General features: G+C 36.7%; 2 protein-coding genes, 1 long non-coding RNA gene and 2 pseudogenes across 15 annotated transcripts; 4 read left to right on the top strand and 1 right to left on the bottom strand.

The window, feature by feature from the left end:
* Positions 1-359: 359 nt before the first annotated feature.
* On the top strand, positions 360-64,236 carry XIAP (X-linked inhibitor of apoptosis). Of its 6 annotated transcripts, XR_012493492.1 has the most exons (10): positions 360-524; positions 758-883; positions 18,595-18,686; positions 34,476-35,384; positions 36,465-36,564; positions 37,593-37,671; positions 38,360-38,399; positions 50,405-50,483; positions 52,897-53,097; positions 59,318-64,236. XR_012493492.1 is itself a non-coding variant. In XM_074324103.1 (9 exons), exons 4-9 carry the CDS (start codon positions 34,508-34,510, stop codon positions 59,509-59,511), a joined length of 1,491 nt encoding a protein of 496 aa, XP_074180204.1. In that variant the 5' UTR covers positions 360-524; positions 758-883; positions 1,321-1,340; positions 34,476-34,507; the 3' UTR covers positions 59,512-64,236. The 6 variants fall into 6 exon arrangements, 5 of the variants coding, with proteins under 5 accessions (XP_074180204.1, XP_074180206.1, XP_019573734.2 ...); XM_074324103.1 differs by lacking the exons at positions 18,595-18,686; positions 50,405-50,483 and adding an exon at positions 1,321-1,340; XM_074324105.1 differs by lacking the exons at positions 50,405-50,483; positions 52,897-53,097.
* LOC109438347 (partitioning defective 6 homolog beta) lies at positions 29,106-32,072 on the bottom strand (annotated as a pseudogene).
* A 10,418-nt stretch (positions 64,237-74,654) lies between the features above and the next one.
* LOC109438346 (large ribosomal subunit protein uL4) lies at positions 74,655-76,923 on the top strand (annotated as a pseudogene).
* Positions 76,924-94,315: 17,392 nt separating this feature from the next.
* STAG2 (STAG2 cohesin complex component) lies at positions 94,316-218,976 on the top strand. Of its 8 annotated transcripts, XM_074324154.1 has the most exons (35): positions 95,243-95,260; positions 95,553-95,683; positions 140,779-140,922; positions 144,366-144,444; positions 147,849-148,013; positions 151,844-151,940; positions 157,665-157,741; positions 159,646-159,850; positions 164,256-164,407; positions 167,481-167,554; positions 168,662-168,785; positions 169,571-169,669; positions 169,761-169,840; positions 175,100-175,207; positions 176,104-176,215; positions 176,819-176,936; positions 177,353-177,456; positions 178,602-178,694; positions 179,076-179,165; positions 179,733-179,936; positions 183,926-183,996; positions 184,316-184,403; positions 184,496-184,576; positions 186,421-186,513; positions 189,475-189,649; positions 193,716-193,855; positions 195,527-195,628; positions 197,785-197,933; positions 199,583-199,711; positions 203,514-203,737; positions 206,418-206,607; positions 206,699-206,809; positions 209,802-209,928; positions 210,882-210,959; positions 217,063-218,976. In XM_074324154.1, exons 3-35 carry the CDS (start codon positions 140,879-140,881, stop codon positions 217,084-217,086), a joined length of 3,807 nt encoding a protein of 1,268 aa, XP_074180255.1. In that variant the 5' UTR covers positions 95,243-95,260; positions 95,553-95,683; positions 140,779-140,878; the 3' UTR covers positions 217,087-218,976. The 8 variants fall into 8 exon arrangements, with proteins under 8 accessions (XP_019573730.1, XP_074180256.1, XP_019573732.1 ...); XM_019718171.2 differs by lacking the exons at positions 95,243-95,260; positions 95,553-95,683 and adding an exon at positions 94,316-94,691; XM_074324155.1 differs by lacking the exons at positions 95,243-95,260; positions 95,553-95,683 and adding an exon at positions 94,694-94,767.
* Positions 218,977-225,914: 6,938 nt separating this feature from the next.
* Positions 225,915-275,245, top strand: LOC141569668 (uncharacterized). Its single transcript, XR_012493404.1, has 2 exons — positions 225,915-225,985; positions 273,593-275,245. It is a non-coding gene; the product is annotated as an uncharacterized LOC141569668 (long non-coding RNA).
* Positions 275,246-288,358: the final 13,113 nt, after the last annotated feature.

Raw genomic sequence — 288,358 nt, forward strand, 5'->3', positions numbered from 1 at the left:
TTTCCTTTCATCCTTTCCCTCCTTAGTCACAGATCATATTGTAATCTCAGTTCCCTCGTTTATTATCTGCGTGCTATTGGGATAGTTACCCTCTCTGCATCTCAATTGCCTCTGTAAAATGGGTTTAATAAGAGAATGACTACCTTACAACAAAGTGCACGTTATGTGGCTACCACAGTGCCTGGTCTATAGTAAGAGCTCAAACTGTTCATTGTCTTCTGTATCTTTTTATACTTTAATCTCTATTCCGCTACTCAACCGCAGAACCTAGCAGGTAAAAACCGTGGGGGGGAAAAACACTTGGAGGCTAAAAAAGGAAACGCTTGAGCTGGGGGCGGGGACTGCGTGGTGCCCACGGCGCATGCGCGCCCGCTCCATCAGGTTCTGGTTTCCAGCTCCGGGGTGGGGGTGGGGGGACAGAGGGCTTCGTTTGCCCTGACCGCCCCCTTCCCGTCCTGGGAAGTGGCTGGACCTTAGCTGAGTACCCAGCGGCCTCAGTGCTGACTTTGGGACGTTGGGCCCGAGTAAGTTCGAAAATGGCGGAAGGGGAAGAAGGAGGGGCTTTGCAGGGCTGGAGGCTGGCCTCCGGGCGGGGGTGGCGAGAAGGAGACTGCGGGGGCTCCCAGTGGTGCGGCTTGTGCCGTGAGACGGTCGGACAGCAGCCCGTGCCTCTTTGAGGCCCTGGGGATACCTCCAGGGGATGGGCGGGCTGGTGGGCGCGAGTGAGGGAGAAGAAGGGACTTCCGTTTCCTTTTAGGCCCGGCGGGGCCTCAGAGCGGAGTTGGCATTTCCAGATTGGGGCTTGCACCGCCCCTCCTCCAGAACCCTCCCCTCGGGATCGCGCAGGGCGCCGCAGGCGATCCAGGCGGGCTCTCCCGGCGCGGTAGGTACTGCCCGCTTGGGCTTCCTCCTTCCTTCCCCTCCCTATTTCTTTTCTCCCCTCCCCTTCCCTCCTTTCCTCTTACTTCCCCTCCCTTCCCCTCCGCTCCTTCCCCTTGGGCCCCGCGTTGTGGGGGAAGGCCGCCCACGCCCGGCGCGGGTGCCCGCCAACGCTCCAGGCCCAGGTTCCTGGGACTGACGATAGAAGGCGTGGGCGGGTGGGCGCCAACTAGAACCCCGTAACCCCTAAGGTAAATCGAGTCAAAGAACTTTTTCTAAAATGATCAAAGGGACCCTCCTCCCTTGTGATGCATGTGGCATGTATGGATTTGGGTGGAGTGCGTGTGGTGAGGGCGTGTGAAGCTGAAAGAATAGTAGGAGCCAAAGAGCTTCCGGAAGAGGAAATTAGCTAGTAATTCTTTCCAACCTTTGCTGGTCTAGTCATCTCCCCAGGATCTTCTGTAAGTACAACAAAATTCAATCTAACTTTCAGTTTCATTATTTTAACTCCGTAGTACACTTAATTATTTTCGTTTCGGGAGGAGGGAGAGTGGTTATTGCCGAAACTAAGCCATGGCCCTCCTCCAAAAAAGGAATGTCAATCAAAGCTTTGTAAAAACCTACCCGATTTTAATAATCTGCTACTTTGCTTTCAGATGTAATTATGTCACTAGTTCTGTCAGAACTGTACCTTGATAGTTAATGAGGCATAGCAATTTACTCTGGTAAGACTGGAGGTTACTATAATGTTTCTTTTTTTTTTTTTTTTAACTTTTGTTACAACCAGTTCAAGAGAACACTGTTACAGACGGCCATCTTAGAATTATAACATTTTTGATTTGGAAGGGATCTTAGTTCAACCTTGTTATTTTACAAAAGCAGAAACTGAGGCACAGGAAAATTTCATGGCTTGCCTAAAGCTACCCGACTACTTAAATTAGAACCCAGGTTGTCTGGCTCCTTGCTCACCACTCTTTCTGCGCAATCACTCCACATAGCCTCCCAGCAACAAACTTCAATGTATTCAGTACAACGTACATTTCTGAAGCCTATACCACTTTGTGACATACGACTCTGCTACTACTTTCAATGAATTTAACATACTTATGAAGCTGCTGCTTGAGACAGTTTCCCCCATCATTCAAGAAGTGGCAACAGTTTAGGTTTAAAAGATTTATACACACAGGCGCATATGTATACTTGAATACATTCAGGTAACTTTTTGAAGGATACGTAAAAGGATTTTTTTTTACATAAGAAAAATGTTAACAGTGGTTACTTATGCAGGGTGAAGAGGGGTTGGGAGGCTTTTTACTTTGCACTTCACATGTGTCCTGATGTACTATTTGAATTTCTTCCATAAGCCAGTATTGATTTTACAATTAAAAACAAGTTTTAAAGTTCACACACATATCAGTATAGATAAGTATAGATATCAGTATAGATAAGTATGTATCAATATGTATATATATTTATGTACATATATGTATTTGTGTATCACTGGTTTGGTTTTTTTGTTTGTATTATGAAATCCAGTGTGGTTCATGTCAGACCAACTGGGAAAGGAGGCTTGATTGATTATTGCATGCTCGTGTTTCTTTGGTTTTCTCCTGTTGTACCTAATGTAAGATGGTAAAAAGTTATGTATGTTACTAGTCTTTAAATATTTTTAGAAAATGTGCTACGCTTTTGATTATCATATAACGGAGCAAACTATTAACATTCCGGATATCAAATTTGATACAATGAAAAAATTGAATGTAGAATCTTTCTGGATAAGAACCATTTTTTAAAAAAATTAAAACTGGAAAGGTCCCTGGTGATTAGTAGTTCAGCTTTTTTCTTTCTTTGAATGGGTTAATTAAGAGTCAAAGAAGAAATGTTGCCCAGGGTTATATATCTGATTATTAGCAGAGATTGGACTAGGATCTAGGTCCTCGTCCAGTGCCCCTTATAAATGATACCTGTAATTTTATTGCTTTCTAGTGCATTTGATGACGCCAACTAGGCAGACAAAGTAATGGTGCCTAAGATTAGGACCATTTCAATAGATAAGAATTATTGTAATTAATGTACCATTAATTTGTATAGTGCTTGAAATATTTTAGTAATGTAAATGTTCCCTTTACATTTGTTATAATCATTAATTTTTTTAGTGAATCCTTTGTTTATATTACAAATACTTAGAGACCCCAAATATGAAACTATATATTTCACTATTTTTGTTTGGTTTCATATATGAGTTTGGTAGTGCTAACAGAAAATAAAAAAGCTATGTTTTATTTAAAATATAGATATAGATATAGATATAGATAGATAGATAGATAGATAGATAGAGCACCTACTGTATTCCAGGTATTGTACTATGTGGTAGGGTTCCAAAGATGAATATGGCAACATAGATGCCCTTGTTCTTTTGAGGCTGGAAGATTATCAGGAGCTGTCAATTCTCAAACTTAATTTCTGGTCTAATGTGGTAATAGTATCTAAAATGTAATCTGTAGCACTGTTTAACATCATTGTGTGAACAGATTTGAGGAGACAAAAACAGTGGTAAAATAAGTTGATATTGAATTGAACAGATGTTAGTTTTGTATCATACAGGTTGTGTGGTACAGTGGGAAAAGCTCTGGTTCTGGGTTCTTGTCTTGGCTTCGTTTCCAATTAGCTGTAGAATTGTGAGCAAGTCACTAAGCCTCAGTGCCTCCATATTTTTTTCATAACTTTTTGATATATTTATTCCATTTGATTCAAAGCAAAGTATTTGGAATGTCATATATTATAAAAGAGAGTAAGTATAACCCACATTCTTTTATATTTACTTACTTTTTTCATTTAGGATCATTTTGTATATAGATTGTTTTAATCCTTTTTCTCTCATTCAACATTCTGTATTGAACGTTTCCTATGTTGTGAAGTATTTCAAAATATAGTTTTTATTAGGCATATTATTCTATGCCCCATTTCCTTCATCTGTAGAACAGGTTTGAGCTAGTTGATTCAAATTTCAAAACCCATTATAATAGTTTTTTTTTAAACTGATTATCTCAGATTTTATCAAGGAAAAAAGTCCCATATAACAATCCCAAATATGTTTGGAATAAATATTTTAAATAAAGGGACAAGAAATTAAGAACAAAGTGGAGATGTAGTCCTTAATTTATGGTTTATAAGGACAATTAAATTTGCGAACTCATCCTAGGAAAAGTGCTGCATACCTCATTGCTGAATACCACTCCAGTCAACTTCCAAGTACTCCCCTTGGGAAGCTATGCACTGACACCAGTGCCTAGTCTACCCATCAAAGCAATTTTGGAACTCTTTTTCTAGAGTGGCCATCAGAGCTGTCATCGTATTACCCTTGATGTCCTATATGTCATCAAAATGTCTTCCTTTCAATATTTCCTTTACTTTGAGTAAAGAGAGAAGTCATTGGGGGCCATATCAGGTGAGTAGGATGGAAGTTCCAATGCAGTTATTTGTTTATTGGCTAAAAACTCCCTCACAGACAGTGCCGCATGAGCTGGTACGTTGTCGTGATGCAAGAGCCATGAATTATGGGCGAAAAGTTCAGGTTGTCTAACTTTTTCACGCAGCCTTTTCAGAACTTCCAAATAGTAAACTGGGTTAACTATTTGTTCTGTTGGTACAAATTCGTAATGAATAATCCCTCTGATATCAAAAAAGGTTAGCAACGTTATTGCAAGAAGTTCACGAACTTAATTATCAGACCTCGTACTTTCATTTATTTTTAAAATTCTCTTGCAAAATTCTTGAATTTTAATTTGTTGGAGGTGCAAGTGATACATGTATCATTACTGTGTTACCAGCTAATCTAGTTAGTTTAATTTTGTAGGGCGGGTATATAATAGGTTAAGAGAGTGAAACTGGCCTTCTGAGTTTGAGATTCTGGGATTATCATAGCACAGAGGAGAATTTGTGGAAGCTCAGAAAAGTTCAATAACTTGCCCAAGGTCCAAATAGCTATCAAGTTGCAGAGATAGGATTTGAATCCAGATTTCTCTGATTCCAGTATTCATGCTTTCCTTCCATTGCATGTTGTATTTCAAAAGATAAAGATCTCTTAAACATATTTCTTGATGGTATTGCTTTGATCAAAATTAACCAACTTGGTATCTTTGAATAAATTGATGAGCTAAGGTGAGAAATGTTGAGGTAGCTCTTAGGAAAATAATTTTCATCCTGAGGTAACCCAGCTAACACACCTTGAGCACCTTCTACTTTGAGCTGAGCTTTAACATCAGTGTATTGACAGTGGCTGGCATGTAGTAAGTAGGTACCTGGTTTAAAAAAAAAATGTTGATTGAATGCGCCTGCTTATTACAAAGAAATGCATTAGATGAAAAAGAAAAAAAAAACCCACAAACTTTCAAGGTCTTCCAGATAATCGGAAAAAAAGGCCTTTCTATATTCTGAGAAATTAAGGAAAGCAGTTGTTTATTAGTTATTGTGTCTACCATAAGAATTTGAGGCCAAACTTAAGAGTTATGTTTTATCTTCTCTGTGTATATTTAATAGTAGGTTGTCCGTTGTATGATAAAAGCAAATTTATGTCCATTTTGTAAGACTGGGCGTGTACTTTTATTATTTTTAATTATGGTACAGTTGTCGCTCTGCTATTTGATACATTTTGGAATTTGATTTTGGTACTATTGCTACCCAATCTTTGTTAAGGATACCAGTGATTCACTTATCATGTACTGCTTTTATAATGTATTTTCAAGGATCTGGGTCATGGTGAAAAGTGAGGTTTACCTGTGTGGGGGAGGAAAAATAATTTTCCTTCTACTCTTCTAAGTTCTTCTGGCTAGTCTAATAATCAAATTGACATGTGACAGATTAACAGGAGAAAATAACCAAATTTATTATGTATGTACATACAGGAGCCCTGAATATTGGACCCTGGGACAGATCAGGCAGTTGAGGCTCATATGCCATTTTGGACTAAGGAGAGGGAGGTAGGGGTCTGGGACTTCAAAGGGAAAGTAGACAATTCACAGGTAGATGAGAGAGCAAACATACGGTTAAAAAATAATTCTTGCTGGGCCACCCAGAAACAATAGGGAGTCTAACAAACAGACCTTGCGGTTTCCTTTCTGCAGCACTTGGATCATATTATGCTAAGGTGATAGCTCCCTTCCTTTAAGTATGTTTTTCTGTCTGAATTCCTTTAGGAAGGTAAGGAGAAGGGTCAAAGGTTGTTTCTGAGTCTCTTGTTTCTTAAAAATAACCAGCTTAAAATAATATTTAAAAAAGGAATATTTTGGAGTGGCAAACTCTGCTTTCCCTCACCTGCAGAGACTGGGAATAGAACTCAGATGGTCAGACAGAGGTTAAACTGAGTGAGCTCAGGGTGATTTCCTAAACTCGTCAAAACTGCTGCCACTGTGCATTCCCTGGTATATTTATAAATATTTATATATGGTTTGAACTTTTATCCTTACTCCTATAATAATTTTGTTAACCTCAAAACACAGGTCTTTCTGCATACATTTATTGCTATGTGATTTACCTTTCTGTGGCTCAAGCTAATTTTTCAACCCTTGAAAGGGCAAAGAGCCTAACATTTTCTGCTACCTCGCTAGACTACCCCTTCTGCCAGTAAAACTTATAGTAATTTTCTTAGACATATATTGGTCACAATTACTGTGTTTGATTTTTGACTGTCATTTACTGGCCATATGCTCTTTGATGAATAACAACCAGCCAGAAAACCACAATTTGCCCATATTTAAAATGGGGATTATGATAATATATAGGTTAAATTAGATACCACATGAAAACATTCTAAATTGTAAAGTACATTACATGTTTTAGTTATCAGAGGTATCATAGTAAAAAACAAGAGGGTGGGCTGTGGAATCACATGCTCATGCTTAAATTTTGACCTTGTGTTAAAACAAATAGGATTAGAAATTTTCAGTTTCAGTTCAGCATGTTTAGAGAAAGTATTTACATGTGGCTAAAGTGATGGGATAGAGGGAAAAATTCATTTGTAGATAGTGTTTAGAACCCATGGACACTCATTAAATATGTTGTGCTGTTTTAATTTGGCTTGTAGTCACTTACTGTAGCAAAGTGTCATTTTTTAAAATTAAAAGCCAGACGGAAGACAGACTTACTAAATGTGTATAGGCAGCACAGTGGCTTTCAGATAGAAATAAATATTTTTACTGAGGAAAAACAAAAGACTTTGGCTTTTATCAAGAACTTGTTTCAGCACTTGCTTGAGATTGCAACATGATCATGGAAGAAAATACTTAATTCTGAGAAATATCTAGGGTAGGTATTGCCCATTCACCAAGTCATCCATTAAAAAAACCTCAGCATGGCACTTGTGGAACCATCTGATTTTTAAGTACTGCATCCTAATCATTCTGTCAGGATAAGTTATCTGGACAAGTATCAAGTAGAATGAGTTCCAGCTCTATGGCCTTAGTCAAATCATTTAACCTCCTTATGCTTTAGTTTCCTTATCTTTAAAATGAAAGAGTGGTTTCTTTACCCTGTTCCGCACAAACATAGTTATGGTGAACAAGTTTTGCTCGTGGGTGTCTATAAAATATAATGATTTTACTTTTCAGTGTCCTTGATTTGAGCTGCCCTTTTGTAAAAATTATTGTAGGGAAATTTTTGACCAGAGATCAGGAGAGGCTCTTTTCTTCTTACCAGGCCCCAAATTAATTATTTTTACAAGGCGGTTAGTGAACAGTTCAGACCTTTAGCAATAGACATCACTTAGAAACATTTTTCACCAAAGTCCTTTTATTTTCAACTCAGGTTAACAGTAAGTCTCAAACAGGTGTTACCTGTGTTTCTAAGCCCTCTCTGCTAATGTGATATACTGCCACCCAACCAGTGGACAGTACCTGTTAACTGCTTTTATCTCTGGGAGCTGACCTGTATCCTTTTTTTTTTTAACCTCATGATTGACAGTGTTGACATCAATTTACAATTTCTTCTTTCTCATCAGGATTGCTCAGAGGCAGTTATCTAACAGTAATATTACAAAGTAGCAAACTGGCAAAAATTCTCAGAATGGCAAAAAGATAAGGACCAAGAACATAGCCTTCCCTTTCCAGTTGTAAATTATAAAATTATCTTCTGTGAATGAAAAGCCAAAACTTTGCAGTACCAAGCCCTGCTATTTGTAGTTTACTGGGACAGTGTGTTCACAGATGAAGGAAGCATTGTCACATGGAAAATAGCCAAATAACACCCTAGTCTTCTGGGCAAGATTGTATAAGGGACCTGATGAATCAGGACCCCAACTGCTTTTTTCTTTTGATTCAAATCTAGCATATTTACTGGGTAAAGTTTAGAAAATTAAGAAAAGCAACAAGAAGAAAATAAAAATCAACAACTCCACTGCCCAGAGATAACCACAGTAGAATTTTGATGCATAATTTAGCCTTAATCTTTATATATCTGTATTGTTATTGAGATTATACTGCAAAATGTTCTTTTGCAACCAGCTTTTTTCACTTAATACATCATGAACATGTGTCCGTATCCTTTAGTATTCTTCTGCAACCTGAGTTTTTAATGGTTGCCTAGTATCCACTTTACCAAAGTGTTGTCCTCTTTTGTTGGACATTGAATTTTGTTGTTTTTATACAAAGCATATCCTTATTGAACATTCATATAATGTAAACACTTTTTTAACACTTCCCTGATCATTTCCTTAGAGTTAATGCTTAGAACTAGAATGTCTTGCTCAAAAGGTAATCAATCATATATTTAAGACTTTTGGAACATATTGCCAGATTATCCTCTAGATAAGATATACAAATTTTTAGTTTCACCAGCAAGGGTGCCTATTGTCCCATAACTTTCCCACAACTGAATTTTTATTGTTGATAGTGATGGCGATCTCTGCCAAACCGGACAAAAATAGTACCTTATTTTTTCTTTTCTTTTCTTTTCTTTTACTTTATTAAATTTATTGGGGTGACAATTGTTAGTAAAATTACATCGGTTTCAGGTGTACAATTCTGTATTACATTATCTATAAATCCCATTGTGTGTTCATCACCCAGAGTCAGTTCTCCTTCCATCACCATATATTCGATCCCCCTTACCTCATCTCCCACCCCCACCCCCTTACCCTCTGGCAACCACTAAACTATTGTCTGTGTCTATGAGTTTCTGTTTCTCATTTGTTTGTCTTGTTCTTTTGTTGTTTTTGGTTTATATACCACATATCAGTGAAATCACATGGTTCTCTGCTTTTTCTGTCTGACTTGTTTCGCTCAGCATTACTCTCTCAAGATCCATCCATGTTGTCACAAATGTTCCTATATCATCTTTTCTTACTGCGAATAGTATTCCATTGTGTATATATACCACAACTTCTTTATCCATTCATCTATCGAAGGACATTTTGGTTGTTTCCATGTCTTGGCCACGTAAACAAAGCTGCAATGAACATTGGAGCACACGTGTCTTTATCTCTAAATGTTTTCAGATTTTTGGGTAGATACCCAGGAGAGGGATTGCTGGGTCATATGGCAATTCTATTCGTAATTCTTTGAGGAACCTCCACACTGCCTTCCATAACGGCTGCACCAGTCTGCATTCCCACCAACAGTGTATGAGGGTTCCTTTTTCTCCACAGCCTCTCCAACATTTGTTACTATTTGTCTTGTTGATGATAGCCATTCTGACTGGGGTGAGGTGATATCTCATTGTGGTTTTGATTTGCATTTCTCTGATGATTAGTGATGTTGAGCATTTTTCATATGTCTATTTGCCATTTGTATGTCCTCTTTGGAGAAATGTCTCTTCAAGTCCTCTGCCCATTTTTCAATTGGGTTGTTTGTTTTTTGTTGTTGAGTTGCATGAGTTCCTTGTATATTCTGGATACTACTAGCCCCTTATCGGAGGCACTGTTTGCAAAAATCTTCTCTCATTCAGTTGGTGGCCTCTTTATTTTGTCAATGGTTTCTTTTGCTGTGCAGAAGCTTTTAAGTTTCATATAGTCCCATTCGTTTATTTTAGCTTTTACTTCCATTGCCTTTGGAGTCAAGTTCATAAAATGCTCTTTGAACCCAAGGTCCATAAGTTTAGTACCTATGTTTTCTTCTATGCAGTTTATTGTGTCAGGTCTTATGCTTAAGTCTTTGATCCATTTTGAATTAACTTTGGTACATGGTGACAAGTAGCATTCCAGTTTCATTCTTTTGAACGTGGCTATCCAATTCTCCCAGCACCATTTATTGAAGAGGCTGTCTTTGCTCCATTGTATGTTTTTAGCTTCTTTGTCAAAAATTATCTGTCCATATTTATGTGGTTTTATTTCTGGGTTCTCAATTCTATTCCATTGGTCTATGTGTCTGTTTTTCTGCCAATACCATGCTGTTTTGATTATTGTAGCCCTGTAGTACAAGCCAAAGTCAGGAAGTGTGATACCTCCATTATTGTTCTTTTTTCTTAAGATTGCTTTGGCTATTCGGGGTCTTTTGTGGTTCCAAACAAATCTGATGATTTTTTGTTCTATTTCTTTAAAATATGCCATTGGGATTTTGATGGGGATTGCATTGAATCTGTATATTGCTTTGGGTAATATGGCCATTTTAACTATGTTGATTCTTCCAATCCATGAGCACGGAATGTCTTTCCATTTCTTTGTGTCTTCTTCAATTTCTTTCAAAAATGTCTTATAGTTTTCAGCATATAGGTCTTTCACATCCTTGGTTAAGTTTATTCCTAGGTATTTTATTCTTTTTGCTGCAATTGCAAAAGGAATTGTTTTTGTATTTCTTTTTCTGAGATTTCATTGTTAGTATATAGGAAGGCAATGGACTTTTGTGCGTTGATTTTGTAGCCGCAACTTTACTGTATTCGTTGATTGTTTCTAATAGCTTTTTGGTGGAGTCTTTAGGGTTTTCTATATATAGCATCATGTCATCTGCAAAGAGTGATAATTTAACTTCTTCATTCCCAATTTGGATGCCTTTTATTTCTTTCTCTTGCCTGATTGCTCTGGCAAGGACTTCCAACACTATGTTGAAAAGCAGAGGTGATAGGGGACATCCCTGTCGTGTTCCTGAACGTAGAGCAAAGGGCTTCAGTTTTCTCCATTAATTATGAGATTAGCAGAGGGCTTGTCATATATGGCCTTTATTATGTTAAGGTATTTTCCTTCTATACCCATTTTATTAAGTGTTTTAATCATAAATGGATGTTGTATCTTGTCAAATGCTTTTTCTGCATCAATTGATATAATCATATGATTTTTGTCCTTTATTTTGTTTATGTGATGTATCACATTGATGGATTTGCGATGTTGAACCATCCTTGTGCCCGAGGATGAACCCCACTTGGTCGTGATGAATAATCTTTTTAATGCATTGTTGTATTCGATTTGCTAGAATTTTATTTAGGATTTTTGCATCGGTATTCATTAGAGATATTGGTCTGTAGTTTTTTTTTTGTGCTGTCCTTACCAGGTTTTGGTATCAGGGTAATGTTGGCCTCATAAAATGAGTTAGGGAGTACTGTCTCTTCTTCAATTTTTGGAAGAGTTTGTGCAGAATTGGTATTAGATCCTCTTTGAAGGTTTGGTAGAATTCACTAGTGAAGCCATCTGGTCCCGGACTTTTGCTTTTGGGAAGGTTTTGGATGACTGATTCAATTTACATTGGTGATCGGTCTGTTTAGATTTTCCAGTTCTTCATGGTTCAGCCTTGAAGGCTATATGTTTCTAAGAACTTGTCCATTTCTTCTAGGTTGTTGAATTTGGTGGCATATAGTCCTTCATAGTATTCTTGGATGATCCTTTGTATTTCTGTGGTGTCCGTGATAACTTCCCTTTTACGTTTCTGATTTTGTTAATCAGTGTCTTCTCTTTTATCTTAGTAAGTCTAGCCAAGGGTTTGTCAATTTTGTTAATCTTTTCAAAGAACCAGCTCTTTGTCACATTAATTTTTCTATTGTCTTTTTGTTCTCTATTTCATTTAGTTCTGCTCTAATTTTTGTTATTTCCTTTCTTCTGCTGACCTTGGGTTTTACTTGTTCTTCTTTTTCTAGTTCTTTAAGGTGTAACATGAGGTTATTTATTTGGGAGTTTTCTTGTTTCTTGAGATAGGCCTGTAATGAGATAAATTTCCTCTTAAAACTGCTTTCGCTGCATCCCAAAAATTTTGGTAGGATGTATTTTCATTGTCATTTGTTTCTATGTATCTTTTGATCTCTCCTCTAATTTCTTCTTTGACCCAGTCCTTCTTTAAAAGTATGTTGTTTAATCTCCATGTATTTGTGTTTTTCCCGCTTTCTTTTTACAGTTGATATCCAATTTCAAAGCCTTGTGATCAGAGAATATGCATGGTATGATTTCAATCTTCTTAAATTTGTTGAGACTGATTTTATGTCCCAATATATGGTCTATCCTTGAGAATGTTCCATGTACACTAGAAAAGAATGTATAGTCTGATGTTTTAGGATGAAGTGCTCTATAAATGTCAATTATGTCCATTTCATCTAATGTGTCATTTAGGGCTACTATTTCGTTATTTATTTTCTGTTTGGATGATCTATCCATAGCTGTCAATGATGTATTTAAGTCCCCTAGTATAATTGTGTTTTGGTCAATTTCTCCCTTTAGTTCTGTTAGTAGTTGCTTGGTGTATTTCGGTGCTCCCTGATTGGGGGCATAAATATTGATGACTGTTATGTCTTCTTGTTGTACAAGCCCCTCACCATTATGAAATGTCCATCTTTGTCTCTTGTTATCTTTTTCACCTTGAAGACTGTTTCATCTGATATCATTATGGCTACACCTGATTTTCTCTGGGTACCATTTGCTTGGAGTGTCAATTTCCACCCTTTCACTTTGAGTCTATGCTTGTCCTTGTAGCTGAGATGTGTCTCTTGGAGACAGCATATGGTTGGGTTTAGTTTTTTGATCCAATCTGCTACTCTGTGCCTTTTTATTGGTGAGTTCAGTCCATTTACATTTAGGGTGATTATTGATATGTGAGGATTTCCTGTCATTCTATCTTTAGTTTTCTGGTAGGGCTGTGTCTCCATTGTTTCTTTGCCTTTTTGTTGTTGTCTATTATTTCTGTGTGGTGGTATTCTATGATGTTTCCCTGTTTCTTCTTTTATTACAGTATATATTTCAATTCTGGATTTATTTTGAGTGGTTACCCTTAAGTTTATGTAAAAGAAAGTTTGATATTTAGAGTATTCCATTTTCTTCAGCACGCTTACTTTCTCCATTCCCATATTCCCGTTCAGGCCTTTACTCTCCCCCTTTTTGAGTTGTGGTTGCCACAAATTGTCCCTGTTGATGGTGGTCGAATAGCCTCCTTTAGTATTTCTTGTAGTGCAGGTCGTGTATTAGAAAATTCCCTCAGCTTCTGTATGTCTGGAAAGGTCTTTATTCCTCCTTCATATCTAAAGGATATCTTTGCTGGATATATTATTCTTGGCTCATGATTTCTCTCTTTCAATAGTTTGAATATTTGGTTCCACTCCCTCCTGGCTTGTAGAGTTTCTGCTGAAAAATCTGATGATAATCTAATGGGCTTTCCTTTGTAAGTTACCGTCTTCTTTTCCCTGGCTGCCTTGAGGATTCTTTCTTTGTCGTTGATTTTAGACAGCTTCAATACAATGTGCCTTGGAGAAGGCCTGTTGGGATTGAGGTAACTAGGTGTTCTATTTGCTTCTTGGATTCGAGGGTCCAGTTCTGTCCACAAATTTGGGAAGTTCTCATCGACAATTTGTTTGAATATATTCTCTGTTCCCTTCTCTCTTTCCTCTCCTTCTGGTATGCCCATTATTCTTATATTGCTCTTTCTGATGGAGTCAGAAAGTTCTTGTAGAGTTCTTTCATTTCTTTTAAGTCTCAAGTCTCTTTTTTCTTCTATCTGTGTCATTTCCAGGTTTCTATCTTCGATGTCACTGATTCTTTCCTCCATCTGGACAACTCTACTACCTAAGCTGGTTATTTCATTCTTAATTTCTTCTATTGAGTTCTTAATCTCCAGAAATTCTATTTGGTTCTTTTTTAAGATTTCAGTCTCTTTCGTAAAGTGCTCATGCTGTTCTTTGATTGAGTTTCTGAGTTCATTTAACTGCCTATCTGTGTTTTCTTGTATCTCGTTGACTTTTTTCAGAACTGCAATCTTGAATTCTCTGTCTTTTAAGTCACATATTTCTGTATCTTCAAGTGCTTTCTCTGGAGATTTTTCACTTTCTTTCTGAGCTATCTTGTTGCCTTGGTTATTCATGGTGATTACTGGTTTACTATTTCTCTTCCTAGACATCTACAGGAGTGACTTCTGCAACAGGTTGATAGAAAGCGGTCTTTCTTTTGTTTGCCAGTACTTGTTGGTAGAATGTTTTATTATTTCTCCAACTGCAACTTATTTTTCTTCTCCCACACGGTAGTGCTATGTTTTCTCTGCACTATTCCAACTTCTCACACAATGGGGGGATTCCCTGGGAGACGGGCTTCTCCTCTGTTAATAGTTCGTCTAGGTCACAGGGCGCAGTGTCCCGGTGGGTATGCGGAGAGCTTTTGATGTTCCAAAGCTCTTCCAGCTCCTTATTCAGAGCCCGTATATTTCAGCAGTTCTGTTTACTCCTGCAGGGATCCGCCCAGATAGGTGGGGTCAGGGTCGGGGTGAGTTGTGAGAGGTGGCCCGGAGCAATGGCGGCGACCACCACCACAGCCGGTCCTGCTTCCACAGTTCTCTCCCCTTTGCTGGAATTAGTTGGGCTGTGAATTTGTGTTTGTGGCCCACAGTTCTCAAAACAGCAAAGTTTCTGTTGTTTTGATCTGACACTGCTACTGTTTCGCTTCTAGCACCGGGCAGGTGGGGGCGGGGCGAGCTCTGGGAGGGGTGGGAGGGGGCGGCTAGTCTCAGTGCCTAAGGCTCCGTTCTCTGCTTGGCAGTGCGGGCTTAAACCACCGTTTTCAGCCTTTTTCCCTCAGTCTTTTCTCCGAGGTCTCTGCCGTGAGCGTTGGGTTCAGCTGTGTTATGTGCTGTCCCCTCAGCCCTGTGGAGCCCTGGAGGAGCCCTAGCAGTCAGAGTTCTTCCCTCTCCCGCAGCTGCGGTAGTTCCGAGAAGCCGCGAGCTCGGCGCACTGAGCTAGGTCTGCGTCCTGCGCCCGCGCAGCTCTGTCTCTGTGCACTTCTCCCTTTCCTCCTCCCTCCACTCGCACGAATCTCCCACCTGCAGGTGATTTCAGTCGGTAGTGGGCCTCTTCGTCTTGCCTGTCTGCTGTGCAGGGAGTCCTTTGTGGAGTTTTTGTTGTTCGATTCTTTGTAAATTCCAGGGGAGCTTTATAGAGGCTTACCTCACGCCGACATTTTTCTGGAATCAAAAATAGTACCTTTTAAAATGTTTATTTCTTTACCAACGGCAGTTTACATTTTTGTATATGTTTGTTGGACATTAATATTTTCCATTTGTAAATTTGCCTATTTTTTATTGAGGTGTTTATTTTTTTCTTACACATTTATAAGTGCTTTCAAGCTTTTTCTTGATAGATTAAAAGGAGGTGATGGTAGGACATACTCCCATTTGAGGCCGTTTAATATTGGTGTTAAAAGCAAGGAAGTGCCCACTGTTCCCCAGTAAAGTCCTGTTCCCCTTCCCCAATAAAATCTTTAAAAAAAAAAAAAAAGCAAATAAGGATATAAACAGGTTTAGATAGGACAGTCATTCCAACATTCTTTGTAATAGTGAAAAATTATATAAATTTTATGCAATAGTACGCAAAAGTATAATAGAAGAAAATTGTTAGCTTTCTAAATACCCAGCAGTAAAGGTACATACCTGTATATGGACTATGTTAACATTTGTGTTTTTAAAAATGCTCATACATGCCTTTATATTGATAGACCATCTCTGGAGGAATACACAGAAAACTGGTAAGAGTGATTGCTTCTAGGAAGGGAACCAAAGATTTAAGGTACAGGGTTGGAATGGATGCAACTTCTGTACCTCTTGAACTGTTTAATCATGTCGGTACTGTCTTGTAAAAAATATGCATCTAAAATTAATGTTCAGCTATATGGATTTGGTGAGGTTATGACACATTCATACAGTTAGGTACTAGTCATCCATTTAAAATAATGTTCTAATCCAGATAAAAATTGATGTGGGCAGATGCTTATTATATATTATTAAATGGAAAAAAGCAAATTACAAAATACCATGTACAATAAATCCCCTTTAGAAGTATTTGTAATGTGCACATGCGCACAGAAAATGTTCCTAAAGGATAAATATAATAAAGTGTTCAGAGCCTTTGAGTAGTAGGATTCTTTTTTTTAACCTCTTCTAAAAAAGAAAACAGTTGTTTGTATTAAAGATTGGGTTAGCATCCATCTTGAGATTTTTTTTCTACCTGCTGTGATTTTAGCACAAATTTTGATCTGAGCTCTGAATAAGCATAAACAGTTTTAATCTATATCATGGACCTACAGTTTGGACTGTAAATGGTTTGTTTGAATCATAGACTACTGATTAATGGGCACTGTAAATTGTCTTTAAGTTCTGAACAGTTTTCCATGAAATGGAAGAGGGAATATTAGTGATCTTGAGCCTTTTTTGCTCTTGAGTGAATTCTTTTTTTTTTTAATTAAAGTTTATTGCGGTGACAGTGGTTAGTAAAGTTACATAGGTTTCAAGTGTGCAATTCAGTAATACATCACCTATATATCACATTGTGTTTTCACCACCCAGAGTCAGTTCTGCTTCCATCACCATATATTTGATCCTGATTACCCTCATCTACCACCCCCCTCCGTCATTATACTCTGGTAACCACTAAACTATTGTCTGTGTCTATGAGTTTCTGTTTCTCATTTGTTTGTCTTGTTCTTTTGTTGTGTTTTGTTTATATACCACATATCAGTGAAATCACATGGTTCTCTGCTTTTTCTGTCTGACTTATTTCGCTCAGCGTTACTCTCTCAAGATCCATCCATGTTGTCACAAATGGCACTGTTTTATCTTTTCTTATGGCAGAATAGTATTCCATTGTGTGGGTATACCATATCTTCTTTATCTAATCATCTATAACAACTTTGGTTGTTTCCATGTCTTGGCCACTGTAAATAAAGCTGCAGTGAACATGGGAGCACATATATCTTTGTGGATAAATGTTTTCAGATTTTTTGGGTAGATACCCAGGAGAGGGATTGCTGGGTCATATGGTAATTCTATTCTGAATTTTTTGAGAAGCCTCCATACTGTTTTTCATAGTGGCTGCTCCAATTTACATTCCCACTACCGGGGTATGAGGGTTCTTTGTTCTCCACAGCCTCTCCAACACTTACTATTTGTCTGTTGATGACAGCCATTCTAACTGGTGTGAGGTAAAGCAATATACAGATTTAACACAGTCCCTATCAAAATCCCAATGGCATTTTTTAAAGAACTAGAACAAAAAAATCATCAGATTTGTATGGAACCACAAAAGACCCCAAATAGCCAAAGCAATCTTAAGAAAAAAGAATAATGCTAGAGGTATCACACTCCCTGACTTCAGCTTGAAAAATAGCCAGAGGGTAAGGGGGGTGGGAGGTGGGGGTTGGGAGATGAGGGTAAGGGGGATCGAATATATGGTGATGGAAGGAGAACTGACTCTGGGTGATGAACACAGAATGGGATTTATAGATGATGTAATACAGAATTGTACACCTGAAATCTATGTAATTTTACTAACAATTGTCACCTCAATAAATTTAATTTTAAAAAAAAAAGAAATAAAAAGAAAAATAATAAAACCAGTATGACATTGGCAGAAAACCAGACACACAGACTAATGGAATAGAATTGAAAACCTAGAAATAAACCCACATAAATATGGACAGACAATTTTCCACAAAGGAGCCAAAAGCATACAATGGAGAAAACACAGCCTATTCAAAAAATAGTGCTGGGAGAATTGGAAAGCCACGTACAAAAGAATGACACTGGACTGCTATCTGTCACCAAGTACCAAAATTAACTCAAAATGGATCAAAGACCTAAACATAAGACCTGAAACAATAAGCTGTATAGAAGAAAACATAGGTACTAAACTTATGGGCCTTGGGTTCAAAGAGCATTTTATGAATTTGACTCCAAAGGCAATGGAAGTAAAAGGTAAAATAAATGAATGGGACTATACCAACTTAAAAGCTTCTGCACAGCAAAAGAAACCATCGACAAAATAAAGAGGCAACCAACTGAATGGGAGAAGATTTTTGCAAATAGTGCCTCCGATAAAGGGCTAATATCCAAAATATACAAGGAACCCATGCAACTCAACAACAAAAAAAAAAACAATTGAAAAATGGGCAGAGGACCTGAAGAGACATTTCTCCAAAGAGGACATACAAATGGCAAATAGACATGAAAAAATGCTCAACATCACTAATCATTAGAGAAATGCAAATCAAAACCACAATGTGATATCACCTCACACCAGTCAGAATGGCTATCATCAACAAGACAAATAGTAACAAGTGTTGGAGAGGCTGTGGAGAGAAAAGAACCCTCATACACTGTTGGTGGGAATGCAGACTGGTGCAGCTGCTGTGGAAGTCAGTGTGGAGGTTCCTCAAAAAATTACGAATAGAATTACCGTATGACCCAGCAATCCCTCTCCTGGGTATCTACCAAAAAAATCTGGAAACATTTATACATAAAGACACGTGTGCTCCAATGTTCATTGCAGCTTTATTTACAGTGGCCAAGACGTGGAAACAACCAAAATATCCTTCGGTAGATGAATGGATAAAGAAGTTGTGGTATATATACACAATGGAATACTATTTGGAGGTAAGAAAAGATGAAGTAGGACAATATGTGACAACATGGATGAATCTTGAGAATATAATGCTAAGCGAAATAAGTCAAACAGAAAAAGAGAACTATATGATTTCACTGATATGTGGTATATAAACCAAAACCAACAAAAGAACAAGACAAACAAATGAGAAACACAAACCCATAGACACAGACAATAGTTTAGTAGTTACCAGAGGGTAACCAGAGTAGTTACCAGATGAAGGTAAAGGGGATCAAATAATATAGTGACGGAAGGAGAACTGACTCTGGGTGGTGAACACACAATGGGATTTATAGATGATGTAATACAGAATTGTACACCTGAAATCTATGTAACTTTACTAACAGTTGTCACCCCCAATCAACTTTAATTTTAAAAAAATAAAATATCAGATTATAAAAAAAATGAGTGGGACTGTATCAAACTAAAAAGCTTCTATACAACAAAAGAAACCATTGACAAAATAAAGAGGCAGCTAACTGAATGGGAGAAGAAGATATTTGCAAACAACGCCTCCAATAAGGTGCTAATATCCAAAATATATAAAGAGCTCATACAACTCAACAACAAAAGAAACCAAACAATCCAATTTAAAAATGGGCAGACAACCTGAATAGACATTTCTGTAAAGAGGACATACAGATGGCCAGTAGACATATGAAAAGACGTTCAACATCACTAATCATTGAGTGAGTTCTTGAGCCCCAAACCTGTGTATCCTTCATGTAAAACATTCTTTGGGGGAACACAGCTCCATAATTTGAAGAGTAGATAAAGGAATGCCTTACTGTGTGTTTATTCTGAGTGAACTGTACCTGTGGAGTTAATTATTATGAATAATTTCTCTAAGATTGGATATCTGTGCTCAAATTTAAGTATTACTATGCCTTTCTGAATTAAATATGGAACGTGTCATTCATATTCCCTTGTTGATTCTCAGTATGCTCTTTCAGGTGTTTACAGAAGTAGGTTTCATGATCAAGCATTCATTGTATACAGCAGTATTAGTAAGCTTATTGATACTGACTGAGCTCATTAATGCCATTTAGTTATTTGAATGGCTCTAGTGCTTAGGTTTAGGGAAAGAACTTTTGATTTGATTGAATGTAATTAACCTCAAAAATGTTTTATTGACCATTTAACTTAAGGTTAAGAGAAAATGTGCTTCATGGTTTGAAGAACTTCAGTGGTATAAATGAGCAATTTGAGTAAAAGTTGAAATTTTATGTAGATGTATAATAGTATAAAAGTTGAATTTGAAAAATGGTATTCCATTTTTGTTCAGGGCATGTGATTTTAAAAATCCAGCTTTTTTATACTATGATACATCTACGTAGATGTATTTCCTAGATACTGTAACTCTGTAAATCAAACTGCTATTTCTAAACAGGGAACTAACTGGCTAATACTTTAAGATAATTAAAAGAGAGATTGACCTAGATGGAGTCAGAGAGAATGCTGCTTATTTGGCATGACCTCTATGCTGGATCCTCTATAGGGAAAAAAGTTACTGATGAGAAAAACTTGTAATATTTAAGCAAAGAGAGAATCTTAAATTTTAAATTATGATGGTGTTTTTTGGTTAGCACATATAAAATTTTGATATTACTCTGAAAAATTTTATGAATCCAATAATATTTTTGAAATGTGATTTTAGTATAGTTTTTTTTTGTCACTGAAGAATTATACTTTTTGCATGGTATGTGTATATTTCCTATTTTGGTCACATTTCCTAGACACAATGGCATATTAATTTTTAGTACTCACAGTGATCTCAAGAGTCCAGGGGAGGTGGTGAGTGGGATGTGGAATAACACCAGTAGCCAATAGAGATGGTTCAACAGTCATTCTTTTGCCCAACATTTATTAAAAATTACTGTGTGCCATGCATTACTATAGGCATTGGGAATTACAAGTACGATAAATCACAGCCCTTGTCATACAGGACCTTCATTCTAATAACATTACATATACACACACATACAAACCTACATTCCTGCAGAAATTATTAAATCTTCCAGTACACTTGGGTCATCAGCAAATTATGTAGAGGATACAAGGGGGCACAACGTGTGGTCATTCTACTGGGGTTTTGAGTGGAAGAATCTGCAAAATTACCATAAATAAGATTCTCAAAACAACCATTTTCTGAATTTTAAATGGCTGCCTTTAATTACATAAAGTGTTTTAGTCGGCATGATAGTACTACAGTGGGAGCTATTAGGGTTATATTGCTTGCATAATTCTTTTCATATTTTTAACATCATTGCATTAGTTTCTTAGGGCTGCCATAACAAAGTACCATAAATGGAATGGCTTAAAAGAGCAAATTTATTTTCTCACAGTTCTGGAGGCTAGAAGTCCAAAACGAAGATGTTGGCAGCGCCATGCTCTCTCTGAAGGCTCTGGGGGTAACCTGTTCCATTCCTGTCTCTTAGCTTCTGGTGTTGCCATTGATTCTTGGTGTCCCTTGGCTTGTAGATACATCATCAGTTTAGTCCCTACCACCTCCGTCTTCACATGGCCATCTGCCCTGTGTATCTCTGTGTCTGTGTTTCATCCCTTCTTATATGTATGTCAGTCATATTGAATGACCTCATCTTAACTTGATCACATCTACAAAGACCCTCTTTCCAAATAAGGTACATTACTAACTGGTGGTTAGGACTTAATATCTTTCCCATACATATTCAACCCATAACAATCATTTAATTCCCTTTGTATTGCACCACATCAATATAGTTACTTAAATGCTTTTTTATGATGAGAGGTTAACAGAGGCCTTGGTTGCAGGAATGATGTTAAGTATTTGTAGTTCATTAAGTGAGCCTGTGGTGATTGGAAGAATTTCTTCCACAGACCAGGAGGGTGAAGCACAGGCACATTGGAGAGATCTATGAACTCTATAGAAAAAAAAGACTATAAAGATTTTGCGGGCCGGCCCGGTGGCTCAGGAGGTTGGAGCTCCGTGCTCCTAACTCCGAAGGCTGCCGGTTCAATTCCTACATGGGCCAGTGGGCTCTCAACCATAAGGTTGCCAGTTCAACCCCTGGAGATCTGCAAGGGATAGTGGGCTGTGCCCCCTGCAACTAGTAATGGTAACTGGACCAGGAGCTGAGCTGTGCACAACTAAGATTGAAAGGACAACAACTTGACTTGGAAAAAAATCCTGGAAATACACACTATTCCCCAGTAAAGTCCTGTTCCCCTTCCCCAATAAAATCTTTGGGGAAAAAAAGAAAAAGGTTTTGCTACTTATGTGTTAAGAACAGTGATTTGCTATTCTGACTTAAACATTTTCAAGGGGTATTTATAATAGTTTTCAATCATCAGAGATATTTTCCTAGTTAGCCATCTTAATTAAATTTGTATAAATCTTCAGAGTCAAAATTACTTTTTTCAGTGTCTGGTACACATATGAAACTGCATTCTTATTATTTCCTGAAATGCTGCGATGACTGAAACTCATGGTATTACAGAATAGATTGTTTATTAAAATTGCTTAAGGCAGTAATTAACTACCAAACAGACTTTTTAAACATTTTTTATTAGTTTCAGGTGCACAAAACAATGTAGACGTTTATCATTTATATCCCTCAAACAGTGACAAACCCTCCATCCACTACCCCTCTGACATCGCACAGAGCCATTACATTTCCACTGTCTCTATTCCTAATGCTGTACTCCGCTTCTTGTAACTATATATATATATATATATATATATATATATATATATATACACACACACACACACACCATATATATATATATATATATATATATATATATATATATATATATAATTGTAGTTGACATTCATTATTCTTCAGCTTCAGCTTCAGGTGTACAGTGCAGTGATCAGGCATCTACATCATCCCTGAGGTGGTCTCCCTAATGAGACAAGTGTCCATCAGATACCCTACAAAATCTTTACAACATTATTGATTATATTCCCCAAACTGACTCATATCCCCGTGGCAATGTTGTGGTTACCGACTGTGCTTTCTAATCCCCTGACCTTCCCCCTTATCCCCACCCCTCCTCCCATCTAGCAACCCTCAGATTTTCCTCTATGTCCCTGAGACTGTTTCTGATTAGTTCGTTCATTTATTCTTTTCTTTAGATTCCACATATAAGTAAGATCATATGGTATTTGTCTTTCTTTGCCTGACTTATTTCACTTAACATAATGTTCTCTAGGTCCATCCATATTGTTGCAAATGGTAAGATTTCATGCTTCTTTGTGGCTGCGTAATACTCCATTGTATAAATGTACCACAGTTTCCTTTTTTTTTTTTTTTTTTTTTTTTTTTTTTTTTTAAGATTTTATTGGGGAAGGGAAACAGGACTTTATTGGGGAACAGTGTGTACTTCCAGGACTTTTTTTTCCAAGTCAAGTTGTTGTCCTTTCAGTCTTAGTTGTGGCAGGCGCAGCTCAGCTCCAGGTCCAGTTGCCATTGCTAGTTGCAGGGGGTGCAGCCCACCATCCCTTGCGTGAGTCGAACCGGCAACCTTGTGGTTGTGAGGACGTGCTCCAACCAAATGAGCCATCCGGGAGCTCAGTAGCAGCTCAGCTCAAGGTGACATGTTCAATCTTTAGTTGCAGGGGGCGGAGCCCACCATCCCTTGCGGGACTCGAGGAATTGAACTGGCAACCTTGTGGTTGAGAGCCCACTGGCCCACGTGGGAATTGAACCGGCAGCCTTTGGAGTTAGGAGCATGGAGCTTCAACCGCCTGAGCCACCGGGCCGGCCCTACCACAGTTTCTTAATCCAGTTGTCTACCGATGGGCATTTCTGTTGTTTCCACGTCTTGGCTGTTGTGTATTGTGCTGCAATAAACATAGGGGTGCATAAATTAGTTTGAATTAGAGTTTTGGATTTCTCCGGATAGATATCTAGGAGTGGAATTGCTGGGTCATAAGGTAGTTCCATTTTCATATTTTTGAGATACCTCCATACTGTTTTCCATAGTGGCTGCACCAATCTGCAATCCCACCAACAGTGCACAAGCGTTCCGTTTTCTCCACATCCTCGCCAGCACTTGTTGTTTGTTGATTTATTGATGATAGCCATTTTGACTAGGGTGAGGTGATATCTCATTGTGGTTTTTATTTGCATTTCTCTAATGATTAGTGAGGTTGAGCATTTTTTCATGTCTGTTTGCCATCTGTATGTCCTTTTTAGAAAAATCTTCATGTCCTCTGCCCATTTTTTAATTGGGTTGTTTGTTTTTTTGGAGTTGAGTGAGTTTTTTATAAATTTGAGATATTAACCTCTTAACAGATATATCATTGGCAAATATCTTCTCCCATTCAGTAGGATCCATTTTTGTTTTATTGATGGTTTCCTTTGCTGAGAAAATACTTTTTAGTTTGATATAATCCTACATGTTTATTTTTTCTGTTACTTCCCTTGCCCAAGGGGATATACCAGTAAAAATCTTACTCCAGGTAATGTCTGTAAAGTTTCTTAGATTTCTTTTTAAATTGGGTGTTAGTCCTCATTTCAAGTAAAGCAGATTTTTATTAGAAGGATTAATAATAAAACACATTTCTTTTTTTTTTTTTCTAGAAACATTTGTTTGTGAATTTACTTTTATTAGGCCAGAATATCACCTCTTGCCGTTTTCTACATTGTTGTTTTCCTGAATAACTTTCCTTTTAATTTTTAAGTTTTATGAAATTTGTTGAGGTGACATTGGTTAGTAAAATTATATAGGTTTCAAGTGTACATTTCTGTAATATGTCATGTATGTATTGCATTGTGTGTTCACCCAGAGTCAGTTCTCCTTCCATCACCATATATATTTGACCCCCTTTATCCTCTTGTACCAGTCCCCCTATCCCCTTATTCTCCGGTAACCAGGGGTGTCCAAACTTTTTCAACGTTTTTTACCAAGGGCCATATGCGGTAAAATACACAAGCAGCCGGCGCACTCACTCGAGGTGAAGTACGTATTGCCTCATGTGGTTTATTTAAATAAATTAAATATATTTTTGGAATTTGCTGCGGGCCAATTAAAAATGGATCGTGGGCTGCAGTTGGCCCGCAGGCCGCAGTTTGGACACCCCTGCACTAAACTGTTGTATGTGTCTATGAGTTTTTGTTCCTTTATTTGTCTTGTTCCTTTGTTGCTTTCAGTTTTATATTCCACATGAGTGAAATAAGATGCTTCTCAACTTTTTCTGTCTGATTTATTTCGCTTAGCATAATAATCTCACATTCCATCCATGTCGCAAATGGCAGTATTTCATCTTTTCTTATGGCAGAGTTGTATTCTGTTGTGTATACATACCACATCTTCTTTATCCAGTCATCTACCGAAGGACACTTTTGTTTCCATGTCTTGGCCACTGTGAATAATGCTGCAGTGAATATTGGGGTACATATATCTTTACAGATAAATGTTTTCATATTTTGGGAGGTAAATACCCGAGAGAGGGATTGCTGAGTCATATGGTAATTCTATTCGTAATTTTTTGAGGAACCTCCACACTGCCTTTCATAAGGGTTCCACCGATCTTCATTCCCACCAACAGTGTATGAGGGTTCCTTTTTCTCCACAGCCTCTCCAACACTTGTTACTATTTGTCTTGTTGATGATAGCCATTCTGACTGGGGTGAGGTGATATCTCATTGTGGTTTTTGTTTGCATTTCTCTGATGATTAGTGATGCTAAACATCTTTTCATTTGTCTGTTAGCCATCTGTATGTCTTCTTTGAAGAAATGTCTATTCAGGTCTTCTGCCCATTTTTAAATTGGACTTTTTTTTGTTGAATTGTATGAGTTCCTTATATGTTTTGGATAGTAGCACCTTATCGGAGGCATTTACAAATATCCTCTCCCATTTAGTTGGTTAGCTCTTTATTTTGTCGATGGTTTCTTTTGCTGTATAGAAGCTTTTTAGTTTGACATAGTCCCATTCATTTATTTCAGCTTTTACTTCCCTTGCCTTTGAGATCAAATTCATAAAATCCTCTTTGAACCCAAGGTCCATAAGTTTAGTACCTGTGTTTTCTTGCATGCAGCTTATTGTTTCAGGTCTCATGTTTAGGTCTTTGATCCATTTTTAGTTAATTTTGGTACTTGGTGACACATAGCAGTCTAGTATTCTTTTATACGTGGCTTTCCAATTCTCCCAGCACCATTTTTTGAAAAGGCTGTGTTTTCTCCATTGTATGTTTTTGTCTACTTTGTGGAAAATTATCTGTCCATATTTATGTGGGTTTATTTTTAGGTTTTCAATTCTATTCCGTTAGTCTGTGTGTCTGGTTTTCTGCCAGTGTCATGCTGTTTTGATTATTGTTGCCCTGTAGTTCAAGCTGAAATCGGAGTGTGGTACCTCTAGCATTATTATTTTTTCTTAGGATTGCTTTGGCTATTTGGGGTGTTTTGTGGTTCTGTACAAATCTGATGATTTTTTTGTTCTATTTCTTTTAAAAAATGCCATCAGGATTTTGATGGGGATTGCATTAAATCTGTACATTGCTTTGGGTAATATGGTCATTTTAACTATGTTGATTCTTCCAATCCATGAGCATGGAATGTCTTTCCATTTCTTTGTGTCTTCTTCAATTTCTTTCAAAAATGTCTTACAGTTTTCAGCATATAGGTCTTTCACATCCTTGGTTAAGTTTATTCCTAGGTATTTTATTCTTTTTGCTGCAATTGCAAAAGGAATTGTTTTTTGTATTTCTTTGTCTGAGATTTCATTGTTAGTATATAGGAAGGCAATGGACTTTTGTACATTGATTTTGTAGCCAGCAACTTTACTGTATTTGTTGATTGTTTCTAATAGCTTTTTGTAAGGTCTTTAGGGTTTTCTATATGTAGCATCATGTCATCTGCAAAGAGTGACAATTTAACTTCATTCCCAATTTGGATGCCTTTTATTTCTTTCTCTTGCCTCATTGCTCTGTCTAGGACTTCCAATACTATGTTGAAAACCTGTCGTGTTCCTGAATGTAGAGGAAAAGGCTTCAGTTTTTCACCATTAATTTTAATATTAGCTGAGTGTTTGTCATATATGGCCTTTATTATGTTAAGGTATTTTATTTCTATACTTATTTTTTAAGTGTTTTAATCATAAATGGATATTGTATCTTGTGAAGTGCTTTTTCTACATCTATTGATATAATCATTGATTTTTATCCTTTGTTTGTGTGGTGTATCACATTAATCAATTTGTGTATATTGAATCATCCTTGTGCCCTTGGGATGAACCCCACTTGGTTGTGATGGATAATCTTTTTAATGCATTGTTGTATTTGATTTGCTAGAATTTTCTTTAGGATTTTTGCATCAGTATGCATCAGAGGTATTGATCTGTAATTTTCTTTTTTTGTGTTATCCTTAACCATGTTTTGATACCAGGGTAATGTTGGCCTCATAAAATGAGTTAGGGAGTATTGTCTCTTCAGTTTTTTGGAAGAATTTGAGTATGGCAGAGACTAGATCCTTTTTGAATGCTTGGCAGAATTCACTAATGAAGCCATCTGGTCATACTCTAGTTTCTCTACAGATTGTATAAATGTTTCACCCATTACTAGTCTTAATTTTTTGAGGAACCTCCATACTGTTTTTCATAGTGGCTGTACCAATTTACATTTCTACCAGCAGTGTATGAGGGGTCCTTTTTAGCCACAGCCTCCTCAATACTTGTTATTACTTGTCTTGTTGATAATAAGCATTCTAACATTTCTGAGTAGTGTTTTTATATTACATCTCACCAAAAAAGAAATTTCTCTGCATGAGATTTTTTTTCTATTGCTTTAACGTTTGAGTTTTCTTTTCAATTAATCAAGACTTTATTTGTTCATATATATTTTACCACTTAGAGAAACTATCCTTCAAAATTGAGTCATTTGATTTTTCATTGTTTTAATAGCATACAACTATTATAAGGACATTCATACTAGCCCTACCATAAAATTAATAAATGGCTTTGGGGGGAATTATCCATAAACCATAAGGAATTTCTATACTTCATAATATTCCTAATTTCTGTATGCATGCATACGTTAGTGATCACGCACATTTTACAATGATAAATACCAAAGAAATCAGGCAAAGGATGAAAGTTGACAGCCTTACTCTTACCTGTTCTAAGTGGATGTGTGGGAAATAAATAGCCTAATGAAAATAATACTGATAAGCTACCTCTCAGTGGTCAATATATCTTTTTTTCCTGAAGTGTTGGTAGTGTTCTTAGAATAATTCCACTAAAAAAAATCCAAAATCTTTGTATAAAATAGTGCACTTTTGTCTTGTGTGTAAAAATCTTTTATTCTAAGTACAATTTGTATCCAAAACAGTTCACACTACCGGAATACATTAGAAGAGTTCAAAAGCACCATATATATATATATATATATATATATATATATATATATATATATATATATATATATACACACACACGCATATGTATGTATGTAGACACTCACACCCAAGACAAAAGGGATACTTTCCGATGAGATTGGGAATGAGGTGAAAATTAAAGGAGAGGGTCTCCCATATTACCAGGGTTAATTGAATTAACTGCATTTAAAAACATAAATGACACCTATTTGGAATTAGTTTGTAAATATGTAAGCTATAGGATGGACAAACAACAATATGAAAAACTTCCACAAAATTTCGTAACTTAGAAACATAGTTCAGTGCTTCATAATATGGAAAGAAACTTCTAAAAATAGCCAATTGATTTGATTTAGTAGAAGTTAACAAATGCATTTCAGAAAATAATTTTTAACATATAGCAACAGAAGAACAACATTAAAAACTAAAATACTGGGAACACAAAAACTGAGGTCCTCATAGTACCAAAAGAGATAGAATCAGACTTCACATTAGAATTTAAAGAATGTAATTAAAGGAAAACTTAACTGGGATTTTTGTGAAAGGTTAACTCTAACCACTTCAAACAGAAATGATATAATACTGTCATGTAGTTCTGAAAATGTATTGTAACATCTAGTTATCCATATCAAAAGCACATAATTTCGTTAGCAAATACCCCTTTGTTTTAGACTTGAAATGACCTCTGATCCATCAATGTTTATACTAAGAATTACCAAGCTACTATTTTAATAACATTGAAACAGCTTTATCAATATGTAATTCACATACCATAAAATTAAAGTGTACAGTTAAGTGGTTTTTAGTATATTCAGGGTTGTGCAACCATCACTACAATCTAATTTAGAATATTTTCATTACTCCAAAAAGAATCTCAGTAACCATTTCTCCTCTTCCCCTAGTAGTAGGCAACCACTAATTTCTGTTTCTATTTATGTTTAATAACATTTTAACTTGTACCCTTATTGTTCTCAAGCCTATTCCAGGTCATTGGATCAGAGTTAAAAGCTCTTAAACTAGCCAAATTTGCAAGTCCTGTGACATACTCAGAAAACATTTGAACCATAGTTCCATGATGTTATGATTGTTCCATATTCTAATAGTTTTTGATCTGGAACGTGTATCAAATTCTATGTTTGTGCCACTTACTAGGGGTGCTAACTCAATTAGAAGGAATAAAACTGTTCTGTCCAGACTCAAGACTGAGTTTGTGTCAATCATTCCAGGCTTTTGGTAGTAGAAACAGCTTTATGAATCTTCTGTGGAACACCATTATCTTTAATAATAATGTCATCTTTATCACTGTCTTCATCCTTGGGCTCAACGTTTGGTTCAGTCTGCTGTGGCTCTTATCAGTGAATTAGGCTCTTGTCAGTGGCTTGGCTGGAGCTGCCAGAACCCCTACCATTCCTAACATTCTCCTGGTTTACTTGTCTCTTATGATGAGGTTGCAGCTGTTTGCAATCATCATGTCTATTACTTGATCAAAACTCTTCCCTGAAACTTCTATACCATTGACTTCTAAAACTTCATTAACAGCCAATAGACTTGTGCTGTGAGCCAGACCTTCTGGAACAAGCCAGGATGTAGAGAGATCCCTGGGACCTTCTCTGAGCCATGTGGTATCTCCATTAGACTGAAACCATCCTAGCTATAGAACCCTAGGGAGTGTTCAGTGTTGAGACTGTAAAGATGAACTAACCCTACAGTGTGTTTCTGGAAAAATATCCCAATCTGTAATTGAAGACAGGTATAAAGTCTTGAGGCATATGAATGACTGGATGTGATTTTTTTCTGTGGTTGACAAAACGCAGTGCATTGGTTAAAACATTTCACTTCATCATTAGCATGTTTCTACCAAAGGCACTGTTGTCTGTTTCTTCATTCTTTTGTATAAAAATTCTAAGTAGTGGGTTGGCTATTGTGATAATTATCATCGTTTTTTATAGCCAGTAAGTGTTCCTGAATGTCTGCATAGCTTAATAAAATGTCAAAATTGGGTATCTTATGAACATTTTGTAGTACTGTATAAAACTCCTCAAAATGTCTAAGTTTTGCTCTTTCTAGCAAAAACTGATGAAATTAAGTGTCAAACCTGCTCTTTACCTCCAGGATGCCCCAGCAGCCACTGTCCTGCTGAGTGGGGACGGCTCCTTGGGAGGCCAGGTGGATGCATGCTCACCAAATGCACCTGTGGAGGTGACTGGGGTCTCAATACAGAGCTCCACTGACTTCCGCAGTGCATCTGGTGGTGGCAGGTGGAGACACAACTCCCTCTCTCTGCTTTGGTGGCTGCAGAGCTCTGGTGGAGGAGGATGAGTGGGCAACTAGCCCATCCACCTCCTTGCTCTCGGCTGCCTCCCACACTAGTGGGCTCCTGGCCCAGGCCAGCAACGCTATCCTGAGAGACATTAAGAAAATAATTATTAAAGACATTTTGGAGAAAAAGATAACCTGTAATCCTGCCACCTTAGCATATTTTACCCATTTATTAAAAATTGCCTTCCAGGTCTTAAGTATGACTATATGTTTTCATGTAGTGGCAGTCTAATGTACATCTAATTTTATATCCTTTTCCCCATTAAAATAGCCTTTATTCTATATATTTGACAACTTTAATAATAAAAACCTAGGGGAACTGGAAACTTTCGTATTGTGTACAGATACCAATAGGTAGGAGGGCCTTCTGTGTGTGTTTTTCTCTTCCCTCCAACTGCCCACATTCCCACATTACTAGATTAGCAGTCCCCCTCCTCTCCGTGGCACATGCCCATGGCTATCTTTACCCAGTTGACTAGGATGCAGACATATATATTTTAAACATCTCACATCTTGAAATCTTCCATAGTCCTCATATAAACATGTACCACTGCTTGCTGCTGATTCTTTTTTGACCAGTGTTTATTTCCATAGTGTCATTTTCTCCCAAGCATTCTTCCCCTCAAAATTCCTGACTGCCCAGCCCCTTTATGTTAAATATATCAGCTGTCTTCTATGTGTATGTAATAAAATACACAATACCTATCCTGGCTCTCAGAACACTCCAAGATCTGCCCCAGCCTAATTTTTCTAAGTGAACATTCATTCATGCATCCTTTACTGAACACTTCCCTGTTACTCAACCTTCATCCATGTGTTCCTGTCCCTGAGCCTTTGCTTATACTCTTCCCTTGGCCTTGATCTCTTCTTCCCCATGCTTACTATAAGGTCAAATTCTGCTCACGTGCACTTCTATGAAGATCTCCCCACCCTCCAAACTAGTAGTAACCATTCCCTGTTTTGAATTCCTGTGGAGTTTTAACAAATATCTTTTCAGCTGTCATTCCCGTCTTCTGTGGTACTTACTAATATTTGTACCTTTGTCTTCATTCCCCCAATGCACTGTTAACTAAACAGATTTAAGAAAACTGATATATTTCAACTTCCTAATCTTTTTTTATTAAATTTATTGGGGTGACAATGGTTAGTAAAATTACATAGGTTTCAAGTGTATAATTCTGTAGTACATCGTCTGTATATTGCATTGTCTGCTCACCACCCAGAGTCAGTTCTTCCATCACCATATATCTGACCCCTTTTACCCTCTTCTACTATCCTCCCTCAACCCTTACCTTCTGGTAACCACTAAACTGTTGTCTGTGTCCATGACTTTTTGTTTCTTTATTTGTTTTTCTTGTTCCTGTCAAAGCTTTCTTTGGCTATCTTTTTCTCTGTGCCTTCTTACCTTTCTGCTTACACAGTAGAAAGCCTGAATATGCTTTCACAAAAAAGCCTTAAATTATCTCAGCATACTTTATTGCACTCAGACCTTTTTACATCCAAAGCCTTTTTACCACCCTTCTGCAATATCCATACTCTATTCTGTATTCACAGTTCCTGTGCTCCATATATACTTATTTTGTAAATATCATCTTCCCCACCTTCATTTCACTTAATTGATTTTTTTTTAAACCCTCTGTCATCCCTTTTGGTACCTTCCTCCAGTCCCGAGGTTTCTGTCTTTTGTCAGTCATCTTCCTTTCACTCTTAACCTCTCTGGTAATTCCACTTTCTCACCCTTCTCCAAAAGCTCACAGTGTGATCATGTATATTTAGTGTTCAATTGCATGCTTCTGAATAAATATGTGCTTTTCAAAACAGTGAAATCTGTAAACTATTAATCTAGAAATAACCTCTGGGAAGATGAGGTCTCTACTTGAAAGCTTCAAATAGAGATTCTCCTGCTAATGAACGATGGAGTTTTATCTAATGTTATCTGAAATGTGGTGGCTACTTGAACCACACAGAATGTCCACTATTGTGAAATTACCATTGATTTTACACTTCTGTCTATTTTGATTGGCCTGAGAAATAAAACTTACCACCTCAGAAGGTAATTTTCATATGGATTATATTGAGCATTAATTCTTAAGGGTAATTATAGACTAGAAATGTTTAATCCTTTCTCATTGTCCATACTGAAGTACTTTCCAGTGATGGGAGGAACTCATAATCTACAAGGCAACCCAATCAATCCATTTTGTACTGCTATTTATTATTGTAACCATTCATCCTTGTATTGGGTTAAAATCTACTGGCTGTAATTATATTCTTTGACTCTAATTCTCTTGGATTCCTTTCCTACATGACAGCCCTTTAGGTATCTAAAGATAGTCATTCTATCCTCTGTACTCTTCTCCCCACATTTTTTCTTTCCCCTTTGAGGTAAATACTCTTAGCTTTTCCAAGTATTCCTCGTAGGACACCATTTTAATCATCCCGATTGCTCGCTATGAACATTACACTTTGTTAATATCCCTTCTAAAATGTGTTGAGAGCTTAAAATAATATTCAGAGTGTAGCTGAATTGGATCTGGGTATTGCACATCTGGACATTAATGCAGCTTGAAGTCACTTTAAGATTTTTAGCAACCATGTAGTGTTGGCTCATAATGAGTTTGTAACTGACTGAAATCCCAAGATTTTAATCTGGAGGATTGCCATCACATGACGTCGTTCCAAACCAAGTTTCCATCTTCCTTTAATTGTGCAACAGATTTTTTAAAGTCAGAATGTAAGACTTCACACACATTCCTATTAAATTTTACCTCGTTAGCCTATCAGCCAGCCTTGGTTTCTTTGAATCTTGATTTTTGTCATCCAGTTTATGCTGATTTAACACAGGGCCTTGAAGGTAGTGTCAGAATGTTTTCAGACATCTTGGAAACAGTAATCAAATGTCATGGAGACAATCTTCCAAAAATTGTTGATATAATCAGATTTTTAGGAACATACTAATACCATTGTAAATTGACAAGGCCAGGAAAGATCTGATGTCCATTGCCAGCCTGCAAGACAGAAGCCTTGTGTTGACTATTAAGAGTGATGATGTTCCAAGACATATTGTGCCAAAATAATGCCAAAAGAGCTGGTAATTCTTCCCCAGAAACCAATTAATGCACATATGAAATAGAGAAAGAATCATCGTGACCATTCTTTTATTTTGCATTTGACAAGCATATACAGAACACAGTGTTGGGAACAGTGTGAGATTCTGTAGAACCAAGTTTGCCTGGGGCAACCCTCATTTACACCTGTTGTTCCAGTCATGATTTTTCACTTTGAAAAGTGTCCAGGTTTGGAGGATAAATAACTGGCCACCCTTCTTATAACCCAACTAGTTCCTCTTAGAATTTTATCTGGGTGAAATATTGCACCGCTATACTTTGGCAGATCTAATGAGGCTGTGATAGTTCTTCTCTTCCATTTGAACAGATTGTTCCTTGACTTTGGGAAGTTGACAGCAAAGTATGTGTAGATTTAAGGTCTACACATACTTACAATTTCTCCTGGGCCACCCTCTAGAGGGCAGTATGATATACATCAGTTCTAACAAAATGGACTGTGCACAAAAATTAGAAACTTTGATGTTCTTCATGAACCAATATTGTGAATAACTTATCTTTACTAAGCAAAAAAGTAAAGAACTATTAAAAATTAATTGATTAATATCCTGAACATTTGGGTTTCTTTATTGTAGAAACTGAACTTTGATGCCTTGAATATGTAATGATCCATTATAACAATTATGCATAGATTTTAAGAATGCATATTTTATACTCCTTTCATGTTTTTCCTAATTAATGATTTTGCATGGTTAATTTTAATTCGCATCACATAGTTTCTATATGTAAAATAAGCACTTAAAAGTGAATAAGTTAAATACTACTTTCCTCTAAAAGAGAAAAAAACGCTAGTTTTTACTTTATGACTTGAATCATGGTAATATAGAACTCTAGAATTTAGAATTAGAATGTTTCTTAGAGATTGTGTTATTACTTTTATGTTATCAGTGGGTAATTTGTTAGCTCCTAGTATCAAAACTAATTGCCTATGTTTCATATTTTGGATTTCCTAATATAATGTTCTCTTTTTAGAAAAGGTGGACAAATCCTATTTTCAAGAGAAGATGACTTTTAACAGTTTTGAAGGATCTAAAACTTGTGTACCTGCAGACATCGATAAGGACGAAGAATTTGTAGAAGAGTGTAATAGATTAAAAACTTTTGCTAATTTTCCAAGTAGTAGTCCTGTTTCAGCATCAACACTTGCACGAGCTGGTTTTCTGTATACTGGTGAAGGAGACACCGTGCAGTGCTTTAGTTGTCACGCAGCAGTAGATAGATGGCAATATGGAGACTCAGCAGTTGGAAGACACAGGAAAGTATCCCCAAATTGCAGATTTATCAATGGCTTTTATTTTGAAAACAATGCTGTGCAACCTACAAATCCTGGTGTCCAAAATGGTCAGTACAGAACTGGAAATGATCCGGGAAACAGAAATCATTTTGTCTTAGACAGGCCATCTGAGACTCATGCAGACTATCTTTTGAGAACTGGACAGGTTGTAGATATGTCAGACACAATATACCCAAGGAACCCTGCCATGTGTAGTGAAGAAGCTAGATTAAAGTCATTTCAGAACTGGCCAGAATATGCCCACTTAACCCCAAGAGAGTTAGTTAGTGCTGGGCTCTACTACACAGGTATTGATGATCAAGTGCAGTGCTTTTGTTGTGGTGGAAAACTGAAAAATTGGGAACCTTGTGATCGTGCATGGTCAGAACACAGGCGACACTTTCCTAATTGCTTCTTTGTTTTGGGCCGGAATATTAATATTCGAAGTGAATCTGATGTCATGAGCTCTGGTAGGAATTCCCCAAATTCAACTAATCCTCCAAGAAATCCAGCCATGGCAGATTATGAAGCACGGATCATTACTTTTGGGACGTGGACATACTCAGTTAACAAGGAGCAGCTAGCAAGAGCTGGATTTTATGCTTTAGGTAAACTTTATTATAAAACCAGGCTAATAAATAACTTTTCAATTATCCCAGGGCTCCTAAAAAATGAATAGATTCCTTTAGCCTCCTGAACTGGTAAATATTTAAGTGTAGGCTGGCATGATTTTTTATATCACTATCATTTGATGAACCCTTAGGTTCAATCTATAATGTAACCACTGAATTTATGTGAAAAAAGACTACCATATTATGAATCATGTTTATCTTCATGTCATTGTTTTTTGGAGAAGGATGACATATAAAAGATGATTGATATCCCTGATAGAAGAATGGGTCTGGTAGTAATACTAACTGTAATTTATTGAGCACCTACTATATGTTCTCAATACATATATTACATGCATTTTCTCTACGCCTCTTAAGAGTTAATGTTAGAGAGTTTAGTTTGGCTACTAGTAAAATTGATATTAAAATTGATATCCTCCTTTTTTTGTACAGAGTATATATTTGAAAGCTGCCCTGTGTGATACCTTACTGCTTCAAATGAGCACTTTTCAAATGGACTGCTGTAGACATGTCAGGAAGAGCCATTACTGTGATGGCTTCAAGGGATATTCAGAAAAATTATGTATCTGATCCATTTACTTTAGGATTGAAAGGTGCCGAAATACAAAATATCAGTTATTTCTATATTTTATTTACATAGTATCATATAGCAAATCTTGAAGATTTGTTTAGTGTCCTGTAGCTGTAACCTTAGAGAAACTTAACTTTTTTAATTGCATTATGCTGAACTTTGTTTCACAATTTGAAAAAGTATAGTATTGGTGGCTCTAAGTTACATATGTTAAAAAGAACATAACAATTGTAATTTTCCACATAAAAATTGGGCGATTTTATTTCTGTCTTCTGTAAAACACCTCATATTGAATCAGTGAATTTAGTGTGTATTTTCTCCTCAAATGATCATATCTATTACTTAGATGTAAATTTGAATGTCTTTTAAGCTATGAGATTTTTATGTAATTTAGAAATGCTTGATTTCATGGTATTAAAAAGGGTATTTGTGTGTAAGCTTCTAATTGCACACATACATGTATTTTTACTTGTGTGTCTTCTTAGGTGAAGGTGATAAAGTAAAGTGCTTTCACTGTGGAGGAGGACTAACTGATTGGAAGCCCAGTGAAGACCCTTGGGAACAACATGCTAAGTGGTATCCAGGGTAAGGTATTTAAATGTTCATTCAGTCACAGGGAAATTAGACAGTATGCAGTGGGAAGACTTGAATAACTTTTCACCTCAACTATTTTTTCCTTCACCATGGCTTGAAATTTACACGAGGTTTATAAAAATGGATCACCTGTTTTACAGGTAAAACAAAAAAACATCTAAGCCTTCTCTGGTGATGAAAACGTTCATTGCTTATATGTTATATCTATGACATGATGATTCCATTTCTAAATGCCAAATTAGAAATGTATACTTTTGTTGTTGGAAGTTGGCTCCTTCACAATGTGCACAAAAGAGCCCACATTGCCAAGGAGATTCCTTAAGAACCCATCACACCCCCAGCAAATATTATTGTATCTCACTGATTCTAAGACACACAATTGTTCACATTTTCAGATCTCTGAAATCAGGACACATCTGGTGGTAGGTCATAATTTAATTGGCAGCGATGGTACATAAAATAATCATGCTTACAAGCAGTGGCATCTTAGAATGATGATGATGTATTCTAAATGTCTTTTTGCCATTTTGCCTCTTTAAAACAAAGTACACAGATATAGAAGTGAAGCGAATTTTTGGCTTACAAAATAGTACAAGTTAAAACTTTAGAGCAATCATTTGAAAATAAATCTTAACCTTAAAAAGCCTTAAAAAGAAAGGTTGAAAGCCTAAGGAATTCCTTTTAAATGTATAATTGGTTAATACTCTAAATAAAACTTGTTAAGATTAACTGTTTAAAACTTTTAAAAAATGATAAAGTGCTAATTTAATAACTTGCTTAAAAGTTGAAAGTTCTCAAGTTGATATTTTTTGCTCTTCTAACATTAGCATAAATAGCATAACAAAGGGAGCGTATTTTTTAACCTTAAAATGATAGTTGGTTAGGGAATTGAGTAACATTTTATTTTGTGGCTCCTTAGAAATACTGAAAAGCAAGTTAATGAAATTAAGATGATGGAGATTATATCTACTTATACTTTACTAATTTTTCAGCTACTAAAGTTTAACCTTCTTGTTTAGGTGTAAGTATCTGTTAGAAGAGAAGGGACAGGAGTATATAAACAATATTCATTTAACCCATTCACTTGAGGAGTCTATGGTAAGTTAAATACTGTAGAGTATATACTTTCAGATACTAATATAATTTGTTTTACAATGATTTCTTCGTGTAAAATTCATAGTATAGTATATTGAATTAATATGTATGCTGAGCTTTAAAGGGGATATCTTGAAGAGTGCATGTTATTCTTAACCTGAAGAAAATTTGTGAAAAGGGGATTAGGATGAATTGATTTAAATATTATTGTAGGCAAAAATAAGCTTGAAGATTAAACTAATTTAATCCCTCAGCCTTCTGAAATTTGACTTGCATAATGTGTTTTGTACTCACAAATAGTTTTAAACTTTTCACAGACAGTATTTGAAATCTCAAAAATGTTTCTAAATGATAATGTCACCTGGGGTGGCCAAGGCATCAATACCATGTGGAAAGAGCCCTGGATGAGAACAGGAGATGAGAGTTGCCATTATGGTTCTGCCATGAACTGTATTGCCTCAATCAATCCCCACCCCCACAGAGCAGTATCTTGCCTGCGAAGTGAATGGATTGGGTTAGATGATATTTTAACTTCCTTCTAGCTTCATCAGACTATGCCTCTTGTGAATATTCATATGTTGAATTGGAATAAAGCCAACTTATAAATTCATGATTAATGTAACTTTTCAAATTTAGATAATTGCACTCTACCAAAAAGAATTCTAACTTATAATTCATATTTCTATTTTAGGGAAGAACTGCTGAAAAAACACCACTAACTAAAATAATTGGTAAATATGCTTATTATAATAAATATATTTTTAATTTCATGGCCAATTTATTATACTTGTTATTTAGAGGGTAGCAAGGTAAACATACATACCCGTTCAGGTTAACCAAGGTATATTTATTTGAGATGAGATTTCTATAAATTTAAGAATTAATGAAGTGCCAATAAATTTTAGTCGGATATTTATATATTCAAAAGATTCATACGGATGTTCGAATATATACAACTAACTGTGGGAAAGTTTTTCATAGTTAGGGAGGAGCAACTATAAGATGTCCTTCATCTCTTCTGTTAAAAGCACTGAACAATTAGGTGTATTTTTGTTGCTGGGGTTCCTTTAGTTAGCCCAGATCATGAATCTAGTGCTCTACTAATGTGCCATCACCATGATCAGCTCTAACCTGCCTGCTTCTTTATTCCATGCCACCTTTCTGCCTTCCCTAGCTTTGTCACAGAGGGGTTCGGTTAGGTTTATTTACCTCCTATTGTGTCACAGAGAGGTAGATGTTTTTATCACAGATTTACTCATCCATATGAGTAGACATCGACACTTTTCAGGTGAAGAAACAGTCAGAGAGGTTAAGTGATCTGCCCACAGTTACATTACAAATCATTAATGGAACTAGGACTGTAAACAAGGTCTTCTGAATCCTACATCACACTGCAGATCTCATTCTCAACTTAGGCCTCATCTTTAAAAAATAGTAAAAAGCTTAATTTGGAATATGTCTACTGATTCCCTATGCTCATAGCTTCATCTATTTAGTGTCTTAAGGATTGCAAGGCAAGAGAATACTGTAGTATATATTTTTATAAATATGCTTGAGAAGGAGAGCTACTTTGTATTGGTTGATATGGGTTTTGTAATGGGCATAAATTATACAGTTTAAGAAATCATTTATTCCAACCTATTTTTTTGAAATTATCCAGAAACAAAGATTTTATAACATTTCTTGATAGTAATCATCCTTACAATGCATACTATTCTTTTTATGACTAATGAGACCCTTGATCTGGTTTAGGATTACTGTTTTTAAATTGTGATATAATTCATTTAACAAAATTTTCATCCTTATGAAGTGTGTACTTTAGTGGTTTTTAGTATATTCACAAGGTTATGCAGCTATCACTACTATTTCATTGCAGAACATTATCATAACCCCAAACGAAGCCCATACCAATTAGCAGTCACTCCCCATTGCTGCCTCAGACAGCCACTAATTTACTCTGTCTTTATGGACATTGCACATTAAATGGAATCAAAATATGGGGTCTCAAAGTTCATCCATGTTGTAGTATTCATATATGAATATTTCTTTTTTAAGGTGGAAAACCATTCCTTTGTATGGATAATACCACACCTTATTTATCCATTTATCATTTGGTAGAGACATTTAGGTTGTTTCCACTTTTTAGCTATTATGAATGATGCTGATGGCTGCTATGAATATTTATGTATGAATTTTTGTGTGGACACATGTTTTTAATTCTCTTCGGCATATATTTAGGGATAGACTTGCTGTGTCACATGGTAACTATGTTTAACCTTTGACAAACTACCAGACAGTTTTCCAAAGTGGCTGCACCATTTTACATTCCCACCAGCAGTATATGAGGGTTCCAGTTTGTTTCTCCACATCCTTGTTAACACTTGCTATTGTCTGTCTTTTTATTACAGCCATCCTAGTGGGTGTGAAGTGGTATCTCATTTTGGGTTTGACTTGTATTTCCCTGATGGCTAATGATATTGGGCACCTTTTCATGTGCTCATTGGCCATTTGTATGTCTTCCTTGGAAAAATGTCCATCCTCTTTGCTCATTTTAAAAAGATTTTTTTAAAAATTTTATTTTATTAAATTTATTGGGGTGACATTTGTTAGTAAAATTACATAGATTTCAGGTGTACAATTCTATAGCTAGCATACAATATTATATTAGGTTCAGCTGTACACCATAGTTAGCCAACATTTATATACCAAAAGAAGTGATCACTATAATAAGTCCAGAAGCATCTGATACCATATTATGCTATCACACTATTATTGACTATATTTCCTAAGCTGTATATTACATCCCCATGACAGACTGTTTCATACCTAGATATTTTAACCTCTTACTCTCTTTCACCTTTCCCCCTCTTTTAATTTTTCAATTACAGTTCACATTCGGTATTATATTAATTTCAAGTGTACAGCATGTGGTTAAACATTTAAATAATTTAAGAAGTGATCCCCCTGACTAGTAACCACTTGGCACTGTATATAGTTATTACCTTATTATTGATTATATTCCTTGTGCTTTACTATACATCCCTATAACTATTTTGTAATTACCAATTTGTATTTCTTAATCCCTTCACCTTTTTCACCCTGGCCCCCAGCCCCACTCCTATCTATCACCCTGATAAATTTAGTACCGATCTGGCACCATACATACAGAGTTCTTACAATATTATGGACTGTATTTCTTATTGCTATACCCTACATCCCCTTGACTACTGTATAAAAACCAATTTGTACTTCTTAATCTCTTCCCTTTTTTCGACTATCGCCAAACCCCCTTTCATCTGGTAACTATCAAAATGGTCTCTATATCTGTTAGTTTGTTTCTATTTGTTTGTTTGTTTATGTTGTTCTTTAGATTCCACTTATAAGTGAAATCATATGACATATGTCTTTCTCTGTCTGACTTACACAATACCCTCTAAGTCCATCCATGTTGTTACAGATGGCAAGATTGCATTCTTTTTTATGGCTTACTAATATTCCATTCTGTATATGTACCACCTCTTCATCCATTCATTTATTCAGGGATACCCAGGTTGCCAATATCTTGGCTATTGTAAATAATGCTGCAATAAATACATGGATGCACACGTCCCCTCAAAGTGGCATTTTGAGTTTCTTCAGATAAATATCCAGAAGTCCTTCTTTGTCTCCTTTGTTTTAAAGTCTGTTTTGTGTGGTATAACTGTTGCTACGCCAGTTGTTTCTTTCTTTTCGTTTTCATGAAATATCTTTTTCCATCACTTTACTTTTAGCCTCTGTGTGTCTTTCAATCTGATGTGAGTCTCTTGTACACAACACATGTATGGGTCTTTTTTTCTTATCTGTTCATTTACCCTTATCTGTCTTTCGATTGGAGCATTTAATCCAATTACATTGAAAGTAGTTGTTGATAGATATATTGCCATTTTATTATTCATAGTTTAGATTTTTTTTTTCTTGTCCTTCGTACAGAAGTCCTTCTAACATTTCTTGTAATAGTGGTTTGGTGGTAATGAACTCCTTTAGCTTTTTCTTGTCTGGGAAGCTCTTTATCTGTCTTTAGATTCTAAGTGATAGGTTTGCTGGGTAGGGTAATCTTGGTTGTAGGTCCTTGCTTTTCATCACTTTCAGTATTTTGTGCCAATCCCTTCTGGCCTGCAAATTTTCTGTTGAAAAATTAGCGGATAGTCTTATGGAAGCTCCCTTGTAGATAATTAACTGCTATTCTCTTGCTGCTTTGAAGATTCTTTCTTTGTCTTTAACCTTTAGCATTTTAATTCCAATGTGTCTTGGTGTGGACCTCTTTGGGTTCATCTTGTTTGGGACTCTGCGCTTCCTGGGCCTGTATGTCTATTTCAATCGCCAGGTTAGGGAAGTTTTGCAACATTATTTCTTCAAACAGGTTTTTAATTCCTTGCTCTGTCTTTTTTCCTTCTGGTACCCCTAAGATGTGAATGTTGACACACTTAATATTGACCCAGAGACCCCTTAAACTGTCCTTTTTTTTTTCTTTTCTGATTGGGTGTTTTCTGCTACCCTGTCTTCTAAATTGCTGATTCAGTCCTCTGCTTCATCTGATCTGTTGATTCCCTCTAATGTAGTCTTCATTTAAGTTATTGTAGTCTTTATTTCTGACTGGTGATGTTTATATTTTCTATCTCTTTATTGATGTTTTCCCTGAGATCATTGAGCATCTTTATAACCAGTGTTTTGAACTCTGCAACTGGTAGATTGCTTGTCTCCGTTTTGTTTAGTTCTTTTTTCTGGAGCTTTGGTCTGTTCTTTTATTTGGGACATGTTTCTTTGTCTCCCCATTTTGGCTGCCTTCCTGTGTTTCTTCCACGTATTAGGTGGGGCTTCTGTGTCTCCTGGTCTTAGTAGAGTGGCCTTATGTAGTAGGTATCCTGTGAGACCCAGTGGCACAGTCTCCCTGGACACCAAAGCCTGGTGCTCCATGTGTGTTCTTTGTGTGGGTTGTGTGCAGCCTTGGATGCTGTTGGCACATCAGTGGATGGGATTGACCCTCGGGCTGATTGGTTGTGAGGACTGGCTGTGACTACAGTGAAGGAGGTGTTGTGCAGAGGCTCACCCTACAGAGTAGGATTCACTTTAGCAGGGATCTGGTGCCTGCCTAGTCTTCCCTTTGGGAGTGTTGTCCTTGGAGGCAGCCAGATGATGCTCTGGCTTGGTCCAAAGCTGGCCACTGGGCATGACAGCCTCGGGACCTCCTGGGAGGGACCCATGCAGGCCAAGTTCAGCCGCAGCCTGTGCCCTGCCTGGCTTATAAGCCACAAAGCAATTCTCAGATGGCCGCTTCCCGCACTGGGCTTGGAGGTGTCTCAAGAGTCCAAGCTGCAAACCAAGGCTGGCTGTCACTAGTGCTGGAATTAGTGCTGCTCAGCCAGAGCTACGGAACATGTTGAAGCCAGTTGCTGCTGTTTTGGCTTTTGCAAATCTTTGAGAGATTTTTGGAAATCCTGCAGCATGAGCCAGGACAGGTTGTTTTTATGAAAAAGCCACTGGAAGAAGTTTGGGTGTGTCTGAAAGTTGGGTGGGGCAGGGTCTCAGAATCAGCAGTGCAGGGCAAATGAATAGTGTTAGCCAGGTTGATGGAAACTCAGATATAGTGGCAGTCTGTATGCTGGGAGAGGGGAGGGCTCGAAAAAGAAGCAGTGGCTTCCACCAGCTCCTCCATGCAGGAGAATGCTGCCCCTCCAGCCCTTGCCCTGAAGACAAACAATTCAATTTCTCCCCCATATGTCCCTGGCACCTTTCAAGTTGCTGCCCCAGTGCTGAAGTGAGGCGAGGGAGTCCATGTGCGGGCCCTCTTAAAGGAACGCCTGGGAGTGCAGCTGCCCTCCTGTCACTCAGCCAAAATCTCTTCTGGTTTTCACAACCAGAAGTTATGAAGACTTCTCTCCTTGGCTCTAAAGCCATAGGCTAGGGAGTCTAGTGTGGGACTGGGACCCCTCACTCCTTTGGGGGTGGAGGGACCTCCACAGCTGAGATGTCCCTCCTGATTTTTTTTAAAGATTGTATGGGGGAAGGGGAACAGGGCTTTATTGGGGAACAGTATGTACTTCCAGGATTTTTTCCAAGTCAAGTCGTCCTTTCAATCGTAGCTGTGGAGGGTGCAGCTCAGCTCCAGGTCCAGTTGCTGTTGTTAGTTGCAGGGAGCTCAGCGCACCATCCCCTGCGGGAGTCGAACCGGAAACCTTGTGGTTGAGAGGACGGGCTCCAACCAACTGAGCCATCTGGGAGCTCAGCAGCAGCTTAGCTCAAGGTGCCGTGTTCAATCTTAGTTGCAGGGGGCGGAGACCATCCCTTGCCGGAGTCAAGGAGTCGAACTGGGAACCCTGTGGTTGAGAGGACGGGCTCCAACCAACTGAGCCATCTGGGAGCTCAGCAGCAGCTTAGCTCAAGGTGCCGTGTTCAATCTTAGTTGCAGGGGGCGGAGACCATCCCTTGCCGGAGTCAAGGAGTCGAACTGGGAACCCTGTGGTTGAGAGCCCACTGGCCCATATGGGAATCGAACCGGCAGCCCTCAGCATTAGGAGCACGGAGCTCCAATCCCCTGAGCCACCAGTCCGGCCCTCCCTCCTGATTTTTAATGGTCAGACACGGGTGTGGGACCTGCTCATTCTGCATCTCTGCCCCCCTACTGGTTTTGAGGTGTCGTCTTCTCTGTGTCCTTAGTTATAGGGCTTCTGTTCAGCTAGACTTCTGGTGATTCTCAGTGATGGTTGTTCAGTAGTTTAGTTGTAATTTTAATGTGGTTGTGAAAGGAGGTAAGCACAGTGTTTATGTACTGCACCATGTTGACCAGAAATCTCCTTTGCTTATTTTTTAGTTAGGCTGTCTTTTTATTATTGATTTATAAGAGTTCTTTATATATTCTAGTTCTTTTCATATACCTGTTCCTTCTCAGATACATGATTTACAAATATTTTTTCCCATTTTGTGGGTTGTCTTTTCACTTTCTTGTTGGTGTCCTTTGAAGCATATAAATTGCTGTTTTTGATGAAGTTCGATTTATCTATGTTTTTGGTCCCTTATGCATTTGGTTTTATATCTAAGAAACTATTGCCTAATCCAAGGTCGCCTATGTTTTCTTCTAAGAGTTTTATAGTTTTACAAGGTGTGATCAAACAATACAGTGAAGTTTAAATTTAAAAAAAATATATTACAGTAAAAGACACATTGCCATTAATCCCCCTCAAAATACGCCTCCTCCCTTCGAACATGCTTATCCCATCATTCTTGCCACTTTCGGAAGCAGTTCTGGAAGTCCTCTATCATGAGTGTCTTTCATTGTGCTATTGTGGCTGCCTTGATGTCCTGAATCGATTCAAAATGTTTACCTTTCATGGTCATTTTGACTTTGGGAAAGAGCCAGAAGTTGCACAGTGCCAGATCCTGTGAATAAGGTGGATGAGCACACACTGTATTATTTTTATTTGACAGAAATTGCAGTACCAGAAGTAATGTGTGACATACAGCATTGTTCATGATGGAGGATTAAACCATTTGCCCATTTCATGTGAATGCATTGTTCATGATCCATGATTTACGGTACACTTTAAAACACACCTTCTCTCCACCATAGCTCACACCTGACTGACTGCCCCGAACAAGTTGAAACTTGTCACACACTGTTAAAGAGGTTCTCCGCAACGCTTCCCATATTGAAGATCCCTGCCTTTTCCTTGGATGGCACTTGACAGCAGCATTCACTGTATTTTTTATCACAGCTCATAGCTCTTAAAGTCAGGTCTTTGATCCATTTTGAGTTAGTTTTTGTAGTGTGAGATAGTGGTCTATTTAATTTTATGTGGCTATCCAGTTGTCCTTGCTTTTGGTTTTCAGCAAGTTGAGCTTTCAGATACCTGCAGGATATCCGATTAAGTGGATATTAAAACCTGGATCTCATATAAATGAGGGTAAAATTGTGGGAGTACGGAAAGTGTCCCGAGAGATCGGATGAAAAAAAAAGTCAATGAGGGAATCTAAAGAAACCACCAATGTCTAATCAGGTAGCCAAAAGGAGCCAGCAAAACAAATTGGAAAAAAGTCGGAGATAGTAGAACTAGGAAAGAGTGATGTCCAGCTGACCTCTGGACATATCCACCTTGAAATCTGAAAAGCACCTCACTTTCAGCATCTCTAAAAACCACTCAGATTGAATCCAGTCCTGGTCTATTCTGCCCATGTTGGTTAATAGTACCACAGTTCACAAAATTTGTCTGGTAATTTGGGCCAGTTTAAGCTTTTTGCTTTTCTTCATCCTTCTACATTTGATTAGTCACCAAGTCTAATGAATTACACCTCTTTAGTATTGTCTAAAACCCACTGGTTCTGCTCTTGTTCCTGCCTTTATTACTCATCCAGACTTGTCGTAGTCTCCATTCTGGTCTTTTATCTGCATTATATCCTCTTAACAGAATTTTTATCAAACGCAAATATTAAGTTACTTTCCTGCTTAGAAAATATCTTTTGTTATTTACCATATAGTGTTTTTTACAATCAAATCCCTACATGTCTCCATTTACAACCTCCTCTTTTTAAAAACGTTGAGGTATAATATACATACAGTGAAGTGCACTAACCTTAAGTACTCAACTTTATGAATTTTAACACACACACATTCACACACACACACACACAAAAACACACAAACACAAACAACCATACCCCAGGATCAAGGTATAGAACATTTCCACCACCCCAGAAAACTCCTTCAGGCCCTTTCCCAATCAATATCCACCCTCAAGTTATGTTCTGACTTGTATTACCATAGATTAGATTTGAACATCTTATAAATGTACTCTATATGTACGGTATGTACTCTTGTCTCTGGTTCATGATTATGATGATGTTTTACTCATCATATCTATGGGATTCATCCATATTGCCTGTGACAGTAGTTCGTTCTTCTCTATTGCTATGTAGTGTTTGAATGTACCACACAATGTACTTAGCCATTCACCTGATGATGCACATTTGAGTTGTTTTAAGTTTGCGGCTGTTATGAATAATGCTGCTATGAATATTCTTGTTTATGTCTTTGGTGGACATATGCACTCATTTTTAATACCCAAGAGTGGAATTGGTAAATCAGAGGGTTTAAGTCTGCTCTTCAGCAGCTCCTTACACAACCTGTATTCCTACTTTGAGTATCATTAAAATGAGTTTCTATTTGCTTTATTACCTCATCTAGTCCACCCCCTCAGCTATAGAAACTAAGTCGGAGAGAGAGCAAATTAATACATTCAATGTCACAGACTGGGACTTGCCCATATTTCCCATGATTTTTTAAAATAATTGCCAGTGACTCAGTAAACACATAGATTGTTTTCTTCCAATTACAGTTGACATACAGTATTATTTTATATTAGTTTCAGGTGGATAGCATGGAAGTCAGACATGTATATAATTTATGAAATGATTCCCCCCAATAAGTCTAGAACCTACCAGGCATCAGACATAGTTATTACAACATTAATGACTATATCTCCTATGCTGTAATTTATATCTGCGTGACTCTTTTGTAACTACCAATTGGTATTTTTTTTAGTTAATGTTCATTGGGGTGACAATTGTTAGTAAAGTTACATAGATTTCAGGTGTACAATTCTGTAATACATCATCTATATATGTCACATTGTGTGGTTCGCACCCAGAGTCAGTTCTCTTTTCATCACCATATATTTAATCATTTTTACCCTCATCTACTATCTCCTTACCCTCTGGTAAGCACTAAACTATTGTCTGTGTCTATGAGTTTTTGTTTCTTCATTCATTTGTCTTGTTCTTCTGTTGTTTTCAGTTTTATATCCCACATATCACTGAAATCATATGGTTCTTGACTTTTCTGTCTGACTTATTTCGCTCAGCATAATAATCTCAAGATCCACCCCTGTTGTCGCAAATGGTACTATTTCATCTTTTCTTACTGGCAGAATAGTATTCCATTGTGTGTATATATCACAACTTCTTTATCCAGTCATCTATCGAAGGACCCTTTGGTTATTTCTATGTCTTGGCCACTGTAAATAAAGCTGCAGTAAACATTGGAGCACATACATCTTTACGGATAAATGTTTTCAGATATTCTGGGTAACTACCCAGGAGAGGGATTGCTGGGTCATATGGTAATTCTATTCGTAATTTTTTGAGGAACCTCCACACTACCTTCTATAGCAGCTGCACCAATCTGCATTCCCACCAACAGTGTATGAGTGTTCCTTTTTCTCCTCAGCCTCTCCATCACTTGCTATTTGTCTTGTTGATGGTAGCCATTCTAACTGGTGTGAGGTGATAGCTCATTGTGGTTTTTATTTGCATTTCTCTGATGATTAGTGACGTTGAGCATTTTTTCATATGTCTATTGACCATTTGTATGTCTTCTTTGAAGAAATGTCTATTCAGGTTCTCTGCCAATTTTTTAATTGGATTGTTCGTTTTTTTTGTTGTTGAGTTGTATGAGCTCCTTATGCATTTTGGATATTAGTCCCTTACAGAAGGTGTTGTTTGCAAAAATCTTCTCCCATTTGGTTGATTTTTATTTTGTCAATGGTTTCTTTTGCTGTGCAGAAGCTTTTTAGTTTGATAAAGTCCCGTTGATTTGTTTTAGCTTTTACTTCCCTTGCCTTTGAAGTCAAATTCATAAAGTGCTCTTTGAACCCAAGGTCCATAAGTTTAGTACCTATGTTTTCTTCTATGTAGTTTATTATGTTTAGGTCTTTGATCCATTTTGAGTTAATTTTGGTATTTGGTGACAGATAGCAGCCTAGTTTCATTCTTTTGCACGTGGCTTTCCTAATTCTCCCAGTACCATTTACTGAAGAGGCTTTCTTTTCTCCATTGTATGTTTTTTGCTTCTTTGTCAAAAATTATCTGTCCGTACTTATGTGGGTTTATTTCTGGGTTCTCAATTCTATTCAATTAGTATTTCTTAATATCTTCAGTTTTTTCACCCAGCCTCCTAACCCTCCTCCCATCTGGCAACCATCTGTTTGTTCTCTGTATTTATGAATCTGTTTCTGTTTTTTGGTCATTTATTCTGTTCTTTATACTCCACATGTAAGTGAAATCATATGGTATTTGTCTTTCTCTGACTTATTTCACTTAGAATAATACCCTCTAGATCCATCCATGTTATTGCAAATAGGAGTATTTCATCTTTTCTTATGGCCGAGTAGTATTCCGTTGTCTATATGTGCCAAATCTTCTTTATCCAGTCATCTATTGATGGGCACTTAGGTTGCTTCCATATTTTGGCTATTGTAAATGATGCCGCAGTGAACATAGACATGCATATATCTTTTCGAACTAGTGTCCAGAAGTGGTATTGCTGGGTATTAAGGTAATTCTGTTTTCAATTTTTTAAGGACCTTTCATTCTGTTTTCCAAAGTGGCTACACCAATTTGCAATGTCAACAACAGTGCGTGAGGGTTCCCTTTTTTCCACATCCTCACCAGTACTTCTTGTTTGTTGATTTATTAATGATAAACAGGTGTGGGGTGATATTTTGTAAAATTTTAAAAATTGGTTTATACTTACATTTGCCAAAAAACAAAAATTCTGGTAGCATTGGAGTTAGCCCTGGGGAATGGGGATGGGAGTGCTGTTTGTAGGCTGAGCCTTAAAGGGTTACTTTTCCTGTTTACTTTATAGATGTCTGCATTTTTGAAATTCTTTAGATGAACATGTTTTGCTATTGCAGTCTTTTAAAGAAATCATAAAATAATAAAACAAATGATGTAAGAAGGTAGTGTAGTTTCGTGTGTGTTTTTTTTTGCATGTCCAGTTTTCCCAGTACCATTTACTGAATAGGCTATGTAGTCTATTTTGTCTGGTATAATTATTGTTACCCCAAGTTCATTTTCACTTCTGTTTGCATAGAATATCTTTTTCCATGCTTTTATTTTCAGTCTGTGTGTGTCTTTCGTTCTAAAGTGAGCAGCATATGTAAGGGTGTTGTTTTCTTTATCCATTCAGCCTCCCTATGTCTTTTTTTAAAAATTAAAGTTTGTTGGGGTGACAATTGTTAGTAAAGTTACATGGATTTCAGGTATACAGTTCTGTATTACATCGATAAATCACATTGTGTATTCACACCCAGAGTCAGTTTTCCTTCCATCACCATCTTTTTGATCCCCTTTGCCATCATCTACTATCCCCCTCCCCCCTTACCCTCTGGTAACCACGAAACTATTGTCTGTGTCTATGAGTTTTTGTTTATCATTTGTCTTGTTCTTTTGTTGTTTTTGGTTTATATACCACATATCAGTGAATTCATGATTCTCTACTTTTTCTGTCTGACTTATTTCACTTCGCATTATAATCTCAAGATCCATCCATGTTGTCTCAAATGGTCCTATTTCATCTGGAAACAACCAAAATGTCCTTCGATAGATGAATGGATAAAGAAGTTGTGGCATATATACACAATGGAATACTATCCCTACATCTTTTTATTCAAGCATTCAGTTCATTTCCATTTTAAGTAATTGTTGATAGATACGTAGTTATTGCCATTTTATTATTCAGATTTTTTATCTTTTTTTTTTCTTCTTAAAGAAGTCCCTTTAACATTTCTTGTAATCCTGGTTTGGTCGCAATGAACCTCCTTTGGCTTTTTCTTGTCTGGGAAGCTCTTTATCTGTCCTTTGATTCTAAATGATAGCTTTGCTGGGTAGAGTAATCTTGGTTGTAAGTTCTTTCTATCACTTTCAGTATTTCATGCCCATCCCTCCTTGCCTGCAAATTTTCTGTTGAGAAATCAACTGACAGTCTTATGGGAGCTCCCTTGTAGGTAACTAACTGCTTTTCTCTTGCTGCTTTTAGGATTCTGTCATTGTCTTTAAACTTTGGCATTTTAATTGTGATGTGTTTTGGTGTTGGCGTCTTTGGGTTCACCTTATTTTGGACTGTGTGCTTCCTATACTTGTTACTTGCATGTCTGTTTCCTTCACTAGGTTGGGGAAGTTTTCAGTCATCATTTCTTCAAATACATTCTCAATCCGTTGCACTCTCTTCTCCTGGTACCCCTATGATGTGAATATTGTTAAGCTTGATGTTGTCCCAGAGGTCCCTTAAACTATCCTCATTTTCCTTCTTCTTTTTTGTTTTTGTTTTTGTTATTCCTACTGGATGTTTTCTGCTACCTTGTCTTCCAATTCGCTGGTTTAATCCTCTACTTCAGCTAGTCTGCTGTTGATTCCTTCCAGTATAGTCTTCATTACTGACTGGTTCTTTTTTATGTTTTCTATCTCCACTTTTATGTTTCCTATCTCTTTGTTGAAGTTCTTACTGAGATCATTGAGCATTCTTATAACCAGTGTTTTGCACTCTACATTTGGTAGAGAGCTTGTCTCCATTTTTTTTTAGATCTTTTTCTGGAGCTTTGTTGTGATCTTCCATTTTGGACATGTTTCTTTGTTTCCCCATTTTGCCTGCTTCCCTGTGTTTGTTTCTGTGTATTAGGTAGAGCTGTGTTGTCTCCTGGTCCTGGTACAGTGGCCTTATGTAGTAGTTGTCTCGTGGGGCACAGTAGCAGAGTCTCGCTGGTCACCTGAGCCAGTTGCTCTCGGTGTTTCCCTATTATGCGTTTTGAGTACCTTTCTGTCGTAGTTGAGCCTTAGTTGCTGTTTACATGTCAATGGGGGGCTTATTGGTTGTGAGGATTGGCTATGAATACAGTGGAGGGGCTATTATGCAGGGTCTGACCCTATGGAGCATGATTTACTTTAATGGGACTCTGGTACCTCTTGAGTCTGCTGTTTGGATGTGTTGATTGTGGAGGTGATTGGGTGGTTCTCTGTTGTTGTGCGAAGCTGGCCACTAGTTGTTTTGATTCTGGTGCCTCTTGAGGGGTTTTCTGGTATAGGCCAAGGTGAGTTACCTGTGCCCTGCCTGTTTGGTATGACCTACAAAGTGATCTGCAAATTGTTGCCACTTATGCTGGGCTTGGAGATGCCTGGGAGAGGCTAAGCTGCGAAACGAGGGTGGCTGCTGCTACTGCCAGGCTTGGAGCTGCTTAGTGAGAGGTACGGGGCACATCGAGGCCAGATGTTGTTTATTTGGGGTTTGCAAACCTTTGAGAGATTTAAGCCATACAGGCCACGACAAGCCGTTTGCATGGAAAAGCCACTGGAAGTGGTTTGGGTGGGCCCGCATGTTGGGTGGGGTGGAGTCTCAGGAAATCACCAGGGCAGGGTGAACATTGGTAGCCAGGTTGATGGAGACTCAGATATGGCACCTGTCTTCCTCTGGACACTGGGTAGGAGAGGGCTCAAGAAAGGAAAAGTGGTTTTTGCCAGCACTTCTGTCTGGGATAAAGCTGCTCCTCCAGCCCTTGCCCTGAAGCCAGATAATTCAGTTCTTCTCCATATGTCCCTGGCACCTTTGGATCTGCTGTTCCAGTTCTGCAGTTCAGAGCAAGTGAGTCTGTCAGTGAGTAAGTCAGTACACGGGGCCCTTAAGAGAAACAGACAATCTGCACTGGTTTTCACAGCCAGAAGTTATGGAAACTTCTCTTCCTGGCACTGGAACTCTGGGCTGGGGAGCCTGGTATGAGACTGGGACCCCTCGCTCCTCAGGGGGACCTCCACAGCTGAGATATCCCTCCTAATTTTTAAATGCCACATGTTGGGGTGAGACCAGCCCGTTCTGTGTCTCTGCCCTCTCCTACCGGTCTCCAGTTGGCTTCTTCTATATATCCTTTGTTATAGGACTTGTGTTCTGCAAGACTTCAGATGATTCTCAATGATTATTGTTCTGTAGTTTAGTTGTAGGTTTGAGGTGATCATGGGAGGCGGTAAGCACATTGTTTACCAACTCAGCCATCTTGACTGAAGTCTCTGAGAGCATAAGACATCCATTTTTTAAAATACCTTAGGTTACTTGCTATCGAGTACATCTAATTTTAAAAATGTTCAAATTTTTTGAAGTATTTAACTCTTCATGTCTTGCACTGTTTTGTCAGTGTTAGAATACCTAATCTCATTTCACAGTGCTATAAAGTACTGCATTTTCAATTCTTATAACATTCTGAAAGTGATCATTCAGTGCTTAAATATTTCAAAATATTTTCAAAGCTGCTTTGATTGCTCGCTTTGTTTGGTTTTTGCTTGCTGCTTAATTTTTTTTTAACTATGTGTTGGGTTGCGTTAATGAAAATAATTTGTTTAAACTTTGTTCTTTTTCCTCACCAATTTTCATTTCAGATGATAACATCTTGGAAAATCCTATGGTACATGAAGCTGTACAAATGGGGTTCAGATTCAGGGACATTAAGAAAATAATGGTGGAAAGAATTCAGAAATCTGGGAGCAACTATAAATCAGTCGAGGTTCTGGTTGCAGATCTAGTGAATGCTCAGAAAGACAATACACAAGATGAATCAAGTCAGACTTCATTGCAGAAAGGTATGCCTGGCTGGTTTTAAAAAACGAGACACCTAACAGCAGTTCATTATGGATAGTATCCTGTGAGTCTGTGGTCCATTCATTTCCCTTCTTTCATATCCCCCTTAGGATAAACATGTCTGTAACTTTTTATTATGAAAAATGTCAAACATACTCAAAAGTGGAGAGAGCAGTATAGTGAACCCTGACATATCCATGAATTAGTTTCAGTGATTATCTACACTTTTACAGCCTTGTTTAATTCCCCCCCCTTTTTTTGCTATAGTATTTTAAAGTAAATCCCATACATTCTGTATTTTACTTACCTATAAATACTTCAATAAATATCTAACAGATAAGGCCTTTTTAAAATCTAGCCTTAACACTGTCTGCTCTTACTGATATAATAGTATACCATAAACAGGGTGGCTTAAACAAAAGACATTTAATTCTCACAGTTTTGGAGGCTGGGAAATCCAAGATCTAGGTTCAGGCAGATTTGGTTCCTGGTGAGGACTTCTTCCAGGCTTGCAGATGACTGCCTTCTCTCTGTGTCCTCACATGACCGACAAAGAGAGCACTCTGGTTTATTCTCCTTTTCTTTATTGTAAGGACACTGATCCCACCATGGGGTCCCACCCTCGTGACCTCATCTAAACCAAATTATCTCCCATAAGCCCCATCTCCAAGTACCATCACGTGGGATGTTAGGGCTTCAACATAAGAATTTGGGGAAGGCATAGGCATTTAGTCCATCACATACTATTATCACACTTAATGAAATGAAAGGTAATTCCATGATATTGCCTGAAATTCAGTTGGTGTTAATTTTCCCCATTGTCTTAAAATATTTCTACAGTTGATTTGTTCTAATCAGGATCCAAGTAAGATCCCCTGATCCTTTCATTTTAAAAGTGAATTTATACTCTATTTTAGATAAATAACATTTCCCTCCTTTCATATCCCCCTTAGGATAAACATGTTTGTAACTTTTTATTATGAAAAATGTCAAACATACTCAAAAGTGGAGAGAACTGTATAGTGAACCCTGACATATCCATGAATTCGTTTCAGTGATTATCTACACTTTTAGTTGTTGTTAGTTATCTACACTTTTAGTGTTGTTATTTGTTAGTGATTAACAGCAACTAACTTTTATCATAGTGTGTAGAATAAGTTTTTATAGTTGAAACTGTTTGGATATAGAATGTTCTGCATCTTTTCATATAAGAGTCATGACTAGAACTTGAATGAATGGCACCTTAATACTGTGAATCATACAGAAAGTGTATTAAATGATGTAGATGAGAAGAAGTACATCAACTCCTTTTAGGAAAAAAAAAAGATTAAAAAAATACAGGCTCTTCCTTTAAGTAGGCCGGCTACTCTAGTGCTTGTCAGCAACATTGAAGGTTAAGGAAAAGATGTCAAACTGAATACATTTTTGAGTATTTTAGTATAATCATGGTTCTCTAAGCTCTTGCCAACCTCTCCTAAAAGATGAGAATTCTTGTAGTGCTAACTGAACCTGAAAGTTTACTTATTTTTTTACATTAAAGACCCTTGTGATCTTTAAATTACTTCAGATGCTTTTGAAACATTATCCAGATAATTACATAAGTCATAAAACAGTATAGCATTAATGATTTTTAAAATTACATCAGTTAACAAAAGATTCAGCAGAAAACTTACTACTCGTATCCTAAAGATGCATTTAGTTTAAAACCTATAATAGCTCCGCTTATCTTGGTAATGGTAAAATAAACCATTTACTTGGTCTTCTTTCGACTGTAATTGAAATACACACAGGTAATTGTGTCATTTTTCCCTGCATGTTAACCACAACTCAAGCTTAATTAAGTTTGACAATAAGGTATTAATTTTTATACCTCAAGGTGTTGTCTGCAACAGAAGGATGTAGTGGGTTGCAGTTGGAATAGAACAGGAATAGAAGGGACAGAGTGAATTGTGGGTGCCTGCTCTCTATCCAGCAGGAGTTGATGGGGGTTCTTATTATCATTGAGACTATAAGCTAGAACAGTGTGGGAAGGAGGGTCTAAGCAAATGGCAGCTCTCAGGGGCAGGGGTTGGAATTCATCAGTTGACCTCTCCTTAGTCTCACTAAATTGAGAGGCAGGTAATTGGTACAGGCTATCTTCTCATGCTAGGGCTGCCACCTGTTTCTCTTCCCAAAGGCTGATGAGGAAAGACTAGGGCTAAGAATCTTTTCATTCTATATAAAATAGCGGGTAGGCCTTATTGAAGTAGAGCAGGTGGAATTTTTTAGAAAAGGTACAATGTTATTATTGCTTACTGAGAAATCCTAGATTCAATACCAGCTTATGTCCCAATGGCAGTATGACATAGAATGCCCCAGTAAAGTCTTCTAAAAATAGTACCATTCAGTATTCCTTTTTTCTTTCTTTTTAAAAATTACATAATATGATATAAAGCCCTGTCCTTTGTATGTTTGCTTACAAACATACCTTATGTGTATATTACTATACATAACATACAAATTGAATAACCTATACACATTTCTCATCAGTCTGTCTTTCCGAATGGATCTGCTCTGATAGTAAAATGAATAACATCAATTTATTCTAGAAGTGGTGTAAAATAAGGTAGTAAAAATATTAGCAGATAACATCAAAAATTTTCTAGCTGCTGTCTTTATTGCTCGTGTGCTAGAAACTTGACCTAGAAGAGGGGAAAGGTGCCATAGGGAATACGTAGACTCTAATAGTTACTCTTAGGGCTGGAGTAAAGTATTACGAGAGATAAACTATTAGTCTGGAAAATAAATCTCCCTAGAGCATCACTATATCAAGTAAGGGTGTATGCAATGCTGAAATAAGGTAGAAAATGTAGAGTTGATATCTGTTTGGTAGGCGTGACATTTCATTCCATTGTGGTCTGTAAAATGGAACCTCAAGCAATCAGAACCAAGAGGAACCTTAAAGATCATGTAACTTTCATTACTTCAGTGAGAAAACTGAAGTACAGATGCACTGTTGCCCAAGATCACTCAGATAGTTGGGAGTAAAATTCAGGTTTCCTGACATCTAGTCCAATGTTCCTTTTTTTATTTAAAAAAAAAACCACACCAATATATGGTAAAATGTGCATAATTTAAAATTAACCATTTTTAAGTGTACAGTTCAGTAGTGTTAAGTACATTCACATTTTTGCACAACTAATCTCCAGAACTCTCTTCATCTACAAAACTGAACCACTGTACAACAACTCCCCATTCCTTTTCCTGCCAACTCCTGGCACCTGCATGCTGCTTTTTATCTCTATATTTGACTACTCTGGGTATCTGATCCAGTGTTCTTTTTCACTCATTGCAGCATCACATCCAAAAATAATGTATAAATTACTTCATTATTTTCCTTTTTTTTAATTATAAAACTACTTTTAATAATTTGGGGTGAGCCCCACAGGAATAAAAAACACTAGGAAGGGGTAATCCCCTCATCCCTCAGGAGTGGTCCAGTGGAAGAGACTACCTGATGGGAAGGAAGCACATAAGGGACCTGCTGCAGACTCATGGCAAAGGGAATACCTTTGGTGCTGGGACCTGTGAGCACTACAGGAGGAAACACAAGCATAGTGGGACTGGCCCCAGGTACAGAGGTGAAGGGCAAGAGAATTGGACATGAAGCCACAAAGCTACTTGGGTTCCTCCTCATTTGCCTTTTTCTGCTTCTGTTGCATGATCTCCGAGTCCTGCTTCTGGGTGGCAGCAGAAAGCCCATCATCCTGGTGCTTTCTCTTAACTGAGTCTACTCTAATAGGCGAACTCATGCTGGTTACCACTGGTTATGACAACAACATGAATATACACTTCATTCTGACTTTTTTGGACATATGCTTTTATGTAACATAAAATAGTGTTATAAAATGCTATCCCTTTACTTAGGTTGTCTCCTCTGCCCCGAATGCTTTTTCGATGTCTGTATACCTGGTCTCATTCCCCAGTATACCCCCAGTTCCCTAAATCCATCTAATGAACTCATCCTTCAAGGCTCAGCAGAGTTCAGTGCTCCCTCTTCTTTATGCTCCATACTGTTAGAGCACTTGCAGTATTATTTTGGAACTGTTTTCTTCTCTGTTCTGCCCATAAGACAAGCTTCTTGAGGGCAGGTGCTTTATCTTGTTTCTGATAAGTCCCATAGTTGAGCCTATAGTTTTGATTATGCCCAGGAGGTTGGTTGCCTTTTAAGAAAAAAGATTAAATAATTGTTTCCTCTACCCCTAGCCAGGGAAACCTTTCTGAAACACAAATCTGAGCATATCTCTCTCCAGGTTAAAACCCTTCACCAGCTCCCAGGGCCCTGAGGATCAAGTCTAAACTCCTTTATATGGGTTGCCAAATATTTCATGATCAGGTTCCTGCTAACCTCTATAGCTTCATCTCATGTTGTTTCCCCTTCGCATTTTGTTCCCAAGCCTTGCCTGTGGACTCACAGGTTCTGTCTCTCCCCTTGGAGCCTGCTTATGCCATTTCCTTTGCCTAGAACACTCTTCTTCCACTGCCTCTCCCCCAAGGCCTTCTTCCTCTCCTAGTTTACTCCTACTCATTCTGTACGACCCAGTTTAGGTATACTCTCCTGTAGAAGGGCTTCTGTTTATGTGTTCATACATGCACCCACATGCACACACCAACACCTTTCCTGTGTTCTTCATAACAACACATTGTAACTACCATCACCATCATACTCTACTGTAATTGCCTGTCTGTGTTCCTTACTTGTCTGAATGTTTTGGGGCCTGGGGTCCATATTTGTTAGTTGTTGTATCTCTAGTGCCTAGAACCTAGTTAAGTGTTCAGTATTTGTTGAATGAACTTAAACCACTATTTTCCAAACTTGTTTTCAGAATAGTGTTCCCCAGAATGTTAAAAGATGCCATGAAAAAGGAGCTCCATAGTTAAATATGGAAATGCATTGTGAATTTCTAAAAGGGGACATGCAGTATATTAAACTGCCCTTAACTTGATAACAGTGGTTCCCAGATGCCAGTGTGCCCAACCCCCAAAATTTTAGATTCAGTGAATGAGGCCTAGGAATCTATTGTTAAAAATGCCCCCAGTGGGGCAGCTGGTTGACTCATTTGGTTAGAGTGCAGTGCTCATTACACCAAGGTCTCCGGTTCAATTCCCACATGGGCCACTGAGCTGTGCTCTCCACAACTACATGGAAAACAACAACTTGTTTTGGAGCTGATGCGTCCTGGAAAAACATTGTACCCCAATAAAAAACAATTTAAAAAAAATGCTCCCACGTGATTCTCATGTGAGACCAGATTTGGAAACCACTGGTATACAATAATTACAAAGATCGTTAAAATATGTAATGCATTTGGAATAGTGCCTAGCACATGGTAATATGCACTATATTTCTGTTAACTGCTGCTATTGATGTTGTCTTTATAGTTATATAAGACTACAAAACACATTTTTGTGTCATATTTGTTAACACTTCATAAAACCTAGTTTGAGAAAGGCTCAATTAAGCAAATACTTCAGTGCATGCAGATGATACCCAAATCTCTCTCTATCCCTGACTTCTGACCTCAAGACTTGACTCTCCGATTGCCTACTGGTCATTTTTATATGGATGCCCTGCAGATACCTCAAAACTACCTTGAAAATCCCGAACCTGTGTTTCCTATTGGCATCACCATCTCCTTGTCAGCCACACTAGAAATCTTGAAATCAGCTATATTTCCTCTTTCTTCCTCATCCCTCACATCCAGTCAGTCACCAAATCCTACTTGTCCCACTTCAGAAATCTCTCAAATCCCACCCTCCATTACCAAAATAAGCCAGGCTACTTATTTTACTTGACCCTTGCTTCTCTGCCTGGCAAATTGCTAGCCATGTTTAAATGTCACTCCTCCACCTCACCCCCGCCCCACCCAACAGTTGCCAACACATTGAAGCCTTCCCCAACTAGTCTGAACAGAAGAACTTGTTCTCTCATTGTGTCCCAGAGCATTTTGTATGTAACTTTATTACAGCACTTATCACTTTGTACTTTGTGCTTACCTTCATTGCCTCAGTCCACATCCTTCTCTCCTAGCATTCGAGCTACTTAAGAGCAGATGCCATGTGTGAGTCATCCTATCTCCCAACGTTTGATAGTACCTGGAACATGGTAGGGGTCAGACTGTTTTCGGTGAATTTAAACAACTGAGAAGCTACAATTAACTCATTTCTTTTCTTTTTGTGCAGAGATTAGTACTGAAGAGCAGCTAAGGCTCCTGCAAGAGGAGAAGCTTTGCAAAATCTGCATGGATAGAAATATTGCTATCGTGTTTATTCCTTGTGGACATCTGGTCACTTGTAAACAATGTGCTGAAGCAGTTGATAAATGTCCCATGTGCTACACAGTCATTACTTTCAAGCAAAAAATTTTCATGTCTTAATCTAACTCTACAGTAGGCGTGTTATGTTCTTATAAACCTGATTGAATGTGTGATGTGAACCAACTTTAAGGAATCAGCATTGAATTCCATTAGCGTCTGCTACCAAATAGAAAAAAAAAAAGTAAACTGCAGTGTTATAGTTGGCAATCTAAAATTTGAATTTCTGGATTTCTCAGGATATTAGCTGTATTATCTATCCTTTTTTTTTTTTAACTGTTATTTAATTGAAACCCTAGACTAAGAAGTGTCATACTGTAATTGATCACATTGTGTATTTGTAGTACACTGACTTAGCTTTTAACTGTAAGTGAATTAATCAACTGAATTTTTCATTCTTTTCAGATAGGCTTAACAAAAGGGGCATTCTGTATAAACGTGGAGATTAATCTCCTCAATCACATAACTTGTGTTGAAAAGGAATGAACAGTTCCACACTGGTGGCAAGATAGAGATTATTTTTAGATATTTGTATTTTCAGATTCTGTCCATTTGCTTTTAAAATTATACACACATACTTGGGTGGATAATTTTTTTAAATGACTTTCCTGTTGTTAAAAGGGTATTTAATGATAGATCTCATCTAGCCTACATGTACTGACATGGAAAGATGTCAAAGATATATTAAGTATAAAATACAAGTGGTAAAACACTATGTATCGAATGAGCCAAATGAAGGTGTGTGTTTTGTACATGTATAGAACAAAAGATTTGGAAAGATACGCACCAAACTGTTAAATGTGGTTTCTCTTGAGGGGGGTGGGGGGTGGACCCCAGGGCGGCTTTCACATTCTTCTTTTTTCATTTTGTTCTGTTGAATTTTTTGTAAGTATGTGTTACTTTTGTAATCATAATTTTTAGAAAGTATTTTACTAATTTAAAGGCTTAGGCATGTTCAGATGCCTGCAAAACTACTTATTGCTCAGCTTTAGTTTTTCTAATCCAAGAAGGCAGGGCAGTTAACCTTTTTTGGTGCCAATGTAAAATGTAAATGTCTTTATGCTTGTCCTGCTTTGTAGATGAAAAGTATTTCTGAGTGGTAGTTTTCTGACAGGTAGACCATGTCTTCTTCTCTTGTTTCAAAATAAATATTCCTGATTTTGTAAAATGAAATATAAAATATGACACAGATTTTCCAATTAATTAGTAAGGATTCATCCTTAATCCTTGCTAGTTTAAGCCTGCCTAAGTCACTTTACTAAAAGATCTTTGTTAACCCAGTATTTTAAACATCTGTCAGCTTATGTAGGTAAAAGTAGAAGCATATTTGTACACTGCTCGTAGTTATAGTGAAAGCTTTCCATGTTGAGATTCTCATATCATCATGTATTGTAAAGTTTCATGTGAGTTTTTACCTGTAGGATGATTAAGATGTATATAGGACAAAATGTCAAGTCTTTCCTCTAACTTCTTTTGTTTTCTTGACTAGTAGTAGTAGTAGATACCTCTGAAATAAATGTCCTCTCAAGATCCTTAGAGACATCTTGGAAATTATAAAATACTGACAAGGAAAGATTAGTTGTTTAAATAGTAAAGAAAAAAATAAAACTTGAATAAGAATTAATGCAGATAAAACAATGGAAGTTTAAAAATGCTTCATAAAACACCCAAGCTTTACATTACAAGATTCTCACAATGACCTGTTGTAGAGGTGAGTGAGGCATTTTACTGCAGAGAAAAGTTTGAGAGTGAAACTTAAAAATTCTAATTATCGTTGTATTTTCTAAGAGAACGTATTGTCATGTTCTCCTAACCTCTGTTGATTAATATTCAAATGATACTCATTTAAAGCATTGCAAATTTATTTCTTTTTTTTTAATTATTGTTTTCACTTTCTTTTTTTTTTTTATTAAATTTATTGAGGTGACAATTGTTAGTAAAATTACATAGATTTCAGGTGTACAATTCTGTATTACATCATCTATAAATCCCATTGTGTGTTCATCACCCAGAGTCAGTTCTCCTTCCATCACCATATATTCAATCCAAATTTAAATGAGAATTTTAAAAATTAAATAATGAGTGCCCTGTTTTGTTTTACTATTAGTTATACATTCATTAAGTTAAATTTTACATGTATAGTCTAAGCTTTAAATTTAAATTACAAGGGGAGAAAAGTGTTAAAGTGTTTAAAGTGTGTCTTCCAGGACCTGTCAGCTCCAAGTCAAGTAGTTATTTTTAGTCTCGTTGTTGCCCAAAGACTGAATTGTTCTAACGTAAGTCTTTCCCTGTTCTGGGAGCCTCAGTTCATTAAAACTCTTCTTTTAAAACTTGTTTGTTAAGAATTTACCAAGACCAGTTAGCGGCGGGTTAGCTCAGTTGGTTAGAGCCCGGTGCTCTTAACAAGGTTGCCGGTTCAATCCCCACATGGGCCACTTGGAGCTGATGGTTCTTGGGAAAACACACTTAAAAAAATAAAGTATTAACTGAGACCTTTTTTCTCCTCATGAGTTGTTAGATTTAATGCATGAAGCTGATGTGACTAACAAGTTTATTTTAAGAATAGTTTAAAAATGCTGTTGCCTTCAAGTTCTTAAATCACTCAGCACTCCAACTTCTAATCAAATTTTTAAAGACTTACCAATGTTTGTTTGTATTCACACTATAAAAAGTACTGGATCCTTCCCATCTAATCGTGCAAAAATGATCACTTGCACAGTCAAAAATATAACCAGATCTAAATCTCTGCCTCCCCCTTCCCAGAATAGTTCTCACTATCTACATGTAGACATTCCTTTCTGTATAAAGTTCACTCTGAGATTTCAAAGTCACCACCTATTTTACTATGTTTTAGTCATGTGAAGTCAATTTGTTTTGTAATAGTTATATTTATTTGTAATAATTTTGCGTGCTGATCAAAAGCCTTGTCTTAATTTTTGAGAAATGGGTTTAGTGTTTATAAATTCCAGTTTATTAATTAATGGCTTTGTATTGCCTTTCTTGCTAGATATGTTTTTGCTTTTTTTCCCCTTTAGTTAGAGACTAAGATGGGGTAGGATGGGTGTAGTGAGTTTATATAATGTGATCTGGCCCTGTGTATTATGACCTTTTGTTGTTTCATTGTTATAATATTTAAATTTTGGTAGTTTTTTTCTTGTTTTCATTTTAGTGGATAAAATTGGTATTTTGAACTCTCAGAATGGGAGACTACCACCACCACATTAGTTGTGTGTATTGTACCCTTTAGGTCCAAATCACTGTTTTATTTCTGGATTTACCCAGGTGGTGAATATGGGGAGAGGGGTTGGAGGGGTGGGAGAAATTGGATTGCTTGTTTATCGTTTCCATTAGAGAAATAAGAAAACAGGAGGGAATATTTGACAGATGTAGTTTTTTTTAGTGAAATCTGCTTTACAAAAAAGAAGTAGCCTTTTTTTCATCTGTGAAATGAAAATAGTACCTATCTTATAGTTATGAGAGTTCAAGGAGAACCAGGTATGTGAAATACCTGCTATAAATGTTAATTCCCTTCCTAACACTTTATTATCCTCTAGGTTTGCCTTGACTCTGGAAATTTGGGCTAAAACTTAGACAATAACTCTTTCAGTGACTCTTACTCATCTTTATTGGTGTTTCTCATAGTTAAGATGTAAATTACAATAATAGGTCAAATCCTTACAAATATTTAAATTTCTGTTTTAAAAACTTGAAAAAGTATTCTCAAATTTAGTTGAGCTTTCCTAATAGAAGCAAATGGCTTATTCCCACCATCATAATTAGTTTCAGTTTGATTTGTATACTTGGCACAATGTGAATTTCATTTGCAGCATGACAGAATTATAGGGTGTCAAAGCTAGAAGTGACCTTAGAGAGTTTCTAATTCATCCCCCTCATTTTACAGATGAGGCAGCTGAGGCTCAAGGTAAAGTGATTTGTTTAAAGCTATATAGCTAATTAGTAGAAGCCAGACTGGGATATAATTTGAAGGTGAAAAACTTCAAGCTGCTTCTCCTGGGAGTTGTCAAATGTTTATTTTTTCAACTAGTCTGTTCTTCTATACCATAACTTTCACTACATATTAAGTGACACTTTATAACTAACACAATAGGACAATCTTAAATACATATATCTTCAAATTATACAATACTACATTAATGTTTGGGTGATAAGATTCTATTTTAAAGTCTAAAGTTTGCAGATATGTGTTTAGATTTTTTGGCATTTACTGCATTCTTATTATGTATCACTAATGTAATGTTTAAAATTACTATATATTTGGTCATTTTGTCTATACTTACCCTGTTTCCCTGAAAATAAGACCTAGCCGGACAACCAGTTCTAATGTGTCTTATAATAAAATAAGACAGGGTCTTATATTAATTTTTGCTCCAAAAGATGCATTAGAGCTGATTGTCCGGCTAGGTCTTATTTTCAGGGAAACACGGTAGTTATAAATTTGCATTTTTGATTTGATATAACAAAGGCTTTAATGTAATTTTTGCTAGAAGATTTTGCATTTTTTTTATTATTGTTATATTTTATCTAACCTGACAGAATGACTGATTGTTATGTCATTGTATTAGTGTTGTGAATAATCATGAGAAATGTTTTGAGATAGAGTATATTTGTGAATATTATTTTATGACTTTTTCCATTTAGTAGAAAACTTCCCATCAATATGAAAAACTGAAAAAAATTACTTTCCACTGCATAATCTGGAAGTCATAGATTGAAGCTTATTTTTCTGTGAATAAAACCTATTCAATAAAGTCCTATTCTTTAAAATGATACCTAATTATTTTGTATATGTTGTACTTCCTCAAGGAAAAAAAATAACCCTCTTAAAAATACTAAAATGGGGCCGGCCTGGTGGCTCAGGCAGTTGGAGCTCCGTGTTCCTAATTCCGAAGGCTGCCGGTTCAATTCCCACATGGGCCAGTGGGCTCTCAACCACAAGGTTGCGCGTTGGACTCCTCAACTCCTGCAAGGGATGGTGGACTCCACCCCCTGCAACTAAGATTGAATATGGCACCTTGAGCTGAGCTGCCACTGAGCTCCCTGATGGCTCAGTTGGTTGCAGTGCAGGCTCTCAGCCACAAGGTTGTCGGTTCAACTCCTGGAAGGGGTGGTGGGCTGTGCCCCCTGTAACTAACAACGGCAACTGGACCTGGAGCTGAGCTGCGCTCTAGCCCACAACAAAGATTGAGAAAAAGGACAAACAACTTGGAAAAAAATACTAAAATGTAATTTAAAAATATCTTGTGCCATTGTGCCAGGCATTAAGGTACATATTAAGTCATCAAAAAAAATCAATTTTCACATTAATTTATAGAATTCTGTAAGTGCATGAAAAGTCGATTTTTAAAATGTGTAAAAATGTGAACCATAGTAACACTACCCTCCCCACAAAGATTGGCCTGGTTGTCCCAAGAGATTGTATAGGCATCATAATAAAGCTTGAACAAGCAAAGGACCTAAGCCACTGCCCCTTTGAGTCAGGCAGCAGAGAAGGATTTTTGTGAGCAGCAGCCGAGAGAGTTTCAGAAGCTGCAAACAATCTGATGGGATAAAGAGGGTGAAAATAAGGGATCCTTAAAGGCAGAGAGAGTGTAGAAGTAGTATTTCAAGTGGCTCTTTTCCCACCGTTTCCTGCCCACAATGGAGATTCCTAAATTAAGAGTTTTATTTCAGGCCTGGTCTATTATAGTGACTATCAAGTCCTTGACTATGTTATCACTGTTCTGAGATACACCATAAGACACTTGTTTTAAATGCAGTGCACTTTTCTTCTTACATGTCAACTACACTTTCAGTGAATATTGATAAAGATGTGAATTTTCAAAGCTTTCTCTTACAGAAATTTTCAAACTTACACAAAAGTAGAAAGTATAATAAACCCCATAGTACTCATCATTCTGCTTCAACAAAAATCAATACGTTGTCAATCTTGTTTCATCTAGGACTCCCCCTCCCTTTTTTTTGCTGGCATATTCTAGAGGAAATCCTAGACATGTCATTTCTCCTTATGTACCTATACCAGATTAGAACATTTTTTACATAAATGTGTGAATTTTTAACTCACCACTGTTATTGCTGAATTTTAATGCACATCTAAAGAGTTAAAATCAACTTTATTCCCTCTTTTCCCCTATTTGAAGATTAAGGTAAATAAACCCCCTCAAAATTAATATTATAGAAAGAAAATACTTTTTAACTGTTCTCACTATTCCATTTGTAGTTTGCTTATAGACTAGAATAAATGTACTTATTAAACATTAGTAGGCTAACTACATGGTATATGGATACCTACCGTGTTTCCCCGAAAATAAGACCGAGTCTTATATTAATTTTTGCTCCAAAAGACACATTAGGGCTTATGTTCAGGGGATGTCATCTTGAAAAATCATGCTAGGGCTTACGTCTTATTTTCGGGGAAACACGGTAATGGTTCTCAAAGTGTGGTTTAGGGACCACTAGCATCTGCATCACTTGGGAATTTGTTAGACATGCAAATCGTTGGGCCCCATCTCAGACCTACTGAATCAGAAACAGGCGTGTGTGACCCAGCAATCTGTTTTACAAGCCCTCTCAGTGGTTTTGATGCAGGCTAAAGTTTGAAAACCACTGGAATATATGGTGTGGAATCTGAATCTAGAAAACTAAATGGCTAAATCCTGTAAATAAAATTGATGTAGCTCTGCAAATAACTGTCATCACCTTTCTTTTCCTTGTAACTCATTGCTGATCCAGTCCTGTATTTTCTCCTACCAAATGCAAAGGCATAAAATGCAACATCCTGAAGGTGTCTTCTACTTTTCAACAAAACTTTCTTGCATACAGTACTCTTAATTTTGTAATGAAAATCAATCTTCAGCCCTTTCACTGCTAAATACAGAATAGCCCCACATTTGCTCATTGTCATTAAACTATACTCCAGTCAAGCAATGAAAGTTAAGTATTTGAAGACTCACTCGTAAGTGCTATGAGACAGCAATCAGTTGAAATTGTACTGAACAGACATGCACTACAAGAAAGAGGCAAAGCTTCAGTGAAATGTGAGCAGTTAATCTACAATGATAGAATTTAAGAGTTAGGAAGGGTCAACCTAATTCATAATAACTAGCAGTTCTGAATACTTGTTTAGGTCTGAAATTTTTTAAGTAACTGTGGCACAAAAGAACCAAAGAGAAATCATGTAGTCTTAGATCTCTAAAAGGTTTAGAGTTCCTTAAATTCACATTCATAGGTCAGTCAGTATTCGTCTCTAACTGTAACCAAAATAAAACTCTTAAGGTAGGTAAGGCTAGATTAAAGTCATTCAGTTGACTTAGCTTTTTTCCCCCCTGCAAACCACTAATTTGCTTATAACAAATACTTTCATAACTAACCATCTGGCTTTGTATAGAGTTGGTCTGCTTAGAGCTTTCTTTCCAATCTTGTTCTGTTTAATTTGAGATTTCCAAGACCCTATAGACACCGTAATAAATAACAGCATTAAGAAATCTTTTGCATAGTTCTGTACTTGTTAACTAGGCTTATGAATAAGTATTGGAAAAATACTGGTTCAAAACAAGTAAGGAATAAGAACCCAAGAGAAACCAAACTTTGATTGTTACTCCCCCCTTTTAATTTCCCAGAAGAATTTAAATTTGAAAAAAAAAGACAAGGGTATATCTAATTGAGGTAATAGTGTTTAAACCATGATTGTACTACAACATCTAATTCTTGTTTTAATAAGCTTTAATGTTCCAAAAATATATTTTACATACAAAATTATAGATGCTCATTTGTTACATAAACTATTTAATTTATTTTTTAAGTGTGTCTTTGCAGGACCCGTCATCTCCAAGTCAAGTAGTTGTTTCAATCTAGTTGTGGAGGGCGCAGCTCACAGTGGCCCATTTGGGGATCAAATCGACCTTGTTAAGAGCACGTGCTCTAACCAACTGAGACAGCCAGCTGCCCTTGTTACATAAACTTTTATTTTGAGAGTTATTTTTAAGCCTCTGTGTTGTGTTTCTTTAACTTTGTTCTGTTACTTAAGGTAGTAGGGATTTCTCTTTAATTCCTTTAGCTTATATAAGGGGCTTTGCATTTTTGGCTAAAGCATCAAAAAATGTATTTTCTCTTTAAACACTGGAATTTTGTTTGGCAGTGATTAGGTTTTGCTTCTGCCAGATTACTGACAATTGTATTGAGAAAAAAAAAATTGAGCATGTTCATGAACTCTTACTGATGTTTTAGAGGAGCATACATTAAAAGCAAAAGACCCCAAATCCACCCTCATAAAATTAATCTGAAGTGGAGAAAAAGTTGCTGAAATCATTTTATTTTTCTTTAAATAAACATTGTGTATGGATTTCCTAGTAGAAATTTAACAAAAGCCTGTGTTAATCATTAACAGAATGACCTAAGTCATCTGGAAAAACCTGTTTTTCTTTCAACTGGACTTTTTTTTTGTTTGTTATTTGATTACTAAAGAGACTGCACTTACACCTTTCTTGTTTTTCTACTGTAAACTTTTCAGATACATTAAATTCTTATGTGATCTATAAGAAGTACAAACACGTATACTAAGTGTGAGTTATAAACCAATATTTGGTCAGTTATATGAAATAAAATGTAACAAAAATATTAATACCTGAGGATAATAATCCCTGCTCCACCTACCTCAGAGGATTGTTGCTAGGATCATATGAGTAATTGTACATGAAAGAGCTTCAAACAGTATAAAGCCCAAACATATAAGCCCAAGGAATCATTAATGAGGGTTTACTGGACTAATTATGGGTTAGTTTCACACAAAATGAAAGACTCATGGACCAGTATGTATCTCATTAAGCAGGGATGTATAGTGATGAAATTCATTTATACAGTTTCTTGGCCATTTCCGTGGCTCTCAAAAACCTTTACATATATTATCTCTTTGTCTCCCACTCTCTGCATGGTTACTCCTATGTTTAAATAAGAAGTATATGGGTAATGGTGCAGAGATAATTGGAGAAATTGTTGGTGTGTACAAATGTGAAAATTGTGTTCATAAACTCTGCCATTCATGTGGCCCTCAGGTTTACTAGGGCTGTCAGGTCAGCTGTTTTCTTTCTTTGTTTTTAGTTTTGCTGTCTTGTTTTGTTGTTCTTTTCTTTTTTCTTCTTCAACTCTGTTTTCTAGCATGTGAAAATAAGAATAAAACATAAATTTAGGGATGATAAAATAATTGGTCTGGTACTCTTGCACTATGCCATTGTGTTTCTCATTCATTATATTTCTAGCATCTCTGTAATTTACTGCTGAGGAACCCCAGACATAGAGGTTATGTGACTCACCTAAATCATATGGTGAATTACCAGTCAAGCTATTCTTATAGGCAGTGAAAATGTTTTTAGCTAATTTTTGGCATGAATTAGCTAAATTGGCTGCCTCACTGTCTGAACTGAGTGTATATGTCCAAATCAAAGCTCTTTTTTGGGTGGCAAGAACTGGCTGGCCATGTGATACCAAGCCACAATAACAAATTGAAGTAATAAATAGGTTTATGTGGTCCTTAGCATGTCTACTCAACTAGAATTGAAAAAGTAATTCTAAAACAACATAATTTTAATTGTGTTTCTGATCTCAAGAATTTGAAAATAAAGAGAACTTTTCACTACATTGCCAAAGCAAACCTTAGAAGTCAGGAAGCTTGTGTCCCTGTGTCCCCAATGAGTAGCATGCTGTCTAGTCCATTAATAAGTACCAAGTTAATTTTTTCAGTACGTAGCTGTATGAGTGAAGGAATTAAGAAATAAATGAACAGAATGGGAAAACCTCATCTCAAAGTTGTGCATTGACAAATATACAATTTGGAATCAATACTGATTTTCTACAAATATTCTTTTTTATGAACAAACATTAAACACTATGTTCCAGGCTCTGCTAGATGCTAAGGAGTCCATTCTGTCACAGAGTGCTGATGGGCAACAGAAAGTGTATCTAATTCAAACTGTTTGGGAGGAGGGTCTGGGGGAGTTTTCTGAATGAGGGGGTCCTTGAAGTAGTCAAGGAGATGGAGGAAAGGGCTCTGCCTAGGAGAGAAGCATGTACAGAGCTCAGAATCAAGAAAGTCTGACACATCTGAAGAACTTAAAATGGAGGTTTTCAATGAGAGGTCTGAAGGCATTTACTGAGAATCCTCAAGGGCTCTTTATGTGCACTAGGTCTCCTTGGGTACACATTTAGGATAAATTTCATCTCTCCCTCTACAGATTAGAGAAATTCAAGCTGGTATTGAAACCGAGGGTCCTTATGACTTTTAGTTTTAAATCCTAGCTCTAGAAATCATATCCCCCTCTCTCTCTCCCTACCCCTCAGAGACCTAGCCTTTCCCCCAGATAATCAGCAACCCCCAAGGCAGCAGAAGACAATAGCCCCGACCTGACTAATGGTCATATGGTCCAAATATGGGGCAGGCTAAAGAAAACATCTTGACCTAAGTTATGTTTTAGCTCTTGAGCCCTAAGGTGGAATGACCCCCAGGCTACTTTCCCATGAGACTGGACAGAGATACTCCGGGAAAGACCTCAGAACTGTCCTCAAGACCTGAAGAGATGATTCATCACCCTTACCTCACCTCTGACCAATCAGCTCCCAGCATGACTCCAAACCCCAACCAAAGGCATCTTGTGATTTTGCCCTACATAATCTGTAACCTACACACCATCTGGGCAGTTCAAGCTTTTTAGAGCATTAGCTTCCCGTTCTCCTGGACGGTGCCATTCATCAATAAAATAGCCAATATTTGTCCACTGCAACTCTCAGTGTTTAGTGTTTGGCTCTGCTAGCGTGGGGTGAAGGAGTTCTTTCTTTTCTATTTAACAGTATGATAGGTTTTGAATTTCTGAGCGGGAAACTAGTAAGTTATCTTCTAAAGCTGGTTTTGTGAGGTATAAAGGAAAGGAAATTCATTCACCAGGCAACCATCACCAGTTCTAAGCCTTTGCTGGGGCTGGATGGAATATACGTGTCTCACATAGGTTCCTTTTTATTTGAAATATATATTCAAATGAAGCCACCTATTTAATGAGTTTAATTAAACCCTGTTTTACTTCATTGTTGGCCTCCACCAACATCTCTTAATCCCTTAATCAACATCTCAATCTTCATTTCCATTAAATCATACCTACAGTGTGTGTTAAGTGCTTGCAGTGTACTCAGAAATTCTGGGAGGTAGTGATAGGAAAAAATAAGACCCAGGGCTGGATCCTCCTGGAGTTTACATGCTTGTTCAAAGAGATTTATGTTCATCATTCACATGATATTCCCCCATTCCAAACATAATACAGGGGTCATTGGTAACCACTGTGTTGTTTAAAAAAAAAAATCAAAGGAACAAAAAAGTGTAAATACAGTGTGATACAGTGCTAGATTTTGTGTTATAGACTGTCATTATTACTGGAGCACAGAAGGACAAATAAGGGTGTGGCCCAATAATTGGATTATGTTTCTGAAAGTGGTGGGATCAAAGCTAAAGGATCTGAGATTGTTGAAGCCCCTTTCACATACTGAAACTTTATGGTTGTGTATGATATATTTGTTGTTGTTTTCCTTTGTTTTCTATGCAAGGTTAATGATAGAGCCATTTAATGAAGGACTTACATGTTGTCCAGCATGTGTCTTGAATATTTTAATATATTTCCGTACACATTCTATTAAATAATAACTCTTTGAACAGCATTCCATCTTAAAAGGAATTCAGCCTCCCTTGCTTTGAAACAAGAAATAGAAGCCAAAATTCACTCAAAGCCCTGCTTAAGCATTCCCTCTTTATTGGGAATGGTCAGTTAATTCAAATGACAAATCGGGAATGGGAGCAAGTCAGCAGATGATTCATGGTGTGATTAGAGGGACTTGGTAACATTTCTGTATGTTTCTTTATCTGCCTGTAGGAACTAATGGTTTCACAGAGGTGTTATGAAAAATAATTAAAGTTGGTAATGTGCTTTGAAATCCACGGATGAACTGTGTTTTGAAAGTGCATAATTACACACTTCAGTAAGTCTGTCAGACTGGCTTCCTCTACTCACTCTTTAATAGGTATTCAAAATGACACAGATCAGGTAGGTTTTCCTTGTTCTCAAGTTACTACTACATTATTTAGCCACTGATACCAGTTGCCTTTAAAATAGAATGCAGCCCACAGTAGTGGTAAGGACCACTAATCCTTTGGCTTTTGGATTCTTGAAGTCTTTCCTTTTGGGGAGTTTAGTTTTCCATATCACTCCCTACCTTCATTTATCAATTTTTCTACTTCAGTTGGCTCACTCATCTCCTCGATTATGACAGTCCCCAAAGATTGTTCAAAATAAGCTCAACAGCTTCACTGAAATCTAACAAGATGCTCTTCTTTACTTAATACTTGGTAATGTCTTCTTTGCTCTTATTATTCCTGTTCTTTCTCTCCGCTCCTCTCCCCCATTTTAATTGGCCTTTTGGAAACTCACAGCAGGTGAAATTCTTTAGATGACTCCACAGCAGGAGAAGAAAGGAGGTGCTGAAATCAATGTTGAGTTGTTGAGTAGGGGGAGGAAAGGTGCTGGGATGGGGCAAGCTGAAAACAAGTGGTGACATTCGAGCAAGATTTTGCAACAATGACAACATCACAACATCGGAGTCTGTCTGGGTAGTAAGAGGAAACCTAGAACAACAAAGCCAATTGAGAACACCTGAGAAAAGAACCATTGACCTCTCACCGGGTAGCCTTCCCACAAACTCCTTTTGTCATTTTGCCATTTGAGAGAAAGAAGCATGAGAATGTAGTGTTCTTCCCCACCACAGGAAAAACAATGTCACGCTTATATATCCTAATGACCTTGGAAACATAGTGACATCTTTCTGTTCAAAGGAAGGCACGCTTTCTTTTTAAATTAAAATTGATTGGGGTGACGATGGTTAGTAAAATTACATAGATTTCAAGTGTACAATAGACACAGACAATAGTTTAGAGGAAAGGACACTTTTTATGAACGTTTGGTTCCAAGATGGAAGATGAAATGGTATATGAAACTATGAATATAAACAAAATTTTTTTATTAAGCTCCATTTGAATTTTATAATTTATCAATATGTGTGATAATTTCAACACATGAATCTCAGGCACAAGTTTTCTTTCATTCCCTCCAACCCCGTGTTCTGTCTGCACTACCTGGAGGGTAGAGTTCCTTTCATTGAAACCATTGAAGCCATTCCCATTTCTGAGGGGTTTCAGTTACCATCACTATATTAGAAATTTACCAGATTAAAATATCCAGAGAATGGGTCAGTTTTACTCCTTTACTTTGCTGGTAGGAAATATTTTCCTTCAAATAGAATACAAAACACACAGTGCTTTTACGCTTCTTGAAATACTGTAGCACTGCATGTTTCTCACTCTAAGCACAGAAAACTTTTGAAAAGTATCTATTATATAACATTTTTGAAATGACAATTTTTTCTTTAAAAAAATTAGTTTCAGGTGTGCAAAGCAACATACTAGTTAGACATTTAACCCCCTCATAAAGTGATAACCCACCCCCAAGCAACTACCCCTCTGATATCTTATACAGCTGCTACAATATCATCAACTATCTTCCCTATGTTGTACTACATTCCTTATGCTATACCCTGCATCCCCATGATTACTGTCTAACAACCAATTTGTACTTCTTCATCCCTTCCCCTTTCAACCATCCTTAACCTCCCTCCCATCTTAAAGAAGTCCCTCTAAGATTCCTTGTAAGACTGATTTGGCGGTGATGAATTCCTTCAGCTTTTTCTTGCCTGGGAAACTTCTTATCTGTTAATTAATAAATGATAGCTTTGCTGGGTAGAGTAATCTACCCAGCAAACATAACACCCAGTGTTATGCTACATTATATTATATTATGTTTATTATATTATATTATATTATATTATATTATATTATATTATATTATATTATATTATATTATAGACCCAGTCTTATAGTAAAATAAGACCGGGTCTTATATTAATTTTTGCTCCGAAAGACTCATTAGAGCTGATGGTCTGGCTAGGTCTTATTTTCGGGGAAACACTGTAGTTGAAAGCCTTCAAGTCAGCTTAATTTTAGGCGATTCTCAATAATGGTTGTTTTGCAGATTAGTTGTAATTTGGATGTGGTTGTGAGAGAAGCGAAGCACAGTGTTCACCTACTGCGACATCTTGGTTGTCTCCTGAAATAACAAAATTTAAGAAACGGAGGACAGATTTGTAGTTGCCAAGGATTGGGGAGGGGAGGGCAGGGATCATTGGGTGTGGTTATAAAGGACAACTCAGGCATCATTGTGGTGTTGGAACTGTTTTGTATCTCGACTGGCAGTAGATACATGAATCTACATGGGTGACAACATTGAATATAAATTAATACACAGATACCCATGCACGCACGCACACACACACACACACAAATTAGTACAATTAAAACGGAAGAAATATGAATAAGACCAGTGGATTATATCCATGTCAATATTCTGGTTGTCTATTGTTTTGCAAGATGTTACCACTGGGGGATCCTGGGCAAAGTATACAAGGGATCTTTCTGCATTATTCCTTACAACTATATGCAAATCTACAATTATCTCAATAATTTCAATTTAAAAAAGAGTTAACCAGAACTTTTCTAGGCCCCACTCAAATAGCATAGACAAGGAGACAAAGAAAAGAAAGCCGGATCCTGAAAGGTAAGCTGTCCTCTGAGGACTGAGTGACCCAGAACCAAAGTTCAATAAATCAGAAAAGGAGAATAAAAGGTTTTTGATTACAACGTAGCATTCCATGTAAAGGATTTAGGTTACAATGTAGTAAAAAAATATGCTGAATTGTACAATATTTGTTTATTTCTTTTAAAAGTTGGTCTAAGATATGAACTTTAAAAACAAATAACTGTACTTCTTGATGCCTATTTAATTATTTTATTATCAAATTGTATTTTTATTAATAAGGGTGGGGAAATCATGCTGACTTTTGGCAGAAATTTGCCATTAAGCCAGGTGCCATCACTGCAAAGTGACTGGCTCAGATTTGTTTTGAGAAATGAATAAATCTTATAAAGGTTAAGTCTTCACACTAAAAATATCAAGTAATAGCAAATGTTGTAGATATAGACTTTTTTTTGGAAATGAAGAAATATTAAGTCTAAGTTTTGAATATATATTTGAACCAAAAAGGTAGCAATGGATAGGAACAAAGTGAGATAAGAGAGACTCTAGTTGTAGTCATTGATAATCTCTGTTAAGTATTTATTATCCTGAGGTAATAAAAGAGGAAAAACCAGTTCAGCCCATCTGTTTAAGTATTATTACCTTCTCTAATTAAATTATTCTGTGTGGAACGATAATGAGGTAATTCAGATAGAATCAAACTAACAACATATTGATATAAAAACTGAAAAGAATTCCAGGTCAAAGTCAAATCTCTGCCTCATCTCTTATTGGTATAATATGAAAGACTAGGTGTGACTAAACAGTGATGAATAATGCATATGCTGAAAGTCCAACTACTGTACAGATATTCCTGGCAAATAACAGCATTCTTGAAACAGCATGCTAAAGGCTCAACAGGATGATATTTTCCATCCCCACAAAGACTTGAAGGATATCATCCAAGCAAGAAGGAAAATAATTTCCTGGAGGCTGAATTAGGGATTTCAGCGCCAATGTAAAATAGGAGAGAACTCATAACTTAGTAGGTGCAGGATCAACATCACCATGTCAGGGAAAACATGGGAGAGAGGGAAAGGCTGCTCTCCTAGAGGTGTTCAAAAACACGTGGGCAGCTTTTTTCTTTCTTTCTCCTGTGGGAGCCACCGGGTTGAGAGGAGCATGGATGTCTCCTCTCCCTGCCATGGCGTGTGCTCATCTACTGATATTGGTGTAGTCCAAAAAGGGGCATTATCTGGCAAAGTGTCACTTTGCCTGCTGTGTTCAACCAGATATTCGACCAAATATTGTGAACTTTGTTCACTCCAACTTGTGTAAAAACAACAGACAGCCCTATGCTGTCTGTGAATTAGCAGGTCATCAAAGTGGTGCTGAGCCTGGGTCCTGGTAAAGCTGTGGCTCGGATGCCTAGAGTTCAGGTTGTGGGACTTATTGCTCTGGCCAGGGTGCTTTTGGCAATATGTGTCGTGGGGGCTGCATGTTTGCACCAACCCAAACCCAGTGCTGTTGGCACTACAGAATGAACACAATACAGAAACGGTATGCCATCTGCTCTGCCCTGGCTGCCTCAGGCTTTACTGGCCTTGGTCATGTCTAAAGGTCAAGCTTAAGGCCTGGAATGATATCAAAAAGGTCTATGCCTCTCAGTGAATGAGAGCTAGCTAGGGCAAAGTGAGCAACTGTCATTGTATCCAGCACAGGGGACCTATAATGAGGACAATGGCATCATCAAAGACTTCAGAAACATCCCTGGAATTATTCTGCTTAATGTAAGCAAACTGAACACTTTGAAACATGCTCTTGGTGGGCACGTGGGCCGTTTCTACTTTTGGACTGAAAGTGTTTTCTGCAAGTTGGATGATTGTATGGCACTTGGCATAAAGCCGCCTCCCTCAAGAGTAACTACAACTTTTCCATGCACAAGATGCTCAGTACAGATCTTAGCAGAATCCTGAAAAGCCCAGAGACCCAAAGAGCCCTCCAAGCACTACATAAGAAGATTCATCACCGAGTCCTGGAAAAGAATCCACTGAAAAACCTGAGAATCATGTTGAAGCTAAACCCACGTGGAAAGATTATTCACTAGAACATCATTCTTCACCAGGTCAAGAACCACCAGCTCTGGGGGAATAAAGCAGTAGCATCACTAGAAGCCAAATAAGATCAGAAGGGGATTCCAGGCAAGAAGCCAGCAGTAGAGAAGAGAGGAAAGAAGGCTGTTGGCATTACGAAGCAGAAGGACCCTTTGGGAAAAAGGGCTGAAGCTACCAAGAAACCAGCAGCTGAGAAGCCTGCAGAAAAGAAACCCACCACAGAAGAAAAGAAGCCTGTGGCATAAACTTAAAGTTGTTTATTCCATGAAAGTCAAATCACTTTGGACAGCTAATTTTGAATAAAAACCTGATCAAAGAGGCCGTGAGGAACATATTAATAAAAAAAAAAAGGCACATGGGAGGGCTGGTTAGCTCAGCTGGTTAGAGTGCGGTGCTCTTAACATCAAGGCTGCCCGTTAGATCCCCACATGAGCCACTGTGAGCTGTGACCTCCACAACTAGATTGAAACAACTACTTGACTTGGAGCTGACACTTAAATAAATAAAAGTGGAAAAAAAAGGCACATGGGCAAATGGAACTGTCAATTAGATATACTATAAAAGAATTAAAGGACTATATGGCAATTTCTTTTCTCCCCCTCCCCTCCCCCTCCCCTCCCCCCTTCTGGTAATTTCTTTTCTCCCCTACCCCTCCCCTCTCCCCTCCCCCTCCTCCCTCCATATGTAAGTTTGGCCATATGTAAGTTTGCTTTTTTTGAACACAATTTACATTGACATTCAAGTTTTCCTGGTGGTCTCTAGGTTGCATTAAACCAATCACAGTTTCATGGCCACTTGAAAACCTGGAGTCTATTATTTCAGAAACAAATAAAGGATCTTGATGGCAAATCTCTCTCTAAATACAGTATTGTCTGAAATAATAATAATAATAATTATTATTATTATTATTATTATTATTATATGGAGACCTCTTCTTCCTTTCTGGGTGGAAGAATGGTGCATTGTCATTTCCTATTGCCTGTCAGTTTTACCAGCTAGACTATATACTTCTAGAAGGTAAGAACTGTGGCTTACTTTTTCTGAATCCATGTGCCTGGCATATGTTAAGAACTCAATAAATATTTGCTTCTTTAATAAATTAACAGCAGAACAAACTTAGCAAAAATAAAAGACACTTTTTTCAATTGGGTTGTTTGTTTTTTTGTTGTTGAGTTGCATGAGTTCCTTGTATATTCTGGATACTAGCCCCTTATCGGAGGCACTGTTTGCAAAAATCTTCTCCCATTCAGTTGGTGGCCTCTTTATTTTGTCAATGGTTTCTTTTGCTGTGCAGAAGCTTTTAAGTTTCATATAGTCCCATTCGTTTATTTTAGCTTTTACTTCCATTGCCTTTGGAGTCAAGTTCATAAAATACTCTCTGAAAACATTTAGAGATAAAGACACGTGTGCTCCAATGTTCATTGCAGCTTTGTTTACGGTGGCCAAGACATGGAAACAACTAAAATGTCCTTCGATAGATGAATGGATAAAGAAGTTGTGGTATATATACACAATGGAATACTATTCGGCAGTAAGAAAAGATGATATAGGAACATTTGTGACAACATGGATGGATCTTGAGAGAGTAATGCTGAGCGAAACAAGTCAGACAGAAAAAGCAGAGAACCATGTGATTTCACTGATATGTGGTATATAAACCAAAAACAACAAAAGAACAAGACAAACAAATGAGAAAGAGAAACTCATAGACACAGATAATAGTTTAGTGGTTGCCAGAGGGTAAGGGGGGCGGGGGGTGGGGGATGGGAGATGAGGGTAAGGGGGATCGAATATATGGTGATGGAAGGAGAACTGACTCTGGGTGGTGAACACACAATGGGATTTATCGAAGATGTAATACAGAATTGTACACCTGAAATCTATGTAATTTTACTAACAATTGTCACCCCAATAAATTTAATAAAAAAAAAAAAAGTAAAAGACACTGGGCAGGCAGCTAAATTCTGAAAGTGCTTCTTAGTAACTGCTACATGATAGCATTGAAGGAAACTAGATAAAGATCTAATAATTTCTTTGAGGAGGTTTGGTAGAAAACAGCTCATAAAGGAAAGGAACACTACAAGAGAAGCACAATTCCTGTATGACGTTCTAAGATGTGGGATAGTCAAAGCTCAGCATTAAATTACAACTGATAACAACACTTTCCCCTTCCAGCTTAGATCCTATATTCCTTTCATCAGCTACTCCCTGCCGTGCACCTTCTGTTTTTCCTTTAACCACACTACCAAGCTTTAACCACAGCTACCAAGAAACAAGTATAGACAAGTGCCACTTGTCCTTCCTGAGTTAGGATGTGCACTTTCACTGCTCTGCACCTTTGCTCATAATATTCACTCTGCCTGAAAAGCACTTTCCTCCATTATCTTCCTGGAGAATTCCTCTTCACCTTTCCATTGTTAGCTTATCTCACTTACCTCTAGCTACATAACAAACTTCCCCAAAACCGAGTGGCTTAAAACTACTTGACTTATTATTTCTTAAGATTCTTTGGGTTGCCTGGGCACTTCTGCTGGTCTTGACTGGCCTCACTCATGTGGCTGCAGTCAGCTAGTGGGTCATCTGGGGACTGGGCTCAGCTGGGACAGTCACACCTGGTCTTTTCTCTCCATGTGGTCTCATTCTCCAGGGCCTCTCTCTCCACATAGCCTCTTTCTAGCAGGATAGTCTGGACTTTTTTCCATGGCAACTGGGTTCCAAAAGCAAGAGCAGAAACTTCTAGTTCTCCCGAGGCCCACCTAGGCTTAGAAACCCCACATCGTCACTTCTGTTGCATTGTGTTGGTCAAAGCAAGTTACACGGTCAGCCCAGTTTCAAGGAGAAGACAACTAGATAGGAGCTGCACAATCACATTGCAGCTAACCTTTTTTAATATCAGAGGGATTATTCATTATGAATTTGTACCAACTGGATAAATAGTTAACCAAGTTTACTATTTGGAAGTACTGAAAAGGATGCGTGGAAAAGTTAGATGACCTGAACTTTACACCAACAATTCATGGCTCTTGCATTACAACAATGCACCAGCTCACACAACATTGTCTGTGAGGGAGTTTTTAGCCAGTAAACAAATAACTGTATTGGAACACCCTCCCCACTCACTTGATCTGGCCCCCAATGACCTCTTTCTTTACTCAAAGTAAAGGAAATATTGAAAGGAAGACATTTTGGTGACATTCAGGATATCAAAAGTGATATGACGACAACTCTGATGGTCTTTCCAGAAAAAAAAAGAGTTCCAAAATTGCTTTGAAGGGTGGACTAGGCACTGAAATCAGTGCATAGCTTCCCAAAGGGAGTACTTTGAAGGTGACCGTAGTGATATTCATCAATGAGGTATGTAGCACTTTTTATAGGATGAGTTCGCGACCTTAATTGTTAGATCTCATATATGTATGATGTATTACAGAATTGTATACTTGAAACCTATGTAATTTTACTAACCATTGTCACCCTAATAAATTTCAAAAACAGTAAAAGAAAACCACAAGCCACAAAAGGATATGTATGGTAGGATATAATTTATGTCAAATACTGCAATACAATACTACTATGTATTTTTATATACCTAAATGGTAATATATTTAAAAGGTTTGTCTGGAAAAATTCACATCAAACTCAAAAATGGTTATCTATGGGAAGAAGGGAGGAGAGCATGTTGGAGAGGTGGCCAAGGGGACTGTAATGGTTAATTTTAGGTGTCAACTTGACTAGGCTACTGCCTTCCCCGATATTTGGTTAAACATTATTCTGAGCATGTGAGGATGTTTTTGGATGAGATTAACATCTGAATCAGTAGACTGAGTCAAGCAGATTGCCTTCCCTAGTGTGGGTGGGAAGGCACATCCAATCAGTTGAAGGCCAGAATAGAACAGAGAGGCTGGCCTCCCTTCTGCCTGATTGCTGCTTGAGCTGTTCAAACTGAAACATCAACTCTTCTTAGGTCTCCAACCTGTTAGCTCTTGCACTGGAACTAGTCCACTGGCTCTCCGGTGTCTCCCTCCAGCTTGCCAACTGCAGATCTTGGGACTTCTCAACCTCCATAATTGTGTTAAATGAATTCCTTATAATCAATCGGTTTCTCTCTCTTTCCTCTCTGTGTGTGTGTGTGTGTGTGTGTGTGTGTGTGTGTAATATATTAAACATATAATATATATATAGTATATCATATGTATACACATATGTATAACATATACACACATAAAAATACAATATTGTAAAAATATAGTATTTATATATATACAGAAAGATAGATGTAGATATAGGTATAGATATAGATTATAGATATAGATATTCTATAGGTTCTGTTTCTCTGGAGAGTCTAATACAGGGGTTTTAACTTTAACTTTTTAATGTTCTGATTTTTAAAAAGGAGAATGGATTCATGTATTACATTTATTATTAACTTCATCATCAAAGACCCAAAGCATGTCAAGCCTGTAGTATTATTCCCAGTTAACAGATAATGTAACTGAAAGGTTAAACGATTGTGGCAGTCCTTCCTGTTAGCTCCCGCATACACAGTTGGCAGGGAAGTTGTAAAGACTAAAGTAGCATTATACAATCAAAGTATTTGGAGCTCCTTGTTAGGACACAAAAATTAAGGTATCATTTCTTGATTTTTCCTTCTCTCTTTACTCAGATCTTCCACACCAAAGGGGTGAGCTCATACACATAAAGAAAGAGGAGGCAACAAATGTCTCATAAACATGGTAATTAATTCCATGTTACTTTCAAGATCTGAGATTGTGCCAAAAGTTTTCTGACCCCCAGAGTGAATACTGCTTTGGACATTATTGTGAATCAATGCTTCAGAAACATAATTTATGGGCACAGCAGAAAGAAAGAAACATTTGCAGTTGGGAAATTCCTTTCACTCCCAGGTTAAAGGGTGGGGATAATTCTGAACAGGAAAAATGTGCTTTGAAATATATAAGTAAGAGGAAGGCAGAAAAAAATTTTAAACGGGAAAAGCTATGTGAATATTTATAAAATCCTGAGCTCTCTTGACTGTATTTCTAGGGAAAGGTATATTGATATGAAATCTACTTGAGGGCTTTTGTGTTTTACTTAAATGGAGAAAATAGGAATAAAAGTGTTTCTTTCTATTGTCAACAGACACAGAAACCCCCTTTGCACAAAATTAAGAAAAAGCTACTGCATCTTAGATCTTGGGGGGATCTTGTGTAACTACTTGAATGTCTGTAAAAAGGGAGATAGAACAGTCTCTCTTTTCCTCTGCCTTGCTCCAAATCAATGGTTTGACCTTTAAATTAAAAGTATTGTATTAGTTGTTACACAAATAAAATGCCCTATTACTCAAAGACAATTATGCATCTTTTCAAACCTGATTGTTTATCATGATATTTCTGAAAGCCGTTTTCAGAATTCTTTCTTTTCCTTGATTAAGTACAACTTTCTTTAAACAATGTAATTTAAATGTATAAAACAACAGTATTGCATTTAAGGAACTCCTAAATGGGTATGTTGACTTCTGGTTTGAATTTGACAGTCATTCAAGAGTCCATATATGTGTATATATGAATGTATGCTAATAATGTTTTGTGAAGATTTTACTAATTTTATCTAATTTTTTTAGAGTATGTCATTGAGCTTTTAATAAATATCCAAGTGCATTTCAACTGAAATGAAAAAGGGTTTCTGAATTTCACAGAATCTTTATTTTGCATTATTTGTATAAATATTTAAAATTACAATCAGAATTGTTCATTACATTTGAGATCCAAGACAAATACTCTGGCTTTATAGTTATAAAAAGTTTCATTTCTTCTTTGTAAAACTTCTGTTTTTAAAATTGTGAATTGTTTTACATATACAGAAAAATGTAGAGAATAATAAACTCCCATGTACCCACCACCAATCATTGTCAAATCATGTATCCCATATATACCAAAGATCTTTTTTTTTTTAAGTAAGATTTTTTTGTACAGCTAACAGTTGAAGTTTCCTGCCTCCATTCATTTCCCGTCTCCCTTTCTTAGAAGTAGTCACAATCATGAATTTGATGGTTTTCATTTCCATGCATGTTTTCATATTTTTGCCACATATGTGTCTATGCACAAACTGTACAGAATGCTGCTTGCATATTTTAAGCTTTATTAAATGGTAGCATAAATCAGTAGTAGAGGTAGTACAGCACAGTGAATAAGCCCACAAACATTGGAGCCAGAGGTGGTCTGGACTATCTGCTGTACATGTTACTAGCTTTATGACCTTGGACAAATTACTTAATCTCTCTGTGCCTCACTTTTCTCATCTATAAAATGGAAATTTATAATGCCTACCTCATAAGGTTGTTTTAAGGACTGAGTTGATACATGTGAAGCACTTAGAACACAACACACTAAGCATAATGTTGGCTATTATTCTGTACCTTGCTTTTTTTACATAACATTTTTGAGATTTATCCATGTTGATACATGTAGCGTTAGTTCATTTTCACTACTGCATAGTATTCTACTATGAATGTACTACAATATATTTACTCTTCTGTGATGGACATTTATGTTGTTTCCATTATAAAAAGTCGTGCAGGAGCATTTGAGATCTTGCTTCCTGGAATTGTCAGTTTGGCTCAAATAAAATCTTATAAAAATCCGCCCCCCCCAAAAAAAAAAAGAGAAGTGTTGCAAAGAACAGCCTTATATATGTCTTCTTGTGCATATACTGGAGGTGCCAAAAAAATGTATACAAGTGGACACTTTGGTCAGTGTTGCTCAAGCAGTTCGCCATAATCAGAAGTGTCTGGATGCTGATGGTAACCACTTTGAGCACCTCTTGTAATTGCAGAAGTCAAACATGACTTGTATTCATCTTTTGTTATTGGTATATATTAAGTATTACAATTTAAATAGCTTTTTCTTTTCTTAAAGTGTTTATACATTTTTTGGCACCCTCTGTATATGAGATAATTTCCCTCGAGTTCTTCATCTTTAACTATTTCCAGAAAGACACATTTTTATAAAATATAGCTTTCTTTTTCACAAGCAAAGGAACTGTGTCACATCCATTCCGATGTCTTCACAATCAACAGTGTTCATGACATTCTAAATGTTTGCAGTTATCCTCCTGAGCATCAAAATCACAATTTGGTTGCGGTAATGATGTCATGACAGCAAATACTGGTCTTATTAATTAATTTTAATTGCCTTTTAATTTTCACATACTGCTATGTGCAAATCGAAGGATAGAAACTGACTTCCAATCAACCAGCACATCATTTTATACTATGTATAAAAAATCTGATTGATCATTATACTTCAAATGTTTTTGAGGTCTATGTCACAACAGTTGTAACTAATGAATGGCTTTTCAAACCCGAACTGTTTTTTTTTGTTTTTTTTTTTTTCTTGGGAAAGACTGAATTGGTCAAGTGGGCGTTTTATTGGTCTTAACTTGCTGAATGGTAGGCTGTAAACCTTAAGAATATTTTAACAACTCATAAAGGAATAAAGACTACAGCAAAAAAGTCTCTGATGATTGGGATCTTAGACTACTAACTTCATTAAGTTTCATCTGGTAGTACATTCGAAAATTTATTCACTTTTTATCATTTTTTCATTCTGAAGATTGTAGGAAAGTGTTATTTTTTTTTTCTTGGGAAAGACTGAATTGGTCAAGTGGGCGTTTTATTGGTCTTAACTTGCTGAATGGTAGGCTGTAAACCTTAAGAATATTTTAACAACTCATAAAGGAATAAAGACTACAGCAAAAAAGTCTCTGATGATTGGGATCTTAGACTACTAACTTCATTAAGTTTCATCTGGTAGTACATTCGAAAATTTATTCACTTTTTATCATTTTTTCATTCTGAAGATTGTAGGAAAGTGTTATTTTTTTATAAAAAGGGGATAAACAACTTCTGACTGCTTTTTTTTTTTTTTTTTTACATTTTCTTATGCTATTAGTTGGTACACATCTTCATTAGGGATATCTAAATGGTTATAATGTTTTGCCCTTTATGTGACTTTAAATTGATTCTCAAAGTATTTGATAAACCATATTTAAATCTGAAAGAATAAAACCTAGTAAAGACTCCAAGGCTGATCTCATTTAATAATTTGGCACCTAGACATTTGGATGTCCCACCCTCTGTGAAACAAATCATGTATTTTCACTGTTGGTAGCCAGTTTTTCGTTTACAACTGTAAGAAAATACATGTCAGGTTTTATAGCTTCATAAATAAATCAAAAGTCATCTTTGAAAAAAAAGACTATGTGAAAGGCATTCCAAACTAATGGATATACGGTATAAAGTGTTTATTGAGCACCCAGTTTTATTTATTGAGCATCTACTGTGCTAGACAGATATTCTTACTCTCGAAATGAGTAACGATACTAAGTTTGGCCAGGAAGCAGAAGACTATGATCCAGTATCTAAACGTGGTCTGGAAACCGTTCTCTAGCAGTGTAGAGAAATAATAGCCCAGGGCTTGGGGACGAGAGGACTAGGGTGCTGCTTCTAACTCTGGCACTGGACATTATGTTATGGGGGGACATTCATCTCTTGACTCTTCAGTTTCTCCTCTGAAAAATGAGGGGGTTGGTCTTTATGCTCTTCTATGTATCTCCCACACAATTCTATGAACTGTAAGGAAGGGACCAATGTTGAATGTGGTATTCAAGAGAGACCTTCTGGAGAATGTGAGGTTTCACAAAGTCCTATGAAGGATTCAGATACTTGGGAGGCAAATGGTGTTTGGACATAACTAAACTGGTTTCTACTGCTAGATATGTGATTGCTTTTAGTTTACACTATACAATAAATAACTACAAAATTAGGATAATGTATATTTACCTACTGTTTTGGGAAGGTAAGTTTGAAAGATATTTTCAGGTGATTAGAGAATGGCATATTAAAGTTTACTATTATTATAATTATTATTATTATTGTTATACAGCTCTAGGTGTTTTTTTTTTTAATGCATCAACTCAGGTTAAGAGCAAAATAGAATAACCCAGCAATTATAATACAAACATTTTCATGAATCTGGACATTATCTTTTATTTTGATCCATGGCAAATATGTTTTAACAGCTGGCTCTCCAGATCTCCCTGATCTATAGCATTTGCTAATTTTCATGGTGTAAATGCTCTCACCATGGCTGATTTCAAGCTCCCAATGTGAGATCACTAACTGGAGTTGGGAAGACATGTGCACAATCAGCTCTTGTGAGCAGGTGCTAGCAGGCTCTAGCACACCACCATAATATATACCGTGTATACTATAAGGAATGTATTTACCTTTCTTTCTGAACCAGTTGAGTAAAAGTTGCTAACATAATGCCCCTTTTACCCTTAAATACTTCAGTGTGTATCTCTTAAGAATGAAGACATCCTCCTAATAAACACAATATGATCAAAATCAGTAAATTAACATTTACACAGTGTTATTACTAAGACCTTATTCAAATTTTGCCATTTGTCCCAATAATGCCCTTTATACAATGCTAGTGTCCCTCTTAGTTGTTAATATGACTTTGGCTTTATAAGCTTGCATACATGCCAATAAAAGAAAGTGTTATTGGAGGTTCTGGGCAATGCCAATTTTATTGAGAATTTTTATTGAGTTTATTTGAGCCAAACTGACCGTATATGCTGGAGAGCAAGATCTCAAATGCTCCAGCTGGGCAATGCTAATTTTAACCAAATCACTTTTAGTAATATAGGGAAATAACTTAAAAAATGTTTATTTGGGTGGTGATGTATGTGTCTGTTATTCTGCTAACAGTAATGTTTCTGCTTCCCCAAACTACTGCTATTTCTATAAAAACTAATACCCAGCAACAAAGCCACAAAAGCAACAAACAAAATGAATAATGTAATCACTAAATGTTTATGGGTTTAAAATGATAAATGTCTCCTGAACATATTAAGAAATCCTGCATCACAACAGGACCTTTAAAATAATCCATAAGTCTGAGCTGATAGGTCTGCCTGAGCCTTGATCAGTCTTTTTTGTTGTTGTTTACTGAATGTTGGCACTCAAAAATAATGCAAATGTCATGTATCTACACAAACAAATCCTATGACATGTTTAACTACTTAATACAAATAACTAGGACCAGTGCCAACATTAAGAGATGAAAAAATTAGCTGCTGATAAGAATGAATTACTTTGGCTAGTATTTCTCAAATGATTTAACCAGAAGGCAGAAGGTAGTTTTATTTCCTTGAAATTTCCTGATAGTCATACCGAGTTTTGACTTTGCTTCCATGGAGATCTGGTCATTCAGTGAAAAAAACAGGAAAGAAAAAAAAAGACAGGAAAGTCAAATGGATTATGAAATACAGACAAAACAAAGATGTTCACTGTAATTATCACCTTATTTCAGGCTGCAAAGCACATATACCCTAAGCCCTGACTACATTTTCACTGCCAGTGCTTACATCACCTCTCAGACTGTCTATTCGTTTCCACTCCATCATCCGGAGACATCTTTCTAAAATGTCAAATGAAGTATGTCTCTTCCATGGCTCCCCAATACCTGCAGGATACCAAGCTCTTTCCTTAGCATGGCATTCCAAGGGTCCTCTAATGGGGCTCCTGCCCATGTCTCCAGCATAAACATCAGGTCTCCTCTTTGCCCTCTACTTCCTAGGTGCTAACCAAAGGAACTCCTTATAGTTATAGTTCCAGTTCCAGGAGAGGCTTTTGACTTTTTGTTTTTAAATTGGGATATATTGGGGAACAGTGTCTTTCTCCAGGGCCCATCAGCTCCAAGTCATTGTCCTTCAATCTAGTTGTGGAGGATGCAGCTCAGCGTCAAATCCAGTCGCTGTTTTCAATCTTAGTTGCAGGGGGTGCAGTTCACCATCCCATGCGGGAATTGAACCGGCAACCTTGTTGTTAAGAGCTCGCACTCTAACCAACTGAGCCATCCGGCCGCTCCTCCAGAAGCTCAGCAGCAGCTCATTGTCTTCAATCTAGTTATGGAGGGTGCAGCTCACTGGCCCATGTGGGAATTGAACCGGCAACCCTGCTGTTCAGGTCTCGCTCTCTAACCAACTGATCCATCTGGCCGTCCTTGACTTTCTTTTTGACTTGGGCTTTATTCACACTCCTCCCTGGACAAAGCTCTTTATCTTTTGTTTGCCTAATGAATACTGTTATTTCAACTTTTTTTTTCTTTTTTTAAAGTTTATTTTAAGTGTGTTTTTCCAGGACCCATCAGCTCCAAGTCAAGTAGCTGTTTCAATCTAGTTGTGGAGGGCACAGCTCACATGTAGGGATTGAACCGGCAACCTTGTTAAGAACACTGCCCTCTAACCAACTGAGCTAACCGGCTGCCCCCTGTTATTTCAACTCTTACCTTCCTTATAAACTGTTTTCTGACCCCTGCCCACATTCACCTTTGTACACACATTCTATTTGGTCAATCTTCTATAATAGCACCTATAACACTTGATTGGATTTATTTGATCCTACCTTCTCTTAATAGGTTGTGAGCTCTTTGAGGTCAAGGACCATGAAAAGTCATCTTTCTATTACCAGCCCCATGCCTATTCTGTCACATAGGAGGCACTCAGTAAATACTGCAGAATAAAGAACAACTGTAACTTTATCTGGACAGCCACTCTTCAATACATACGAGTCCACTAGCCACATGTGGCTATTTACATTTGAATCTTAATTAGTTAAAATTAAAAATTCAGGGGGGTGGGAGATGAGGGTAAGAGGGATCAAATACATGGTGATGGAAGGAGAACTGACTCTGGGTGGTGAACACACAATGGGATTTATAGATGATGTAATACAGAATTGTACACCTGAAATCTATGTAATTTTACTAACAATTGTCACCCCAATAAATTCAAAAAAATTAAAAATTCAGTTCCTCAGTCATACTAGCCACATTTCAAGTGCTCAATAGCTACCATATTGGCAGATTATAAAAACTTCCGTCATGGCAAATAGGTCTAATACATAGTGCTGAGCTAGGTAATTTTTTATTCTTATTTCAATTTAATAAACATTGATTTCTACTATATGCTAACATTTGTGCTAGGCATGGTGGTTATAGCAAATATGAATACTATTATGATTATTATTTGTAAGGCATGCAAAATCTGGTAGGGAGAAACCTTGCAAAATTAGAGATTATTTCCATATTGGGATACTGGGGAAGAGTTTATATTGTTTCATTTAAATGGGGCCCTTAAGGATGGAGAGAATTTGAATGGGGCAAATCTTGGGAAAGGAGAAAAATAGTGTGAACAACTGTACAGAGCTGGGAAAGTACTAGGAAAATGGGAAGTAATTTAGTTTGCTTAGAATGTATGGCATATGAGCAGGGAGTAGTTTAGTTTATTCATTCATTCCTTCAATCATTCAGTGAATGTTTTTGGAGCACCTACCATGTTTCCCCGAAAATAAGACCTAACCGGAAAATAAGCCCTAGCATGATTTTTTTCAGGATGACATCCCCTGAACATAAGCCCTAATTCGTCTTTTGGAGCAAAAATTAATATAAGACCTGGTCTTATTTTGGGGGAAACATGGTATCCTCTTTTAGGCTCTATACTAAGCGCCGGGGATAAAACAGTGACCTATGTAAACATTGCCCCAGCAAAATTCAGTTATGAGATTTGAATAAGACTGTGGTAGGCACTGAAAGCTACCCTACAAAGTCTGTACTTTGTTCCTCAGGCCCTGACACTCAAAGTGTGGACTTTGGAACAGCAACGTGGGCTGGGCATGACCTGGTAGTTTATTAGAAATGCAGAATCGCAGGTCCCGTCCTAGCCTCAGACTTATTGAATCAGAATTTGCATTTTAGCAAGATCCTGGATTATTATTCTTAAGTACAGTGATGTTTGAGGGACTTACAGTGGACCAACTGAGCCAATAAGATAGTATGTGAATTAGAGTAAGTAAGGGAGTAAGAAGGTAGCAAGTAAGCAAGCATAAAAGAAAATAAGGAAGGTAGTATTCTAGTCAGTATTGGATGTAAAAGAAACTGGACATAGGCCTGTTACTGTAGTTCAGATGAGAAGGGGGGGTTGTATGTGAGAGACATTGAATCTTTTGTATATAGATATAGCTTCAGTTCTATTAACTCATACTGGAAATATTGCACATTATTCAAAGTAAAAAATTAAGCAAATTCAGTAATATGGTATTTGAGACGTCTAGAAAGCTGTCAGCTATTTGCTTTAAACAAGGCTTACTGGTATGTATATTTCCTGTTGACAACACAGGTCCATGGTCTACTCCTGAGTATTGAAGTATCAGGCCCTTATTTGCGTAAGTTCATGCAGGGGTAATAGAAGGATCCCAGAAATTAAGTCATTATATTCAAGTTCACAAAAAGCTGATTTGTAAACTAGAAGTTAAATTTATTAATTTATAATGGAGTAATTACCTTTCCACTAACCAGAGATGTTTTTTTTTATTACCAGCATTAAACTTTTTATTACAACTTTTTATTTTGAAATAGTTTAGGACTCACAAGAAGTTGCAAAAATAATACAGAGAATTCCCAAGTACCCTTCACGCAGCTTTCCCCAATGATAAAAGCTTACATGACCATACTTGTCAAACCCAGGAAATTGACAGTGATACAAATACTATTAATTCAAGTACAGACCTTATTTGGATTTCACTAGTTGTTTTCATGCACTTGTGTGTGTTCTATAAAATTGGATGACATGTGTAGATTTAAGTAAACATCACCACAATCAGGAAACAAAACTGTTCCTTCACCAAAAAGAAACTCCCTCCTATTTCTTCTTAATAGTATACCCTTTTCTCCAACCCTAACCCTTAGTAACCACTGATCTATTCTCCATCACTAAAATTTTATCATTTTGAGAATATCACACAGTGGAATCATAGTGTGTAATTCTCTGAGATTGGCTTTTTTCACTAAGCCTAATGCCCTTGAGGTCCATCCAAGTTGTCACATGTATCAATAATTCCTTTTTATTGCTGAGTAGTATTCCATTATATGAATGTATTACAGTTTGTTTAACCATTTACCAGTTGATGGACATTTGGGATGTTTCCTGTTTTGAGCTATCACAAGTAACTCTGCTATGAGCATTTGTGTATAGGTTTTTGTGTAAACCTAAGTTTTCATTTCTCTAGGATAAATGCTCAGGAGTAAGATTCCTGGGTCATATGGTAAATGTACGTTTAACTTCATAAAAAAGTGCCAAATTGTTTTCCAGAATAACCAGTATAAGATCTTAAAAATTACACAATTAAAAAAAAATTATATGCTCACTATAAAAAATTAACATAAGGCAGCAATGTATAAAGCGAAAGCAAAATTGTAAGCCCTGCAACCCTGCACCACCTCTTTCCTGAGTGGTAATTGTTATGTTTCCTGTATATTTTCAAGAACGCTTTATGTATGTGGAAGCACATATATGTGTATGTAAATACATATATATTCACAAACGGGATCACACTATACAAGCTATTTGCAACTTGACTTTTTAAAACATCTTAGGCATATTTGCATTACCAGTAAATAAATATATACTTAACTGCTTTAATGGTAAAGAACTCCATTGTATGGATGTACCATAATTTCTTTACCCAGTCCCCTAATGAAGCCTTTTCTATTGTCAATTTCTCTTTCTGACAAAGCTATAATGAAAATCTTTTTACATATGTCTTTGTGTAATTTGCACGAGCTTATCTGTAGATAGATTTCTAGAAATTGAAATGCTAGGCTAATTTTACATGTTGAGATACTTTTTAAAAAAGTTTACACTCCCACCAACGGAATATGAGACTCTTAGTTCTTCACCAACACGGAGTATTATCAAAATTTTAAGCCTCTGCCAACCTGGTAGAAGTGGAATTTAATTTGTGTATCTTAGTGGGGAACGAAGATGAGCACTAGTTTATATAGTGGGGGTGCCAAAAAATGTATACAAGTGGACACTTTAGTCAATGTTGCTAGAGCAGTAGTTCGCTATAATTGGAAGCGTCTGGATGCTGATGGGAACCATTTTGAGCACCTCTTATAATTGCAGAAGTCAAACGTGACTTGTATTCATCTTTTGTTATAGCTATATGTTATTACAATTTTAATAGTTTTCCTTTCTTAAATGTGTATACATTGTTTTGGCACCCTCTGTATTTATTAGCCACCTGCATTTCTTGTTCAGTAAGTTAGTTGACTTTATATCGGTATTTTTGTCTTATTCATTTATGAGAGTTCTTCGTATATTAACAAAACTAGCCTTTTTCATTCATGTAGCAAATAATTCCTCACAGCTTATAGTTTATCTTTTGACTTTGCTTATGATTTTAAATTTCTGCGGACTCAAATGTATCCATCTTTAGGCTTCTGGATTTTAGGTCATGTTTAGAATGGTGTTAGAAAATACAAAATATATATGTATGCTGTCTAGAGTAGGAGATTATCCAGAAAACCTAATTTATAATCAGAAGCTTGTTCCATTTGCATGGAGTCAGAGCAAAGAGAACTGTGGGATGCTTTATTCCAACTATGGTAAGGCTGGAGGATTATCTCTGCTACACTGTTGGGTATGCATTTCTAATGACCAGAATATTTTTGCATTAGTGTTTTGCCCCTTACACAGTATCAAATGTTCTAACTATTCAACTTTCTTTCAGTATTTATCAGGCACCAAAAACTTCTGCCATTACAATACTATTTCATGAAGGACATGCTAAAAATAATTAAGATTAAAGCTTATTTTACATCAGTTACATATTTCATTTGATGGCATTTTCTCCCTTTGTCTTCAAATTCTTAGGGTGCACTCTTTGGTGTTTCAGTACCCTATGAAATTAATTCCACTTCTTAGGATAGTACTGGGCACACAGCATTGTGATCTGCACATACTGCAGGCTCAGTAAATATTTTTTGAATGAGTTCCAGAAAAAAAGGAGGGGTAACTGTGAAACATTCGTAAACATCAGTATAAATGTGCTATAAATTTTTTCTGATGTTATACCAGTTAGTTATTATTCTTCTTCAGTGGTATTTTTCACAAAACGAAAGTAAGTTTACTAACCAGAGACACTTTTCAATTTTGCACAAAGTATAAAATTGTTCCAAGTCTCAGATGCTACATAATCAGCCAAGAATGTAAATTTACAAAATAGATGAAAAACTGCACTATATATTATAAATGTGAGATTTAGAGCAGAAAATCAGTAGTTTTCAGCTAATAAACAAGAAATCATTTAGTATCAATTAAATTGGCACAATTGAACTAAATTAATGTAAAATGATTTGGTATAGAGCCCAATTTTTCTATTACTTTAAGTGGAATTTTGTATTAACTTACATAACTGTAAATTTTCCACTACTCCCTATTTAATGTTCTAGCTGCATCATTCTGTAACTTGAATCTATTCAAAACTCTGTAACATTCTACCAAAGATGGTCTATAAAAGAAATGGAAATTTACTTTGAATAGTATTACACTCCCCAAAGCTCTAGAGATAAGTAAAAATGTCTCCAATTTTATGTTATTGATATTTAGATGTTTGTGTTTAACTTTTATCGTTGAGTTGATTAAATATACCATAACTCCTTTTTAAAGTTGCAGGAAAAACCAGTAAGCACAGAGGATGGGAGAGAAACTAAGACACAGGCGTGGAAGGTATATAATTTAAGGACTGGAAATAATGATTACATTGAATTAGGAATGCTTTAAACATGATTATCAGGTGAAAGCTCCACGATTTACACGGGGCTTGCGTTATTTCTCATTTGGAAAATTTGTCTTATTAAATACATTGTTCCTTTTCTTCTAATTGACAATTTAATATTAAAGGGATATTTTAACCAAAAATTAAAAAAAAAAACACCAGAAACGAAGAGCTCTTAACTAAATAACGATTGTTATGAATCTGGGAACTTCTATAACAGCAATGGAGACACTGTAATAGGTCACTTCTTCCTGTCCTAGGAAAAGCGGCGCTTCGGAGGGGACAGGCCCTCCCGGAGTTTATCTCCCCCGCGTAGCTACAGCCTGGCAGTCAAAGGGCCAGGAAGCTGGATTCGAAACAAACATATACCAACGGTGATAAAGACTTATGTTAAACGGGGTCCAAGGAGCGGAAGGGGCCCTTTCGCACTTCAAACACCTTGGGGGAGGGGATAAGGAAGGAACCAAAATTCTTTATATCGCTAGGCCACCCCCGCCTACGTTTTCAGGAAGACGGTGGATTAGCGTGGGAGGCGGGGGAGACCCTCTAGGTCCCCCTGGATTTCTTTCATCCAAATTCCGTTTTCCGCCCCCCTGCCCCAAGAGTCGAGAATAAATTGGCCCGGCTCCCGGCCTAGCCTAGTAGCCCAGTTCCCTGCGTTTGCCAGACCCGAGAGAAAGACACCACGTTTTCTAGGAGACTGGAATAGTGGGTTGTAAAGAATAGAAACATTGTTTTTTTCCCAGTGCTAGGTCTTCCTGGTAGAGAATCAGCTCGCGTCACTCCACAGCCGAAGCAAAAAGCACACAAAACAACCCAAAAACTCGAAAAGCAAAAACCCTAAATCACTTAGGATCAGGTGCCAGAGTTAGGCGAGTTGAGTCCTTTCGGTGGTTAGGAGTAAGGATCGCGGTAAAGCGAGGTTCAGGAACTAGGGCCAAGGCCCCTTGCTGGGGCGTGTCAGAGGAGGGGACATCGCAGTGTGATGCCCGACTGGGCTGCCACCTCGGGCTGCGTGGGGGCGAAGAGGCCCGAGGGACGAGTCCCGAGGGAGCCCGGTTTCCGTTTTCCCACTGCCCGGGGCTCCGCCAGAGTCCTACCACCCTCCCATCGACACCCCAAAAAGAAAGAGGAAACGCGGCCCTATGGGATCCGCGGAGGAAGCGCTGAAAAACGAACAAGTCAGGCGCGGGCACAGCACCTTGTTTACCCCACTCGGCGGCGCGCCCCTGCGGGGGCCTCGTTTGCAGGCGGCGTCCGGGACGCTGCACCCGGGAGGCAGCCGGCCGCGATTGGCTGGTGAATGGGAGGAGGACGCGGGGTGGGAAGGGTGGGAGCCCGGCGCTGCAGTGACAGCGCGCAGCCGCTAGATGCCGCTCCCTCCCAAGGGGAGCCGGGCGCGGGTTCGTGGCCGACAGATGGCGCCTGCGCGTTCCATTCGCCTCCAAGTCGCCGAAGAGCGAACACCCCAAACAATCCCGAAGCGCCACCAAAAAAAAAAAAAAAAAAAAAAAAAAAAAAAAAAAAAAGAAAAGGGAAAAAAAAAAAAAGAAAAAAAAACCCGCCGGATCCGACCGCCACTTTCAAAACCCCCCACCGCTCTAGAACCGCGGGAGCTTCCGTCCCTGAGTAGAATTCGAGGGTGTAAAGAAGAGGAAGGGGAAAATATCTTGTACCAGCCCAGGGGTGAAGAAGCCCCCGGCCTGATAAAGAAGGAAGGAGGAGTGGGGGAGGCGAACAGTCTCGTTGCTGCCTCTGTGTACGCTGAGGGGGGAGGTAAGTTATAAAATGGCGGAGGCGAAGCTTCTAGAAGTTTGGAGAGGCACCCGGAGGGCGCGGGGCCCACTGTGAGGTTTGTAGGGTTGAAATAGGGCGCGAGAGAGGAGTTGGGAGGAAGAACGATTGGGCGCTCCGTTGCCATTTATTTCCCCTCTTCTTTTGCCCCCAGCGGGGCCAGCCGTGGAGTGGGTGGCCAAGTCAAGGCCGAGGGACTCCTTCTCGTCCCCGAATAACCCCCAGCCCTTCTTTCTCCCTTATCTTCTCTGAAGTCGCTACCTCTACATTACCAAAGAACTTCCAGCCCCCTTCCTCCCTACCTCCTTACTCCTATAGAGGTTTTGTACCGCAGGACTCTTCTTTTCGACTACCCTCGCTGAAGATTTTTCTTCTTTCCCTCGCCCCACTCTCCCTCGGGGCCTCTACGGAGACCTCCCCCCCCACCATGGGTGGCCCAAAATGGAGAACGCGGAGCAGCGCAAGATGGAGGCTCCGCTTCTCTGTGTAGTATTAGATTTAGGTGCCTTTTCTCCGGCAGGCTCTTAAGGCTGGGAGAGCCAAAACTGGAGGTGGAGTGGGGTGCGAGCCGTAGTCGGGGGAGGCTAGCTGGGGAGGCTGTGGTTGGGTGGGTGAGAGCGCGGTATCGTGGTGAGGGGAAGGAAGAGAGCAAAATGGTGGTGCTGGAAACCTGGGGGGGAGGGGAGGAGAGAGGCTCAGTTGTGTATATTTGGGCCTCGGACCGAGGGAGGCGAGGGAAAATCTACTCTGATCACACCCCTCCCTCGTGCCCCCTCCCTTCTCCCTTCCCCTCCTTCCTTTCTTCCCTCCCTCCTCTCCCTCCCTCTCTTCCTCCCTTCCTAGAGAGGGAACAACATTCATGTGACGGGCCCCTCGGCTTCTCCCCCGCCCCATCATCTCCTGCGCGTGGTGGGGGAACTGCTGGGGAAAGCGATTGGCATCGATCTCTCCATCCCTTCCGAGGCCCGACTTCGGTCAGTTTTCTTCGGGCACCAATTTTATAAATAGGTTGGGGGTCTGGTGGTGTTGGCCCCGCGTGCAGCCCTTGCCCCCAAGAGGGCCCTGCCTGGCTGGCTTGGGAGGAGGGGGGAAGGGCGGGAGTGGAAGGCTGTTTGTTGGGGGGTTTTGGCGCCACTTTTGTTTTAGTTTTAGTGCTGCTTTTCGTTCCCACCCCCACCCGCGCTGTCTTTCTCAAGACACGAACTGAGCTCATCCTTGCCCCAGGTAGGCAGCTTCGGCTTTTCCCCTCCACACTTTTATTCTGGCTGGGGTTGACTTTCTTTTTTCTTCTCTCCGTACCCGATGATCTGTGGACGGCGATTTTAGGGCCGAAAAGGGTCGGTTGGGCCGTGGGGAGAGAAGGTGTGCGAAACAGCATCAAGTAGTTCCGCAAAACTTTGAGCCCCGTTCCCATTTTCTTGTGGCCTACATTCGTAAACGTATTGTTGATTTCTGTCGTTATTATTTTTTTTGGTCGCGAGAATGTCGTTTTGCCTTTAGTTTTTTATAAGCCGCTGTACTTTCGACATTTAGTTTCTGCTTCCCCTTGGTGTATGTCATTTTATTTTTAATCCTGAACTGTAATGGGTTTTATCGTGTGATTTTTAGTGCTGCAGTGTTCAGCTTTAATTTTTAATATCGCATTAGTAGTTTCATCCGGTTTGTGACTTTCTCCTCCTTGGCCTAGAAATGTTTTATATGTTGTTGCCTACCACCCCCTCCCTCCCTCCGTTCTTTTGGATGTAGTTTTTAAATTGAGGATCATGGTGTTTGACTAAATGGTTATTTACAGTTTATATGATATATCTATTAGAAACTTTTGATCTGTAGGATTGGTTTAACTAAAGGAAAAGCTTGTGTTGGTTTGAAATGATTCCTTAAAATGCGCGGGCCGCCCCCCGCCCCCCCCGTGAAGCCCCATCTTCCCCTCACAGTGGAGTGTAAATTCCATACCCCTTTTCTCCCACGGACCGCCGTATTTCACAGCAGCCACACCCTGTATTTGTCTGTGTGGATTGGACTCATTATCAGCTTAATTTAGTGACTCTTAAACCACCATGATGGAACTTGCTTAAGCACTAAGCTTCTTTTCCTGTTTAGTCCTAGTGGTTAGTGTCGAAAGAGGAATAACCAAGGTTTCTTGATGAAACCTTGATGCAGTCCAACCTCTGCCTTTTTTCTGTTGTCTTTTCCTACTCCGGGCTGTTGGCGGTGTCAGCACCGCTGCTGGGGGCGGGGGTGGAGGGGAGGAAGAGTCGGGTTACCGAAGTGCGTCATTCCTGGCTCTAGCAGGGCCTGCTCGGAGCTGCTGGTGTTTGTTACTGTCCTCGCAGCACTTTCCTGCCAACCTTCTCTCTCTGCGTATTGGTTAGGAGCAAAAGTAGGAGGCGGTCTTTTAATTCTATCTGTAGCCTAGCGCGTTGTATTTAAGGGTATATGTGAACTTATTTAAAAAAAAAAAAAAAAAAAAAAAAACAGCCCTGGAAAGTGGATACATTTCTGTTTAATGACATACAATTCAGGTAGTTTAGACTTGCTTTCATGTATTTTCCAGTGAACGGTGGGGTTAATTTTGAACATTTTAAACCACTTACGTTAAAATGCCTGGTTTTCTTTCTACATTGATATCAATCTGTAATTAAGGATCAGAAGGACCAGTTAAGGCATAAGTGTTCAGCGATTTTTCAAGTGGTTGAATTGTAATTTTGTGACACATTATGTTAAATAGTCTTTTTTTTCCCCTTGTGAGCCAAGGTGCTTTGTGGCTGCAAGCTAATTGCACATGTTTAAGTTCATTTTCATCACATTCCCATTTATCCCTTTAGATATAATTTTAAATATATCCTTTGGATCTTACGGACTTTATTCAAATTCTTAAAGATGGCTATTTCTTTATTTTTAACTGAATTCTTAAATTTACCACCTAACAAGTTGTGTAGAGGGTGACTGTACAGCTACGCTGTTAGATTCTTGTCTTCTTGTTAGTCTTTGATACTTTTGTTATCTTTGGATTTTTCTCAGTGTATCTACTGAGCACAGACAGTGTCTTCCTCTTAATTCTTTTCTGAAGATAATTGGGGGAGGAAGGAAGTGGTGGAAGGTAGAGATCGAACAAAAGTGGCCTTGAGTTGATGATTGTAGCTTGATGGTGAATACAGGAGAGCTCATTGTACTATTATTTGCTCTACTTTTGTGTGTACTTAAATTTCTGTGATTAAATTTGAAGAAAAAATTTCAAATTGTCTTGCAATTTTGGTGTAATGACTTAAATTTATATTTACATATCAATTATTTGCTTGGAAAACTTGGCCTTGTGTACAAATAATTACACAATGCCTACTATGCCATCTTTTAAAAAATACTTAAATTTGAACCAGTATAGAATAAATGTTTATAAATTGGTTGAACTTTAAATGTTTGTAACAGTTGGAATGTGCTCTGCTTTTAGTTATTTTAAATCCTTTGAAAATAGGAAAATTACATTCGCAAATTGTGTAAATTCTGCTTGGTGTCCATTTCATTAAATGGAGTTAGTCTGTATGAAAGGATTTACTATTAATAGGAGGGGCTTTGGCAGTTGGAGTAAGTGACAGTGGAAGGGAATCGGTTGCCCTAGGGAGAATTCTTGGTAGGAGGATCGAGGTAGGAGTTGAACTCAGTTTCAATATTTGGTGTTTAAATGAATGGGTAGAGCAAAGGACTGGAAAAGAAATGTGCTTATTAGCCATTCTTTTCCACTGTGAAATAACTATACCATTCTAAGGTACTAGAGACTGGCAGTGGGGGGTGAGGTGTGTTCTTTTTAAAAAACTGATATGAAAATGAATGTTTGCATATAAAATGAGTTAACTCCCCTCCCCAAGATCTGGTGCTGTAAATAGTTAAAAGTTGATATATAAACTATTTTAATGTTTTCTAGTACAAAAATTCTGACCATTACCCATCAACTGTAAAATAAAAGTGCAATGCAATTAAAACCCTGTCTCCTTATTTAGTGTGTTTGTGAATTGCTCCTAAATTCTTTGAAGGTAAGTATCTTATTTTCTGCAATTTTGTGGTGTTAAATGTCAGTTTTTTTTCTGTGAGATGTATTTTTCAATATATTTTAAAGTTCTAAAGGGAATCCAAAATAACGGATATTTAATTTAATGTTTGGCGAAATGTCTTCCCTATTCATTATGAAAACAAAATTCCACACTTGTCTGGGAATAGACATTTCATAATTGTTAATATTAGTCTTTATATTTCATATTCATTTAAGCTTTAGAAGGATGTTAAGACATTACATATTTTGAATTCTTATTCGTATGCAAATAATCTTAAGTAGATGTTGTGGATTGTGGCTTCAGATTTATTTTATTGTGGTGAGGCAACAGCTAAACTACTAAACCAACAAATTAGTTGGGTAACTTTGAAGTCTATTTAGTTAGGGTTCTTTTTTTTTTTTAAAGCTCGGGCACTCAAGATTTTAATGAAATTAAATTTTACATTCCTTTTTCATTGTTTTCTTTTTAGATCTTCTTGACTTTAGTGGTTGCCCGAGGACTTGTGAGTTAAAATGGATAGGGTTGGGTTCGGGACAGGCTCAGACTCAAATTATCCTTAGGGAATTTAGGGTAGATCTGAAAAACTGTCTTGGACAGTTTAGTAATGCTTAATATTCTGCATGTTTAAACGGATGCCACCCACAGTCATGTGTGGGAAGGGAGTAAACAGTGAATAGCATATTCTTTTTGCTTTGGGTTCTTTATAATAGATGGAAGACTTGAGGTTTTGATGCTACAAGTTAATTTTTGAGCTTAAAATTTACATTAAATGGACACAGTAATCTCTCTGTTAACATTTCAGGGGGATAACGTTCATATCTCTTTAATGCTGTGACTTTTTTGTCTCAAGTTTTTGTTTGTTTGTTTGTTTGTTTAAACCTGGGCTTGTATTAGCACTTTGAAATCGCTGTTAGGTTATTCAAAGACTTGAACATGACAGTTTACTGTACAATGGAGCACTAGGATATACCTATTTTGGGAGTTGGGGAGTACAGCAAAGGAAGGGGATAATATCAGTTAGTTAGCTATGGGTATCAGTATATACGGAACTGTGATTAATCATTGGAGAGTAAAGAAAAAACTTTAAAGATACAGGTTATTTTAAAAGTTATTTACATTTTCCTTTTATAATTTTCTACTTTTGATATATGTTTATGACTTGTAATTTGTGGTTCAATACTGTCCCTGTATAATAATTCTCTATATCTCTGGCTATCATAAGCGGTAGTTATTGTATGTTCTGTTTGGCAAAGATACATGAGAAAACAAAATTGTCAGTTTGATTTTTTTCAGTCTTGTGAGTTGCCTGCTTTGCATTTAATTTAACCCAATTTTATATATCTTCAGTTTAAGTAGAGTCTTAATTTTTGTATATGTGCATTTTAAAAATCTCCATCTCTTTAGCAGCTGTGGTAATCTGCCTGAATTGTGATTTTAATGTATGCTTGCAGTTCTATATTTGATAGGAACCAGAAGAAAACAAGAAGTCTTTACATATACTTTAATAATCAAGAGATTATTGAAATTGTTTAAAACTCCCTTCCCCCAAAGGAAGGGAGGGTGAGTAATGTCAATGGCCTGTTCTTTTTTATTATTTTAATTGGAAAATACATGACTAGGCTTGATGAGACAAACTAGGGAGATTTCTATAAACTGGGTAATCTAATGTACAACTCAAAGGTAAAATTCCTTTATAAAAAAAGTTTAAATTCTGTTGAATGTTGCTAGAGGGGGAAGAAAGTAAGTCCTGTTTACACTTTTGCATGGATAACATTTGTTGTAATGGGATTTGACTTGTTGAATCCTGAGATAAGATTTTGAGTTCCTTTTAAATGCCAATAACTGCTATGTGTTTTAACATGTATTGTTTAATCTTCTCAGCTACCTTTGCAAGATCGGTGGTTATTATCACTTTACAGATGGGGAAATTGAGGCTCTTAGAATAAATGACTTGTCACATGATAATAATTGACGGTCTCAATTCACACCCAAATTAGTTTGACCTCAAAAGCTTTGCTTTTTTATTAAGCTCAGTAGTTTCCCTTAACTGGTTTAGGTATTGGGTTATTGATCACCAGAAAGCATGTATCATTTGAATGTTACAAAATGAAGATTTTTTTCATGTATAGTGCAAGATAAATGCAGATTTTTACACAGGGTTAGATGAATTGCTGCCTGATGAAAGGTCTAAACTGTGTTTTATACTAAATCTGAGCTTCGGTTTTGAGTGTGCTCAGTATACAAGTTTGTGGGATAATATGTTGAATTGTATTCTTGATTTTTTTTTTTTTTTGTCATGCCATGGTAGATAGAATGGTTTCACTGTTTTTTTTCCCCCTTTATGTCATTTATGCTCTATACTGAATGGAGGCTAAGTGTGACGGAGAATAGTTCCCCAGTCATTCATCTTGTTTATTGAGTGGTTAGATTTGAAATTAAAATTTAGGTGACTCTTTTTATAATTCACTGCTCTGATTGGTTCTGTAGGGGGATTTTATTGTTGTTATTTAATGGTACTTTAAAAATGTTCTCTTCTAAGTGTTAATATCTTCTCTGTTTCTGCTTTCAATTCTCGTTCGTCTTTTCACTTTATTAAATTTTGTTCTTATTTTTATCAGGTAGTAGATAATATTGGTGCCCTGGATTATTAGATTCGTTAGTGATCAGAATCTTGATCTCAGTTTTCTTTGCTTTTCCTCTTTTTCCTTCCTGCATTTCATAAACTATAACTAGGCTTTTTTCTTATCTGAAGGAATGCTAGATATTGGATATCTAGCCTAAGATAAATTAGTGGGGACAAAATAAAACTGAATATATTAGTGCTTTTCATAGCCATGAGTCAAATTTATGTATTTTATGTTAATCATTTCCTTGAGCTTCATTTTGTAGGTATTAATTTTTCCAGGTGATACAGTCTTCTACCCAGATTCTTTGTTCAATATTGAGTCTTTTCATCCATATTTCCCCCTTTTTACTCCAAGAATACCAAGACCCTGGTGTTCTACAATAGAATTATGCCCCAAGGCATACATTGTATGTAATAAATTAGTTTCTCTCCTGTGCATCTAGAAAGATACCAGTAATGTACCATTCTTGGGAGAATTCAGGAAGTTGTCACTCAAATCATTTTCTGAGTTCTATGGTGAACATGAGGAACCCTGGTTGAGAAAGGCTGCTAGAATATTCAGGAACTCAATTTGGCACTAACCAAATTTTTACTTTCCACAGTTACTTTCCTGTCAGTAACCTTAATATAGCCTCTACTAAAACTTACGTATGATAAAATGTGAATGCAACTGATAATAATTGCCATCTCTGTGGGATAAATTGGTTAGTGTTGATTTCAAGCAGTTAGTGCTACTTAGTTGTTTTAAAAAATTGAATGTGAGAAGTTAAATGTATAATTTTATTTGTAAAAAGGAATATTGTAGAAGCTCTGATTATGCAGTTCAAAACATTTTATAAAAAGTCTTTGACAGGGACTGTAACATTAACAATAGCTAACAACTGAACTCTTACTATGTGTCAGACACTGTTACAAATGTTTTATGTGCATTAACTTACTTAATGTTCATAACCTTATGAGGTAGGGTGACCATATGATTTATTGTTCAAAACAGGATACTTTTTAGAGTGAAAAGAAACACTAACCTGATGGCATGCTGGGATAATAGGATAAACTAGGGCTGTCTCAGAAACTAGGATGTATGATGAACCTAATTAATACCCACTTTTTCAGAAGAGGAAGCAAAGCATAGGGAGGCCAAGTGACTTGCCTGATTAGTAAGTGGTAGGAAGGGATTCAAAACCCCTATGGAGATTTCTTTGGGCATGAAAGTGATTTAAATTACTTTAAACTTCCATATTCTGAGAGTTTATTTTTACTCTTTTGGAGATGGTTTTTATTGGTATGGGGTCGATAGTAAAAGACAAGATGCAGTGTTTTTTAAAAAGTCAGAATTTCCAGTTGGCTTTTTTTCAAGTGACTGTTAAGACTTCAGTAATTATATGTCTTAATGTTGGAAACCACCTTCTCTGAGGTCCCCCTAAATAAAAAACTCCAGGATAATTACTTATACTATTTATATCTGTGTTTGTCTTCCTTACATATTCAGACTCTTTTACCATTTTCTTAGGAGGAAATGTAAATTGTATGATATTTCATGGGGGTTCTTAATGTGGAAAATTTCTTTTGAGAAGAAAGCTGAAAGAAATAATTTTGTGACTGGGGAGGAGAAATGGGTACTAGAAAAGAAAGGAAAAGGTCCTGTTTAGAGAATTATCTGAAGTTAAACTGATTTGGTTACGTAATTTGAAAGTTAAGTCTTACAGAGATTGATGTGTCATTTCATAAAATTAACAGTTCTCTTATTTTTGGTGAGTTTTGTCGTTGCTTTGTATTCCTGCCCTGTTTATGTTTGTGGTACCTTCCACCCCTCAAAAATAACTGCTGTAGGTAAATGCAAACATTTGGAGAAATGATATCAGCATAATTATAGATTTGCTATATTGTAAAGTAAGATTTTCCCCTTTTTCTTTCAGTGGGGGTGAATGGTAGAGATCTGATCTTAAGAGGACTTCATGTTTTGTTTCCATACTTGGGTATTTTAATATTTCATTGAGGAATTTGTATGTTTCTCTTCCCTAGCTAGTTCACTTTTAGAGGTTTTATTGGTGTCACTATTTTATAAACAGGTTGTTAAGTAGGTCTATTCAATTAATTTATTTTTATTTTTATTGGGGAACAGTGTGTTTCTCCAGGACCCATCATTTCCAAGTCGTTGTCCTTCAATCTAGCTGTGGAGGGCGCAGCTCAGCTCCAAGTCCAGTTGCCATTTTCAATCTTAGTTGCAGGGGGCGCAGCCCATCATCCCATGTGGGAATTGAACTGGCAACCTTGTTGAGAGCTCATGCTCTAACCGGCTGAACCATCCGGCCACCCCTCTGGAAGCTCAGGGGCAGCTCATTGTCTTCAATCTAGTTGTGGAGGGTGCAGCTCACAGGCCCATGTGGGTATCGAACCGGCAACCTTGTTGTTCAGAGCTCACGCTCTAACCAACTGAGCCATCCGACTGCCCTATTCAATTTTTTAAAAAGTGTTTTACTTCATTAAAGCCACCATGAAGTTGGAAGGGGCACGGGGAACTGCATCTCTGACCAGATGAAGGAATTTGAGTGACTGGTAGATAAAAGTTTATTTCTTGTGGACTCGATTTATAATATGGAATTAATACAGTTTGTGTTTCAGAAAGCTATTGCTTGTGTTTAACTTGGGGTCCATGGATAGGGTGGAAATGTGTTGAGAACCCTACGAAAGTACATATAGAATGTAAGTGTGCGTTGCGTCAGGTTCTCAAAAAAGTTCGTTCATTGTTATATCAGCTAGTGTTGCAAGTGCCGAAGGGATACAGTCGTAAACTAGATTATAGTCTTTGCCCTCTGGTAACACTGTCAGTTGGGCTTTATCACATGAAAGGGATAAAAACAACCCTTTTTAAAAACATACACTGGGATTACTATATTAAAGAATATTGGACTAAAACCAATAGCTGTCAGTACACTTTTGATAACTGTGTCCTTAATTTGAAATTAATGACAAGTATTTAAAAATAAGGACTCCTCTGTAAAGCTTTAGGAAAAAAAAAAACAATTGAAGACTGTTAATGTAGCCTTGGAGTGCTTCAGTCTTTGGTGGTGGTTAATAAACTAAGTTAAAAGAGCCCATGATCATCCCCTATAACCAGTTACTGTTATCCAAAGGTTGAAACCTAGGTGATACTGTGGTTCTGTGTAAAAGCAAAAGAGGCAATAAGCAATCACTCTGTTAGGGGACTCTGTCTTTATTTCAAATTATAAATGCTTGCTTTAAAATAGGAATTTAAATTTATACATGCTTATGTTTTCTTTTGGATTCTTTGCTGGAATGTTAGTTTGAAATATCTTTGTAGTATATGATACTCATCAAATTCATTATATATGATATGATTTAGGTTTGGTATATTTGAAGTATTTCCGTTTCAGGATTGAGATATATGATACCCTCTTTTCTTGGATTTCTAACCTTTTTCTCTTTTCAAAAGCAAGGAGAAATTTATTATACTCACCATTGTGTCTACTGTCTTGTACCTAATTTGCAAACTTTATGGAGACTAGAATGTTATTATACAGAACATGGTTAATATTCTCTTACTAAAAAAGGCCTTTTGTGGTTAAAGAAGTACTATTAAACATAGGAGTGTGAACCTACTTTGAGGATTTCCCTTCTACACTGAAGAAGTAGAGAAAATGTAGGAAATATTAGCAAAGCCATAATATTTTCCCTTCGGGATATGTCCCTCCCTGTTTCTACCATTCATTTAGGCCAAAAGACATTCCTCAGACTTTATCCCTGGCAGGAGAATTGAGGAAGTGGTGGTAGCCATGGCTGGCAGGGAAGCAGCAGCATGAAAAGGTATGTTTTTGAAAAGCAAATTTGTCAATGACAAATGGATTTTTCCAGTTCTGAGTATATGTACTTTTTTGAGTTTTGATTAAATATCAATGCATAATGTACTACTATTCATTGAGGACTATTCAGTAGTTGCATTCATATTTGGGTGTCCTAAATATATTTGAAAAATTTCAGAGGGATTATTGAGACAATACAGGATTATATTAGAAAAGATCCTTGAGTAGGAAATTGGTTCCTAAACCGTTGAAGTTAGACTGAAACATTCAACCAGGTTGCTGCAGAAAAATAGCAAACCTAACTGGAGAGGTAATTTGTGTGTGTGTGTGTGTGTGTGTGTGTAAATATGTGGTGTTTAAATGTACAATATCGGTGAATATCCAAATTTGTCTCAGAACTAGATTAACTTTTTCAGAATTGGAATAATTTTTTTAATTTGATTTTGAAACCTTGTCTCGTTTTGTAGTACACATTTTACAGGTTCTGGGATAATTAAAATCTTAGGTTTTCTAGAAATTTAACCTTGCATTATAATTACATTGTTAATATGTTAAAGAGTTGTATGTTGGAAGAGAAATAGTCAATTATTTCTTCTAATTGGCTTTGCATTAATGATAAAATTTAAGTCTGTAGCTACAGGGTACTATGTACTAGTTGTATGAGACTCCCTAATGTTAAATTTTTATTTTTTACAACAACCTTGTGGGGTAGTTGGTATTTTCATCTACTGAGATTCAGAATGGTTAAGTGACTTGCCCAAGGTAATAACTCAGTTAGTAAAGTGGTGGAGCTTCCTTTTGTTCCTTTTGAATCCAATTCTTCCTAATCCCAGCATACGTCTTCACATGGTGATATACTGCCTCCCAGTGGGATGATTTATAGATTTCATAGTGATAACTTTTTTGGAGGTAGAGAAATAAAGGAGACAATCCTAAATTGATGAGACTGAGGAGGGAGTTAAACATCTCAAGGTAGTCAACATTTTTGGAAGTTAGGTAGGAGAAAGGCTTATTTTCTACTAAGAGCTGATAGAGGATAAATCAATCTGTCTGAAGTTACATGTGATATGTTTCGTATTTTATTACGGCATCAAGTAACAACTAGAAGAGGGTTGGATGGGGGAAGATGATGAAATGTGTTATATTGTACTTGTTTTAATCCCCAGTAGGGTGACATCTGAATTAATATTAAGGAATTAAACTTGTTATAAGATAAATTATGAAACAAAATGTTAGCCAAAGCATCATTGGCATGTCTCAAGAGTAGTGTTCTTACTAAAGGGTAATACCGTGTTTCCCCAAAAATAAGACCTAGCCGGGCCCTCAGCTCTAATGCACCTTTTGGAGCAAAAATTGATACCAAGACCCTGTTTTATGTTAATATAAGACCCAGTATAATATATGAAATAATATAATACCGGGTTTTATTTTAATATAAGACCCGGTACAATATAATATATTATAATATAATACCAGGTGTTATATTTTTGCTCCAAAAGACGCATTACAGCTGATGGCCCGGCTAGGTCTTATTTTCAGGGAAACACGGTAATACTTATAGGAACAATCTGTTGAGGTAAATTGTAAATGCAGGCAACATTATGATGCCACTTTGTATTGTTTTGCTGTGTTTTTTTTTTCTTTTCATTTTCTGCTTTTCCACCTCTGGTATCTTTACAATTTCTAAAATACTCCATGGAAAGTAGAAATGTTTTGATAGTAATTTCTTTTTTTTGCTTTTATGCTGTTACTGCTAACACTAGATAACTATATGCTAGGCACTGAAGTAGAAGTGATTTCAAAAATTAACACAGTTAATCCTCTCAGTAACTCTGTGAAGTGTAGGTACTGTTATTTATAGGTGAGGAAACATGTGCAGAGAGAAAACATAAAATTGCCTAAGGACATATACAGTAAGTCTTCACTTAATGTTGTCATTAGGTTCTTGGAAACAGACTTGAAGTGAACCAACATAGTGAAATCAGTTTTACTGTAGGCTAATTGATATATTTCTGGTCAAAAAAACATGACCAAACTCTTAAATAGACTCAATACATTTCTAATATATTGAAATAAATATGAGCTACACATCCATTTAAGAAAGATGAATAAAAACAAGTAAGGGAATTCTTTTCCATCCTGCTTATTCCAGTTCAGGGTCGCAGGTGGCTGGAACCTGTCCCAGCAGCCCAGGGCACAAGGCAGGAACCCACCCAGGACAGGAGGCCATTCTGTTACGGGGCGCATTCTCTCTCTCTCTCTCTCTCTCTCTCTCTCTCTCTCTCTCTCTCTCTCTTTCTGTCTCTCTCTCTCTGACTGGGACAATGTAGACACGCCAGTTCACCTGACGTGAAATCTCTGGGATGTAGGAGGGAAGGAGTCCTTGGAAAAGACTCATGCAGACATGGGGAGAACATGCAAACTCCACACAGACAGTGGTCCTCGCCAGGAATTGATTTTTTTCATCAACATTATAACAAAATGATGTTGAATGAAATGACGTTATTCAAGGACCTGCTGTATGTAGGAAGTAGTGGAGTCTTGATGTGAACTCAGGCAATATGGCTCTAGAGTCCATGTTTGTACGCTGCAGCACCATACTGCTGATTAGCTGACATTAATGTGAATGGTTTCCTCATCCTGGCAATGTATTTAGGGTCTCTCTTTAATTGTGGAGTTATGTTTGTTCATCTTTATAGAAATTTTAGAGGTCAACAGAGGATTAGGCAAATTTCTGATCTTCAGGTTTCCCACGTGTAAAATAGGTATAATCTCATTCGCCTTGTTTGTTATTATGGGGATTAATTAACAATACGTTTTCTGAGTGTACCACACAATATTCTGAGGGTTTTGCTGACTTGATAGGCCCCCAGATAACTGCAATATTCTCATTTATTGAGTATATTTTATGTGTCAGATACCTGATGTAATATACTATCTTTCTTATACGGTGTAGGAGATATAATATGCATTTTATGGATGACAAAACTGAGCCCCACAGAAATTAAGTACCATATTTCCCCAAAAATAAGACCTAGCCAATCAGCTCTAATGCGTCTTTTGGAGCAAAAATTATATAAGACCCTGTCTTTTACTGTAAGATCGAGTCTTATATAATATATATTATATACATATCATATATGATAATGTATCATATGATATGATATAATACCAGGTCTTGTATTAATTTTTGCTCCAAAAGACGCGTTAGAGCTGATTTGTCCAGCTAGGTCTTACTTTTAGGTTCCCACCTCAGGGCCTTTGTACTTGCTGGTCCCTCTGCCTAGCTTGGTTCCTCATTTCTTCAGTACATTTTGCTCAAGCAATTAGCCTTTCACTGAAGCATTCTTTGGCCATGTCATGTAAAATAAAGTCCTTTGCCCCTAGCACTCCCTTTCCTCCTTGCTCTGCTTTATTTCTCAGCAAGGCTCTTTTCACCATCAAACATAGTTTTACATGGGTTGTCTCTTTCCCTACACTAGAATGTAAACTCAATGAAGGCAAGGATATTTGTCTGTTTTGTTCATTGCCTTAACCCCAGCACCTAGAACAGTGCTTGTGTCATAGTATAGGTTGTGTATTAGTATAGGATGTACATAGTATAGGATGTATTATGTGGTATCCTGAGACTCACTAGACTTGCAAGCTGATTGTGAATTAAATTGATTTAATTTTAATGGAGCAAGATGGGCATTCCCTGGAAAAAAGAAGTGCTATGGCATGTGCTTGGACCTGTTTTAGTGTGGGAGTGGGGACGCAGTTGAGTTTGAGTTGTAGTTTTTAGAAGCTTACGCTACTGAGTGTGCCCTCAGCTCAGCTTCTAGGTTCTAGCCTTTTACCTCTTTGTAGAGGTCTGCCATCCATCCTTTTCTTACTGCTTAAATTTCAACCCCTCATTTTACCTCAAGTTTCATTCATTGACCAATTCTAATGTATTTGTGATGTGCACAATTTCGAGTTAGATGTGAAGCAGGGAGTTAGTTGGCTTCAAACAGGATTCCTAGCTTTGCCATTTATAATTTAGTGGGAAATAACATACAACATAGGTACATACATACGTGTGTATGTTAAGAAAACTGCCGTGTATCGAAACTTTCAATAATTGTGTTTAGTTAATATTTTGATAACACATAAGTAATTATTTTCTGATGTCCTGGAATGCGTAACTTTTTTTTCTTTTACTCAGAAAATTTCTTGCAATGTATGTAGTTGGAACATAGTGATAGATAGATAATAATTGTACTACTATGCTCTTGCATTTAAATGGTAGCTGATTTGGGAGAGAAAGCCGAATTGTATTTTAGACACTTAAACCGTAAACTTAAACCGTAAACTGATATTATGCAACTGGAGTTCAGCAGGTATAAGAGCAGGAGACATATGTTAGGGATCCCTATGCATGGAGTACATTGTCTTTTAGAGGGGGAAACTTATAAAGAGAAGCAGAGGGTCAGGGTTGAAAACCTCATTGTTGATTGGGCAGGAGGAAAAAGTAGGACCATTGATAGAGCAGTTAGGAAGATAAAGGAGAAAATCTAGGAAAATGTAGCATAAAATGCATAAGTGTCTCATATTTGAAAAGAATCCAGATGGCATGTTCTCCATCTGGGAGATGCTTTTGAATTGTATACAATATAAAAGCTGTTGTTCCAATTATGTCAAGTTGAAATTATCTTTAAAGCTGATGTATAATCAATGATTATCCTTGTGTAGATTGTTTTCTTTGTGGCTTCTCTTGGGAGTTGGGTTCTTCCACACTGGGACCCAAGTTACCAAGAATAAGACTAAGCTGGGAAGTAGTCCAGGACAAGGGAGGGCCTTTCTGGCTTATTACATTCGAAAAAGTCAACTAAAATTTCGTTGGAGTTCTTTATGCATGAAACATTTATTTTAGTATGCGTAATCAAATAATTAATTTTGCTTAAAAATAAGAGTGGCATTAGATAATAGATATACTGAATTTATGTTCTCTTCAAAATAGCTTTGATAATTATTGGATTTGCTGAAGTCTATTTTGAAAAGGAAAACCTTTTTTTTCTTTACTTCCATGTGAAATAATGGTGTAAGCAGCTAATTAAACTTTTAAGTTTTGTACAAAAGCTGTCTTGGATAGAAATAATGTCAGACATGAGTATCTTATAAAATCTTACTTTTCTGCTTCTTAGGAAAATATTTCAAAGAGAAATTGTTATCAATGTGAAAAAACTCCTAATTCATTTCAAAAGTACTTTTTTATTTTGGTAAAATATACATGAATTTTACTGTTTTAACCTTTTTAAGTGTACAGTTCGGTGGCATTAAATACATTCACATTGTTATGCAAACATCACCACCATCCATATTCAGAACTTTTTCTTCTTCCCCATAATGAAACTGTACCCGTTAAACAACTCCCTATAACCACTCCGACTTCAGACAGTTCCTGTTAACCAGTATTCTCCTTGTATCTTTATGTATTTGTCAATACTACATACTTCATTTATGGGGAAGCATAAAATAATTGTCCTTGGTGACTGGCTTACTTCACTTGGCATAATGTTGTCAAGGCTTATCAATGATGTAGCATGTGTCAATTTCTTTCCCTTTTAAGGCTGAATAATATTCCATTGTATGCATATGCTACGTTTTCATTCATGAGGGACACTTGGGTTGCTTCCACATTTTCACTGTTGTAAAAATGCTGCTGGGTGTACAAATATCTGTTCAAGTCCCTACTTTCAATTCTTTTTTGTATATACCCAGAAGTAGAATTGGTCCACAAATATTTGAGTGTCTAGTATGTGGCAAGCATTGTGCTAAGAACTTGGGGATATAGCAATGAACAAGATAGGCCTGGTCCCTGCCTTCGTAGAATTTATAGTCTAGTAGGGGGAAAAAGATTAAATAAGCAGTTACAGTTAAATATGTGAAGTGTTCAAAAAGGGTAAGTACAGAGTGCCGTGTGCATGTTTTATATGGTTGTAAGAATGTATACGAGGTGTGACCAAAATATACAGTGAATGTTTAAATAAAAATTTATTACAGTAAAAGACACATTGCCCTTAATCCCCCTCAAAATACTCCCCCTCGCTTTCAACAGACTCATCCCATTGTTTTTGCCACTTTCTGAAGCAATTCTGGAAGTCCTTTTATGTCTGTTTTTTAAAATTAAATTTATTGAGGTGATACTATGTAATTTTAAGTAAAATTACAGTTTCAAGTATACAGTTCTGTAATATATCATCTATGTATCACATTGTGTGCTCACCACCCAGAGTCAGTTCTTCCATCACCATGTTTGACCCCCTTTACCCTCTTCTGCCATCTTCCCTCCCCCCTTAACCTTTGGTAACCACTAAACTGTTGTGTGTGTCTATGAGTTTTTGTCTATGAGTCTTTTGTTTATGAGTCTTATTCCTTTGTTGCTTTCAGTTTTATATCCTACATATAAGTGAAGTCATATGGTTTTCGACTTTTTCTGTCTGACTTATTTCATTTAGCATAATAATCTGACGATCCATCCATGTTGTTGCACATGGCAGAGTAGTATTCCATTGTGTATATATACCACATCTTTATCCATTCATCTATCGAAGGACATTTTGGTTGTTTCCATGCCTTGGCCACCGTAAACAAAGCTGCAATGAACATTGGAGCACACGTGTCTTTATGTATAAATGTTTTCAGATTTTTGGGGTAGATACCCAGGAGAGGGATTGCTGGGTCATATGGCAATTCTAGTCGTAATTTTTTGAGGAACCTCCACACTGTCTTCCATAGTGGCTGCACCAGTCTGCATTCCCACCAACAGTGTATGAGGGTTCCTTTTTCTCCACAGCCTCTCCAACACTTGTTACTATTTGTCTTGTTGATGATAGCCATTCTGACTGGGGTGAGGTGATATCTCATTGTGGTTTTGATTTGCATTTCTCTGATGATTAGTGATGGTGAGCATTTTTTCATATATCTGTTGGCCATTTGTATGTCTTGGGAGAAGTTTCTATTCATGTCCTCTGCCCATTTTTTAATTGGATTGTTTGTCTTTTTGTTAGTTAGTTGTATGAGTATCTTATATATTTTGGATGTTAGCCCCTTACTGGAGGCATGTTGAGTGTTTTAGTTATGCTATGGTGGCTGCGTCGATGTCCTGAATTGATTCAAAACATTTACCTTTCATGGTCATTTTGACTTTGGGGGAAGAGCAGAAGTCGCACGGTGCCAGATCCTGTGAATAAGGTAGATGAGGACACACCGTAATGTTTTTATTTGACAGAAACTGCTTTATACCAGAAGCGTTATATGACATGGAGTGTAGTCATGATGGGGGTTGATTTACAGCACACTTTTATTTTTTTTAATAAAGTGTATTGGGAAACAGTGTGTTTCTGCAGGGCCCATCAGCTCCAAGTTGTTGTCCTTCAATTTAGTTGTGGAGGGTGCAGCTCACTGGCCCATGTGGGAATCGAACTGGCAACCCTGTCGTTCAGAGCTTGTGCTCTAACCAACTGAGCCATCTGGCCGCCCCTATGGCATACCTTCAAACACACCTTTTCTCAACTGTAGCTCACACACAACTGACTGCACTGAACAAATTGAAACTTGTCACACTGTTACTAAGATTCGACGCGCTGCTTCCCGTATCAAAGATCCCTGCCTTTCTCTTGGGTGGCACTGGGCAGCAGCGTTCACTGTATTTTTTAATCACACCACATATATTGTTAAGTGAAAAGAATACAAAAGAAATGCTTTTCCATATTCCAATATAGTCTGTAGCACTCCACTTTCCTACCCACCACATGGAAATCTCTTCTGCTTTTTTTCACATTTAAATATTTAATGCATCTGGAATTTATTTTTGACTATCATGTGAGGTAGGGATATTGTGGCATTGTGATTTATAAGAAGTATATATTTGGTCTTCCTCCCATTTCTGGTATAGAACTCCCCAAACCCTTGGAATTTCCAAAGTGCTGAGAGTGAAAAGATGTCTTTTTTGTTAATGAAGTGACTTTAGGAATACATCTAAGGATGGGGGCTAGTTGATTGCCCATGGAGCCAACCCTGTGGATAGAGGGTTGGAACTTTCCCATACCCTGACCATCAGAGAGGGTAGAAAGACTGGAGATAGCGCTTAATCACCAATGGCCAATGATTTAATCAATCATGTCTATGTAAAGAAGCCTTCATCCATAAGAACCCAAAAGGACAGGGTTCGGAGAATGATATGCAGACAGTGGTGCTCTCTGAGAGGGCATGGGAGCTCCAAGCCCTTTCTCCATACTTTGCCATATGCATCTCTTCCATCTGGCTGTTCCTGAGTTATCCTTTTGTAATAAACTGGTGATCTAGTAAGCAAAATGTTTCTTTTGAGTAAATTGAAGTTGAGGAGGGGATTGTTGGAACCTTGCCACTTTGTCAGAAGCACAGGTAACAACAACCTGGACTTAACAGTCTGAAGTGGGGAGGGGTGTAGTCTTGTAGAGCTTAACTCTTAACCTGTGAAGTCTGGTGCTATGTCCCATTAGATAGTATCAGAATTAAGATGAATTGTAGGATACCCAGCTGGAATCGGGAGAATTACCTGGTGTGCTCTGTGGAAACCCCACAACACACCTTGGAATTGGTTCTCAGAACCAGTTTAGCCATACACACTGTCTTTTTTGGTGCCATATCATGAACTTAACTACCTAATTGTTTTTCTTGCTGTACATTTGTCTCTTTCCCCTCTGATTTAGATGGCATTGCATCTGTGTAGCTTTGTTGTTTTTTCCCCCCTATCTAATTACGTCCAACAGTGGGATCCAGCTGTCAATCAGTGTGAACTTTTAAAGCTCTTTCATAAACGAAGATGTATTATTTTCCAATAGGGTTGTACTCACCTTACAGTGCCACCATTACTGTGATATATGGTAACCACATTATCCCTGCTTTGGAGGTGTTATTTTAAGCAGTTTGCCAGTGGTATGTCAGGTTCCTTTATTTTGCTTTTCTTTGATTACCAGCTAGAATGAATATTTCCCCTTATTTTTGAGCAAAGTATTTTGAATGTGACAGAGAACACTAGTTTTCTGGTAGTGATGGTTTTTAGTATTCAATAAATGTATCTAATTATTTTAAATGGATCTGTGCATTATTTTGTAATGTCTGTTAACCTTATTCATGGTTGTAGTTCATTTCAATTTACAAACAGCAGTTGCTTAGGAAACCTGCAATAATCTGTGCATCCTCTTGTCTAGCCCAGAAGTGCTAAGTTGCATTCAGTGGGTAGTTTGTGCTCAAGTGTTTTATAAATTGTAAATAGACTATGAGAGAACCAGTGGGGAAAGCCCAGATTTTTTTCTCACTGCGGTGTAATTTGTTTTTAGCAATGGAGCCTACAGTGAAATTAAAATTAGTCATGAGCAGGGTAGAGGAAGTAAAATTGATTGTTAGACATCATTCTTTAAAAAAAATAATTACATGATTGCATTTATGGTTATGCCAGGTAGTATTCTGTAGACTCCTCATATCGAGAGTTTGTCAGTGCCAAGGCCAAGGCATTGTGAAACCTTGGGAAAAGATAACCGTCCTTAGCATATCTGAGAATGTTCTGGACTATCTAACTTTAGAGTGATTAAAGATACATTTGCAGCTTTGTAATGAAAAAAACACACAATTCAGGTCTGAGGAGAGAAGTTGGGGCAAATGGAAACATAGAATAGTTAATTTTTAAACACTTTTTATAGATCAAGACTTATTTTAGTTAGGAACATAAATGTGTTATTTATAGCTTTAGTTAAAACGATCATGCATGTTTATATTACATTTAAATGTAGTGAATGGAGCACTGCTCCTCTCTCAACACAATCACCTTATTTTACTTTCCTGGTAACTTTCACCACTGCTTGGTATTTTCTTTTTTCCCCCCACTAGAATTTAAGCAGGGGCTTTGCTGTTTAATGCTGTAACCTCTGTGTCTCTTAACAGTGCCTGGTATATAATAGGTATTGAAATATTGGTTGAATGAATAATTTATCTGTATACTTACTAAAATATTTAGAAATAAATTTAGTCTTAGTCATGAACGTAACTAAACGTCTGAACATTTAGAAACTGCTCAGAGGTGTTTTTGTTTTGTTTAAATCGGTTTGAGAAGCGGGAAAAAGTTTTTTGAAATCTGAGGGGCTTTTTGAAAGTATTACTATAAAATATAAGAAATTAGAGGTAAGGCTGAGAAAAGACACCAATCTCAAATTCATTAAATAAATCTTTTGCTATATGTAACTATGTCTGAGCTCATCTGAGCTATGACTGTTAGCGTATTTTCTTCTGATTAGTTTTATCTTCACAAGTTAGGATGAGATTTTATTCTTAAACATCTAATTTGGTGTGCAGTAAGTCCTCACTTAATGTCATTGTTAGGTTATGTGACTTCAAGCAAATTTATGAAAATGAAACCAGTTTTACCATAGGATAATTGATACAAACAAGAGTTAAGTTTCTGTGGCATCTTATCAACATTGTAACAAAATGATGTTGGATGAAATGACATTTATTCAAGGACCTGCTATATTTCCAAACTTAGACAGGTTTCTTTTGCAAGTTGTAGAAGTTAAATCTGAAGCAGGTGAGAAAAGATTAGTTAGTACAGTTGACCCTTGAGCAATGCGAGGTTAGGGGTGCTGTCCGCCCAGTTGAAAATCCGAGTATAACTTTTGGCTGCCCCTCAAAACTTAACTACTAATAGCCTGCTATTGACCAGAAGCCTTACCAATAACACAGTTAATTAACACATATTTTATTTGTTATATGTATTATACAGAGGGTGCCAAAAAATGTATACACATTTTAAGAAAGCAAAAAAACTATTAAAATTGTAACTCTCAATATATACTGATAACAAAAGATGAATACAAGTCATGTGTATACATTTTTTGGCATCCCTGGTATATTGTATTCTTACAAGAAAGTAAGCTAGAGGAAAAAATTATTAAGGAAATCTTAAGAGAGATATACATTTACAGTATTTATTGAAAAAATACATATACGTGGACCTGTGCAGTTCAAACCCTTGTTGTTCAAGGATCAAATATATTGCTTTTTTTGCCACCATCTTGTAGAAGAACTGGGGGCTGGAAGATATGTTTGTTTGCACTGTATTCTCTGTATTACATAATGTCAAATTCTGAGTGTTGGTTATTATGTGTGTTCATCAAACGTAATAGTAGTGATGATCCCATCATACTTTTAGTGCATTGTACAGTTTACGTAGCATTTCACTTTGTCCTCATAATAATTAGGGAGGAAAGTCTTGTAGTATTCATGCTATTTTACAAATGAAGAATTAGCCTTTTAGCCAAACAACATGGCCCAAGGTCACACAACTAGCATTCCTTTTTTTTTTTTTTTTTTTTAAGATTTTATTCGGGAAGGGGAACAGGACTTTATTGGAGAATAGTGTGTACTTCCAGGACTTTTTCCAAGTCAAGTTGTTGTCCTTTCAGTCTTAGTTGTGGAGGGTGCAGCTCAGCTCCAGGTTCAGTTCCTGTTGTTAGCTGCAGCTGGCGGAGCCCACCATCCGTTGCGGGAGTCGAGGAGTCGAACCGGCAACCTTGTGGTTGAGAGCCCACTGGCCCATGTGGGAACTGAACCGGCAGCCTTCGGCGTTAGCACGGAGCTACAACTGCCTGAGCCACCCGGCTGGCCCTAGAATTCCTAAAATAAACACTAGAGCATCCTGTGTTTCCTGATTCTGGTTCTATGTTCTTTAGAACCATAGAATTTTAAATCAGGAAGAAGCTTTAACTCTACATTTTATATATGTGTAGGAAATAATTGAACATTACAAAGCTATAACGTGTCAGGATTCCAACCCAGGTCTCCTCCTCAGATCCATTCTGTATTGTTTCTAATCTTCCTTGTCTTTGATCTTGGATATGTGTATGCTACTGGATAAATTGGCTGGCAGACAACAAAGGTATTTGGGTTTCTTAATAGTTTTCTGGTTCGTGTTTATACTTGTTATGGTGAATAGGTTCCCAAACATTTGAATGTATTTTGAGGCAGCTTGGGATAGTGGAAAGAAGGTTGTAAGCCTTAGAGTGAAGTCAATTTAAATTGTAATCCTATGACATCTTTACTCATTAACTGTGTGGTCTTGTAGAAATTAGTTGTTTTTTTTTCTCATCTGTAAAATGGCCAGTTTATCATATGGAAATAATTAAAGATAGTGTATTATGTTAAGATTCTGAAACATGAAATGTGCTCGATAATTTGATTATTTTACAAAATGTCAGTGAGATTAAATTCATGTCTTTATGGTACAGAAATGAACAACTAAGATGAAAACAAATTTGGGAAAGCATTTGTAGCAAATATGACCAAAGGTTTTATGTTACTTAGCATTCATACAAATTGATACGAACAACCATTATGATCTTCAGTGTTAGTGAACATAAAGTTTTTAACGCTGTTAGTACCACTTACTGAGTACTACTGAGTGCCAAGCACTAAGCTAAGTGTCATTTTATTATTTATTTATTTTTTTAATTAAAATTTTTTTTTTTTTTATTGGGGAATACTGGGGAACAGTGTGTTTCTCCAGGGCCCATCAGCTTCAAGTCGTCCTTCAATCTAGTTGTGGAGGGTGCAGCTCAGCTCCCAACTCCAGTCGCCGTTTTTTTCAATCTTAGTTGCAGGGGGCACAGCCCACCATCCCATGCGGGCATTGAACCAGCAACCTTGTTGTTAAGAGCTCATGCTCTAATCAACTGAGCCGTCTGGCTGCCCCAATAAGTGTCATTTTAAACCCTTAGGTAGTAAACATGCGAAAAATAGGAGCAAATCTCCCAGTTTTACAAATAGCAAAAAATTATAGACATGCACCTTGCCTCTAATCAAGAGCCCTAAAATAAATGTTCATCTACTCTCTAATAATGAGAAAATAATAAATCAACATAAAATTTATACATAGGAAACAGTGTTAGTCATAATGAAACATTGGGATCAATCTTAATGTGTAAGGAGAAATAAGTAGGTTATGATATACCACATCTGGTGGAATTTCATGAAACTATTAGTTTTTATTATGACATATAAATGGTAGAAATGCACATAGAAATGAAACATTTTGCACAATGAATACCCATTCTGTGGTTATAGCTTTCAAAAATTGACACCAGGCATCCATGTACGTACATATGGATAAAACCTGGGGAGAAAAATGGAAATAAGTGATTTAATCAGGACAACGGATGACGTATGATTGTTCTGAGTGTTTTAAAGGTAATTTTGCATGTAATCTTGTGGGAACCAAGGTCATATGCCTCCTATGTAGTATGCACTGAAGAACATTGCCTTTAAAATGCTCAGGGTTTGACCTTGATGACATGGTCCAGTATATTGTTTCTTATACTTTTTTTGGGGGGACTTTAATAGTCTCAACTGCTGGCTTTTTACTTTATTCTTTTAGCAAACTCTCAGCACACATTATCATTAAACCCATTGTAACTGTGGAATTTTAGGGTTACTCTTTTCTTTCTGTTCTTGAAATTTAATAGCCACAATAAGTAGAACTATATATTATATAACCATTTTTGTACTTTAATGGATTTATTTGAGAATCTTCAACTTGTTAGTGACATGAAAGAAGCATGTTTTAAGCCCCAGATATGTCTCATTGCAGTATTAAGGAAACCATCTATTGTAATCTTCTATGTCCGTTGCTTTTTGTGTAGCTTGTCTTGTCAATCAGCAAAGCAAATACTTTACAGCTCTCTGCCTTCCGAATCACATCATATATTTTATGGTTGATATATTTTATGGTATGTGTGTTCTTTTCTGTTTCATTACTTCAGTGGAAAAGACCAGTTGAGGTGTTAGTTTGATTCCTTCTCTTTTTCCATTCATCTGTGAGTACTACAAGACACAGTGCACCATTGATTCTTGCATTTCTAATTTATTTCTGTGTTATTCTGATTTTAAAAGAAGCTTGTTAGAAAGAATTTGCCTGGGTAAATGGTATGATAGTCTTGGTGGTTTGAAAACTTAACCAGAGTGCTTTTTCAGTTGTTCCCAGTTGTGTTTCAGTTAAAGTGTATTGTTAAATTCATTCATATATTCCCTCCGTCCCCCCCCTCTGTATTTCTCTCTCATTTGTTTTAAATTAATCTTCAGGGAGTATGTCTGCAAGAGAAATCATTGAGAGTTCCCTTTACTGTAATTATTTTGGAATGTTTGCCTTTCTTAGTTGTTGTGTATTTTACAGAAGCAGTATCTGGAAAACTTGTGGGTTCTCTAGCATGGTCCTCATGTCTTCAAAGGATTTTTAAAATGTTTGGTGTAAGCTGTTTCAAAAGAAGGAAGAACTTTATTATTACTTATATAAAAATAATGTTTCCTGCCCGTGATAAAAATGCAGTACAAAAGGATGTAAAGTAAAAACTTCTAATCGCTCCATTCCCAGTTTTCAGAGGTAGCCACTGCTGAGAGTTTTCTTTTTATCCTTCTAGAAAATTTCTAAGCATAAAGAAATTGGATCAAATTTATATTGTTTGATCTATAACTTGTTCTTTTCACTTGATGATACTATCATGTATTTTATAATATCAGCAGTTTTTTTAGCAGTATAAACTTTATATTTGTGACACTAATCATTCCCATGGCTTTTTAAACTGTAGAATTTTTCTGGGCATACATGTAATTTAGTCTTTTTTTCTTACAGAAAAAGTGGTATTGTAATTATTTTTCTACTAAATTAGCCTAGACATTTTTTTTATTGCGTGGGAAGTTCATGGGGATGTGATTTAGGGCATATTTTATGTCAAAAGAATAAAGTTTATTATAATGGTGTCTTTTCAGAGTAAATTGTGTATAAGATGCAGTTTTTATCCTCAGAGAGTCCATAGTCTTAATACAGAAGGTACCCAAGGAAATAAAAACATTAAGTAAAATACAAGATCATTGTTATAATGATGGAAGCTTGTGTAAACTATAGGAACAGAAAGAGATACTGATTATCTGGGAGAGTTCAGTGCTTTACAGAGGGGAGGTAGTGATTGAGGTTCAGTAGGGGTTTATGAGGGTATTCGAAACCAACCTGCCTTCCTTTCCTCGTATATTGCAGTAGTATCCAACTGCTCTTAGGTCCCTTAATGTACCATGCTGTTTGATGCCTACGTGTTTCTCTGCTTGAGCTGTTTCTAATGTCTAGGATACATATGGCACCCACTTGCCAGTATAACTGTACATGTCCTTCCTGATTTATATTGGGATCACCTGGAAAACATATCTGTGCTCCCCTTTCCCAGTTAAGAACCACTTCTTTTGTGCCCTGGGGCTTCCTATGCATATTTATGCCAGTGTACTTTTACAGTACTCAATTGTAATTGCTTGTGTGACACCTTCACTGTACTGTAAGCTCATTGGGGGGGATACAACTATTTTATTCATTTTCCTCAGCATTTTATTATGAAAAATTTCAATTTACATAATTATACAGTGATCACCCATATCATACCTAGATTCTACCTTTAACATTTGCTATATTTGCTTTGTCAAATATCCATCCATCTGGCCATCACTCCCTTTTATCCATCAGTCATCCATTTTTTTAATCCATTTTTTGATGCATTTTTTTTTACATTTTTTTAATTAAAATTCATTGGTGTGACAATGGTTAGTAAAGTTACGTAGGTTTCAGGTGTACAATTCTGTATTACATAATCTATATGTCACATTGTGTGCTCACGACCCAGTCAGTTCTCCTTCCATCACCATATATTTGATCCCTTTTTACCCTCTTCTACCACTCCCTCCTCCCTTACCCTCTGGTAACCACTAAACGCTGTCTGTGTCTATGCATTTCAAAGTAAGTTGCAGACATTAGCAACTTTAACTCCTAAAGACTTCAACATTAAGGTCAGTAATGGAATAAATGTTTTATTCATTTTTATCCTTTTTTTACATTTTGAAAATTGTATTTATTATTTTTATCATCAAGGCTATCACAGTGCTAGTACAGAGGTACTTAGTATTTGAATTGAAATCCTTAATTTTGTGCATTTGACTAAGTGTATTGCAATTGAAAGGAACAATTTATTAAGGACTTAAGTGTAAGGAATTTCATGGAACAGATTATTATGATTATTAGAATAATTTATTGTTTAAGGCTGAAATAAACGCTTGGTAAACAGAAAAGGGCAGTCAGGCAGTACATTTCGGGATAGGGTTGGGAGGGGATAGCTAGGTTGTGAGGATACCAGGGACTGGTCTTTAGAAGCTAGGGTTTTAATTGGGCCTTAAAGAATGATTCTAGGTTGAGTGAAGTGGGACGGTTACAGATTGGAGAAGCAGAGATGAGAATGAGCACCTTTCATGGAATAATGAACCAAATGTACTTGGAGCTGTAGGTTCAATTTCATTAATTGAAAAAGCATTGGTTTTTGGTCTCTGCATGATTTCATTGGGATTGTAAAGGGGCTTGATGATTTTAAAATATACCAAGTGCCTAAAAAGTTTATCTTGTGTTTTTTCTTAATCTCACAGTTTTAAAAATTTGCTCTTTTTTCTGATACTTTTTTCCAATTGAGTAATCTTTTGTCTTGGGTTAATCACACTTTCTAGAAACTGGCAGCTCCTGCTGTTTCTATAGAAGATAGACATTAGAAAGAGAAATATCCCAGTGGTGAGTTGTAGTCTATATGGAATAAATTTCCTGGAGATTTTCAGTCCTAGTTAGCTTAAACTTGGGCAATATCTTTTAGGAAAGAGATATTTCTTTTTCGTGAAAAGGAGTGGTGTGGTGACCACTGGCGACTTAGACTCTGGGAAGCTTATGGACAATCTGGGGAAATACATCATTGAGCTGTGGGTTTCCGGCATTTGAGAGAATAAGGTTCACATGGTTAAGTGGCCCAAAGTAGGCAGGGGGAAGTGTGTTTGCTTCTCTTCCCTAGCTACTCATGCCTTCTCTGTCTCTAAATCTGGGTCATAATGTGTATCAGAGGTTGCTGATTCCATGGCTTACAGCAGCTTTTCTTAAAAGGAGCGGGGAGGGGGGTATGGATCTACCAATACAGGTAGCTGACACTTGTATACAGATCTACTGAATTAGTCCCTAGGTGTGGGTTCTGTAACCCTGCATTTTAACAAGCATTCTATGTGATTCTTATGCACACTGGAATCTAAGAGAACCACTCTCTTATAGATAAAAATTTCCATTTATTAAGTGATCACTTGTATGTATTCTGGTGGAGCTACTGCTCTTTTTCAGGGAAGCACAATTAGCGGTAACAGATACCTATTTGCTTTATAATAAGATTGCTGGTAAAATACAGCTCTTAGGGATTTTCTGCTACTCAAGATTTTGCTAGAGATCATTTTGTGCACATAATTGTAAGGAAACTATTGTTTTTATTGCATGTATTGAACAATGTGTGTGATTCAGGAGTTTCTATGCGATAGTTTTAGACATTTACTTAAATATAGATGAAGGAAACTAACACCTCTTATGTTTGAGTTTGATTCAGAAGACTTTAAGGGCATAATTTCATTTGTGTTCTGAAGAGCTAATGTAGATTATCACAAGACACCCATTTGTAAAGCAAATATGCCTAAGATAGGTTCAAACTGAGATTTTTTGCCCCTACTAGCTTGAGTGACCTTGGGCAAGACTCTTAATCTTGACCCTTTTAAAAATATTCAGTGTTGATGAGTGTTTAGGGGAAGTTGATGACATGTTGAAGAAACTGTTTTATGACATTACTTGCAATGTCAGACTTCTGGTCTTACCGTGATGGTGTGTGATAGTTTTTCCTTCTTGGGTGTAATACAGAAATAAGATGAGTAGAAAAAAACACTCTGTGAATGCCTTTTTTAAAAAAAAGCATACTTGGAGACAGATGAAACATGCAGGTTACAAAAAAATGTGTAAGAGGGGTTAGGTAGTATATCAGAGATGCATGGAGAGTAGTTAACTAGCACAGGATGGCTGATCTCAGAAATCGGAAGTCTAAAACATAATAATATCCTTTGTATATGACAATGGGAGCAAGTAAAGAGGTGAGCAGGCTGAAAAAGCCCTCAAGGACAAAGTTTAGTCAGACTAGGAGAGATGGCAGGGCTGAATATAACAACTATTGCACAAATACGCCATATTAGCAGGAAATGATTGCTCTGTGGAAATAGTGGAAAGACTCTTTGGCTTATCTAACTTGAAAGACTATCCTAATACATAAAGAGTATTTTGAAGTCAGCAAGAAAGAGATCATCAGTCTGTTAGGAAAATGGGTAAATGAAATGAGCAGAAAGAGTTTATGGAAAGGAATGGCTCTCAAACATAAGGAAATAAGAGGAGAGCAAATTAAAACTACAGGTATCCCTTCTTAGCCAGACCCATTTGGTTCCTGATTTTCATTAGCAAGAGTTCAGATAACTGCAAATATTGCATTATCTGAATCATGGTTTATGAATTTTGAATAACAAGGGTTTCATTGAAAATGTATGTTTGTGAATGTACAAAAACAGATCCACACATAGGTTGCTGGTGGAAGTACAAATTGGTATAACCTTTGTCTGTGGAGGCCAGTTTTGGTATTTGTTAAAATTACAAATGCAGATGGCCTTTGGCCAGAATCTTCCATCATATGTCAGTTGGTGTGAGGGATGCGTATGTGTTGATTAAAATGGCCAGAGCAACATGGAATTAAATATTATTTAAGTAGCTAAAACAGATAGTTTTGGGGTTAGAATATAGATGTTGAAATTAGGAGAAAGCATTTAGGTGGTTGTGGGGGAACAGCACTAACGGACGATTTAAAATTTTTTTATTAAGATACATTTACATAAAGTCCAATTCACTCTTTTTAGTATACAGTTCTGTGACTTTTGGCAAATAGTTGTATAACCATCACAATCAAGATATGTTACAGTTTCAATACCTCCACCCCCAGAACCCTCCAATTCTCCTTGGTGTAGTCAGTCTTTCTCCCCAGCCTGAGCCCCTGGCAACCATTGAACTGTTTTAAATCTATAGTTTTGTTTTGTTTTTTTCCTTTTCGACTGTCATAAATGAAATCATACAATAAGTAGCCTATTGAGTCTGGCTGCTTTCATTTAGCATAATGTATTTGAGATTGAGCCTAGTCATGTGTATCAGATGTTAGGTCCTTTTTATTACTGAGTAGTAAGTAGTCCACTGTATGTATGTAATATAATTTGCATACCCATTCACCAGTTGAAGGACATTTGGGTTGTTTTCCACCTTCTGATGATTACAAATAAAGCCACCTAGAAGTTTTCTTTTTAATTTATATTGGGGAGCAGTATGTTTTTCCAGGACCCATTAGCTCCGAGTCAAGTCATTGTTTTCAATCTAGTTGTGGAGGGCGCAAGCTCACTGGCCCATGTGGGAATCAAACTGGCAACCTTGGTGTTATGAGCACTGCGCTCTAACCAACTGAGTCAACCGGCCGCCCTACCTAGAAGTTTTATAGTTTTAAGTTTTTACATTTTAGTCTAGCATTCTCTTTGACTTTATTTTTGCATATCGTGCCAAGGTATGGATTAAGGAACTTTTTTTTGTCATATGGATATCCAGTCATTTGAAAAGACTATGGTTTCTTCATTGAAATGCCTTGATACCTTTCTCAAAAACCAAGTGACCGTGCATGGGTTTATTTCCGATCTCTGTTCTATTGATCTATCTGGATCACCATTCACGCTGTTTTGATTACTGTAGCTTTTAGTAAGCCTCGATATAATGTATAGTGTGAACCCTCCAAATTTGTTCTTTTTCAAAATTGTTTTGGCTGTTTTAATTCCTTTCCCTTTTCACCTAAGAATCAGTTTGTCGATTAAAAAGGAAAGCCTTGCTAGAATTTTGATTAGATGTTTTAAAGTTTTGCTTTGGTATAATACTAGATTCACAGGAAGCAGCAAAATAAATGTAAAGGGGGTCATATGTACTCTCTTCACCGAATTTCCCTCATTGGTAACATCTTGCATACCTATAGTACAATATCAAGACCAGCAAATTGACATTGGTACAATCCACAAAGTTTATTCAGATTTTATAGTTATATCTACACTCATCTATGTGACCATGTCTGTGTATTTATAATTCTGTGCAATTTTATCATATGTGTAAATGGGTTTAACCACCACCACCATCAAGATACAGAAGCGTTCCATCATTACAAAGACTACTTGTTTATAGTCACACTCATCCCTCTCCCTCACCTTTCTCTTTTCTTTCCCTAATCTCTGGCAACCACTAGTCTGTTCTCCATAATTTTGTCATTTTAGATGCTGTTATATAAATGGAAATCATACAGTATATAACTTGTTGAGATTGGCTTTTTCCGACTCAAATGGTTCCCTTGAGATACATCCACGTTTTTGCATTCTGATAGTTAATTCCTTTGTATTGGAGTTGTATTCCATGCTATGGATATATCAGTTTGTTTAACGATTCACTCATTGAAGAATATCTGGGTTTGTATTAGTTTGCTAGGGTTGCCATAACAAATGTGCCACAAACTAAGTGGCTTAAACAACAAGAATTTATTATTTCACAGTTCTGGAAGCTAGAAATCCAAGACCAAGGTGTCAGCAGGGTTGGTTCCTTCTGCGGCGGGCTGTGAGAAAGACATCTGTTCATGCCTCTTTCCTAGCTTCTGGTGGTTTGTTGGCAATCTTTGGTGTTCTTGGTTTCTAGAAATGTCACCCTGGTCTCTGCCTTCATCTTCACATGATGTTCTCACTGTGTGCATGTCTGTCACCAAATTTCTCCTTTTCATAAGAATACAACTCATACTGGATTAGGGCCCATAATAATGACCTTATTTTAACTTGATGACTTCTGTAAAGACCTTAAGTCCAAATAAGGTCAAATTCCAAGGTACTTGGGGTAGGACTTCAAAATATGAATTTTGGAGTGAGACAATTCAACCTATAACAGAGTTGTTTCCAGTTTTTGGCTATTACAAATAAAGCTTCTATGGACATTCTTGTACACATTTTTGTGTGGACATAGATTTTCATTTCTCTGGGATAAATGCTCAGGAATAAGATTCCTAGTTCCTATGCTAAATGTGTGTAAGGTTTTTAAATTAAAAAACATGTATTTGTTGAGATTAATTTACATATATAAGTTTAAGGTGTACAGTGTATTGATTTGATACATTTATATATTGCAATATGATTACTACCATAACTTTAGTTAACATTTTATCCCATCACGTAATTATTATTTCTCTTTTGTGGTGAGTGTGTATGGTTTTTAGAAGAAAATGATAAACTCTTTACCAGAGTGGCTGTACCATTTACATTTTCATCAGCGATAATATATGGCAATCAGTTTCTTTGCATCTTTGCGATCATTTGTTTTGTTTTTTTAATGTTATTTTATTAAATTTATTGGGGTGACAATTGTTAGTAAAATTACATAGATTTCAGGTGTACAATTCTGTATTACATCATCTATAAATCCCATTGTGTGTTCATTTGGTTTTGTCACTATTTACTGTGGACATTCTGACAGGTGTGATATCTTATTGTGGTTTTTATTTGCATTTCCTTTAATTCAATTTTAACATGTGTTATTAAAGTTTTTTTGGTTATTATCTTTTTCCTCTTACACTTAAACTCTTGATTCTTCATATCATTAACATGATTACTTATTTGCTATCATATAGTAAAAAGAAAATAACTTCAGAAGAGTAGAATCTGTTAAAAGAAACAACAAAACTGTTAGATAAAGTTTAATTTTTATTTATAATGTTTTGTCCTTAGAATTCATCCTACTAATGATAAAGTGTTGTCTTTTAAACTTGCCATAAATGCTTTCTCTGTATGCTCATGCTATTTATTTGATATACATGATTAAGTGTATTTCTTCTAATTTTTTTCAACTTTAGGAATTTCAAAAATTTAGTTTCAGTTTTTGAAGAGGTGATTCATTTTTCTAAATCAAAAGTTAAAATTGTGTAAAAAGTTATACCTACAATTCTCCAGAGACTCCTGCCTCCTATATTGCTTATTTCATCCCCTCCCCCTATATAGACAACTTTAAAAAAAGGTTCCTTGTTAATACTTCCAGTATTTCTTTTTGTGCAGAAAAGCATGTGCATCGATATATACATTTTTATTTTACAATTATTTCTTGAAAGTAACATACTGATCAACACAGTTTATTGTAAACATCGATATTAAATGCCAGACCTAACAGAAGATGTTAAGAGTTGTGTTGATGTGCAGCATGGTGTGAGAATTGAATCTGTCACACTGACTTCTGAACCATTTCATGATCTGCAAGTTCAGTATCAATATGAATTAGTGAGGTAGATTCGCTAGTAACTATGTTAACGATTATACTCATATAACCACTTCAGCAGTGGAGAAACTCTGCTTGTTTCTTTGTAACTTTGGACAGAAAAAGAGGTGAAATATAAGTGAATACCCAGTAAGTTGTTATTGCTAGCCAAAGCTGTTAATGCAGGATGGGTGGGGGAGCGGGGGGCACATAATGAAGTATAATTTCAAGTAAAATGACATGAGTGGGATAATTGGCAAACATTAGCAGAATAATTTAGAAGAAGCAGTTGGAGAAGAAAACTTTTTCCCTCTCGTTTGGAATTTAGTAACGAGGAAAGCTGAGCATAATTGCTGACAGTAGAGAGATTGCTTTTCTTGATGAAAAGAGCATTTTGAGCATTTTTGCCAAAGTAATTATAGAATAAGATGGGAGATAGTTGAATATAAAGAATCTCCTCATACATGTTGTTCTCGGATTTTGCTACATTATTTGGCAGAAACCTTTTTGTGTAGTGGATCATTATAGCACCTTTTTTTCTATAGAAAGAATTTTCTAATTGAGAAGTTTCTTTCCTGACTAATGACTCAGATAAACCATTGATACAACAAATTGTGTCTTAAAAGCAAAGTGGTAATTACTATAAACTTCTCCAATTTAAGATAGTAGTTTCAAGTTTTCTGCAGTATACTTTCAAGAATACCCAGCACACATAAACACTAATTCTAGTATATAACTGTATTTGCCTTTAATAATATACTGGTCTTAATTAATGTTAAATGTTTGCTGAATCATTATTTTCCTTCCTTAGCATTTACATAATACTTTTGGGGATGTTTTGCAGGGTACTTTAATATATTTGTGGTGGTTTAGAAATAAGATAGTTTTTTGCTCTCAGTGCTCTAGGAAAATTTTAAAAATCCCTGTCATTTTAGAGTTCAGGTTGAGTGTTGTCCAGCGCCCTCTTTCACCATTGGATGTCGCACAGAAGTGGGTGAAATACACTGAAAGGCACTGAAAATGGGATAGGTTACAGGGCAGAATGTGGGGGCCCTTGTAATATCTAGTACCAGTAATCTACGTATATGTAACATTTTCGCATCTCTTACTGGATTGTCTTTATGTAGGCTAATTTAAAGCTTCCTTCCCCAAGTGTAATGGAATCACATGCTACACTTCAGGGATCCTAATTCCTAGTATCATCACATAATGCCATTGTAGCATTCCTACCCTTGACTGCGGCTTGCCTGAATTGCTGCTAGAAGGTTCTTACTGCTTTTTTCCTGCTTTAAGTTGTGTGCTGTTCTCCTGTGGGAACTACAAGGCTTGTACCATCAAATTTTGAACAAGGGAGTGAAATGTTGAACACTAAATGGGTCTCAATGGTAGGTTTCATACTGTGTGATGAGTAACCTGTGGTAACTTTAAAAATGTAGCTGGAATATGGTGATGGAAGGAGAACTGACTCTGGATGGTGAACACACAATGTGATATATAGATGATGTAGTATAGAATTGTCCACCTGAAACCTATGTAACTTTACTAACAATTGTCATCCCAATAAACTTTAATTTAAAAAAATGTAGCTGGAATTAACTCACATTGTTGAACTGCTTGCATTTTGTTTTGGTTTGTTTGGAAAGCTAGATGTCTCTGGATCTTTTGCCATAAAGTTACATAAGCTTTGGTTCATTTTCACCATATTATATAGGAGACAAAAAAAGTCCATTTTGTCAAAATAGAGTGTAGATACCAATTGTCGGTGTCTTAATTTATGAAATTATATTTCAAAAGGATATCAGTAGTTAATATGCTTCTTCAGTAGAAAGGTGTTCTCCAGGGATGGGTGATTGGTAATATCTTGTGAATTCATTTGATATGAGGGAAGCTTGCTTGATAAAAAGGGTCTTAATCATTTTTAAGTGGACAGTTCAGCAGTGTTAAGTAAATTGACTTTGTTGTGAAACGTCTGGAACTTTTTTGTCTAGCAAATCTGAAACTCCATACCCATTAAATAACTCCCCCTTTTCTCCTTCCTCCGTACCCTGGTAACCACCATTCTCCTTTCTGTTTCTGTGAATTTGACTAGTACTTTAGATCCCTCATGTAAGTAGAATCATCTAGTAGTTGTCTTTTTGGGACTGACTGGCTTATTTCATTTATCATAATGTCCTGAAGGTTCATCCATGTTGTAGCATATGACAGGGTTTCCTTCCTTGTTAAGGGTGAATAGTATTCCATTTTATGTATATATGGTATTTTGTTTATTCAGGTGTTGATGAACATGTAGTCTGTTTCCATCTCTTGGCTACTGTGAATAGTGCTGCTGTAAATGTGGATGTGCAACTATCTCTCTGAGACCCAGTTTTCAATTGTTTTGGATATATACCTGAAAGTGGGGATTGCTGGATCATAATGGCAGTTCTATTTAAAACATTTTTAAAGAAACCTCCATACTGTTATCCATAGCAGTTACACATTTTTACTATCTTACAATAGTGCACAAATGTTCAACTTTTCCATCTTCTTAACAGTCACTTGCTGTTACGCATCTTTTTGATTCTAGGCACCCTGAAGGTGTGAAATGATAAGTCGTTGTGGTTTTGATTCAAATCTTTGCCCGTTTTTTATTTGCATTATTTGATTTTTTGTTGTTGTTGTTGTTGCTGAGTTGTAGGAATTCTTTATATATTATGGATACTGACCTCGTATCAGATACATATTTCCTCCCGTTCTAGAGGTTGCCTTTACACTCTATTGTGTCCTTTGACGTCCCATTTGTTTATCTTTGTTTTTGTTACCTTGTGTTTTTGTGTCATATCTGAGATCATTGCCAAATCCAGTGTTATGATTTCCCCGTTTTCTTCTAGAAGTTTTATAGTTTTGGGTCTTACATTTAGACCTTTAATTCATTTTGAATTAATTTTTATATATGATGCGAGATAATCCCTGCTCCAATTTCATTATTTTGCATGTGGATATCCTGTTTTCTCAGCACCATTTGTTGAAGAGACTGTTCTTTCCCCACTGAGTGGTGTTGGCACCCTTGTCAAAAATCATGTGAATTTGTATTCAAGGGTTTATTTCTGGCCTCTCTATTCTATTTCATTGGTCTGTTCTTATGCCAGTACCACATTGTTTTGATTACTATAGCTTTGTGATATGTTTTGAAATCAGAATGTGTGATTCCTCCAACTTTGTTCTTTTTTTCTACATTGTTTTTGTTGTTTGGAATCCCTTGAATTTCGTGATGAATTTTTCTGTTTCTGTAAAAAAAGAAAAAGTGCTCTTGGGATTTTGATAGGGATTGTGTAGAATCTGCAGATTGCTTTGGGTAGTAGTGACATTCTTATAGTATTCTTCCATTCCATGAGTCAGGTGTCTTTCCATTTGTTTGTGTCTTCTTTAATTTCATTCAGCAAAACAATGTTTTGCAATTTTCAGTATGTAAGTCTTCTAACTTCTTGTTTAGGTTTATTTTTAAGTATTTTATTCTTTGCTGCTATTATAAATAGAATTGTTTTCTTAATTTCCTTTTTGGTATGTTCAATGTTAGCACAACTGATTTTTTTGTGTGTGATGACTTTGTATCCTGCGACTTTGCTGAATATTTTAAAAGGTGTGGGTTTGTTTTTCTTTTTTTTTTTTTTTTTGTTTGTTTTTGTTTTCGTGAAATATTGAGGGTTTGTTTAGCTTTTATATATACCTATAAGAGCATATCATTTGTGAACAGAGAAAATTTTACTTCTTCCTTTCCAATTTGGATGCCTTTTATTTCTTTTTCTTGCTTAATTGTTTTGGTTAGGACTTCCCATACTGTGTTGGAATAGAAGTGGCAAGAGCGGGCATCGTTGCCTCATTGCAGATCTTAGAGGCAAAACTTTCAGTCTTTTACCATTCAGTATATTAGCTCTGAGCTTTTCATAAGTGGCCTTTATTATGTTGAGATACTTCTCTTCTTAGTTTGTGGAGTGTCTTTATCATGAAAAGGTGTTGAATCTTATCAAATGCTTTTTCTGCATCAGGTGAGATCATCATGAGGTTTTTTTTGGTCCTTCGTTCTCTTTTTTTTTTTTTTTAAGATTTTATTGGGGAAGGGGAACAGGACTTTATTGGGGGAACAGTGTGTTCTTCAGGACTTTTTTCCAAGTCAAGTTGTTGTCCTTTCAATCTTAGTTGTGGAGGGTTCTGTTCAGCTTCAAGTTGTTGTCCTTTCAGTCTTAGTTGTGGAGGGCGCAGCTCAGCTCCAGGTCCAGTTGCCGTTGCTAGTTGCAGGGGGCACAGCCCACCATCCCTTGCGGGAGTCGAACCGGCAACCTTGTGGTTGAGAGGATGTGCTCCAACCAACTGAGCCATCCGGGAGCTCAGCGGCAGCTCAGCTCAAGGTGCCGAGTTCAATCTTAGTTGCAGGGGGCAGAGCCCACCATCCCTTCCGGGACTCGAGGAATTGAACTGGCAACCTTGTGGTTGAGAGCCCACTGGCCCATGTGGGACTCGAACCGGCAGCCTTCGGAGTTAGGAGCATGGAGCTCTAACCGCCTGAGCCACCGGGCCAGCCCCGGTCCTTCGTTCTCTTAATGTGGTGCATTACAATGATTGATTTTCATATGTTGAACTAGACTTGCATTCTGGGAATAAATTTCACTTGGTCATGGTGTGTAATACTTTCTTTTAATGTGCTGTGAATTCAGTTTGCTAGTATTTTGTTAAGGATTTTTGTATTCTGGTATTCTTTGGGGATATTGGTTTGTAGGTTTTTCATAGTATCTTTATCTGGCTTAAGTTTAATTTTTAAAAAGTAATTTACATGTTCTAATCTTCATTTAGGAAAGCTTAAGTTTAGGGAGAAATAAAATTTTGGACTTACAACATATGTGTGACTCTCCTGTCATTGTCAATGTGTAGAATTGCTAAACAAAGAACCAACGTCTTAGATCTGAAATAAGAAATGGGAAGTACATATGCTGTGTTCATAAACTTCATTGTGGAAGGATATTTGATTTCTGAACTTGAATATGAATATAATTCAAGCCTATGGATTGTGCACTACAGATGATAGTAGAAAGGTTAGTGGTTTTTATCAAGTGGATGCTAATTCTAGATGTTTAATGAGGTATTACCTAATTGGAAGTAGAAGGTACAAAAATTAAATATGTAGCATGTATGTTGTATTTTGTGGTGTACTAAAATGAAAAAAAATGTGCTTAAGTAGTAGTAATTACAGGTCTAAATTTTAGATGAAAATTTCCCGTTGTCTGTAAAGCGGTTTAATTTATACTTTGATTTTATTGTTTTATTAACTGAATTGTATGTCAGCTATAATTGTATCTCCATCTCCATGTGAATTATTAATAAAGACTCAGTGTTTTATTTAGATACTTTTTACTACCTTGAATAAATAAATGTGAATGTTTTTTGATGTAATCAACCTGAGGGTATGTGAAATAAAAAATTGGATTTCCCTCGAAATCAGGAATGATTATCCTGTCTTCATCTACTTTGCTGTGAAATCTGCCTTGATATCTGCTATTGCTTGAAATCTGCCAATAAGCCAGTAGTGCCCAGTGTGAAGTGTATGTGACGGTAATAATGCACTGTGCTTATGTCATGCTGTATACAGTTATAAAAGTGTTAACACATGAATTTAGCTAATTGTTGTAAATTTTATTTTTAGATCTAGATATTCTTATATACCAGCTAATTCAGTCTTACCTCTGAAATGTTGATAGCCACTATACCCAGTTGTGATTACCACTGTTTATTCATGTCTTAAGATACAGAAAGTTATGTCAGTGGGGCATATATAATTTTTCAATTAACACAGTGCAAAAAGCTAAATGCAGAGTATGGTATTCAGGTATAAGTGAGATGAGTGAGAGTTCACAGTACTTTTAAAAATTCCTCATGATTTAGCTGTTGACCTTGGCAGACTGAGATGATTTTGAGGTGATGTGGTATATGAGGTCTGACAGTTAAGTTCACGGACTCATCCTAGAAAAAGCACTACATACCTCAATGCTGAATATCAGTATGGTCACCTTTGAACTACTCCCCTTGGGAAGCTGTGCACCAACTCCGGCGCCTAGTCCACCCTTCAAAGCAGTTTTGGAACTCTTTTTCTGGAATGGCCATCAGAGCTGTCATCGTATTACCCTTGAAGTCCTGAATGTCATCAAAATGCCTTTCACTATTTCCTTTATCTTCGGGTAAAGAAAGAAGTCATTGGGGACAAGATCAGGTGAATAGGGAGGGTGTTCCAATACAGTTGTTTGTTTACTGGCTAAAAATTCCCTCACAGACAGTGCTGTGTGAGCTGGTGCATTGTTGTGATGCAAGAGCCATGAATTGCAGGTGAAAAGTTCAGGTCATTTTCGTCTAACTTTTTCACAGCATTCTCAGCACTTCCAAATAGTAAACTTGGTTAACTGTCCACTTGGTACAGATTCATAATGAATAATTCCTTTGATATCAAAAAAGGTTATCAACATTGTTTTGACTCTTGATTTGGACTGACGGAACTTTTTGGGTCCAGGAGAATTGGCTGACTTCCATCGTGCATTTTGATGCTTTGTTTCAGGGTTGTATTGGTACACCCATGTTTCATCACCAGTGATAACATGGCCCAAAACGTCGTCTTGCCTCTCCTAAAGGTCTTGGCAAACTTCGACTCTCCTTGGCTTTTGTTCATCAGTGAGCTCCTTTGGGACCATTTTTGCACACAGCTTTCCCATGCCAAGATTTTCATTTAAGATTTTCCTGTTTCTCTATCAATGTTCACTTGGTGGGCTATGCTTCTCACAGTCAGCTAATGATTTTGATGCTCAATTTGATGAAATTTTGTAATGTTTTCATCAGTTCTGCTCGTTACTGGCCACGCTGGCCTCTTCATTAGTGACGCATTCTCTCCCCTCAGAAAAATGTTTAATCCATTTGTACACTGCTGTTTTCTTCATGGCATTATCCTCATAAACTTGAACTAACATGTCCCTGATTTCGTTTCCACTCTTGCCAAGTTTAACAAGAAATTTAGTGTTTGTTCATTGCTCTAATTCAAGCTCAGACATTCTCACAATGTCGCACAAAAACATGCAACACAATAATGAACACCGCTCAGCAAGACACCACTACACATCAACATGAGCACAGCTGTGAGACACTGATATACCAAGGTTATGAACCCTTACCGAGCTGTTTGTACAGTGTTGCCAATGTAAGTGCACGGTGGCAAGTTCACGAACTTAATTGTCAGACTCATAAACTATTTTACCTGTTTGACTATTTATGTTGGGTTAGGGCCAGATAATGTCTAGTCAACGGCAGCTTGTTAGGACACACTGAGGAATTAGCAAACTTGGAATTAGATGGCTGATAAGTATCCAATATCTGTCCTTTAGGTATAATGGATACCCAGTATCTAGCAACAGCTAGTGCCAGTGTGGTAGATGAGAGGATATGGTAGATGTGGCATTCAGATTAGGATAACTGGAGAGACACAGTGAGATGGTTTGAGAGTGGGTTTAGGGGCAGGATTCCAGTTTCTAGGATGGGATTGAATAGATGCATTGCAGCAAGAATAAGGCAGGGAATTGATCCTTTGATGATTCAGTCACAGGGTACAACCAAGTACAGGGTGATAGAGTAGTGGGTCTGGTCTGCAGGAATTAGGCAGACGCTTTTTCTTAACTCCCTCCTCATCCGAAATAAAAACAAACAAACTAGTAGTACTTAATTTGTTGCAAAGTTCATAAGTGGCGTGCTAGATTTTTACAGAAATGAGAGCTCATGGTCAAGAACTGGGGCAAGCTGAGTATGAAGGTTGGGCTGTGTGATCCTAATTGTGCTTAGGAATTGAGTCACATTTGGCAGGTTTTAGGGAATGTGGGTCGACAAGGAAATTAGGAAGGTTGCTGAGCACTTTCAATAGAACAGGTGGATGATTCCAGTTCTGTCTGGCTTTAGTTTCTGGCAGTATGTAGTGATGCCATATCTGTGTAGACTGTGTCCCAGCTTGTTCCTTCCCGTCTTCCTGAAAGTAAAAGTTGTTTTTGAAGTGTTGTGGCGTTAGGTGTATTCAATTTGTATACTTAGTTATTTTAGACAATCCTTTTACTTTTGGACTCCTCCCTTCCTTTTATATATTATTTTTTGTTTGTAAGGGCAGATAATTTGACCTAACCTACAGTTAATTAGGAAATGTAGGTGGAGTCATTAATTATCTTATGTATGCAGATTTCTTCTAGTCATTCCCCAGATTACCTATTCCTGCATTGCAGCAGGTGCTACCATTTCTTTAGTGTGTGAAAGGGTTGTGAAGGAGGTTAGCTGTATGGTGATGGATGGTAACTAGACTTTTTGGGGTGATCATTTTGTAGTGTATGCATATAATGAATTATAATGTATGCACTTGAATCTAATATAATAAGGGGTGGCTGGTTAGCTCAGGTGGTTAGAGCACAATGTGTGTAACAACAGGGTTGCCAGTTTGATCCCCACATGGGCCACTGTGAGCTGCGCCCTCCACAACTAGATCGAAACAACTACTTGACTAGGAGCTGATGAGTCCTGGAAAAACACACTTAAAAAAAATAATAAAAGTTTTTTGTTTTAAAAAAGAAACATATAATTAAAAAAAGAAATTCTTTAGGACTCCATCTAGGATCTTGGAGAAAATATACTTGCAAATGATACATGTGAGTATGCTATTAAGAAACTTTCAGGTGAAAATTTTGTTACTGGACTGAGTGTACCTGATCATTGCTTGATTTGTCATTCTTTTCACCCTATCATTTACTCAGAGTAGACCATAGCAGAAATTGGGGAGATATACAGAGGGAGGAAAAATATCTTTTTGAGCAAGGAGAAATCTTTTTAAAAGGTTATTAATAAAGGGGCAGTAGATTTCCATCTTCTTTTGAAGGTAGGTATATACATCATGTATATGTTTGGTGAGCTTTTCATTTCTTGCCTTGTGTACTCAAAGCTGCCATGTATCATTTGACATAAGGAACGATAGTAACTTTCCTGTTTTGATGAGGAACTAGTCTACCTTTTATTCACAATCTCAACCTAAATGACAGACTTCTGTCTGCTATCTCCTAAGAAAGTAGATAGGCCAATAAAAGCAACATACCTTTGGGTCTTGTTTTAATATTTGAAAGAAAGTTTCTGTTCCCTGCTAATACTGAGTAGGTGACCATAATAAAAGTAATTTTATGATAGAACTCAGTTTTTTTTTAAATAGACGCTCAACTTTATGAGTTTAGGGACCCGAGATACGAATAAATCATTCTGTAGCAGCAGAGATACTTTTGTAATTTCTCAGTTCAAAAATCACCCACATTTTCACCACCCTGATATTGTAACTGTTTTCTTTTGCTTCTTTTTTTTGGTTAATACTGCATCCTAATATAGGTCTTTTAATGTATTAAACTACCCATGTTGCTACACAGTCATCATAAGTAGTTTCAGTGTATGAATGTTATGTTAAATTTTTGTACCATAAATGAATCCATGGCTGGACATTTAGGTAACCTGTTTTTAAGTGTCTGTTATAATGATGGTGGCATTTCACAAGGGTATATACATTTCCTAGATGTGATCCTTATAGATTGAAGGGTGTGACCCTTTTGGGAGTGAGTGTTAAGACAAGGGGGTGGCATGTGGTGCATGCTGAATTCACTGGCTTTTAGTAGTTGAATATTTCTTCATTTTTAGGGAAAAAAGTAATATACCAGCTACTTTTTAAGTGCTCCCCCCACTCCTCAATCATATGTGGATTCTTAGGGACCTTGTTTAGTGATGGCTGTATTTTGTAGTTTTATTTTCTATTTTGAGACCACTTGGTTTGAATGAAAAGATCTTTGAAACAGTTATTTTATGAAAAGTAAAAATTTAAGATTTTTAAATTATCAAAGAAAAACAGGTTATTTTTCACTTTTTCTGTGGACGTAATTTTAATGAATGTGGCAAGTCACTTGGAATTAAAGATGCAAGCATAATTGTATAATTTTTATGTTTGTGTTTATATCCTACAGAAATAGGTGTCCAACAGATTTTAAGCATTGGAAGGAAAAAGTTTTTTGTTACTGAATTAATTTAACTTGGAGTCTAAACTTTGAGTAACAGACTATAAATATATTCGTTATAGATAACTTGAATAGTTATGGTAATCAAGTTTCAGCTTTTAGATCTCTGTTTATATCAAAAGCAGTGCCTGTGAGTGTTTACTTGAATTTAACATAGAATTAATGTATAATGACCTGTTACTTTTTAATCCAATAGTTATAGATGAATGTATTTAACAAACCTTTAATGGCTGTACACTATATGCTTGAGCCTAAGGATATTATTCATCGTATATACAAATGTGTTCGCTTAGTTTTCAGTAAGTAGAAGCAGAAGCTAGTTATTGGATGTATTTTTCCCAGAAGGAAAATAGTGATTGAGAGTTAAAGCAAATTTCAATTCTATGCTTTTTGTCCACCAAAGCTGTTGGAATGTTAACTCTTTTATAGTAGTTGTAGAGAATTGGTACATGTGATGAAAATCTCTAAAGCTTTTTCTTGAAACTAGGTGAGAGCTCCACCTTGTGATCTTTGAGCATATTTTTTTAAAAAGTTAATAACCTCCAGTAGGCCAGAAATGGTGTGGTGAGTTTATTAAATTCATACTTTTATTGAGCATTACATATTCTTAACTAAAGTTTTGGATTTCCCAACTTAAATCAAATGGTATTAACATTTAAAGACCTTAAAAATTATTGGGGTGACAATGGTTAACAAACTACGTAGGTTTCAAGTGTACAATTCTATAATACATCATCTATATATTGCATTATGTGTTCCACACAAAGTCAGTTCTCCTTCCATCTGTGAATTTTTTAAATGTAAGTCTTTGGGGGAAGCAAATCATATTTATATACAACTGTAGCCATTTAAAATAAAAAGGGAAAATTCTCAGCTCTTCCTGCAAGTAAAGTTTACATTCTTAAAAAGCAACGAAAAAACAATGCTAACTTACCCACTGCTCCCACCCACTTAAATTACAAAGCAACTCTAAATATATGGAATTTTTGACCTATGAACTGTTTTGGTGGCAAATTGGTTATTTAGCGAAGCCTTAAAATAGTAAAAATTTGGATACATGGAATTTAGTATTCTTATGTTTAATAATATTAGGTGGCCGTAGAGGTAGTTGCCTTCTTGTAGAAAGAAATAAATTTTTACATTTATTGTTACAGGTGGTTCCATAAGAACAAGGATCATTGTTCTCTCCTTTTCACCACTGTATTCCCAGTGCCCTGCACTGCATTTGGCACATGGTAGATGTTTTTAATTGGTTGGATGGATTTTTAATATTTAGAAAACTTTTAAAAGAAGTATTTTGCTGGGATAGAGAGTTGGCCAATTTAATAATTATACTAAATCTGTCTGACGGTATTTCTTTTTAAAATATAGGTACCTTGTCTGGGAGACTCATGTTTATAAATTACATTTTTCTTTTGTGTTTGCTTTGTTTTCTGATTATCAAATACATATTAGTATAGCCCTATACTGAGCAAAATAATTTGACCTGGCAGTATTTCTTGTACACTAGAAATTAATTTTATGCTAAGTAGAAGCATGTAGTGTATCACACAATACTTATTTTATTTAGTGCTTTGTCTTTTTTGGAGCTGATACATTCTTTTTGTCCCTTGAGAGACTATATTTATGAACTGTCTTTAAAGTCTGCTTAAAAAGGAACACAGCAAGTTTGGTTTTATAAAATGTATACACAGAGAGTGAGTGAGGGGCAGATAAGACAAAGCAAGCACGTATCTCCACCTTGCCATCTAGATGACCTGACATGTTGGTTAGGACTTCATTCGCTCTATACCATTCTCCAGCACCCTTAAAAAAAAAGTGTTTTCTTTAAAAAAAAAAAAAAAAAAAAAAGTAATTTCCTTTTAAAAATAAGTTGGGATTTTTAGGAGGCTAGGGTGTGTCCTACATGTGATGGCAAGCCTCAGAATTCTGGTGCACTACTTAGGTTACACTAAGAATAAAACCAGATTAACAGTGATCTTAGAGGGGAATGATCCTGCGACCATGATTTTAGTGTAAGGAGAAGACCATACAAACAGTCATATCTAAGTCAAGATTTTACAATATGAGTATTCTTCAGAAAAAAAAGAAAAACAAAACTCAGAGTGGTGGTATAGACAGCTCTTGATTATTCAGGTCTTAATTTGTAGATTATTTATTCTTGTTTCTATTACCTCCTTATTTTGCTATTAATAGTAGGTTAATTAGAGTGAGCTAGGAAATGCTGTGTTTTGACTAGCCATTTATGTTTTTTACAGATTTAGAGTTAATGCAGAAAACTCAGTTATCAGTTTCTTGTTATAACATCTGCTCTGTTGGAAGAGATTGTTAGAAGTTCATCAGTTTGTGATATTTAAACATTTATTAATTGGACATGTTTAGTCTTACCTGCTTTTTCTTTAGGTGCACACTAGGTACTAGTTTTACTTAAAAATAAAAGCAAAACATAAGATAATTATAAAAAGAAAGTTACACACAAAATTAAGAACTTCAGACCCAGCCTATTTTCTCTTTTGTTATAGACTTGTCATTTGCTCTTAGGTCATTCTCTCATTTAGGAACTGCATCTTTGACCTTCAAAAGTGGAAGTAATACCCTTCCTATGACCAAATTTACATTTACTTTAGTCACAAATGGCATAAAACTGTTGTGCATATGATATTATTGGTATTTAAATTGATTGTAAATTCCTTGAAGGAGTAGGGAATGGATCAAAGCTAACAGTAAGCCAGGTTTTGGACTATATGTTTCTTCTATGGTAGAAGAACCTGTTTTTAAAGTGTTTTAAAGTTCTATCTTAGATTTTTTTATTAGCTCCTTTTAATTGTGCTGTACATAGTCAGCAAAGAGTTATATAGAATTTTTAGACATCATGTATTATGGTTTAAACTTGTAATAAGGATTTCAGGACCAATAAAAGAGTCACATCATATCATGTTCCTAGTTAAGGTAATGTTTTTTAAAAGCCAGGCTAGAGAATCAACAAATTTTAAAAATAATTGTCTATGATACAAGCTTCTTTCTTTGTGTCTGTGGTAACTATTGTGGGGCTACAATAGTTGTAACAGATCCATATCTAGAACAGTCAGATGCAAGGGAAAAAAAAATCTTTCTGTACTGAAACACATTAGCAGGCACAAGGGAGTTTAGTTTTTCAGTATAGCTACCTTTCCCAATATTTTTGGTGTGTTTATAATAAATATGGCATTCCCCCCTTAAAGGAATTGTCTGTCTTAGAAGAAAGAAGCAAACCATCGTTTTACCCACGTAAATATATGAATATATTTCTGACATTGGGGCGTTTCAGAAGATGATAAAGAAATGATAGCAGCTCCAGAAATACCAACTGATTTTAATCTACTACAGTAAGTATACTACAATGATTTGTAAATACTTGTTTTTTCCACAAAATAGGAAATGTATGAACTTCAGTTAAAATTACTTCTACTTGAGAAGATCTAATACATAGAATACAGGATAGTATGTATACTTTAAAACAGTTTATATTAATGCTCATTGGGATCTGTGACAGTAATTATTTCATGCTTTTTTTGTACTGTGTTGTAAATTTACTTTTTTAATTTAGATACTACATAATTTATTATTTTCGCTGTGCAGTTGAGTCCACACTTGGTTTTACAAATAGCAGCAGCTATTTGGAGGGAGTGTCATGAAATTCTTAAAAAGTTAAACCTTCGCATTAGTAAGGAAGATATACCATACAGTAGTATTTAGGATGGAATGTCAACTTTCTATTATAAAATCAAAAACAAATATAGGAGGGTAGGACACGCTCTATATTTTTGCAGATACATGCTTATTGATCCATAAAGTGACTTCATAGTATTTTCTTTACCCTCATTGTAAAAGCTACCTGTATTCCTTATTCAACTTTTATTGTAATTACTCTGGTGATGTTGGGAAGAATTTGAGCTACGACATGTAATAGTGGTTTTCATACTAAGTTCCAGTTTCACAAGGTGCCTCAGTGAAAAGTGAACCTTTAAATTGCTTGTGGATCCCTGTACTTGACACACACATACACAACACTATGTGTACTATATAGGTCTTTGTAAGATGTGAAAACAAGGGTCTGGTTGCTAAAAATTTTTGAAAACAGCACATAGATACTTTGTACATAATAGAAGCCAGTGTCTGCTTTTGATGGTATATAAAAAATAACTATTTTCAGTGGAGACAGGATCTACTGGGATGTCACCAATATTTCAAAGTATGATTTTAATGATTTTAATCCCAGTGTATATTGACTCTATTTTAAGATTCTTGAGGAAATTTTCTTGGTTTTGTTTGTTTGAGGGAGGATATAGGATAGTCTGAGAAAAAAATTAATTTTGGTTTGACTGTTGTAAAATTATCTTGGGAAATTTCTTAAATGTATTAAGTTTAGCGACTATTAAAAAGCTTTATATTATAAGCTAGAAACTAGACCATTGACCGTTAGACTATCTTAGGTAATTAGGGCATGAAATACAGTAATGGATGAGAGAGAGTTGATTTGTGGAGGTAGAATAGATAGCATTTGATTGGGTGTTTAAGCTGGGGGCAGGGTAAAGAGAAGGGAGTGGAAGATTCAGTCATGTGATAGATGACTCTTGACATTTCAAGCCACTCAAAGGTTAAGCCAGTATGCTCCATAAACTGTTTCACCTAGGATAGGTTTTTGTTGTTGTTTTGATCTTAAAAGCAGAGGAAAGCATTGGAGAAAGACTCCAACATATTTCTTCTCTGGTTTAGGATATTTTAGACTCCTATACTGATTACTCCAGCTTCCAAGGTCTTCCCAGTTATCAAACCTCTAGTGGCTCATTCATTTAGTTGGGATAGCCTGAAGATGAGGATTAAGGCTGTAATCAAGCCTTTGATTACTCTGGCTATTGGAATATTGCAAATAATTGTTTGCAGACTTAACTCAGTTACTGAGCTAATAGAGCTGGTGTCCCACAAATGCCTTGGGAAGAAGGAAGTATTACTTATACACCAAGATATTTAAAAACATTTTCAGTCCCCCCCCCCACTCTGCCACTCCGGTTCAAGCTGTTGTTTCTCAGTCTAGTTGTGTAGGACACAGCTCCCTGGCCCATGCTGGTATTATGAGCCTTCCACTCTCCCCAGCTGAGGCGGTCGGCCACTCACGGCAGCTCATGCTGGCCACCGGGCGGTACATGGTAGCCCACGGCTGCTTATGGCAGCCCAGCTTCAGGAGCTTCAGGGAGAGCTGTTGTTCAGTCTTTAGCTGTAGAGGGCGCAGCTCATTGTCCCATGTGGGAATCGAACCTGCGATCTTGGTGTTAAGAGCGTGGCGCTCCAGGTACCGAGCCGGACCTTCAGTGTTTTTGTTTTGTTTTGTTATTGCAAGGCCATATAGGCATGTGAGAAGAATATTGATAACAGCAGTCTTCTTAAGTAAAACGATAACAGGAATGAGTTTCAGCATTAATATTATGGTAGTCATTCAGTTTTTGGTGCATTAACGCTGGGAAATGGTATTTATTACAGGCCTTTTCCGCACAACATTATAGGACGTAGTTAGAATTGCCACTGTCTTCAATGCATTGTTTAAATTACATTGTAGGTAAGTGCTGCAAATAGTAACACCCGCCCCCCCCCCCCCCCCCAGCATCTTAACCATTACAGCCTCTGGACAACTGGTTGTTGTAGCAATAAACGTGGAAATAGAAGAAATCTAGTTAAAAAGAACTAGCTTTAGAAAGATAGCTTTTCAGTTTGATCATATATTTTTAAGCAAATCTGGTACTAGATTTACATGTTAAAGTGGTAAAACGTTTATCTTTTATGGGTGTGGCTCAATTATAAAATCCACTGTGATTTTATAAATACCTAGTATGCCTTGCCTTAAAGCATTTAAATGTGGGTATGTTACCTACTGTTTAGATAGATGGACTATGTTAACATGTAGGAAGCATCACACATATGTATTTAAATTAGTCTGTTTCCTTATGTGTGAGAAAATCCAGATTATACAAAGCACTCCTACTGCAAAATGAGGCACAATTCTTAGGACTGTAGATTTATATCATGGAGATTGGAAAGACTGTAGAGATTTCATTCTTTCCTGCATATATTATACATTTTTTATAGGTAACAAGATTGAAAGGTTGTCACTTATCCAAGATCACATAGTTTCTTAGTACTAGAACCAGTTCTCCTGACTATAGCTCACCACCTCTTTACTTTATAAAGGATTTGATCAATTAACATGCTTCCCTACTGTATTTCAAATGACTTGGTTTTTAAAAATGTATGTTTTATACATATCCTTTCAGAAATACATGTTTTCTATAGTTACACCTAGATTTAGAAATATTTTTTGAGTAAGGAGAAGACAGGATCTTTAGTATTGATAAAAAAAATCCCCTGATAAAATCCATCCAATAACTACCTAGTGTTCAAATACAGTTTTCCCTGAGCACCAGGGTCTATGAATCAGAAAATGAAACCAGCCATTACAACAGAACATCATAGTTCCTGGAGTTAAAATTTTGAGAGATATTGGCTTCATTTTTATGCTTTGGTTAATAATTAACAAAATAAAAAAAAAGTCAACATTTGTGTTTTAGGTTATTGTTTTTGTAGTTGGTTATGCAATTTTATGTTTGGTAATGTGCGATGGTATGGTTTAGAAAATCATCTTAATTACATTTAATGCTAACATGAAGTTTCATAATGAGTTAACTAAACCTTTCTTTTAGAAAATATAGCTAAAATTAGAAACACCATCTACATTTCTAAGGACAATTTTAAATAATTGCTTATCTTTCTGTTACAGGGAGTCAGAAACACATTTTTCTTCTGACACAGATTTTGAAGACATCGAAGGAAAAAACCAAAAGCAAGGCAAAGGAAAAGTATGTACAGAATATGTGGCTTTATTTTGATTCTTAAAGTTCTTCATATACATACATGCAGATACATACTTATAGAGTTGTTTTAATTATATCTCAGATGTTGTTGTCTTTTGAAATTGCCTTTTTTTTCTGATTGGTATGGTAAGCCTTCTGAACAAATGTGGTTTCCTTAGCTTCTAGATTAAATATCTTTTGATTATCTTCATTACAGTAAAGTTGAAGTTAATAATACACTGTTGTTTCTAGTAGTTTATTTTGTAAAGGACAGAATGCTAAGTAAAAGGTGGTATTCTGTTGGTTTTATTTTTATTTACACATGAGTAGTCAAATATAAAGCAAAGCAGTAAATAAAATTTCTTATTCTAAAGCACCCTAAAAATATAACCTACAACCAGTTTATATCTAGTGGGTTACGACGAACAATAGTTTTACTCTTTATAAGTAATGTCAAGGATAAACACGAATAAAGTGAAGTTTTAAGTCAATAGAATGCAAGTTTAGAGTATGAGTGGGTACCCTGAGAGCTTTGGATAACTTGGCGAATGGTTAAATCATTTTGCTGTTTTGGAAAGGACATTTGACTCTGTGCATGTATGTAAATACATTGGACAAAATATCACTTGTTTTTGTTCAGCATTGTCTTTCCCAAGATGAATTTTGGGTTTGTGTTTTCTCATGATACACTCACTTTAAAAGTCTAGATATAGAAATCTATGATGAACAAAGCAAAAATTTCCCGTAAACCTATCACCCACAGGTAATTTATTCTTTAAACAATTTGATGAACATACTTTTGTACATAAACATGAACATAGAATTTTACTGAAATGTACATCACACCATGGAAACTGTTTAATTTTTTATAAAACTCAGTATGTTGTCAGCAGTTTTCCTATCAGTGAATTTTTCTTGTCCGTAATTTTTAATGGTGTCAGAGCATCCCATTTTATGTATGCAACATAATTTATTTAACTAGTTCATAGAATACTTTTTTAGAGTGCACATAATTCATTTGTCTCATAATTTCATATGATTTCTTAGTCCCTTTAAAAGTAGTTTTGCTAAGAGAAAAAGTGTGAATGAATAAAAATGTTAACTCCTTGCTATCCCAAGACAACCACAGTTCTAGTGGGTAGTATATTGTTATTCATTAGAGAACCATTTTTCTTTCTTTTTTTCTGCAATCATCTTGCAAAAACTGAAACTCTACTTTTGACTTTGGTTTAATTTACATGTTGGGACAAGACTCACAGTGTCATCTCCATAGAGGACTCCCCAAAGTTTTTGTGCTATACTTTAGTTAACTTTATATAATCACTGCTGTGAGTGAGGTGTTAGGGATCAGATCAGGGATTTATTATAATAAGAGCAACCATTGTTTGACACTATACTATGTATGTACCATGTACTGAGTTAATACTTTTACATGTTATCTAATTTAATTTTTGAACAACCCTGTGGATTAGAAAACTTCCTTATTTTATAGATAGGAAACTGAGGTCCAGAGAACTCATTGATTAAAGAATTTGAGCCCACATCTGTTGAAAGATGGTCCTTTTAAAAAATCCACTGTAGCATACTACCTCATAATCTTTTTTTAGAGATTTTTTTCTTCTACAAGATTAAACCCAGGTTAGCATGTTTATTTCTTGTACTTCCCTGTATTAACACTCCTTGCACATTGTTTTTTTCTAGCACAGCATATCCACTGAACCATTTTAATTGAATTAGTTTTTCATACCGATGGGATATTGAGGGATATGATAGATAAATTGCAAATATATAGCTCCATGTTAATTAACACTAACATTTTATACTTTTCTCGTGTATTCTTTGTAGTTGATCATTTCTTTCACTCTTACCTCTGAAATTCCTTTTACTGGGGACAGAACCCTTTCATTCTACAATTAGGAATTTAGGTTCACAAAGACTGAATCTCATTAACAAAATAATGTAAATTAACAAGTAATATCTTTCCATTGTTAGGAACAGGTTTGAAGTAGTTGTTAAGAGTTGGGTGGTTTTGGACTCTTGAAGGAAGTGGAAGGACTCTTTGTGGAACAAAGTATAGAAAAATACAGGCTGTCAGAACTAAATTTGTAGACCTGGCTGTAGATCAGGGGTTTGCAAACTATGACCTGTTTTTCTATTGCCTATGAGCTAAGAATTGTTTTTACATTTTTAAAAGGTTGTAAAAATAAAGAATATGTGACAGACCAGTTATGTGGCCCACAAAGCCTAAATATTTACTATCTGGTACTCTACAGAAAGTTTGCCAACCCTTGTTCTAGATCATAGAAATGTGTAGGTCTAAAAGAGATCTTAGAAACCATCTATTCTATCTGTAAAGATTTTAGTACAACTCGGGCATTTTAGAAATGACTCCGAGTTAGGGAATGACTTGTATTTCTGTAACAAGGTATAAAAACTGAGAGGTATTTTATAATTCAGGCATGTTGGCAACCTTTTCACTTGTTTATGAAGCCCCCACCCCAATATTGGCAACTTGCTTATAAAGGGACTTAATTTCAATAGTGTTCACATTAATTGAATTTTCATGATAAATAAGTGTTGGAGGGAGGGCCCAGAACAAGAATGAGGTTGATACACCTATTCAGGCTGTTCAGAATTCCTTTGTCAGTGCACTGCAATGATTTATGAGGACTAACAATATGCATCAAATTAAAATGTTTACCTAGGTATGATTTATTTATTTGATAAAAGAGTTTTGTTATTCTGGTTGCCCACTCCAGTCTGCACCCTAAAGCAGGAACCCTATGAAGTAGGCACAGTTTTATTCTTTTTTTTATTTTTTTAAAAATTTTATTGGGTAACAGTGTGTTTTTTTCCAGGACCCATCAGTTCCAAGCCAAGTCGTTGTCCTTCAATCTAGTTGTGGAGGGCGCAGCTCTGCTCCAACTCCAGTTGACATTTTCAATCTAGTTGCTGGGGATGGGGGCAGCCCACCATCCCATGCGAGAATCGAACCGGCAACCTTGTGTTAAGAGCACACGCTCTAACCAACTGAGCTAACTGGCCGCCTCATACACAGTTTTATTCTTACTTTACAAATTAGAAGTCTCTCTGAAGCACGATGTGGTTAATTTGAGTAACTTGCTTAAGATCATCATTCAGCTAATAGAAGTAGAAGTTTGACCCCATGCAGTCGGTCAGTCTGCTGAGGCTGTGCTCCTAACTACAGTGTCATGTGAGGTGCATGGTAGTATAAATGAAAAGACTGATACCACAAAGAGGCTTTCACAACCATATCATTTTATATGATGTGCATGGCACTCCCCTTTAGGTTTAAGCATAATTATGCACCCCATCAGCTGCTTCTGTAGTTTTATTTTGAACTCTCAGAGATAATGATATAACTTAAACAACTTGTGTTTTTATTGCAGACTTGTAAAAAAGGCAAAAAGGGCCCAGGAGAAAAAGGCAAAGGTGGAAATGGAGGAGGAAAACCTCCTTCTGGTCCAAACCGAATGAATGGTCATCACCAGCAGAATGGAGTGGAAAACATGATGTTGTTTGAAGTTGTGAAAATGGGCAAGAGTGCTATGCAGGTAATGTTTATCATGTTCTTCCCACCTTATTTGTACATTTTAAACTTTAGTGAGTTATGTAAATATATCCCTGATTTTTCTAATTGTGTTTAAAAATTTTCTAACTGCTTATTAGGAAAAAAAGCAACAAACTAGTCAGAAAAGTAGGAATGTGTCTATTCACATGTAAGACCTTTAAGCTGTATCTTGAGTCATTTTCTGCTGCATTATTTTCTTTTAATGGCATACTATAAATTATTTGGTTAAAAATATGCTGATGTAAATAAACCATGACTAGGAGGTTTCAATTTCCCCTGAATTTATATAGCTGTCATTAAAATAAGTCCTTTGCCCAGTAGAATTCTTGGTTGAGTGATCTAATATAATCACTGTCCACCTTAGTGAATTGAATTACTTTGATCACTGTTGTTTATTACAAATTTTATTAGTTGTGCTGTTTTTTAGCAAAAGAGTAAAACAAAGAGTTATATCCATGTCATATCATCCTAATTTTGTTTCTTTTGCATTATTTTATTATTTAGCTTTATGATGGAAGTTAGACCCATGGTTTTTAAATATTGAATAAACACAATACTCAGAATAAATATGCTTAATAAAGTTATTTATAAAAGCGATAAGGAATAGTCTTTTTCCTTTATAGAATTAACTTTAATCAACAAAAGGTACACACGGATGGTTTAGGGAGAATTAGCCATTTAACCTTTTTGTTAATGAATAACTGAAATGGCAAATCTTATTTATAAATATGGAGTTATCTAAATATGTGTGGTTTTGTAAATAAATTTTTCCAGTTATTTATTGCTGCATAACAAACCACCCCAAACTTAGTGATATTAAAAAACCCAACATTTTATTATGCTTAATGGTCTGTGGGCCTAAAATACAGAACTAAACAGGGATGGCTCATCTGTGCTCCCATCCATGATGGCTGGGGCCTTAGCTGAGACTGCCTGGAGGTGACATAAACAGGGACTATAATCATCTGGAGGCTTCTTTACTCATGTTTGGTATCTAGTCTGGAATGACTTGAAGTCTGGGGCCAGCTGGAACTGTTACCTGGATAACCTGCAAATGGTCCTTCCATGTGCTTCTTACAGTATGGCTTCTGGGTTTGGAGAGGGTATCCTGAGCAGGAGTGTCTAGTTCTCTGGTGCTCCAAGAACCCAATGCAGAATTTGAATGGCCTTCTGTGACCTAATCTTGGAAAACATCATTTCTACTGCACTCTGTTCTGGAGAAGGGGACATAGACCCCCACATTTTTATTGAGGAACAATGTTAAAACAAATTTGGGCTGTGTTTTAAAACTTTCATAGTCACATAATGCATTCTCTTTATTTCCTTTATCATATTTGGGAATAATCTTAAACATATTTCTTACATAAATTGAGTTGAGTTGGTTAACATATATAAGCTGTTGTAAAATACAGAAAAGGACTGAAATCTAGAAATTGAGTCTAGTTTTAGAATATCTCTAGTCTCTCTGAGCCAGGTAATTCTTAGATAATATTTCCTTTTTCTTTATTATGTAATCATCATTTGTTTTTGTACATCAAATTGTACATATTTTATTCATTTATTTTATACCTAGTTTTCATATTTATTCATATATAACTCAAAATATTTTTCCCTCCTGACTTTTTGTTCTTTATTAGCTCTTACTTATTCTAATTTTAAAAATTTCATTTAAAAATTTTTATCTGTTTCATGGTTTCCTTTTCTGTCCCCAAAGGAATAAAGTACTGCTTTTATTTTTCAGTTCTTTCCTGTTTCTAAAAAATTACTATATTGAGATATATGTCACATACCATAAAATTCATTCTTCTAAAGTGTAAATTTAGTGTTTTTTTTAAGTATATTTAGAGTTGTTCTGCTATCAGGACTATCAAATTTTAGAGTATTTTTCAATACCCCAGAAAGAAACCTCTTGCCCATTAGCAGTCACTTTCTCCTCACCTGCCCCAGGTCTAGGTAACCACTAACCTACTTTCTATAAATTGCCCTATTCTGGACAGTTCATATAAATGGGATCATACAATATGTGGTCCTTTTTGAGTGGTTTCTTTGACTTAGCATAATGTTTTCAAGGTTCATCCATCTTGTGGCATGTATTATAACTTCTCCCTTTTTATTGCCAAATAATATTCCATTGTGTGGATGTATCATATTTTGTTTATCCATCCCTTGATGCATGTTTGGTTTGTTTCTGTACTTTTTGGTTGTTAAGAGTGAATCATGCTGTTAAGAGTGTTCTTGTACAAGTTTTTGTTTGGACGACCTATGTTTTCTTTCCCTTGGAAAATATACACCTAGGATTTGAGCTGTAGGATCAATATGTTAACTCTATTTAATTTTTTGAGGTGCTGTCATACTTTTCCCAAAGTGGCAGCAGCAGTTTACATTTTCACCAGCCGTGTTTTAGCATTCCATTTCTCCACATCTTTGCCAACATTTGTTATTGTCTTTCTTTTTGATGGCAGCCATCATAGTGGGTGTGAAGTAGTATCTTATTGTGGTTTTGATACCCATTTTCCTTGATGGGCAGTTATATTGAGCATCTTTTTATGTACTCAAATTTTTAATTAGGTTGTTTACCTTTTTAAAATGATTGCATTGTAAGAGTTCTTTATATATTTTGGACACAAATCCCTTATCATATATATGATTTGCAAATACGGTCTCCCATTCAGTGGGTTGCCTTTTCACTTCCTTGATGGGAGTCCCTTGAAGCACAAAAAATTTTAATTATGAGTAAGTCGAATTTATTTATTTATTTGTTTGTGCTTTTGGTCTAATACCCAAGAAGGCATTGCCTAACACACAGTTATGAAGATTTGCCTCTGTGTTTTAGGGTTTTAGCTCTTAAATTTAGATCTTTGATCCATTTTGAGTTAACTGTTGTGTATGGTGTGCAACAGAGTTCAACTTCATTCTTTTGCACACAGATAGCCAGTTGTCCCAGCACCACTGTTGACTAGTCTTTCTCCATCAATTTGTCTTGGCATCTTTGTCAAAAATCAAATGACCTTCAATGTAAGGATTTATTTCTGGACTCTCAAATTTTATTCCACTGGATTTACATGTCTGTCCTTAAGTTACAGTCTTGATTATTGTAGTAAGTTTTGAAATCATGAAGTGTGAATCCTCTAACTTCTTTCTTTCTCAAGATTGTTTTAACTATTCTGGATCCCTTGCATCACCATAAGCGTTTCATGATCAACTTTCCATTTTCTACTAAGAAGCCAGCTGATGAGGACTGCATTGAGTCTGAAGATCAATTTGGAGAGTATTCTCATCTAACAATATTTAGTCTCCAGACCTATGAACTCTCTGTCCTTTCTTTTGATGTTTATTTTGCCTTTAATTAGCCTTTCTTATTAATACAAGACTGTTAGGGTTCACTGTAGGAAAAAATTGTTATTTTGTTCTGCATTTCCTCATTGACCTAGGCATTCCCTTTTCCCCCACAATATATCTTTTAATGACTATTGGCATTCACTTAAAAAAAAAAATTCATTTGTTACAGTGTTAATATTTAAGTATTATTTAGTACAGTATTTTAGTCAAAGAGAAGTATGGATGCATCTTAATATTTTCTAGGATATCTTTAATGTCACTAAGAAATAAAAAGTAGTTGTGCTTTTATTTGGTGATAAATTTACTGAATTCAATTCTATTGTTAAAATTTAACTTTAATTTTAGTATATAAGTACGTATATATTAATTTGAAGTAATGTGATACCACTTAATGTTGAATTTTAATGACTTTAATCACACTTAATTCTTAGAACATTAGACAAAGCTAATGGTTTTTCCTCCCCTCTACTGTAGTCGGTGGTAGATGATTGGATAGAGTCATACAAGCATGACCGAGACATAGCACTTCTTGATCTCATCAACTTTTTTATTCAGTGTTCAGGCTGTAAAGGTAAGATACATTTATTTTGGAAGCAGAATGTTTTCAAATGGTCATTTTTTGTTTCACCTAAAGATATAGTAGCAGTTTATATGGAAAATAATGCCAAGATACTGAATTGTTTGCATTACAAGCATGCAAAATGTATAAGGAAAAATGAGCAAAGAGCAAAGTGAGAGAGAAACTGTTGAGACAGTTGTATTCATATGTAAAGTTAACTAAAAACTTGGCAATTTATAATTGTTATATTACTTTTATTAGATGTATTTCCCACTTTTAGCATCCGGTTTTAGGAACAAAGAAATGGATAAAGAAGGGAGGAGGAAGATAATGAAGAGATATAGGTTCAGATGGCAGGGAATTTTAAAGTATAGGGAATTAAAAAGTTCCATGAAAAGCAGTAAGTAAGTTAAATAAGGTATTGGTGAAATTTCCAGTATTTTTCCCCTTAAAAGATAGAGAACCTAGATTGGGGAGGGGTCTTATTTAACATGTTTTTACCTTATTTAAAAATATTTTGAAGTAGGAGTGGGAAAAATACAAAATATAGAAATGTCTCCCCTGAGACAAAAATATTTAGTGCAGACATTTGTCAGGGGGACAAAATTATGTAAGTTGAGGAGTCATACACCCAGATCTGGATCTGTAAATGAGTCATTGAGATCATAGGCGGGTTCTGATCTATCCCATGTCTCTTTAATACTTGGTCCATCCTTGAAATTCTAGAAAATATCCAGGCAAGTAAATGTTACAGTTTCCCAAAGGCATTCCATTTTTTAAACATGAAAATGGCACCAAAAACATGGGCATTAGAAGTCAGGAGGAGGGAAAGTTGATTAAAAAAGGATCTAAAAAGTTAAGATGCTAAAGAATGACTGACTTAAATCTGAAAAAAGAATCCCAGGAAGCAATTACTTAGGTCTACTCCTTTAATTTTATAACACTCCTTTAAAAATACTGTTATTGGAATTGGAAAACAAGTAATATTATAAGAACGGCTGAGTTTTATTAGAGGTTGATCACAACATTGAGCGCAGCATGCACATTAATGTTACATAGATGAGGCCTGATAAACATTAACTTCTTGAGTCAATGGTCTTCATAATGCCATTATGTGGTCAGTTTTGAGAAATTTTTAAAAAATTGTTTTAACTTTAGAGTACAAAGAGTTGCCTAGTTTACTTCTTAGCTGAAGGTAGCTACAAATCAATATTAGAAAATTCTGTCTCAGAGGAAATGTTCTAATGACAATATGATGAGCCAGATTATCTTTTTAAAATTACATATACTAATATTATTTTTGTTCTGTCTGTGTCCAAGTCCATCTTTCTCCAGTAGAAGGGTACAGGTACCTGTTGTGTTACGTAATCAAGGGCCATATCTTTTTTTTTTTTTTTTAAGATTTTTTATTGGGGAAGGGGAACAGGACTTTATTGGGGAACAGTGTGTACTTCCAGGACTTTTTTCCAAGTCAAGTTGTTGTCCTTTCAATCTTAGTTGTGGAGGGCGCAGCTCAGCTCCAGGTCCAGTTGCCGTTGCTAGTTGCAGGGTGCGCAGCCCACCATCCCTTGCAGGACTCGAGGAATTGAACTGGCAACCATGTGGTTGAGAGCCCACTGGCCCATGTGGGAATCAAACCAGCAGCCCTGGGAGTTAGGAGCCTGGAGCTCTAACTGCTTGAGCCACCGGGCCGAAGGGCCATATCTTTTTGCTTTATATTCTTTGAACATAGAGGGCTGAGGACAAAACAACTGAACAGGTGCCAGAAATAATTTGATGAGTTGAAATTCTATTTTTTATCTTCAGTCTTTCCTGTTATATCGTTGGTTGATCAGTTTTAGATTCCTAATTAGGCTTCTGAATTTTAGTTTTAAAACAGGCCACAGTCAGAGCGTTTCCCTTTATAAGATTCATTCTTTCCCTGGCTTCAGTGTGTTTATAAATCAGGAGCTTCCCAACTCAACATTTGGATATACCTTGTCACAAACCAGATTGTCAAGAATTTTAAAAATTGAAAGTGTTGAAAACTTGCCAGGTAGATTTTAAATACTGCATATATATATTTAGAATCAAGAAAGCTCCATAAAAGGGAATTTACCATATAATCAAAGTTAAGGTCTTTAAATACTTTCAAAACATTCAAAATTATTTCATAGAATTCTTTCATAAATGAGTTAGAAAATCTTTAAGTATGTACAATGTACTTTAACCTTTTCCTGTACTCAGGATTGTCATTATGAGCATCTGCTTTTTTACTTTTAGTTAGGCCTTCTGCAGCTATTGAGGTGTGGAGGGAATTTGGCCCCACACTGAATGGCTCCAGACTGCTTTGTGGTTGGGGATTCTGTGTTCATTGTTATTTTCTTCTTTCTTGGTCAGCTGGCACATTTCAGTTCACCAGTTTTTAGCAAGCAGTCTTGTTTCATGTCTCCCACACTTTTAAGGCAGTGGGCTCTGGCCTGAGGTCCTAATGCCTTCACACCTGCCTCAGGAGTTACCATATTTTGCTGTGTATAATGAATACCCACGTTTTTGACCCAAACTTTCAGGGGAAAAAATCTTTCGTTTTAATTTTTTAATTCAAAGTTTTATTTGTTTACATTTAGGTACTTGTGTTTCGTATTATAAAGGAATTTTAGCATTTATTTTTTAACATTATGGTACAAGAAATTTTATGTACCAGTAACAAATTTATGATATTTACACATCGTAGAAGGCCAAGAACTCTTCATTGTTGCAAATTTGTTATAAGTTCAACAAAACTGATTATCGTATTCCAGGGTATTTTGCATATGTGTATCTTCATTGATTTCTAGTTACACTTTTAACTCATAAGCATAAATAAAAGAATTAAAAACATTTATATATAATTAGTGCTACCCATGTATAATGCACATCCTTATTGTTCCCTCACATATTCGGGCAAAAAAGTGTGCATTATACATGGCAAAATATGGTTCATGCATGGAGTTTGTGACAACAACTTTCCTGCTTATTTTGTGGGTTTTGGCTGTTGTATGGTCTGTGAGATGAGAGGAAGAGCTTTAGAAATGGGACATTGTCAAAATGTATTCAATATATTAGCTTTGAGATTTATGTATATATATAAATATTTATTTCATAGAAATTGTTTCAGGTTTTGAGTTACTTGTCCTTTTCTATTAGGTTGGTGCAAAAGTAATTGTGGTTTAAATGGTTAAAAATTGCAAAAACCAAATTAACTTTTGCACCAACCTAATAGTACTGCCAAGTTTACAGCACCTTAGTATATAAAGTATGGGAAGGTTCTGAAGATATATCCACGACTCTAAAGTAAAAAACACTTCAAAAGATTATTGAGAATGCACTTCTTTAGCCAAGGGAGTGGTGGTTTGTAACAATTGGTTAATATTTTAAAGCAGTCATTTGGTTCTTTAATGTTGTGTTAAGTAAGGGCTCTTCCACAACACCACTAGAAATTGATTTTACCTGGGGGTGGTAAGCATGATATAGATGAATAATGTTAGACAAATTATTTAACTTATTTTTGCCATAGCCTTAGTTTCATCATCCATAAAACCAGGATTACATAGTTACCTGTCTGATAGGCTTGTTACCAGGGTTACATGTATGTGAAGTGGCCGGCACATAGGAGGCTCAATGGATGTTAGTTCCTTGTCTACCCCTGCTAGCTTTGTTTTATGTTACTGGAAAGTCTTAAATTATATGCATGCCCATAGAGAAGGTGCTCAAATATTAATTCTTCTTTTCAGGTTTGGGGTTGGAAAGAGCATGATGTTTTATTGTTGTTTTCAAATTTATACACACATGCACAACTACATGCATATATAAAACATAGCTTGGCCAATTGAAATAAATGTATTAATTATATCTAATTTTTATAATAAGTCTCATCTTGTGCTAAGACATTCTTTTTTTTAGATGTTACTATATTTATGCTGTTCCTAATGGTATAAATAATCCAGCAAGGAATAAATAATCCAGCAATAGAAACATGGCTTTGAAAATCCAGTTTTTACATTTGTTGTTCTTCCTTTTTTAAATCTGACACCCACCATTGGGAATTCATGTACATCTTCTCCTTATATTGTCTCCTTCTTAAAACTTTTCCCTGGAAATCCCTTTCTGATACTTCTTCTCTACTTGGCTAACTTTTACTGCTTCTTATAATGTGCCTTTCTCCTCTCTGGTCCCATCCCCCTTTAAAATTTTAAATGTTCTTACCAGATTCCTTCTCTGTGAAATACCTGACTTATGCTAAATGTTTTTGGTTTTTTTGGGGGGCAAGGGGGTTTGAGCCTTTCTTGGCATTTCCACTCTTTAGGGCATTTATTGCATCCTTTAATATTTTATTTTTTCTTTCCTTTTTTGAGTTATTCTTTATTTAAACTTCTAACTAGATTACGGGCTTCTGGGTGGGTGGGGACTACAACTTATGAGGTGTGATCAAACAATATGGTAAATGTTTACAGTAAAAGACACATTGCCATTAATCCCCCTCAAAATACTGCCCTTTGCTTCAAACACACTTATCCCATCATTCTTGCCACTTTCTGAAGCAGTTCTGGAAGTCCTCTTTTTGTGAGAAGTCTTCTTTCTTTAGTTGGGGTGTCATGGCTGCCTCAGTATCCTGAATCATTTTGACTTTGGGGAAGAGCCAGAATCACATGGTGCCAGATGCGGTGAATAAGGTGGATGAGGACATACTGTAATGTTTTTATCTGACAGAAATTGCCGTATACCAGAAGCAATGTGTAACACTGATGGAGGAGGATTTATGGCACACTTTAAATACACTTTCTCTCAACCGTAGCTCACACCCGACAGACTGCATTGAAAAAGTTGAAACTTGTCACAAACTATTACTAAGGTTCGATGCGCCACTTCTCAAATTGAAGATCCCTGCCTTTCCGTTGGATGGCACTCGGCAGCAGCATTCATCATATTTCTTGGTCACAACGAAAGGCTCTTTGTCACACATCACTTCTGGCATATGGCAATTTCTGTGCTGTGCGACTTCTGGCTCTTCCCCAAAGTCAGAATGATTCAGGACATCAAGGCAGCCATGACAGTGCAGCTAAAGACACTCATGAAAGGATTTCCACAACTGCTTCAGAAAGTGGCAAGAACAATGGGGTAAATGTGTTCGAAGCAAGGGGGAATATTTTGAGGGGGATTAATGGCAATCTGTCTTACTGTAATTTTGTTTTTAATTAAAAACATTCACCGTATGTTTTGATCACACCTTGTATGTTTATTTGAAGATCTTTTAAAGGATGATGGGATGTCGTTTCCTTACATATAATAGTGCTTAATATAGAAACCTGACTAAAGTAAACTCTATCTATTTACTCTTTCCCTTTTGATCTTTAGGTTTTTCCTCAAGGTTTTAAATGTTACCCTGGATGCTGCCTCATTCTTGATGATGTATGTTTTATATTAAAGAGACTAAGCCAGTATACATGTTATAGGCATGAGTAAAGTAAGTCTGGTAGAAATGGCCAACGCTGTTTGTTCTAGGAAGAAAGTTGTCAGAAGTGTGGGGCTATTTTCTTATGCACATTGAGATTGGGATTTGTGCTTTATTTATAGGGTTGAGTAGCACAGTAAAGATCATGTGATAAAGTACGCCTTATTGTGTGACTATAGACGTTTAAGTATTAGAGACTGACCTAGAAATTCTCTCTTTTTTTTTCATTTTACCATATATTAACTTCTTACACTTGTAAATTTCAGGAGTTGTCACAGCAGAAATGTTCAGACATATGCAGAACTCTGAAATAATTCGAAAAATGACTGAAGAGTTTGATGAGGTAACATTACCCTAAATATTTTGATAATTTTATGCGTGTTGATCTTGATTTACTCTTGAAAGTGTTCTTAAATTCTGAGTATCAGTGTTGTGGGTAAAAGCTTTAGCATTAGATTCAATCAGATGATGGCTTTATGACGTTGGGCAAGTTGTCTTAGAATCTGTTTCATCATCTGTAAAATGGGGCTAATAATACTTATTTGATAAGGTTTTTATAAAGATTGAATTCAGTAATGTTTGAAAAATTCCTTAGCATTTTGTAATGCCTGGCACATAGTAAGAACATAATAGATGGTAGCTATTATTATTGTCAAAAATTAAAATTTCAAGGAAGTTTAGAGGCTAAGAACATATCTTGAAGTATTGTAAATGGAAAATTTGCTCAATATTTGGGGAACCAGGTAGCTTAGGTAGAGGAATACACATACGTGTATACATGCATGCACACATATAAATAATTTTGTTGTTTAAAATTGTCTTGATGTTTCAAAATGAGTAGTAAGAACAATACAAATAAAAATAAATAGTAGCTTAGACTTGAGTTGATCTTTTGTCAAAGTGATATCTGTGAAGTATTGTTAACAATAAAGACATATTTAGATTTACTGTAATGTAAGCTACTTCAGGGCAGAAATTTTTTGTTTTGTTCATAGCTGCATTCCTATACCCAGTAGTTTTACTCTTCAAAACTTTCACCATAAATTTTCAATCAGAGAGCCTGGTCGCATAGGAGTTTTATTTGATCATTTTTTTCTTGCTTACTCTGATGAAGGGGCTTTCAACTATCATTCTAAAAGATAGACAACAGCTGTTAAAATGGCTTTGATGATTACTAAGTGCTGTTAATCAGTATCTAAGTAGTTAAGAGGTAATTATGAGTAATGGTATTATTTTACCCTAATGTTAAATGTTTTAGTGAGAACCTTCTTACTAAAAGGAAACAGCTACTTGAGATAAGAATCCTGAAATATGATATGAAAATAATCATGAAGTTGCTAAAAACAATTAAGATGATACATTTTAATATAGCCACTAAATATGAGCCAGTCAGAAAATATGGAAGAAAACCTTTTTGTGGAGTATTAGGACCTTATTTTCAGATGAGAAAAGTTTCACTTATATATGAAAAACACATTGTTTATTATGATAAAATTTAATTGTTAAAAAATTAATAAACTACTGATAAAATGACCTTAAATCTTTAGGATACTCTTGTCAGAAACTCAGAAGTTCTATGTAGTATTGGTCTCTCATTTTTTTTTTTTTAAAGATTTTATTGGGGAAGGGGAACAGGACTTTATTGGGGAACAGTGTGTACTTCTGGGACTTTTTTCCAAGTAAAGTTGTTGTCCTTTCAATCTTAGTTGTGGAGGGTGCCATTCAGCTTCAAGTTGTTGTCCTTTCAGTCTTAGTTGTGGAGGGTGCAGCTCAGTTCCAGGTCCAGTTGCCGTTGTTAGTTGCAGGGGGCACAGCCCACCATCCCTTGCAGGAGTCGAACGGGCAACCTTGTGGTTGAGAGCCGGCGCGCTGCAACGGAGACATCTGGCACTGGCCCATGAGGGAATCAAACTGGCAGCCTTCGGCGTTGGGAGCACAGAGCTCCAACCGCGGCCCCAGGACTTGTTTGTTTTTAATTGTTTGTAAAGAATCTTAGTGTAACTATGTTGAAGAAGATCATTTTCAATGGTTAAAGTGAATTCAGAATATCCATTTGGTCTTAAATAAAAGTAGAGGTGTTCAAAGTTTACCTCTACCTTTGCATGTTCTCCTGCCTACTTTGAGGGTTTTATTGGAGAAGAAAGATAAGGAGTCATTTCAGCTTCTGCCTGTGTTATTTCAAAAACAAGTAAAATTTTATTGTCATGTGTTTTTAAATGAAATTGCTGTTTAAAATTTTTGTTTTAGGATAGTGGAGATTATCCACTTACCATGGCTGGTCCTCAGTGGAAGAAGTTCAAATCCAGTTTTTGTGAATTCATTGGCGTATTAGTACGGCAGTGTCAATATAGTATCATATATGATGAATACATGATGGATACAGTCATTTCACTTCTTACAGGATTGTCTGACTCACAAGTCAGAGCATTTCGACATACAAGCACCCTGGCAGGTCAGTATTTGGAAAGATTTTCTAAGATTAGGGATGAAAACAATTTTCATTAAAAGAAATGAAATAATGGTGACACAAATTAATTGATTTTGTTTATAAAGTAACCACTAGGAGGGGTCGACCCCCTCACTTCTTCTCCAACCCCATGATTACTGGGAATGGGATGGTATTTTCAAGTTTCAATTGTGTAAAGGTATATTATAGTTAGTATATAGTGATTTTTTTTCGGTAAATCTACTTGATTATTATGCTACAGACAGGGGAAAAAGGTGGATGGGAATGTATTGGTTCTTGAAAGATGAGATGCTTTACCTGGGAGACCACAGGTTATTTTGGATATGTAGTCCTAATGACCATTATTTTGCCTCTGGTATGAATACTACTCCCTCCTGTTACCCTGTTTCCCCGAAAATAAGACCTAGCTAGACAATCAGTTCTAATGCGTCTCTTGGAGCAAAAATTAATACCCAGTCTTATTTTACTATAATGTAAGACTGGGTATAATATAGTATAATGTAATGTAATATAATAAATATAATACCGGGTTTTATATTAATTTCTACTCCAAAAGATGCATTAGAGCTGATTGTCCAGCTAGGTCTTATTTTCGGGGAAACATGGTATGATTGATGGTTCCTACAGGACGATGCTTGCTCTTTAACCACATCACAAAATGTTGATTTTTATGTTTCTAGTAACTTTAGGCTGAGTCAAATTGTTTGATCTTTGAATTTTAATGAAATCGAGTTACATTTTTAAGACTTACACGATTAATTCTAAGACAATGGTGTTTGGTGTGGATGTTCATAAAATCTTTTGGTTTCTCCTTTGTGCAAAAGGTAAAATTGTTGATGAATTATTACTGAATATATGCTTTTTGATTTGAGTTTGGATACATCAAATAGGTGTTAATTATTACTATAGTATTCTAAGCCTTAATGATAGAATATTTTGGTATCTACAAGTTTTTCATTTTCTAAGTGTGGGGATATTTTTTCCTTTAGAGTATTTTCCCAAAGAATTAAAGCTGTGATTAAAGATGTACTTCTGCTAAGTCTTCCATTTTTAAAAACAAAATGTAGACACTGTTCCTGTAGGTTTTTTTGTTTTTAGATTTAAAGTTCCAAAAAAATGAATGTGAACTTGCTCTATGAACTTGGTAGTATTTAATGTTAAGAACTTGGTGGTTAAAGTAAATTAAAACAAGTATGATGGTGTAAGGTGAATAATTTTAGGTCAGAATGACAAACTGGTTTGCTAAGTGTGTGAAATAGTTCCAAGCAGAAAATTAGGAAATCTCTTTTAAAGAGAGCCAATAGCCACATATTAAGATTTAGTTTTGTGTTTTTCTGTCATGCAGTGATACAAGTCTGTGATATAGTCTGGAGTAAGCTAAAGAAAACATAAAATGGTGAGATATTTCAGTTAGTAAGTTTTAAATCACAGGAGATGAGACGTCTCAGAAGCATGAAGTTCAGTCACAGAAGGTGGGGATCTGCAGGAAGTCTTTATGAAAAGCACTTTATGGAGTGTTTTAGTCTTTGTACTTCTGACTTTTTTTTTCTGTCAAATGTGGTTTTTATTCAACTGACAAGTATTTTTCTACAGCTACACTTGTGGAACATCACATGGCAAAAACAGGAGTTTTTTTTCCTTCAGACTTTTTTTTAACCTTATTAAAAATGAGATTGGTCCTAAAAATATAGAAAGAAATAAATTTAAATTCACAAAAAAACTGTACATTATCAAAAAATCACTAAAACACCACATTTGGTTGTACAAAAAGTCCCTTTTGTTATAAAAGGAATATGGAAACGTTTTGGTGTTGATGGTGTGGTTTCTTCCTGTTACCAGACTGATGGGGGAGGGGAAACAAAGGGGCAGGTGATGTTTTCTATTTTTTAACCTGCCTTCCCTACCAAATACTCTTATTTGTCAAGAAGAGAAAGTCCACCTAGCTCAAGGGGCAGTGAAGATGAGGAAAGAAAAGTGAGAAATGCCCCCTTTGATCATGCCTACCCCACGTTCCCTTCAGCCCCCACTTCATCCAACTGAGGCTAGGGCTCCACCCTACCTTAAGAGTGCCTGGTCCCTAGGGAAAGAGATGGAGCTGGGAGAGGAACACAAGGTAGGAATAGCTGAGATTTCACTACCCCATCTACCTTGCCTCCAATAATAAAATTAATCTAGTATGTTTTATACCAGGGGAAAAGTGCCATGGGGAAAAAGTAGCTCCCAACTATAACAGTTCCAAATATCTGACTATCACAAAGTTTGTTACAACACATTTAGATTAAATATTTATGCATAATATAGTCAATTCAAATATTCTTCAATCTACCTCTTATTTAAAAGCAAAAAAAAAAAAAAAAAAACCTCAAATAAAATGAAAAGTTTTGAGGTTTACCTGACAGAAAAGGCAACTTTATAAATAGGCTACGGGGCAGAAGGGGCATAAAGAAATAAGAAAGGGACTGCCACAGGACCTACACTGACCCCTTCAGTGGCTGTTCAGTGCTGCCAAGAAGTTCAAGGAATGCTCTACCTCACCTGTCACCCCTCCCCCACCAGTGGAACATATCTTGCGAGCCTTAGCTCTCTCCTTGGGCTAGCCAGCAGCTACGTCCCCAGTGCAAGTACCCGTAATGTCTGAAGGGAGGGGCCTCTCCTGAGCAAGAAAGCAGGGGCCCAGTGGCCCATGGGAGTTAGCAGCTTTCTTCTTACATGTTGGGGCTTAACTTGGGCATAGTCACATGGAGGGTAGTGGTGGACCCAGAACCCCTCCTCCCTACTCTCGTGTTCCAGAGTCTTTGTTGCTGGGGAAGGGGTCTCAGGGTATGAAATAGATAAGGGAAGGAAAGCACAACTAAACCCACAGAAGTTCATGAGGATTAAGAAACTACCCAGTTCTATCCCTCTCCTTGCAAAAGCTACTGAAAGGAGAGGGAGTTCCCGCTGAAAAATTGCACAGTTTAAAGAGGCTGGAACAGAAATGACGGGGAGAGAGAGGGGGGGAGGAGGAGAGACACAGCCTTGTACCCAGAAAAACTGTTCCTGTGATTTCCCAAAGACAAAAAGGTGATGGTTTAAAACAATGGGAAAGATGAGAAAATAAAAGATACTTGGGGAAACTGAATAGATGCCATCAAACAACACAGGGCACAATCACAGTATCCTCTCTCTCACACAAACACACACGCACACACGCACACCCTCTCTCTGTCTCTCTGTCTCAGGCCAGTTGAATGCTACCCGGCCTCCATCTTGGGGTTTGCCCAAACTCAGCAGTAGTCCCTCAGGAGTTTCCAAGAGGAGGTTTGGGTAAGAGGTGGGGGAAAGAGACTGGAAGGCCCAGGGTCCAGGGGACCTTCCTGTCCTCTCCCTAGCTACTGAGTTTCAGAAAAGGCTAGAAACTCAGCATGTGAGGAGTTTCCAACATTTATAGAGGGGACAGCTATTGGCAGAAGATGAAGACAGAAAAACAGGGACCTCTGAACTTTTTTTTTTTCCTTTGAAGGGATAAAAGATTTGGGAGAAGAGACAAAGATGAAGGAACCTGTACAAGATAGTTTTACATTACTGCATGACAGAAAATCTGACAGCAGGAAGGGAGGGAAGATGAAAAATTGAGAGAAAGAGAGAAGCAGAGCCTCCTGAACATGGAAGCAGCATGTGCAGGGCCCAGTGTCCGGCTTGACACACTTGGGAGTTAAGTCCACTTTACTGGCCGTCACTGCTGGTCCATGCACATGTACTTTTGACTTTTCATTTAGATCTTTTCTTCGTAATTTCACCATTATCTTTATGATGATATGTAGCAGAGTGGAATGAAAGGAAATCAGACACTGATAATATTCACCAACATTTATATATACTGTAGTTTAATAAAAAGCACTCAAGCTCTCCCTTCTCCCTTTGGTTACTGAGAAATCGACATGACTGCTGTGTAAACCGTAGTTTATTTAGAAAGTGAATCATGATTTCTGAAAAAGATCATTGTAGGGACATATTATAGAATATGGGGTTTGAGCATAGTCTGGGGACAGGTTACCTAGTTTTGAATCCCAGTTTAACTGCTTATGTTAACTATAATCTGAGGCAGATTTCTTGATCTCCCTGAGCTTCAATTTCCTCGTGAATGAAATGGGGATAATATTATAGTACTTAATTTTGAGGGTTGTTGTGAGGATTAGGAGATAAATCTATGAAAAGTACTTAACATAGGTAGCTGACATACAGTAAGTAAGTATTCAATACATATTAGCTGTTTTGTCATTTGTAGCAACTGTATTTTCCTTTTCTGTTAGAAGTAGAACAGCCAATTTTGTTTTTAATTGCTTTTGATCTTAAGTTGTAACTTTTTGCATCTGTGAGGCTAATTTCAACATTTTCCCTTTAAAAATAGCTATGAAGTTGATGACAGCTTTGGTCAATGTGGCACTAAATCTTAGCATTAATATGGATAATACACAAAGACAATATGAGGCAGAACGGAATAAAATGATTGGGAAACGAGCCAACGAGAGGCTAGAGCTCCTACTACAAAAGCGGAAAGAGGTAAACTTCTGTATTGACCATTTAAGCCGTTAATATGTGGCCAACTTGGTCACCATTAATTGTGACATAACTTTGCTAGTTCATCTGATAAAATTTTTTGAAAGATTTAAATTTAAATAACATTTCAAGTTGTTATGTCTAACTTAGTTTCTTGACTGTGTGAACAGGACCTTTTGCGTATATTTCTGTGTGGACTAGGATTAAGAAAGAGTTCAAGGCTTCACCTAAGGAGTCCTGGGCAAGTCTGACAAGTTTTATGCCTTAGTATTATTCATCTCTACTGTGAACATATGTCATGTGGAGGTCTCTCATCCCACTCCCCGCATAAGAACGCAGGATATGGTGAGGCCAAAAAGGAACACCCACGGAGCCATGGATAGGGGAGTCATACCACTCTCGCTGGCAGCTGGGTTGGAGACACAGGAAGCAGGAGCCACACGATCCGCTGTCTGCCTTCTGCTTTGCCAACCAGCCAACCCCCTTGCTATAGCTGCAACCCACACTTGCTAGCTCAGCCACGGTAGTTAATCAGTGGCCAGTGGCTAACTGGTTACAGCTGATGGCCATCTACTACCCGAGCCAGCACCTTTCCACGTGAGACCGTGAGCCTGGAAACTGCTCTCTGGGACTCTGTCCCCACAACATCTCTCTCCTAAGTTTCTCTGTCAGCTTCTTAGGAAGAAATAAGGTTTCATTTATGTGAAATCACTTTGAAAAATAACTTGTAAGCTATTTATGGTATCTCAGTTGGTGACTTTTGTGTAGTGTAGAGGTACTTGGTTTACATTAATGACTGACCACTAAATTGAGCTTTGAATGAGGAAAATATTTTTCCAGCCTTATGCTAAATAAAATAAAATCTTTCGATGTTGATTTTGACTTTAAATTCCTCCATTGATGATATAATATTTTGCTAAACATATATTGGGATGTTTATTTTTATTTCTAATATGCAAAGTCTGATGTCTCAAAAATATTAGTAATGCCATTGCCATTGAATTGAAATATTTGCCATGGTAATCCATAAATTAATTACTTGATTTTGACATTTTGGGTGGGGGGTAGCTGAAATTTTAGTTGGTGTTTCCTGAGTCGATAACTTTTTAAAATGCCTTGACTCAAGAAAAGCCAGAAAAACCTTTCCCATACTTCCCCAATGCCTAACTACCTCTTCATTTTCATATAGTTTGAAATGAAGAATTGACCTTTTTGCCCTTTCATTTAGTTAATAAATTTCATCAGATGATTTATTAGGTGAACATAATGCATGTCTTAGTCCTTGAAATTCTTAAACATAAATTTAAGATTGGGAACACAGAATGAGTGGATATAGGTAAAAGGATTTTGAGATTAAAATTACATGTACAAATATAAGATATTAATACTTCTAGATTAGGGTTAAGTTTTTAAACATGCTGAAAGACCGCCTGTACTTTACCTGTGCTAATGAACATAAGAAGTGCATGCCCTTGTTAGCATTATTTGTAAAAGCAAGTTTATATTTATGGAAAGAAAAAAGTTTTTTTTGTTTACAAAAGCATAGAACATAATCTAAAAGCTAATTGATACTTAGATTGTGACAGATTTTTCTCTTAACTCTCAAGTTCTGCATTGAAAGTGTATGGGAATAGATAAGTCGACCAAGATTTGAAACGTTAGTTAACTTGATTATTTCAGGTGAGCTTTATTTCCCTGAAAAGAATTCAGCAGAGCCACAAATTTACAACCAGCCTGTTTTACTCAAATCCTTTTGTTTTTTGATCAGGCATGACTTAATACAACTCCTCTTTTTCAGACAATAAAGACTGATACAATATAATCAAATATTGTTATGCTTTTTGATAATGAATATATGTATATATATTATGTAATATATATGTATTATAGTAAACTACTTAACAAATTTCTTTATATATCCTTATACAATGGAAATTTGTGAGCATTAGAAACAAATTAATCTACCAGCCAAGCATTAAAATCCAAGTCAGATATTCCAGATATCAAGGGACTTTAGCTACCTGATTGTCGTGCGGGGAAGCCTGCAGGGTCTCTGGTCCCGCTCCCCACATAACGCAGGATATGGTGAGGCCAAAAAGGAACACCCACGGAGCCATAGGTAGGGGAGTCATACCACTATATTCTCTCTGGCGGCACTATACTCTCACTGGATGCTGGATCCACACTGTCCGCAAACCGCCATCCACACTTGCCAGCCCAGCGGCCATCTTCTTGCTAGCCCCCATTCTCTCTCTCCTCTCCTCCGTAGCCGCAGCAGTTATATTAGCGGCTAATTGGCTAACTGGCTACAGCTGACGGCCAATCAGCCACAGTTGACAGCCATCTACTACCCGAGCCAGCACTCCTCCACGTGAGGCTGAGAGCCTGGAAACTGCTTTCTGGGGCTCTGCCCCCACACTCCACCCCTACAGGCTCTCTCCTCACAATCTACGCGACAAGCGTCTTCCGCGAGGGGCCCTGTGCGAGGAGCCTGGAGGTGAATGCAATATCCTGGACATAGCCAGGCTCTCTGGGCACAGCCAGGGTTTCTCCGGGCACCACCAGTACTTCTGGGCACGGCCAGACTTCCTGGACTTCTTAGGGTACCACCTGTCTTCCCGGACACAGCCAGGGTCTCTCAGGGCACCACCAGTACTTCTGGGCACAGCCAGACTTCCTGGACTTCTTAGGGTACCACTAGTTTCCCCGGGCACAGCTAGGATTTCTCAGGGCACTGCCACTCTCTGTGGGCACAGCCACACTTCCTGGACACAGCCAGGGCTCTCAGGGCACTGCACGACAAATGGAGCAGTGAGCAGGGTCCCCCGCACGACAAATGGCGCAGCGAGCAGGGTCTCCCACATGACAAATGGCGCAGCGAGCAGGGTCTCCCCGCATGACACTGATATACAACACCTGTCATTTTTTCTGTGGTTACTTTTGTCTAGTGGAATTAAAAATGAGGTGTAACCACCAAAAAAAACACTGGCGAAACCTGTATTTGTACTTGTAACAACTTTTTAGATGCTCTTTCGGTTGTCTTCTATTACAATTGAAAATAAACTGTTTCTTACAGCTTCAAGAAAATCAAGATGAAATAGAAAATATGATGAATGCAATATTTAAGGGAGTGTTTGTACATAGATACCGGTAAGTCAGGACAGCTTTTGTTTTATGTAATTCTACTCTATTCAAATTTGAAAGATTTAGGCAGTGTAAGTTAGTGGAAAGAGCATTGGAGCAAGATCAGTGTTAGAATCTAAGCTCTTCCACTGATTGAGACACTCAAGGCAATTTATTTAACTGTTCTGAACTTGATGTTTCCTATCTGAAGAATGGGGTAGCGTTGTTCTTGACTTGCAGCTACTCAGCAAGTGGAAGCTACTGCTGTTATTAGGAGTCAGGTTATAGAATATTTCATTGTTTGGGGATGTATTAGGTTAGTAGAGACTGTGCATGCTGACTCCTGACTCTTCTCTTCCGTTTGAATATCAGTGGGAAAATTTGGATAGATGAGAGACGTTTTCTTTTGCTGTTTTGAATTGGTAGAGGAAAGAAATAGGTAATCTTACCATTTCTGCTTTAACCTATTCTTTAAATGTTGGTGGCATTCTTATTCGACTTCCTCATTTCCTCAACTTGGTGGGTATTGAATCAGGTTAATACTTTCTTTGTTATGTCCTCTTGTTCATTCTTACCTTTATTTCTGTTGGCATTACCTTAGTCTATTCCTTCATCATTCTCCTGCCTAGAGATTTTTGAAATTTTCCTAAAACGTCTTTTTATTGCACCATTTCTCTGCTCAGAAGCCTTCAGTGACTCACAGGGTGAATTAAAAATAATTTAGTCTAACATTAAAATCCAAACTGAGCTTAGCCTCAGTTTTATGTGTAACTAACGCTTGCCTGGAAAACTATGCTTTAACCAGAGTAGTGTGCCTGCTCTCTTCTGAATACACCATGCCCAGTGGGTGTGAATGAAGGCTGGGATATGGCATGGTATAAAAGGAGGGGATCAGATTTTGTTTGTAGTTTTATTTAATTTAAAATATTTATGTGGTGATAATTGTGCTTTGCCGACTACACTGCAAACTTGGCATTCAGGGGCCATGCTTCAGTTCTAGTTTCAAATCCCCAGTAATACTAAAGATAGTGGTGTGGTCATAGTAGGTTTGAATTATTTGGCATCTCTTGAATAAAACACAAGTCCTGTGATATAGTGGTATTCATATGCATAATTTTTCCTTCCTCCATTCAGCGATGCAATAGCTGAAATCCGAGCTATTTGTATTGAAGAAATTGGCATTTGGATGAAAATGTATAGTGATGCCTTTCTTAATGACAGTTATTTAAAATATGTTGGTTGGACTATGCATGATAAGGTAAGATATGCCCTACTGATAGTTTGTCTGTCTACGCACAGACAGCTATCTGCAGCTCTCATTCATAAAGTTAACCTGCATGTAGGTATTACCTGGTACCATGTTCCTAATAGGCCCCTCTCCTTTATTCGGTTCTGTCTGCATCATCTGTACCACATAAAGTCCTCTAGATTTTTGAATCTTGGCCACTGATTCTGCCTTTAATGATAAAATAATTTTTGTATTGAAATATTTAAGATCATGTAGGTGATGGTGATGAGGCATTTCCTAGAGCAGTAAGAAGAGTCCTTACTTTGTTAGTATGTGAGTGCTGTATTTTTAAAATTCCTCTTTTGATAAATGTGTATCTTAGTCAGATTATAAGTTACAACTTGGTCTCTGACTCTGTGTGTGTGTGTGTGTGTGTGTGTGTGTGTGTGTGTGTGTGTGTTAATCTACCTTTCTCTGAGGCTGCCTCTTCACTGGCCTTGAAGTTTCCTGTATATATTCCTTATGAATAGTACTTTCTGTAAAGATATACTGTGAAATAGGCTACTATCATCTTTCACAATAGTGTTTCTCTGAAAAATTTTTATTTAACCTACAGAAATAGTAGCCCCAAAGACATGTAGTCTTAAATGTATGTATTGATTCCTATTTTTATGTTATCAAAGATAAGTTACTGGAAAAATGCTATTGTATAGAACATATTTAAAATTTTAAAGTAGAAAGTGTTGTATGTATCTTGAATAATCAGGTTGAAAATATGTAAAGTTTTAATGCATTTTTCTTCTTGTTTCATTTAGCAAGGTGAAGTAAGACTCAAATGTCTCACTGCTCTACAAGGGCTTTATTATAACAAGGAGCTTAATTCCAAACTGGAGCTTTTCACCAGTCGGTTCAAGGTTAGTATTAAGTATTTAAAAATTACCTATTAATTTGAAAATATTTTTCTTTTGCTTTCCTGTTAAAAATATATTATTTTTTTGTCCTTAGGATAGAATTGTGTCTATGACCCTTGACAAAGAGTATGATGTTGCAGTACAAGCAATAAAATTACTCACTCTTGTTTTACAGTAAGTATGTGTTTATTGCATATTACTAATGTCCAGATACCTAAATATTACTTTAGATTATTTGGGTTAAATTTATCTAGATCTAAATTTTAATAACTTTGTCATGGGGTTTTACAGCTACAAGTTTAATTTTCTCATATAAAGTTGAGAAAATAGGAAGAGGAAACCAATGGAGTAGAAAAAATCTGAGCTAGGAATTCATGTGTCCCTTTCTCTTGGTCAGTTTCCTTTATATTTTACTGTCTTAGATGTTCTTGAAATAAAGTTAAACACTTGAGTGTATAAATGTGCCTATCATATTTTGTCACACTTTTAGAAGTTAATATTTACTAAAACTTACCTGTAAACAATCTGAATTTGAACATATTATGTTAAAATGCAATTGTGATGCAATTCATTTTTTCTGTTTGAAAAATTATGGTAATATAGATAGCATACAGGTTACCATTTTAAACATATTTAAGTGCAGTTCAGTGGCATAATGCACATTCACGTTGTGCTGTCATCACCATTATTCATCTCTTGAACTCTTATCACCCCATACTGAAACTCTACTCATTGAGCACTAACTCCCCATTCCAACCCCACATGAATCCCTGGTGACCACTGTTCTACTTTCTATCTCTATTAATTTAACTATTTTAGATACAGAGTCTGTCCATGTTGTAGCAGATACCAGAATTTCATTCCTTTTGAGGGTTAATAATACAATGGCATCTATCAGTGGACATTTAGGTTAACATGATCCAAATGATAACTGTAAAAGGGTCTTTTTTTGAATCATAACATGCAAATTCTGACACTCATGGGTAATTCATTAAGAGTATCCAGCAAAATTCTGATAAAAACTAATGAGAGATTACTGTCCGATATGATTTTAAGTCATATTGTAAAGTAATAGTAATTTTTAACTTTGGTACTTGTGTGTGAATAGGCAGAGATCAGTGGCACAGAATAAAGAATACTAGAGACAGACAAATGCAAATGCATCCAGGAACGTAGTATAGGCTGAGGGTGGCATTTCTTATGAGAAAACAAATGGTTTTGTGACAACTAGATTCCATTTGGGGGGAAATTAAATTGGATTCCTATCTAATTTCTTACACGAAAATAATTTTTAGATGGATGACATGATTAAATGCAAATAAATGAAACCATTAAAGTACTAGATGAAAAATTGGGGAAGATTAAACATTTTTATTTTATATGTAAAATGAGGAACATCTTTCTCAGCATGACATAAAACCTAGACATAAAACAATCATTGAATTTACATACAAAACTAAAAATGTATTTATTACATAAAATACCATAAACAGAACAAATGACAGATTGGGCAAAATATTTGTGTCACAGGAATCAATTTCAGTAAATCAATAAGAAGAACAGAAACCCGATAGGAAAATAGTCAAACATTAGTAACCAGATTATTGACAGGGAAGAAAATAATTTGTTTAAAATTTACTGGGGTGACAATGGTTAGTAAAGTTACATAGGTTTCAAGTGTACAATTCTGTAATATATCATCTGTGTATCAAATTGTGTGTTCACCACCCAGAGTCCGTTCTCCTTCCATCATCATATATTTGATCCCTTTTACCCTCATCTACCAGCCCCCTACCCCCTTACCCTCTGGTAACCACTAAATTATTGTCTGTGTCTATGAATTTTTGTTTCTTCATTTGCTTGTCTTGTTCATTTGTCGTTTTCAGCTTTATATACCACATATCAGTGAAATCATATGGTTCTCAACTTTTTCTGTCTGATTTATTTCAACTAGCATTATAATCTCAAGATCCATTCATGTTGTCACAATTGGCACTATTTCATTTTTTACGGCAGAAGAGTATTCCATTGTGTATACCACATCTTTATCCACTCATCTATCGAAGGAGACTGGTGGTTTCCATATCTTGTCCACTGTAAATAAAGCTGCAGTGAACATTGGAGCACATATATCTTTACGAATAGATGTTTTCAGATTTTTGGGTGAATATGCAATGAGATATCACCTCGCACCTGTTAGAATGGTTATCATCAACAAGACAAATAATAACAAGTGTTGGAGACCAAGGCTGTGGAGAAAAAGGAACCCTCATACACTGTTGGTGGGAATGCAGATAGGTGTAGCCTCTATGGAAGGCAGTGTGTAGTTTCCTCAGAAAATTAAGAATGGAATTACCATATGACCCAGCAATACCTCTCCTGGGTACTTACCCAAAATAAAAATTTAAACATGAAAAGATGTTTAGCTATACTTTAGAGAAATGTATATTACAATGAGGCCATTTTTTACCTATTGCTTGACGGAGATACAAAAGTGTTTGGTAGTATACTGTATTGTTGAGACTGTGCAAATAGGCCCTTATACATTGTTGATGGGACTATAAGTTGATAGAACTTCCTTGTTGAAAAGTTCTGCAGTATCTATGCACATTTATACAAAATGGACTACATTGTAGTCATTAACCAGAAGCCATCTCTATTTGTACTGATATTTTCTGAGAATTCACTTAACTGGGGACATTTTGAGCAGTGTTAATTATTGTATTTTTCTTTAATGTTTAATTGCATTTAAAGATTACAAATCTATACATGTTATTAAAAACATTGAAAAAAATCCTGAAATACATAAGAAAGTAATAGTGCTTTACATACATTTCAGTAATTTCTTCTCCCTTCCTCCTTAATACCTTAAAGCCATTTTTTCCTCGTTTCTGATACTGAGATTTTTATGAAGGGTGATAGCCATTTATGTTGGTTCAGTCATATATTCAACTAATAACTGAAACTTGTAATGAACATTCCTTACCAAATAGTTAAAATGAGTGAACTGCTACACACTTACTGTACTTTAACCGATGTGATTCAATGTTTTTTCCTATATTTTTCAATATGTTTTCCTATATTTTTATATGTTTATAACAAGTGATTTTTCAAAAAATATTCCAGTATTATACATAGAGTAATTTAAATCAAAATGTTTTTTGAAACTTCAACATTTTGGTTTTGTTTCTCTCAAACAGAAGTAATGTTTTGGAAGCGTTTTTTGCAAAAATCTTCTCCCATTCTGTTGGTTGCCTCTTTATTTTGTTGATGGTTTCTTTTGCTGTGCAGAAGCTTTTTAGTTTGATATATAGTAGTACCTCAGTTTTCGATTGTCTCCGTTGATGAACATTTCAGTTTACAAACTCCGTAAACCTGGAAGTAAATGCTTCAGTTTTCTAACATGCCTCGGAAGTGGAACATGTCACGTGGCTTCTGCTGAGTGCAAGACCCTGAGGCCTAGCTGTCGGCTGTTTTTGAACGTTTCAGAATTCAAACGGTCTTCCGGAACCGGAAGGATTTCGTTAGAAAACCGAGGTACCACTGTAGTCTCATTCATTCAAAATGTATAAGGAACTCATACAACTCAACAAGAAAAAAACAAACAATCCAGCTCAAAAATGGGCAGAAGACCTGAATAGACATTTTTCCAAAGAGGACATACAAATGGCCAATAGACATATGAAGGAAATGCTCAACGTCACTAATCATCAGAGAAATGGAAATAAAAACCACAATGAGATATCGCCTCACACCAGTTACAATGACTGTCATCAGCAAGACAAATAATAAGTGTTGGAGAGGCTGTGGAGAAAAAGGAACCCTCATACACTGTTGGTCGGAATGCAGATTGGTGCATCCACTATGGAAGGCAGTTTGGAGGTTCCTCAAAAAATTAAGAATAGAATTACCATATGACCCAGCAATTCCTCTCCTGGGTATCTTCCCAGAAAATCTGAAAACATTTATCTGTAAAGATATACATGCTCCAATGTTCATTGCAGCTTTATTTACGGTGGCCAAGACATGAAAACAACTGAAGTGTCCTTCCATAGATGATTGGATAAAGAAGATGTGGTATATATACACAATGGAATACTATTCTGCCATAAGAAAAGATGAAATAGTGCCATTTTTGACAACATGGATGGACCTTGAGATTATTATGCTGAGCAAAATTAGCAACAGAAAAAGTTGAAAACCATATGATTTCACTGATATATGGTGTATAAAACTGAAAACAATGAAAGAACAAGACGAACAAATGAAGAAACAAAAACTCATAGACACAGACAATAGTTTAGTGGTTACCAGAGGGTAAGGGGGGTGGGGGGTGGGAGATGAGGGTAAGGGGGATCAAATATATGGTGATGGAAGGAGAACTGACTCTGGGTGGTGAACACACAATGGGATTTATAGATGATGTAATACAGAATTGTATACCTGAAACCTGTATAACTTTACTAACAATTGTCACCCCAATAAACTGTAATTTAAAAAAGAAGTAATATTTCGTTGGACATCACACTTCTGGAAACCTTGAGCAGAGTAGAGAATCGAAAAGCATCTGAGGTCCTCAATTAACCTTCTAATGTAGTTAGTCTTTTCTCTCTTGTGGTGGTCCCCTGTTTCTTAATTTACATATAATGGTAAAAACTCAGATTGTTTAGCTCACAATGTTAGAAGGGAAAGAGGTGCCAGAGGCTGGGACTTCAAATGCAGAGTCCATAAGAGAGGAACTCACCCAGGTTTGCCCTGGGGTACTCTGGTTGATGGGCCTAAGAATGACTTTCATTTACTAAGAAGATTTTGTTAGGTTCATTTTGTTCTTTAAAATAAGATCAAGAAAATGAGCACTACGTTTTAGTAAGATTTTTCTAATGATAGATTGTAATCGAAAGTCTTTAGCACTTAAATTTTAATTAATTTGTAAATCCATTTCTGTTGCCTTACATGGCATTCAATATATGGTGGATCAAGTATTCTTCATCACCATGTAGTAACTGGGGTATTGGTATATTTTAATGTTCCAATATTGTTTATTTCCTTAATATTATTATGAAATATATGCAGTGTTCTCTGTAATTATTAACTCCAAGCTCTTAGTATGCCACCACTTTCTTTAATACATTAATTTATATTACATTTTCTTCATTTCCTTTTACTGTGTCATATTATTACATCTCACCATACATGTTTTTCCTTAATCGATTCTAATTTTACCTCTGTTGATCTTAGACGTTAACAAAATACTCAGCCCTTTTGTCAGGACACGCTTTTACTGACAGACTATAATCAAATAATCAAACAGATTTCTTCTGTTTTTTTTTTTTTTCTTAACACAAGTTAATGAAAGTATGAGCATGGATTTTTGGACTAAATATGCTTAAAATTTTGGCATTACTGAAAAAACTGCTGCTTGTTTCTTTGTAGGAGTAGTGAAGAAGTTCTTACTGCAGAAGATTGTGAAAATGTCTATCATCTGGTTTATTCAGCTCATCGACCAGTAGCAGTAGCAGCTGGAGAATTTCTCTATAAAAAGTAAATCTCTATTTCTATTATTCATTTTCGAAAGTGTACTTTTAGGACAGTAGTTTATTGTGCTATAATTCACATTAAAATATATGTAATTTATTTTCTTAACTATTCAGCATAGGTCAAATTAGAAGTTTCACATTTTACAAATATTTCCTTTAAAAATTTCCATTTCCCTTCTCCAATTCCTTTGATTTATTTAAGATAAATCTTCAAAGGGAAACGCACCCATGTCTTTTAGTCGAAATGCTTAAAATAGATCTAATTATATCATAATGTTAAGGCTGACCTCTTCCTAATTTTTAATTTTTCCTCTGATGTCAACTTCCCCCCCCCCAAATATACCCATTTGGGTTGAAGCATTTATTAGAAAGAGTATATGATATAAAACATTCATACTATTCATTGTTATCCAATGATAGTTCTCTTTTGTTATTTATAAGGAAAAACAACATGACATCCATAGAAAGTGGTCTCTAAGTTCAGATTTAGGGATAATTGTTCAAGAAGGATAGAAGGAAAACATAAGTTCAGTTTTAAAGAAGAATATTTATCATAGGTTTATATGCATAAATGGCATAGGTTAGTCATTGTAATACTTTTATGAAACGAAATGGTTGCATAAAATGCAACAAGGTTTTTAAAAGGAAAAATTCACAACTCAGTAAAATTAACTTGAGAAGTTAATTTAAGAGGGCTTAGAGTTACCATCAGGTGTAAAACGGAAAAGGTTTATGGCAATTATTTACTTTGGTGTAATGTTGGACAATGTACCCACCCAGCTCCCATTTACTCCTTTGTTAGGTGCTTAAATATGGAATCAAGACAGGTTTTCTTGTTTTGTTTTTGATTAGGAAATAATTGATTTTTGATTTAAAAGTAAATATTTTTTATTGACGTAGGCTCTTCAGTCGTAGAGATCCAGAGGAAGATGGGCTGATGAAAAGAAGGGGTCGACAAGGTCCAAATGCCAACCTTGTTAAGACATTGGTTTTTTTCTTTCTGGAAAGTGAGGTTAGTTAATGTTCATTTTATACTTATGTCAGTTTTTTTAGGATATTCACTCTATGTTCATGCAGGATATTGGTCTCTCTATTTTTTTTTATTTGAAATGTTTTTGCCAGGTTTTGGCATCATTGTAATGCTGGTCCTCTAAAATGAGTTGATAAGCTCTAGGGCTATTTAAGCTTCACAGAATGAAGAGAACACTTTCCTTATATATTGAATTGATAAGTAAACATGTATTTTATGTTTTAAGTAACCATCATCACTACCATTGAGTTAAAATAAATTAGTAGTATATTTTATAATAGAGAGTGGTTAGCGCACATAATATTGAGTCCAAATAGGCACTAAATATGCGTGCATTTATTAATCTTTTAAAAAAATAATTTTCATGTTAATTTAATGATTATTGTAAGAAATGTTTAATGATACTAGCTAACAAGGTTTACTTGGACACAGCAAGCTAAGGCAGTTTGTTCTTGGTCCTTTCTTCTTTCTGACCTCAAAAAGCAAATTGCTTGAGGTTGTACATGGTCCACTAAGCTTACATTCTTTTGAGTTAAGGCTAGTATACTGTTTGTCTAAGATTACATTGCTCTTTTTTCGTTTTAGTTACATGAGCATGCAGCATACCTTGTGGATAGCATGTGGGACTGTGCTACTGAGCTCCTGAAAGACTGGGAATGTATGAATAGCTTGTTGCTAGAGGAGCCACTTAGTGGAGAAGAAGGTAAGGATGTTTAATTAGGGTATTTTTGTTGTTTAGACAGTTTTGAAAATAGATTTTACTTATTCCATTTGTTCATCTTTTAGTGTTAAAATAATTGAGTGAAAACCTTACTCTGAATAATTTTGTTTTCATACACACGAATATTGTGCTAAGTAAAAAAATGTAGTTGTCAACATTCCTGAATTTTTTTTGGTATATGTGTTCATATTTTCTTTGCTCAAATTATGCATCACTGGTGTGCAGATATGTAATGTTTAGGAAGGTTTAACTTGTTTTAATCCTTTCTGTGATACAATAATGGGATTCTCTTTAGTACATGAGGTCAGATTCTGTCACAGGTGGAAGGAACTGTTATGTAATAATTATAAATGGCATATAGGGAAAAGAAATAAGTTGACTCTTTCTGATTTTTTCAGCACTAACAGACAGACAAGAGAGTGCTCTGATTGAAATAATGCTTTGTACCATTAGACAAGCAGCTGAATGCCATCCTCCTGTGGGAAGAGGGACAGGAAAAAGGGTATGCCAATATATTTTCAGTATCCTAAACTATATTTTTCTTTTTTCAATGTTTTATAAAATTCTTATTTGCAACCATAGAACCAAAATTTTTGAATGTTACATTTTATTTTTCAGATGATCTTTGCTTATAAATTATGTGTTATAAGTAAATTTTAAAGCATTTGGAATTTAGGAAATTTGAGTTTCTTCCGTAAGATACTTTATTAGTTACTATAGGAGATACAGTGACTGACAGTTCTTGTCTTCAATAGTGAATATAGTGCACCATTTTAGAGTGGTACATTTGTCTGTTCTGGTTTATTTATAGATTTGCCTTGTTTTAAGAAAAACATTTTAAAAACAATAATTATTCATTAAAATGGGGAAATTCCTATTTCCTGGGATTATATTTTAATGTACTATTGCAGTGTTCACATATACTATTTGCCTTGTAGACCAACAGTTCCACAGGGTTTCATACTTTTTTTGATTGTGGAGCACACATATACATTTTTATATTGTGACCTAGTACATACCTATATATGTAAGTTTGTGTGTAAATGAAACAAAATTTCATCAAACAGTACTGAAGCTTATGGTGTATGCTATATACCCTTTCTGTTTTCTAATTGCTAGTAGTAACTTACTATGTTGAATTCATAACCCATCAATCATGGCCCACAGCTTACAGTAGGCTGAAATGCTATTATTCATTCCCATTATTACATAAGCTCCTAAACTATATTTCCTGTTCCTACCGTGTTTCCCTGAAAATAAGACTGCGTCTTATATTAATTTTTGCTCCAAAAGACGCATTAGGGCTTCTGTTCAGGGGATGTCATCCTGAAAAATCATGCTAGGGCTTATTTTCTAGTTAGGTCTTATTTTCAGGGAAACATGGTAACTGCTTCTCCTTTCATCCAAAAGTAGAGTTGGTTAGTGTAACTGGGTATTGATTTTGCCTGTAGAATTATTCAAAGTTTTTGTTGTTGTTGCTGGTGTTATTTTAGGTGGTTTTTTTCTTATACTGTGCGAGTTACTCTCTTTGTCACTTTTGGGTTTCAAGTTTATAGTAGAACTTTTTGTATCCATCATTTAAAAATTTATTACTTACCTAACAATGTTAATGACTAAATAAGTACTTAAAATATTGTGTTACTTTAGGTGCTGACAGCAAAGGAGAAGAAGACCCAGTTGGATGACAGGACAAAAATCACTGAACTTTTTGCTGTGGCCCTTCCTCAGTTATTAGCTAAAGTAAGTTTGTGTCAGTATCAGAATGCTGGTAAGAAATTACAGTTCAAATTTACAGGTATAAAACAAACAGGTCATGGGGATGTAATATACAGCATAGGGAATATAGTGAATAATACGATAGCGTGGCACAGTGTCAGTTGGTTGCTGGACTTATTATATTGATCACTTCTTTAGGTATATAAATGTATGTAAATGTTGAACAACTATGGTGTACACCTGAAACTAATATAATATTGCATGTTAGCTATATTGTAATAAAAATCTTAAAAAAAAAGAAATTACAGGTTTTGTTTGGAAATGCTACACAGAATTTTATCAATATTTATTTACCATTATTGTGATGTTTTTGACATGAGTTTTTTTTTTTTTTTCATTTCAAAGTACTCTGTAGATGCAGAAAAGGTGACTAACTTGTTGCAATTGCCTCAATACTTTGATTTGGAAATATACACCACTGGACGATTAGAAAAGGTATGGCGTTTTCTGTGTATAAAAATACCTTGAAGAAAAATTGCTAAGTTTATTTCATCCCATCATATTGTTTGTTTACATTTTTGAAATACATAAAGGAAACATCTTACTTGTCTTTAGTATTTTAGATAAGTTGGATTAGGAGAATAGTACCAGTGAGGCTTCCTTTTGATTCATTCCCACAGCCATATTCTCATTTCTGTAATTATCAGTGCTCATTTATGGAGATTAGGGGTGGGTAACTGGACAGTAACAATTATAAAATGAAAGCAGCCAATAGTCATTGATACTTTTAATGTGTTACAGAAACTATTGTAAGTTCTTTATATATATTAAAATCCTTACTAAAGCCCTATGAAATAGATGCTATTATTCCTGTTAATGTTGGGGAAATAAGTATGGGTGGGTTAGAGTATTTATTTACTGTGACTAGAAAAACACATTAAAATTTGTCCTAATAGTTGTAGAGTTACTTTATTTGATTGAGGCTTTTCACCACAGTGGTATAGTTGTTTTAAGCCTACCATATACCTTAGTTTTAATGAAAAAAAAACTTTGATTTTGCAGCATTTGGATGCCTTATTACGACAGATCCGGAATATTGTAGAGAAGCACACAGATACAGATGTTTTGGAAGCATGTTCTAAAACTTACCATGCACTCTGTAATGAAGAGTTCACAATCTTCAACAGAGTAGATATTTCAAGAAGTCAACTGATAGACGAGTTGGCAGATAAATTTAACCGGCTTCTTGAAGATTTTCTGCAAGAGGTATATATTACAAGTGTTTTGTCAGTTGGGCCCCTTCCCTTCAATAACGAAATTAGTCAGCAGTCCTGGTGACAGTCCCTAGCAGTATTTTGTAAAGATGTTCAGACTTTTTGTTCTATGATTCATCGTGCTACTCTTACTCCTTTACCAACATAGGAAGGTGGTAAAACTCTGTGAAGGTGAACACAAAACTGACATCTTTCCTTTTTTTTTGATTTTAAAGAAATGATTTGTGAAGTTCCCAGGGTTTAGTTGAATAAGTGGCCTGTTAGAGAACAGGGTATTAATGGAACAGAAAATAGAGCTAGACTGTGGTCATATAGCCTCAAAAAGTAGAGTATTTCTTAGTGTTTTGGCAGTGTTAGTGAGGAAAGGCAATTGTGGTCTTTGATTCTATAAAGCCTTGAGAAACTGCTGTTACAGTCACTGTTGAATTTGGGGTTTCCTATGTTGCTCTGTTGTATTTTCAAAGAGGCTTAAAGTGTGGCACTCATACACTTGTATTTTTATTGTGATTTTTTAAAATTTATTGGGGTGACAATTGTTAGTAAAATTACATAGATTTCAGGTGTACAATTCTGTATTACATCATCTATAAATCCCATTGTGTGTTCACCACCCAGAGTCAGTTCTTGTTCCATCACCATATATTTGATCCTCCTTACCTTCATCTCCCACCCCCACCCCCTTACCCTCTGGTAACCACTAAACTATTGTCTGTGTCTATGAGTTTCTGTTTCTCATTTGTTTGTCTTGTTCTTTTGTTGTTTTTGGTTTGTATACCACATATCAGTGAAATCATATGGTTCTCTGCTTTTCTGTCTGACTTATTTCGCTTAGCATCATATTGTCAAGATCCATCCATGTTGTCACAAATGTTCCTATATCGTCTTTTCTTACCGCCGAATAGTATTCCGTTGTGTATATATACCACAACTTCTTTATCCATTCATCTATCGAAGGACATTTTAGTTGTTTCCATGTCTTGGCCACCGTAAACAAAGCTGCAATGAACGTTGGAGCACACGTGTCTTTATGTATAAATGTTTTCAGATTTTTTGGGTAGATATCCAGGAGAGGGATTGCTGGGTCATATGGTAATTCTGTTCGTAATTTTTTGAGGAAACTCCAAACTGCCTTCGATAGCGGCTGCACCAGTCTGCATTCCCACCAGCAGTGTATGAGGGTTCCTTTTTCTCCACAGCCTCTCCAACACTTGTTACTATTTGTCTTGTTGAGGATAGCCATTCTGACTGGGGTGAGGTGATATCTCATTGTGGTTTTGATTTGCATTTCTCTGATGATTAGTGATGTTGAGCATTTTTTCATATGTCTGTTTGCCATTTGTATGTCCTCTTTGGAGAAATGTCTCGTGATTTTTGTCTTTTCTGGAAATACACTTTTAACTGATTTGTATGAAATAAAAATTTATAATTCTCAAATTAATGCATTTAGCCTTTTCTACATGACTTTTATCATTAGTGCTGCAAAAATCATATGGACTTTGTAATTTCCAGGTTTCTTGTTTAGGAATTACTTCTTTAACATTTTTTTGTGTAATATTCCATGCTTACTCAATTTTGCTTAATTGGCAGTTTGTGCAAATATATTGATGTATAATGATCACTTAGCTAAAAATTTTTTTCAGAGATTTTATTGGGGAAGGGAAACAGGACTTTATTGGGTACAGTGTGTACTTCCAGGACTTTTTCCAAGTCAAGTTGTTGTCCTTTCAGTCTTAGTTGTGGAGGGCGCAGCTCAGCTCCAGGTCCAGTTGCTGTTGCTAGTTGCAGGGGGCGCAGTGCCCCCATCCCTGGTGGGATTTGAACCGGCAACCTTGTGGTTGAGAGCCCACTAGCCCATGTGGGAATCGAACCAGCAGCCTTCGGAGTTAGGAACACGGAGTTCCCAACCACCTGAGCCACCGGGCTGGCCCTTAGCTAAAAATTTTAATGGCTCTGCTCTTGGCTGGAGATGATCGTGATTAGGACAAAATAATTCAAAAATCAAGCAATGTTTTGTTAATTATGTTTAATTACTTTGAACAAAAATTAATATTTAGAAACAACTTACTCATTTTTCTGAGAGACCCAGGGTTAAATATAGTAAGTTTGATAGAGTTTAACAAACTTTGTAAGTTTCATCTATTAAGAGTCATAAAATTTCAAAAACATGTTACTTTAAATTGTAAAGTTGATACCCAGAAAGGGCTAGTATATATAAGAAGTCTTACAATTAAGTTTGCGAACTTACCACTGTACGCTTACATTGGCAGCACTGTACAAACAGCTCGGTAAGGTTTCCTAACCTCGGTGTATCAGTGTCTCACAGCTGTGTTTGTGTCGATGTGTGGCAGTGTCTTGCTGAGTGGCATTCATTATTGTTGTGTGTTTTTGTGTGCCGTCGCGAGAATGTCTGACCTTGAATTAGAGCAACGAACAAACACTAAATTTCTTGTTAAACTTGGCAAGAGTGGAAGTGAAATCAGGGACATGTTAGTCCAAGTGTATGGGGATAGTGCCATGAAGAAAATGCCAGTGTACAAATTAATTATAAACGTTTTTCTGAGAGGCGAGAACACGTCACCGATGAAGAGTTGCCAGGGTGGCCAGTAAACAAGCATAACTGACGAAAGTATTGCAAAAACTCATCGAATTGTGCATCAAAATCGTCCGCTGACTTAGAAGCATAGCAGACCAAGTAAACATCGATAGAGAAAGAGCTAGGAAAATCTTAACTGAAAATCTCGGCATGAGAAAGGTATGTGCAAAAATGGTCCTGAAAAAGGAGCTCACTGATGAACAAAAGCAAAGGAGAGTCAAAGTTTGCCAAGAACTTTTGGAGAGGCAAGATGATGTTTTGGGCCGTGTTATCACTGGTGATGAAACATGGGTGTACCATTACAACCCTGAAGTAAAGTATCAAAGTGCACAATGGAAGTCAGCCAGTTCTCCACGACCAAAAAAGTTCCATCAGTTCAAATCAAGAGTGAAAACGATGTTGCTACACTTTTTTATATCAGAGGGATTATTCATTATGAATTTGTACCAACTGGACAAACAGTTAACCACATTTACTATTTGGAAGTACTGAAAAGGCTGTGTGAAAAAGTTAGGCAAAAATGACTTGAACTTTTCGCCAACAATTCATGGCTCTTGCGTCACGACAATGCACCAGCTCACTCGGCACCGTTTGTGAGGGAGTTTTTAGCCAGTAAACAAATTACTGTTTTGGAACACCCTCCCTACTCGCCTGATCTTGCCCCCAAGGACTTCTTTCTTTACCCAAAGATAAAGGAAATATTGAAAGGAAGACATTTTGATGACATTGAGGACATCAAGGGTAATACGACGACAGCTGTGATGGCCATTCCAGAAAAAGAGTTCCAAAATTGCTTTGACGGGTGGACTAGGCACTGGCATCAGTGCATAGCTTACCAAGGGGAGTACTTGAAAGGTGATTGTAGTGATATTCAGCAATGAGGCATGTAGCACTTTTTCTAGGATGAGTTTGCGAACTTAATTGTCACATCTCGTGGTGCTATTTCAGAGGTTTTTTCCAAATTAATTGTGATTGGTCTGATGTATCTTTCTTGAGTGCTCTGCTTTGTTTACATAGGTTTTGTCCTTTAGGTGTTGTTTTTATGATCTCTTGTTTGTCCTCTAATATATTTTTCTGTATAGTACTAATGCATTTATTACTGTAAAAAAGCAGATTTCTTCATAATTCCGTGTCAAGGTTACTTAAAGGAAAAGGGGAGAATGTCATTCACTTTTTCTCTCTTGGGTATAATGTACCTGTGTGGACTCATTTCTCCAGCCATATTGCTTTAAATTTGGCCAAATGTAGGTATTGAATGACAAAGTTAATTTGAGGTTTTTATTAGGTTATTTTTATTTTCCTGGTGGTATCACCAATGTGATAGCCTGAGATGTTTCACTTTGGTGGTCATTAATGTTTACTATTGTATAATTTTTTTTTATTTATAGGGCGAAGAACCTGATGAAGATGATGCATATCAGGTATTGTCAACATTGAAGAGAATTACTGCTTTTCATAAGTAAGTTGAATCTTAAAGTTTCTGACTTCTTAAAACTAGCAAAATTAGCTTGCATGTTTTAGAGTTACAATGTTATCAGAATCTTTTTGCTAGATTTCTTGTTCTTTGGGGGAAAAGTACTTAGTAGAGTCATATTTTGAATTGGAGAATTACTGACGAATTATCCTTTACTATACTTTGAAAAAATACACATTTGTCAGTTGTGGGTGCATTTAAAAAAGTTCACTATATTTACTTTAACAGCATTCTGTCAAAACTCAAGTCCAAAACAAATGTGATTAAGCTTACCTTTTTAATATAACTTAATTCTTTTTTACAGTGCCCATGATCTTTCAAAGTGGGATTTGTTTGCTTGTAATTACAAACTATTGAAAACCGGAATTGAAAATGGAGACATGCCTGAGCAGGTTTTTATTTATTTACAAGTTACATACTTAACTTTGAGAATGAAGACTTTTGACTTTTTAATTTCACCTGTATTTTTTGGTTCTTTTTACAGATTGTTATTCATGCACTGCAGTGTACTCACTATGTAATCCTTTGGCAGCTTGCAAAGATAACTGAAAGCAGCTCTACAAAGGTTTGTGGTGGTTCAGTGGATTTTTTATTAGATTAAATATCATTAACTCTTTTCAGCAAACTTTTAATAGGACCAAATTATTTCAATGAAGTTTTGCTTATTCTGAACTACCAGTTAGGTATGTGTGCTTTTAAAAATAGTTGTGTTTGTAGTTGGATGTATATTTAGTGAAAGAACATCAATACGTTTTGCTTCAGGGTTTTACATTTAAAACTGTTCACATTTGAAGGTGGCACAATTTATGAATTTCCATATTCTCAAAAGTGCTGAGTAAATAATAGAAATACAGATTTTGTAAATGATGACCAAGAGCCTTTGAAACAAGCAGGTACAGTTGTTGGATTACACAAATTGATGATAATAACTCAGTTGCCCCTAGATTTTCTTATGTCTTGGTATTATTTTGGGATCACCTTGTTCATACTCAGGAACTCTGAACTGATGTTCCAAATTGATAAAGCACTCTCTGGTTGATGAGAGCAGCTACTAGGTCTTAGAACTTTCAAAATTGTATCTGTAATGGTAATCCTTGATGTGTTTGTTATTTAGTAAGTGAGCTAAGCAGTACTGCTTTTTCCATTTGTAAATTGGAAGCTTTGAAACATTGTACTTGTAGCAGTATATGTTGCCTTACATATTATTTGGGCATATTTTTATAAATATTCAGCAATTTCTAGAAGTTATAGAATTAGTTGTTTATAGGTGTTTTCCTCAAAAAGGCATCCTCTTGATAATAAGTTTGTTTTTCATAAAACCACAGAAAGATTGTAAATGCTTAGAACTTCTCTGAGCTTTTAAGCGTAAGATGCTGTTATAGCTACAAATGGACATTTCCACCATGAAAAAGCAATATAGTTTTGTTGTTAACATAGTGTTAACATTTTTGTCAAACACCCAAGAAGTTTATTTAACTCATTATCAATCTTACAATAGGAACAGTGGCCATACTAGTAAATATGATTGTTCATCTAAGTTAAAAGTATTCAGTTAAAAATTAAAATGGGAAAAAACGTAATACTTTTAGTAGAGGAAAAAGGTTATAAAGTGAATGTTACTGAGTGCAGAATTATTTATGCTGAAGCTTCATTGAGTTTTTTTTCCACAAAATTGATCTCTAAGTTAAACAGATTTTTATCTAAGCTGTCAATTTCGTATACGAAATATGTACTTATACTCTATCATTTGGCATTCAGTATTAGAAGATGGGCCAAAGGTTATACCGTAAATAAATTAACGTGGATGATCTTTATAGAATAGTTTTCTATTTTGAATTAACATAAATATTTAGAAGTAGAGAAAATGCAAGAAAAAGATTGATCTGTTTAGTGTAAGTTTATGACACATTTAATTTTTTTTAAATTGGAGTAATAACCACAAAAGTTATTTTTGTCACTTTTCTGATTTTAAGAAAGTATAACCAGTATACTTCAAATAAGAAATGAAAGGTGCTGCTCTTTTTTTAAAAAAAATTAATTTCTTCCATTCATCTGCTGGCCACTCTTCAAGTTACAAAGTGAGAATGGAGTATAAATCTTTACTCTTTAAGCATTCTGAGACAATAGATTTATTAAAGGTAGCCATCTATAGTCAAGTTTTCTCATTCTGAAGGACCCAAACCACTTAGGATGTTATCCATTAATATACCTGATATTTTTAAGGCTGAAATTTGTTGAGATTTTTAAGAAAAATGATTTAATTTGTTTTTGTTTTCCTTTCTGATAAATAATTAAGAAGAATTTAGATCTAATGTTAAAATAGTTAAACATATGATAATGTTTATATAATTTAAATATCTTAAATACTGAATTTTTACACAGTATTTATAAATGTTAAATGTTTTCAAGGAGGATTTGCTGCGTTTAAAGAAACAGATGAGGGTATTCTGTCAGATATGTCAGCATTACCTGACCAACGTGAATACAACTGTTAAGGAACAGGTTAGTAATTACTATAGATAGCAATCTTTTGTAAGCAACCTTAATAAATATCTGAAATAATATAGAAAATTTAATACTGAGATTGAGCAAAGTAGAAATATCTTCTATTTGTCCATGTATACCATGCTTATAAGTAAATTAATATATTAATTTCATATGCATTTTATGGGTTACCTTCACACTGTAGTTATTCTGTGTTATTGTTTCTTTATGACACACTTGATTAACAGACCCATATATACAAGTTAATTGTATGAAATCACAAACATTATTCCTTAAAGCAACAAGTGTATAGCCAGTATGCCTCATTGAGGATAGGTCCATATGCCTCATTGAGGAAAGGTTTTCTCATCTCTGAGAATATTATCAGATGTTGACATTCCTTCCTGTGCTGACTGTAAGTTATTTTTCTTTATGTGGAGTTCGTCAGAGAACCACTTCCCTGCCTTCAAAGTGTTACCTTTGTATTCTGTATGCCCTCGTGATTCTGTTGCTGCCGACTTTCTCATTTTGGAAATACCAGGGGTGCCAAAAAAAATGTATGCAAGTGGACACTTTGGTTTGGTCAGTGTTGCTCAAGCAATAGTTCGCTGTAATCAGAAGTGTCTGGAAGCTTACTGTTACCACCTTGAGCTCCTCTTGTAATTGCAGAAATCAAATGTGACTTGTATTCATCTTTTGTTATTGGTATATATTGAGTATTACAATTTTAATAGTTTTTTTTCCTTTCTTAAAATGTGTATGCATTTTTTTGGCATCCTCTGTATATTGTTACCTGGTGCCATAGGTAGTTTTCCCATTTGTAAAATGAATTCTGATTCTGGGACTAAGAGCCTCTTTAGTTCTAATTCCCTAATAAGAGTAAACTTTTTTGGGCATACGCTTTTTAAATGCTTCTGTCGGGAAGATGTTTTTGTGATCATTTTATAAGAAATACTAATCATAGTCAAAGTGCTTAATGGTGACCCCTTCATGGACGGTGTAGGTGCCTGACCACTGCGCTGTACACCTGAAGCTGAACAGTAATGAATGTCAACTATAATATACATACACACACACAGTCACAGGATGTGGAGTACAGCATAAGGAGTAGAGTCAGTGGAACTGTAACAGCTATATACGATGTCGAGGGGTAGTAGGTTGGAGGAAGGGGTTATCACTTTGTGAGGGATATAAATGTCTAGCTAGTACGTTGTTTTGTACACCTGAAACATTTAATAAAAAAAAAAAAATACGTGAACAAAAATGCTTACAGTGATTTCAAGGTGTTTTTTTTCCCACCTGCTTAACCTTTGTATCTTGGGGTTGATCTCCAATGGTCATTATAATTACTATTTTCAGCAGTTCCTATTATGTTGGGTATTTAATACCTAACTTTTGGTCTCATTTTTCTTATTTTCAACCTCTTTTGTCTCTCTCATACATATATGCTTGGCCACAAATAAATTAGAATATATTAAATGGCCAAGATCCAATTACTGGATTTTGCATTTTTTCTTGCCAAAGTGTGAAGTATATTGCCATGGTTATTACATTGCTGAATTCTCTCCAGTTTTGAGTATGTAGTTTTGTACTGTAGCAATCAAGGATTTGGAACTTTAATTTTCATTTCTACAATTCAGATGAAAGGAACAAAATTTCTGAAGGTAGTAAATTGAGTTTAGAGTTAAACACTTAGAATAGGATTTTGATAAGTATGCATTGATAATGCAGACTTAATACATAAAATATTACTTGATTTATTTTATATGCCACTAATATATTCAGCTTACTAGTCCTCTATTTTTTTTTTACAGTATTAACACATAATTCCTTATGGATCATTGTGTATAACCTCTGGTATAATCTGTTGTTCAGGCCTTGGAGTTGATTTGGTCATTAAATAACTTGTGTGTCAGTCTTTCTAACAAGTTCCTAGGAATATGTTCTGATCAGCTCACTTGACCTGCTAGTTCACCTAATTAATAAGTATGACTACACTTAGCACTTTGTATCCTTACCACATATTTTGCAAAAGTTGAGTATAATCTCAAAATATCCTGATAGGTATAAATTACTATTACAGTAGTAAAATAAGAAGAGACTGAAAGAAGAGGTAAAAGCATAAAGTAAAAAGAAAAAAGTAAATGTGGTTAGTTCCAAAAAGACAAAGCTGTTATTAAGACCTGCTCTGTGTTATAATCTGTTTCTAAATGTTATTTCCTGTTGATTTTGTGACCCCCAAAGTATATTTTCATTACCCCTTCCCAACATAACTTTTCCCGGTTACCTACTGACTAATTTTACCAGTGTTTGATTCCATTTAAAACTCCTGGTAGAGTTTTTATTAAGCTCCATGAGATATAACTTTAGGTTTATGTTCATTATAATACTGTCAGATTTGCCTGATAAGCAGGCCCATATTGGTTATGTGTTTTTTACTTATTCACCACACACATATTGACAATGAGATTCCTTTAAAAGTACCATAGACTTTGTGATCTCTCCTCTAAGAGATCATTTAGGAGATATTCATCTCCTTGATATACGTTTTTTCTTCCATAGAAGAAAAGAAATGGCACCAGGTTTATACATTATTTCATATTTGGGAATATATACTACAGAGCTTTATGGTATAGTGTAGAGTGTGGGATTTGGAGTTAGAAAACCTGAGGCTGAGTCCTGACTGTATGTTTAGGTAGTGTTAACATTGTACAAGTCACTTAAAGTTGCTAAAAATGAAAAAAGAATACTTGTGAAATTACCTTGCAGTTAGTAATGCATGATGCTAATATTAGTAGTCATTGTTACAGAAATTACACTCCTCCGCTTTAAAATTGTAGGAAAATAGTAAGCATTTATTTTTCTTAAGAGTTCCAACTACAGAAAGTTGGATTTTATTTCTGTGTTAAATATGTATGTTACTTGTTGCAGTTGGTGAGAACCCTTGGTTTATAGCATACTGTACGTTTTTTTTTATAGGCCTTCACTATTCTATGTGATATTTTGATGATCTTCAGCCATCAAATTATGTCAGGAGGTCGTGACATGTTAGAGCCATTAGTTTACACCCCTGATTCTTCATTGCAATCTGAGTTGCTCAGCTTTATTCTGGATCATGTCTTCATTGAACAGGATGATGATAATAACAGTGCAGGTAATTTTATTGCAAGTTTTTTGTTAAATCTGTGTATCCACCATAAATCAAATTTAAGTATCCATGATATGAAGTGTTGCACTACTATTTGGTATTTTAGTTTTAAAACATGAAACAGGTACATAGTCCAGCACATTTGTGTTCATTTCTTGTAACACTGTAAAGACAATGTGATATCACAGAGCATAGGCTTTGGAGTCAGATCTTTGCTTCTCACTAGCCCTGAGCCTATCTTTCTAGTTCGTAGTTACCATACAGAACTATGAATTAACTAAAATTGAGCAAATTAACTAGTACAGTGGCTGAGCATATGGTAGGTACTCAATAAAATTTTTTCCCTCTTCCTCTTAGTCATTGGTAATACCAGTATTCAGGCAATTTGAGCAGAATAAAGTGTTTAAGTGATGTTTTTGTTGTATACTTTCATAACATAGGTTTTCATATTTTAGTGAGTGTATTAAACTATAATTTCTCATTGTTAGAAAATGTTTGAAACTATTCTATAAAAGTCTGGGGCAGTACAGAATCTTCACAGGAAAATAACTGAACCAGCTTATACTAGGGTTAAGTTACTCTTCAAACCCTAATTGTACACATAGATACCTTACTTAAGGCAAGCAATGGTCATGCAAAAACAAATAGTATTTATTCTTCTTTCTGGGTTTTTTTTTATTTTTTAAATTTATTGGGGTGACAATTGTTAGTAAAATTACATAGATTTCAGGTGTACAATTCTGTATTACATCATCTATAAATCCCATTGTGTGTTCACCACCCAGAGTCAGTTCTCCTTCCATCACCATGTATTTGATCCTCCTTACCCTCATCTCCCACCCCCCATCCCCCTCTGTGCTTTTTTTTTTTTTTAATTTGAAGGTACACTTAAAGGACAGTATAACATCAATATGTGTATATCCATACATAAACAGACACATCACTGCAAATCAGTCTAAATAAATACATATATAATTCTAGACAAGGCTTATAGCTTATTTTTATCAAAAAATAGCTTTGTTCTCAAGTATTAAAAACTTAACCAGAACAGAATTGAGAAACCCAGAGTAGCCAAACAGTTTTCAAAGTTTCTGTACTAAAGTTTATGTACTTATAATTTTTCACCTTTCATTTTCAGCTATTGCTTTAGTTATGCTTTTATTTTTTAACTAATTTGATATTTATTGGTCAGCAGGTAGTATGCTAGATGCTGTGGATATCAAAAAATGAAACGTTTTTTTCCTTTAAGGGTATAATGCAAATGGAAAGGACAGATCTAAAAACCAGTAATTATAATGGAATTTTATAAGTAATAGGGCCATGTGCAAAGTGTTGTGGGTATGTAGATGTATGTCTGGCTGGTCTGTAGTAGTCAAAACATTGAAATAATCTAACATCTGAAATGTATCCTAAAAGATGAGTAGGAGTTTTTAAAAGTTTTATGAGAAAGCATAGTTGCATTCCAAAAACTGATACAAAATCAGTTTTGGTCCACAACCCTTTTGTTAGTTGGGGATGGACTCTACTTTATTTAGATCATGGGAAATTAAATGAAAATAAGCTTGCCAATACTGAATTTTCTAGGAGCGTCATGGAATTAGCTCAGAGTCTTCTTAAACTTTCTTTTCTTCTGTTTACACTTTTAAAATGAAATTATTTCGGTTCTCTGGAAAAGTATAAAATATAACACATTTGTACATACCTCCCAGCAACATTTGTCATATTTTCGGTACTTGTTTTCAGATTTTTTTTTTAAATGAATAAAGCATGTATACAAAAGAAGCCCACATTTGTATCCCTCCCCAATTCCATTTTCTCTTTTTACATAGAGATAAATGGTGTCCTGAATTTGGTGTTTACCAGTCCTTTGCATTTTAATTTTATTTTACTAGGAGTTTATGTATCTGTTATCAATATGTAGTTCATTTTCTGTTACTAGCTTGCACATAAATGGTATCATATCAAACATTTTAGTTTGCATCTTGCTTTTTGGAGTTAACATTATTTTTGAAATTTGTCAGTGTTTACATGTGGTTGTAGCTTTTTTATCTCCCCCCCCCTTCTCTCTTCTCCTCCCCCCGCCTCACTCCCCACCCCAACCCCCAGTTAAGCCGTTGTTCTCAGTCTAGTTGTGGAGGATGCAGCTTACTGGCCTATGTTGGTATTATGAACCTTGCACTCTACCCAACTGAGCCAGTCGATCGCTGGCCACCAGCCAGCCGCTCACGGCAGCTCATGTATAGCTTTTTTATCTTGACTGCTGAATATTAATGTGATGAATTAACGACGCTGTCTGTTTTCATATTGATGAGTATTTAATTAAGGTTGTTTCCAGTTTATCCCTATTATAGTGTTACAGCAAATATACTTATCTCCTTGAGCACATGTGCAAATGCTTTTCTAGTTTATATCTAAGGGTGGAATTACTCTATGTACATCTTAAATTTGACTATATGTTGCCAAATTATCCTCCAAAGTGGTTGTTTTATCCTCTCATCAGCAACATGTAATAGTTTCCATTGCTTTTCATCCTCATCTAACCCCTGATGTCTAACCCTGTAGACCCATGGTTATTTGATTTGTTAGCCCACATCAGATTACAAGGGGACAGTGTAATAGGGAATGCTTCCAGAGGCACTGACAGACATAATAGTAATGGCAGCTGACATCTGTGAATGACCCAGTGTGTTAGGCATGTCTCTAACATTCTTTATTCCCCACTAGACAAAGGTGGCTAATTTTTGATAAGAAGTGAAGAAAACTAAAAATCAGTGTTCAAAATTTCTTAATATCTGGGTAATTCATTCTCTAGGGAGGGAAAGTCTATATATCTCTACTTCCAGAGAGCAGTACTTAAGAGTGTTGTATAGAAATCCATTATAATCACAGTGTCATTTTTAAAAAGTTAGCTTATATGTTCAGTGTAATCTTTTAACAGAGTGAACAATATGTCTTAGATTACTAGACAAATGCTTTGGCGTTCTGGAACATGCACTTGTAGTAACAAAACTTTTTCTGGTGGTCTGGTCTTAAATTCCTATTCCTCAAAATTTGGTTTTAACTTACTAGCTGTTATCAAGGACTATCAGAGACAGGGTAAAATAAATACTTGTTTAAAAGAGCGTTCTTATTATACACAATTTTTTTTTGTGTTAGGAATCTTACATTGAAGACCTAACAGAATATGCACTTGCTGTTCACAAAAGAGGACATATAAATGGCTAATATACACACACAAAACTTCACTGATAACCAAGGAACTGTAAATTAATATAAGATGGTATTTTTTTAAGTTCTAAATTTCATTTGTAAAATTTGTCCAGAGGAAAATTCTTTACATAGCTTTTTATGTAAAAGACTTCATCACAATTGTATTTTCAGTATCAAATAATTAGAAACAATCCTTTGGCAGTACGTGGAGGGTGTACTCCAGCTTCCCTGATTATGAATTTTAAAATAAGTCTTTCCCGTTGATACCTGAAGTCAAGATCTCACATAATGGATCAGATCAGAAATATGTGAAGTCTTCTTAGAAAGACAGAATGGTTCCTAGCCCAGTCTAACTGAATATATGTAGTATGGATAAAGGAAGTATGTGTAAGTAAGAGTTGGGGTGGGATCATCCTTGGAAGGGAAGGCAAATTTCTGGAGAATTTCTAAGGTTGGAGAATTTCTGAGGTTGGCTGCTCCCAAGGAATAAAGGGCCTTACTAACCAACTGACATTAAATATACAGGTCTCATTGACTAGCCTATTAGAGAAGTAGTTGAATGAGTTAGGCAAGCGCAGTCTGACATCACTAAACATCAGTTCCTCTGACTGACTCCACTTGTTCCATGTTCACCAAGAAGCCTTCTGACTGCTTATTTGACTTCACAAAAATTTTGTCTATTATAATTAATGGGTTGGTTATTCACTAAGATATTGAGAGTAATTATAATTTTTATTTCCTTTAAATGTTTTTTGTCCTTATCTTTCAAATTCTCCAAAATTAAAGGTATTTTATAGTGAGAATTAAAAAAATATATATGTGGCAGAGGTAAAATGCAGATATTTGGAACTTTTCCCCCCAGATGGTCAGCAGGAGGATGAAGCCAGTAAAATTGAAGCTCTGCACAAGAGAAGAAATTTACTTGCAGCATTTTGTAAGCTAATTGTATATACTGTAGTGGAGATGAATACAGCTGCAGATATCTTCAAGCAGTATATGAAGGTAAAGTTTGAAAAATGGATAGCAAGATGTTTTTATAATGCTTAAAGATAGTAAATGTAACATTGGCTTTTATGCTTAGTTGCCACTGAATTTTTAAAGAGTGAAGGAAATCTCTTTTAAAGTACTTAACATTTTCAGTAGCATTTCCTCCTACTTCTACTCCATTATAATGGACATTTTGGATTTATTGAGTTCATTTGCACTTGGAATATTGGAAACAGCTTGTCTTAGGTTAAGTGTCACTATTAGAAATTGTATTTGTGATGTAGTTTAAGACATCAGGATAGTGTCCTTCCCCTGCTTGATGCAGCTTTAAAAAGTGTTGTTTTAGAAATCAGGAGACCTAGATGTTACAGTTGTAGCTTGACTACTGTGAAGCTTGGGTAACTCAATACTTTTTGTATCCTGCATTTCTTTATCTGTTCCACTGTGATAGCTAAGGTTCCTTCAGGGTCTGAAAATCTGATTTGATTCAGAGTAGGCTATTCACAATTTTTATAAATACATGTAAGATTCTCTAATTTTCAAGTAGTAGTAGGAAGGATACTTTTAATTGTACTAATGAAACATGACCAAATGTGGTAAGATAGTGTTTCTGTAATCCTTTCTTAAGTAAAATCTAATTATAAAAGCAAACTTTTTTTAAGCCTTTGCTTTCACAAAATAAAATACCACGTTTCCCCGAAAATAAGACAGCTAGACAATCAGCTCTAATGCGTCTTTTGGAGCAAAAATTAATATAATACCTGGTCTTATTTTACTATAAGACTGGATCTATAATAATAATAATACAATATAATATAATACCAGGTCTTATATTAATTTTTGCTCCAAAAGATGCATTAGAGCTGATTGTCCGGCTAGATCTTATTTTCACGGAAACACGGTATGTGATAAATGTCAAAAACTAGTTAATTCTTTCTTTGTAATATTTTGCTACATGATAGAACTTTAGCACCATTATAAATTACTTTGGAACTTAAGTTATTTGGAATGATAATTAATGATTTGTTTTTAAACTAAGGTTGTTTATGAAGTCATTTTGCAAGTTTTATACTTTCAGATCTAGGTAGTCTAGATTAAAGTCAATTTTATTAGTCATAGGGATATGGTTATCCTGTTACCTCTTAACAGTTGTCGTGTATGCATTTTGAAACTGTTAAATTAGAAAAAATATTTCTTATGCAATACATGATGTAAATGTTACAATAAGTTTTCTTTTAAATATTGTTAATAGACTTAGTTTCTATAAGCCAAGTAATTAAATTGGAAACTGCACATGAACTCCATGCCAGTTAGCAATGACTAAGTTAGGAAAGTGATTGATTATATTGTCTCAATAGCTCAAGAGCACAAGAACTTTGTTTACACCTTCGTGTTATTTCTGAAAAGCTGTATAATCTAATTATAGCTTTACGTCATGCCTCCTTAAAACCAAGTTTAGAGCTTAATATGATTAGATCTTAACTGTCTAATATTGCTGATTTTACTAAAGTTAGGGTTTATGTGCTTAGAAATTGAAGTTTTGGTAACATTCTTTTGTTCCTCAAAAGGCATAATTTCAGCCAAATACATGCTTTGTGACATGCTTACATGATTAACCTAAAGTTAGTCCTATTGTCCAATAGTTTTAAGAGATAGAGCTCTAATTTATACAAATTTCTTTTCTAGTATTATAATGACTATGGAGATATCATCAAAGAAACAATGAGTAAAACAAGGCAGATAGACAAAATTCAGTGTGCAAAGACCCTTATTCTCAGTTTGCAACAGGTAAGACATTTTAAGACTACCACCTTTAGGTTAACACAATTAACAAGAAATAGTTTTTAAGGTAACAATAGAAAAATGAGCAAAAGATGTAATAGACAATTCATAAAAGTAGAAATACAAGATATTCAATCTCACTAGTAGACATTGTGCAAGTGAGATTATTTTTTGCTTTCAGACTGGTAAGATTGACAAAACCTATAGCTGTCTAAGGTATAAGGGGAAATAGATACTGTCATGAGTAAATATTGGTACAACATTCCTGGTAGGTAGTTTGGCTATATGTTTCAAAATTTATAGTGTGTATGCCATTTGAGGCAGCAATTCTACTTTGAAAAATTTATCCAAGGTGGTAATAGGACAGGTTTGCAAAAATGGGTGTACAAGATTGTACATGGCAACATTGTTTATAATAACAAGAAATTAGAAATAATCCAAATGTCCATCAGTAGGATATTAGATGAATATATTATGTATTATATCTCTGCAATGGCTGTTGTAGAGCACTTCAAGTTAGTGTAGATCTGTATTCATTAATGTGTACAGATTTCTACTGTAGACATAGTTTGAAAATAAAGTAGAAGTGACTATAGTATAGCATCTCTATAAAATTATTCATATCTCTATATCTGTCTGGGGGAAAAAATCACTAAAACATTGGTGGTGGTTAACTTGCTTAGGTATGTATGTTTCAGGTAAATTTTGCTTTTCCCCCCATATATTTCCATATTTCATTTAATGAGTATTTATTAATCTTAACAATCAAAACACAATAATCTTTTTCATTTTGGCAGTGGCAAGGCAAGTTTACGCAAAAATCATTTGCTCAGTGTATTTTTGTCTCTAGACCAAATGCACCCAAAACTACCTATTTCAATTTGATAAACTTTCTTATTGCTTTATAGTTATCTAGGTATGAAAGTTCTTAATTTCATTTGGGTATTCTTTACTAAAATTAATAGAATTTAAAAGGTTTTAAAGGTAGCATTTTCAATAACTTTTGCTATAAAGTATAGCTACTTGCTGTAGAAAGTTTAGAAAACATAGGAACTACAAAAATGCAACTTACCCTTAATTTTTATCACTTAATGCTTTTAGTTTTTAGTAGCCTTTTTAGTCTTTATTAGGCCCATATGAAATCTTATTTTTACAAAAATTAAGTTATATCATGCATTTTATTTTGTAAGCCTGAACTTTTCATGTTAATAAATCCTGAACACCTTCTTGCCATTGCATACTCTCCTCAGCATTTAAAATGGCTATATTGTATTCCATTTCGTAGAGGGACCATAATTTAACCAAGATCTCTTCTTGGTTAAAAATGTTAAAGTTCTTTTACAAATGTTAAGTTCTTTTACAATCTTTGCCTTTATAAATAGCACCAAAACTTTTTTGTTCCTATGTATTATGCACAAATATTATTATTCCTTTTGGATAAAGTCTGATAGAATTGCTTAGTCAAAGGACATTAAAATTCTAAACCTTTCACTACATTTTGCGAGATTGCTCTATAGAAAGGAAGGTTATCTCAATTTATATTCGCAGCAGATCACAATGCTCATTGCAGACAAAGTAAAAAATATTACAGTACAGCATCCCTATAAAATTGTACATAATCTCTATTTGGGGGATAAATCACTACAACGTCAGTGGTGGTTAACTTACTTTGGTACGTTTACTGTATTCTTATAATAGTAGTAGCAATTATCTGTTAAAAGCTTGGCAATTTGGTAGTTAAATTGCATTTTGTTTTGCTTTATGATGAAATATCTTGATGGTAAGATACATCATTTAAATGTAAATAGCAGAGCATAGTTGCCTAATAATTTGGTGGGTTTCCTTTTTCTTTACCTTTTTTTATGTAGTATTTTAATATCCAGTTAATTCCAGCAGAGCAGAATTCTGCCATAACTAACCTAAAAAGTTTCTAATGTCAATAATAAGATTCTAATGTCAATAATTCTAGAGTGAATATATGAAGTGCTACAATTTTGGTCGTTTGTATCATGTGTTTTAAAAATTCATGTTTTAGAATAAAATGCAGTGCCTCATTTACGGATTATCTAGTATATTTTAAGTAGAAAATATGGTATTTTAAAAGATGTGAATAATCCATAGTTATCAAAAATATTTAACGTGCTTTCTTTCTTTTCAAACAGCTTTTTAATGAAATGATACAGGAAAATGGCTATAATTTTGATAGATCATCCTCAACATTCAGTGGCATAAAAGAACTTGCTAGACGTTTCGCTTTAACTTTTGGACTCGATCAATTGAAAACGAGAGAGGCCATTGCTATGCTGCACAAGTAATCTCCAAATATTTCATTCACCCCTATTTTTTAATCATGCAATTCTTTTGAATCTAGCTCTTTTGTTAAGAATAATCAAATTCAATTGATGCTTTATTTTTTGTTTACACATCTATGGCATATCTCTTAAGTTAAGACCCAATTATAGTGCTATCTCCATTAACAAATAAGTTAGGACTAAAACTTCTCTCATAGAAAGTCTTTGCCCTAATTAAAACTACAAAATCTTTATGAATTATGTGAAGAAAAGCAGCATATATTCATCAGGTATTGCAGTATCTTTTTAACAACTTTTGTCATAATCTCACTGCTATTAGAGAAGTTTTTAAGATTTGGTTCCTTTGTTTCGAGCGTTCTCTTTCTGGTTCTGTTCTCTATCTTATAGTGACCTTTTCCCTTATTTTGAGCCACAACCTTCTTTCCGTCTGTATATATTCTTTGCCTTACAAAAATTGGAAATCTTCTAATTTTATTTGTGGTATGCAAGTTAGTGATCCATTATACTTTTAAGTATGAGTATATTTTAGACCTTTTGCATAACCACCACATGGATATTAATATCTTTATGTGTTGATTGTGGATAAAGATCCTTGCCTTTGGGAAAATCAAGAGGCTTAGAGTCTTTCATTGAAAGCTCTCTGCTCCCCGCCCCCGTGTGTGTATGTGCATATATATATATAATTTTCCCTGTCTCTTTTACTCGTCTTCCTTACTTAGTTATAACAGTATTAAATGTCTCCCTACAGAAATGTTTCTGCTGTTTAAATAAGTTAATCCCATACCTCCCCCAACTTTAATTTATTCTCTCCTTTCACTTTGCTCTAAAAGTCTCAATTCCTTTTTATGCCTTTTAAATAGATTTGATGAAAAATATAAATAAATTGAATGATACTTTTGGGTAATATTTAGGGACCACATATGTAGTAATTATTTTGAGAAGTAATATATATATAATGTGTGTGTGTGTGTGTGTGTGTGTGTGTGTGTGTATGTATATATATATATATATATATATATATATATATTCATGTAATAGCCTTACTTCTTTCCTCCCCATTTTCATCTGGATTGTTTTTTAACCAGTTACATTTTTATAATGTTGGGTTGTTGTCTTGATTGATAGAGGTATTTATTGTTAAATAAATATAGTTAAAATAGGCCCTGAGTGGAGTTTAATTTTTAATGGCTCATTACAAATTGTCTTTAGTCATTATTTTTAAGGTAGTCCTGTGTGCTTTAGTAGGTCTCCTTTATGTCTTAAAAAATACAGAAAATATATTCATCATTATGTTGAGAGCATTTGGGTTATTTTCTGTGGAAAAGAGAACCAAGGAAAGAATATAGACGTATCAAACTACGTTCAGTCTAGAGGCGAGCTGGTGTATTTCTGTGCCTCTGTGTGTTTTTGTTTTGAAGAAAAGAACAGTGGCATAAAGTGTAAATATATTTGTTCATTCTCACACTATAGCCTCTTTATTCTCACTATTCCTCAGATTAAATGCATGGCAAAAAAAACATTTTAGTAGTGGAATGAAAGTATAAAAATTTTCTTTCTAAGTTAATGAAAGTATAAAAATTTTCTTTCTAAGTTACTGAGTTTTGTATTGTAGTCCCTTAAATATTTGTTTGTCTTTTTTTATTTGCAGAGATGGCATAGAATTTGCTTTTAAAGAACCTAATCCACAAGGAGAGAGCCATCCACCTTTAAATTTGGCATTTCTTGATATCCTGAGTGAATTTTCTTCTAAACTACTCCGACAAGACAAAAGAACAGTGTATGTATTTGTTAAAAATATTCCATTTAATTTTGTTTTAGAATTCTTAAAGATAAATTGTTATGCTTGATTTCTCTCCCTCCTACATATAGAGAGTAGAACTGTAGGATTGCATTAATGCACAAAAATCTTTATACTTCAGAACTTTTATAATTTAAGGGTTGTAACTGTATTTTGTGTATAATACTCGAATTCTGTGAGTTCTCCTCACAGTGTAGTTGTGGCTTTAGAGGTGTAATTTGAATTCTTTATGTATCCTTATTTGCATTTTTGGCTTAGCCTAACTAAGGAGGGAGCATTTACCATGTTTCCCCGAAAATATGACCTAGCCGAACAATCAGCTCTAATGTGTCTTTTGGAGCAAAAATTAATATAAGACGCGGTCTTATTTTACTATAATATAAGACCGGGTCTTATATAATATGATATAATGTAAGACCAAGTCTTATATTAACTTTTGCTCCAAAAGACGCGTTAGAGCTGATTGTCCAACTAGGTCTTATTTTCGGGGAAACACGGTAATAGACAATTATATCGGTGATCCATCAGGAACATCTTAGCCTGTGGAAAGTAGAATTCCCCTTTTTAACTTTTTACTTTGACTACTGGTCCTCTCCTCAACAGATCATTTAAGCAGGATACTTTTCTGGTTTAGTCTCCTAAAATGGTGAGTTGATATTCTAAGAGAGCCCAACAAATGGAATTAAATTGCAAAATCTTCTACCCTCTCCCTCTTGACTAAAAGGGCAGAAGAATGTGAATAACTTATTTTATATTACATATATATTCCCTTCTGAAAGTCCACCAGTATTTTGCACTTAAAGATTGTATAGATTTTATATGAAATTCTAATGTACACAAAACTAATCTATGGTGAGAGAAATCATAGTAGTGGTTACTTCTAGGGTGAGAAACTGGATGGGAAAAAGAACACAGGGTACTTTCTAGGGTTATGGGAATGTCCTGTATCTTAAAATGTGTTACATGGCTGCAATCATTTGCAAAACTGATAACAATTGTACTCTTAATTTCTGTGTATTTTATTATATATAGATTTCTCCTAATTAAAAATTTCATTGACACTATTAGTGAAATACAAAGTAAAACAATGAAAAAACATTTCTCACTTAATAGGTTAGAAAAAATTAAGAAGCCTGATAGTCCCAAGTATTGCCAAGGATGTAGAGCAATAGAGACTTTTATACATTTCTGGTGATGGTGTAAATTGGTACAAGACCACTTTGTGGAGGAGCTATTCAGCAATGTCTAATAAAGTTTAATCTACCTCATAACCCACTAATTCTTTTCATAGGTAGATACGGTAAGGAAACTTGTGCACGTGTTTACTGGAGGACCATAAAAGAATTTGACTGTTGCATTGTTTGAATTAGGGAAAAGCTCAAAACAACCAACCATCAACTAGAGAATGGGGTCAATAGATTGATATACAATGGAATACTATACAGCAGTGAAAATGGTTAGAGTTTTTTCAAGTAAACATAATTCCTTAATTTTATTAAATACCCAGTCATTATTCAGATTTCCAGTAATCTCAGATGTCATAAATGATGTTCACTTTTATAGTTTGATTGAATTGGGATTGAAATAAGGCTGATATATATTCCAATTGATTATTCTGTTTTTGAAATCTTAAAAATTTCTTTCACCATTATTGAGCTATAATTGGCAAATTGTAATTTATTTAAAGTATATAACATCGTGGTTTTATATATGTATACATTATGAAAGGATTCCCATAATCAAGTTAATAAATACATCACCTCATATATTTACCTTTTTAAATGATATCACTTAAAAGTTTTATTCTTTTAGCAAATTTCAGTTGTACAGTGTTATATAATTATACATTATCAACTATAATCACCATGTTAAACATTAGATCTTCAGACCTCATTCATCTTTACTAAGAATTTTTTTCCAACTTTATTGAGATATAGTTGACATTTTTCCCCCTTCTTCCGCCTCACTCCGGTTCAAGCTGTTGTTTCTCAGTCTAGTTGTGTAGGACACAGCTCCCTGGCCCATGCTGGTATTATGAGCCTTATGCTCTCCACGGCTGAAGCAGTAGGTCACCAGTTGTTGGTCGCCGCTCACAGCAGCTCTCACCGACCTTCCCCTGCTCATGGCAGCCCATCTCCAGGGAGAGCTATTGTTCACGATCTTAGCTGTAGAGGGCGCAGCTCACTGGCCCATGTGGAAATCGAACCAGTGATCTCGGCACTAGGAGCACGGCGCTCCAACCACCTGAGCCACCAGGCTGGCCCGAGATATAGTTGACATTTAATGTGTAAGCTTAAGGTGTACAACATGTTGATTTGATACACTTATATATTGGGAAATGATTATCACTAGTGTTAGCTAATGTCAGTCTTCCAAAATGGTTAGATTTAAAAAACCTAATATTGACTGTGAAAAGTACCAAACCATGCTATGATGTTTATAGATAAATAAGTATTAAAAGTACAAAATATGCATGAGGATGATAAATAGAAAATTCATGTTAGTGGGAACTTCTGTGGCAGGGAAAAGGGCAAAGGGAAACATCATCAGGGAGGCTACTTACCTGAAATGTTCTGCTAAGCTCTATGATGGACACATAGTTGTAAATCTCTCTACTGGTCAGTGTATTTTGGCTCAAGCTCCATATCTTGTTGCAGACTAGTAACAGTTTTCAGACTGATAGTTCACAGACCATACATTCAGGAGTACTATACTACTGTGTATAGCTGAAATACATTGCAATTAAGAAGAACAATTAACACCAAGTTGTATGTGTTTGTAACTGTCTCCTATCCTCTCTCTTTAATGGTGTTCAAAACTGATGATTTTGAATTGATTGGAATTAGTCATTGTTATGACAGCAAGTATTTGAATTACACTTTATAGTTAGTTGACAAAAAATGTGTTCATGTATTTGAAACATAGTTTAGACAATATACAGCATTGAATTCTTAGGGTCAGAAGCCTGGGGTTATACTGCTTCTGTCATGGTTGTACTGCTTTCTCATTTTTATGACCATGGATATGTTACTTAACTTGTCCTTTTCTTTCCTCATCTGTCAGATGGGGAGAATGTCTCCCTCATACAATGTAAGAAATACCAAAGTTAAATACCAAAGTTAAAATACCAAAGAGAAAAACGCCTAGCACATAGCAGTCACACAAATGTTAGTTGAATTTTGATTGCTATATTACATATAATCTATAGAATCCTTGTGATACTTGGATCCCAAGGTAGATGTCTGACTTCTGTCAGGCTGAAACTTTTTGGCAGGTAGGGACCCTGTCTGATTCATCTTTTCTTTACATCCCCAGTGCCTGGGGCATAGTAGATGCTCAGCAAACACTAAGCTGAAATGCTCTGACTTATTTCATTTACTATGAAAATCTTCATAGAGACAAAGTTGCTCTTCAGTTTACTGATGTAGCTAGGGGTTGGTAAAACTGGGACTAGGACCCAAGTTGTGTGATTTTTAAATCAAGTCCTCCTTCCAGAAATATGACTTGAGTTTGTTCTTCTGGCACAGGCCTGAAAAGTTCAGGCAGAGACATCTTGAGAAAGAAAACACTAACGTCCTTTAATTGTTACTCTATGAAGAAATGTGGACTATCCAACATTACTTTGTTTCATTCTAACGTACTTTGCTATTTTTTAAATTTAATTCTAATTAAGTCATTGAATGTTCCATATGGTATGTGAGCCTTAAGATCATTAGGAGGAATAAAGAAAAAAGCTATGGCAGTTTGGTATCAAAGCTAATGGTTTCTACTTCTTTTTAAGGTATGTTTACTTGGAAAAGTTCATGACATTTCAGATGTCACTCCGAAGAGAAGATGTGTGGCTTCCACTGATGTCTTACCGAAATTCTTTGCTAGCTGGTGGTGATGATGACACCATGTCAGTAATTAGTGGAATCAGCAGTCGGGGGTCAACTGTGCGGAGTAAAAAATCAAAACCATCTACAGGAAAACGGAAAGTGGTTGAAGGCATGCAGCTCTCACTCAGTGAGAATATACTTTATTCTCTTTATATTTATCCCTTAACATTTACCAACTGAAGTGTCATTAAGGTTCACCTTATTTTTTTTGAGATATGTCCTGTTAAATAGTATCTTGCACAGTGTGTCTAGTTATATGTAAATATACTGTTCTAAGCATTTTTTTTTTACATAAACTCAGTCCTCACATCTCTGGGTACATCCTCATTTTTCAGATGAGAAAACTCGTGCAGTGAGGTTAAGTAACTTACGTAGGGTCACACAGACATTAAGTAGTAGAGCCAGGCAGTCTCACTCTAGAGCGCCTATTTTTTTTGATTACGGCGCTGTGCTGTATGCATAGTGATACACTCCGTTATAGAGCTAATTATTACCAAGAAGGTCAGCTTATCTAGTTTAAGTGGAGCAACAGATTCAGAGAGGTTGCAACTTTTGAATTTCTTTGAAGAGGTTGTTAATCACGAAGAACTTGATAGAAATACAAATTGCTGTCTGTAATCTTAGAGGTAGTAATGCGTTATGACACTTGAATCTCTTGGACTTCTAGCACTTCAGGGTTGGTTCAGAATAGGCCTGGAAACTTTCTTCCTTTCCTTAGGAACCTTTAAACAAATTGGCATAGTTGTCAAAATTTGTTCCAGTTATAACTGCTGAGTAACAAACTACTCCAAAACTTAGGACATAGCAGGGACATAACACCTGGTGCTTCAGCTAGGAAAACTCAAAGGCTCATGACTGGAATTGTATGGAAACATCTTCACTTACAGATATACTGTGTTTCTCCGAAAATAAGACCTAGCCAGACAATCAGCTCTAATGCGTCTTTTGGAGCAAAAATTAATATAAGACCCGGTCTCATATAATATAAGACCCGGTCTTATAGGAAAATAAGACCCAGCATATTATGTTATGTTATGTTATGTTATGTTATGTTATGTTATGTTATGTTATGTTATGTTATGTTTTATTTATTATATTTTATCCCAGTCTTATAGTAAAATAAGACCCAGATTTATATTAATTTTTGCTCCAAAAGACGCATTAGAGCTGATTGTCCAACTAGGTCTTATTTTCGGGGAACCACAGTAGTCTTAATATCCCAGTCAATGGGGAAATCTCTTTTATAGTATCCCTGACCAGTTAAAATAGAGCTGATGGTTTATAGGAAGTGAAAATAAATGTTCCTTTTTTAGTGGAAAATCAAAAGATGATTTCTGCACATCACTATAAATCTTTAAAAGTTTTTCTCACCTGGACAAATAGTTAATAGTTATTACAGATTTGTGCTGGACCATCAAACCTTTTCCTTAGATTTTATGGAGTACATATGAATTAGTATTTTTATAATATTTTAAAGGTAGATTATCAAACCAGATGCTTCAGTTTTTACAGAGTTGATGTTCACTCTTTGTTTAGGTTTTTGGAGACAGCCATGGAAATTGAGGCATTAATAAATTGGATAGACAAATACTGATTAGGATGGCTAGATCAGTGCAATTTTAAAGACAAAATTGGAGCCTAAACACAGTAGAACTTAAAGACTGATGTAATTATATTGCAGATTATGGAATTTATGTCTAATCCATCTCTTACTAGGGTATTAGCTAATAGCACATTTTTGTTTGCACTCTTCCCTTAAAAACTTACATGTATGCACATATGTGATTTTCTAATAAAATAGTTTTCCTTCAAACTCACATTCAATCATTCAAATGCTATTAATTTCCCCTCCCAAACCAGTGATTTTATAAAATAACTATGAATTTGGTAATACCTGCATGTGAATTTGTCTCTTATTAATCATAGCAGTATTTACAGGCACTTTGAAAACAAGGAGGTTTTTGTAGGTATGAAACCTGGTCTTTTTAGTCCAGTGCTTAACATGCATATGGATTTGTGCTCCCCTTGAAGTTGTTCCTAGGGCTTCTCAGCGGTGAGCACCCTATAGACTGGGAACCATTCTCCCATTGTGTCTGTTCCTGTTCCCACCTCTAATTCACCTGGGCTACACAGTTAGCCTCCTAATTGGCCAGTTTGCTCACTAGTTTTCATATTCTTAAGTCCACCTTCCACACTGCCACATCATACTTTGACTAAAACATGTAATCCACCACATTGCTTCCCTTCCTTAAAACCTTCAACAGTAGTTCCTCTTGTCGTAGTACAGCTAAGGCTTCTCATAAATTGATTCCTGCTTCTTTATTCATTCTATCTTTTGCCACTTACCCCAGGAGTACCAAAACTCTTAGTTTGAATCATGAAATGACTGGTTTTTGTAGGTCAAAAACTGCTGATTATCAGCAAATCAGTATGGTTCAGTTGTTTCATGCCTCAGTGCTTTTGCTTATGTTCTTCCCCCACCTAGTCCACCCAATGTCTACTCTAGTTAGAGGTCACTTCCAGGGAGCTGGCTCTGATCCCTCTCATTGCTCCCCTTCCACCTGTGCTTCCCTCTCTTCTAGCACTTACCACACTGTACTGTGATGGCATGTTTTCTTTCTCTACAACTAGACTATGGCAGCAAGGCCTGGACTTGCACCTTACATACCTTTCTATCCCCCTGTTCCAAGCACTTAGCATGTGGAAAGGAAAGCAACCAGATGTTTGCTGACCTCAACAGGTTGTATTAGATATCTGATTAGTCAAAATTAGTGACCCACCTCATTGCTGTTGGTTTTCTTTTTCAGCTGAAGAGAGCAGTAGTAGTGACAGTATGTGGTTAAGCAGAGAGCAAACCCTGCACACCCCAGTTATGATGCAGACACCACAACTCACCTCAACGATTATGAGAGAGCCCAAAAGATTACGGCCTGAGGATAGCTTCATGAGTGTCTATCCAATGCAGACTGAACATCATCAAACTCCTCTTGACTATAAGTAAGTACATTTGATCATTTTCTATACTATAACTTTATTAATTACATAGAAAAAAAGTTAAGTTAAAAGAAGAATAAAATTCTCCTTGAAGCACGCAGGTAACATGGATGTTAGCTCAAAGACAACAAGAGGAAGCAAGGCAACAACAGGAGAGAGCAGCAATGAGCTATGTTAAACTGCGAACTAATCTTCAGCATGCCATGTAAGTGAGAGTGCCTTATTGTCTGAGTCTAGGAAGTCCACTAATTCATTTTAACATACTCTAATGTGTGCCTTACTTAATAATTTCAGCAAACTCTATCTGGAGTAACTACGCTGAAATAATCAAGGAACTAAAAATTGGTCTTTCCAACAGAAGAAAAGAACTTTTTAAATATTAACCAGTTAGCTAGAGGACCAATCTTAGATTGCTTGATCTGTTGGAAAAGTTTAAATATGAATCCTTGTTTATTTTGGTACACAAAATTATAGCTAAAAATCCAGTTTTGTTACATCTTAATTCACTCCCCACCTTAGTTCAGGCCCTCATCTCTCATCTGAACTATTGTGTTAGCTAACTCAAAATCTTCCCTCAAATCTCCCATTTATCCTCTCACCAAACCCCTTCCCTTACTCCCCCCACCACCACTCCATCATTCACACTACCATCCAGAAGTACTATTCTATACTAAAAACCTGATCATGTAACTCTTTTACTAAAAACCTTCCCATGGCTCCCCATTGCCTGCAGGATAAAGTCCAAACTCCTTAGCTCATGGCATGCAAGATCTTTCAAAATATGGCCCCTGCCTACATTTTAGTATCATATCCCATTCCCTGGCAACTGGTAAAATCGTAAAGGAACAAGCTCAGATGTCACCTTACATGAAGCTGCGGTCATCTATGCTCCCATAATGCTATGTATACTTACATTTTTTATAGCACTTATACGTTGTTTTATAATTATTTGTTTATGAATTTCCCCTTTCTCTAGACTGTGAGCTCCTCAAGGGCAGGGATCACGTTCATTGCCTGTCAGTACTTGGCACATAAAAAGTGTTAAATAAATGTTGATCTTAAGAATAAATGTCCAATGCTAAAAGTGTAATTTAACTTTGAAATACTTTATTTTTACTTGACTCTGTAAGAGAGCTTTATAAATCTTTATTAGTTTTGGCTCTAAAAGAAATGTCAGGCAAGCAGTCTTTAGATGATTGGTACAAGGGGAAAGATGATGATTCTTATTATTTACGGTTTGGGGTTTGAAAGCTTTGTATTTATAATGTGGTATGTTTTAATACTGGGAGATAGTAATGGTTACCTTCTTTTAAAAATGTTTTGTTTTGTTGGTGTTTAAATGATGAGAATTTCACCCACTTTTCTTACATAAAAATTTATCTTGAGAGTTAGCCTATTTAAGTTTACGTTAGTTGTGTATGACAGTCTTAAGAACCTCTAAAAAAGTATACTCTATCACATGTATAGATTTTGATCTTAACTTGTCTTATGTGGCCGTTATCTATACTATCACTTGGTTCTGTCCCCTGTTCCTGTTTATATGGCCACATTCACCTTAATATATGTTCTTATTTCGTGCTGGATACAAGAACTAATTTCATAGATTCCACCGAGTCACCAGTCCAAATATTCTGGAATTCTGCTATGCAATCATTTGGTCCATATCTTTCCCTGAAAACTTTTCACCAGTCGCTAAGATCTTCCACAGCATCTCATTAATCGGTACCATTTTTCATTTTTTGCTTTTTAGTTTGTTTTGATTCTCCTTAGAGATAAACTCCCCCCACCCCGTGACTAGAAGAGATTATCCCAGTTAAATAATTACTACTGGAAGATTCTTTTGGTTGTTGTACCATAAATGGTCTATTGCGTGAGACTTTAAAATACTTTTGTTTTATGCTTTTTCTGTAATGATATTTGCCCTGTAACTGAAAATACTTCCAAATTCTCTCGATTTGTTTCACATATATCTTCCTTATACTCCAAATGAAATGCAGAATGGATTTTTGGTTTTCTATGACATGACCCACAAAGCACACATGTTTGCTTCACAGTTGCTTTCACCAAATACAGTAAAATTATTTACTATCTAGAAAGTTTAGGAAATAGGGACCATTGTCAACATGTTTGTCCAGGTAGCATGGATTAGACATCATTATCTTTTAAGACTCAACATAGTGTTGTATACATTGTAAGCTACCATTCAGTAAATAATTGATTTGGGGGAGGGGAATCTTTCAATAAGTGAGAAAATAAAGAAACTTTGGCAACACTGGGGAACGAGAAGTCACCCTCAATTTCACTATTACATTGAAGTATGCTGATCTGGGCTAATTTGTGAACTTGAAATTTGAGTTTATTCTTTATAATTATGTGCTAATGTACGTAGTTTTTGTTCTTAATTTTTATTTTTCTATGTATGTCTTAATTTTGAGTTTCCTAGAACATAGAATCTAAGTTTCAGCATAAGTGTTGCTCATTTCTTCCTGAAGCAGAATTATTTTCTTTCAGTATATCTTACAACATTTGATGCATATTTCTCTTGCAATATTCATCACATTTTGTCATAATTATGTTTCCTACAGTAGACTGTGAGCTCCTTGAGGGCAGGAACCATGTCTTACCTTTTTTTTTTTTTATCAATTACAGTTGCCATTCAATATTTCATTTTTTTTTTGGCATCCATAGGACACAATAGAAGCCTGACACATATATAGTAGGCATTGTGTGAATGCATGAGTGCCTGGTATACATTAGGTACTGAGTGAATGAATAAGTGGTAGGTAAAATTAACATATATTAATGAAAATATGTGTATTCTGAAAATATCATTTCTCTGGTCTTTGTTTTCTATTTGTTTATTAATTTATATCCTGCCTACTATCAAAAAGGATTTGAGGTATCTTGTCTGTTCCCATGTGGGAGATTCTCATTGACCTTTTACATGGGATAGCAGAACTATCAAGCCAAACGTATTGAAGGAATGTAGACTGAACATAACTCCTGAGCATTTTCAGACAAGTGAACGTTGGGCTTTTGACATCATTGATGATAAGATCAATGCCTAATCATTTTCCCTGACCTTTAACTCCATCATTTGCCATTACACTTGACTATAGAGAGCCACATAGTTGCTGCCAGTATGTTAACAGTCAGAGCCCTGGTTCAGCCCTTGAACTTGTGTTGTATTTCTCTAGTCGGCGTGGCACAAGCCTGATGGAGGATGACGAAGAACCAATTGTAGAAGACGTTATGATGTCCTCAGAGGGGAGGATCGAGGACCTCAACGAGGGCATGGACTTTGACACTATGGACATAGACTTGGTGAGGAGCCTAGTGATTGCTGTATGATTTTCAGTTTAGATCCTTCAGGAATAAAGTTGGATGTTTATTAGAGGCGACAGGTACTTGCCATGAAAAGTCAGTTTTGCCAAATTATAAAATAGTTGTTTTATAAGCACACTACAAAACGAGTGTTTAGGTGTATGCGAAAGTATTGAGGAGAGGGTGGGGTTGGTGAGGGAATTAGATGATTAATTTTCAGATTGATTTAGGAATGTATAGATTAAAAGAATACATTTGCTTACTTAATATCATACTAAGTATCACATCACCTTGTAATTTTCCATTTATTTACCATTATCAAAACAATGCATTATTAACTTGATACCCTGTTTTTCAGATGAGTTTTCATATCAGATAATACAATTACTTCCTCTTGGAAGTTAAATATATGTAAAAGTATGTTTTTATAATTATTACATCGTATATATGATTAGGGCTTTGTCTTATACAAAATGCTTCTACATACTTCATTTTACCGTGTCTCATTCAACATTGTGAGGGAGATTGAAAGGATTGAGGAGACCGAAGCTTAGACACTTAGCCTATCCAAGGGAACAAAACTAGTAAGCAGTAAAGCTGAGACTTACAAGCCAGGTCTCTGATTCTACTTTTCAGTGTACCATGGTGTATTCTCCTTAAAAGGAAGAAATAATTAAGTGGCTTTTTTCAGAGTAGTATATATAATTTGGTGCCTTTATAGGAAAATGATATGAGAGAGGCAGTTTTTGTCTTTTAGAATTTCCACGAATGAATTGCGTTTGTATATTTTAACATTCTGTGGTTTGAATATACAGTATTTTAAGTATTGTAAGGTACACTTGCAACTACATGGGCTTGTGAACACTTAATGATAATTAATTTCAGTATTGTCAGTTACTATCTGGCTTACAGACACTGCAATTGTCAACTTCCTTTCTTTTCCCCCCCCTTAGCCACCGTCAAAGAACAGACGAGAGAGAACAGAACTGAAGCCTGATTTCTTTGATCCAGCTTCAATTATGGATGAATCAGTAGGTTTCATTTAAATGTACCCCAGGACTTCAAAATCAAAGTTATAGGCAGCCCCTACATTTGAGGTTGAAGAACTCAGGCAGCACATCAAGAATGGATTAAAAACAACTGGACAGGAGAAAGAGGCAGGCAGGAGGGATTTCAGGGGAAGAGGGTGAGAAGGATGAAGCAGTCGTGCTGACAGATTAAAAGTGCCTTTGAATCCCTAGCCAACTGGGACTTGAGTTAAGGAATTTGAACTTTTCCTGTGGGCTTGAGTTACCCATTGAAGGATTTTGAATGAGGGAGCGGCATAATCAGAATTGTGTTTCAGAAAGATTTCCTTGGCATTTAGAGATGGTAAGATGAATGAGAGTAATAATCATCATATGAAGATATGGTGAAAAATAGAACTGAACGAAGGATTTGATGATAAAGAGAAGGGGATTGAGATAATTGGTTATTGTTAAGTACTGTCAATTCTAAAATACGTTTTATATCAGTCCCCGCTGCCATATTTTCCCCAACAATGCTTTGGTTCATTCAAGCCCACCATAGTTTTCACCTGGACTATTGCTACTGCCTTTAAACTGATCTTGCTGTCACACCCTCCTTTCTCTATTTTGAGGTCATCTTTAGACAAACCACGTTGGGATCCTTTTTAAAGGTTTTTCTCAATCTCACATATGCATATAAATCATCTGGAGGTCTTATTAAAACGTAGATTCTGCTTCAGTAGGTCTGGAGTGTGACCTGAGATTCTGCATCTCTAGCAAATGATATGGATGCTTCAGGTCTGCAGACCATACTTTGAGTAGCACAGGTGACCTAGGCTTATACCCATAAGCCTATATTTTAAGTTCATATTAAAATATATGGTTCCCTGATAATCCAGTAGTATGTATCTCCCTAATTTGTTAAATAAAACATAAAGGTAGTGATTGTGATGAGGAGTAAAATAATCTTTTCTAGTGGATGTGATGAAATGCATTAATTCATCAATTTATTGAGCTAGAAGTTGGTGCTAAAATGAATAAGATGCTCTCCCTGCCCCCAAGGAGTTTCTATTCTAATACACCTTGATTATCACTTTGAACTGAAAAGGTCAGAACGCTATTATTTGAGAGCTTATGTGTCTGGCACTATGCTAGGTAGTAGATAGGAATGATTTAGTTTGATCCTCTCAGAAACCTGGTAAAAAAGGTGGTGGGATCCCAGTTTTAAACGCAAGCAAACTTGGACTGAAGAGGTGGTCAGTGACTTTCTCAGAGTTATAAAACTTTGTGTCAGAGTAGTAATTTGCTCTGAGTTCCTTTTGAGTTAAAAATTGCATGCTGTCTCTTCTGTTGTATTTCCCAGAACTTAAAATCAGACCTCGTTTGGAAGAAACATGAAGAAAAGTAATACCGAAATTGAAATGATTAACTTATAGTCAGAATTGATACGGGCAGTTAGAGATCTCCTTATTTTTTCATGTGTTCATTCTAAACTCTGGAAAACTTGAGGCATTTGTTTCCTTAATCACTTAACCAGATTTGCAAAAAGGTTTTCTTCATTTAACATTTAGAGGAAACTACAATCTGAGTGATGCCAAAGATAAGGACCTCATAATTATTTATAGAAAGTTTTTGGCATTCTTGTGTTTCTTGAATATGTTATAACTAAGGTGATAGTAGTTTCAGCTGCTTCTAAAATTAGGGAAATGCGCACATGCATTTATACCTGTAGTTTTATAGTATTACCACATGATGGCAGCAATCACATAACAGTTCTCAGTCTTTAAAGGTTCACGTATCTTTAGGAGACTTTGATCACATATACAGAGGGTATACATATTTTAAGAAAGGAAAACTGTATTAAAATTGTAATACTCAATATATACTGATAACAAAAGATGAATACAGGTCGCGTTTGACTTCTGCAATTACAAGAGGTGCTCAAAGTGGGTACCATCAGCGTCCAGACACTTCTGATTATAACGAACTGCTTGAGCAATGCTGACCAAAGTGTGCACTTGTATACATTTTTTGGCACCCCCGGTATATTTAAATTAACACCAGTTTATTTTTAAATATGCATTAAACTTTACCTCATTGTCTCAATAATAACTTAAGAAATGGGATAATGGAAAATTTTAATACAAACATCTGTGTTGCCCTTACACAATAGCCTATGTGTTTTTACTCAAGCATGTGATTAAAACAATAGTAAAATTGGAACTTAAATCCTTTTACACCCAATTCTAAGATTCTCTAATTCTAAGTGAAATAACCCAAAGCATCCTAGTGTAGATACTTTAGGTTATTACTAAGTAAATCCTAAGTATATCTTTTGTAACCTGATATCCATGTAATTCAGAAATGGGAATATAAAGCTGCAAGCAGATCGGTTTTGGGTTGCATATACATAAGATTCTAGATTTATGATTTAGTTAATTTTATATCTGGAAACAGTATTGGTTTATCCTACTGTACCAATGGTTGCTTTCAGCTACTGGTGGGTCAGTATTGGCACAACACACCAAAGCTTGTGCTTTTAAAATATACATGAAGTGTTTATTAGTGTTAACACCAGAAACAGGTATAGTTTGTCAACACAAAAAAGGAATGTGTCACTAATGTCATTCTCCAGTGTTGAGATTCTCTTATTTAGAAGTATCTAGTATAAAACTAGTAAAAGAATGGTTCAGTATGACAGCCAATTTAATGTTCTAGTAGAAGAATCTCTTTATACCCCAGTCTGTACAAAAATAAAACAAAATCTATTGAGGTTGTTTCCAGTTAGGCACACTGTTTTGAAAGAACTTGAGTTCATCTTCATGCTACACTCTAAGAATTGCTAATTAAGATTTTATCCTTTCATTTATCATCAGGCCTTCCCTTCCTTACCCAGAATCACAGAGTATTATGGCTAGAAGGGACCTTTACACATCTAGGCCTCTTTGGTGGAAATAGTGTCTAACAACCCAAACTCTTATTAACCAAAGAAGGAGAACCCTGAACCTTGTTGGAAGGTGGGGGAAGACAAGGGGTGGGTAGTGGTGGTTGTTTTGGTGGATGTCAGGTAAGAAATGGGATGTATTAATTTTATTTGTTCTCATCACTGGAGATTCTGAACACTTAACAATTCACTACAGGGAGGCTACAATCAGATAAATAGTTTCCTGGTCTGAAAATACACAGTTCCTTTAGATCGAAATAATACATGAGTTTTTTGGTTGTTATTTTTTTTACTTTTGCTAAAGTGATATTTAATTTACAAGTAAGAGCTCTCTGTAATCCCAATCTTAACTCATTACCTCTGGCTTCTATCTAATATCAGTTGTTAGGAGTTCATTATAGTATTTGAAAATATCACTTAATTATCATAGTAAGTGCTTGAGTTATAACTGAATAGCCTAACTTTTAGTATATATAGCTCAAAGGTACCACTTATTTAATGAACAAGGGAGAGTTGCTCCATTATCTGCTGTTACTTTTTTAAGTTAGTGCCAAGTAATTATTAGATCTTGCCTAAATTCTTTTCTCAACTGGATTGTATAGAAAAGCATCAATATAAGTTTGTTTGCCCAGATTTCACATTACTTATTTGATTTCTTAAAATTTATAGTTCTATTCTTTCACTTAGGCCAGATTTTATATAGAAAACTTCCTGTTTTCTACATAGTTGTATTCTTGGATGTTTTGGGTCTGCAGGTTCAAATGCTTTTTTTCCCCCCAGTTTCCTTTTTTAAAATTTTTATTAAATTTATTGGGGTGACATTGGTTAGTAAAGTTATGTAGGCTTCAAATATACATTTCTATAATACATCATGTATATATTACATTGTGTGTTCACCATCTAGAGGGGTCATTGCTCCTTCCATCACCATATATTTGACCCCCTTTTCCCTCTTCTACCATCCCTCCTTCCCCCTTGCCCTCTGGCAACCACTAAACTGTTGTCTGTGTCTGTGAGTTTCTGTTTGTCTTGTTCGTTTATTCCTTTCAGTTTTATACTCCACATATGGTATATGGTTCTCAACTTTTTTTGACTTCGCATGATAATCTCAAGATCTGTCCATCTTGAGTGTACGCATAGTGTAGTGTCACACATGGCAATATTTCATCTTTTCTTATGGCTGAGTAGTATTCCATTGTATGTATGTACCACACCTTCTTTATCCAATCATCTATCAAAGGACACTTCAGTTGTTTCCATGTCTTGGCCACTGTGAATAATGCTGCAATGAACATAGGAGTACAAAAACCTTATTTTTTGAGGAGCCGCCATATTGTTTTCCATAGCAGGTTTACCAATCTACTTTCCCACCAGCAGTGTAGGAGGATTTCTTTTTCTCCACAACCTCTCCAACACTTGTTATTACTTGCCTTGTTGATAATAGCCATTCTAACAGGTGTAAGGTGGTGTCTCATTGTGGTTTTGATTGGCATTTCCCTAATAGCTGGTGAAGTTGAGCATTTTTCATATCTCTTGACCATTTGTATGTCTTCTTTGGAGAAATGTCTATTCAGGTCCTCTGCCCATTTTCAAATTGGATTGTTTTTTTGTTCTTGCATTGTGTGAGTTCTTTATATATTTTGGATATTAGCTCTTTATCCGAGGTGTGTTTTCAGATACCTTCTCCTATTCGGTTGGTTGCTTCTTTGTTTTGTCCGTGGTTTCTTTTGCTGTGCAGAAGCTTTATAGTTTGATATAGTCCCATTCATTTATTTGTGCTTTTACTTCCCTGGACTTGGAGGTCAAATTCATAAAATCCTCTGTGAACCGAAGGTCCATAAGTTTAGTACCTATGTTTCCTTCTATGCAATTTATTGCTTCAGGTCTTACGCTTAGGTCTTTGATCCATTTTGAGTTAATTTTGGTACATGGTGACAGAGAGCAGTATACATAGTTTCATTCTTTTGCACTGGCTTTCCCATTTTCCCAGCACTATTTATTGAAAAGGCTTTCTTTTCTTCGTTATATATTTTTGGCTCCTTTGTTGAAAATTACCTGCCCATGTATATGTGGGTTTATTTCTGGGTTCTCAATTCTATTCCGTTTGCCTGTTTGTCTTTTTCTGCTAATACCATGCTGTTTCAATTGTCTCTTTGTAGTATAATTTGAAGCCTGGGAGTGTGATACCTCTGGCCTTGTTTTTTTCCCCTCAGGATTGCTTTGGCTGTTCTGGGGTCTTTTGTGATTCCATGCAAATCTGATGATTGTTCTATTTCTTTAAAAAATGCCGTTGGGATTTTGATGGGGATTGCATTAAATCTGTGTATTGTTTTGGGTAGTATGGCCATCTTAACTATGTTGATTCTTCCAATCCATGAACATGGAATAGCTTTCCATTTCTTTGTGTTGTTTTCAGTTTCTTTTAATAATATCTTATCGTTTTCAGTGTGTAGGTCTCTCACATCTTTTCTTGTTTATTTCTAGGTATTTTATTGTTGCAACTGCAAAAGGAACTGTTTTCTTTTGTTTTGCTTTTTCCATTTGTTTTTCTCAAATTTCATTGTTAGTGTATAGGCATGCAGTGGACTTTTGTACATTGATTTTATATCCAGCAACTTTACTCTATTAGTTTATTGCTCTAATAGTTTTTTGGTGGAGTCTTTAGGGTTTTCTATATAAAGGATCATGCCATCTGCAAAGAACGTGACAATTTAACTTCTTTATTCCCAATTTGGATTCAAATGCTTTTTTAAAGAACTATACCCACTTCATAGTGCAGATGACTAAGTTTGCAAGACATTCTTAAGCTCTTTCCAATAAACGTGTGCCAGAAGTATATGTCAAGAAGCACATTCGTTTGGTCATTCAACAAGTGTTGAGTGTCAATGTTTAGGGCATTATCTAGGCATTAGGGGTGTGTGTAAACATACAGTTGAGACATGGTCCCTCCTTTTAGTTACATTTATCAGGTAAGTAGCATCTTGATTAGGTCTGATGTTATTCCATTATATATTGATGATCATTTTAATTTTAGAATTGCATATCTAAAGAGGGGAATTCTTCAAAGTGGTTTTATTAGCATATTAAAATTAATGTTAATCAAGTATTGTAATAATTTATAGATACATTTTGCAAAGAGATGAATGACAATTTTAACAAGATTTTTTTTTCCTCTCTCATTAGGTTCTTGGGGTGTCAATGTTTTAATACCAGTACACAATTAAATCTCTGGTGAAGTCATTTTCTAAATGGAAGAGGAAATTTTAAAATAAAGTGTGGTAGATACAGTGAAATTCTGTACAGATTTTTCTCTAAGGAGAATATGACATGCTTATGCTTACCAAGATCAAGTGCATTGAGGGGCAGTTTTGTTTGCCTGAAAAAAGTAAAGGACAAGTAAACAATTTGATGATAAGCTACAGTTTTTCTTAGAAAGTAAATATTTTATTTATGCGCTGTTAGTTGGCTTTTGAATCAATTATTTCATGCTTTTTCTAAAGAAAATATAACAATCTGAAGAGGCATTTGGTACAGACATGAATCTCTCACATTTATTTACTGGGTGTACTAAGTAATGATGACCTCTGCTGGATTTCTGTTTACATCCAAGAAACAAAGTTAAGGAGGGATTTATTCCCGTACCCTGAAATTATTGGACAGAGTTGTTTTTAGCGTTCTAAATTTCAGTGCTTACAACATCAATCAACAAAGCTTTCTTTTAAATATTGTAATTGTGGAGAGAAGTAAACTTATAAGCAGAACTTTTACAATTTTTTCATCTAAAGTGTATTTTAAGATATTTTTAAAATCCAAGAGCTTCTCTATACTTTTCAGAAATATCCAGATGCAGTGAACTGCCAGAAGGTAACCAGTCTCAAACATGCTTATCCCATTATCAATCCTGAAAGTTTGCTTGTCCTTTAAGATAAAAATGTAATGTTGTGATATTCCTTCCAGTAGTGCCACTGTATTTTGTCTCCAAATAAAAGAAGCTTATTGTAGTATGTTTGCAGAAAAATTCTAAACAAAAATTATACAGCTTATTAGAGTGTGGGAATAGGGATCTAAATTTTAAATAAAATTATATATATATAAATTGGTGCTGATTTTATAATTGCGCAGTTTGTTTAGTTTTTTCTTACTTTTAAATTCCAACTTAAAATTATGAGGTTTCAGAAATATATTGAAAGTTTAACAATGTTTAAAAATAGAAAAGCATGAGTGTTCATGCTTTAAAATGATTTTTAAATTTGTATTTTATATTGTTTTATCTATGTCTTTGCAAGCAGTCTTCAGGTTAAAGATACTTCTAACAGGTTACAGTACATTTTCTCTGTATGTAAATTAGGTGGGATAATAGAATTCATAACCCATAATATTCTTTGAAAGCTAAGCTTTAAACTTCATTTTATGTCCTTTCACAAATAAATTAGTTTAAAACAGAAAGTGGCTACTTGCCATTTTGACATCAACTCATTTTGCGAGGCTTAGGCAGCTAGACATCGTTTAAAACAAAATATTAACTTATATTACATGTGTATCTATCTTTTGTCAGTCGTCTCTCAGTTCTTGAGGTACATTATTTTAATCATTCCATGCCTTAATATGCTTGCAATACAAGAATATCTTCAGATGGGTGAATACCAAAAGGCTTCCAATTTCTTAGAAATCAACAAGCATTAGGCTGTGGTAGCCAAAAACCATAGGTTAACTAAAAGATCATGATGAAGTACAATTATTTTATTAAATCATGGTTAATAACAAATGAAACCAGACTTGTTTAACAAATTTTCCATCAACAAATAACTGTTATGTGCAAAGGTATTACCTATGTTGTTTTTCACACCACTGCATTTACTAGAACTGCTGAGAGGACTGTATATATGATTTTAAACCTAAGTTGATTTTTTTTCTCACTCTTGAAAGGAGTACTTTTTTGTGAAAGCAGTTCTTACAGCTTTGTTTTCAACCAGCTAAAAATGTTTTATATATTACTCTAACCTGTTGTCCTCCACATTCTATTGTCCTAATTGTACTGTTTTCTGATTTGTATTTATGTCTTGAGACAGTAACTTTTTGAATAAAAATAAACCTACAGTATGTTGTATGTTTTATCTTTTGTAATTGAAAGAGGGGAATGGCTATAAATGGTTTAGAAAGTGTACCTTATCACACCTTTTGACATGTTTGGGTGGGAATAATTTATAGAAAACATTGCCATTTTATGTTTTTAATAAATTGCATATTTTAAAATGAGACTAAATCCATAATTGGGCTATTACTTTAAAATAGAAACCCATGACCATTATTACTTTAATATTTATGTGGCATGGGTTAAACACTCTTTAAAATGTCTGTGTATTCATCCCGGATACATATGAGTGCCTTCTATGTGCTAGGCATGTGTTAAGAGAGCTAACATTATACAAGATAGACAAGGTTCCCCCTCAGATCTAGTGGGGTAAATAAGTAAGGAAGGAAACATCATAAACTTGTAATAAATGCTATCAGGGTGTGCTGAGCTGAAGAATGAGTGAGAGAGAGTGTGTTTGTCTAAAACCTCTTAGTTAAGGGTCTTGTGCTTGGAGGTGAGTGAAAGCCAACGTTTGAAAAAGAAGTTTCTAATAAAATTTTTTATTGAAAACTCTTACAGTCTTCAATGTGTTAAGATTTGCATTGTCCTCTTAAAAAATGATTCAAGCAGTATAACATTAGCACATTGGTCATTTAGGCTAGTTTGTAGATCATATAAGGCCAGTCCTCTGTTAATGGGGATTCAGAACTGAACACATTAAATGATAGCTGATAGCTGGGCACTGTTTTAAGTGGTTTACATGTAATAACATTAATCATCATAATAGGTGATACATGTTACTATCCCCCAATCTATACCCACCCCCACCCATCCACCCATTTTTTTTTAATCAGAAGTCAGTGAGGAAAATGTACAGAGAAGCTAGAATTCCTTGGGCAAGGTTAGATAGCTGGTAAGCAATGGCGTTGACATTCAACCCCAGGGAGTCTGGCTGCAGTCAAGTCCTGAAAGCACCGACACTGTTTAATGTATAAGGATAACAGATACTTGGATAAAGATAAAATAGCACATTATTCATTGTGCCATAGTGAAGAAATGGAACACCTAATTGAGTGGTGTGAATCAACATTGCCCGTAATATGCTACCAAGCTGGCTTCTATAAAGAGTATAAATTAAATCTGAGCCCATCGATAGTTACTAGTTACTAGTTACTAGTTTTTAAAGTTGAGGGGATAGGAATAGGATAACGCAGAAGAGATGTCTTCAATATCCTGCCACAAGTAATTTATAAAGATTCACATGGATAAGTTTCCAGGTCTAATAGGTTATTCTGGTAACTATAATGACTCACCAAAAGAAAATAAATGCAGCAATAAAGCTTTTAGTTATGAGGAAACTAGGTGAAGTTCACTATCACTTCAGGTCAACAAATCTTGCTGACTGCTGCTGAGCAAAGACCAATAGGAGGCCTGGCAATTAAAGTTCGTGAACTTGTTGCAATGATGTTGCTAACCTTTTTTGATATCAGGGATATTCATTATGAATTTGTACCAACTGGACAAACAGTTAACCAAGTTTACTGTTTGGAAGTGCTGAAAAGGGGGCAGCATAAATAACCATGGATGTAAGAACTCTAGTAACTGCTTAGGGGTGGGTGGGGCAAGACTGGGAGATAGTTGGCCATCCACTCACTACGCTGCCTCACATCAGCGATAAAAATGAAGGGCATTCACAACTGGTATCTTTGGTAACGTAAGTGTTAACTTGCAATGTTCTCAACTGGAAAATACAAAAAAAAAAAAAAAGAAATAGGGTGTCTTTTTTTAAAAATTTTTTACTAAATTTATTGGGGTGACAATTGTTAGTAAAATTACATAGATTTCAGGTGTACAATTCTGTATTACATCTATAAATCAGAAATAGGGTGTCTTTAAATGAGTTGCCATAAATTGATTTAATAATACGGATGTTTTAGTCACTTTAGGCCTCATTCTACCATTGAGAAAAACAATGCTTTTCCTAGTTTATCGGTTGTGTAGATATATTAAAAATGACCTGTAAATTTCTGAAAAGTAGGTTCCTCAATTGAAATCAGTAAAAACTTGATAGTGCAAATTTAAAATGAAAGGTCAGCTACCACAAGTTTACTTTTATTTACTTTATCCTTTGCATCTTAAGTTCAGGATAGGCATGAGAAGTTTAGTGACTCTTTGGCAAGTTAACTTTTAAATAATTTTACAGTACTTATAGCAAAATTATTAATTTTGAAGAAATAATAGTCAATATTTGTTGGGTGTCTACTGTGTGCCAAACACTGCAAAGTACTTCACTGGTCATTAATTCTTGCAGCAAATTTATGGTTATTACCCACATTTGACAGATAAGGAAACTGATGCACAAGTTATATCAACTTGCCTTAGGGCACATGACTCAAATGATGCAGTCTAGCTAGATTTGAAGCTAGGCCATCTGACTCCACAGTCCATGCTCTTAACTACCTCTGTTCCTCTTTGTCCTAAATGTACCCACGTACTTGCCTCTCTTTTCAGATACACGCACTTCCTTTTGTTACAGTGGATAAGCTGTCCCTGTATGTAAGACACTGGCTACCCCTCTCCCTTCCCCAGCATTATTAGTTTCCCCCTCAACTGGATCATTCCTAACAACATGCAAATGTCTCACATCTTCAAAACTGGGAAAAAAACCTTTTGACAACTCCCTCCAGCCTCTTCCCCATTTCTCTCTTTGCTATCTGACTTTCTCTTTTCTCATCAGGCCTTCATTCCTACCACTTCACTGAAACCAACATCCAATGACCTTCATTTTGCCAAATTTTCTTACCAGTATTCTCTAAGTTATCTACAGAGTCTAGTTTGCTCCTCCCAAGTCTCTTCCTCCGTGCCCTAGTCTAATCCATCAATGGCAGGTAGAGAGTTGTGCCCTTTTGGTAGAGGTCTGGGATGCCTTTGGCAGCCATCTCTCAGGGAACAGACAGAAAGGTGTTCCTATGTGGCTTTCCCAAAGCTGGTGTAATAGTAATTGATCTTGTAACTCTTATATTAAGTTCCCAATCTCCGTATCTGTCAGTCGGGCTTACATGACGTGGAAACTTCCCTGTATTTCCCTGTCTCGTTAGTGGAGCAACCAACTTCATCACCTTCCCCTCCTTTGCAAGTGGCTGTGCTAGTGAGTTGAGAAGATTGGACGGGATGTTAAGATTAAGCTGGGAGCAGAGCATGGCACTCAATTTCACGCCTGCCAAAACCTGTTTGGGTCAGATTCACATTTTCTGATTGTAAATCTCTTGGGACCAATGTCTTTTGTACCAAGTTTCATTGTAAGTGTAGACACATTTAACTAGCCCTTCCATAGCATTTAAAGGTTTGTCTGGCATGTTCTTAGGTTATTAGCACCGTCAAAAGCCTTTTCTTAAGAATTGACTGCTTTCAGAGCCCCAATGGCCTCCATTACTTCAGAAGGCTAAGCTGTTGTAAGAGACTCAAAAGCAATTCAGTGACTTAATACACAAATTTATTTCTCCCTTTGGCAGCAATTCAGGACAGCTCTTCCAAATTGGCAGGTGCCTTTTCTCTATATGGTTGTTGTAATGGCAGGCAGGGCAAGTCTACCATCTTTAACACATGACTTCCAAGGTTGTTCTAGCCCGCAGGAGGTAGTGGAATATCATGATGGAGTACATGTTTGAGGTTTTCACTTCTGTTCACATTCCTTTGGAGAGAACTTAGTTATTGGCCACACCTAACTCGCAAGGGGACTGGGAAGTGTATGCCCAAGAAGAAGGAAAAAATGGATTTTGGCAGACCACTGGCAGTCTCTGCCTGAGTCTTTCAGCTCTGGCCTTCCATGTACATTCTTTTTGCCATTTCTATGACACACACTCCCTTTCCCAAGGGAAACCCCAAAGCCCTATCCAGTTACTACATGTGGTTCAAAGTCTGGTTTTTCTGGGTTATGCTCAGTCTTCTCCATCAGGTCCAGATATGGATATCCTCTAGTACCCAATATAGAGTGGTGGAGCATGGACAGGATCACCACAATGACTCACTCAGAAAAGGGAAGGATGGAAAACATAGCAGTCCATAGGAAACCTGCTAGACAGAAATTGTGAAGACTTCCTGCCCTGGCAGTAGAGAAAGTCCTTTGGTCAAATTCTGGTTGTGATCTCTAGATGGAATTTCCTTATCCTATGTCTTATCCTCCCTGTGGAAGTTTTTCCTTGTCCATTGTCTTCCATGGCCACCTCTGAATTGGGCAGTGCCAAATAGTTTATTTTGTTTGGCAGCATCCCACTTTAAGGTACCTGACCTATATTAGTTGGTGTGGGATACACTGCTGTTAGAAGACTCCACAATGGTTGACCTATATTGGCTCATATAAGAGTATTTTCCATTCTTCTACAATCCAGGGTAGCTGTTCTAGGTTAGGATGTGACTCCTATGTGATTATCTGGGCTGACAGTGGGAAGTTCTGTCATTTTTTACAACTACTTTTTTTCCCCAGCAGGCATATCATTAACTAGACTTCAATATTTACAGTTCCTTATTTTGATATAAATTTTATATATTAAATGTTTTATTTTGAAATAATGTCAGACTTACAGAAATGTTTCAAGAATTAGTACAAAGAAGTCCTGTGTACCCTTTACCCAGATTCCTTGTGTTAACATTTTACCATATTTATCATTCTCTCTCAATATGTGCAGATTTTTTTTCTGTGAAGTTTAAGTGTGTTGTAGAAATGATGCCCCTTTAGCCCTAAGTAATGTGTATTTCCTAAAATACAAGGAGGTTCACTTACATAATCACAGTACAATGAACAAAATCAGGAAATTAATACTATTATTTAACCTGTAGACCTTACTCAAATTTTTTCCTACTGTCCAACTAATGTTCTTTATATCAAGAGAAGAATAATATCTGGTCAAGGAACTAATTCATGATGACATATTGCATTTAATTTTCATGTCTCTTTAGTCTCTTTTAATCCAGAAACATCCCTAGTTTTTGTCTTTTACAACATGAACATTTTTGAAGAGTACAGGCCAGTCATTTTGTGGAATGTTCCTCAATTTGGTTTGTCTAATATTTCCTCATGTTTAGATAGAGTCAGGCTATGCCCTTTTGGCAAGAATATTACAGAAGTAATGTGTCCTTGCATCATATCAGGAGGCACATGATGTTGATTTGTCTCGTTATTGGTAATTTTAACTTTGATTACTTAGTTGAGGTAATGCTGGGTTCCTCTACTGTGAAGCTACTATTTTTTATTCTGTAATAAGTATTTTGTGGGGAGATAATTTGTCTATGTAAATATCCTATAAGTCATCAAATTTCTTGCCTGAATCAATTATTACTATTTATTTGCATCAGTATGGACTCAGGAATATTTGTTTTATTCTATGGTTATAATTAATATCATTGTTTATTGTGTTGATCAAATTGTCCCAGATTTGGCCTGGGGGAGTCCTTTCAAGCTGGCTTCTGTGTCTTTTAACGTGTTTCCATCATTCTTTGATTATTTCATTACTTTTTGGTACCGCAAGATAATTCTAGGCTCATTTTGTACATTCCCTGCTCAACCTTGGAATCAGCCATTTCTCCAAGAAGCCCAGTTCCTTTTATTGGAAAATGGTGTTTAGAAACCAGGATATGGGTACATGTGTACATTGGTACTGGGTTGTGATTTCTTCTAGAGGACTTCTTAGAGGTCAGAACTGGAAAAATATGTGTCTGTATACACATATGTATGCACACTTCTACAAGTATATCTATATGTACATTCTGTATACCTCCTCTCCTGTCACTGCCACCACAGTGTGGTTATGACATGTTCTAAATTTGACATATAGCTAGGTTCCATTGCTTCTGTTTGTTTATATTGCATTTTGGGCTCCTCCTCAATACTTACTGATTTTATTTTTGAATGTGTGAAACATTAGCATGATTCCAAAAGCTAAAACTGTACAGAAATATAGATTCAGAGAAGTCTCACTATCACCCCTTATTCCTTCTATCCCATTTGCATCCACCATTTTTTCCACCCTGTTCCATTCACCCGCTGTAGGTAGTCTTTTTAGTTACTGGTTTATGTTTCCTGTGTTTCCTTTTGCAAAATAAGCAGATACATGGACATTTTCCTATTTTCCCTTCTTTAGTACTCTTTTGTATGCTTTTTAATTTAATATTTCCTAGAAATCATATCATTTATAGATTATTTCTCATTCTTTCTTGCAGTTATGTAATACTCCATTATGTGTTATGCTTTCACCACTCTCCTCTGTGTGGGCATTTAGGTTTTTTTCATTGTCTTGTATTCACAAAAAGTGCTACAATGCATAACTATATATATATATATACACACACACACGTATTTGTATCATTGAAGGAGTATCTTCCAGGTAAATTCCTCAAAATAGAAATGGTAAATGCCTGTGGATTTTTGTTAAATATTGCCAAATTGCCCCCTCTATAAGGGTTATAACAATTTGCATTCCCTCCAGCATATGGTACTGCTGTATGAGTGCCTGTTTCTCTATGGTCTCACCAACAGTGTCTTTTTAATTTTTGCCAATCTGATAGCTGAGAAATGGTATCAGTATAATTTCAATTTGCATTTCTATTAAAGTGAGGTTGAACATTTTTATTAAGGGCTATTTTTATGTCTTTTTTGGGTGAATTGTCTCTTTATGTCTTTTGCTAATTTTTTATTAGGTTTTTGGTATTTCCCCCTCAATTTTAAAGAGTCCTTTAAATATTAGAGATACTTACCCTTTATCTGTGATATGTGCTTCTCCAAGTTTGTCATTTGTCTTTGACTTTGCGTGTGTGTATGTGTGTGTATGTATATATATATATATTTTTTACCATGTAAATGTTTTTTAAAAACTTTTATGTTTTGCATCTGGATTTTGAGTCATAGTTAGAAAACCTTTCCCTACACCCAGGATATACAGGAATTGACCAAATTCTTTTTTTCTAGGACTTACGTGGTTTAATCTATTTATTCAGATCCCTGATCCACTTGAAATTTATTCTCGTGCATGGTATGAGGTATGAATCTAATTTTATCTTTTTCAGAATGGCTCTCCTGCACTGTTTATTAAAAGTTCATCTTAGCCCCAGTGATTTCAGATGTCACTTTTATCATACACTAAATTTCTCTATGTACTTGGCTTATATTTCTGGATTTCCTGTTCTGTTTCACTGACCTGTTCATGTAGGCAATACCACACTTTCATTTATAAAGGCTCTATAGTCTTTAATATCCCACATCTGATTTCCTTTTCAGTATATTTCCTAGCTATTGTTGCATGTTTATTTTTCCATATGGACAGTATCAACTTGTCTATTTCCATTAAAAAAAGCTTTTTAGTATTTTATTGGGATTGCATTAAATTTAAAAATCAACTTGAGGAGAACTGATATCTTTATGATGCTAAGTTATTCTATTCAAGAACAGAGGATAGCTTTCCATTTATTCAAGTCTACTTTGTGTCTTTCAGGAGTGTTTTAAAGTTTTCCTCACATGTGTTTTGCACGTTTGTTAAGTTTTTTCTAAGTATTTAATCTTCATTATGCAATTTGAATGAGGTTTTTCTCTACCATCATCTTCTCTAGTTGATTATTGCTTGTGTATATGAAGGCTATTGATTTCTACATCTTAATTTTATATTCTGTTCCCTTACTTGATAAAATGGTGTTGGAATAACTGGATAGTTATATAGGAAAAAAATTAACCCCAACCCCATCTCACCATGCACAAAATCAATGTGAGATGGATTACAGATGTAAAGCTGCTAGAATAAAATGGGAATGTCTTTTTGATTTGGCGATAGGCAAAGATTTCTTAGGACATAGATAACAATATATATCAAAGAAAAATAAAATACTTCATCAAAATTTAAAACTTCTTCTAATGAAATGACACCATTAAGAAAATACGTAAGCAAGCCATACACTGGGAGAAAATATTCACAAAACATATCTGAAAAAGGACCGGTATCCAGGATATATAAAAACTCCTGACAGCTCAATGAAATAAATAAATGCCCACACTTCACAATGAAAGATAGATGATGGAAAAATAAATTTTATGGTATGTGAATTATATCTCAATTTTTAAAAACGGTTATGTGAGGGCCAAAGCAATTCAGTCCAGGAATACAGTTTTCTTGTATTCAGGGATACCAGGGTAAATTTTAGACTAGAGAAATGGACAGACTTCATAATCTTCAGGCCATCCTCCATAAATTTGATTTCTCTTAGCTGAGCTTTTGATAAGTTGAGCAACTGTGGGTTTGAAGGTATGCTATCTGACAGTCCTTAGAGCATAACTTTTCTGTGTTTGCCAAAGTACAGAGCCATGTGTTTTTAAAAGTCAACCCAGGTGAAAGATGAGCCAAACAAGAACCCACATTGGAATGTTAAGTCACTGCCCTTCAGCACGAAGGCAGACCACGGGAATACTCACTGTCGGGGACAATATAACACTCGAGAAGTAAGTTGTGATTTGCTTTAGCACATAGATGAATCAGACCCCAAAATTCTAAATTAGAAAGCAACACTACTGTAATTTTAGGCTGGAAAAAATGTAAAGCCATAACCAAATCTTGGTCATGAAAAAGAACATCAGGAAAGATTTAGCTTTGAACAATGTAACTTCCTGACGAGCCAGCCTCCTAAGTGAAACTAGTTGTGAAAAGTATGCCTTGGTAACCAAATTAATTGACTTGCTAAATGGGATTGTTAGTGCTAAAGTTGATAAATGTTGGGGAATGTCTACCCAAAATGGTGACTTTGATTTTCTAATGGTTTGTTTGAAGCCCTTCTTTATTATTGTCATTCCTAGTTTGTGACAATATAACTTCCTGCATGTGGGAATGGATAAAGATTTTAGCTTCTTGTTTCAAAGTGACATTAAGTTATGAAGGTACACCTAAAACTGAGAATGAGGTAGAGCACATGCCTATTGAATGAATCAGAAAATTTACAGCATGTAAAATGAAATACTCCAAGTGATTCTGATGTTCTTGCTTAATTGGTGACTAGAGGTGCACTGAATACATATTTAGGCAAAATGCTAAATGGCCAAGTGCTAAAATCAATATTTACCTGAAGCCATGGCCAAACGAAATAACACTATCATAGAAAAAACTTCTGCAATATAAAAGTAAATCTATTGAGAAATTATTAAAACTTTTTGTTAAAAATGAGGTTTTCAAGTTCTAGTCAAGGTGGTGAAGTAGGTAAACACTGTGCTTGCCTCCTCACGTGGTCACATTAAACTTACAACTAAATTATAGAACAATCATCCTGGAAAACCATCTGAAGACTAGCTTACCAGAAGTCCTATAAGTAAGGATACAAAAGAAGAAGCCACCTCGAGCCTGCTAGGAAGGGCAGAGACATGAGACAGCCTGGCCCCACACCCACATGTGGTGATCCAGAACAGGAGCGATATCTTGGCTGCAGAGGTACCCCCTGAAGAGCAAGGTGTCCCAGCCCCACCCTGAGTTCCCCAGCCAGGAGCAGCAGTGCTAGGTAGAGGAGTCCCCACAACATCTGGCTGTGAAAATCAGCAGGGATTCCATCCATTTGGGTGAATGGAAGGCGGCTGGAAACCCAGGTGTTCTGTTAAAGGGCCTGCACACAGACTTACTCTCAGGCACTCACCCTTGGCTACAGTGGAGGGACTGATACTTGGATGGTGCCAGAGACATACAGGGAGAGACTGACTTGTGTGGCTCAGAGTGAGGGCTGGAGGGAAAGGTGCCATTGTCCCTGTGTTGAGCCCTCCACCCGTGTAGCAGGCAGATGGATGACATCTTTCCTGTGTTGACCCCTCCTGCCACGTAGCCAAATCTGAATTTTCATTGGTCTGGTGAGCTCAGCTTGCTCTACCGTGGTGACTCTCTGGGACTCTGCCCCACCCAACTCGGACGCCACTGGAGGCTGTTTAGGCGGATTGTGGGCAGCCTGTGTTGGCCCACACTTCAGTCTTTCTTGGACAACTTTCAGGTGTCTTCAGGCCCCAGGCAGGCAGCGGCTGGCCTTGGTGTGTCCTGAACCTTTTGCAGAGCCCAGGCTCAGAACTGGTGTCAAATCTGAATCTGCACCACTTGCCTCACACTGGTGACTCTGGGAGACCCTGCACCAGTCAATCCTTGCACCACCTGAGGCTCTTTCAGTGGCTGAGCCTTATGCACAGCCGACAAGTGGTGATAGGTCTCAGGGTGCCCTGGGCCTTTTTCTGAGCTTCCCAGGCCCGGTACTGGTGATGGCTGGCCTCGGTTCACAGTGAGGTGTCTCTCCAGGTCCAGCATAGGGAGCAACCAATCACAGATCACTTTTTGGCTCCTACCAGATCAGACCAGTCACAGGCAGCAGCTGACCTTGTTCTACATAGGCACCCCTCCCAAAAGACCCCAGAACCAGCACACCCAGTGGCCAGCTAGAACTACAACAGAACAACACTTGATTATGCTCACAGTGACACACCAAAAGTGTGGTCTCAGCAAGCACAAGAGCCCACTGTGGTGAATCCCACTACATGGAGGTCAGCCCCAACACAGCAACTTGTGTGCTGTGGTCATGACCAATCTTCACAGACAGTAAGCCTGACAGTGAATCCCACCCACTGACATGCCCAGGCCAACAGCAGTCAAGGCTCAACTACAACAGGGGGGCACACATAAGGGAAACTCCTAGAGCATCTGGGTCAGGTAAACAGGGGGACTGAACCACTGGGCCACACAGAACACTTACTACATAAGACCACATGCCAATACTGGGAGGCACAGCATAGAAACAAACACAGAGAAGCAGCTAAAATGAGGACACAAAAAACCATGTCCCAAATGAAAGAGCAGGAGAAAAATCCAGAAAAAGAACTGAACAAAATTAGGCAAGCAATCTGCCAGATACAGAGTTCAAAACACTGGTTATAATGATGCTTACTGAGAACTTCAACAAAGAGATAATAAGTATAAAAAAGAACATAGAAACTATAAAAAAAGGACCAGTCAGAAGATTACAATAACTGAAATGAACAATACATTAGAAGGAATCAACAGCAGATCAGATGAAAAAGAGGGCTGAATCAGCAATTTAGAAAACAGGATAGCAGAAAACACTCAATTGGAAGAGCAAAAATTAAAAAAAAAATATTACAGGATAGAGTAAAGGGCCTGTGGGACAACATCAAACATACCAATGTTTGCATCATAGGAATGCCGGAAGAAAAAGATAGAAAGCAAGGGGATGAGAATCTATTTGAAGAAATAATGACTGAAAACTTTCCTAACCTGGTGAAGGAAATAGACATACAAGTCCAGAAAACACAGATAGTCCCAAACAAGATAAATCCAAAGAGGCCCACACCAAGACACATCATAATTAAAATGCTAAAGGTTAAAGACAGAGAGAGTCTTAAAAAGCAACAAGAGCAAGGCAGTTACCTATAAGGGAGCTCCCATAAGATTGTCAGCTGATTTCTCAACAGAAACTTTGCAAGGCAGAAGGCATTGGCACGAAATATTCAGAGTGATAGAAAGCAAGGAACTACAACCAAGACTACTCTACCCAGCAAGGCTATCATTTAGAATCGAAGGACAGATAAAGAGCTTTTCTGACAAGAAAAAGCTAAAGAAATGCATTACCACTTAACCAGTATTTCAAGAAATGTTAAAGGGACTTCTTTAAGAAGAAGAAGGGGGGGAAGAACATAAATATGAATAATAAAATGGCAATAACTACACACCTATCAATAATCACTTTAAATGTAAATGGATTAAATGCCCCAATAAAAAGACATAGGGTAGGGTGGCTGGTTGGCTCAATGTTAGAGTGCAGTGCTCATAACACCAAAGTCGCCAGTTTGATTCTCACATGGGCCAGTGAGCTGCGCCCTCCACAACTAGAATGAAGACATAAGGTAGCGGAATGGATGAGAAAACAAAACCCATACATGTACTGTCTACATGAGACCAACCTCAGATCGAAAGACACATACAGACTGAAAGTAAAGGGATGGAAAAAGATATTTCATGACAATGGAAACAAACAAAAAATCTGGGATAACAATACTTATATCAGTCAATATAGACTTTAAAACAAAGAGTATAATATGAGACAAGGAAGGACATTTCATAATGATAAAAGGATCAATCCAAGAAGAGGATATAAACCTAGTAAACACCTATGCACCCAACACAGGAGCACCTAAATACATAAAGCAGATATTGATGGGCATAGAGGGAGACATCAACAGTAATACCTTAACAATAGGGAACTTTAACATTCCATTGACACCAATGGACAGATCTTCCAGACAGAAAATCAATAAGGATATAGTGGCCTTCAATGACACATTAGATCAGATGCATGTAATTGATATTTTGAGAGCATTGCACACCAAAGTAACAGAATGTACATTCTTTTCAAGTGCACATGGAACATTTTCCTAAATGGACCATGTTAGGCCAAAAAACAAGTCTCAATAAATTTAAGAATATTGAAATCATATCAAGTATCTTCTCTGACCACAATAATATGAAACTATCAATCAATGATAAGAAAAAAACACATAAACACATGGAGTCTAAATAACATGTTACTAAGCAATGAATGGGTTAACAATGAGATCAAGGAAAAAAATCAAAAGATACCTTGAGACAAATGAAAATGAAAACAAAATGACCCAAAATCTATGGGACACAGCAAAAGCAGTCCTAAGAGGGAAATTCATAGCAATATAGGCCAACCTCAAAAAACAAGAAAAATCTAAAATAAACAATTTAATCCTATACCTAAAGGAACTAGTAAAAGAACAGCAAACAAAGCCCAAAGTGAGTACAAGGAAAGAGATAATAAAGATCAGAGTGGAAATAAACAAAATAAAGTCTAAAAAACATTACAAAAGATAAATGAAACCATGAGCTGGTTCTTTGAAAATAGAAACAAAATTGATAAGCCTTTATCCAGACTCATCAAGAAAAAAAAGAGAGAGAGAGAGAGGACCCAAATGAATAAAATCAGAAATGAAGGAGTAGAAGTGATATCGGACACTACAGAAATACAAAAATAAACGAACAACAATAACAACAACAAAAACAACATGAAAATACTACAAGCAATTACGTGCCAACAAACTGGACAGTCTGGAAGAAATCCGTAAATTCCTAGAATCACAGCCTTACAGGACTGGATCAAGAAGAAACAGAAATCATGAACTGACCGATTACTACTAATGAAATCAAATCAGTAATTAAAAAACTCTCCACAAAAGAAGTCCTGGACTGGATATCTGCACAGATGAATTTTACCAAACATTCCAAGAAGAATCAACACCTTTTTTTTTTCCACATTATTCTAAAAATTCATGAGTACGGAAAGTTCCCAAGCTCATTTTATGAGGCCATCATTACCCTGACTCCAAAACCTGGCAAAGACATTACAAAAAAAAAAGAAAAAAAAAAGAAAAGAAAATTAAAGGCCAATAGATGCAAAAATCCTCAATAAAATATTAGCAAACCAAATTCAGCAATATATTAAAAAGCTCATACAACTTGATCAAGTGGGATTTATTCCTGGGATGCAAGGTTGGTTGAATATCCACAAATCAATTAATGTGATACACCACATAAACAAAATGAAAGGTAAAAATCATATGATCATATCAATAGATGCAGAAAAAACATTTGACAAAATCCAGCATCCATTTATGATTTAAAAAAATCTTTGCAAAGTGGGAATAGAGAGAACATGTCTGAACTTGATATATGCCATATATGACAAACCCACAGCTATCATCATACTTAATGGGAAAAAGCTAAGCTAAAAAAATTCTTCTTAAGATCAAGAACAAGACAAAGATGTCCACTTTCACCCCTGTCATTCAACATTGTATTGGAAGTCCTACCCACAGCAATCAGACAAGAAAAAGAAACAAAAGCCATCCAAATTGGAAAGGAAGAACTGAAACTGTCATTATTTGCAGATGACAAGATACGATTATAGAGAACTCCAAAGATTCCACAAAAAAACTATTAGAATTGGTAAATGAATTCAGTAAAGCAGCAGGATACAAAATTAATATTCAGAAATTGGTTGCATTTCTATATAACAATAACAAATTATCAGAAAGAGAAATTTAAAAAATAATCCCATTTAAAATTGCATAAAAAAATGAAATACTTAGGAATAAATTTAACCAAAGAGGTAAAGACTTATACTTGGAAGTTATAAGACATTAAAAAAGGTAATTGAAGATGATACAAATAAATGGAAGCGTATACTGTGCTCCTGGATAGGAAGAATTAACATTGTTAACACGTCCATTCTACCCAAAGCAATCTAATAGATTCAGTTCAATCCCTATCAGAATACCAACGACATATTTCACAGAACTAGAACGAAAAAATGCTAAAGTTTATATGGAGCTATAAAAGACCCTGAATAGCCACAGCAATCTTGAGAAAAAAGAACAAAGTTGGAAGTATCATGCTAACTGATATCAAACTATCGTACAAGGCTAATGTAATTAATACAGCATAGTACTGGCATAAAAACAGACACATAGATCAATGGAACAGAGTGGAGAGCCCTGAAATATAACACGTGTATACGGTAATTAATCTTTGACAAAGGAGGCAAAAGTATACAATGAGGAAAAGAGTTTATTCAATAAATAGTGTTTGGAAAACTGGACAGATACATGCAAAAAAAAAATACTAGACCATCTTCTTACACCATATACAACACTAAATGCAAAATGCATTAAGTACTTAAAAATAAGACCTATAACTGTAAAACTCCTAGAAGAAAACATAGGCAATAAACTCTGTGACATTGCTTTTTGCAATTTTTTTTCCCCTGATATGTCACTTCAGGCAATGGAAACAAAATAAAAAAATAAACAAATGGGACTACATCGAACTAAAAAGTTTTTGCACAGCGAAGGAAACTATCAACAAAATGGAAAGACAGCCTACTGAATGGAAGAAGATATTCACCAATGATACATCTGACAAGGGGTTAATAACGCTTAACACAGAAAAACTAACAACCCAATTAAAAAATGTGTCTCTAAAGATGACATATAGATGGCCCATAGAGATATGAAAATATGCTCAACATCACTAATCATCAGAGAAATGCAAATTAAAACCACAATAAGGTATCACCTCACTCCTGTTGGAATGGCTATCATCAACAAGACAAATAGTAACAAGTGTTGGCGAGGATGCAGAGAAAAGGGAACATTCGGACACTGTTGGTGGGATTGTAAATTGGTGCAGCCATTGTGGAAAATAGTATGGAGGTTCCTCAAAAAATTAAAAATAGAAGTATGTTAAGACCCAGCAATTCCACTCCTGGGTATTTATCTGAAGAAATCCAAAACACTAATTCATAAAGTTATATGTACTCCTATGTTTATTGCAGCATTATTTTCAATAGCTAAAATATGGAAGCAACCTAAGTGCCCATCAGTAAACAATTATATAAAAAAAAAGAGATGGCACATATATACAATGGAATATTATTCAGCCATAAGAAAGAATGAAATCTTACCATTTGCAACAACATGGATGGACCTGGGAGGTATTAGAGAGAGAAAGACAGATACCATACAATCTCATTTACAGGTGGAATCTAAAGAACAAAATAAACAAACAAACAAAACAGAAACAAACTAAGATTCAGAGAATATTTGGATGGTTGCCAGATGGGCTGGGGGTTGGAGGATGGGTGGAAAAGGGGAAAGGATTAAGAAGTAAAAATTGGTAGTTACAAACTAGTCATGGGGATATAAAGCATAGGGAATATAATCAATAATATGGTAATAACTATGTATAATGGCAGGTGTGTACTAGACTAGTCAGGGGGATCACTTCATAAATTATATAATTGTTCAACCACTAGGCAGTACACCTGAAACTAATATAAAATATTATTGAATGTCAACTGTAGTTGAAAAATTTTAAAATTGGGGGAAAAGATGAAGGGGAATAAGAGGTCCAAATTTCCAGGTGTTAAACTAGTAAGTCATGGTGATGTAATAATATACAGCATAGGGAATATAGTCAATAATATTATGATAGTGGTGTATGGTGTCAGATGGTTGCTGGACTTATCATGGTGATCACTTCTTTAGGTATATAAATGTTGAATAACTGTAGTGTACACCTGAAACTAATATAATATTGTATGTTAGTTATATTTTAACAAAAGCCTTTTTAAAAATTAAAAAAAAAAGGGATCTCCAATGTAACTGTAACTTGAGCCCCAGCATTGCTTAATGTCACAAAGATTTACCAATTAGTGTATTTCAGCAGATGTTAAATTAATTTAGAACCAATGTTATGGAGGCACAAAAGCCAATCTATGCCCTTTTTATCTTTTTGTTGTTAAATTCTTTTAGTAAATTTTGAGTTACCAATTTGGCCTAATTGTGTACTTCTGTCTTTGTTGTTAGTTTGTTTCCTCCTTGTTATGGACTGAATTGTGTCCCCTCTTCATACATTGAAGCCATAACCTGAAATGTGACTATATTTGGAGATGGGGCCTTTAAGGAGGTAATTAAGGTTAAATGAGGCCATAAGGGTGAAGCCCTAATCTGACAGGACTGGTGTCCTTATAAGAAGAGGAAGAGAGACAAAGGATCTAGAGATGAGATCAGAAGAGAGATGGATTCTAGGCCTCTCCTCCACATACAGAGAAAAAGCCCCATGAGGACACAATGAGAGGGAGGCCATGTGCAAGCCAGGAAGAGAGGCCTCACCAATAAACCAACCCTGATGGCACTTTAATCTTGCACTTCTGTGAGATAATAGATTTCTGTTGTTTAAATTTTTAAAAAATGAGGTTTTCACATTTAAAAATTTTGACATTTCAATGTAGGAACACTAATTTCTCAGCCCTGTTAGTTTTGTGCATGGCTTGATAAAAATGCTTTGTGACTATTTGAAAAATATATGTGGGAAAGAGTCCCAGAGAGCAGTTTCCAGGCTCTCGGCCTCACATGGAAAGGTGCTGGCTCTGGTAGTGAATGAGCATCAGCTGTGACTAGTTGGCCATCAGCTGTTACCGGTTAGCCATTAGCCACTGATATAACTGCCGTGGCTACACTAGCAAGCACGGATTGCAGTTAGCATGGTGGATTGCGCTAGCAAGTGAGGTGGGTTGGCAGAGAAGCTGACTGGCGGATTGCGGATCGTGTGGTTCCTGCTTCCTGTGTCTCCAACCCAGCTGCCAGCAAGAATAGTGGTATGACTCCCCTATCTATGGCTCCGTTGGTGTTTCTTTTTGACCTCACCATATCCTGCATTCTTGTGTGGGGAGTGGGACCAGAGACCCCCGCATGACACCCTGCATGACAATAGACTTCATTTTTTAGAGAAGTTTTAATTTCGCAGCAAAATTGAGTGGAAGATACAGAGATTTCCCATATACCCCTGCCCTCTCACATTCATAACCCCCCTCCCATTCAACATTCCAAACCAGAATGTACATTTTTTACAATCAATGAACCTACACTGATACATCATTGTCACCCAAGGTATGTAGTTTGTTTACCTTAGGGCTCACTCTCGGTGTTGTACATTCTATGGGTTCGGACAAATGTATAATGACATGTATCCACCATTGTAACATCATACAGAGTATTTTCAATGCCCTAAAAATCCTCTGTGCTCCTCCTGTTTACCCCTCACACTGCCCCATCCCTGGCAACCATTGGACTTTTTACTGGCTTTGTACTTTTCCCTTTTTAAGAATGTCATACGAATGTAAATTTTATTGGTTTCTTTTACTTAGTAATACGCATTTAAGTTTTCTTTATGTCCTTTTATGATTTTATAGCTCTTTTCTTTTTAGGGCTAAATAATATTCCATTACCTGGGTATACTAGTTTATGCATTTATCTGAAGGACATCTTGGTTGCTTCCAAGTTTGGGCAATTATGAATAAAGCTGCTATAAATATCTATGTGCAGGTTTTTGTGTGGACATGTGTTCAGACTTTTAGTGAGCCTGTCCCTCTGGTCTGTGAATATCACATGTGCTTCTCAGATTTTTTCTCCCCCCTTAGGTGAGACAGGATGGAGTTGAGTATTTCCCTTCTCCCAGGTGGAAGACTAGAGCTGGCTGCAGCTGAGCATTTCCTTTCCCCAGGGCAGATATGCTGATAAAACTCCAGTAGGTTAGGCTCTGGATAATTAGTTTCTTCTGAGGGCAGAGCTTGCTAAGGAGAACAGAATGCTCTGCACTTTTCAAAATGGTTCCTTTTCTCCTCCCCTTGCCAGAAGCAGGAGGGGATTGTTCTCTGATAATCACTTTGAGAACCTGGTAGAGGTCCAGGAGATAAAACTCACAAAATGTGTGGGGGACCCCTGATGGCTGGGTCCCATGGAGTTTTTAACTCTCAGACTTGGCCACACTGAGCCTCCAGCAATTCATTAATTACAGCTCAGGTTTCGCCAGCACTGGTTCCCATGAAGTTTTCTGCTTCAGTAAATTGTGATTCTCTATATTCACCAGTTGGTCTCTCCCATTTTGCGAGCAGCAGTTTGCCCTGTGACCTCACTGCTCTAATGGATTTAAAAAGAGTTGTTGATTTTTTCAGTTTGTTCAGCTGTTTACTTGTTAGGGTGGAGAGGCAACTTCTAAGCTTACATGCTGGAGTATAAACTGGACCTGTATCATTAATAATCTTTACGTCAGAAACTGTGTCTTGAACTTTGTCATAAACTCAGCAACTTACATAATGCCTGGAACATAATAGGTGTTCAGCTAATATTTAAGTGAGAGGATGAATGAATGAATGAGTATTGGCAAAACAATTTACAGATGTTTTCAGCAAGATCTTCAACAGCTTTATAAGCCTCCTCCCAAGGTCCCTAATTTTTTGCCCAAATGTGTAGAGTGAAATGTAGGAAAATAACTCTTTCCTTCTAGTGGCAGCTTTCAAGCTTCTGTCACGCTATACTGGATACTGAAAGTCTTCCTTTTTGAATATTTTCAGAGGCAGTTTTAAGATTGTCGCCCTCGCGTGTGTTTTTATTTCTGATATATTGTAAGCCCTTGGTGTTTTTTCTTTTGATTACTGTTGGGATGGAGTCCCAGAGAGTAGTTTCCAGGTTCTCGGCCTCATGGTGGAAAGGTGCTGGCTTGGTTGTGTAGCCTGCATATGTGCAGGACACATCTCTATGTATGTAAGCAATTATGTAAGCAGTTGGCCGTCAGCCACTATCGTTCTGTATGCTATATAACTGCTGTGGCTACGTTAGCAAGTGCGGATGGTATGGATATTGCGGATCCTACTTCCTGCATCTCCACCGGCCACCTCCAGAATATAACTGTGGTATGAACCCTTTACCTGTGGCTCCATTGTCTTTTTTCAGTCTCAGGGAATCTAAGAATCTGCCAGGAGTCGAACTCCTGCATTACAATTACTTTTGATTTTAAATTGTATTTCTCTTATTTTCAGTTATTTCTTAATGTAACATACAGTAAAATTGAACTTTTTGGTGTACAGTCTTAAAGGAGTTCATAAACCACTTTATGGAGTCATTTTCCTGATCATCTCCCTTTCCGCCCTCTCGCTTGTGCTTTCTGGTTCCTGGGGCTCCCCTATTTAGTTTGCTGGCCAGAAAGCTGGAACTTCAGCTACACTGTTCTGCATGTACTTCTTGTGACTGCCCATGTCTGGGAAGAGAGAAGAAAGCAATGGTGGTTTGCCCTGACCTCTTGATACTACATTTTCCTAAGGAGAAAAGATACCCTCCTTCATAGTTTTAGGCTCCTGTGGGTGTCACCACCGCTGTCAGTACTGATGCACTTGCCGCCAGAGGATTGCTTAAGGGTGCAAGTTTGGTGGTACTTTGAATTCTTGTCTTTTTTCCCGAGATGTCTGCAACCACTTACTTTACAGTGTTCTCAAGTAGCTGCTTCACGCATTCTATCCAGGTTTTACAACTCTATTCACAAGGAGAGACAGGGTGGGTGGAGTGTTTCTACATCTAATCAGGAACAGAAACCAGTCCTTGCTGCTTTATAAAATCATTTGAGAAAATAATATGCCTTTCAACTATGGATCTAGATATATATGACAATGGAGGACTGTAATTGACTCAAGGTATGAAAATCATCTATGAATTTCTGCCTATATCTTAACATTTATTGCATTGTATACATCCAGTGAACCCCCAAGAGCAGATTTGCCTAGTTGACTCACAGCTGCCCGTAGACACATGAAGGACCCCAGCTGAGCCCAGATGAAATTCCCAACCCAAAGAATTGTGAGCCAAATAAATTATTGTTATATTGTTATATTAAGCCATTAAATTTTGGGCTATGTTTTTTTGTTTGTTTGTTTGTTTGTTTTGCATAGGAATAGTTAACTGATACTGTAAGCAAGTAAAACGAAAGCATTGATGTGTTGTGCTATCTAATTTTTTTTAAAAAACACACGATTTCTTGTACTTCTTTGGTTAAATTTATTCCCAGGTATTTTATTGTTTTTGAAGCAATTATAAAGGGGATTCATTTCTTGAATTCTCCTTCTGATAGTTTATTATTGGCGTATACAAATGCAACTGATTTCTGAATATTAATTTTGTATCCTGCTACTTTGCTAAATTCATTTATCAGTTCTAATAGTTTTTTGGTAGAGTCTTTGGGTTCTCTCTATATAGTATCATGTCATCTGCATATAATGACAATTTGACTTCCTCCTTTCCAATTTGGATGTCTTTTATTTCTTTTTCTTGTCTGATTGCTATGGCTAGAACTTCCAGCACTATGTTGAATAGAAGTGGAGAACGTGGGCAACCTTGCCTTGTTCCTAATCTTAAGGGGAATGGTTTTAGCTTTTCCCCATTAAGTATGATGTTAGCTGTGGGTTTATCACATATGGCCTTTATTATGTTGAGATATGATTCCTCTATTCCCACTTTGCTGAGAGTTTTTGTCATAAACGGCTGCTGGATTTTGTCAAATGCTTTATCTGCATCTGTTGATATGACCATATGATTTTTCATTTTGTTAATGTGGTGTATCACGTTAATTCATTTGTGGATATTGAACCAACCTTGCATCCCAGGAATGAATCCCAATTGATCATGATGTATGATCTTTTTAATGTATTACTGAATCTGGTTTGCTAGTATTTTGTTGAGGATTTTTGCATCTATGTTCATTAGGGATATTAGCCTGTAGTTTTTGTTTTTTGTAATGCCTTTGTCTGATTTTGGGATTGGAGTAATAGTGGTCTGGTAAAATGTGCTTGGGAGCCCTCCTACCTTCTGGAATTTTTGGAATAGTTTGAGGAGAATAAGTGTTAATTCTTTTTTGAATGTTTTGTAAAATTCACCTGTGAAGCCATCTGGTCCAGGACTTTTGTTTTTTGGGAGCTTCTAATTTTTGGCATATAGTTGCTCGTACTATTTTCTTAATATTATCTATTTCAATTTCTTTGGTACCATGTTTCCCCAAAACTAAGACCTAGCCAGACCATCAGCTCTAATGCATCTTTGGGAGCAAAAGTTAATATAAGAGCCGGTCTTATTTTATAAAACTGGGTATAATATAATATAATGTAATGTAATGTAATGTAATGTAATGTAATGTAATATAATATAATATAACATATAATATAATATAATATAGTATAATATAATATAATGTAAAACTGGGCCTTATATTAATTTTGCTTCAAAAAGCGCATTAGAGCTGATTTTTCGGCTAGGTCTTATTTTCAGGGAAACACGGTAGTAATCGGTCTGTTCAGAGTTTCTGTTTCTTCTTGATTCAGTCTTGGAAGCTTGTATGCTTCTAGAAAATTATCCACTTCTTCCAGATTGTCTAATTTGTTTGCATATAGTTGCTCGTAGTATTTTCTTAATATTATCTATTTCTGTGTTATCTGTTGTCACTTCTAATCTTTTATTTCTGATTTTATCAATTTGGGTCCTCTCTTTCTCTTTTTCTTGGTGAATCTGGCTAAGGGTTTGCCGATTTTGTTTTTCTTTTCAAAAACCTAGCTCTTGGTTTCACTGATATTTTGTATTGTTTTTCAGTCTCTATTTCATTTATTTATGCTCTGATCTTTATTATTTCCTTCCTTGTACTCCCTTTTGGCTTGTTTTGCTGTTCTTTTTCCAGTTTCCTTAGGTGTAATGATAGCCTGTTGATTTGAGATTTTTCTTGTTTCTTAAGATAGGCCTGCATTGCTATGAATTTCCCTCTTAGGACTGCTTTCGCTGCATCCCATAGCTTTTGGGTTGTTGTGTTTTCATTTTTGTTTGTCTTGAGGTATCTTTTGATTTCTTCCTTGATCTCATTATTGACCCACTCGCTAATTAGTAATATGTTATTCAGCCTCCATGTATTTGTGTGTTTTCTGGATTTCTCCTTATAATTGATTTCTAGTTTCATAGCATTGTGGTCAGAGAAGACGCTTCATATGATTTCAAAACTGGAGTGATACATGCAAAAAAATGAAATGAGACCACTTCTTTACACCGTACATGAGAACAAATTCAAAATGGATTAAAGACTTAAATGTAAGACTTGAAACCATAAAACTCCTAGAAGAAAATATAGGGAGTAAATTTGTAGACATTACCCTGAGTAATATTTTTACTGATACATCCCCTCAGGCAAGGGAAGTAAAAGAAAAAAATAAACATGGGATTACAACAAACTAAAAATTTCTTCACAGCAAAGGAAACCACCAATAAAACAAAAAGGCAGCCTACTGAATGGGAGAAGATATTTTTCAATGACACATCTCATAAGGGGTTAGTATCCAAAATTTATAAAATACTAACTCAACTCAACACCAAAAACAAAACAAAAAAAATCAACCCCACTGAAAAATGGGCAGAGCACATGAAGAGACATTTCTCTAAAGAGGACATGCAGATGGCCAACAGACATATGAAAAAATGCTCAACCTCACGAATCAATAGAAAAATGCAAATGAAAACCACAATGAGATAACACCTCACTCCGGTCAGAATGGCTGTCATCAATAAATCAACAAACAACAAGTGCTGGCAAGGCTGTGGAGAAAGGGGAACCCTGGTGCACTGTTGGTGGGATTGCAGATTGGTGCAGCCACTATGGAAATCAGTATGGAGGTATCTCAAAAAATGGGAAATTGAGCTACCTTATGACCCAGTAATTCCACTCTTAGGTATCCAGAGAAATCCAAGACACTAATTTGAAAAAACATATGCACCCCTATGTTTATTGCAGTGCTATTTACAATAGCCACAACATGGAAATAACCAAAATGCCCCTTGGTAGATGACTGGATTAAGAAAGTGTGGTACATTCATAAAATGGAGTATTACTTGGCTATAAAGAAGAATGAAATCTTACAATTTGCAATGATATGGATGGACCTAGAAAACATTATGCTAAGTGAAATAAGTCTGATGGAGAAAGACAAATACCTTATGATCTCACTTATATTTGGAATCTAAAGAACTGAATAAATGAGCAAAGTAAACAGAAATAGTCACAGAGATATAGAGGGAAAACTGATGGTTGCTAGATGGGAGGGAGGTGGGGATTAGGAAGAAGGGGAAGGTATTAGACAGCATAAATTGGTAACTACAATATTGCCACAGGGATATGAAAGACAGTTTTTGGAATATAATCAATAATGTAAAGATTTTGTAGGGCGTCAGGTGAGCACATGTCTTATTAGGGAGACCACTACATGGACGGTTTAGATGCTGGACCACTGCACTATACACCTGAAGCTGAAGCTGAGTAATATTGTATGTCAACTATAATTCAATATATATAGTCACAGGATATGGAGTACAGCATAGGGAATAGAGTCAATGGAATTGTAATAGATATATACGTTGCCAGAGGGGCAATAGTAGGGGGAGGGGGACTGTCACTTTTTGAGGGGTGAAATGTCTATTATATTGTTTTGTATGCCTGAAACATAATAATAATAATAATAATAATAATAATAATAAAAGAAAATATAACAGTAAATTACATTTAAAAAAGATTTCTGTGTGTTTTCTGCATGTCTAAGTGCACATGTGCAAAATAAAAATGGTAGTCCATCTAATAGTACCACTAATCATAAAACGTTTTCCAGTAACTTAATTTCCAATAGTAAGTTTGTACTTGGGATTCATAGCTTGGGAAATTCTCAAAATTCTTTCAATTTCAACTATTGAAAATGGTTTGCAGTCTACAAGCATCATTTCAACGTTTTGTTTAAACAGAATAAATGAGCAAACTAAACAGAAATAGTCTCAGAGATATAGAGAAAAAACTGATGGTTGCTAGATGGGGTGGGGGTGAGGATGAGGGAAAAGGTGAAGATTTAGAAAGCATAAATCGGTAGCCACAGTTTTGCCACTGGGATATGAAAGACAATTTGGGGAATATAAAGATTTTGTAGGGTGTCAGATGGGCACTTGTATGGTTAGGGACAACACTTCATGGACGGTGTAGATGCCTGACGACTGCACTATACATCTGAACCTGAAGCTGAATAATATTGAATGTCAACTATAATTTACATATATACGCACACACATGCACACACACACACACACACACACACACACACACACACACACACACACACACAAAGGATGTGAAGTACAGCATAGGGAATAGAAACAACGGAATTGTAATAGCTATACGTGACGTCAGAGAGATAGTAGATTGGGGGATGGGGTTGCCACTTTGTGAGGCATGTAAATGTCAATTACATTGTTTTGTACACCTGAAACTAATTTATTTATTTATTTATTTATTTATTTATTTATTTATTTATTTATTTATTTATTTATTATATTTACTGGGGTGACAATTGTTAGTAAAATTACATAGATTTCAGGTGTGCAATTCTGTATTACATCATCTATAAATCCCATTGTGTATTCACCACCCAGAGTCAGTTCTCCTTCCATCACCTTATATTTGATCCCCCTTACCCTCATCTCCCACCCACCACCCCCTTACCCTCTGGTAACCACTAAACTATTGTCTGTGTCTATGAGTTTGTTTCTCATTTGTTTGTCTTGTTCTTTTGTTGTTTTTGGTTTATAGACCACATATCAGTGAAATCACATGGTTCTCTGCTTTTTCTGTGTGACTTATTTCGCTCAGGATTACACTCTCAAGATCCATCCATGTTGTCACAAATGTTCCTATATCATCTTTTCTTACCGCCGAATAGTATTCCATTGTGTATATATACCACTACTTCTTTATCCATTCATTTATCGAAGGACATTTTGGTTGTTTCCATGTCTTGGCCACTGTAAACAAAGCTGCAATGAACATTGGAGCACACGTGTCATTATGTATAAATGTTTTCAGATTTTTTGGGGAGATACCCAGGAGAGGGATTGCTGGGTCACATGGTAATTCTATTCGTAATTTTTGGAGGAACCTCCACACTGCCTTCCATAAAGGCTGCACCAGTCTGCATTCCCACCAACAGTGTATGAGGGTTCCTTTTTCTCCACAGCCTCTCCAACACTTGTTACTATTTGTCTTGTCATTTCTTTCTCTTGCCTGATTGCTCTGGCAAGGACTTCCAAAACTATGTTGGAAAGCAGAGGTGATACGGGACAGCCCTGTCGTGTTCCTGAACGTAGAGCAAAGGGCTTCAGTTTTTCACCGTTAATTATGAGATTAGCACAGGGCTTGTCATATATGGCCTTTATTATGTTAAGGTATTTTCCTTCTATACCTATTTTATTAAGTGTTTTAATCATAAGTGGATGTTGATTCTTGTCAAATGCTTTTTATGCATCAATTGATATAATCATATGATTTTTGTCCTTTATTTTGTTTATGTGATGTATCACATTGATGGATTTGCGTATGTTGAACCATCCTTGTGCCCCAGGGATGGACCCCACTTGGTTGTGATGAATAATCTTTTTAATGCATTGTTGTATTCGATTTGCTAGAATTTTATTTAGGATTTTTGCATCTGTATTCATCAGAGATATTGGTCTGTAGTTTTCTTTTTTTGTGCTGTCCTTACCAGGTTTTGGTATCAGGGTAATGTTGGCCTCATAAAATGAGTTAGGGAGTACTGTCTCTTCTTCAATTTTTTGGAAGAGTTTGTGCAGGATTGGTATTAGATCCTCTTTGAAGGTTGGGTAGAATTCACTAGTGAAGCCATCTGGTCCCGGACTTTTGCTTTTGGGAAGGTTTTGGATGACTGATTCAATTTCGTTACTGGTGATCGGTCTGTTTAGATTTTCCAGTTCTTCATGGTTCAGCCTTGGAAGGCTATATGTTTCTAAGAACTTGTCCATTTCTTCTAGGTTATTGAATTTGGTGGCATATAGTCCTTCATAGTATTCTTGGATGATCCTTTGTATTTCTGTGGTGTCCGTGATAACTTCCCCTTTTTCGTTTCTGATTTTGTTAATTAGTGTCTTCTCTCTTTTTATCTTAGTGAGTCTAGCCAAGGGTTTGTCAATTTTGTTAATCTTTTCAAAGAACCAGCTCTTTGTCACATTAATTTTTTCTATTGTCTTTTTGTTCTCTATTTCATTTAGTTCTGCTCTAATTTTTGTTATTTCCTTTCTTCTGCTGACCTTGGGTTTCACTTGTTCTTCTTTTTCTAGTTCTTTAAGGTGTAACATGAGGCTATTTATTTGGGAGTTTTCTTGTTTCTTGAGATAGGCCTGTAATGAGATAAATTTCCCTCTTAAAACTGCTTTTGCTGCATCCCAAAAATTTTGGTAGGATGTATTTTCATTGTCATTTGTTTCTATGTATCTTTTGATCTCTGCTCTAACTTCTTCTTTGACCCAGTCGTACTTAAAAAGTATGTTGTTTAATCTCCATGTATTTGTGTTTTTTCCTGCTTTCTTTTTGCAGTTGATATCCAATTCAAAGCCTTGTGATCAGAGAATATGCTTGGTATGATTTCAATCTTCTTAAATTTGCTGAGGCTGATTTTATGTCCCAATATATGGTCTATCCTTGAAAATGTTCCATGTACACTAGAAAAGAATGTATAGTATGATATTTTAGGATGAAGTGCTCTATAAATGTCAATTATGTCCATTTCATCTAATGTGTCATTTAGGGCTGCTATTTTATTATTTATTTTCTGTTTGGATGATCTAGCTATAGCTGTCAATGATTTGTTTAAGTCCCCTAGTATAATTGTGTTTTGGTCAATTTCTCCCTTTAGTTCTGTCAGTAGTTGCTTGGCATATTTCGGTGCTCCCTGATTGGGGGCATACATATTGATGACTGTTATGTCTTCTTGTTGTATAGTCCCCTTTATCATTATGAAATGTCCATCTTTGTCTCTTGTTATCTTTCTCATCCTGAAGTCTGTTTCATCTGATATCATTATGGCTACACCTGATTTTCTCTGGGAACCATTTGCTTGGAGTGTCAATTTCCACCCTTTCACTTTGAGTCTATGCTTGTCCTTGTAGCTGAGATGTGTCTCTTGGAGACAGCATATGAATTGGGTTTGTTTTTTGATCCAATCTGCTACTCTGTGCCTTTTTATTGGTGAGTTCAGTCTATTTACATTTACGGTGATTATTGATATGTGAGGATTTCCTGTCATTCTGTCTTTAGTTTTCTGGTAAAGCTGTGTCTCCATTGTTTCTTTGCCTTTTTGTTGTTGTCTATTATTTCTGTGTGGTGGTATTCTATGATGTTTCCCTCTGGTTCTTCTTTTATTACAGTATATATTTCAGTTCTGGATTTTTTTGAGTGGTTACCCTTAAGTTTATGTAAAAGAAAGTTTGATATTTAGAGTATTCCATTTTCTTCAGCACGCTTACTTTCTCCATTCCCATATTCGGTTCAGGCCTTTACTCTCCCCCTTTTTGAGTTTTGGTTGCCACAAATTGTCCCTGTTGATGGTGGTCGAATAGCCTCCTTTAGTATTTCTTGTAGTGCAGGTCGTGTATTAGAAAATTCCCTCAGCTTCTGTATGTCTGGAAGTTCTTTATTCCTCCTTCATATCTAAAGGATATCTTTGCTGGATATATTATTCTTGGCTCATGATTTCCCTCTTTCAATAGTTTGAATATTTGGTTCCACTCCCTCCTAGCTTTTAGAGTTTCTGCTGAACAATCTAATGATAATCTAATGGGCTTTCCTTTGTAAGTTACCGTCTTCTTTTCCCTGGCTGCCTTGAGGATTCTTTCTTTGTCGTTGATTTTAGACAGCTTCAATACAATGTGCCTTGGAGAAGGCCTGTTGGGATTGAGGTAACTAGGTGTTCTATTTGCTTCTTTGATTCCAGGGTCCAGTTCTGTCCACAAATTTGGGAAGTTCTCATCGACAATTTGTTTGAATATATTCTCTGTTCCCTTCTCTCTTTCTTCTCCATCTGGTATGCCCATTATTCTTATACTGCTCTTCCTCGTGGAATCAGAAAGTTCTTGTAGAGTTCTTTCATTTCTTTTAAGTCTCAAGTCTCTTTCTTCTTCCATCTGTGTAATTTCTAGGTTTCTGTCTTCGATGTCACTCATTCTTTCCTCAATCTGGTCAACTCTACTACCTAAGCTTGCTATTTCATTCGTAATTTCTTCTATTCAGTTCTTAATGTCCAGAAATTCTGTTTCTTTTTGATAATTTCAATCTCTTTCGTAAAATGCTCATGTTGTTCTTTGATTGTGATTCTGAGTTCATTAAACTGCCTTTCTGTGTTTTCTTACATCTCATTGATTCTTTTCAGAACTGCAATCTTGAATTCTCTGCCATTTAAGTCATATATTTCCATATCTTTAAGTTCCTTTTCTGGAGAGTTTTACTTTCTTTCTGAGCTGTCTTGTTGCCTTGGTTATTCATGGCAATTACTGGTTTACTATTTCTCTTCCTAGACATCTACAGGAGTGGCTTCTGCTATAGGTTGATTGGAAGAGGTATTTCTTTTGTTTTCCCGTACTTCTTGGTAGAATGTTTTATTTTCTCTCCGACTGCAGCCTTTTTTTCTCTCTCACACAGTAGTGCTATGTTTTCTCTTCACTATTCCAGCTTCTCACACATTGGGGGGATTCCCTGGGAGACGGGCTTCTCCTCTGTTAATAGTTCGTCTAGGTCACAGGACGCAGTGTCTCGGTGGGTATGTGGAGAGGTTTTGAAGTTCCAAAGCTCTTCCTGCACCAGATTCAGAGCCCGCATGTTTTAGCAGTTCTGTTTACTCCTGCAGGGATCTGCCCAGATAGTTGGGGCCAGGGGCGGGGTGAGTTGTGAGAGGTGTCCCAGAGCAATGGCGGTGACCACCACCACAGCTGGTCCTGCTTCCACAGCTCCTTCCCCTTTGCCGAAACTAGTTGGGCTGCAAATCTGTGTCTGTGGTCCACAGTTCTCAGAACAGGAAATGATCTGTTCCTTTGCTCTGACACTGCTACTGTTCCGTTTCTAGCACTGGGCAGGTGGGGGCTGGGCGAGCTCTGGGAGGGTAGGGAGGGGGCGGCTAGTCTCAGTGCCTAAGGCTTCCATTCTCTGTTCGGCAGTAAGGGCTTAAATCACCGTTTTCAGCCTTCTTCCCTCAGTCTTTTCTCCAAGATCTCTGCTGTGAGCGTTGGGTTGAGCTGTATTATATGCTGCTCCCCTCAGCCCTGTGGGCCATAAGCAGAGCCCCAGTAGTCCGAGTTCTTCCCTCTCCCGCAGCTGCGGTAGTTCCGGGATGCAGTGACCTTGGAGCACGGAGCTAGGTCTGCGTCCTGTGCCCACGAGGCTCCGTCTCCGCACTTCTCCCTTCCCTCCTCCCCTGCTTGCGGGATTCGCCCACCTGTAGGTGAATTCAGTAGTGGGCCTCTTCGTGTTGCCTATCTGCTCTGCAGGGAGTCCTTTGTGGAGTTATTGTTGTTCAATTAGTTGTAAATTCCAGGGGAGCTTTTCAGAGTTTCACCTCACACCGCCATTTTGGTGACGTCCCCAGTTCTGCTGCTTTAAGGATGCTACTCACTTTCCTCTCCCTTTTTTCCCTCTTTGTCCTCATCCTCATTGTCATGCGGGGCGGCCTGTGGGGTCTCTGCTCCCGCTCCCCACACAAGAACGCAGGATATGGTGAGGCCAAAAAGGAACACCCATGGAGCCATAGGTAGGGGAGTCATACCATTATGGTCTCGCTGGCGGCTGGGTTAGAGACACAGGAAACAGGAGCCACACAATTCTCAACCCTCACTGCTCCACTCGCTAGCTCAGCCACCATCTTCTTGCTAGCCCCCATCTTTTTCTGCTAGCGTAGCCACAGCAGTTATATTAGTGACCAGTGGCTCACTGGTTACAGCTGACGGCCAACTAGCCACAGCTGATGGCCATGCAATCACAGTTGATGGCCATTTACTACCTGAGCCAGTACCTTTCTATGTGAGGCCGAGAGCCTGGAAACTGCTTTCTGGGGCTCTGCCCCCACACTCATCCTTGCCTAGTTCAGTAAAGTACACTAGGCCAATGGAATAAGGAGGGAAGGAGTGATATATTGGTGACAGTAAAAGTAAACGTTTTTCTGAAAAACTACTGAATGCAAACCACCCCAGGGTAGTATAAGAACGCCTTTAACAATTAAAACATTGGCATGATTTGAATTAACTTTTTCATTCAACAAATATTAGCTGAACATCTGTGTTCATGGTTTTAGGCATTGGAAATACAGATATGAATAAGTTACCTTAGTCCCTGACTCAAAAGTTTCATTCTTTCAAAGTGAAAAACATCATGGGGTGGGAGGAGTGACAGACAATTTACAGGTGTGGCTGAGTTTAAAAGGATCGACTAGGAATTTGCCAGGTGAACAAGGAAGAGACATGCTTCCAAGCAGATGGAACAGCATGTGCACGACAAGAAGGTGTGAAATGACAGGATATTGGAGAACTCATAAGCAAATGGCGAGGGGAGGAGAGGATGGAAAGTGGCCAGAAATGATGTTGGAAAGGGAAAAGAGCTAAATCACAAAGGGCTTTGTATATCACTGATTATTAGAGAGGTGTTCTCTCTTGTTGGACAGAGATGGTACGTATAGCCTGGGTGAAATATCCCTGAATTGTGTAATTCCTTTGATTCTCGTTTCATGCTTACCAAATTATTTTCTGGCTTTGTCTTAGAGATATCAGAAAAGGAATACTCAGTATGGTGAGCAGAAATAAAATAGTAACTGGAAAAATTTCTATTTTTCCATTTAAAATAAAAAAAATTCTATTTTTCCATTTAAAATAATAAAATTAGGCAGAATAAACAGTTTAGAAACAGACCCAAATCTCTTTGGAAATTAATTACATGATAAAAGTAACATTTCAAACCAATATACTAGAAGGGATAGACTTTTCAGGAAATGATGTTGAACAGTTGGTTAGCTTTTTGGAAAAAAATAAAGCTTGATCCCTACCTAATTTTTTATACCAAATTTTCTGTACCTTCTCTGAGGGGAATAAGATAGCAGTTTGTGTGTGTGTGTGTGTGTGTGTGTGTATGTGTGTGTGTGTGTGTGCGTGTGTTGATTTAGGAAAATCATAATTTGTTCAAGTTATTCCCATCACCAGGTACCCTACTACAAAAGAGAGCTTCCTGCCAGTTTGATTAGTGTGTGGTAGCGCTGCAGAGACTGAGCAAGTCTTGGTACAGTGACTGAACCAAGTTTCTAGACCTCCAGTAGTGAGGATCAGAACCTGGGCTATTCTGATCACACCCAGGCAATAGCTCCATAAGAAAGGAGAAAAACTCATTTATCCATTCCTTTAGGAAATATTTATTGTATACTTACTATGTGATAGGCACTGTAATAGGCACTGGAGAATAATACAGTGACCAACACAGGCAGAACAGAGACAAATCTCTGCCCTGATAGAGATTACAATCTAGTCTGCTTGTCAGGTATTTCTATTTATTCATTTACTCATTTTTACATTCATTCAATAAATGTATATTGAACAAATAATAGGTGCCAGACATTATATTGGATCCGTAGTTAAGTTCAGCATAATCAGAGTTTACAGTCCTAGTGATTTTTTTTTAATGGAGATAAAATTCATCACTTTAACCATTTTTAAGTGTATCTTTCAGTGATTTTTATTATATCCACAGTGATTGAAACCATCACTATGATCTAATTTCAGAATATTTTCATCACCCCAGAAAGGAACCTCATACCCATTAACCAGTCATTTCTCATTCCCCGCTCCCATAAGCCATTGGCAAACACTAATGTAGTTTCCATCTCTATATATTTGCCTATTCTGGACATTTTATATAAATGGAATCATATTAGCTGAACATCTGTGTGTTCATCTGTGTGTGCAAATAAAGGTCTCTTTAGACCCAAATGAGCATTATTTTATGAGAGAAATTGTCTCCAGTTTCAAAACTACCATAGAGTTTAGGTATGTTTCAAAACTATCATAGGTACCATAGACACCTTTTGTGTGTAGCTTCTTTCACTTAGCATAATGTTTTCAAGGTTCATCCATGTTGTGGCACATATCAGTACTTCATTCCTTTATAAGGTTGAGTGATATTTCATTATATGGATGTACCACATTGTCTTTATCCATTCTTCAATGAACATTTGCATTGTTTCTACTTTTTGGCTATTACAAATAATGCTACTGTCAAGGTTTGTTACAAATTTTCACGTGAATATATATTTTCACTTCTCTTGGGTAAACCTAGGAAGGGAATTACTTGGTTATATGGTATCTCTGTCTTTAAATGATTCAGAACCACCAAACTGGTTTCCACAGCAGCTACACCATTTTGTATTATCATTAGCAATGTGTAAGAGTTCCTATTTCTCCATGTTCTCACCAGTACTTGTTACATTCCATTTTTCATTTTTGTTTTGTTTTTTTAATAGCCATCCTAGTGGGTTCGTGAGGTGGTATCTCATTGTGGTTATAATCCTTTTAATATGTTGCAGAATCTGGTTTGCTAGTATTTTCTTGAGGACTTTTGCATCTGTATTCATTAAGAATACTGGTTTGTAGTTTTCCTTCCTGTCTTTGTCTGGTTTTGGTGTAAGAGTAATGCAAGCCTCAAGAATGAGTTAGGAAGTTTTCCCTCCACTTCTACTTTTTTGGAAGATTTTGAGAAGGATTGGTGTTATTTTTTAAATGTTTGGTATAATTAACCAGTATAGACATCTTGTCCTGGGCTTTTCTTTATTAGAAGGTTTTCTTTATTAGAAGGTTTGATTACTAATTCATTCTCTTTACTTGTTATGGATCTGTTCATATTTTCTATTTCTTCTTGAGTCAGTTTCAGTGACATTTGTCTTCTTTATTTTTTAAAAAATGTTTTCGACATATACGTGAAATCTTTTCATCTCTGATCCTGTCTTCGTTTTTTATGTCTTCTCTCTTTCTTTATTTCTTGAATAATCCTAGCTGAGGTCAAACAAGGGAATATTCTGCCTAGTTTTTTCAGATGTTCTACTTGAAACAAACATCCTTTCTATAGTCTATTAGTATTTTTTTTTTTGCATTTTTGTGTATTTTGTTGATGATTTTTGTTTATGAAGTATTAATTTTTTTGTTGGTTATTTCTATTGGTTCTTGCTCTTGGAGTCCTCGTGTACTTGGTCATTTTTGACTGTGCTTTCCTCATTATGTTTACATTTTTGGGGAGTAAGAATAATTTGAGATCAAGGGTAAAGACGTTATCCTCCAAAAAGGATATGTATTTGTTTCTGTCAGGCTCTTGGGGGCACACACAATATGGTACTGCCTTAGGTCTAGTTTAAGTCTAGAGGTTCTCTGAATGACTGATAGAATCAGACTTGGGCTGTAATACCATGTAATGACTGACCAAATTCTGGTTCATCTTTTCCCTGAGGGGGTAGCACTTTGGGGTCCTAGCTTATTGTGGGAGGGTCTCCTGTTTGTGAAGGCTCCAGGCTTTGATTTCTATTCTGCTGCCACTTGCTCTGAGAGTTTTCAACGTGAAAATTCAAAATTTTGGGGATTATTAAAACCCTCATTGAAAAGATTGCTTTTGATCTTATTCACCTCTCTGGTGAATATTTTCCTTTTAATTTTGGCTTGATGATTCTGTACTGGCCTGTTGGGTTTTTATGCTTTTAAAATGGTGATTTTTACATTTTATCAAGCTTTTTCAGTTGTTTTAGGAGGACTGTACAAATAATCTAGCCCTCAATTATATAATTAGGAAGCTAGCATTTAATTCAGTCCCATTTTATTTTCCATCTCTTCTGCTTAAGGTGGAGGCCATTCCTGTGTGTTCTTTCAGGCTCAATTCCTCATCTTCTGTGTGTAATCATTGAAACAAGAGAAGACATATTTCCAGAAGAAGAAGTTATAAGGCAAAGGAAAGTTCCCTAGGGCAAAAAAAAATCTGCAGAAACACAAGGTGAACTCTAGTTCAACTATACTAAATGGTTCTATTTTTATTAGGATGACATTGATTAATACAATTATATAGGTTTCACGTGTGCAATTGTATAATACATCATCTGTATATTACATTCTGTGTTCAGCACCCAAAATCAAATCTCCTTCCATCACCATATATTTGACCCCCTCTACGCTTTTCTACCTCGCCCCTCCCTCCTTTCTCTCTGGTAACCACTAAACTAATGTCTGTGTCTATGACCTTTTGTTTATTTGTCTTGTTCATTTGTCACTTTCAGTTTTATATACCACATATAAGTGAAATCATATGGTTATCAACTTTTTCTGTCTGACTTACTTTGCTTAGCATGACAACCTCAAGATTCATGTATGTTGTCACGAATGGCAATATCTCATTTTTTTCTTATGACTAATATTCCACTGTATATATGTGCCACATCTTCTCTATCCAATCATCTATCAAAGGACACTTCAGTTGTTTTCATATCTTGGCCACCGTGAATAATGCTGCAATGAACATAGGGGTACATATATCTTTAAAGATGAATGTTTGCAAATTTTGGGGGTAAATTCCCAGAAGAGGGATTGCTGGGTCATATGGTAATTTTATTTTTAATTTTTTGAGGAAACTCCTTACTTTTTTCCATAGTGGCTGTACCAGTTTACATTCCCACCAGCAGTGAGTGTATGAAGGTTCTTTTTTCTCCATAACCTCTCCAATACTTGTTATTACTAATGTCTTGCTGATGATCGCCATTTTAACAAGTGTGAGGTGGTTTCTCATTGTGGTTTTGATTTGCATTTCCCTAATAGCTATATACCTAATGATTTTTGCAGCAATTTATATTACCAAACAGAACTTAGTTCATCAGTCTAAAAACGTCTTCATTCATGTTGCTTCATAGCTTCCTTCAAGAACAAAGCATCATTACTTGTTTTGCATGCATGGAGCTGAAGGGCCCATTCAAGGATTCTCTTCAACCTCTCCTGTAAAAGGAGAAGCTTGAACTAAAGAAGAATTCATATTTCCACTTCCCAAGCTCTCTGCTTGTATATTTTAAATAATAGCTTTCTCAACTTTTATCTACCAACATTTTCAAAAAATTCCTGGGCCTTATAATTCATCCTAGGCACCTCATTAAATTTCCATCACAACAGACAGATTCCAATTTATCCTTCCTCCACCTTTCCCCTTCCCGACTTTGGATAGTTTAAATGGAACAAGAGTTGATGACCTACAATATTGCCTTTCATAAAAACTACCTACTGCTAAATAGGTCTTGCCAACACACTTGCTTATAAAAGCAGACACCTCCAATATCACCCCAATAAACTTTAATTAAAAACAAACAAACAAACAAACAAACAAACAAAAAACAGGCACCTCCATGGCAATCTTTTTTTCCAATGATGCTATTTCCACTCTAACAATATATGCCAGAAATACAATAATTTTGGTTGATGGCCCTTAGTACAATGGAGTCAAGTGTTCAGCTTTACATGTTTGGTCTTGTGTTTTGACTGGCAAAGAACACTGAGCTAAGGTGTTTTATTACATTAAAAAGACACTGAATCTCTTATAAATAAGGAAGAGGGTAGTCCTTGAAGGGACTCTCTATTGGTTTTTAAATTTGAAAATCAGTGCTCACTGTCCAGCAAGTAATTATATATTATTTGATAGAAGTACAAGGTGTTTCAAATAAGCATCTTAAAAAACTGAATTTTAGAACAATTTGTTCTAAACACAAGGAAGTTTGTATATTGGGTATAGGATAGGGAATGGAGTAAGAGTGTCTGTGTAGAATACAAAGTTCACTAGAAAGAAGGATGAAGGGTAAGAGAGAGACAGCTACTTCTTAGGCAGAGGAGAAGAATGGATAATTTGGTTAAAGCTTGCAACCTGCCTCCTCCTATCCCCCCAAGTTTTCAGGGACAATTTATTGAGGATATACTAGGTTATGATATATTAAATATTCCATTCCAGAAGTGATACATGGCACTTCAGCCTACAACCCACTGGCCAAACTTATCACATGGCCTTGGCCAACCTCATGATGAATGGAAAAGTGTAATTTCCTATGTGTTTGGAAGGATAGGAGAACCAGATATTGGTGATCATTAGAAGTTTCTACCACAAAGTTGAACACCTGAGTTTCTTCCCTTGTCTTGCAAGTTATTGTGTAGAAAAATAAGTGAAAAGTGATGGTTCTTAGCCACAGAATACAAGCCTGTCAGATGTATGACTGTGGCACACTGTGAAGAGGGAGGAGCCATTTTTCTTGAGAAAAACTCACTCTTACTCCTGAAAAAAGGACATGTAGAATAACACACCATCATTTTGGTTTTTTACAGGTCACCACAACAATGTGTTGCAATGAAAAACAGTTTGTCAGTTTATTTTATGTGTCAACTTGACTAGACTATGCTACTTAGTTGTTTGGTCAAACACTAGTCTAGATATTGCTCTGAATATATTTTTAGATGTGATTAACACAATCAGTTGACTTTCAGTAAAGCAGATCACCCTCTATAACATGGGTGGGCCTCATCCAATATGTTAAAGTCCTTAAGAGCAAAGACTAAAGTTTCCTGAAGAAGTAAATTCTTTTTTTCTCTTCTTTTTTGCAATTATCTAGGAGATAATTTGATGGTGGTTTATACTAGGGTAGTGGCAGTGAAGTTGAAGAGAAGAGAAAGGGAAATTTTTTTGAGGTGGAATGGCCAGAACATAATGAGGTATTATGGCAGATTAAAGATAGCTACAGTTTCATTGACTCTTTTTTGATTGATAGGTGGGTACTGTAGCTCCTCCTTTTGAATTTGGGTGGTCTCTGTGCTGCTTTGACAAATAGAATACGGCAGAAGGGACACTGTGCCACTTTCTGGGCCCAAAGAGAGCAGCAGCTTTCATTTCTTGTTTCCTGGAACTTCTACTCTTGGAACACAACTACCATACTTTGAGAAATGCAAGACAAATGGAAAGCTCACACATACATAGCTGCTCTGGTTGACAGCCCCCAGATAAGCTCCCAGCTGACACCCTGCATCAACTGTTGGTAATGTGATACATCTTAGATATCCTATCCAGTCGAGCCTTCAGGTGACTCCAACTCCCCAGCCACTAATTACAACTGCATCATAGACCCAAGCAATTTCCACCCATCCCAGCATATTCAACTCAGAGAACCATAAGAGATAATGCATTTTTGTTTTAAACTGCAAAAAAATTTTTAAGACACTAAGCTTTGGGGTGTTTTGCTACACTGCAAAAGGAAACAGAAATAAACATGGAAGGAGAGAAAGAATACAGAATCAAGGATGACATGTAGATGGCTGGTTTGGGCCCAAGGTCAAGCCAGTAACTGCTCAGATGGCGACCAGGAGGAGATGAACAGCTTGTGGGGGTGGGGTGGGGTGTATAAATGATCTATCATAAACTAGGAAACATATATTTTAGGGACTTCATTAATTTTTTTTCTAAATGTTCTATTATGTTTCATCTTCAGGATTAGCTATCCAGGTTTTAAACAGATTTATATTTTACAGATCCCTATTGTTCCAACCCTCTATAATATTAATTTTAGTATTTTCCGCTGTAAGAACAGCTGCTCTTTTCAAAAGTATCAAGAGGAACTGGTACCTATTTCATTCATTTAGTCCTTGTTGATAGAGGGATAAATTTCCAGGTCTCTTATTCATTCATCAAATATTTTACTCATCTGCCAGGTACTCAGCACTGTTCTTGGTATTAGGAGCATAATTGTGCACAAAATACATAATATCCCTGCCTTCATGGAATTTACATTCTGATTGGCAGGCAGACAAAAAACAAGTAAAGAAAATAATTACCAATTTGACAAAAAGTAATGAAAGAAATAAGCAAGTGCTGATAGAGTAAAAGTTGAGGGGAACCTACTTTAGATAAGGTGGTCAGGGAAGATTTTTTTAAATTAGTTTTAGGTGTACAAAACAATGTAATAGTTACACGTTTATCATTTATACCCTTCACAAAGTGATAACCCCAGTCCCCCAGGCTACTTAAGGAAGTGGAAAGAATGAGCTGTGAGAAGAGGTGTGAGCTATGGGACGGATTGGAGTGCAAAGCCCCTTGAGTGCTTAAAAGCTTGATCAGATTCTAGGAACCAAAAGACTACTGTGTTTGCAGTGTAGTGAGCAAGAATAGCAAGATGAAGTTGGAGAGAGATGCAGAAAATCGATTAAGCAATGCTTTTTAGGCGATATTACATGATTTGCATTTCTTTTTTTTTTTTGCTTTGTAAAGAGAGCTTTTATTTGAATATTTAACGTGTTAACTTTTTTTTTTTTAATTTTATTAAATTTATTGGGGTGACAATTGTTAGTAAAATTACATAGATTTCAGGTGTACAATTCTGTATTACATCATCTATAAATCCCATTGTGTGTTCATCACCCAGAGTCAGTTCTCCTTCCATCACCATATATTCGATCCCCCTTACCTTCATCTCCCACCCCCCATCACCCTCTTACCCTCTGGTAACCACTAAACTATTGTCTGTGTCTATGAGTTTCTGTTTCTCATTTGTTTGTCTTGTTCTTTTGTTGTTTTTGGTTTATATACCACATATCAGTGAAATCACATGGTTCTCTGCTTTTTCTGTCTGACTTATTTCGCTCAGCATTACTCTCTCAAGATCCATCCATGTTGTTACAAATGTTCCTATATCATCTTTTCTTACCGCCAAATAGTATTCCATTGTGTATATATACCACAACTTCTTTATCCATTCATCTATCGAAGGACATTTTGGTTCTTTCCATGTCTTGGCCACCGTAAACAAAGCTGCAATGAACATTGGAGCACATGTGTCTTTATCTCTAAATGTTTTCAGATTCTTTGGGTAGATACCCAAGAGAGGTATTGCTGGGTCATATGGCAATTCTATTCGTAATTTTTTGAGGAACCTCCACAGTGCCTTCCATAATGGCTGCACCAGTCTGCATTCCCACCAACAGTGTATGAGGGTTCCTTTTTCTCCACAGCCTCTCCAACATTTGTTACTATTTGTCTTGTTGATGATAGCCATTCTGACTGGGGTGAGGTTGTTTTGATTTTCATTTCTCTGATGATCAGTGATGGTGAGCATTTTTTCATATGTCTATTTGCCATTTGTATGTCCTCTTTGGAGAAATGTCTCTTCAAGTCCTCTGCCCATTTTTCAATTGGGTTGGTTGTTTTTTTGTTGTTGAGTTGCACGAGTTCCTTGTATATTCTGGATACTAGCCCCTTATTGGAGGCACTTTTTGCAAAAATCTTCTCCCATTCAGTTGGTGGTCTCTTTATTTTGTCAATGGTTTCTTTTGCTGTGCAGAAGCTTTTAAGTTTCATATAGTCCCATTCGTTTATTTTAGCTTTTACTTCCATTGCCTTTGGAGTCAAGTTCATAAAATGCTCTTTGAACCCAAGGTCCATAAGTTTAGTACCTATGTTTTCTTCTATGCAGTTTATTGTGTCAGGTCTTATGCTTAAGTCTTTGATCCATTTTGAATTAACTTTGGTACATGGTGACAAATAGCAGTCCAGTTTCATTCTTTTGCACGTGGCTATCCAATTCTCCCAGCACCATTTATTGAAGAGGCTGTCTTTGCTCCATTGTATGTTTTAGCTTCTTTGTCAAAAATTATCTGTCCATATTTATGTGGTTTTATTTCTGGGTTCTCAATTCTATTCCATTGGTCTATGTGTCTGTTTTCTGCCAATACCATGCTGTTTTGATTATTGTAGCCCTGTAGTACAAGCCAAAGTCAGGAAGTGTGATACCTCCATTATTGTTCTTTTTCTTAAGATTGCTTTGGCTATTCAGGGTCTTTTGTGGTTCCAAACAAATCTGATGATTTTTGTTCTATTTCTTTAAAATATGCCATTGGGATTTTGATGGGGATTGCATTGAATCTGTATATTGCTTTGGGTAATATGGCCATTTTAACTATGTTGATTCTTCCAATCCATGAGCACGGAATGTCTTTCCATTTCTTTGTGTCTTCTTCAATTTCTTTCAAAAATGTCTTATAGTTTTCAGCATATAGGTCTTTCACATCCTTGGTTAAGTTTATTCCTAGGTATTTTATTCTTTTTGCTGCAATTGCAAAAGGAATTGTTTTTTGTATTTCTTTTTCTGAGATTTCATTGTTAGTATATAGGAAGGCAATGGACTTTTGTGCGTTGATATTGTAGCCAGCAACTTTACTGTATTCGTTGATTGTTTCTAATAGCTTTTTGGTGGAGTCTTTAGGGTTTTCTATATATAGCATCATGTCATCTGCAAAGAGTGATAATTTAACTTCTTCATTCCCAATTTGGATGCCTTTTATTTCTTTCTCTTGCCTGATTGCTCTGGCAAGGACTTTAACACTATGTTGAAAAGCAGAGGTGATAGGGACATCCCTGTCGTGTTCCTGAACGTAGAGCAAAGGGCTTCAGTTTTCTCCATTAATTATGAGATTAGCAGAGGGCTTGTCATATATGGCCTTTATTATGTTAAGGTATTTTCCTTCTATACCCATTTTATTAAGTGTTTTAATCATAAATGGATGTTGTATCTTGTCAAATGCTTTTCTGCATCAATTGATATAATCATATGATTTTTGTCCTTTATTTTGTTTATGTGATGTATCACATTGATGGATTCGTATGTTGAACCATCCTTGTGCCCCGGGATGAACCCCACTTGGTCGTGATGAATAATCTTTTTAATGCATTGTTGTATTCGATTTGCTAGAATTTTATTTAGGATTTTTGCATCGGTATTCATCAGAGATATTGGTCTGTAGTTTTCTTTTTTGTGCTGTCCTTACCAGGTTTTGGTATCAGGGTAATGTTGGCCTCATAAAATGAGTTAGGGAGTACTGTCTCTTCTTCAATTTTTGGAAGAGTTTGTGCAGAATTGGTATTAGATCCTCTTTGAAGGTTTGGTAGAATTCACTAGTGAAGCCATCTGGTCCCGGACTTTTGCTTTTGGGAAGGTTTTGGATGACTGATTCAATTTAGTTACTGGTGATCGGTCTGTTTAGATTTTCCAGTTCTTCATGGTTCAGCCTTGGAAGGCTATATGTTTCTAAGAACTTGTCCATTTCTTCTAGGTTGTTGAATTTGGTGGCATATAGTCCTTCATAGTATTCTTGGATGATCCTTTGTATTTCTGTGGTGTCCGTGATAACTTCCCTTTTACGTTTCTGATTTTGTTAATCAGTGTCTTCTCTCTTTTATCTTAGTAAGTCTAGCCAAGGGTTTGTCAATTTTGTTAATCTTTTCAAAGAACCAGCTCTTTGTCACATTAATTTTTCTATTGTCTTTTTGTTCTCTATTTCATTTAGTTCTGCTCTAATTTTTGTTATTTCCTTTCTTCTGCTGACCTTGGGTTTTACTTGTTCTTCTTTTCTAGTTCTTTAAGGTGTAACATGAGGTTATTTATTTGGGAGTTTTCTTGTTTCTTGAGATAGGCCTGTAATGAGATAAATTTCCCTCTTAAAACTGCTTTCGCTGCATCCCAAAAATTTTGGTAGGATGTATTTTCATTGTCATTTGTTTCTATGTATCTTTTGATCTCTCCTCTAATTTCTTCTTTGACCCAGTCCTTCTTTAAAAGTATGTTGTTTAATCTCCATGTATTTGTGTTTTTCCGCTTTCTTTTTACAGTTGATATCAATTTCAAAGCCTTGTGATCAGAGAATATGCATGGTATGATTTCAATCTTCTTAAATTTGTTGAGACTGATTTTATGTCCCAATATATGGTCTATCCTTGAGAATGTTCCATGTACACTAGAAAAGAATGTATAGTCTGATGTTTTAGGATGAAGTGCTCTATAAATGTCAATTATGTCCATTTCATCTAATGTGTCATTTAGGGCTACTATTTCGTTATTTATTTTCTGTTTGGATGATCTATCCATAGCTGTCAATGATGTATTTAAGTCCCCTAGTATAATTGTGTTTTGGTCAATTTCTCCCTTTAGTTCTGTTAGTAGTTGCTTGGTGTATTTGTGCTCCCTGATTGGGGGCATAAATATTGATGACTGTTATGTCTTCTTGTTGTACAGTCCCCTTCACCATTATGAAATGTCCATCTTTGTCTCTTGTTATCTTTTTCACCTTGAAGTCTGTTTCATCTGTTATCATTATGGCTACACCTGATTTTCTCTGGGTACCATTTGCTTGGAGTGTCAATTTCCACCCTTTCACTTTGAGTCTATGCTTGTCCTTGTAGCTGAGATGTGTCTCTTGGAGACAGCATATGGTTGGGTTTAGTTTTTTGATCCAATCTGCTACTCTGTGCCTTTTTATTGGTGAGTTCAGTCCATTTACATTTAGGGTGATTATTGATATGTGAGGATTTCCTGTCATTCTATCTTTAGTTTTCTGGTAAGGCTGTGTCTCCATTGTTTCTTTGCCTTTTTGTTGTTGTCTATTATTTCTGTGTGGTGGTATTCTATGATGTTTCCCTCTGTTTCTTCTTTTATTTCAGTATATATTTCAATTCTGGATTTATTTTGAGTGGTTACCCTTAAGTTTATGTAAAAGAAAGTTTGATATTTAGAGTATTCCATTTTCTTCAGCACGCTTACTTTCTCCATTCCCATATTCGGTTCAGGCCTTTACTCTCCCCTTTTTGAGTTTTGGTTGCCACAAATTGTCCCTGTTGATGGTGGTCGAATAGCCTCCTTTAGTATTTCTTGTAGTGCAGGTCGTGTATTAGAAAATTCCCTCAGCTTCTGTATGTCTGGAAAGTTCTTTATTCCTCCTTCATATCTAAAGGATATCTTTGCTGGATATATTAATCTTGGCTCATGATTTCTATCTTTCAATAGTTTGAATATTTGGTTCCACTCCCTCCTGGCTTGCAGAGTTTCTGCTGAAAAATCTGATGATAATCTAATGGGCTTTCCTTTGTAAGTTACCGTCTTGTTTTCCCTGGCTGCCTTGAGGATTCTTTCTCTGTCGTTGATTTTAGACAGCTTCAATACGATGTGCCTTGGAGAAGGCCTGTTGGGATCGAGGTAACTAGGTGTTCTATTTGCTTCTTGGATTCGAGGGTCCAGTTCTGTCCACAAATTTGGGAAGTTCTCATCGACAATCTGTTTGAATATATTCTCTGTTCCCTTCTCTCTTTCTTCTCCTTCTGGTATGCCCATGATTCTTATATTGCTTTTTCTGATGGAGTCAGAAAGTTCTTGTAGAGTTCTTTCATTTCTTTTAACTCTCAAGTCTCTTTCTTCTTCTATTTGTGTCATTTCCAGGTTTCTATCTTCGATGTCACTGATTCTTTCCTCCATCTGGTCAACTCTACTACCTAAGCTGGTTATTTCATTCTTAATTTCTTCTATTGAGTTCTTAATCTCCAGAAATTCTATTTGGTTCTTTTTAAGATTTCAATCTCTTTCGTAAAATGCTCATGCTGTTCTTTGATTGAGTTTCTGAGTTCATTTAACTGCCTATCTGTGTTTTCTTGTATCTCGTTGAGTCTTTTCAGAACTGCAATCTTGAATTCTCTGTCATTTAAGTCACATATTTCTGTATCTTTAAGTGCCTTCTCTGGAGATTTTCACTTTCTTTCTGAGCTATCTTGTTGCCTTGGTTATTCATGGCGATTACTGGTTTACTATTTCTCTTCCTAGACATCTACAGGAGTGACTTCTGCAACAGGTTGATAGGAAGAGGTCTTTCTTTTGTTTTCCAGTACTTGTTGGTAGAATGTTTTATTATTTCTCCAACTGCAATTTATTTTCTTCTCCCACACGGTAGTGCTATGTTTTCTCTGCACTATTCCTGCTTCTCACACAATGGGGGATTCCCTGGGAGACGGGCTTCTCCTCTGTTAATAGTTCGTCTAGGTCACAGGGCGCAGTGTCCCGGTGGGTGTGCGGAGAGCTTTTGATGTTCCAAAGCTCTTCCAGCTCCTGATTCAGAGCTCGTATGTTTCAGCAGTTCTGTTTACTCCTGCAGGGATCCGCCCAGATAGGTGGGGTCAGGGGCAGGGTAAGTTGTGAGAGGTGGCCCAGAGCAATGGTGGCATCCACCACCACAGCCGGTCCTGCTTCCACGGCTCCCTCCCCTTTGCCGGAACTAGTTGGGCTGTGAATTTGTGACTGCGGCCCACAGTTCTCAAAACATCAAATTTTCTGTTGTTTTGATCTGACACTGCTACTGTTTCGCTTCTAGCACCGGGCATGTGGGGGCGGGGCGAGCTCTGGGAGGGGTGGGAGGGGGCGGCTAGTCTCAGTGCCTAAGGCTCCATTCTCTGCTCAGCAGTGAGGGCTTAAACCACCGTTTTCAGCCTTTTTCCCTCAGTCTTTTCTCCGAGGTCTCTGCCGTGAGCGTTGGGTTCAGCCGTGTTATATGCTGTCCCCTCAGCCCTGTGGAGCCCTGGCGGAGCCCTAGCAGTCCGAGTTCTTCCCTCTCCCGCAGCTGCGGTAGTTCCGGGAAGCAGTGAGCTCGGCGCACTGAGCTAGGTCTGCGTCATGCGCCCGCGTGGCTCCGTCTCCGCGCACTTCTCCCTTTCCTCCTCCCTCCACTTGCGCGAATCTCCCACCTGTAGGTGATTTCAGTCGGTAGTGGGCCTCTTCGTCTTGCCTGTCTGCTGTGCAGGGAGTCCTTTGTGGAGTTTTTGTTGTTCGATTCGTTGTAAATTCCAGGGGAGCTTTACAGAGGCTCACCTCACGCCGCCATTTTTCCGGAAGTCATGATTTGCATTTTATTCTAAATACAAAAGATAGGCGAAGTATTGTTGCCAGAAAATGGGTTCTTGGTTTATGCCGCAGGAAAGAATTCAAAGATGCACCAAATAAGCCAAGCAAGCAAAGCCAAGGAAGTGGTATATATATATATATATATATATATATATATATATATATATATATATATATATATATATTTTTTTTTTTTTTTTTTTTTTTTTTTTTAAAGGAAATAGTATACTGTCAGGATGGTGTGAGAGGGGCCGGCCCGGTGGCTCAGGCAGTTGGAGCTCCATGCTCCTAACTCCGAAGGCTGCCAGTTCGATTCCCACATGGGCCAGTGGTCTCTCAACCACAAGGTTGCCTGTTCGATTCCTTGAGTCCCGCAAGGGATGGTGGGCCATGCCCCCCACAACTAAGATTGAACACGACACCTTGAGCTGAGTTGCCGCTGAGCTCCCGGATGGCTCATTTGGTTGGAGCGTGTCCTCTCAACCACAAGGTTGCCAGTTCGACTCTTCAACTCCCGCAAGGGATGGTGGGCTGAGCCCCCCGCAACTAGCAACGGGCAACTGGACCTGGAACTGAGCTTCACCCTCCACAACTAAAACTGAAAGGACAACAACTTGAAGCTGAATGGCACCCTCCAAAACTAAGATTGAAAGGACAAAAACTTGACTTGGAAAAAAGTCCTGAAAGTACACATTGTTCCCCAATAAAGTCCTGTTCCCCTTCCCCAATAAAATCTTTTAAATAAATAAAATAATATAAATTAAAATAAAATAAAATAAAATAAAATAAAATAAAATAAAAGATGGTGTGAGAGCGGGTAGGTGCAGAGAAGAGCAACTGCCCTGAAGAACAAAGAGGTTTAGGATTTTATTACAATGATGGCACAAAATATTCAAGATTTAGGGGTGGTGTTATAGGCATTCCTAGGTGAGTTGTCACTGAGCATTCCTTCCTGTCAGGAGGTGGGATTCCCTTGTCCTTATTTGGCCCTTGTCAGAACAGTCATGGTGACACAGGAGGTAGAGATTATCCCCTGCCTGCAATGTTAATTTATATACCATTATAATCCATTACAATTAGCTAAAGTTCACTTTGAGGGGCAAGATGGTGTCCTGAGCTATTACCAAGATCTAGTCCTGGCTGGTCTGGTAGCTGTACCTTTTCTTAAGAATGACTTCATCTCTTCCTTCCTTTGTCTCCCCTTACTTCCTCATTCCTTTACTCTCCCCTCTCTCCCATTGTCCTATTCTTTCTGCCTACTGTAACAGTATGAACATCATCTGATTCACATTTTGAGAAGATAATGGTCAGACAGACAGGGAAAACTGGTTGAGCAACGGTTTCAGTGGTTCAGGACAGAGAATGATGGCTGGACTAAGGCTCACTCTGATTTTCTTTTCCCTGGACTCAGACTCTTCCTTTGTAAAGTGTAGGTAGAGGCTTAGTAGAAATGAATCAGCAGTGAAATCACATGGTTCTATGCTTTTTCTGTCTGACTTATTTTGCTCAGCATTACACCCTCAAGATCCATCCATGTTGTCACAAATGTTAAACCAAAAACAACAAAAGAACAAGACAAACAAATGAGAAACAGAAACTCATAGACACAGACAATAGTTTAGTGGTTACCAGAGGGTAAGGGGGGTGGGGGGGTGGAGGGTGGGAGATGAAGGTAAGGGGGATCAAATATATGGTGATGGAAGGAGAACTGACTCTGGGTGATGAACACACAATGGGATTTATAGATGATGTAATACAGAATTGTACACCTGAAATCTATGTAATTTTACTAACAATTGTCACCCCAATAAATTTAATTAAAAAAAAAAGAAATGAATCAGCAAACAATTATTCCCAAGTGCCCAAGTATAAATAAGTCTCCCTCTAGACTCTTGCTCTGTATAAAGATTTGAAATATGTTCAAGATTGATGGTGTTTTCCACTCCTCTCCACCAACTGCCTCCTTCCCTCACACCCAAGGTTCCACTCTATCAGGAACTCATTTGTGGCTTTTAATATGCTGAACCAGTCAGTGGCTTTCAAACCACTTTAGCCTAAAAAGTATTTGTTGTCTACCAAGTTCCTTGGCACCTGGAATAGGTGGGGTGGAAGATGCAAGAGTATGCACAGAACTGAAGAAGTAAATTCTGCTTCAAAAGTATATCACTGAAATTCTGCCTGAGTTTCCCACCTGCTGGCCTGCTCTGCAGATTTCAGGCTCAAGACTGCAACATCACTTCTTACCTAATTTCTAATCTGTCAGCAGGCCCTATGAATTTCAAATTTGTCAGCCCCCACAATTGTGTAAGCCAATTCCTTAAAAGAAATCTCTCTCTCTCTCTCTCTCTCTCTCTCTCTCTCTCTCTCTGTCTACACACACACACACACACACACACACACACATATCCTATTGGTCTGTTTCTCTAGAGGACCCTAATACAAACAGCATCTATTAAATTTTCATTTACACAAGGTACCAATAAAATCCTGTAACTAATAACCATGCTTTGAGGTATTAAACATATTGGCGAATCATTCTTAGTCCAACATCCTCTTGAAGTTTTCTGCGACAACTCCAGCAAGAGTCAAAGGAAGAAACTCTTAAAATCTTGGTAGGGATTCCTCGGTAGGGAGATAGGGTGTATGAAATGTTACAGTAAAAACATTTCAAAAGTAAGAGGTGTTGATCACATGCATTTAAGTGGAGTCACAAAATTGTTCAGTGAAAGATTAAGGATCTACCAGTTTGCTGAGACTATGACTTTCATTTTCTAACTAGCAGGTCACATGATATGTAACTATTACGGAGGTTGATTTTTTTCATCAAAATTCATCTTTTTTTTTTGCCTTCTATTTATTTATTTATTTATTTATTTATTTTTAAATTAAATTTATTGGGGTGACAATTGTTAGTAAAATTACATAGATTTCAGGTGTACAATTCTGTATTACATCATATATAAATCCCATTGTGTGTTCATCACCCAGAGTCAGTTCTCCTTCCATCACCATATATTCGATCCCCCTTACCCTCATCTCCCACCCCCCACCCCCCGCCCCCCTTACCCTCTGGCAACCACTAAACTATTGTCTGTGTCTATGAGTTTCTGTTTCTCATTTGTTTGTCTTGTTCATCAAAATTCATCTTTGTCTTCTTTTAGTAAGGCGCACATATTTTGTGTGTGTCCATGGCTTCTGAATCTCTTCTCCATGCTGTTTATTATAAATAAGTTTGTATGTGAAGTGATTTTGCCTTACAAATTTTTGTTTATTGCAAATAAGCAACTTCATTTGAGATAGGAAAAAAAGTGCCTCACAGGCAGTTCTTACATAGAGCCCAAGTTGAGAAATGTATATGTCCCCCAGAGCAGTGCTTCTCAGATGTTAATGTGCATAAGGATCCCTGAGGAGCTTATTAAAATGCAGATTTGCTTTCAGTAAGTCTGGGGTAGGGCTGGAGGTTCTGCATTTCTAACAACTTCCCAGGTGATGCCCATGCTGCTGGTCCCTGAACCACATTTTGTGTAGTAAGGATAGGTGGTTTCATCTATAACTATGATTCCAATCACAACTTACACTGCTAACTCTAGGATCTCTATCTTCCACTGAGGACTGTCATTTTTAACTTTCCCATTCCTCTTTAGCTCAGTAAATGGCAGCATTTCATTGCTCAAGCCAGAGACCTGTCATCCATGACCTCTCTTTCTTCCTCTTTACTTATCTAATGGATGACAAAATCCTGTCAAGTCTACTTTCAAAACCCCTCTCAAATTCATCATCTTTTCTCAGTCTCCACCGTAACATCTGGTATCCTCTCCCAAGCCACTATCATCTCTTGCCTGGGCCACCAAACACTGCCTTCTAGCTGAGTTCCCTTCTTTTATTCTTGCCCTCCCTTCTCTTCTGTGCAAGCAGACACATCTCTCTAAAATGCCAATGTGTTCATGCCACTCTCCTGCTTAAAACTCCTACTGCTATTGTTGCAGAATCCAAGACCAGAAAGAACCCAAGCAGCACTCAGAGAGTTAGGAGAGTCAGCTTTATTATGCCGGTGGGCTCAGCGGGATCCTTCCTAAAAGACTGAGCCCCTAGCAAGGTTTTGAGCAGGTTTTTATGGGGTGGGACTTCCTTGAGTTGAGGAAGGGCTAGGTGTCATCTGGTGATTGGCTCAAGGTGTCGCTTGGAGGGGGTTATGCGGAAGTGGGCTGGGGCTTAGGCTGGGGACTTCTCTCTCCACTTGGGCCACCATTTTAGCTCAGTTCCACATGGCAGGGAACCATTTTAAGGTCAGTTTCCCCATCACTATCATGATAAAGTGCAAACTCTGATTTCATCGTTCCCAAGGTTCTCCAATACCTGTTCCTTGATTATTTCTCAAGCTTCATGTCCCGTCAGTGTCCCATTCCCCTTTTGCACTCCAAGATCTGGTTATACATGCAGTCCTTTTCCATGTCTTGAATTGAGTCTTTTATCTCCATGCTTTTGCACATAATATACTGTTCACTCTGCCTGAGCACTCTTTTTCCACCTCATTCATTGGGAATTCCACCTCATTCATTTCTCATCCTTCAGGCTTCAGCTTAGATGTCATCTATATCGCTCCCTGTGTTACCTAAGCTTTGCTAAGAGCCCCTCCTCTGTGCTCCCACAGCTCTCTGTATTCGCCTGTCATAGCACTACCCTCATGGCATCCTAATTAACAGTTGACTTGTCTCCCTCGCTAGGATATGAGCACCATATGGGCAGGGACCATGTCTGTCTTGTACAGTGCTCAGTGCATGGCTTAGCAATTAATGGGTATTCATAAACATTTATGAATGAATGACTAAATGAAGGAGTAAATGAATGTCAGGCATTCTGTATCTTCTGGTTTCAGGACTCTACTGTTCCTCAGCCTCTAAAGCATTTGCCGGTTTTTCTTGGAACTCCCACCAATCTTGTTTGATTTGCCCCAGGCATGCAGTGCAATCTTCCAGATACACTCAGGGTCAAGCAGCCAAACTCAGGGGTTGAGGATGGGGCAATAGGGTGGTGATGGTGCTCATGTTCCTGGTGAGTTAGTAGTATTGCCTGTGTAGTTGAAAGCTTTTTTTTTGTACTTATAATTATAATTTTTCTTAATATCACATCTTTCTCAAGTGGAAGGTGAATACCATGTGGACTGTTTCTACCACTTTTGAAGGCCTCCAACTTTGCTGGTCCCATGCTTAACACTTGATAAGCAGCAGCCTCAGAGGTGAATTGGGTTTGTGTGCAGAGGGATTGAATGTTTTGTTTAACTCCCCTTGCCAGAGGAGACAGTTTGGCTGTGCATTGGTTGCTGATGATTTTGAGGATCGTTGGCAAAGATAACCAAACTAGAATTGTGCTCTTGCCCTTGTTTTATTGAGGTGTGGGGTGTCCTCTTGAGTGAAGTCATTGTTCTCTGCTAATATTGGTTTTTGTTATAACAACTTTCCTATGGGAATAAAGTCTTCCCGGGTCTTTGTTATTCATTTTAATGTGTAAACATGTAAAATCCAACCAGCCACTTCTGAAAAGAAAAAGGGAATTTTACATCTGGGAGAAGAGATAAGATTTGTCTTACCGTTGTGAATTTCTTATTCTGCATAATTAATGTCACAGTTTTCATTTTCACTGTGCCTTTTAGTCTTTTCCTTGGGTTTGACTAACAATGGACCCTTTACAACTCACCCCAGAGAAACTGTGGATTAATTTATATGTTGTGTTCTAGAAACACAGATAGGCAACATAGAGTCAAAATTCAAGGGTGTATGATAAGTTAACCTAAGGTTCAGCACAATGGTTGCAGAATTCTTTAGTAAATGATTTGTAAATAAACATTTAGATGTTTTAAAGAGATTCTAAGTTGAATTCTTTTGTACATTAGATAATTCACTCACTGTGAATAAGTAACCAATACTTGATTTAGTTTAATACTTTGCATTTTTCATATTGGATTTTTCTAAAATCAGGCACAATGATACTGACAAATCACCTACCATGTAATTTCTTTTTGGGTAAGCCTCAACAACCCACTCTCTAATATATGCAGTTGTAAACCAGTGTTGCAGACATTAATGTTATTAAGCAAGTTTTTCTGGTTCTCCTTGGACACATGGTAGGATTTCATTTCCTGGTCTCTTTGCAGTCAGTTGGGGCCATGTGAGTTGAAAGTAGTTGCTATGTACTGAATGTCTTTGTCCCCTCAGAATTCATATGTTAAAGCCCTAAAATTCTCAATGTGATGGTATTTGGAGGTGGATCCTTTGGGAGGTAATTAGGTCATAAACGTGGAGCCCACATGAATAGGATTAGTGCCCTCATAAGAAGAGACATGAAAAAATAAGAGAGTAAAGAATAACAAAAGGAGGAGGAAGAAGAGAGATGTTCTCTCTCTGCCATTTGAGAACACAAGAAGAAGGTAGTCATCTGCAAACCAGGAAGAGGGCTCTCACCAGGAACCAAATCAGCTGGCACCTTGATCTTGGACTTCCCAGCCTCTAGGACTGTTAGAAATAAATTTTCATTAAGGCACAAGCTATGGTATTTTGTTTTAGCATCCCAAGCTAAGACAGTGGTAATGATATGTCACTTCTAGACCAGAACACTTAGTTACCTATGGCAGGTTCTCTGGAGCTCTCTATCCATTAGACTGGGTCCATAAGTGATCATAAAGATACCCCTGCCAGTTCGTGACAGACATGAAGAATGAGTGAGAAATAAATATTTGTTATTTTAAGCCACTGAGATTTAACAGTCCTTACCCCAGAATATCCTAGCCTATCCTGATTGTGTGTGGCATAGGCCAGGTATGGCATGAGCCTTGCCTCCATATAGAGGAGAAATCAAGGATGTTAATCTTGAAGTTTGTTATGCTAGACGGGCCATCTGTCCACTTATAGTTTCTGTCTAAGGCTATTTGGTGGCTTCACCTAATAATATACCTGGGAAAGACTAGTTCCTCTTCAGCCCAGTCATAACTGGAGTGCTGGAAGGTCATCTAAAGCTGATGCTATTCCTTTCCAGAAGCCTTCAATCCTGTCTTTTCCAGACCAAAGGCACACTGAATTACAATGCAGATTTTGGGAAACAAAAGTTCAAGGGCTATCAGAGTCATGATTCCCTCAGTGACTATTTTTCTGCTAATAGACCCTATGCCTTTGGTCAAGGGGTGGCCACCTGACTCAAAGTGGGCTAATCAGATCCTTCCTTGGAATTTTTCATACTAATATAGGATACAAGCTATAAAGATATAAGCCAGACCTGTTTAATGTCTTCTTCCCTGCCTCAGTAGAAAATCTGACAGCAGTAGGTAGAAAAGTAAGTGTTCCAAGAGAAGCAGCAAGGAGAAATAGAGGAATGGAGATCTAGAGATAGTGGGTGAGAGAGAGGTAATGGCATTTGTGTTCCTTCATTTAGTCATCACCGAGGCCTGCTCCATCCCTGCCATTTTACATTTTTGGTTCTTGAGTCAATAAATGTAATCCTCACCCCCACTGCTTATTTTGCTCAAGCTAGTTCTAGTTGAGCTTCTGCCACTTACAACTAAATGAGTCCTGATTAATAAAGTGGTTTAAGCAACTCTCTTTCTTCTTATTAGTATCTCAAAGTGATTTTATCTCAGTGTTTCCCAACTCTTTTACATTGTGACACAAATGGAAAGTGATAACATTTGTATGGCACCTAAGGGTATACTGGAGGGAATTTGGGACTCATTAACAACATTCATTACTTTTTTGTATCATATAATTATAAGAAAAATAAATATAAAATACTAAAGAAGACATTAAATATTTGTGTATAACTTATAAATAAAATATTTTCAAAAATGTTCAATGGAAAACAAGCTTGCTTCCTTCAGTATAACTTTTTATATCAGGTATTCTGCTTAAAATGATTACACACCATTCCCTATCAAGATTTTAGAAATGACTCTGAATTTTTCATGGTCGCCACTGACAAGAAGCTTTGTGCCCACAAGTGGGCAATAAAGATAATTTAAACTTTGTCTAACAGCTGTTCATTTTCTGTTGTTGATAAATACTATGATAAAATATCTTGTGATGACACAAATGGATTTCAAATCCAGTTGAACTTCTTCATATCAAGCACAGTATTTCAAAATAATGATGATGCTACAATTTGTAGAACATATATGCAGTCACCATGTGGCTTACTTGGATGCAACTAAAAGGGCATATAAAACAGATGTTAAGAATGTGACATATGTGGAAATAGGGATTTGAGTCTGGTACCTGAACCCCCAGCAGTTCCCCTCCTCACAGCCTCCTCTAGCATCCCTCAAACTGATGCTGGTAGTGGTGCACCTCCTTCGGTATGCTCAGCATGAAGCAGTGGAGCAGTGAGGGGCCGGAAGTACCCTTTGTGCTGGCTGCCCATGAATACTGTAGGGCAGAATTCCACATTCTGTACTATAGGGTCTGTCTTCTGAAAAAAAACATTTAGACTGCTGTCAGCTGGTGGCAACTGGCCAGGGGGCTCTGGCTCCCCCAAGCTGTGCCGGATTGCCAAGATTAGTAATTAGTAATTCTTGCCCACTTCTAATCCATTGGCAGCACACCAGCTCGGCAAAGCCCATCAGTTGGGGAGCTCTGCTTTATCTATTAACTCTTTCTCTAGAACTACAAATGGGGATAGGAGTAAGTCTCGCCATTTTAGGCTTTCAGAGGGGGGGAGTCCCACTTCACTCTCTCTCAAGCTTTCTCTCTACAGTCCCCCCAGTATTTGTTTTGTGGTTCCTCCAGCATTCCCACCCTCTTTTTTTGGAAACCACACTAGTCTCAACAGAAAGAGTTCCAGAATATTTTGGATTCTTCATCTGGATACAGATGGCGGCTTGCTGCAACCCAGGTTTGACAAGCTTTGAGGCTGAGGCCTGTGGGTGTCATGACCTGCCCATAGCTGAGTCTAGCACTCCTTCAATTACTACTCCCAAAACCCCCTAGAGAAACTTCTGTGGCACTGCAAGCCTCAACCACCACGGCACCAGGGATGGGGTTGGACTGCTGGACTCCTAGCAATGCCATGTTTTAGCAACAGTGACAACAGCTGAAGAAAACATTTCCTAGGTGGAGTGAGCAGGCTTCCAGCTTTCTTTCCTCATTGACGCTTTGAGATGAATATGCACCCTTGAGATTCACAGAACTCTTGTGAGAGGGAGCACTCTGGAGAGGGAAGAAGCATATTTTAATGATAGGTAAAATGAGGGGTTAGGGATAATATAATCAGAAAAGTAATAGAAATGTAATTGTTTTACTTTAAGCTAAATAAGTGGTATTTTTTTCACACTTTGAATTTGTTCTTTCCCAAAACACAATTACCTTAAGTTATTATTAGCTCCTAGCACAACTGGCCTTAAGAGAGGCCTTATTAACATAGTGAAACAAAGTCCTCTCTGTTAATCTTGCCTGTTTTTGACTTCAAATCTCATTGCAAACTTCACTTTCTTCAGGAAGCTAATCCCTGTTCTGTCAGCTTCTTTAATCTTGGGTGTCCTTGGGAAAGTAGAACAAAAGTTCTGAGTTTTTCTCATATTTGTTCATGTGTTCAAATTTATAGGATTGAATCCACCAGCTGATGACTCCACTTATTGTAGTGCTCTTTCTCCTGTGGCTCTGGTCTACCTGGAAAACATGAAGAAAGGAGCCAAAGTACAAAGGAATGTTGGAACCAGAGTCAAGGTCCTGGGAGTTGCCTCCTTTTCTTCTCCCTGGAATTATAAATATCATTTAGGTCATGAAACTGCTACCTGGGTTAACAGCCAAGTCACTGCCTACCCTCAGCTGGGGTGGTATTTCAGCTTGCCAGTGTTGCTGTTCATTTCTTAACTCTCATGCTTCCTCCTCTGTGCTTCTCTAAGCCACGTAAACTTTTCCCACCATAGCACTTACCACCCTGTTTCCTTCTGTGTCTTTCCCACTGTAACAAAAACTCAATGAGGTCAGAGCCTGTGTCTGCTTTGTTCTCTACTGTACTTCCAACACCTAGCATAAGGTCAACCTAATTCTATTTGTCTGGGTAGCCTGAACAAATTTATTCCTTTCTCTAAGCCTCTGTTTCCCTATCTGTAAAATGAGGACTATGGGCTAAATACGCTCAAGATCCTTTTCAGTTTTGACATTTTATGGTTTACTTTCCTGAAATGTCATTCCTACTCCCAGTAAGATTCTTCACTGATGAACTCACCTTGCATTTTGATAATACCAAAATTGTCCAAAGTGAGATCTTGCAATATATTCTGTTCATTTCAGAATTATTTTCCATAGCCGTTTCTTCTCCCTTTTATTACTTTTTTTTCAAAGAAGAAAGATTTCTCCTTCTATCCAAAGCTCACTCCTCCATCTATACTCTCTACCTCTCCCTGATATGCTCCTCTGCAATTTTACTTTCATCCATTCATTCAACAAACATTTGTTGAACCCTACTATATGTCAGTCACTACGCTAGGCACTAAGGATAGGACTATATGCAAATATAATCTTTGCCTTCAAAGAATTTATACTCTTTGTCTATCATACCTCTGCAGAGGCTTTCAAATCTTTATGTTTAACCTGGATACTTTTCCAAAGCTTTAAACACTAATATTCCAAGTTTCTTTGGGGTATCTACATATGGATGTCCCATCAACCTTTCAGATCATATGTAACATATCCCAAACTAAACTCTTCTTTTCCAAAGGGTTTTCTTGTTGATAGTCTTACTTCACTCAATGTTTCTATAATGGTCTGAGCCACACAAATTTGAGGCCCTAGAGTTATAGCTGCCTTCCTTCTATTTACTATCTATGATAGCCCAAATAATGGCTTCCCATAAAATATCCAGGTCCTAATTCCTGGAATCTGTGAATGTTACCTTATATGGCAAAGGGACTTTGCAGATGTGATTAAGAATCTTGAGGTGGGAAGATTATCCTGGATTATCTGGGTGAATCTGATGTAATCACAAGTGTCCTTAAAAGAGAGAGGCTGAGGGAGATTTGACACAAATAAGGAGAAGGCAAGTGACTATGGTGGCAGAGACTGGAGTGACGCAGCCACAAGGCAAGGGATGCTGGCAGCCACCAGAAGCTGAAAGAGGCAAAAAACAGATTCTCCCCTGGAATCTTCAGAAAGAACCAGCCGTATCAACACCTTGATTTTCTCCTCATAAGATTCATTTCGGACTTCTGGCCTCCAGAACTTTAATAGAATAAATTTTTGTTATTTTAAGTTACTAAGTTAGTGATAGTTTGTTACAGCAGCTGTAGGAAATGAATACACTGTCCTACCTCAAATCAGTTGTTACAGTCCTTTTGAGTCTACTTCCACCTGTCTTCCAAATCCATTCTCTCTTCACCATCTCCACCACTGTTGTCCTAGTTCAGGTTCTCATTACTTTTACCACATGTTACTAAAATAGCTTTCTAGCTTGTCTCCCTTAAATCTCACCTCCTCCAATTCATCTTCCAGAGTGACTGTTCTGAAAAAAAAGTGTGGATACTACCTGATATTTAAAACCTTCCACAGGTCTTAAGTATTCCAAATAATTTGGCCATAAACTGCTTGAACATATCCAGAGATGAGGACCTTCCTGACTTGTGATATAGTTAATACAATTATTAGACAAGTTACTGTTTGAAAGTTATTCCCGTAACTTCTGTCTATTAGACCTAAGTCTACTCATCAGGCCATTCCTGGTTCCTAGCCTCTACTTCTGTCTTCCCTGTGCAATTTACTTGGCTAGGGTGAGCTAAATTTCCCATAATTTTCCTAGTACATTTCATATTAGGGTGGGCCTCAAGAGAGATACTTGTGTGAGATTTGAAAGGTGTAAATGAAACAGCAGCCATTTTATAGTTCATGCATGTGGCTGACGTGTTGACTCACTGTGGGGACAGAGTCTCAGAGGGCAGATTCCAGGCTCTCGGCCTCACGTGGAAAGTGCTGGCTTGGTTATTAGATAGCCATCAGCTGTAATCAGATGGCCATCGGCTGTGGCCAGGTGGCTATCAGCTGTTACCGGTTAGCCATTAGCCACTAATATAACTGCCGTGGCTACACTAGGGGATTGGTTGGTTGGTTGGCTGGCAGAGAAGCGGAGGGCAGATTGTGGCTCCTGCTTCCTGTGTCTCCAACCCAGCCATCAGCGTGACTATAGTGGTATGACTCCCCTATCTATGGCTCCGTGGGTGTTCCTTTTTGGTCTCACCATATCCTGCGTCCTTATGTGGGGAGCGGGACCAGAGACCCTGCATGACACATTGTTGTTATGAGGCTCAGGCTTGGCCTGCAACTGCTCCACCTTCCCCTGGATCTCTCTTCAGCTTCTCCCACTCCAAGGACAGGTATCTATGTTTAGCAGGACACCCATACTACCAAAATCAGACACAACAAGAACTGACATGGGTTTTGGCCTGTCCTTTTCAGTTCCAGCTTGTCCTTGTGGGTTTCAGCTTGTCCTTGCTCTTCTACACTTTACTTTCTTCTTCCCTTGCCAACTGCCAGCCCTCCTGGTGTCTCTGCTTCTTGAATTAAACCCTGATTGAGACACTACCTCTGTTGGGACCATTTACTAGGGAATCATCCATTCCCTTAGCTGCAGCCTCAGCTCTGTCCCAAGCTCTAAGACCTACCCTGCCTGACCATAGGCCAAAGGGAAGTCAATGATTGTAGCCCAGTACTCTGAGATTCTTTCTCAGGTCACTCTTACTGTGGGGCAAGCCTTGAGATCAGGTCCCAGATCTGATAACTGGCCAGCTGCCTTCTTCTTGAGACCCAGTCCCCCTTCAAGGTCCAGTTCTGATCACTGGGGTCTGAGTGAGGTTCACTTTTGCTCTCTCCATGTTCTCACTTGAGCCCATATATGAGGGCCTGGGAGGATAGAAACTAGAGAAGCTTCTGAGCAGGAACCCATGAACCACCTCTTTAGACTTTATCATTGGATTACACAGCTCCCATCTCCTTCAGCCCTTAGGATTCAGCACTCAAGTCTGATTTCTAGGAGAGGGAGTCAGATTGGTCTAGCATGGATCATTCCCACTCATGTGTTTAGGGAGGTGGGGGCTAGTGATTGGCAGTACAACAGGATCATAAGAAGTGCAGGGGAGGCAGATGCTGGGTGGACAAAAGTGAGACATTCACCATATGCCTGTCAGCTTGGTTTGTCCCCATTACCTTCAGCTCAATCCAGAAGTTCACTTTTCCTCAATCAATTATTTGTATCTCATCCTAGAGGGCCTAGTGAATTCCCTATAGTAGCCCTTCCCAGTATTTTTTGTGAACTATGTTTTGCTGTGTTCTCAAGATATGAATTATTCTGACCTTTGGAATAATGTAGAATAAGTCAGTTCCTCTTCTACATAGCATTGTTTTCAAGAGTTTAAAACAAGCTGCAGACTCTGTTTGACCTCTTCCCCCCCCCCTTGGAGTCATCTATTTTTTAGGCCAAATATACTTCCCAGGTCCTTCAACTGTGCCTTGAGTACCATGGTCCACTTGAATCAATTTTTGAGGAGAGAAACCATATTTTAAGGCCTGGCAGAGATTAAATGTTTAGAAATTGACTCATTGACATTGTTTCTATACTAATTACTCTCCTGGTCAGTCTTCTGAATGTAGTCAAATTGGCATGGGGTTCAAACGTGTACACAGAAGAGAGTGGGGGTGATTCCTTTTTAGGCTGGGATGCTATGTTTATCTGAATGCAGTCTAGTGATCTCAGACCACATTTAGGAACATGGTAGCAATGGCTCCATGATGATTGTTGGGCTCATATCTACCCTGAGCTTCACAAACTCCATAAAAAAAGTCCAGAATCTTGTTTAACTGCGTTTTCTTGAAGCTGCTTCAGGGGGATGCACTGGCAGCAAACCAGTTGGGCCTGTGAAGAAAAATATCATAGCTCCCATCAGCATGTCTGCACTGATATGTTGCCCAGGAATGTTAATTATAGAGAAATAAAGAAAAATAAGCAAAAAGAACAGAATAAAACCCCGTAATTCCACTATCTAGAGGTAACCACTGTTATTACTTTGGGTACAACATAGTTTCTATCTTTCCAAGTTTTTCCCCTCCTTTTTCCACCTCCCCCCCCATTCTGGTTCAAGCCATTGTTTCTCAGTCTAGTTGTGTAGGACACAGCTCCCTGGCCCATGCTGGTATTATGAGCCTTGCGCTCCCCCTGCCCAGCTGAGGCAGTCGGTGGCCACTCACGCTGGCTGGCTGCCAGCAGCTCATGGCAGCACACAGCAGCCCACACCCTCCTCTGGCTGCTCAGGGAAGCCCAGCTCCAGGGAGAGCCATTCTTCACAATCTTAGCTGTAGAGGGCGCAGTTCATTGACTCACGTGAGAATCGAACCGGCAACCTAGGCGTTAGGAGCACAGCACTCCAACCACCTGAGCCACTGCGCCGGCCTATCTTTCCAACTTTAAATTCTGACTTTGTCTATGTTTTTTGACTTTGTGCAAGTTTTTAACTTTTTGTAGCTTCAAGTTTCTCATCTGAAACACTGAGCTAATAATGCCAATCTAGCAGGGCTGTTGTGAAGATCTGACGAGATAATTTATGTAAAGCACCTAACCCATAGTTACTCTTAAAATTGTAACTATTTTCATTTTACCAGGTTATTGCAATTCCAAATAACAGTCTTAACCACTCTCCTGATCTTTCTTGTGATGTGTTTTTCTGCCTTAAAAAAAAATGGGAACATAGATGGAACAAAATTGGCCATAAGTTGATGGTTATTGGGAATGTGGGTTCATTGTGTTATTGTCTCTACTTGTGTATGTGTGTGGGAATTTTCCATAATTAAAAGTTTTAAAAAGACAAAAAAAGTAAGATACCCTGAATTCAGATGTTGCCCCTAATTTCTTGTTGCAAACTCATTTTCTACAGTTTAGGAGCCATCAGGAAGGGGCCTTGCAAGTTGGAGCTTGCAAGTATGAACTGGGGCCCATAACTAGGGTTAGTCTGAGATGTAACTGTGTGGCCATGAGCATTAATTTTGGATTACATAGTTTATGGATATTGAGGTGAATGAGTTACTTTTCCCCTAAAGGGCATAATACCTATGAAAAGTGGTCAGGGCAGTATAGAGGTCTGCGTAGAGAGACTAATGTGGTGGTGACCTGATAATACTGTGGAGTGGTTCTTGCTGTGGAGACCCTCTGGTACTGTCCAGATGCTGACCTTCTTCTGCTTCCCTTCTATCCTGTGAACTTCTCCCTGTCAGCTCTGAGAGCCTATTGTAAACTTTTTAGAAATTTTGTGAGCTAGATGATGTCACACTGGTAGCTTGTAATAGACCATGGTGGGAGAATTTATATGATGGAAATAAGTACACATTATAAATCAGACCTTTGTTTATCTACAGAGCTGTATGTTAAACATTTACTTGTACACACTAACCAGACCATTTCAGTAAATTCTCTTTTTACTCAAATTAGCCAGAGTCAGATTCTGCTACGCCTCTCCTATCTTCCCCAAGTAAAACAATTAGTGAAAATATATACCTTGAAGAGAGAGAACAGCCTGTTACGGCTACTGCTTCTAAGTGATAAACATTGCATGTGGCTCTTTTAAAGTCAATGACTCCACAGATACTGATAAAGCGCTTAATTTCTTTTTCTAATTGTCAAACAGCTTTTGGGGGAATTCTAAATGACAGGTACCAGTACTCGGAGGCCTCATAGAAGGCAAAACAGCCATAGCCTTTTCCTGAACATCTCCAACCTGATACATTCCATGGTTTCCTAACAAGACTCTGACCTTCTCTCATTTTTCACTGAGATGAAGGAATGGATGGCCTGCAAATGACCTCTGGCATATTTCTCATATTTAGTGGTTCACTGATTCCCACTGTCATTTCAAGTTTTTCCTCTGGTTTGGGAATCCAGTTTTCCTATGGCATGAAGGAGACCTGGATTGTACACTTAACCCTGTCATTAACTCACTTTGTCAACTTGGGCAAGTATTATCTCTTGAGATTGTGACCCATAAATTCACTCTGGGCCCTGGCATTCTCAAACTATGCTTGCTGTTGCTGGAGTAATGGGGCTACTACTGATTCCCCCATTCCAATTTGCTTTAATGTTTAAAAACTTATCTTAAACAAGTTTTTTAATTAGGTGATTTTTTTTTTTAGTGAGATGAACTCACTCCTGTTCTAAAGGCTCAAGTAACACATAGTTATATATGTATAGTAAAATGTGAGAGTCCTTCATTCCTTCTCTACTCCCCCATTTCTCTCCCTGGAAGTAGCTATGGTTATTAGTTTCTGTGTTTCCATCCAGTTGTTTTAAAATGCAATTACAAACATTCATAAATACATATACATGTATGCAACACACACACACACACGCACACACACACACTTAGGTAAATAGAATCATACTACACATCTTGGTTTATTACTTGCTTTCATGGGCTGAAACTGAGGAGATTGAACTAGAAAAACACTGAAGACAAGGAACTCATCAACTCATCTCCAGCTCCCCACTTCCCTTATATGTCTGTCTGCTGTTTTGTTGTCTAATTTGCTCTCCCTTCCAAGTCCCAAGCTCCCTCACCCCCAACACTATAAGATCATTAGCCCTCCACATCTGAGATTCGGGCAGAAGAAGAAGCCACTTGCCAGTGATGTTAGGTTGGAATTTCTGTTACCACAAGGTTTTGTGGTGCCATAATTCTTAACCAATCCCCTATCAAGCACCCCTGTTTATCTTCAGATTTTCACTATTACAATTTTGCTGAAAACATCCCTGTAAATATATCTTTATGCATGTATGTGAGTATGTCCATAAATTCCTTAAAGTGGGGTTACTGAGTCAAAAGAAATGCACATTGAAAAATTTGAAAAACATTACCAATTAATTGCACACTAAAAGTTATTATTTTATATACCACCAATAACATGTGAGTACCCTTTTCCTCACACATTATTGATTTTTTTTTCAGTCTTTGGGAGGATTTTATTTTATTATTTTTATTAATTTCAGGTGTACAAAATTATATTCTCTATGCTGTACTTTATATCCAGTCACACATTAGTGTTGATACTAGATATTCTCAATCTTTTTAGTTTTTGCTGATGGACCAAGAATAATCTCATTTTAAGCAACACTTTACTAATAACTAGTGAGGCTGAACAGGTATTTATGACAATTGATCACCTATTTCTTATCTTAAGAATTGCCTAAAACATCAGTGAAATGGCAGAATAGGGAACTCCAAAAATCTATCCCTCCACCAAAGCAATAAATAAACTGGCAAAGGGGTCAGAAGAAACTTTTCAGAACTCTGGAAACAAATCAAATGCTTACAGCAACTAGAGGAATTCTTACTCAAGAAACTATATCTGAATCTCAGTTAGAAAGCTTTGTGGCATTTAAACTCATTGTGATACCACTCCCCACCCCCAAGCTTAGTTGTAGGCTTGAAAACAACAGTCCACATTACTGGTACAAACACCTGGTACTGGAGGGAGTAGAACAGACCTTAAAGAATTGGGGTTAATTTTTTGACCTGTCCGGTATCTCCCTGAAGGTTTAGCTCAAAGGATTTGCCTTTATTTTACCTAACTTGGAAGTCTCCCAGGGCTGAGGTGCGACTGTTTGCTAAAAATATTTAAAGGCAAATGTTTTAGCTGCTGTTGCCTGGAACAAGGGATAATAATGGTGACAAATGAGAAAACCAAAAAGCTTGGGAGAAGAGGCTGGGAAATGAAATGCTTTGAGGAAAAAGGGCTTTGAAAAGCTCTTATAAATTCCTGGGAATCTAGAAGGCCACGTATGCCAAAGGCTGTGCACATGCTAAGGAGAGACCTGAGAAGGCCAGAAGCTTTTACCTATGGCTCACCCCGAGGCTCTGTGCAAGCCCATAGTGAGTAGTGAAGCCTCAGGCAGAGTTGTAAACTGCCTGTTTTATTTGTTTATTTATTTATTTATTTTTATTGGGGAACAGTGTGTTTTTCCAGGACCCATCAGCTCTAATTCAAGTCATTGTTTTCAATGTAGTTGTGGAGGGCACAGCTCACTGGCCCACGTGGGAATTGAACCAGCGACCTTTGTGTTATGAGCACTGCACTCTAACCAGCTGAGCTAACCGGCCGACCCCCTGACTGTTGATGGCATACCACAATACACACAGAGCTCCTCAACAAAGACTAGGATAGTGGGTATTGTGGTTACTGTTTCAGGCATTTAAGGAATTCTCTGTTAAATCACTAGCTGACCACTAAGTGTATGGAACAAAGAACTCAGTGACAGAAACCTTAGACCTTACAAAATTAGTTCAGAAAAGTCACTAAAAAACAAACAAACAAACAATAACACTTCTTTTTTTTTATTCTCTCTTTTAAAAAAAATTTATTTTATTAAATTTATTGGGGTGACAGTTGTTAGTAAAATTACATAGATTTCAGGTGTACAATTCTGTATTACATTATCTATAAATCCCATTGTGTGTTCATCACCCAGAGTCAGTTCTCTTTCCATCACCATATATTCGATCCCCCTTACCCTCATCTCCCACCCCCACCCCCACCCCCTTACCCTCTGGCAACCACTAAACTATTGTCTGTGTCTATGAGTTTCTGTTTCTCATTTGTTTGTCTTGTTCTTTTGTTGACAATAACACTTCTTAAATGCTTCCAAAATATAGAATAGTAGGGAACACTTACTAACTCCTTCTCTGAGGCCAGTATTGCTCTGATACCAAAGACAAAGACATCACAGTAAAAAAACAATACAGACCAATATATTCCTTATGAATATAGATGCAAAAATCATCAACAAGGGGTGACTGGTTAGCTCAGTTGGTTAGAGCGCGATGCTCTCAACACCAGGTTTGCTGGTTCGAACCCCACATGGGCCAGCGTGAGCTGCACCCTCCACAACTAGATTGAAATAACTACTTGACTTGGACCTGATGGGTCCTGGAAAAGCACACTTAAAATAAATAAAAGTTTTAAAAAATGTTAATTAAAAAAATCATCAACAAAATAGTATTGAAGTGAATCCTGCAGCGTATTAAAAACATTATATGCCTTGACCAAGTGGGATTTATTCAAGGTACACAAGGGTGGTTTCAACATATGAAAATTAAGCAATGTAATATGCCATATTAGGGAAAAATGGCGGCGTGAGGTGAGCCTCTGTAAAGCTCCCCTGGAATATACAAAGAATCGAACAACAAAAACTCCACAAAGGACTCCCTGCACAGCAGACAGGCAAGACGAAGAGGCCCACTACCCACTGAAATCACCTACAGGTGGGAGATTTGCTGAGTGGAGGGAGGAGGAAAGGGAGAAGTGCGCGGAGACGGAGCCGCGCGAGCACAGGACGCAGACCTAGCTCAGTGCACCGAGCTCGCTGCTTCCCGGAACTACCGCAGCTGCGGGACAGGGAAGAACTCGGACTGCTAGGGCTACGCCAGGGCTCCACAGGGCTGAGGGGACAGCATATAACACGGCTGAACCCAACGCTCACGGCAGAGACCTCGGAGAAAAGACTGAGGGAAAAAGGCTGAAAACGGTGGTTTAAGCCCGCACTGCCGAGCAGAGAACGGAGCCTTAGGCACTGAGACTAGCCGCCCCCTCCCACCCCTCCCAGGGCTCACCCCGCCCCCACATGCCCGGTGCTAGAAGCGAAACAGTAGCAGTGTCAGATCAAAACAACAGAAAATCTGCTGTTTTGAGAACTGTGGCCGCAGACACAAATTCACAGCCCAACTAGTTCCGGCAAAGGGGAGGGAGCCGTGGAAGCAGGACTGGCTGTGGTGGTGGTTGCCGCCATTGCTCTGGCCCACCTCTCACAACTCACCCCGACCCTGACCCCACCTATCTGGGCGGATCCCTGCAGGAGTAAACAGAACTGCTGAAATATACGGGCTCTGAATCAGGAGCTGGAAGAGCTTTGGAACATCAAAAGCTCTCCGCATACCCACCGGGACACTGCGCCCTGTGACCTAGACGAACTATTAACTGAGGAGAAGCCCATCTCCCAGGGAATCCCCCCACTGTGTGAGAAGTTGGAATAGTGCAGAGAAAACATAGCACTACCGTGTGGGAGAAGAAAAATAAGTTGCAGTTGGAGTAATAATAAAACATTCTACCAACAAGTACTGGCAAACAAAAGACAGACCGCTTTCAATCAACCTGTTGCAGAAGTCACTCCTGTAGATGTCTAGGAAGAGAAATAGTAAACCAGTAATCGCCATGAATAACCAAGGCAACAAGATAGCTCAGAAAGAAAGTGAAAAATCTCGAGAAGGCACTAAAGACACAGAAATATGTGACTTAAATGACAGAGAATTCAAGATTGCAGTTCTGAAAAAACTCAACGAGATACAAGAAAACACAGATAGGCAGTTAAATGAACTCAGAAACTCAATCAAAGAACAGCATGAGCATTTTACGAAAGAGATTGAAATCTTAAAAAAGAACCAAATAGAATTTCTGGAGATTAAGAACTCAATAGAAGAAATTAAGAATGAAATAACCAGCTTAGGTAGTAGAGTTGACCAGATGGAGGAAAGAATCAGTGACATCGAAGATAGAAACCTGGAAATGACACAGATAGAAGAAGAAAGAGACTTGAGACTTAAAAGAAATGAAAGAACTCTACAAGAACTTTCTGACTCCATCAGAAAGAGCAATATAAGAATAATGGGCATACCAGAAGGAGAAGTTAAGAGAGAAGGGAACAGAGAATATATTCAAACAAATTGTCGATGAGAACTTCCCAAATTTGTGGACAGAACTGGACCCTCGAATCCGAGAAGCAAATAGAACACCTAACTGCCTCAATCCCAACAGGCCTTCTCCAAGGCACATTGTATTGAAGCTGTCTAAAATCAACGACAAAGAAAGAACCCTCAAGGCAGCCAGGGAAAAAAAGACGGTAATTTACAAAGGAAAGCCCATTAGATTATCATCAGATTTTTCAGCAGAAACTCTACAAGCCAGGAGGGAGTGGAACCAAATATTCAAACTATTGAAAGAGAGAAATTATGAGCCAAGAATAATATATCCAGCAAAGATATCCTTTAGATATGAAGGAGGAATAAAGACCTTTCCAGACATACAGAAGCTGAGGGAATTTTCTAATACACGACCTGCACTACAAGAAATACTAAAGGAGGCTATTCGACCACCATCAACAGGGACAATTTGTGGCAACCACAACTCAAAAAGGGGAGAGTAAAGGCCTGAACCGAATATGGGAATGGAGAAAGTAAGCGTGCTGAAGAAAATGGAATACTCTAAATATCAAACTTTCTTTTACATAAACTTAAGGGTAACCACTCAAAATAAATCCAGAATTGAAATATATACTGAAATAAAAGAAGAAACAGAGGAAACATCATAGAATACCACCACACAGAAATAATAGACAACAACAAAAGGCAAAGAAACAATGGAGACACAGCCTTACCAGAAAACTAAAGATAGAATGACAGGAAATCCTCACATATCAATAATCACCCTAAATGTAAATGGACTGAACTCACCAATAAAAAGGCACAGAGTAGCAGATTGGATCAAAAACTAAACCCAACCATATGCTGTCTCCAAGAGACACATCTCAGCTACAAGGACAAGCATAGACTCAAAGTGAAAGGGTGGAAATTGACACTCCAAGCAAATGGTACCCAGAGAAAATCAGGTGTAGCCATAATGATATCAGATGAAACAGACTTCAAGGTGAAAAAGATAACAAGAGACAAAGATGGACATTTCATAATGGTGAAGGGACTGTACAACAAGAAGACATAACAGTCATCAATATTTATGCCCCCAATCAGGGAGCACCGAAATACACCAAGCAACTACTAACAGAACTAAAGGGAGAAATTGACCAAAACACAATTATACTAGGGGACTTAAATACATCATTGACAGCTATGGATAGATCATCCAAACAGAAAATAAATAACGAAATAGTAGCCCTAAATGACACATTAGATGAAATGGACATAATTGACATTTATAGAGCACTTCATCCTAAAACATCAGACTATACATTCTTTTCTAGTGTACATGGAACATTCTCAAGGATAGACCATATATTGGGACATAAAATCAGTCTCAACAAATTTAAGAAGATTGAAATCATACCATGCATATTCTCTGATCACAAGGCTTTGAAATTGGATATCAACTGTAAAAAGAAAGCGGGAAAAAACACAAATACATGGAGATTAAACAACATACTTTTAAAGCAGGACTGGGTCAAAGAAGAAATTAGAGGAGAGATCAAAAGATACATAGAAACAAATGACAATGAAAATACATCCTACCAAAATTTTTGGGATGCAGCGAAAGCAGTTTTAAGAGGGAAATTTATCTCATTACAGGCCTATCTCAAGAAACAAGAAAACTCCCAAATAAATAACCTCATGTTACACCTTAAAGAACTAGAAAAAGAAGAACAAGTAAAACCCAAGGTCAGCAGAAGAAAGGAAATAACAAAAATTAGAGCAGAACTAAATGAAATAGAGAACAAAAAGACAATAGAAAAATTAATATGACAAAGAGCTGGTTCTTTGAAAAGATTAACAAAATTGACAAACCCTTGGCTAGACTTACTAAGATAAAAAGAGAGAAGACACTGATTAACAAAATCAGAAACGTAAAAGGGGAAGTTATCACGGACACCACAGAAATACAAAGGATCATCCAAGAATACTATGAAGGACTATATGCCACCAAATTCAACAACCTAGAAGAAATGGACAAGTTCTTAGAAACATATAGCCTTCCAAGGCTGAACCATGAAGAACTGGAAAATCTAAACAGACCGATCACCAGTAACGAAATTGAATCAGTCATCCAAAACCTTCCCAAAAGCAAAAGTCCGGGACCAGATGGCTTCACTAGTGAATTCTACCAAACCTTCAAAGAGGATCTAATACCAATCCTGCACAAACTCTTCCAAAAAAATTGAAGAAGAGACAGTACTCCCTAACTCATTTTATGAGGCCAACATTACCCTGATACCAAAACCTGGTAAGGACAGCACAAAAAAAGAAAACTACAGACCAATATCTCTGATGAATACCGATGCAAAAATCCTAAATAAAATTCTAGCAAATCGAATACAACAATGCATTAAAAAGATTATTCATCACGACCAAGTGGGGTTCATCCCCGGGGCACAAGGATGGTTCAACATACGCAAATCCATCAATGTGATACATCACATAAACAAAATAAAGGACAAAAATCATATGATTATATCAATTGATGCAGAAAAAGCATTTGACAAGATACAACATCCATTTATGATTAAAACACTTAATAAAATGGGTATAGAAGGAAAATACCTTAACATAATAAAGGCCATATATGACAAGCCCTCTGCTAATCTCATAATTAATGGAAAAACTGAAGCCCTTTGCTCTACGTTCAGGAACACGACAGGGATGTCCCCTATCACCTCTGCTTTTCAACATAGTGTTGGAAGTCCTTGCCAGAGCAATCAGGCAAGAGAAAGAAATAAAACATCCAAATTGGGAATGAAGAAGTTAAATTATCACTCTTTGCAGATGACATGATGCTATATATAGAAAACCCTAAAGACTCCACCAAAAAGCTATTAGAAACAATCAACGAATACAGTAAAGTTGCTGGCTACAAAATCAACGCACAAAAGTCCATTGCCTTCCTATATACTAACAATGAAATCTCAGAAAAAGAAATACAAAAAACAATTCCTTTTGCAATTGCAGCAAAAAGAATAAAATACCTAGGAATAAACTTAACCAAGGATGTGAAAGATCTATATGCTGAAAACTATAAGACATTTTGAAAGAAATTGAAGAAGACACAAAGAAATGGAAAGACATTCCGTGCTCACGGATTGGAAGAATCAACATAGTTAAAATGGCCATATTACCCAAAGCAATATACAGATTCAATGCAATCCCCATCAAAATCCCAATGGCATATTTTAAAGAAATAGAACAAAAAATCATCAGATTTGTTTGGAACCACAAAAGACCCCGAATAGCCAAAGCAATCTTAAGAAAAAGAACAATAATGGAGGTATCACACTTCCTGACTTTGGCTTGTACTACAGGGCTACAATAATCAAAACAGCATGGTATTGGCAGAAAAACAGACACATAGACCAATGGAATAGAATTGAGAACCCAGAAATAAAACCACATAAATATGGACAGATAATTTTTGACAAAGAAGCTAAAAACATACAATGGAGCAAAGACAGCCTCTTCAATAAATGGTGCTGGGAGAATTGGATAGCCCCGTGCAAAAGAATGAAACTGGACTGCTATTTGTCACCATGTACCAAAGTTAATTCAAAATGGATCAAAGACTTAAGCAT

Source organism: Rhinolophus sinicus, chromosome X, assembly GCF_036562045.2.
Source record: "Rhinolophus sinicus isolate RSC01 chromosome X, ASM3656204v1, whole genome shotgun sequence".
Taxonomy (NCBI): Eukaryota; Metazoa; Chordata; class Mammalia; order Chiroptera; family Rhinolophidae; genus Rhinolophus; species Rhinolophus sinicus.

Excerpts from the sequence above, each read along its gene's own strand:
- XIAP (XM_074324103.1), top strand. The coding sequence starts at position 34,508 with ATGACTTTTAACAGTTTTGAAGGATCTAAAACTTGTGTACCTGCAGAC. Across the intron at positions 36,565-37,592 it reads CATGCTAAGTGGTATCCAGG|GTGTAAGTATCTGTTAGAAG; the intron begins GTAAGGTATTTA and ends CTTCTTGTTTAG. Across the intron at positions 37,672-38,359 it reads ATTCACTTGAGGAGTCTATG|GGAAGAACTGCTGAAAAAAC; the intron begins GTAAGTTAAATA and ends TTTCTATTTTAG.
- STAG2 (XM_019718171.2), top strand. The coding sequence starts at position 140,879 with ATGATAGCAGCTCCAGAAATACCAACTGATTTTAATCTACTACA. Across the intron at positions 169,670-169,760 it reads TTTTCACCAGTCGGTTCAAG|GATAGAATTGTGTCTATGAC; the intron begins GTTAGTATTAAG and ends TTTTGTCCTTAG. Across the intron at positions 199,712-203,513 it reads CGACAAGACAAAAGAACAGT|GTATGTTTACTTGGAAAAGT; the intron begins GTATGTATTTGT and ends CTTCTTTTTAAG.